Below are 288,358 nucleotides of genomic sequence, written 5' to 3' on the forward strand. Positions count from 1 at the left end.
AGAAAACAGAGGTGCCCCTGAATTTCAGCTATGCTCCAAATGAATCCCATTGGGCTTCCTGTTTTGGAGTCTGAACCTTGCTAAGCAGAGGACCTCCGAGAAGAAAAAAAATTTTAAGTCCCAGGAGTGAGCAGATGTGGTCGGTGGTTGCTGGAAAGAGCAGAAGGAGCAGTGGCAATCCTTGCAGTGAGGTATTTTTCCTGTGCTTCAAAGCCAGCAGGCTGGTGCAGCACAGGGCAGCAGCAGGAGGGCAGGACTGGCTGCACACACATGGATTCTCTCAGGGTGCTGCTTGACAGCTTCCCAATGTGTATTTTGAGCTGCTTGCACTTGGTATCCGTTTAAATTACTTCAGCTGCAGTATCCCTGATTGCTCCAAAGACATTGCAAGTGAGCTGTAACCTAAAGCAGACACGCATCCCACAAGGCCTGTCTTTGCACTGTCCCCATTAGCAAAGGTTTCTCTGTTACTAGGGGAGGTAGGGAGCAGTGAGGATGGTTGGGGTGTGGTTTTCTTTTTTTGGTGAAGGCAAATAAACTTTGACAGGTGTTAAAACAAAAAGGCAAAGGAAAAATACTGAAGAGTCCTTCTGTCAGCTGAAGTGTCCTCAGCACAGCTTTGAAGTGAGAGCTAGTTCTCTATCTCTGTGCCAGCTTTGAAGATGTGTCTCTATTCACATACTCAGTGTGTTAATTAAAACAAGAGCTGAATGAAGGCTTCTCTCTTATTTTGAGGATAGTTGCACCAGAAACTGGAAGGTTGAGTCTAGCCTCAGGCACGCAGGTATTACATGGCTCTCCTAGAGCTCCAGCACTCCCTCTGCTCCTTGTTTTACACTGTTGTACATGGTCCCTTGCCTTCCCTAGGCTCCCTCCCCAGTACTCATTAATTATATTCTAGCTAAATAAACAGACTGGCGGTGCTCAGTGGCTGTGAACTAAAGTCCTTGATGTGTTTCAGAGGCAAGAACACGTATAATTTGATTTTATATAACTTCCCCCTTTTTTTCTTGTCAGGGGCCAACCAGCCTCTGTAGATACAGGACCTGCTGGGCCACCATGTCAAAACTTTGCCAGATATTTAATTTGTAAGTGTGACATCAAAGTGCTGGATAAATCAGAATGTCTGGAGAAGCATTCTTTGCTTCATGTGTCTGCCCTAGAAGGATGTCTCAAATACTGCTCAGTTTTTAGCCACCCCCTTCTCCTTGCCCCTGTTTTGATACATGGTACTTTTGTAGGTCAACCCCTGTAGTCTTGTCTTCTGTATAGGTGGAAATACTGCTTTAATAAGAATGGTTCAGACACATTTGCTATGATTAAAATTCCTAAAAATTATTTTCAACAGACTAGTGTGTGCTTTTTTTTAAATACAAGAAGTAAAATTGGCTGGAACATTCACTCATCGGTTCCACTGAGAGCTTTAATAGCGTTGCGCAGTAATTAAGAAAGACTGAGATCCTCAGCCAAGTTTCAGGTGGGTGGAGGTGACATTCAAGTGGTCCATCAGAAATCCACTATTGCAAGCTAGTGAGGGACAGGGAGAAAAATAGTTTGCACTCCCCTTCTTTCCCTGGCCAGCTCTACCTTTTCAAGTTTGGTACAACTTTGGTCTTGGCTTAGGTGCAAATCTCTGTCCTTTGGGACAGGAGCTGTTGTGATATTTCCCTATGAATACTCTGTGATGCCTGAGTGCACATGTGCTCATGCACACTCATGTCTATGTTCATGTGTGTAGACCTAGAGATGCTCTCTTACCTCCTTAACTTGTATACATCCTTACAAATATGGAATTAATGCACTACTGGTATTAATGAAGGTAAATCTAGTGACTTCAGAGGACCTCTGAGGAATTGCAACACCCAGAGTGAAAACCAATAGAAATAGGTAACTTTTTATGTTCACCGTTGCTGAAGTTTCAAGTCAGTGTATTAATCTGAACAGAAGTGCAGCTTATTTTCCTTGTAAATCTTCTATTTTATAAAGCCTGATTTCCTATGGAAATGAGACATGTTCTCACATACTCTGCATGTGTGTCCCTTTCCACTAACCTCGCAACTCAAATTTAAAGCAGTGATACCTATTGAAATGATAATTAAGTTTCTGTTTTGATGATGTGTATGTAGAAGAGTAGAGGGAAGAGAGAGACAGATCCTCTTAGTCCCAAACATTTGAAAAAGCTTCAGTGTGTACTTGAATCTCATTATGAGGATCATGTGGGGGATGACCCCCAATAAAAGACTCAAGCAGAAGAAAAACTCAAATTGAAACTTGCAGTGAACAGTGAGACAGCACAGGAAATTAGATTTTATATTTTCTTCTTTTAATGCAATTAATTTTCTTTTGAAATGCAGCCTCTTCTAGGATTTTATGAGTGATGAATTTAAGTGGCACTGGTTGCCAATATACAGCCCAAGGCAAGTGGAATTTTGCAGTCACCAGAAGCTGAATCTCTTCATCAGTAGAGTCATAACACAGCTTTCATGACATCACTGTAAACAACTAAGTAATTTCACCAAGATGGGGACAGATACCAATTGGCAGCACTGTGGAGGCACATCATCAAAAGGAAATGCCTACAATGATGTGTCTGACTGGTTTTTAATATCAAAAGCAAGGCAAAACTATATAGTGCTCTTGTGGGAGGATAGAATGTAAGAAAATAAAGATAGTGCAGAAGGTAGTCTCACACCTGAGGAGTTGCAGCTGTACTAATCACCAAAGATTAGGAACAGGCCCGCCCTTAACAGGCCACAGCTGTGTCCAAAAAGAAGAGGAGTGCTACATAAGAGTGGGTTAGCTGGGTGAGGAGGGAGTTGGAGTTTGTTGGCTGTGCTGTGAAGGAGTCAGTGCTGTGAGGAGATGACCACGAGAAATCACCAAGAAAGGTGTAGGACTTTTGCAATAAGATGGCAACATTCTCTGTTGTTTAACATTCTCACTCATAGTAGATATGGCTGGTTTAACTGGGAAGAACTAGGAGTGTAAGTTAGGTTAGGTGAGGTAATGTTCTATTACTTTAAGCAATAAACAGGAAATTAATGAATTATTGTAGCCACAAGCTACCCTTCTTCAAGGCTGTAGCCAACATCAAAACTAGGTACCGGTGACTTAGATATGCCACTTGGAATACTGAGAGAGTAAGAGAGATACAATCTGTGGAGGAGAGGAAATTTTGTTGAAGGCCAGGAGAGCTTTTAGCCAAACAGAACAGGTAGAGAGTGTGAGAGGCAATTTCACTACTGAAAAATTAAAGTGGTTAAGGGAGAAAAGGCCTGAGGGGGACTTATAATTTGGCATGAAATATGGCTATTCAGTAGATAGCAGTCTAACAGATGAAGAAATTTCAGGACCCAGTACAGCTGTTAATTCCAAAGCCAGATGGAAATATTCTCAAATAGCAAAGTATTTTTTCCCCCCTGTGCCATCAACAGGCAGGCATAGTGGACATTTCCAGTGTCTTTAAACCAAATAATACCAAACAGGGCTTCTGAGTAAAACTTGACATAAGGGCATTTGGTATTTTTCACTTGTGTAAGTCTCATATAAGGCAGATTTGCCCAAAGACTTGATACATTGCTTCAGCGAGTAAAACCCTTTTATATGACGCTGAGCTATCTAGAATAGCTTAACGAGTACTCAGCAGTGCAAACATATCTGGGGAGCAAAAATTGTGTGTCAGCAGTTACTGCTTCAGACAGATGGAGTATAAGAAGGGAAGGGGGGAAGGAAGGACCAGCCTTACCTAGGGGTTGAATAACCATTAGGAGATGCAGACTCCCCTGAACCCTGCACTTGTGTCTGTCCCACTCTGCAATGCTGGGATCAAGAGCTGCATCTCCAGTGTGAGAGTTACATATGTCACTTATGTCACTGTGCAAAGCTGTGAGCATCTGGCAGCTGTAACCAGTTCCCTGTTGGTGTAACAGGCAGCTTTGCTCTGCTGAGCTCCTCTTGTGGTGGGATGTGTCTCTATTTCTCTGAGTACAAAAGGGAAGCAAAATAGGCCCAGTTATAGTGATTCTGCTGCTGGGCTTCCTCTCCATTGCCAGTGCAGGAAGGTGGGAGGTGGCTTCCTACAAGAAATGGAGTGAGGCAACAGCTGCACACAAAGGTATGAAAAATGTTGCTTCATCAAAACCACCCCTTTCCTACCAGCTGAAGGCATTATAAAGGATTGCTGGTAGCTGAAGTCTTACACAGAAAGACAGGTTAAATTATCACAGTGTTCTTCATGGCCTCCCAGGCAATGAATCAGTGAAGCAGTGAAGTGGGTTGTTGCTTTCACCATGGAGGAATTCATCACAGTAGCCAAATTAATGACTGCTTTTCAGGAGTTTCTCCTGGTATCTGAAGGACTGATTTGCTGTCTGCTGTTTGTTATCTGTGGCAGTTTTAAGTTTCACTGAAGTGAGTTTATTGCTTTGTGTGTTTAATGCCTGAATACAGCCTTCCTAACCTTGATGATGTCCATTGCTTTGCTTTCTTCCTTCGCTGGGCTTGATGATGATATCACAACAATTTACCTTGCTAGGAGCTGGTTCCTCATTTCGCCTTGTGGCTACATTAGAGTGATTGCCTCTGCCTCTTCAAATGGGCGTGCTTGTAAGTTGACCTTGGAGTGGGAGCAGTAAGGCTGCAGTGTTTTACTGGTGTTTTAGGTGCTGTCTGTGTTTGAATATGTAGCACAGGGCTCTTGGTGGCACTAAGGAGGGGGAACGAAGCAAATAGGTTGGAGGGATGGATGCAAATGAACTTATGAAGCCCTGACTGGAAGGCACAGAGCTGGCTGGCTGATTTTCACACACCCTGAGCTGGGCTTAGATTATTGCCAGCACTATCCTGGCCTGGGGCTCTCGCTTGGGTTTTTTTTCTTTCTGTGCTTCTCTCACCTGCCACAAGCTGAGAGCTGTGGAACTGTAGTTGGAAGGCTGCCAGGACAGGGTCTGCCTGCAAAATGCAGTAGGTCAAATTAATCCTTCAGAAAACCTTACTGAGAAGAAGGGTGTTGGTTGTGTTCCCTGGCATGGCTGAAAAATAAATTAGTAGAATAAATACAGTGGTATGGCTTACAAAGTATATTCAGTGATTTTCACTCTGACACGATCTGTTAGCCAAATATCAAGCCTCCAAACTCATACAAATTAATTTGAATCTTTCATCAGATATATATAACTTCTGCTGCGGAGGCATCTGGATCATGGTCTTATCTCCAAGTCTTTTACATCCAGGACAAACCAGAATCCCTAGACTTCAACAAATGAGGTGTCTCCTTCACTCAGTGACCCCCAGCTCTCCGTCCTACCTGTATTTAAGAGCTACAAAACAAAACCAACTCAAACAACCCAACCAAAAATGTGGAGGCTGTAATTTAGGGGCATACTCAGGGAAATCAAAACACACAACCAAGTAAACAAACCAGTGTTTCCATCTACTTCTGCCCTGGTTAGAAAGCCAGGACAATTGTCTGTGCCAGGCAAGCAGCGCCCAAGCTGCTGTTCAGCTCAACAGCCTAATTAATGTGTCTCCAGCCTAATTAGCTGGTCAGACGTCCAGATGAGCACTTTAATTGCACCAATGTATCACCACATTTGACCAATCCCAGTCATGCCTGCACAAGGAGAGCAATGCAACTTGTGCGGGTTTTTGTGGCGGCTCCACAAGGAAGGTGGATAAATCATGGAGGCCTCATTCTGCCACCCCTGTGCTCACAGAGTGAGAAGCCTTGTCAGGAGAGGGGTTTGAAGCAGCACGGCTAACAGTGAGTGAAATACTCTCAGCATGAGTGAGTGTTCCTGAACAGCAGATTAGCACACTGAGCCAAGCGCTTATCTAAAATTAAGCATTTTCTTCTACTTACACCGTGACATTCTTGTCTCCAGTTGTGTTTACTTTGTTTGCTTTTCCTTTTTTCTGCGTGTATTTAAATGCTGATGAGAGAAATCTACACAGAGACCAAGGAATGGGTAAGGTCTGAGTAGCACACTAAAACAAAAGCTTGGGTGGAGTTCAGTTGTTAAATCTATATACTTTAGCTATTATTGTCTTCGGCTGGGTTTGAAGTACTAATGTACCTAGGCAAGAAAACAAATTTACAATGGCTTAGTTAGAAATTCCTTCTCCAGGAAGAGCTAGAATAAGCAAAACATAATCTGAAACAAGGCCAGATTCCCTTGGAATTTATTGAAAGGGATCTTCTTGAAATCAAAACACTTGTGTTCTATTAAATTAATGCAGGTCTCACTTGGCCACAGGCAGGCACCCAGTCCCAAACCTGCATTGCAGAGGTGCACAGTGGAGAGCTGGCACCCCCTCAGGACCAAACTCACTCTGTGATCTCTGGTTTTATGGAGGTAGCAGCTCTGTATTGGTCTCCTGCCACACCATCCAAGGAGGGCTCTTGTTTATCTTTCTTCCCAGAAATGGGAAATCCTATGTCTGCTGGCAGTGTGCTTGGACAAAAGGAGCTGGGCTGAAGTGCTGGGGTGCTACTGCTGAAGCAAAAGAAGGTGCAGACAACTGCTGGTGCAGTAGCCCCTCTATCAGGGTCCCTCTTCACCCTCTAGCCCCACAGCAGCTGGATTGGTTTGCCAGAGTCCAGCAGAAGCAATGTAGGCTGTAGGTGCTTTCTTGTGGTTGACAATCTATTGCACTAATTTTTTTTCCCCTTTAATCTATGTTGGAAGCCTCAAAAGTTTTGAGGGGAGTGTTAAGATTTCAGCTTCCTCTGCTGGCCTGTTTGGAGGTCACTTTCTTAGTGTGTGTGTGTGCCTGAATGCTGCAGGGGAGCTAAGAGTAGCTCTGCTTCCTGACCTTGCTTTGATAAGCAGGTGGTGTTTTTTGTAGGCATAAAATTGAATGGAGCAGCTCACTGCTGACACTGAGCATTCTCTGAGATGCCTGATGGCCATGATCTGCTCATATGCTTCTGGCAATGGTAATCAACCATGCTAAGGGCAGCAAAACTATTTCCCCCTAAGGTTAGGTGGGTGTTGGTGTTCTGTCTCTTTATGGGCAGAGAGGTTCAGCTGCTGGGGACACCTACACGTGTCTGCCACACGGGATCAGACCCTGGAGGGCTGCCAGGTGAGCATGATCCATACCTCCACCTTGCTTTCCAGGAGTGCCCCATACTTTGACTTTTGCAAGAGTGCGGCATGCCTGTAGCATCCGGACATTTGGATGAAACTGAGAATCAGGCCAGATGGTCTAATGATCCCTCCCACCTTCTAGAGGTTCTATAGTGCTGCATCTTTGAGATGTAGCACAGTCTACTTGTGCAAACCTGAAAAAAAATCCCACCACTACCAACACTCCATATTGCACCTCCTGAAGACCTTGTGCAGCAACCATCTTAAAATATCTTTTTAAAAAGATATGTTCAGGTGCTGTTTTCAAATGAAGTCTCTGACCTTCATCACTTGAGAATACATGGCTGAATTCAAAATGAACTGCGTAAAACTTTTTTAAAATATTACCCTGCATTTCAGAATATGGCTTGTATGAAAACTGCATATACATTCAAAATTGAATTGTATATTAATATATCAACATCAAACCTGTATATTAATGTAATTAAAACCACTCTTTCATGGCTTTGGAAATTATTTAATAGCTGACAAGTTCAAAGGTGAAAGAAAGTGAAATTTCAAACAAACATGGTTTTGTCTTTTACTTGGGTAATGTAGTTATCTGTTCCTCTTGTATGCCTTAATTGTCATAGTCAAACAGGAAGTACGGTGGAGGTATCAGGTCAGAATTGGGTAGATTTGCTAATAACATGTATTCCTTGAAAATTTGTGTAATAATAATATTGCCACAATTAGATGTTCTTTCATGTTTTTACAAAATCTGTGTGTAAATTCAGAAATAGTGAAAGCTAAAGCATATTTTATAAATGTCCATGTGTATAAGTAGATATTAATATATGTGCATGTGCATATATATGTGTGTGTGTTTATCTTTAATGATACATATATTGAAAAACTTCATATGACATTGCTTGAAAAGCCTCAGCAGCACAGAGTAGTTTTTGTGGCCACAAAAGACAGGCCATAGCTGTGTCCAATGAGGATGAATGCCACAAAAGAGAGGGGTAGGTGGGTGAGGAGGGAGTTGGAGTTTGTTGGCTGTGCTGTGAAGACAGAGTCAGTGCTGCAAGGAGGTGCCCATGAGAAATCACCAAGAAAGTACAGGACTTTTGCAATAAGATGACAACAGCCAGGAAGGGGCTATGGTACCTGGAAGTTGTTTTGTACCACCTCAGGTCATTTTCCAGGGATGGGGAAATGGGTCCCTTGTGGGTCGGTGTAGCATGGTGGAGGGAGAGGTTGGATATTGTTAGGGGTGAGAACTCATGTGCAAATCCTTTGTTTCTTGCACAACTTTGTTGTTAATATTATTACTGTTATTGGTAATTTCCATATGTCATTGCTGTTTCCAGTAAATTGTTCTTTTCTCAACCCACAATCTTTACCTTTTGTGGCTCCAATTCTCCTCTCCATCCTGCCACAGGGGAAGAGGGAGGAGGAGCGAGGGAGTGAAGGGCATGTAGTTTGTAGGGTCTCAGTGGGAGCACTAAATTGGGGAGTACCATTTTTAACCATGACACAGAGCAACCAGGGTAGTTTCCACTGCCAACTGAATGCAAGTGAGACTCTTGTGCATTTCTGTTGTTCTGTTGGTTAATGGAACTTTCCTCTTTAGCTACAACACTTGGATTTTTTTTCCTCAAGCTTCTCTAAAGTACAAGTGCTACTAGAGCTTTTCACACTTACAGCCCATAACCCCTCAAGAACTTTGGAAATGCTGCAGAGGAATAATGGATATGCCCAGGATAGTTGTATTACTTGTAGCTGAGACCTGAAAATATGCAAAATGTTCTGTGGGAGACTTTATACTGGGGTCTTAACAGGTAAAAGAAATGAGATTGTAGAGTTTGGAGACAGGGAGGTTGATGGGAAAAAGGCACTGCAGTAAATGCATTGTGATGTACACAAATGCTTGTAACTTAAACTGAATAGCTGGGATTTCTTACACTATAGCAAGTTGTGTATCATATCTTTCTCTATCCTTTCTGTGGGTCGTCAATTTTTTTCCCCTTCATCTGCAGTGTGGCAGTCCATTTTTCTATGCTTATGGTTGCCACCTCATGCAAGAAGAAAATACATAATTTCCAGGGTAATCTTGTGTGGAGAACTGGGCATAAGCAAATAAGCATGTTTTATTCTTGAGTATTCTGATTGTTGCAAGAGGAAAGTTGTTAGTGGAAGAGAGGGTCCTGTGGAGATGGAGCAGCACTGTTCTCAGGCAGCTCCTGTTTCTGCCTTGAGGCTTGTGCTTGTTGTGCCTGCACCGACTCCCCCTCAGCCCCACTCGCTTCCTGGAGGGCTCTGAAGGGCTGTCTGTGCATGCACAAATAATGTAACGTGAATGGTGTGAAAAACCTATTTTACATAAGATATATGCATCAGATAAACCAGAAGAGGAAGTGGATTGGTCCCTTTCTCTCTCTTTTGACCCCAGATTTGGACTATCCGTGGCAGCAGAACCAATGTAGGATCTAAGCACTGGTGATCTTTCTCCTTCTCTTTCTCTCTTTTATGCCTTTATTTCTCTCCTCTTTTACTTTGTCTTGGCAAAGTGCAGCTTTCATATTCTTACCCTGTACTCTGTACTGAAGTTTGCTGTAAGGACTGGGAGCATGTTAAAAGGTGTTGTAAAAGTTGAGAGCTTGCTAGCCAACACTTCTCTCATTATGTAGTGGGCTAGTTTCTGGAATTACTATATAATAAGAGATCCCTGACATGTGGACTGGTGTCTTTGATCAGCCAAATGAACATTTATTATGGACAGCATGCCCCATCCTGAGTGGGCTGTGACATCCTACCCGTGCAGTTTTCACCAGCCTTTAGAACAGTCCACATCCAGACGGAAAACCACCTGTAAATGAAATTATTGACATCCATCCAGTGGCATTCCCACAACAGAGGCTATCAGTTGGAGATGTGCTATGCAATTGTACTTTATCATTGGAAGGGTTTGGGTGGAGTCCTGAGGGCATCCACAGCTCTGGGGTGGAAGTGAATGAATACTGGGCTTCTCCTAAGCGTGGCTGTGCTACAGGGTTGACTTGGGCTGTGTTTGCACCCTGTGTGGTTTCACCCCTGTTTCAGCCATAGGCACCCAAGCTCTGCTCCATCTGTATCCTGCACAGAGAAATCCTGTTTATGGCCCATCCAGAAAGCTCAAGGATCAGATAGCACATCTCTAATTCCTTGCTTGTAAATTCCTTGCTTGTCCAGGAGGAATAGTGTTTACCTCTGTGTTAAAGAACTGATCTTATAATGGTGTCTGTATGTGTATGGGACTGATTGCAAAAGTAAGCTAGATGTATAAAATCAAAGATGCCCCTTTGGCCTTTCAAAGCAACAGAGAAGCTGCCACCTGGAAACCATTAGGGATGTGTACCTTTCTCCCCTGTTCTGAAACAAAGGTATTCTCCTATTGGCTTTTCTGTGAGATGACTTTCTGTGTATTGATTTTATGACCTTTCAACTGCTGTCTCAAGTCTTCTGCATTGACAGCATTATGAGGATCAGCTGTATGGTTGGAGCTTGGAAAATATTTATATTTTTGGTTCTTTTTGAGTCAGATGAGTTCACAAAATCCTTGGGGCTGAATGATGATATCATTTCTCACCTCTGTATTTCACAGGTCAAATTATTGCAGCTGCTCAGAGAATTGGAAGAATTCAGGGCAGAGAATTAGCCTTTAGCATCTGTTTCTGCTCTTAGTGAAGTTAAGGGGAAATTCTTTCAGGATCAGACCTATTTGTGCATATTTGCTCATGCAGAAACTTGTGGCTGTGTGCAGCTATGTTGGATTCTGCACCTAAAAATAAATATCTTTGCAGAAACAAGAGGCTTGCTTTGTTCACATTTATTCCTTTATTCCTGACTGATTGTTTCTGTCTGTCAGCAACAGCAAAGCCTCATTGTTTTGGTGCTCCAATTGTGATGAGTTAAATGGATCCTGTTTCCAGAAACTGCTGAGACTCCAAGCCTCTGAGATATCTGCCCATTAGTGTTTCACCCTGGATTGCCCAAAGTGGTGGCACTTGCACCTTCCCTTAGTAATATCTGCTTTTGATGCAATTTTTTGCAACTTAATGATTTAAAGTCCACCTAGTTTGTGATTGCTGGGGAGAAGGGACAGTAGATTGCTCTTCAGATACTCACCTTGGCATTTTATAGAAAGCGCTGCCACTTTTTAGCCGAGTGATCTCTCACTTTTATTCATTCTCATCCTTCTGACCGACCATTCTCCATTCACCAGGCTCACAAACAACCTCATTTTTCACACCTACTTCTCCATTTGTTGACACTTTGGGCTCCTGCCCATTGCTCTCCCTCAGCAGCAAGCTCATTCACATTCCATATTCAAAACCCACAACATGATTCATTGAACACCAAAGTGCTTTTGCTTTGCACTGTTTGTCTGAGACTGACCTGAAGGATGACATTATAAATGAGCTCTTACATCTGAATTGCTTTGTCCTGATTAGCAAAGTCAGGAGAAAATGGCAAGGAGCTTTTTGGCTTTTTGGGCTTGAGTGGGATCAGCTGCTTCTCCAAAGTTTCTCTACTCGTTGATCTATGTCTTTGCTTTCCTGTGTTGCATGGAATGTGCCAGTTTCAGTTTTTAGGTTCCTGAGGGAGATTTTTGAAAAGGACAGTTTGCTACAGATGACTTTCACAAAAAAAAAAAACCAAAAAAAACAAACCCAAACACGAAAACCTCCCCCCCCCCCCCCCAAAAAAAACCCAAAAAACCCCAAACCTAAAACCAAACCAAGAAACCAAACAAAGCCCCCCAGCCAAAATCCTAAAGCAACTGAATGGAAGTGACATTCATTTTGAAAAGAGGGGGAGGAACTGGACATTTGAAATGTTGTAAACCATGAGAATGCTGCAACTTTAATTTTTCTGATTTGAGGGGTTTCAGACTCAGTGCATTTAGATCATTAAAGTTAATAGGAATATTCACTTCTCAATAGGAGAATTCAACTTAGGAATGTCATAGTATTTCCTAAATACTTTGTTGGTCATTCAGACCAACACTTCAAATCCAGCTATGTGACTAATTCTGATGCATGTCACTAAAATGGAAAAACCAAAGATGGCTCTTATTTTTGTCATCCACAGATTAATGTGAAAATATTGCCTCAGTGAGCTGTTTTGCCATATTTACTCAGCTTCCTCTTAATTTCAGTTGTATTCTGTATCCATGACCAGTGACTACTGCTAATGTCAACATCAAGATTTACAGAGCTGCAAAATACTACTCTGAGGGCTAAGACTTGGAGATATAATGAGTCTCAGTAGACATCCTAATAGAGATTATTAAGTGCTTTATTACACACAGTAATTACTGTTGTCATGCAGAACATCTCAGCTTGTGACATGAAAGAGGTACTTTTTCAGACTAATATTAAGGAAAATGAGTTGAAATTTGAGATCTGGAAGAAAACCATTCTTAAAAACGATCAGAATAGGTTGTGAGCTTTTGTAGCACCTCTTGTTTTTCACTGATATGAATGAAATTCTGGAATAATACAATTGGCTGATGAAGAACAAAGTTTTTTTTCTGTTATAGAAAGAAGTGAAAGATAGAAGTGGAAGTGGCAAATGAACATAAACTTAGGTGAAATAAGTGTCAAACTTGTGTCTTAACACTGTTGAAAGTTGGGACTCTTTTGGTCTTAGTAAGTTATTGTTAAAAGTATAAACAGGCTTTGGTGGAGTGGAGTAATGGTCTCAAGGAACCACTGGAATTCAGAAATTAGAATCTCTCTCAAAGGCGGTGGGAAAGGAGAGAGAGTTGGATAATATATAGGAAACAGGACTCTGTTGAACTTCAGGAAGGGTGAAATATAGGTGAAACACAGGCAATTGTTATGGCTGATTTGCTGATTAGTCACTAGGTTATGATCTATGTGTTAATATTATTAACTCAACTATAAGTAAGCTATCAGTTAATAGTATGTGACCCATGTGTGGCCACAGTGAGATTGTTACAGAGTGTTCCAGTGTCAGCTGTTTCAAAAGGATTTTTTGAAACATAAATGAAGTGAGAGTAAATGTTTTTTGAGGGCTTGGGGATCCGGTGTTGAAACAAGACTTAAGTATCTCAGTTTATTTTATCAGCAATGAGAATCAAGAGGTGACAGGTTTACAGTGGAGAAGTTCTTTCAAGGAGAGAGAGTAATGAGGTCTAGACAAGTGTGTGACATGATCTTATAGCTGGAAGCTAAAATTACACCAGTGGAGACAGCAAATAAAGCACAGATTTTGAACTAGGAGCTCTGGTAGCAACACAACAAAAATCCCACTAATTTTTTCCCCATCCTTCTGACATTCATATCACCTGTTTGGAATGTGTACTTCAAGTACAAGAGACTGGTTCCAGTACAAGACTAGGTAGATGAGCATTAGTCACTTCTAAAATACAGAGAGGCATGGTGGGTGAATTAATTATTGTTTTTTGTGGCCTACAGCTCTGTGGATCAATTATGCTTACTCCTTTCAATCACAAACTATTCAGAGACCAGGATCATTCTGTATTATTTGTTCAGATGTGGTATCTTTTCTCTGTGTCATGAATACAGGATACAAAAGTGATAGATACTCTCCTTGTTCCTTTAGCATTCACATCCATCTCCCATCAGCTCAGAGTTTAGGGCTGAGATTGCAGGTGCTGCTTTGTCATGCAGTCTATGGCTTTCATCACCATCTTATCATTTAAATGTAGGATTTCAGTTTCTGATGTGGATGTTATCACAGGATTTGGACATAATGCCCTCATTGTTACCATGCAGATATAGGCAGCATGTTACATAGTGCTTAACCGAGTGTGGTCTTTCTCATGGCTCATGCAATTGCTGTCACCTAAATTCTAAACTTCCAGACCTTGGGCTCTAACCTTGAGGCACCATTGTCCTGTGGTTAATGAATATAATGTGATGACTTCTGGAATGAAATGACCTGTCACAATCTGTACAATACAGATTCATTTCAATTTTTGTTAGAAGGGGAAAAAAAATATCTCTTTCCAGAACAATATTTCCCCATTTCATTATTCACCTGTTTATGAGGAATGATACAGTAAAGACTGGGAAAAGGTATTTGGAGTTCTAGATATGAGGTGAAAAGATGCAAACAGTGGCTAAAAGTGCAAGGGGAGAAGAAAGTGGGTACTACACTCAGCTGTTCTTTGATTCTGGAAGTTTGAATAGAGTTGTGAAGCTTTCCTCCTATAGGGGTGTAGGATAGAGCTGTTCTTTGCCTGGTGCACAGGAAGATAATTATAGGGACAAAGGTGTCCTGGTCTCAGGCTTGGCCATTTATCAGGTGTTCTACCCCAAAGTGAAATCCATTAACTTAGTCCTTACAGAGGAAGATGTGGAGGAATTAGCATACCAGGGTTTTCTCATCAGGATGCTCTAGGGAAATTGTTGGCCAGAGGGATATAGAGCAAGCAGGTATTTTGTCAGCAGGAGGTTAAGTGGGAAAAGGATACAAGCATAAGATGTGAGCAATGAGGTCAGAACGAAGGACAGCTGATCTGAGGGGGCAGGCCACTCCATATAACTGCTTTTTCATGCCTGCTGGGCTGAACCTGGTGCTGGTCCTGAACCAAAGTGAAGGAGCTGCCAAATCAGTTCAAGTGGAGCCTGTGTAAAGAAGGCAGGTAGCTCTGGCTGTGCAGTGCTGCTCTTGCAGTAATCCTGCACATCAGGAGGTGCAGGCAGGTATCAGCTGCCCAGGGGGAAGCCTGGGGCTGGGAGGAGTGGGCAGAGACCTCTGAGCTGTGTGGGTGACTGCAGAGCAGTCAGCTGATGAAGCGCATTGTGATGATGTGCAAGCACTCCCAGTTCAGTCCTGGGCTATTTTGTCTGCTTGGCTTTGCAGCCTGATAGCAGCTCTTTCAAAACAGTTGGTATTTGTGGGATATATGTGTTTTATCAATTTCTGTGTGCCCTTTTCCCAGAGAGTTGGCATCTGTGAATTTATGGCACTGTACTGCTCGAACTGTGCCACTTCCATCTCCCTCCTTGAAGCTGGGAGGCTACAGCAACTGGTGTAATAGAGCTTATGCATTTAACCTGAGAGATTTCTGAGGTACTGGGGAGGAGAGAATCTCTGTGTGCGTGTGTGTCTTGATATGGAGCCAATTTAAGCCCCAAGGAAAAATTTCCATTGATTATAACACAGTTTAAATCTGGTCTGTAATACTTACTGAACAACAAATTGTGTTGTAATCCTTTTAAGTCATGGCTTTATATAAAATCAGGAGAATTATTCTTATTTATTATCCCTTTCACTTAAACCTTTTGGGGATAGAAACACATTCAGTTTCAGTGATAAAGAAAACACTGCAATCAATGGCTTTGGAAAATCACTAAAAATAAAGGGTTTGTGTATGAGATTGAGTCAGTTTTTATCCTGCTAAGTGCCTATTGTGGAATGGAGTGATTTACTGAAAAGTTGTGGAGCAAACCAGAGCACTGTAGTCTTGACACTTCATAGCTGAGTGATGGAGGAAAATTTTAAAAATAATACAATGATGTCAGAAGCTTTCACAGCTTGGAGGGTTTTCCCTACTAGAACTTAATTTCAATCTGAACACAATTAACTAAGTAGGCCACCCTAGGGAGCAGCTGGGGAAAGTCCTTTAGAGTTTTCAAAATTGGTGATGGAAAGAGAGTAGCTGTATTTTAGCTAAGACTGGAGCTTTTTTTTCTTCATGCCCAGATTTTGCCTTCTCCACTAAGACTGCGACATACTTGAGGCTGGTATTCTGCAGTCTCATTCCTCATTGTCATCTTAACTGTCTAAAACTGCTTCTAACATTTGAATGAAGCAACGCAGGAACAAATCACACAGAGTTTCTCATATTTCTCAATGTATTCTGTTTTCAGTATATGCTATTATCTGAAATACCATTAATCATAAGAATGTTTGTTGTGTTACAGTTATTCCTCAGGTCAATTACAGAAGTAAACTACCCTCTGTATTTCAGATCATCTTACAATAAGAAGGGCTTGGCAGTGCCTCCTCAGCTTTGCAGGACAGTTTGGCAGTAAATGACTGTGCAATTAATTTAGTTCTCAACCAGTGTGGTTTAAAATGCACAGACATCAGAAATACTAATATTACTGCAGATAACCTCCCTGCATGCCACAATACCTAAGAAACTCATATTTATTTTTTCAGTCAAGTGATTTATTTTGTCCTCCAGTGCCAGACTTGGAAGTTCTAAGCTCTTGCTCAGATAGGCTGGGATACTGCATGGAAGTCAGACCAGAAAGTCCTGGGTAATCACACTGCCTTTTACTTCCCTGTTGGATTAATGTGGATTTGTATTTTGATTATTTGCAGCTCAGCTTCCTTCAATGCAGAGTTTAAAGCAAGGTTTGGATACGTATCTATCTCTGGAGGCATCAGAAATTTATTTTTCTATGGAATGATCCCTCTCAGTGAATTGCTTTCTGAATTGAACATGAAGAAGGTACCTCTTAGTTCAGTAGCATCCTGCACTGGCTTTGTACCAGCTCAGTCAGGTGGCTCAGGCAGTGGAGCAAGAAGTATTTTCTGTGATGTGACATCTCTCAGGGTAAGGAAGACCTAGCTTTTTCTAGGAAGATAGAACTTGCGGGTAATATCTTTTAGGTTCCTTAAAGACAGTTTCCCAATTATACACATCCAAACATAGCCTGTAAACTCTTTTTGTGCAAGCTTGTGTGATTGGAGAGGAGTCAGGTAGATCAGTACCTTTGGTTTGCTCTGAGCGACTGCCTCCTAACTTCTCTGTGGATGAAGACAAATGCATTTGTGCTCACATGCTCTGTCTAGATTTGGTAGATATATCCTTTGGCCACTCAGTGGTTTCCCAAGAGGGCACATCAGAGCTGCTTCTGAAGGGATTAAGCTCATGCTGCTTTGGGGTGTTGACAGGTGGCCCTGGTGTGCAAATCATCTCCCCTCAGGCAAAACCATTCTCCTCAGCAGAAGCTGTTTTATAGTTTTGAGTGATTACATTTCAAGGGTCGATGAAAGCAGCAACCCCATGCTGTTAGTGATGTGTGAACACTCCTTATGAATTACCTTTCAAAACAAGGTTTGAAAGGGGTATTTAGGCAAAGCAGGGCCTTGCAGTTAAAGGGAGGGTTTCTTTAAAGTGCACCGTGGCTGCGAAGACTCCCCTTCTCAGACTCCTGTCAGTGTGCAGATGTGTCTCCAAAATGGCTTTGCTTACTCCTTGCTCAGAAATCCTGTCATGTTCATATTTCAGAAGCATACTGGCTCACTGAATACCAGGCTTTTACTGCCTGAATAGAGGGCAATATTTCTCCCTTACAATACAGTCTTGAAGCCTTACGGCAAAGATTTCTTTGACATAGGCAAAATATTTTATTTTACCTGACTAAGGGACCAGGACCTTAATATATGCAGTCTTTTAAACTGGCTCAGTTTTTAATGCTCACAGAACTGAAGTGCCTTATGAATTACAGACTGACATCTCCTTTATCAAATGAAATTACCATGTTGGACTCATTCATGGAATATTTCCAAGCACAAAACTCACTCTGCTTTCTATTTCTGTTAAGAGCCAATCCATGGTATTCTGGTTTATGCTCACTGGTAGCCTTTTAACTCTTTCATGATAAAAACTTTACATGATGCTACGTGTGGTTGAGTAGAAACAATCTCTCCTGTGCTACAGTGACAGCTTTAAGATAAATAATGGTATTTTCAAAATCATTTGAATTTTGTTTATAGCTTCATCTACCACTTTAGTAGTAATGCACAGTGCTTTAAGCTACATGAAATCATCGTTAGGTTCCTGGAGCAGTGAATTTTAGAGAGTACCTTGAACACTCATTTGACAGATTTACTAGTAGCTAGAAAGTAAAGTAGATATAAACTATCATAAGTAAATCTCCCCTTTTATTAAGAAGGCTCATATTTCAAAACCTTCTGAAAAGTTACTCTGAACAGTGTCAGTCTGAAGTTCAGCTGATGTAAATGAACACCCTCCTACTGATGCACAGGAAGATGTGGGGTTTTACACCAAGTCTGTTCACACATATCATCTGCACAGTCTTCCTTCAGAACATGCATGTGTGATTCCATTCATTTTTGATAATTAATGTCTAGTCCTTGCAGACCCACATCAGAAATGACAATGGTTGAAAGTACTGCTCATCAGAAGCTGTTGGACTTCCATATGTGAATCCCATTACAGGTTACTTTGGTCACTGAACCCTGAATCCATTTCCAAGGAGAAAATAAAGATATGAGCTTGCAACACACATAAAATTTTGTTCTTAGATGCATGCAGTTCTCACTTGACGCTGACCTGGCTTAGCACTGCTATGTCCATTAGATTTCACTGCATTTTAATTTCCAGGATTTTATCTGTAGCATAGCTAATCTCAATACCAAATTGAAGACTAAGTTTTGCTGCTTTTTGTGTTTTGGACAGTGATAGAAGTGCAACCATCTGATGGTGAAAATTTGTCATTGTGATTCTTCTTTTAGGTAATTTCCTGTAATTTTTGTGGCTCCCCAGCAAAGGCTCCCAAGGTTTCAAACAGTTGACAGCATAAGAGATTTACTGCACAGGTTCCATTGAGGAAGAGCCCTGCTCAATTTAAGGTGTGTTCCCCACTCATCTCGTGTAATTTTTCCAGGCCTTTACTTCAGGTCTAGTATTTTCCACATTTGGGTTCAGAACATTTACTATTTTGAGAGGAGTTTGGTTTATTTGCATTCCAGGAACTCCAACCTAAACTAGGAAAATAACTTTACTTCAGTATCTTTCCATACCTTCAACTCAGATTTTTGTTGTTGTTGTTGTTGCAGACAGAGATCTAATTCAAGGTTATGAGAGTAATTTTTTTTCTTCATGGTTGAGGTGTTTTATGGCAGTAAGAGCCAGAAACAGAAGAAACTCACAGACGCAGCGCAGTCTCCTGCCATTCCAGTACCTGCAGCCAATAGTTGCAATCAGAAAATTGTCAATTTCCACAGTATTCCATTTGTGAGGTAGGTTCTGAAGTAAATTGGTTCTGCAGGTAGGCATTGAAGATGGAAGATTGTCTTAATCCAGCAGTTCCAGTTCAATTACAGTGTGAATTACTGAGATACTGCCGTATGGTTTTGAAAATTGTTTCAAACAAGAAAACGAAGGATGAGATTATTCACAAAAGCCACATGGCTATATTTTGCCTTATGAATGCTGGACTACACTGTAATGAGAAGTATTTTTAAAGCAAATAAGAATGTTGCTTCTGCAAACATAGGTGCTTAAATATTAATCAGGGCTCTGCCCCAATCCTGCTGAAATACTTAACAATTTTCTGGCTGTCACTCACTGTAATTCTGATGGTGGTAACGAAACACTGGTGTCAGGCCTGCTTGTTGGTGCCCTGTGAGACTGCAGCAGGTGTCATTCCTGTGTTAAAATGTACCAATTTATTCCCATCCATGTGGAGAGTCCTGTGTAAATGTAAGGAGCAAAGTACCAAGAGCCAGTGTGACCCGTCCTTCACAGGCAAAGTGTGTGACCCCCTCTTTCCCTCTGCTCAAGGCATCTTCTAGAAATGGTGATGTGTGGTCTAAAGCTGCCTTCCAAGCCCACTCCAGCCTAAGAACATTTAACAGCTGGGCTCTGAGATTTCCCCTTTAAGGCAAAAAGATGGGATGCAGGCTTTTGTATGGGGTCTAGATAGGAAGGATTTATTTTCTGTAATTAGATGGCGTTTCTATGTAACTACTTCTGCAGCCCATCTAGACTTACTGTAAAGTGTGTGAATTTATTTTAGCTCTGAAACTTTATCTAGAGATTGCTTTATAGACTTGCCAGGGATGAAAAACAAGCATAAAAATGACATTAATCTCCAATTCTATTTGTATTATTAGACCTTGAGCACAGAGAGAGGAAGTAAGAATGCCATTTAGGTGTACCACCCTAGCCAAAGGAATACATGTGTGTATAAACAATAAGAATTCCTCAAGTGACAAGCCTTTAACCTTTCATGGGGTGGGTACTACCTTCCTTCCTGTGTTTTTTTTTCTTTTCCACACTGCAAAAGTCTTCCTTTTACAATGCCATACTCCCTTTAATGTTTCTATTACATTTGAGACTGTTTTAATATTAAAAAAATAAAAGTATGTATAATTCAATTTGGTATGGTTTGAAAATTAAATTAACCCCACATACTAAAGGATAAATGGCTCATTTTTTTCTCCAGGTCTTAATCTCCCAGTTAAATTTTCTGGAAAAAACGCTTCACTTTTTAAACCAAGACTTATAGTATATGAAAGTACAAATGAATTCAAAGATTCTTCTGTACTGCCTGTAGTATTATTTCTGCCTTAGAGGGGCTCAAATACTTGTATGCAGTAATATATGAGCAATTTTTTTCTGCAGCAAATTCTCTTTTGAAAGCCTATTCCATTTATTATGAACTGGAAGGTATATTTTAAAAGCAAGATGAAATATTGACTAGAAAATTGGGTGTGCCAGCCATGGGGGCCTGTTCCTCAGGAGAAGGAGCTAGTTTGTCAGGTGGCTTAAGTGTGGCTGACATGAAACACCTGCATTTGTCAGTGCTGGTGCAGCATGCCGAAAACATAAGTGAAGGGGGATCACCAGCCATGGCAACACTTGTCAGTGGATTTTACTTTCTTGTCTACTGGCCCAGGCTGGAGTTTGAACGTGCACTTTGCAATTCCTCTGGGCTTCCTTCCAGGAGAAATGCAGGCACGGGGAAGTTCCTCTGTGCCCAGTTGTCTCTTGGAGATGAAGGTGAAGTGCTGCTGGAGCAAGGTCATATGCATATATGACCCAGCTGAGATATGGCCTTGATGCAATATCTTTTCAAAATATCTTGGAGATATTTTGAATATTTCCAAGGACTGAGACTCTACAACCTCTCTGGATAACTTGTCACAGTGCTTGGTCACCCTCAGAGTGAAAAAGTGTTTCCTGGTGTTCTGAGAGAACTTCCTGTATTTCAGTTTGTAGCCATTGAGTCTGATCTGTCACATGTCACCATTAAGAGCCTGGCTCCATCCTCTTTGCACCCTCCCCTCAGGTATTTATATGTATCATGAGACTCTTCCTAAGCCTGCTCCAGGCTGAACAGCCCCATTTCTAACTTTCCTTGCAGGGGAGGTACTCCAGTCCAAGACCTCGAAGACCCCTCACTGGACTCTTATCTTGGCCTGGGAAGCCCCAGACTGGTTACAGTCAGTCTTATCTTAGTGCTCTCACTCTTAGAGCACCTGGGCCCAAAACTCAGAGTGATTTAGACAATCAGCCCTTGGGGGCTCCTTAACCCTGGTGCTGGGGAGTTACCAGGGAGGAGTCCTGGGGGCTGAGTCTCTCTTGTAGCTATGGGGAGATGAGGTTAAAGAGCATTTTGTGGTGCTGGTGGCTCTGTAGGGCAGGATGGCCCAGGAAGAATGCTCTGCCTGTCCTATCCCGCTGATGTGAAGGCTCGCTCTTGGGCAATCCATGACTGTCTAGCACTGGGTAGCTCCAAGCAGTGCTGGAATTGCTGCTGCCATCCTTTTTGAGCAAGGGGACATACCATGGTGGTACCATTGGGAAGCAGTTGTGTTTAGTCTTTCCTTTTTCCCTCACTTCTTCCAGCCTCTAAAAGTATCCACAGCAGTATGACCTTCCATGCAGTCCCATTTCTCCATTGTTCCTCCTCATCTGCCCAATCTCCTGGGATGCTTTTGCAACTCCATTTCCCCAGAAAAGCAATTGCCACCACCCTCTCCCTGTCCCTCCTTCCCTTCCCTCTCTCCTGGGAACTCTAGATTTTTTTTTCCAGGATGGGAAAGATGTTATGTATAATTAAGTTAGCACATGGATTCTACATTTTTATGTATTTATTAAATAACAAATAATTTTATTTGGTGCTTCAAATGTTAATGCATACAAGTAAAATTAGTAATTGGGCTGCAGACAAAGTGGAAGGGCACACTAAGAGATGTTTGTCCCTTCTTTTCTCTGTCTTAATATAGCTCTATAAAGATAAAAGAAGTACATGTTTCTAGGGGGAAACACCCTTTCAATAACAAACAAAAAAACCAGCACATTTTGTCTTAATGCACTAACCCAATACTATTATATTGAGGAACAGAAATAACCTTGGATACATGCTCAATTCAACAGCTAGCTTTGGAATTACAATTTGCTGATATTAAAATGTCTTTTACAAAGTTTACTTTAAAACCATATTAGTTACGTATTCCCTTAAAAGTATATAAAAAGATATAGAACTTATTAGTTGTAGAAAATATACCTTCTCCAGTTAAAGACAGAGAGAGTGTTTCAAATAAAACCTTTTTATTTTCAACTGAAACTCAATATTGATTGCTTTTTCCATACTACAGGCTGGAGGACAAAGGAGAGTTTTTCTGGTAACCCGATTCCTCTTAACTCGCCTTGCCCTGCTCTTCAGACCTCCTCCAGGTGAGAGATGCTGCTGCTGAGGTTTCCTCTATGAGTTGCACCAAGCAGCTGATGCTCATGATCAGTAAATGAGGGGCAGAGGAAACGAAGAGAGCCTTAGGAGATGGGGAGCAAAGCATATCTTGATTTCCTGAAGTTGACTGGTAAGGATCATTTTTTTCTTTTGAGATGTTGTGAATATGGATTTCTGTGTGGAAACAATGGGAGTAACAATGGTGTGCTACCTAAATCTGGGAACATGAAAGTCGGAGGCAATGTGTCTGGTTCAACACAGCTTTGTCTGTCGCCGCCGCTAGGGGCGTGGTGTCCCGGGTCGAGGACGGCTCGGTGGCAGCACCCCTGCCACACGGACCAAAGCACACGCAGACTCCAATGTGGTGGACGGTGAAATGGCGTTTATTAACAGCTAGCCAGGGTAATTTATAATGGGGGTAACGGTAAAAGGGGAGTGGTTTCGCGTGAGCGTAACATCGCGGTATGAGCGTGACATCTTGCGATATCTTGAGCCCACGTTTCCCCCTCCTATTACGACCAGCTAAAACATAGTAAATGCTAAGGTTAAAACTGACAAGTGGGAAACGTGTAACTGGTAAAAATGTACTGAAACTGAACAATGCAACATAACCGTAACAAACTCGTCTTAACTGTAAGTATTTAACATGCAAAATGTTAACTATTCTTAACTGGTTTTTAAAGAACAACTTTAAAACATCTTTTTAACACTTGTTTAAACTGTAAGGTCCAAAGTCAATGCCAGGGGCCTAATAAGATGGAATCAAAGGCGACAAATCATGGGGACTGTATGAACTGTGACTGAAAACATTTTTGCAGGACTTCTTCCTCAGCTTTTTGGCACTTTTGTAGAGGCTTCTCCCTGTTGATGCTTGGGAAATCAATCAGGTAACACACACACAAGTGATAAAACAGTTGATCATTCCATTCAATTGGAGTTAGAACTTGGCCAGAGTTCAAACTCCGCTTGATGGACATCATCTTATTCCACTCAAGTACAGTTAGAACTTGGCCAGAGTTCTAACTCTACTTGATGGATATTCCTTAAAACAAGACTTTTCTTTTAAAAACAACAATTATGAACATGCAATCAAACCATTACACAATTGAATTCTTCCAAAACTTTGAACCATGATTGAAAACATTTCTGTTGAGCCTCTCCCTCAGTCTTTCTCTGTGCCAGCATCTCTTCCCGTTCAGCCATGGAATTTCTCACAACCCTAGTACGGTCTGCTGCCGGGTTGCTCAATGACTTCTTGTGGCCTTCATGAAGCGGGGTATATGGGTTGTGGGGGTGTCTAAAGATTCAGTCCTGCAAAATAAACTTGGCAAGTTTTATTAGTTTTGCCCTGAAGGTCCGGTTTGGCCCACTTTACTAGGTAGTAATAGCAGAACAACAATCTCAAAGCTGTGTTGTACAGATGTTACAATGCAGGGTGTTAAAGGGTTTATTTGATATCCTCTGCATTCCTCAAGTGCTAAGACAAAGTCTCAGATGAGACTCAGCCATATTTCTGCTCCTTTTCTATCAAAACAAGGAAAACTATTTGGTAGAAGGTACACCAATCAAGCCAGGTTGGGCACAGAAAATGATGGTTTTCTTCTATACATGCTCTTCTTGCAAACGTCCAAAGCCGTGGATTCTCTCTCTGCAACACTCTTGATATATATGGGCCTATACATTACAAATACATATTATTATAAGGGTATATATAACTCTTTCCAGTAAATCTCTCGTATTCAGACACCTCTAGATATGCCTGGACTGCAAAATTCAAGCCTGGCTCCAAATCTATGTCATTTGGTATATTTCATTCAGATATTTGATATCCTCTGAAGCCCTGGGTGCCAGCAGGGATGGCTGAGAAGCCAAGAGAAAGTCTCTTGGTTCAGGTCCTTGAGATGCACCAGCACAGTGGCACAGTGTCCTTGCCCATGTCAGATGAAGCCCAACGGACTGGTCCCCCATGTCACTTGAAGTCCCTTCTATATGGAAAGGGCATCACCCCACAGCAGGCGTTTGTGGGGCAGTGCCTGCAGTCCTCAGCAGCCGCATAGCGAGAGCAGGGCCCCGACCCACAGGGCCAGGCAACAAGAACCGACAGCACAAGTGGGAAGGAGGGGTGACTGCAGGCTCAGAGCCCTCCTGCAGGGACAGGCCAGCACACAGAGCAGCCCAGAGCTGGATGCTGAGATGAAGAGCTGAAATGAAGCAGCTTCCCTACAGGGCTCTGTGGAGGCCTCCACCCACCAGGGCCCCTCACACAGCACACACATCTCTCCACTAGGGTGCTCCATCCAGCCCCTAAGGCACTAGGGCTGGCTGGGTGACCAGCCAGGCAGATTGCACTTCCCTACCATGCTGGAGAGGGGCAGAGGGAAAGGACGGGCACACAGAGAGATCTGAAATCCAGCCAGACCATTAACAGGGGAAGCTTGGCCACCTGTATTTGTACATGAGGAGGTGGTGGCTGTTAGTCCAGGACAGCCATGAGAAGCAGCAGTTCCCGAAAGACACTACCATGGCTTTGGTTCTTCACAGCTGGGAGAAAGTCAGAGGCCTTCAGGCCAATGGGCTCATTCCTGGCTGCAGGAATCACTGATGGCTCAGTTCTGCTCAAAGAAGTTGAGGAGGCATTCAGTGGCCTCTGGGCTGGATCAGGAAGTTCCTGCTTTGGCAGCGAAGTCTGGACATCCACAGCTTGGCTGGGCTTCACTGCTTCCTTGGCAGTTCCAGGCTCATCCTCAGGAGGGGCAGGAAAGGGCTCATTTCGAGGAGGAGTTCAACAGATTGCATTCTTGGGCTGGAAGATCTCTTTGTAATCCTCCTGGTTCTGGATCTCAGCCTTTGATTCCTTCTCATCCCAATCATCTTCACTGCTAGGACTGTGCCTCTCACTCTCAGAGTTGTGCTTCACTCTGCTCCGTGGCTTGCTGCAGCTCGTTGAGGGCCTGTCATAGATGCGGTGAAGGGAAGACCCTGTGGGGGTAGGTGGCACAAGAGGCTGGTCGTCCCTGATCAACCCTTGAGGAACAGAATGTGACTTTGGGACTCTGCTGAGATCCACAATGAAGGAAGAGACTGTGCTTTGTGCAAAGGAAACTCCTATCAGCTGGTTGTTGCTGATAGACAAGTCAGCTGCTTTTCCCCAGTTCGCCAAGACCACATCAAAGCAGCACTCTGGCTCCCAAGCCATACGCTCACAGAGAGTCCTGGAAGCCGCTGTACAAGTAGCAGCCATCAGGGTTGCAGAGCACACACCTGACAGGAGTGGCCTCCTCTTCAATACAGCTCACAACTTGAAACTTCTCCAAGTCCCAGAACCGAACAGTCCTGTCAGAGCTGCCAGAAGCCTAAAGGTACTCATTGGGATGGAATTCAACAACGTTTACTGGGCCGGTGTGTCCTGTAAACTCAAACATCAACTTCCCAGCAGTCAGATCCCACAGCTTTACAGTGTGATCATCAGCAGCAGAGGCCACCCATTTCCCATCAGAGCTGAAGCAGAGACACTGAACTGCCTCTGTGTGACCCTTGAATGTGAAGATACAGCCTTTTCTTCTTATATCTTGCGGAGAAATAGCTACATGACAAGAACCCAGCTAATCTAAGTCCTGCACCTGCAAGGACACTGTCCTTGAGCGTAGCTGTGTTACCATAACAAAGTGCTGTAGTTGAGAGACTAGAGACATGAAAAAAAGCAGATGTAACTCCTTTAGAATGAAGAAGCTGATATCTAGAATATAACCAATAAATTGCTTAGCTTGCAGAGTATGAATAAGCTTATTATTTGTTGTAGATAAATGTTTAGTGCTCTGATCAATAAACAAAGCTTGCTAATTCTCATATTGAAAGTCCCGAGCCTCCCTGTACTGTGACAAATGGTGCCCGAACAGGGACAATACAGAAGCTTGAATCTGCGAGCCACAGTCCGGTGCAGATCCATGTCAGTCCTGACACAACTCTTTGGTGTCCAAAGAGCCAGATACCACAAAGCTTCCAAAAGGATGGAAATGAAGGCTGCAGATATTTGCTTTGTGACCTGGTAGGGTACGAAGAACTTTGGCAGCTTCCAGGTCCCAAACTTGAATGGACCCTGCCACTATGAGCTTCCCATTTGGGTTCACTTGTAGGCTCTTGATGGGGGTTGTGTGACCTGTCAAGATCATGATGCAGTTGGGCTTGCTAACTAACCATATGTTGACCCGACAGTCGTCTCCTCCAGTGGCCAGCATCTTGCCTGAACCATTTCCCAGGACTACTAAGGACACCTTGCTGCTGTGGGCCATGATCTTTTGCAGCTTCCATGCTGTCTTCGTGGTGACGGCCACGGCCATGGCTCAGCGTGGCGCCTCTGGGGCGGGCAGCGCCTTCCTCCTCCCGGCGGGGCTCCGCTCTGCTAGTGCGTCCTACGGCCAGGCCGTGCACCGGGGCTGCCGCAGCCATCCTGCAGGCACTCAAACACGGTCATGGTGAGACTCTCCTGAGAGGCGGCGTGGCGGGGGACCAGGCCTCACCGCTGACAAACATCATGGGACGGGAGCGCCGGTCGGGGCTCGGGCGATTGCCTGGATGCTGGTGGTGGTGGGGACCCCCCGGCCGCCCCCGCCCTGCAACCGGCCCTTCACCGGGCTGTTATGACCAGCCTGGCCACGCAGCTGTCTACTCATGGACCTGCCGCGTTCGCGGGGCTGCGGACCCACCGTGCTGCCCACGCCTGCAGCAGCTGGGAGGGTCTGACATCGTCACCGCCACTGCTGCCCCTTTTTCTTAGCATTGAGCTGATCCCTCCCTCTAGGCTTGCCCCGCCTCCTACTGGGGGATGCTAGCATCTCGTAAGAATAGGTTTTCCGTGCTTTTCCCCTCTTTCTTGTTCGTGCGTGTCTGCGCTGTTCCGCAGCCCTTCTTCCCCCACCGACCGTGCCCGCATTCCCTCCCCTTCGGGGGCTCACCACCCCATGGCGTAAGGTGGAGGCCCCGCCCCGGCTCCCTCGGAGTCCGAATTAATGGCAGCGTCCCCACCTCCAAGCTAACGGCTGCACTCCGCGCCTCTGAGCTAACGGCGGCACCACGTGCCTCCTCCAGCAGTCCGTTCCAAAATGACCACTTTTTTCCTGTAGCCAGGGCGCCTAGGCTCAGAAGCTGAGAAGAGCATCCCCACGGCTGTAAATCCCCATGATCATCCGCGGTCTGCCTGGCCACCCCTACACCCTGCCGGGACTCTTCCCGCAAGCAGTCCTGGGTGGCCTTCCACTTTCCCTGCTCCTGCTGAACTTGCTGAACTTTTTGCAGAGCCTGCGTGACCCTGCCCCATAATTTTAGATTTCGCCCTGAGCCTGAGGACATAGCCTCCTCTGCTAGGGCCCCGGTGCAAACATCCCACACTTCTGGGTGGAGAACATCTTCCGGCTGCTCAAGTACCCCAATGCGCAGAAGCCTTGACACCGCAAGGATAAACTCTCTCGGCTCACAATTTATGCCCCACTGTCTATGAATTTTAAAAATGACCTTTGAAAGGGATTCAATCCTCTCCTTCGCTGTTTTTTCGGTGCGAGACCTCCTCCTTCACCAGCCGCGGCGTGAACCTTCCTCCTTCACCAGCCTGGCGCGAGCCCTCCTCCTTCGCCAACCATGGCGTGAGCCTTCCTCCTTCACCAATTTTCGGTGTGAGACTTCCTCTTCCGCTGCCCTGGCATGAGACTTCCTCCTTCGTCGGTCCTAGGCGCGAGCCTTCCTCTTTCACCGATTCCCAGTGCTAGATTTTCCCCCTTTGTCAGTTCTTTGGGAGCGTCCTCCCTGCCGGAGACAGTCCCGCTGCTGCGGCTGCCATTTCCTTGCCCAGGCGATTCCCGCTTCCAGGATTGTTCCCGGGTTTTCAGCACCACTCGTTGCCGCCGCTAGGGGCATGGTGTCCTGGGTCGAGGACAGCTTGGTGGCAGCGCCCCTGCCACACGGACCAAAGCACACGCAGACACCAATGTGGTGGACGGTGAAATGGCGTTTATTAATGGCTAGCCAGGGTAATTTATAACAGGGTAACAGTAAAAGGGGAGTGGTTTCACCTGAGCGTGACATCGCGTTATGAGCATGACATCTTGCGATATCTTGAGCCCACATTTGTCTCTGGACCTCCTGGCTTCCTTTGAATTGTATTACCTGGCTTTTTGGAACTGTAGGGGTGTGAAAACTTTCAGCTTTGTCCACCCACCATAGGTGTTCACTGTCCAGCGTGGTCAGTGCTTCCTCTGACCTTGATGAAAAGTGCAGCCCTGACTGCCCAGCCTTGAGCTCAGGGAAAGCAGAGAAACCTTCAGGGCTTTCTGGCTGAGAGCAACATGGAGGCACAGCCTTGGGATGGCATAAGCAGGCCACTGAAATGGGGAAAGAGTCTCAAATCAAGGTTTTCATCCTCACATCTGGAGGCATCCTGGGCACATTATTGGTAGGAAGAGTAAATAAGGATTGGTGTTGTATTACTGCACCTGAGTGGGCGCAGCTGGTGAGAGAGAGACGGTGAATCTTGTATCTTGATCAGAAGGCTGATTTATTAAGATATTATATATAATACATTATGACTATACTAAAAGAATATAGAGAGAGGTTTGCAGAGCAGCTAGGCTAGCTAAGAATAGATAGAAAAGAATCTACAACAAAGTTGTGTTCAAGGACTCAGTCCCCTAGCTTGCACTGGTGATTGGCCCTTAATTATAAACATAGGAAGTGAGCCAATCAAGGTGTCCCTGTTGCATTCCACAGCAGCTGATAACAATTGTTTACCTTCTCTTCGGAGGCCTCTGGCCTCCCGAAGACGCAGAAATCCGAAAGAAAGGATTTCTGTGGAGAAATGTCTGTGACAGTGTTGCATACCTTTCTCCATGCAGAGAGGAGTAACGCAGAAAATCCTGGGACATTTTATAGGAGAATTATAACCTTCTGACAAATTCATGCTGAGGTGGAGACTGGTCAGAAAACTTCTGTGCTGTAGAGCTGATTGTTTTATACAGGAGGAAACTGGAGTCACAGATGAGCAAAGAGAAGAAATGTGAAGAGTCAGAAAACCACCCGACACCCCCCAAAAGATGTCAGGAGAGGTGTTTGCCTGGGATGGAGCAGTTTCTACTCTGCCCCATGTGCTGGGTAATCTCTGCTGCAGAGACTTGCTTAGTCTAGGCCAAGTGTTAGGGCAGCCATGGGGAGGAGAAGGGATTTTCTCTTCTATGTGGGATTAGGGAGAGAAAGCAGTAACAAAATCACTGAAAACTGCAATGAGGGAGAAGGTGGTTTGTGTGCACTGTGTGCTCTGTCCTTCCAGGGGCTGCTCTGCTGCCTTTCAGAAGTGAAGCAGAGCTCAGGTTTTTAAACAGGAGGAACACAAGATTGAGGCTGATAGCTTCACTTCTCAGACACTATCATACCTTTGGATGCTGACAGGTTTTAACATGAATTATTGTCATCCAAGTTCACTGCTTGGCTGAAGTGCTTTGCCTGTCCCAAATGTCCCTCAGATGTACTTGTTCCACAAGGCTTGTCACTTAAGTACCACTGCAATAACAGAAATCTCTTGTCATATCCTCTTTGTTCGTAGTCAAGACTTGGCACTGCTGTTACTCATCAATTTGGTGGCTTCAGAACAGCTGCTAAGTACACTTGGGAAGGACTTTTCTCAAGGTGCACCTGAGCCAAGAAATGTAACAATGAGGAAAGTTGATATATCAGTCTCAGTCACTCTCCTGTAGTGGGGATATGGTTGCAATGTTCTTGCATTACATTAGTCAATATTTATCTACAAAAATAATCAAAACTAAAGAGAAGAGCCTCACTTTTTGGCCCAATTGTGTTTTTGCCTTTGCCTATTTCTATTTATGTGTGGATTGTGTGTTATCATACATCTGTTTAGAATTCTGCTAAGACATCTGTGTTATATTTTATAATAATATAACACTATTTTTTAATATAAAAGTAGTATTCTTTTTAACAAGAGCTACATCCTGTGGTGCTGACAGGCCTGCCCTTCCAAGTCTCAAGTGTCCTCCTTGATGACAGTAGAAGGCAAATAACACCAGATCTTCCCAACTTGCTCTTTTCCTCTGGGTGAACTATTCTTTTTGTGTTTGTTTAGTATGTAATATTAAAGTGGTATTTAGCCTGTAATCTCCTGTTAAATCCAATGAGATAGGACTGCTGATTTTGTTTAAGTCTGGTGGTGAGAGCTGCTTGCATGAAGATATTTCTTTGCAAAAGGGACCTGACTAAATAATTAATTAAACAATGATTAATTTTTTTCAGGCAGCAAGAGAAAGAGCTCAATAGGATAAACACCCAGGGTATTTCTCATTAATTTAGAAGTCACTTTCATGTGAACAATAAAGAAATCACTTGCGGAAAGATAATCCGAAGTTAGCTAAGCCTTGATTCAGTGGTGATGGATTTGCTGTCTCCAGTGGTTCATATTATGCCTTTAGGTCAGCAGCATTGTTCTTTAAAGTTTGGTCTTGGATTCTGGTTGCATGAGAATTTAACTTTCATTTAAAAATAAAAAGAAGGAGCTTTCTGCAGTCTAAAAAAGGAATTTAAAATGCCACCAGAGCCAGCTGTGATTAGAATGACTTTACTTTTTGTGAAGGGGGGTGAAGGGAACTTGGCAGTATTTATGATGTGGATAAGCCATTGGCCACTGCTGTGGGGATCCACACAGGTGCAAAAATGTGCATCAGAACTGGCAGCAGAGCATGTGTTGTTTGTACCCAAAAGCACAACACAAAACCATGAGTGAGCTTGTGTGTGGGCATGGGTCCTACCATATTAAATTAGATCTCTTTTTAACCCGGTGACATTATGACATTTTTTTCAGTGTGATTGACGACAAATTATTGCCTCTGCTCTGTTTGTTACTCTGTTTAGTTTGAGATCACAATGCAAGTAGACTGTCTGGATACCAGGGGTGTAAACTTTTGTATTAGTTTTGTAGCCAAAAAGGTGGGATTTTTCCCAGTGGATTCCCAATACAGGATACCTAAGCTGTAAAACCCTAGTTGAAAGAAGACCTTTGTTACTTTGTGATAGGAAAATGACCTCAGCAGCATTTTGTGCCTTACCTGTGGGGTAAGCTTCTAGAAGTTTGCCTAGAAGTGGAAACTACAGGAGCTTTGTCTTCCCTAGCATTTTATTGAGAATAGCAGACGCCAGCTTTTCATGTCTATCTTTTTTGGTAATGAAGACAAAACCAGCCTTGGCATACCACCTGAATACTCTCAGTATCCTTTTCCACTCTGGTGACCGTATCATTCCCTGAGCAGTTTTGTGGCAACTCTGACTCCTCTATCAATACCACCACTGCTTATCCTGAGATTGTACCACAGCGTGCAAGAGGGAAAAACTCATACCTCTAAGGAAACCAGGATGGTTAATGTCTGTATAGAAATTTTCTGAAGACTTTGTGTCACCGCTAGCATGCGACAGTAGCAAAGGGGAGTATGCAATGGAGGGAGTTTACAGAAAAACTGGTGATTTGAAATATTTCCTTAATGAGAATAAAAAAAAAAAATCATGAGGAAGCATTGCCTGGCAGGGAATATCTTCCCTCCCATGTGAGGAAGCTTTAAAATATAAAAAAAATTAAGGTGTGTCTATGAACTGTCAATTATCATTACTTTAGTAATGATTATGCAGTTCTTGGGAGAAGGAATGGAAGGTCTTTGCAAGCCTCTAGAGTTCTATTTACTCACCAGGGGGTTTCTACTCAAATGCCTGGTTGCTCCCTGTTAATTATATATGCTTGACTTTACATCTTAAAAATATCTTGGCTTCTATGATAAGAAATTTCATACGTGCTTTGTCTTTCCAAGCAGAGCTTATGTTCAAACATGCAAATTAAATCTCACATTCTTTCCCATAACAAGTTAGAATTGTGCTCATCTACTTCTTGTGTTTTTTATCACATGGCTGTAAACAAAATAATGAGCAATGAAAAATATTTAGGCAGAGTTACAAAATTCTAAAAAGATAAGTCAACAGATATTTTGAAAACGAAAAGTTATAGTTAAAATAATCTCTAGTCTATGCAGATTGCATGCCATAGAATTCACTGCAAAGAGCAAAAAGAAAAGAAACAAAAACATTTCTGGTGTGTTTGAATCAAGTTTATTTTGGTGATGACTTCTTGCTCAGCTGTGCACATCAAAACAAAGCGATTGTTATGCTCTCGGTGAGAATTTTATTTATGTGCCATGACACTACCGGTACTGAATCATGATGTTCTTCTAACTGTCCCCAAAACAATGGTCTGCCTAAAAGTATTTAAGAAAATACAGCTATTATTGTTTTCTTACATGGTTTCATACGCTGAATATGGGAAGTCTAAAAACACAGCCAGAGTCTTGCTGACACTGTTGTTTTCATACAAGTGAAATGTGCTGTAATTTGTTTTGAAAGGAGGTTCTCTCTCCCATCAGGGAAATTCAGAGGTGTCTAAGGCACATCATTAAAAAAATAAGATTTCCATTCTTGTGGTCAGTTGGTGTGTTGAGAATGCTTTGGATTTGCTTGGGAGGATATTCAAAGCCATGATTTGCTCTCTGTTCTCACAGTAACACAGTTAGCAACACACTGTGTTTCCTGCAGGGCTTTCACTGAGTTCTGCCTCCACCAGAGCCAGCTCTCCATGCTTTCACTGTGGTTTTTGTGTGACCTTATAGCTTTCCTGACTCATCTGAGTTTGTTTCATGTCAGGGGACCACTTTCATTGGCATCTTGCCTGCAGCCAAATAACTCCTCTCAAGGCTTTGTCAGAGTACTTTAGGGATATGACACTTTTCTTCATGACTCTCTTTCTATATATCTGTGTGTTTAACCTGTTGAAAAGGCTGTTCACACTCTTTAAATCTAGATAAGTGCCTGTTTCTTACCAAGTGGGCCTTGAAGACTCTCTGTTGGGGCAGCTGTTCCTTCCCAACAGCCCCAGCCCCGCAGAGGGAACTACAACTGCAGTGGGGTGTATAATTCTGTAAACAAGCTAAGAAAAGGGAAGAAAAGCATTCATCCCTTCTTGCTGTGTCTATCTAATAGAAAGATACCCAGCAATGACTGAAATGATAGATATTTGCTGAGCAGAAATTGCTTCTGTTTTAAACTGTCTGTTGTAATGTTAAAATAAGAGCAGCTTGACTAAACCTTTTCCCCTGAAGTACATGAAGAGATGGAGAAAGTCTGCCCCAATTACAATCCTTTGTAGGAAGTGCTAACCTACATCCCAGCCTCCTTCAGAAGTAAGAGTGGTGCCTTTGAAGGCCAAGCCCAAAGAACATGTGGCTGGTCGAAAGAGGTAGAGAGTGTCTTCCTTGCTTCTTTCTCAGTTCATATGCTGCAAACCCCTACTTCGAGCTGCAGATGTGCTAAGCATCCTGCCCCAGTGGAGGGTGCTGTTGTCTTCTTATTGTCCTTTCTCCTTCAGACACAAGCCCTTCATCACTGCTTCGCAGCTTTGTGTGGAGGAAGTGTAAGTAGACTTCTGTTTCATTTATTATTCGTTTTCCTGATCCAACAAATACTGATTCCTGAATTTTCTTCAGTTTGACGCCCTCTACAGTTTGTGTCCCTTTGTGTTACCTCAGAAGTGCTGGTGCAACCATCCCCTAGTAAAGTAGTTGAGTCGTAGTTGCCCTCTGCGCTGCTCTGGATCTGGTCTCTCTTGCGGTGGAGCAGATACTGCACTACAGCAAAGAGCCTGATTTTTCTCTTTCACTCTAAAATTTTGTTTCAGCCTCCTGTTTCCCATCAATTTTAATGGCTGAGGGTGCTGACTGGGAGCCTACATCGATGTTCACCCATTCTCAACAGGGCTGCCCACTAACATCTTGGGTAAAATTCCCCATGTGTTTGGAACTGACCATTGCTGCAGAGGGTAGAGCTCTGTAACTGATTAATGGGCTGGAGCAGATTGTTTTGGTGGAAACCTGAGCAGGTGTGCAGTGGTGAATAAGTGTGAAATAACACTACAGGTTGTGATCCAGTGGCTCAGTGTAAAAATCTCTTGTCAGGTGTTGTGAGGCAGGCCTGCTTTGTGAAAGTTACGCATGACATCTCAAGAATTCTGCTCATACAAAGACAAGGGTGCCACAGCAATATCTGACTGGGATACCTGTAGGGACAATATCAGACAGGTAATGAGATGCTAATCTCTGTTGATATGTGATCTACATCCCAAAGAGGTAGAGAAAGTGGCAACAACTTCAATGGAGAATTTTGTGAACTCAGGTATATAGACAGCTGTTGTTCTGGGTTTGGGATGCAACATACAACAGGTATAACGCACAGGTTTCACCTTTGAACAGTAATAGTGATTGGGGAAGTGTAAGAGATCACTCTCTAAGTGTGAAAGGTAGAAGTGACCTTTTGCGTTTGTTCGGTCTTTGTTGATGAGAAGAGATTGGCCTCACCCCAGTAAACTCAGCAGTTTAGTGTTGCTTTGCCCTGGGTAAAACAATCTTGATACATTGAACAGTTATAAATAGAGACACACTTCTCCATCTTTTGTGGAACTTCTTTTTTGGCCCCCAGTTAAACTCTGTGGCAAGCTATTTTAAAAAGCAGCAGCACAAATTTGGTCTTTTATCTTTCTATGAGAAGAGGACAGCGACTTTTCTAAGCATATTGTTCAGAACTGTTTGAGTTGCAGAGAATGGGCCCGTGTTGTTCCAAATTTTTCTTGTAGATGTGGATGTATTGCTGACACTTGTCTACACAGCCCTCTGCTCTCTCTGGTAAGTTTTAATTGAAGAGAGAAACTGCTGACTTTCAGTTTCTGAGAAGTACTCCTGAGGTCCTGAATTCATTCACAATGGCATGAGAAGGAGTGATTTAGCAGAAAACCATAGAGCCTGTCAGCAAGGTGTAGGACAAGAAATAGAAATCACAATAGAAAATCTCTTGGCACAAGGGTCAGCCCAGTACCATAAGCCTCTTCTGGAGCTTGACCTTTCCAGCAGCAGTTTTCTACCTTCTGGCCATCCACTAGCTCTTCTAAACAGGGTCCAAGCAGAAGGGAGAGCAGAGCTGGAGTTAAACCCTTGTTCACAGCCAAGTACCTGCTAGATCACAAGCCTTTGCTCCCATGTCACACATATTTTGGTTGACAGCTCTGTGTGTAACACAGTGCTCAAGTCCCATCCCAGTCCCTGTGGCTTAAACTGTGCAAGAAACTCCCTCCTGTCCCAGATCATTGAGCCCTACTTTTGAGGTGGAAACAGATCATACAGTCTGTTCCATGGATTAATCAATCTCCATTAAAAAGTAGTTAGAACTTCCTGCTCTCTTTCTTCTGTCCCCCATTAGAAGGCTGTTCATGAATAAAATTGCTTTGCCAGGCATAATTTGCAGGCTAAGTGTATTCATTAGTTGTCTTTATCCTCTGGTTCTTTGGCTTGAAGGGTTTTTTTTCCCTATCTCACGCTCACAATGTTTCATGTGTTCATAAAAACCAGCTCTGGCAACCTTTCTGCCCCTTTCTTCTTTCCCAGATGGAACAAGGCAAGCTTGGTGTCCTCTTGTGACATAGTTCTTCCACTTTGAGATTTTTGGTAGATTCCTTCTGGATTCCTCTCTTAGATATCACTGGTTTATTAACTTGTGCTATACTTCCCTTAGAATTGCCCAGCCTCATATCCTGCTTCTGATCACATTAAGTCATTGGCACTCTGCTTAAGTGTCACAGGTTAATCCTTGAAAATTCAGAAAATTAGTCCATCTTTTCATTCTGAAGTCAATGAACATGTCTAGAAAACATAACCCCAGTGTCATTATTTGTACTGGTGGCTAATTATGAAAATAGGTAATACAACAGACCAACATAAATAGCTTAATTTTTTTTCAACAGAAAAAAATTAAACTAAAAGCTATTAAAGATTTTGTAAATTTGTCAAGCACAGAGACACTGTTTATCAAGAACTTCCAATATTTGTGTGTGTTATCAGGTGCAATTTGTTGGCTGATATCTGAAAATGTCCTTGTGGGACTGGTAGTTTGAAAATAGCCCTGCATGATAGTCAGTAAAATAGACCCCTAAAATAACTCTCTACATGCATATACCACCAGTCCGTACACATGATGCTGTTGCCATGTGGCATTGAAACCACTGGTAGTGAATCCTTAAAGTTAGATTAAAAATCTCAAAGACTGGGACTTTTTACTTTTTTTTTTTTTATTATTTGTGTGGAAAGCATCTTTTTGACACTATGTAAATGATAGAACAGGGCTCTGCTCATTTTCTTCCTCATAGATGAGCAATTTCTGTCACAGCCATAGACAAGAATAAACTCAATAATATATCAAGATTAAGGTTAGATATTAGGGTTGACTGATGCAGACCTTTTATTCTGCATAAGCTCTTGCTGAGAATTGCAAGTGAAGCAGCTATTTAGACTCTGAAAATGCTTACCTGTTTACATTTGCTCTTCTCACCCTCTAGAAATCATTTAAAATGAGCTGGGAGACAGAATTAACAAGAAGAATATGACTATGACCATAGAATGAATGCAGTTACTGGAGAAAATACAGATGACTCCTGCTCAGGATGGAGGAAAAGATACTTAATGATAACTGGAATGTTTTCTTTGAAGGTCAGTTGTTTTCACATTGTTGAGCCAGCTGTCCAAGGAGTTTTCTTACAGTTGCCTCTTGGCTGGGGATGTATATCTATCTCTGTAGTTCATACTGTTCTTAGCCTTTTTTCTCATTGACAATAATGGGGTAGTCTACCAACCTATATTGTTTTTGTCAGCCCAGGAATACTGACTGTGGCATTGCAGATATCCTCAAGAAACCCTGTGATGTGTTTTCTGCTCCAGCAGTTTTCACCCTTGGGCAAGCTATGATGTTTGATGCTGATGTATGGAGCATAACTGTTACCTCAGCATGTTGCTAGCAATTCTGTGCAGAATTTAAGATCCTCTCTCATCTTCACTATCACAGCAAGTATTTTCTTCTGACATCTTGACATTTCCTGTTTTTTACCAACAAGCCAGTACTGGAAGAAACTTATTGCAGAGGTATGAGGGTGATTCTCTGCCTGTTTGTTCTGGTGATTCTCAGCTGGTGCTGTGGGGTGAGTTGCTGTACTATTGACTTGTTTATGGAGCATCTGGCTATAAGGGAAAGCTTGACTTTTGACAGGTTTTCTTTTGTGCCACCTACATTGGCTTTTAACTTGTTTTTCTCCTATTGGCATACTGTAGCAGCAGTAAAGCCAGGATGAAAGGAAATGTATTAAAAAGACCCAGTCTGTCAGGCAGGGTATACAATGTTGTCACAGCTCCTGTCTCAGCTTCATGAAGCTTATTTCAGGCTGGGTGAAATGCAAAGTGTCTGTTCTCAGAAGGAGCATGGCTCCTCAGACAGTGCTGCTGAGAGGGCACGGCAGACATCCATTGCTTTGTTGGAATGTCAGGAGGATCTAAAGAAAAGGCCCTGTGGGTCATGGTCCCTAGTTCTGGCAGCAGCCAGTGCCAGACTCCTAGGAAAAGACTGTAAAGTGCAGGGCAAGCTGAGAGAGTTACCTCCTTGGAAAATCTTCCCTGCTGCCAGCTGTAGGAACTTCTTGCTTGTATTAGTAAGTTTTATAAGTCATTGAGAGAGCCCAGTTTTAAATACAGCAAGAGCAGTGACAGATTCCACTACCAAATTATAGAGGAGGCTTAGATCAGAGCCTTCTGTGTTCTCTGTGTCCTGTGTCTTTCTTCTGCTCTGCAGCAGTTACCCTCACTGTCTCTATGGGTCCCCCAGTATAAAGCTCTGATTTCTAGCAGGCAAAAGTGCTGACTATGTTTAACACGCAAGCTATGCTGACACTTTTCAACACTAACCACATGTCAGATGAATTCCTTAAGGGGCTGTGGGAAGTTGAATTCATTGAGGAGAAGGCAAGCCCATAGCAAAGTTTAGTGGACACCTTTTTCTGCAGCTCTGAGGTTTCCTTAGGTGCCTCTTTTCCCTGTGACTTCAGTTGCTATATTCCTTGTCATGTTGGCTGCCGATGGAACTGGTGCAATAAAAGATGAAAGAGGTAACCAGAGATTGCTTGGCCCTCTTTAGTCTTCACTAGTATTAGGATTTCTCACCCTCAGTGAAAGGAGATTCTTTAAAAGGATCATCTGATCAGAGTGCATCCTCTGTGAGCAAAGCATCTCTGGTATTGACCACAGAGCTTCTGCTGCCTGTCCATTCCCTGCAGCTGCTAATTTGTGAACACCATCAGCATTAAGGCATGCTCCACATGATGGATGTAAATCTGAATTGCACCTGCACTGAGGCATTTAATCAGCAGCAGTCATTTAGCACAGCAACTTAATTGTCATTACATAAGTGAGTCATATCATCACAGAGTAACACCTAATAGATGACTGATTGCTACACAAAGCTGTGTGCTCTGACTGGGATTTTTATGTCCAACTGTTGCTAAAATGAAATCAAAGGGAGTGATCCTGGCTAATGATGTGTTGTGTTTCTCTGCTGTATTTGATATACCCTTTCCACACACTGATTTTTCCTGTCAGGGTCTGTCACATGATAAATCTGCTGAAAGTCTTGCACTGATCGTGCCCTTGTGAATTAGCCAGCAATATCATTTTTCTGTCAGTCAACCTCCAGTTTGAAATGACAAAGCCTGCTTGCTTGTTGCCACTGCATTATCACTGGTTCTGTTCTTATGGTGTTAGTAATAGAAGCAGTGGGTTTAGACTGGTTCATTTGTAATTCCATTTATCTGCCTCTCACCAATTCTTGAAAATCAGATGTCTAGATGAAGCATAGGCAATGCTTTTCAAGAACTAATTTAGAAAAGCCTGCTTTTGGCTGTAGCAGTGTCCTGCCCTCAGAATCATACAGGTGAAATTCGCCCTCACAGTATAATACCACTACCATAATATTCTCATTAAAGAATCCCAGATAAGACTTTTTTTTTTAAAAGAAACTGTCCTGAATTGATTGAATTAAGCCAGAGAAATAAGACACCAGCTGTGTTGCATGTGCAGGGATTTCAGTTGTTAGCTCAGTATTTTTCTCTATAAAGAACAATGGGAAATCCTAGCCTTTAAATAGAGAAGAAATATGATAAGGTAAAAAGAAAGAGAAAACTGTGTTGTATATGGATTAAGGAGATAATTTAGGCTCTCAGCCTGATACATGGTGCCAGATTAAAAAAAAAATCACACTTCAGTCTGCATGACTGTGCCTATTAATGTTACTGGTTATCCAAGAGATTGCAATTCTTTTATTACATTCCTTTTTTGTATTTCAAAGCACTTTTACATGGAATAATTTCACTATTCCCCCATGTACTGTCAAATGATTCCTTTGTTGCCTATGTGGATTTTTTCCAGAACAATGGATGAGGAAAAAGATTTTTAAAGGCAAATGTAATTATGAAAAACATTGTTTTTAAAAACAATTATAAAAACGTTGTCAGGGGAATGTGGGATGGGGCAGTGCTATTATGAGCTCATTGATAGACTAAAGATAGTCTTTTTACTCTCTTCCTTTAGTGATCCCTCTTCTTTTCTCTCCCTTTCCTTGAATTTTCCTGTATATGAAACTGAGCCATACTCTGTGGAAATGAAAGTTCCCATTTCCTTCAAGGTAAAATGCAATTTTCTTGCTAGTCACAGGACTTCTTCTTCCACTATTAACTTGAAGGTGGGGGAGGGAATACCTAGAACCTCTTTTGGGGGTTTGTACTGAAATTCTGGACATCATAAAACTTTTTGAAGGCAATGATCTCAGACACACAAATGCTTTTTAGACACCTAGTGGCTTATAAGGAAAAAAACTCAAAACCTCGTAGGAGTCAGCCAGCAGTGCAGCTGTGCATAAAGAAATCCAGGTTTTGTCTGTTGGCTTGGAGCTCAAACATTTAGTGGTAGACTACAAACTGTTAATAAGTTTTGCTTCTGTTTAGATGAGCAGGAGAGGAGTTCTAAGCCAAAGTCGATCTAGGAGCACTGACTTTCAACTTGAAAACATAGAGGTAAGAAAGGAGCAGTGACACTGGATGAGGGCTCCCTTTCTCCTAGTCCTGCTCATTCTCTAAGATGAAAATTTGAAGTGTAATAATACCAACCCATTACTGTTAGTCTCCTGTTACTCAGCAGAGTTTTGTGCAGAGCACTTGTGGGTAGCAGTAGTTTTCCTCTTGTCTATGCCAGACACAGCACTACTTCCACTAGTTTGTTTATGATCTGTTGCAATAATTTCCCTCCCCACCCTGCCTCTGGTCCTTATCTGAGGCTGTGCATTTTGTTTGTTATGCATTTTGTTAGGGTAGAGGCTTCTTCTTGTGTTGTAGGGTTTCTTGTTTTCTTGAATTCTGCATGTTTTTCCTGAGTGTCGGGGTCCTGAGTGGGCTATAAGGTCTTGCTTTTTCTGACCCTTGTTCCCATGACAGGGCCTGATCCTGGTCCCTCACCTGCAGGCATATGTCCCAGCCTCGGCCCCTCTCTGGAAAGGTGTGTGGGGCTGTCCTGGTTTCCTCTCAGCTGCCTTGCTCTGGCTGGGATTGTGGGACAGACCCTGACCCCAGAGAGCCACTGGCCCCCCAAAGTGCCCTGACATTGAGCTTTGTGTGGCCTTTGTTTTCCAGTTTCATTTTGGGTATTATCTTTTTATTTCACAGTGTGAAGCCATTGTTCACATTTCCTGAGGTCAGCTTTACTCTGGTTGGAGTTCTTGTGTTTTCCCAACTACTCCAGAAATTTGTTTCCCTGTGCTCAGATCTAGGCGCATGCCTCAGATGTGCTCCTGTTCTTTGCATTAAAATAAGCACAAAGCTTTTGGTTTTCCTGACTTTTTCTTTAAAGCACCTCTGCCAAGCCTTTATCTGGTGTGCAGGCCTCTTCCAGCTCCTGTAATTGCATTTCATAACCTCCTGTACCTGAAATAACTAAAAGCTCTTTAAAATGTCAAATGAGCAGAGTCAAAGCCTGTCAGGAACGGAGCTTGTCAGAGACAAAGCTATCTTCTGATTGCCCTCCACTTTGCTGGCACCCATTTCTTGCTGATACATAATGAAGCTCTGTTTAAATCCTTGGCAGTGGCCTCCTATTTTTCTTTCCGTTTCCCATGAGTTTTGTCTCTGGCTGGGGCTTGAATAATTCTGTACTCCAAAGGTGTTTTCTGAGCTTGCTTTACCCACAGGATGATATGTAATTTGGGAATCACTCAGAGCCAAGGAGGCCAACAACTGCTTGGACCATCCAAGGTGGGAACCCATCATCTCAGCCTGTAGTCAAACACCTCCTGCCTCTGTCTGCTTCTTCTAAAGCACACACAGCTCCTCACAGCTCCTCACCATCCCTTTGCTTTTTCTTAAGGAGGAGAGGTGGTTATCAGGACAGTCAGAGGATCCTCTAAGAGCAGCATGCTGACTTTGCCTGGTATTGATCCTTGCATGGGGGTTACTTTTGTACAATTCCCACAATGGATTTTTCTTTCTGTTGCTTGAAGGTGAACAATCCTCTATAGTTTTTAGTCCCAGGCCTTCAGTTCTCTAAGTAATGTCAGTTCTATATGTGTAAAATTTCATTCCTGGTTTTATGTGTGAGTTACCCAGGTAAGAGGAGGATTGGAACTTAGACTTCATTCCCACAAGTTTCTCTGTGCCTCTGGGGTAGTAATATTTAGGTCACTCTGAGCATGAAGCCCTTCCTTCTGCCACTGATAAAAAAACCCAGGCAGATTGAGCTCTACAGGATCAAATGCAAAATAAACCCCACCATCAATCACTTTCCTTTTCCTAGAAATAGCAATTCATCTAACCTGTCTAGGGCTTTCTAAAGACAGAAATTTGTGAGAAAGGGACCCAGCTTCTGCCCAAATCACAGTACAAAATATGAATGCTGTTAATAAACGTTTCAAAACTTGGTTTCTCGCTCAGGACTGCTCTACTGGCTGTTTCTCTGTGGTGAGGTGGTTTTTACACATCTTTGCAAGACTCTGACAGGGTTTTTTTGCTTTTTTTGCTTTTGTCCTCTGCAAACCAAGACTTTTAAGAGGGTCTGTGCTCAGCTAGTTTAAGCCAGCACTGCCCTCTTCTGGGGATGACATTAAGCCTTTTTGTAGAAATGATGGTTTTTCTGTGACCTGGCACTGAGTCAGCAACATACTAATTCAACTTGTACATATCATGCAAAGCATGTCTGTAGGTCTGTCTAGGTGCTTAAGGACATCAGCATATCAAAGTGAAACCATTAATAGTCTGACATCACAGCTTCAGTGGAAACACTTGTGTATAAAACCACGATGTGTTTATACCAGACTGAACTGTGTCTCTGAATTTTAAGTTTTGGGATCAGCTCCTTATTTGACCCCTCACTAGACTTTGATAACGTGCCCGCACTGAGCATCTGCTCTGCATCTGCCTTACAACCACACAATCTCTAAACTAGTGTCTGTAAATGTTTCACAACCCCTCCTTCTTTCTGGCAAGGTCATTTTCATAAGAAGGAATAGGCTGTCCTAGTTGCTGAAGAAGGGGCTGTGAATCTCAGCTGCCCTGTCAGGAGGAAGTCGGGGTGGTGACAGTGTCTGTGCCTGTTTCATGTGGGCTGCGTGTGTCCTCTAAGCACCTCTGGTGTCCTGGACTCTGTGCTGTGGCCATGGGGGGCCTGATTTCCCTGGGATGCACACATGGATCTGAGAGCCAGCAGAAATTGCAGTGAGTTGCACCACCAATGCCATAGAAGCTACTGAATCTCCTGCTTTGTGTAGTTGGTTCTTATAAGGCCTTGAATTTTAACTTCCCTGTCAAAGTGCATGTCAATTTTGAGAGAAGTTTGTTTTATGGGTTGTGATGTGCTCAAATTGTTGCAAAGACTGAGATGTAGAGCTGGATTAATGTTATAGCTGTCACCAAGCCCAGATTTCACTTTAAATATTTTATATTGTGCATTTGCAGCCTGAAGAAATTTGTACCTCCCTGTCAGTATTAAGTTTTTTGAAAAATATAATGTGGGATATTAAAAAGGAAACCCCAGACCTCATACAATGTAGGTACAGAGCTATATCACTCTAGTAATTTCAGCCAAGAATTACTGCTTTTCAAGAATCAATGACAAATGATTTACAACATCCTTGTAACACTTAATGTATGTAATGATGAGAGAGCTAAGTTAAGTGACTCATATCAAGTCATTGAGTACCTCATTTACACATGAGGATAACCAGTGTTTAATTGGATTAGACTCCGTGGTTGTTTTGGTGTGGCACTCTACCAGGACTGCAAAACAAATAAGAACTAAACTTTGTTGAGGTTCAATAGAGTTTGAAAAAGACATTTTACATTCTTTCTTTGTGTGAGCTTCCTAAATTTAGATACTCCAAGAAGGGAAACTAAAAGTAAACGAAAACAGAAAAAATGGGCTAACTGATTACTTAAACATTACTATGCCACTGGCACATAGTAATGGAAAACATTCCATACATGTGTGAAACGTGTATGTTTTCTTACAGTGTAAGAAACTTACATTCTTTTTAAGTTTTACTTTCTGATTGGTAATGCTTGGGTATTCTGAGGAAGTATGCAAAAGGTTGAAAGTGGATATTTGTCCAAACCAAGGCTCCAACTTTCCAGTATTTCAGTCACTTTCACAAATTGTCTCTGTCCAGCAAGACCTTGGTATACTCTTATCTTTTCCTTTCAAGCTCTTCACATTTTTAAGAGAGAAGAGTCTTCCACAATATCTTTTGAAAATATTCAGCACAAAGTGATTGCCTTTCTGATTTTCCTACAGACAACAACTGTTTGTAGTTTCATTATTTGTTGTGTGAAAGGACACATACAAGACTTTTCACATTCACTGACAGAAAAGTCTACTGCCAGTGTAAATTAGGAGTAACTCAGTCAGAAGCTATGAAGCTCAACTGGTGTGAAACTGCTCTGAAGAATTGATTCAAGGGCAATTGGAGTTAATGGGAATGTTCCCATTGACTTCCATGTGCTTTGAAGTATGTCATGTGTAATGCAGAATAAGTAATGGAGTCGTGGGCTGATGGTGCTGCGGACAATAAACGTTCAGAGATAAATTTTAGCATGGGAAAGCAGCTATCCTTAGTCTTCCTATGGAGCCAAAAGGGAGAAGGACATTTCTCTTCTGGACTGCTCTTCCTTGTTACAGCTCTTTGAGTCAATAATTAGCATTCACTTCTGCACCAGTTGCACCTGTCTGATGACCTCAAAACTCCACTGAATCAGTAATTCTCCCTCCCCCCCCCCCCCCGATAATTAGTGTTGATTACTTGAATTATGCTTTAATGGTTTTGCTAGCAATACTTTTTAAAACTACTGAAAATCTCATGTAAATAGTAAGTAGGTTTTGCACAGGATTAGTCATACTGGATGACTACCAGGTACCCACTTCTTATATTAGAGTTAACAATATTTCAAATAGAGTTTTTGGTATTTAGGGATTTGTAAAAGCTATGAACATATACAAGGAGTCAAGGACAGCACTCCTGAGTACACAGAATTTTCACATAGTGTTCTGTTGCTGTGGTACCTGCAAGCACAATAGGTTTTGAAAGAAGAGAATGTCTTTCAGGATTGGAAGTATATATATAGATAGTTTTTTTTTTTTTTCTTTTAAAACTTTCCTTAACGGTAGGCAATCTAGGAAATACCTGCCTCAAGTTTCATTACCAAAAGGGTTGTACAACTCTGAGCTAAGGAAGACTTAATGAAAAAAATGAACAAGGCAACACTTCAGAGAGCCTGAGCTCTGTACACTAGCTCTGCTCTGTCTGGCAGATTTTTGTTGTTATTTGTTGTGATATAAAGGTATTTTCCTTTTCATCTGACAAAATACCATTAATTTTTCTTGGAAGAAAATAATTTCATGATGAAAGATGAAAAGTTTTCTGGCTACTCTGTGGTATATTATAATGCAGGAAAATGTGGTGCAGATTTTTAAAATACTGTTTGGCCTTCATTATGTCAAGATTTCATAGTATTTCACAGAGATTTTATAATACTTCTGTGGTTATTACAAGCACTCAATTACTATGGAAATTATAGACTGCTTGAATGTGTGAAGTGAGCCATTTTAGATAATTTCTGATATGTTGGTCCAGTTTCTATGGTAATCTGAATAAGTGTGAATTAATTGCCTGTTGTTGCCATGGCTTTTTATGGTAATTCCAGACTTCCAATGTTTGAAATTTACCAGGTTACACATTATACATGTCTTTAGTCCTTGTTGACATACCTCTTAGGATGTTCCAGAGATTACTGCCATCTCATTTCTCCTGTTTTTTACTATCTGAGGGTGTTAACATGAAGAGCTGGAAGATAATCTTCTTTAAGAAAATCCCTCTAGCCACACTGGCTTTACTTTGCAGTCCAAGAAGAAGTCTATTAAGAAAAATTTCTCATTACTTCTTTAGATTCTGGTTGGGCCCCATGATCTTTCTTGGGCATCCGTGATTGGCAGACCATTATTTTTTACTTACCTTTCTGTCCTGCTATTGTTATCAGATAGAACTTGCTGCCAGTTTCAAAAATATCTTGGGAAATGTAATGACCAAGTCAGCACAACAGCAACACTGAGATCCTTCTAAACAGGGATTTTGGGAGGGGAAAAAAAAAGAAGAAGCAAATAAAAAAGAGAAGAAGGAAGTGCTGAAAAAAAATGAGAACACTGAAAAGTAAGTGTTCACACAAAATTATTTTTCCACTAGTGTTAACAGCATTCTGGCAGATGATGAGGAGGAATCAGGAATCACTGCACCCTGAATGGGGTGGTACAGTAGTGAAAATTTGTAATGGTCTTTCTTAAGGGGCGATTACTGTGTTCAGGATAAGAATTCATGAGCAGTGTAAGGTATCATTTACAGGTGAAGCCTATACTTCTTTTGGTGTTGAGCAATGTGGTGAGGAGGTAACTGCTGTTGTTCACATTACAGGAACATTCAGACTCCTATCCAACATCTCTTTGTCTCCAAGAGCTGTGAGCCTCAAAACAGGCACAAGCTCTTTATTTGTTATTCAGTGGAAACTAGATGAATAACTTGGCTATCTAAGGATCTGTCTTTACCACCATGATAGGTAGATAATTATGGATCTGTCATATTAGTCATCATTAGCTACACACAACTCCTAAATTAATTAATACTATTTAAATTGCGAAGTCAAAGTATTCAGGAAATGCTAGTTGAGTTTTTAAATAACAGAATTAAGGTATTTGCCTGTGTAGGCTTAACTCAATCCCTTTGTGCATGGGCTTTGAGATCCAGCCTTTGATTACATGCTCATGTATTTTTTCCCCATATTTGGTGCCAGGGTGGCAATACTGTCTTTATAAGCCAGCTAGTTGATATTTTGTGGTCATACTTTCTTAGTGGGTAGTGCCAGGATTATTTATGATTCTCCAGTCAGACACTGTGGGTATGTTAAATTCCCTATTGTCTACAAAGGGAGTTGGGACACTGGCCACCCAAGCATTTTCAGAAAAATGACATTTAAGGAAGAAAGGAACTTCATGAAAGTTGACAAATTCCCCGCAGTGTTTCAAAAAATGAAAAACAAGTAGAAATTTAAAAATGTTAAACAAAATAAAAACATTTTAACATTTTGAAAGTACTGAAATGAAGTGGTTCAATATTTCAAAACAAGCCTGTGAATCTCTTTTGTTTGAGAGCAGTGTATCTTTAGACACTGTCTGAAAAACAAACAAGAAACACAGAAAAATACTAAAATGGTTAAATAGCACAAATAATTGCACCAAGAAGTTGTCTTAGATTGAACAAAATATGTGCATGATTGTGATTTTCTGAAAAATATCTGTTTTGACTAGCTCTGGAACAGTTTTTTGTTGCATTCCTTGTTTGAGCTGGTGTGTTAAAACCCAATTATTTTTGCAGTAAAATGTTAGAGCAACTGATAGCAGTAGTAGCTTCTCTATTAATCAAAATGAAATTGTGGAGGGATCTTGTCACTGGGTAAAGGTATTTATTGATGGGAAACAGCTAATCTAAAGGTAGGAGAGCATTACAATTTCACTAATCAAAGTGTAAAAAGATCCAGAGATTAAATTAGGTAAGTTTTATCTTCAAGTAAAAGGCAATTCATTGTCAGTGAACCTTAGAACTGTTAAATCTGTGGGGTTGTGTTTATTTGTTTGTATTGCTCAAGGCAAGACTCGATGAACTTGCTGTTGGATGGAGGCTTGAATGTGTCATTGAACACATTTCATTTGGACTCTTTCTGTCTTGCTCTTTCTCCTCCAATCTTCTTCATAGCTGGACAATGAATACTTGATACAACATGGCAAAGCAAGTAAATCAGTGCTGGGAGTGAGTTGTGCTTTGAAGTTGAGAGACGCTTTCCAGGCATCCTTTGATAAGACTTTGGGGTCTGGAGAAGGGCTTTCTGGATCCTCAGATCTCAGACATGGAGAGCACTGAAGCCTGATTTCTTTCCTTGTGTGAGCAATGTGAAAAGGCCTCTCTTGTCTCACTGTACTTCCTAATCTCTTCCCCATGCTTTGTTCAAAAAGATAACAAGTAATTAAAATTACTGTATTTTGAAATTCTTTAAGCAAAGTAAGTGCAGGAGGGGAGGGTTCCAAAAGACACTCAGAGGAAAAGGCCAGAAGGGGATGGCTCACCCAGTTTCACCTGGTGTTTTCACTCCCAAAGACCAGCTGGTAGAAGATGAACCCAATCAACAGTTTCCAAACCATCACTAAAGATCTTCTATGTGGTGGAAGTCCAATTGCTAACCTGTAAACAGAGAGATTCCTGGGAGGCATCTTTGCTGGGCGAATTCAGAAGGGCTATAAAACTGTTGAGGAAAAATCATGAAAGGGAGGTGTGTGAAAGGCCACAGCTAACCCTGGAATTCCCTCCTGCTGTGTGTTCCTGGCTTTCACATATTCCCTGGGAGTCTCTGTGAGGCCACTAAGTACCAGCCACGCCTGCCAGGTGGTGTGACACTTTGCAGAAAGTCATTATATAGCCACCTCTCCTCTGTGGAAGAATTGTCCTGGCCTCGGCTGCTCCTTTTGGTATTCTTTGAAGAAAGCTATCATGCATTGTTCTAACAGGCATCCAGTCCTAACCTTGCAAGAAAAATAAAATTTGCCATCACTATAAAAAAGAAAACCAACGACAAATCTTATACCTAATCTCTTGTTGAAATTTGCTTTGAACTACTTGTCAGTATTTTACCTTTCTCTTCTCTTTTAATGGATTGCTGATTTTTTCTGCTTAGCATGCCTCTTCCTCACCATTCCAATTACTTCTGTGTTTGTTGTTAAAGGCATTGCACTCATTGCTTTGTCCCTGTGAAGCTCTTACATTTTTAAACAGCTTTTTCACACCTATTTTTCATTATTCTTCAGGAAAAACAGCCAAAAGGACTGCATGATTTGCCTGGGATTAGTATAAAATGCATTAAATACAGAGGCAATGTCACCTCCTTTTTTTCCTAATGACTCTATTCTTTATGGATCAAGGCATCTCATCAATTGCTTTTATTACAGCATGGGAGCCTGAGTGGAATTGTTTGTTCACTGTGGTGGTGAGGTTTTTTCTTTCCCCAGTCCTTCAACTGTGTAAAGCATAGGTTGTTCTGACAGGAGGACATGGCACTGTACTTCATTGTACCACGTATTGGTCCTGAAAAACTAACCATGCCTTAGTGACTATTTAATATTTATTTCTGAATAACTGATAGATGTATTTGTGAGAAGAGATTGTCTGAGGGTACTCAGACCACAAATGCATACATACACTCTAAATTTATATAGCTTGATGATTAATTTTTTACTTCATATCTAGTATTTAAGGGAAACTGAGTCAAATTAATATAGTGTGACTTGAAAGTATTCTTAAGGTGACACAGTGCTAAAGCCATGAGAACTGCAAGCCCTTTGATTCCTAATCTCAGGATCCATTGCCTTATCTCTCTTGTCTCTATTTTCTACTTGAGGCATAATTCAGCTGGAAATGTATGCCTGTCCTTTCATCATCTGCCATCAAAGAGAGGGTTTTCTGTGATCTGCTGCCTGTGAATTTTGTCATGATTTGGCTGAGCCTCCCTAGTGGATGGTGGCCAGATTGTGTTATTTGGACCTAATGTTAAAATTCTGTAGTAGAGCTCTCTTCTTTGAGCTGAATTCACTTCTCTCTTCTTGATATGAAGATGGTCAAATGCCCTTTCAGGGACACATCTTTTCTTCTGGTCCCTTTCCTGCATGTCAAAGGCAGTGTTGGTGCATCCTAAAGCACACACATCCTGGCTTACAATTTAACCCCTTTGGGAGATTCATGGCAGTTGAAATAAAGAACACAGGATTTGCAAAGGAACTTCCCAAGCTCAGATATGTGACTTTAAGCAGTGCAAGCGAACTGCAGCTCCATGGAAATCAATACCTATCTGGATGCAGCGCTCTCTTCATCCTTCTGAAGCAATTTCTTCTGACACTCGATGGATTAAGTCAGTGTCCTTCAGTTCTTTGCTGGGGAGTTTGCTTTCTTTAATGTTTACTTAACAGTTAGTGATACCTTTCCTCTTTCTTAGCATTTTTCTGGACATTTTTATGCCTTGAATCACTGTGGGATTATAATTGCAAAAAGTCACTAAAAATCAATGATTTTGTTAAAACAGCTATCTGTCTGTTAGGATAATACTGTTTCAAGTAGTCAACGCCAAGAGGACCCTATTCAGCTTTTTGGACAGGGTTTATTCTTGTTTTTAAGCTGAGAGTCTCAGTGATACTCAAGAAGTGAAAATGAGAAAATTACACTATTTACTTGAATAAGAATTGAAAAACATCCATACCCATGGACTATTAGCAATTTTTGCACTTAGCCCTTGCTAATATAGCTAATATAATAATTAACATATATAATATATAATATATAATATATAATATATAATATATAATATATAATATATAATATATAATATATAATATATAATATATAATATATAATATATAATATATGTGCCAACTAGCACTTATAAATTGCTAATTTTGGAGCAAGTTCTGAAAGAAAGCATCCTGGTTATTATTTATGTACTGTATTCAATGCATTAAAGTAATAAAAATAATCTGATGTATATTCTGTGATCAGTCACAGGTGTTTTTCCTAGACAGATGCTACTGCTCAATCAGATGTTATGCACTCAACTGAGAAATGTCATCTTCCTCCTTTTCCACAGCTTGATAGTCACAATGGCTTGGTGCTGTCTTCTGACTCTTGTGCTCTTGCAGCATCACTTAGAAAATGTCTCTCTGTAGTGTCTTAGCTCAGACTTGTCAGAGAGTTATGTTTTTGACTGTAAAACCAGACTATGCTTAGTAGAAGACAATTGTGTGAAATAAGCAAGTATTCCCAACAAACTGAACAAAATTGCAGTATTAAACCACCAATGTTGTGTCAAGGTTTGAAGGTGATGGAAAAGAACATCAATGAAATTGTATAGATGTGGGAGATTAGAAACGAGGAAAAAGGTCATGCTGAAGGTAAAAATGAGATAATGTTCTAATAGCTTTTGTTAGGAGAGAAAATAAATGCTCTGTAATATTTGGCTCATCATGTGTATAGCCCTGAAAAATACTGGTGATGTTTTGGAATGAGAAATGAGGATGCCTGTGGGTAAAAACTCCACAATTTTCTTTTGAGAGTAAGCAAAAGCTGAAAGAATTTTTTGGATGGATTGAACAAAATCTTAAAATACCTGGAGGCAGGACCTGACTGAAGACATGAATGACCCTCTGCAGTGCACTGATGGGTGCTTTCACTGCATTGGGACATAGATTTGCATTGCCTAGTCTCAGGATTCCCCCTATAACTCATGAATATTCATGGTGTAGGTTCAGTGCTCCAAAATGGGAAGGGCTGGGAGCATGGGGATGAGTAAGCAAGAAGAGAACCCATGAATGCCCACCATTCATCGAGGGGATCTGCCCAGAAGCTAGCCCACCTAATTCAGGGGTTTTAGAAAGGTAAATATTCTCAGCAAGGCATTGGCATGCTGGGACCTGATAACAAGAGAATGCAGGAGATGGTGTTCCAAGTGCTGGTGTGGAAATACAAGTTTAATAGACCACTGAGGGACAGGGTAGGGGAAGCAGAAAAATATATTTTTCCTGCTGGGAAAATGTGAAGGAAATTATGACCACTTCCATTGTGGCCTGTTTCCATACACTTTATGTGGGAGACGTTGCAGAAAAAAAAAGCGCTAAGTAATTCAGCATTGTTTTATACTATATTCCAATATTCTGTGAGGTATTGTGTACACTGTTCAAAGCACTGTTTGCAGTAAATATTGTTGAATATGACTGTAGGTATTGTGGCATGGCAGATATGAGGAATGTCTTGTTGTGTAAGCACTGATAGAGGGAGAGGTAAAATGGGAGAATTTATTGTAGCAAAGTTAGATATTAGTCCCCAGGAAGGAATGAAAGTGCAATCATCAACTGCCGTTCGTCCCATAAAAATAGATTTTTCTGTCTTTCTATTTGGATGTTCTTATGTGGTATTATACTTTCTAAAATATGATCCAGGAGTAAAAGAAGAATTGGGATGTGAGCATTTAATCTTAAATCCAAATTCTTGGTAGTGATGCAATGTTTCATCTTTGATTTTCTGAGATTTATGCTTTCTTTTGACTGCCATATTTTTCTTGCAAGGACATTACCTCAAAAATATGTATTAGAAGTATGTGGTGTTGAGATAAGGACAGTACAGTGACAGTAGCATGAGGACTAGTGACAAACCTGATTCCTGAAAAACTTGCTGATGCTGAAAAATGCTAAATGAAATACAGGATGGGAAACAATAGATGGACCTATTGTATAATATATTCAGGAAATAATCTTTCTTATAATAATTTTTTGCATTAATCTTTGGAATTGTGGGTCAGAATTGATACTGACTCTCTAGTTGTATGAGAAGATGAATAACAGCTTTCTGGCATTCATGCCTCTGTGGGAGGAAGCTGGCTGAGCTCTAGAGAAATCAGTGGAGCATCACTGGCCCAAATTAATCTTCTAAAGGAAGTTGTACAAGGTGGACCGCTATAAAAAGAGACTGGGTCTGCTGCCACGGCCTGTCCACCCAGTGCCTGTGCTGCTACTAGTGATTTCATTTTCATTTTAATCATTCAGTGATGTCAAGTTATTAGAGCTTTTTCCCTTCCCAATGCTCCTTCAAGGTGATTAATGAAATGAAAATGTTTCTTCTAGGATAATGAGATCCAGCAAAAATGAGCTGGATAAACCAGCAATAGCTTCTTCCATCCTTCTCTGGATGGCATTTGTGGATAGTTAGTAGGGAGCCCTTCCAGATTCTTTCATTTTTTCACAGAGATTTTACCTCCTAGGCAGCTGTGAAGAGGCAGCTTTGTATATTTAGCTACCTATTCCTGGGCTCTCAGAGGTGATTTGCTATGTTCCGTCAAGGGAGGGAGTGGATACATTCAGACCTCAGTTATTTTTTGTAAGAACAAGGCAACTGAATGTACTGTTGCAGAACTGATGAGCAGAGCACAGCACAGCCACCCCAGGAATATAAAACCCCTTTGAAACAGGTGGTAATATTTTTTGTAACTTTCTTCTGACAGACTTTTAAGTACTGCTAAGCCTGTTCAATATTTTGGTTGTTTGGTCCAGTTGTTCTTTAATCTCAAAGAGCCCTGACTGTGGCTTCCTTGAAGTAGGAAAAGAAAAAGAAAACAAATGAATTGTTTCATTGTTACCTATTTTTATTTTGCTAACACTCTATATTCTGCATTGAGGTCACTGGAGACTCATTTTATCAACTCATTTTCTGTGAGCACAAGAACATCTCTGGAACAAAAGCATTCATAATGTCTGACTAATGAGAGGGTAGCTACATGGCATGAAATGATTTTAAAAAGATAGTATTAAAGAGGCAAAGCCAAGTACCCAGAAACAAAGAAATGTTGGAATTCATGCTCATCAGAAGCCTTGATTTGCTTCCTCTCTATGCAATATGCCTTTTGTTTGCTATTTGGTCATGTTTTTTCCACAGCCTTCTGTCTCACCCAGTACACAGGACACTTGGTGCTCATGCACCAAATATCTTTCCAAGTATTTTTCCACTCCTCCATATACTCTCCCATAAACATGGATGACTTCCTTTCACCTTGGACTTTTCTAGGGTGCTTGTGCTGAAATAACCTCCTAGCTTTTAAAGAGTAAAGATTTCAAAAGACCTTTTAAGGAGAGGAGGTGGTAATACCCTCTTTTTACAGAATGCAAGCTGAAACCTGAAGATTAAAGCAAATAAACATTACAAGGAAATCCAGCAGCAGGGATAGAGAATGGATACTATTCTTCAGGTAGGTTTTCAGTTTCTTTACCTATGAATTCTTTCTGCTCCTCCTCCAGTTTCCTGCCTTATTGTTTAATGTTCCTGTGTTAGCAGATGACCTTGAGTCTTACAGATAAATGCTCATTCCACCACCAAATCCCAGAACAGACTAACTCTGTAAAATCAAAAGAAAGAAAAAAGACTGGGGAGGTTACATCCATGAAACTACAGCATGTGGAAACCTTGTGGGATGTGGGAGGCTGCAGACACTTCAGGAACCACAGCAGTTAGCACCTTTGAGAGAAGCGATGTGTACTGCCCTTGCATGAGTTCGTATCACTGGACTGAAGCAACACAATGAAAACAAGACAAAAGCTGCAGAAATTAGAAGATTAAATGGAATAGTGAGAGCTTTGTACCCACAGAAAGTGCAGGAGAAAGACCTGAAAACTAATTGGCTAGTACAAGGCTTCAGAGGAATAATCAAGAAGAACTTCTGAGGGGACTTTGCCGTGTGTCAGGAATGGAAGATGCCTACAGTGTATATTCTCCACAGAGAAGCAGTGGAAAGCAAAGAAAAGCTGAACCATGAATTACTGAAAACTGCTGTGGAAAAGAGAAACTGTGAAATGAATACAGAAAGCAAGCAGATGCTCTGCTTTCTGGAACTAGAACAGAATTAGGCAATTACAGAGGAAGATGAGAAATGCTTCTACAAGACTTCTGTGGCCCCTTTGTGCAGGCCTGCATGTCTCAAGACCTGTGCTGGAATACCTATGAGAGCCTGAGGTAGAACAGCATACTGAAACACAATTTAAGTTCCCTCAACTTTGCAACCTACCTGTGTGACAGGAGAATTACAATAGCCTCAATGAACTTGCAAGTCTCTTCGGTCATTTGAGGGACGCAGACTTCTCTACAAATGTGGTAGGACTAAAGGTGCTGAAGGTGGAAACAAGAGTTTTCCTTAGTAAGGGGTGGAGGATTCTGGTGCACTTTTATAATGATATCTCCATGTTACAGTAATGCTGATACAGGTCAGCAAGGTGGAGCTTTCAGGTTCTCAGGTAATTTGCACCTTTGAAAGAAAATTACAGCACTTTCACAGGCTTATGTGTGATTTTCCCTCCTTGTGTTTGGTTACCCTGCTACAGGATGAGCTCTTACAGCTTTTCTGAAGTCAAATTTAGCTCACCAGTGGTGCTTTTCCAGACCTTGTTGAAGAAAACTTTTAAGAATATAACCTTTATAATGAAACTTATTTTTTACTGACATACACACATATCTATCCTACAAGCACATATTGGATGTGGCTTTGGCTTGCTAATCTTGGAGAATACTCAGAATACAGCAGTAGCTTTTGATGTTGGTTGCTTTGTTTTTGTGCCTTGCCTTGTAATGAAATGGCATAGGACAATTTTGTTTATTTCCCTGCTGTTGGACTGCAGAATCACATTTCAGCTGATTCTTTACCATTATGAGCACAACATGTAAGACTAGCCAAACCACACAGAGATACATGTAATGCTCTAAAACACTGCCATCTTTTGGTGTCTGGGAAATGTATTTTGTAATTTGTTTTGGGTTTCTCATAGGTGTCTTGGAAGAGAGAGATGTATTATGTGCTCCAATGACTTTTTTTTTTCCTATGCAGCAATGCATTGCATGGGGAAGCCTGGAGAACTACATCTCCATAGTCTGGTGTTTACTTCAGTGCTTGGAAAGTGCTGCACTGTTTTCCTCCCTGCATCTGTCCAGGAAAGGCAAATGCAGTTTTCTCCTTAGGCAAGAGGAATAATGATGTACACATAGCAAAATTGTTTGGTGCTCTGCAGAAAAATACTTATACAGCCTTAGAGAAAGCTTTATGAGACCCTGTATGGAGCTGCTGTAGGATATGAAGGGTAGGAGGTAAATAAACCTGATGTGAATATCATATTTTACCTTGTACCATTTTTCAGGAAATGTGCCAAACTTTTTGAAGTTACTCATATACTCCAGTTAATGAGATTTCCATCCTGTTTCTATTTATTGTGCATTTGGGAAGAGTTTTGAGACTTCTCTAGATTTCTGATCCAAATGTTTGTCAATTCTGCTAGGAGCTTTGGCTTTTGTGGTGGACTTGCCCCCAAAGCCCTTCTATCACTCACCTCCTCAGCTGGACAGGGGAGAGAAAATAAAATGGGTTGAGATAAGGGCAGGAAGAGATCATTTACCAATTAATGTCACAGGAAAAACAGACTCGACATGGGGAAAAAAGAAATTTAATTTATTTCCAATCAAATTAGAGTAACATAATGAGAAATAACACAAAATCTTAAAACACCTCCCTGCCACCCCTCACCTCTTCCTAGGATCAATTTCACTCACAGTTTTCTTGCCCCACTGCACCGGGGGACAGGGAATGGGGGCTGCAGTCAGCCCACGACACATTGTCTTCTCTGCTCCTTACTCCTTAGGGGGAGGATCCTCATATTGTCCCCCTGCTCCAGTGAGGGCGGCTCTCTCCACAGGTCCTGCCAGAAGCCTGCTCTGGTGTGGGCTCCCCATGCAGTCACAGCCTCCTTTGCTCCGCTCTGGGGTCATCCAGGGCTGCAGGTGGATCTCTGCTCCATCATGGACATTCATGGGCTGCAGGGGAATCTCTGCTCCATCATGGACTTTCATGGGCTGCAGGGGAATCTCTGCTCCATCATGGACCTTCATGGGCTGCGGGGGAATCTCTGCTCCATCATGGACATTCATGCGCTGCAAGGGAGTCTCTGCTCCGGTGCCTCCTCCCTCTCCTTCCTCGCTGACCTTGGTGTCTGCAGGGCTGTTTCTCTCACATTTTCTCACTCCTCTCTTCTCTAGCTGCAATTGCTTTGGCACAATGCCATTCCTCCCTTCTTAAATGTGTAATCCCAGAGGCCCATCACTGATGGGCTTGGCCTTGGTCACCAGTGGGTGTGTTTTGGAATCAATGGGCATTTGCTCTGTTGGATGTGGGGGAAGCCTCTGGCAGCTTCTCACAGAAGGTGCCTCAGTAGCCCCACGGCTGCCAAAGCCTTGATGTGTAAACAGCTTTAGACTGGGCTGTTTAGGAATGAAGCTTGGACATAGGGAAAATGGAGGAAGGAGCAAGTCGCTGCTGTGCTGAGACCAAACAGAGGAATTACAGGGTTTTCTCTCCATGCTGAACATAATCAGGGAAACTGTGAAAGTGATCTGAATCCCTCTCAAGGGCTCTGTTGTGTCCTTCCCTGATTGCATTCCCTGGTAACTGTAGCATTTTGGTGGATGATTAAGGTGCTTATAAAGTAGGGCTGTAATCAGGAAAAAGAAAAAGGATATAGTATTGTATTTATATTGACTAGAGTCAACTTTCTTTTCCCTGTGCAGATTTTTTTGGGTGTTAACTCTGTTACTGAAGATTTATGTCAATGTGAGAAAAAGCAAAATTAGCCTCTCTGATGCAAATGTCACATGCCATGGTAACACCTCTCTAAGAGCAGACTGAAATATGTAAGAGAAGAATTAGATGCCCAGACTTGCTATACTAATAGATGCTTACTGATATGTGATTGTACAAGAGTGCAAGTTGGTATGATCTTTTCTTGGCAGAGGACCAGAAGAAATTGTCACATTAAATTAGGAGGATCTACTTTAATTTTCTCCTTTTGACATCCTCATATTGATTTGGTCCAAGTGCCTTTGTTCAATAATTCTACTGAATGAATACCAAACAGTCTAGTTGCTTAAATAGCATTTATATATCAACATAATTTTTAATACACAAGATTTCAGTCTGTCAGGACCCAAGATATTTATCAAAGTGCATTAGAAAACCCCAGCAAACAAACAAAACTCCAACAAAACAAACCTAAAAACAAACACCAACAAAAATACATTTTAGCATGTGGAAATTAGCTGTAGCACGGAAATGCTGTTTTCTTAGGAGCATCCAGCTTGCACTTTTCCAGCAATAGTGCTATTATATACACATTGTGTTTCAGAGAGGATCTACCTCCTTGATTATTTTCTGTAATCAAAATAAAGTAAATAGATATTATAAAGCAGGAAGGGACTTTTACCCTATGGCAACCTATTAATATGATGAGATGATCACTTGTCCACAGAAGTAATTGCAAATGAAGAGGTCATTTGTGAAGCTGTTTGGAGGCACTGCATGAAAAAAAAGGAATGATCTGACTATTTTCTGAATGAGATGACATAATACATAAATATTTTCTGATGAAGAAAAGCTTTATGTATTATCTCTTCATGAAATTGATCACAATATTAGCAAAGCTTTAATGTATCTATTTTATTGCTCTATGTACCTTTTGAAAATGTAGTTCATGATTGTAAAATCTTTGGAGGAGAAGTAAAAATGAAGTCTTGGTAATTTGAAAAACATACATACATACCCATGGACTATTAGCAGGGGTCAGTTGCTAAGTTGTTGGGGTAAGTTGGAATGGGAAGTCTGTTCTCCCTCTAACCCACTCAATTTTATTTCATGAAACATTGTTGAGTTTACTCCAACACCTCCAACAGAACCAGTTGTCAATGGCATTTTTGTTTACTTCCTTGTCCTTACAGCTGTGTTCTGATCCTACCATCCCTATTGCAGTGACAGCATTTCAGAGGTTGTTGTTTTTGCATGTGTAGGTGAATGTAATTATTAATAATATTATAGGGGTTGGAAGAATTAATAAGGAATTAATTCAGGAGCTCACTTTTGCTGGCAGAGTTTCTGTACTCCTATAGAGACTAACTGGTGTGAATATGCACAACTCTCATGCTAATGTGTAATGATTATTGTTACACTCTAAATTTGTGAGTTTTCATCCAGTTAATGCATGATTATAATGGTCCAGTATTGATAATTACCAGAAAGCTGGCCATTAAACATTCATTGGTAGGCTGCCTGCCTAGTGTACAGAACTGTGTACAAGGGAGGGAATGTTTGGATGAAGACATGGAACAGTAAAGAGAAACTTAAGCAGAGTTCAAAGAAATGTGGTCTCTCGTGTGTTCCACTCACTTCCTCACATATGGATTATTGTGCCCACTGCACTTCAGAAGGAAACATCCAGCCCAGCCTGCTAGACACCAGAAAACCCTCTATGAAGAACTTAAGTACAAAGTTTAAGCCTAATTAGCTCTCCTGTTACCTTAGTAGTGCTAATTCATTTAAATGGATTTGATGGAGCACAGTTAGATCAAAAAAGGATCAGAGAGAGACGGTCATTGACAGCTGCTGATGGGAGGAACAGACGTCAGGAGATTTATTCCTTTCTTCCCCTGTCCTGTTGGGTCTCTGAGAATTAGTGTTTGTAATGATAGCAGGCTTCAGAAGAGGCTTGCTGCAGTAGCTAACTTATGATCCTGATTAATTTTCTATAACTCTGTAAACTGTAAATAAATGGATTAAAGAGCCATTTGATCTTCAAGAAGAGGTTTATAGTGGCTTTGATGACTATGTACCTAGGGGAATACAATGGATTATCATGGATAATTGATTAAAGAAGAGGGAACATTAAATTGATGGTATATGTGAGCACATATAATGCACAATTTGTGCATGTGAGTTCTGTGAGTGCGTAAATGCAGATGCACATATGAGAGCGCAAAAGTGGGTGTATAAATGTATATATTACTATTTATTTAATTTCTCTCCTTTATAGTCAGGAAATCAGAGATGAGACATTGCTCAGTTAAGCTGTAATTGCATTCGGAGATGGAGCAGCATGCCACTAAAGGTAGCATTCTGGGTGAAGTTCAGGCAACAGATAGATTTCTGTCAGTCAGGCTGTACTCATTAGTAAAACTGCCTGAATGTGAAAGGCAGCACAATAACTGTGATCCCACATGAGCTGAAGAACTTACTGAGGATTCAGAGGGTTGATGGGTGGTGTAATTGCTAACATACGTTGGAAATCACATGCCAGAAATAAGAGCACACGAAAACAAGGTTGTTCTTGCTGTATTCCCCAGTGTGTCTTAACTTGGATACTGACATCTCTATCTGCTATGGGTGTGTGCTCAAAAAGAGGACTCCTGAGAAAAGCTTAAAAACATGTAGGGCAAATAATGAGGGGATAAAAAATGAAGGAGCTGCCCCTTCCAAATTTCTTGATGGAAGAACAAAAAGACTTGCCTCAGCTTTTAAAAGATCAAATTTTTAAGTCTCACGTGACCAGAAATGAAAACAATGTAACATAACCTTGAGGCTAGTTTTGTGACCTCATCACATTAAATAACTGTCTGTCCTGCTTTGTAATCTGGATTTCAGTTTGCAGTGTATTAAGTCAGCAGTGCTGCATAAACCTGCTAAAAATAAGGATTGAAATGGAAACAAGTCAGTGTTGACCTCAGTCCTGTGAAGGCTAGCTTACAGGAATTTAAGTGAACCTATGTATTTTTTGTTCTCAATTTCTTTCTTTCTTCTGGATGAAATATGTTTGATTTTGCAGATTCATTTTTCTTTCCCCTCATTGTGTAAAGACTGTGTGGAATAGAGAAGGTTGAATATAGCTCGGGGAGGGAAAGAGGGAAGTGATGTTTGTGCCTTATGGCAGTTACTTTCTTGGATCTGTGATGGTACTTTTGGTTTTGTCAGTTTTGTAATTTAAATGATAATTTTACAGATAATGTTAAATGATATAAACCAATTCATTCCTTGCTTCTGCTCCTCTCCTGCATATATTCCCCGCCCAGGCATCACTGCTCTTTAAAATTAAGTAGAGGGAGAAGAATTTATTTTGCACCAGGGCTTTGAGAAATCTAGAAAGCAGCTGTTCACTTCCACTAGAGCAACAGAGACAGCACAGAGTGTCCTCTGGGAACTGACATTGAGTATAGCACTGCATTATAAATACCATTTCCTAAATACAGACTTGGCTCCCTGCGGCTGATGAATAGACCCGTGCTGTCTTAGTACAGGGAGTTAAAGAACAACATTTTCCTCACTTTCAGAGCAGGGGAAGGTGTCTTGCAGCATTTCTTTTTCTTTACTGACTGTGTATATGGCTGGATAGATGTTTAACAATCATTTATGGAACTGATCTTGATGCTTGCTGTGGCATCATCATTTCCCACTGAGGTGAGCTGTAATTAAGGGTGCAGATCCCGCATGGTGATTTGAGCAATACCCCACATGTAGGTCAGGGCAATCACCAGCACAAATACAAGCTGGGGGAGAATGGATGAAGAGCAGCCCTGAGGAGAAGAACTTGGGCTGTTGGTTGACAAGGAGCTTGACATGACCTGGCAACATGCACCTGAAGCCCAGAAAGCCAACTGTGTCCTGGCTGCATCAAAAGAGTCTTGGCTGATAGATGCAGGGGGGTCATTCTGCCCTGAAGTACTGTGCTCAGCTGTCGAGCCCCTGGTATAGGAGGTACATGAGCCTGCTGGAGTGAGTCCAGAGGAGGGCTGTGAAGATGGTCAGAGGGTTGGAGCACTTCTATGGAGACAGGCTGAGAGAGTTTGGCTTGTTGAGTCTGGAGAAGTATCTGTGGACATCTTGTAGAACCTTCTAGTACTTAAAGATGACCCCCAAAAAAGCCAGAGTGGGACTTCTTAAGAGGGCATGCAGTGATATGACTTCATATTGAAATAGGGTAGGTTTAGATTAGATACTAAGAAGAAATTCTTTACTGTGACGGTGGTGAGATGCCAGGACAGGCTGCCCAGAGAAATTGTAGATGTCCCATTACTGGAATGGTTCAAGGCTAGGTTTGGTAGGGCTTTGATCAACCTGGTCTAGTGGAAGGTGTCCCTGCTGATGGCAGGAGGGTTGGAACTAGGTTGCTTCCAACTCAAACAATCCTGTGGTTCTCTAATCCTTTCCAGCAGAGTGAGAACATGGATGTGAGTTTGCACCCTTCTGTACTTCTGGGCTTAGGCATTGGTTTTATGCACAGCCCCTGATAAATGGCTTCTCAGCATCTCTGCATCACACTGCTGGTTTGTGAACTGAGCCTAAACATCCTCATAGTACTGTGGGGATATCTCATAGTGATGTGGGGATACAGTAAGCCACATTAAATGTCTGTTGGCTTCACAGAGTGCCTTTCTATTCTTACCTGTCTGAAATAACTTTCCAGTCTCATTGAGAGAGTTAAATGCCTCTTGGATAATAGGAAGGAATTAACTTTGTTCAGCCAATACAAACTAAAATGGGCAGTAAGTAACTGGGTAAGTTCCCACTGACTGCTGAAAATGCTCCTCATTAGAGAAAAGTCATCTCTTTGTGTACTTTTCCCCTTTTGTGTTCCCTTTTCTGCTGTAAGATATAACTCTGTCTGTATTTCATATTCTCGTGCGCCTGTTCACCACCAGATATTGTCTGAGGAGGTAAGGAAGTGAAACAGATGGCACTTTGCAGCTCCCTGTGTCAGCTGTGAAAAGCCTCCTGTGAATCACAGTTGAACAGACATGTCCTCTCTTCTTTAGAGAAAGCGTCCTAAGACAAGACTGTGCTGTTAGGAGACAAGCTGCAGGAGGGAGTGTGATTTTTTTTTTCCTTAATAATTCTTAAGTGAGTCTTTTTTACTCTGAGAGCTTCTTAATTAATCACCAGAGCGCAAGCAATTGTCGGCATTCAAAATGCACAGCTGCACGATTATTCTGTTCCTGAAGATTTGAAATTGCAGCAGCTGGCATTATCTTAGCCCCCATATGAGCTACATTGCAGTTGAAAATTTGGAACCTCCTGTCCCTGTCAAGGTTATGCTGTGATATGAGCCCAAGATCCAGAGTTCAGCACACAGAGCAGTGATACAGGCAGTAATGCAAGAGGCAAGAGAGAATCCTGGTTGTACACTCTGAATGAGGAAAGAAAGAAGTTGCAATAGGCAAATACAAATTTTCACAGGATGGTGGAGTTTAAGTTAGAATTTTGAAGAAGATATAGTTTTGGGAATTGAAGAAGATTTTTATAATCTCTTGATATACCTCCATAAATTCAGCTTTATAAGTGAATTCACGGTTATCAGGAAGACAGCACCTACCAACAGCTATTGGAGTCAATAAAAGCAGCCATAATGTTTGCCTTTGATTAATAACTTCTGTGCAGGGGATTCTCTTGTGTGAATATGTCCCTTGATTTTTATTAGAAAAATGGATATTTAGAGCAGTGTTATTTGCACATACTGTAAGAATCAATCAACCAAAGTAAACTTGTGTTTAAAAACTGATTCCTACCATTGAGGAAACTGTAGTGTAGATGGAACCTTGGGAGGAACCAGCTGGAAACTGGATGGTTTTTCTTATGAAGAATTTAAATAATATTTAATAATTTCTCAAAATGTTCAGCAGAACATCTCAGTTTTTCTCTGAAAAAGTGAATAATTATATTTTTTACCTATCAAGACCGACTATTTCTCAAGAAAAGAATGCACTTTCTGGAATGATAACAATTTAACAATAGTAATAATAACAATGACATAACCTAATGGAAACCTAATGGCTGTTGGAACAAGATGAGTGGGATGGGGGAGTCTAGAACAGGAGACAAAGCAAAACAGATGGGCAGTTCTATACATTGAGGTTCCTAGGACCTGGGTCACCAAATAGCTTTGCAACGGCAATTAAAATTACCACCCCTTCCAAAAAAAAGTCACAGAACCCTTTTCACTCTTCTTTCATTTGCAAGTGTTGCCCCTTTGTGCTGTGCACAACCAGATATCTTCTGATTTTGATTAGTAAAAAAGTTACTTTACTAATTGGTCCCCGCTTTTCCCTTTGGCTGTTCTCTTTCCCATGGCCAGGTGAGCTGATGGGACACAGAATGGAACAGGTCCGTACATGCAATGATGTCACTTCTACTGGAACTAAATGTGGACTTTTCAGGTTACTGTGCTATCCATGCTCCCTGAGTGTGTTATTTAATGCTTCATAGCCATTCCCCTTGGAAATAAAACCAGAAATGATGATCCAAATTATGCTAAAAAGTGCTGATCTTGTGGTTTCAGCTTTGCTATTTCCCTTGAGTGTAGGCAGGACAGAGCTCTTAGTGGGAACTGTGCCTTGCCCCAAGGCAAAATTAGGACAAAGAAACCCATGTGCTGCTTTTCCTTTCCTTCTTTAAATGTGTCCTGTCTCTTTGGAGCAAAAGTATTTCTGGTGTAATGCTGACACTAAATGAAAGTAAACAGGGCTGATGGGCAACCTGCAAAGAGTTTAGCTCAGCTAAGCATTCCAGGATTATTTCTTATTAATTATTAAGAGTATCTGTGTGCTGGAAATGGTGGAATACACAGAGGATAATGTGAACTAGAGAACACACAGTGTAACTGAATCACTGTATTGCTCTTCCACCAAATGCAGTTTAGTGATGAAGGATGAGAGGGGTTTTAGTGTCATCATGCCTGTGAGTCAGGCATGTGCAGACACAGTGACTTCATGCAGCTTCCACAGCACACACTTGGGATGACTTTTTACATGAGAAAGCCTGTGCTTTCTTGGTAAAGTCTGGCTGTCAGGCGGCATGAAAAATCACAGGCTCACACTTTCCTCTTCTATGCCGGGTCCTCCCAGTGTCAGAACTGGTAGTGTCAATTTCCTTAAGGAAAAATTTGTTCTGGATTCTATTTTTTCCAGTCTCTTCTAGCATATAGGACTGTAGGAAATTAATTCAGGACTGAGCCATGCTGTCCTCTCAAACTGAGTGGAATTCAAGCTGATGACTTAAAAGGGAAAAGCATATAGGTTATTGGCAGTGTCATGTGGCATCAAGAGCTTTGAACCTGTGAGAATGAGTCTTCTAAATTATTCTCCCTGGAAAATCAGTGAACGAAATTTTTAATTTTTTCATAGCAGAGTCAAAAGATCTGTTCACAGGACTGTTTCATGTGGAATAGAAATTCCTGTAGGACAAAATCAGGGCAGATATGAATTTTAGAGTGAAAAGGATGCAGTAAGAGAGTTCATAATGTGAGTCACATGTACAAGCATCACGAGAATGTGCTCTGAATAAGCTGGATTTGCAAGGAGGTTTAAAAGAGGAGTAATGAGACCCAGTTTTCAAAATAGAGGTAGGCTAGAGCCCTTTCAGGTGCCCTCCATCTCATGTGCTCTGCTCTTCCAGAAGGTTGTGCCATGTGTGTCGAGCCCATGAGGACGTCTCACGTACTTAAGGGCATCTCAAATGGCACTTCACACTTACGGTGAGGTAGCCAAAGCTCTGTGAATGACAATGCCAGAAAGTGTTTGGGTGGAACTGTGGGGACTGATCCAACTTTTTGTTCTGTATTAGTAATTCCTCCTAGCATTTCTTTGTTCTGCGGCACTGAAGTAAAAGCAGCCTTTACCACAAATTATGACACAGTTATGTCTGTCCCAGTGTGGGCAGAGGTAGAAACAGTAACCTCTAATTGAGGTTTGAAAAGTGAATAAATCTTACTGCCACGTTAGGAGCAGGTGTTTTTAATCTCTGCTTGAACCACACTTTAGAATCTTTGACTGAGTGAGAGGATAACAACATATGTTTTGCTAAATTAGGTTTCAAAAAGATCCTAGAAGTGAGAGTTCCAGATTTCAGTAGTATTTGTCCAGACAGTTAAAAGAAGAATTGCATTAATTGTGTGCTAATCAGTGACTACTTAAGACAGTGTTTAACATTACCATAAATAATTAATACTTCTTGGACTTGAATTTGAATACTGGAACTTAATTGTGTCATATTTATATGGTCTCATTATCTTTTCTTATTTTTCCTTACTTTTTTTTTTTTTTTTTTTTTTTTTTTACAAGATAATAAATTCAGTTCTTCACAACTGTTCTGATTATTTTCTTCTCAGGATACTTAGGTTCCTCTTTGTGAATAACAGTTGCTTTTAGAAGCAGTTGTGTGTGCAGCAAAGGGCAATGCACTGGTGTTTGGAGAATCCAAAGTTTTCAAATAATTAGATTGAGATGGGGGATTTTGTCTTGTTTGTATGTCCGCAAAGTGATTTTTTTCTATTCTGTACAAGACCATACATCATTCTAGCATCTGAGCACCTTTTGGCACTGCAATGAGCAGTGTCCTTAGTACTTTGAGATCCCTGAGTTCCTCTTGATCAAAAGCAGAGTCAGAGATTGCATTTCCTTTGTTTTTCCAGCTACACTAGGGACCAGTGAAGACACTGGATTTGATCCTCCCAGCTGACCCTGAAAACTTTGGAGTTACAAAACCTACTTTACGCTGGCTTTACAATATATTGCTGTTCTTAAAATACTTAAGCTGCTTTTAATTCATCAATGCAGAACAACTAAATGTTCATGGGATTTACCAATACAGAGCAAATGTCTCCTTGGATCATATGCAGTCCTAGGTTTGTAAATGATTTGGAAATCTGCTGAGATTTTAATGCAATTTAGCTTTCCTTATAACAAAACAGTTATATGTTTGGGTATTTTAAGGACTGCTACTTACAGCTAGATGAGTTAATCTGATAATAACTACGTGCCTAGAATTTGTTGATCCAAAATTTGCAGGTTTACAGACAGAATTTTTTTTTGCTGAGGAGGCAATGTGTAATGAGCTCTGAGTGCTGCCAGCAAGTGTCTGCAGCTTTAAATCATGCAGTTAAAGAATGAATTCAGCCCTGTGAATTGTGAGCAGCTCCTTGGGAATCTTTTCAATATGTGTAAAGCAGGATGTGCATAGTAATAGCGAATACACTGATACCACAGAGCAAACATTTTGGAGCAGGAAAGCAATGTTTTCCCACTGTTTTATTTGTCTTAACTAACTCACATGCAGCATCAAAAATGATATCCGAGACCAACTCTGGGTTCTTGAAAAGTCCCTGTACTGTGTTATACTGCAGTGATGGGGTGATAAATCCATGTGAGCCTGAAAGAAATATGGCCCCATGCATTTTACTTCGCTATGCTTAGTGTGAGGTTTGTTGTTGAGGCTCGGCATGGGTTATTGACTGTTTGGGGAGAACAAGGAGCTTCTGCAATGATTGCTCACACCAATAACTCGTAAAACTGATGTCCAGACCAGACACATTGCCAGGGCAGGAAGGCAGTTCAGAGACTGCTGGCTAACCTGTCCCCATGCTTGGGTAGTAAGTGGTCCGGCTTTACTGGGTTATGATGTACCTGCTGGGGGAATGTGGGCTGTCTCAGCTGGATCAGAGCTCGCAGAACACAGCACATCCCAGTGAAAGCTGCCAGCTGGAACTGCTGAGACTGGAACACCATGCTTCCCAAAAATGCTCCTCTGCAAATGTAGATATCAATCACTGAGATACCTCTTGAAATCTTTCTTTTACAATTAAACTTTGGGTAATGGTGACTCTTTAAGGCTTTTAGAAGCTGAGGTTGAACAAAAGCCTGACTTTTCAATGACTCCCATGTTGCCTTTTGGCACTTATAGACTCAATGCCTTCTTTATTTTGTTTACACTATTGCTTCTGCTGTTTTCTCACACAATTTGGTAGACATGCCTCAGACTGGCTGAATAATATTTATATGTGTGATGTATGTTCTGTCATATCCTAGGTCTTCCAAAACATCCTGGCAAACTTCCAGCAGTTTCACTTCAGGTGTTGCAGTGTGAGTAGACTTTGAGGCTTTTCAATATACTTATTTTCTTATTCCACTTACCTGCAGGACATAATTGCCTTCAGCAACACTGATCTATCTACTGATCTCTCTTTTTCTGTGAGAGAAAAAGAGAAGACAGTGTAACATCCAAGCTTTTGATTCTTTTTTTTCTTATTTCATATTCTCTGTTACTAAATGAAGCAGAGCTCTCTTAGTTTGTAGGCATAACATTGCCTCTATACAAAAGCTTTTTTTGTCATCTGGTTGAACTTAATTTATCACCATCCTCTGAACATAAACCATGAAAATTGTCCCTTTTCTTCTAACCTACCTTGTGACTCTCAATTATAAATTATGAGAGGTTCAGAAGCAAAATGTATAGAATATGAGATGCTGCAGTTTAAAGGTTTTATGGACACTCATTTTGAATGACCTGCATAAGCCACTGGTAAATGCTTTAGTAAATTGGAAGTAATTAATTTATAAATTAAATTACTGGGGAAAATTACCATGAATTTTAATAGAAGTATGCTAATCACAGGAATAGAATTTATTAAATTTCAAAATATGAGGCAGTCTTTTCACCCCCTAGACTATGCAGTTATAACAGGTGGAGATTCAGAGGAACTAAATTGGCTGCATGAAGGCTTTCTAACTGGATATGAATAGTGTAAGGGTACAGGAGGGAGATAGTTACAGAGAAAATCATGATTGAGGACACAGAATCTCAAGTTTATACCATGCCTGTTCTCCAGTTCATGGTGAGTTATAATGTTCATCATCTGCACTGCCAGGGGTTTGTTTTCCTCAGTAAGAAATATGGAGGAGTTTATCTTGCCTCTTGTATCCTTACTTGTGTGTGTTCCCCTATTAGAAGTCCTTTTCTCTCTGAGCATGCTTTTCCTGTTTCACAAGGTGCAGCCTCTGTGCAACCTGGTGCTTCTGTCTGACTGCGAAACCTCCACACCACTGGGAGCAGATAGAGAGCAGCAGCTTTTTCAGTATGGCTTGCTGCAAACTGACCTGCAGCTCTGTACTTTGTATGTCTCTCCTGGTTATTTACCTGCCAGGCAATGCTGAGGTGTTGCATGATTACTTGGTTATAATTTTTCAAATATGTTTTCCTAAGGAAAAAGCAGTTGTCTGCAGGCTGATGATACTTGGGATACCCAATGGAAATGTATGAGCATGTGTTGTCTGTCCGCCTGTCTGACACTAACAATCCTCCTGGTATTTGGAAAAGTAAAACTTGCTCATGTTATCCAATTTCTTCAAACTGAAATCTGAAGTTTGGTTCTTTTGTACTCATGCCTTTCTTGTATGAAATTTCCTTTTGGGAAGGGAAAAGAAATAGTGCGATTTCAATGGGGATCAATTTGGGTGAGCTTTGGTGCATGTCCCTGCACTTGGTGGCATGCCATGCCTTTTGATGGCTTTGACTTTGGGGAAGATTTTTTTCTTTTTTTTTTTTAAGTATTTTTGCCATGTCTGTCATATCCTCCCCTCCAAGTTGTGTCTTCCTCTTTGTTTTTTTCCCCTGCTTTTGGAGCATCTCATAGGTTAATTGTGTCCTGTTTTTATCCTTTGCACTGCACTTGATGTAATCCCGGTCGATTTTCTTCTAGTCGCTAAACTTCCCAATTTTTTTTTTCTTCTTTTTTGTTTCAGCCTTCAATGGACATTGCTTTTGGTGAACTTTTGTGCGCGGCATGGCATGCCTTTTGATGGCTTTGACTTTGGCTCAGATTTTTTTTTTCTTTTTTTTTTTCTTTTTTAACATATCCATGCCATGCCCCTCATAACTCCCCCTCGAAGTTGTGTCATCCTCTTTGATTTTTTCCCCCTCCTTTTGCAACATCTGTGAGGTTAGATTTGGCCTCTTTTGTTCCTTTGCGCTGCAGCTCATTTTGTCGCGGACCGTTTTGTGGAAGGCACTGAGTCTCCTGATTTTTTCTTTTTTTTGTGTTTTTTTTTTTTTTTTTTTTTTTTTCAATTGGAGCTTATTTGATCCTGTCTCTCCTTTCCAGAGCGTTTGTAAGCCTTTCTTTTCATTTTCACAAGATTCTGTTTCCTTTCCCGAAAGGAAATGAAATTTCTAGTATGTGGGTGCTTAGTTCTGGTTCGATTTATATGCATTTATATGCCTTGCTCTCAAATTGAACTTTTACCCCTCATGGGCTGAGAGGGAAGTTATATTGTCAGGCCTCAGTTAATTACCAGTGCCATTATTTTTTTGTATTTGTGTTGCCTAAGTAATCAGAAGAACAGAGGGTAAGTCTCATTTGCAGGGAGATCACGACTCAATTAGTGCTTAATGATATAAAACTAAAAAAGGCATAATTAAGGGTATGACAGTAACAATATTAAATGGCTGGTTTAGTGCTAAAGAACATAGAAGCTCACTAAAAGAATGAAGGATTAGAAGGGATGTATACAATGTCTGAAAAAACAACAGGGAATTTATGTGAGAGACTCTTCTCACAGAAAAATTAGAAGAGCTTGTTAGAACAGGGCAGAGCATCTGATTTTGCAAAATCAAATATCTTTGGTTTGGAGGATTTGCTGCATGGCTAGTTTAATTTTGGTTGTGAAAGCAGAATTAAAAAACATCCAACATTCAAGGTTGTCCCTGTCCACTCTAATCAAGAAGGTCCCAAAGTGTCAAAGTTTTACTTATTAGCTCTTCTCTCTTTCACCAGGGAAAACTATTTTAACTTCTAGGTTATGGCATGCTTCTTTCTCTAGCATGTTGTAGTTACATTAATTCCCTTTTTTTTTTAACTACTTGCCCCAAAAGGTACTGAACTGCAAATTCAGTAACTGAATGGATCACTGCATGGGATTGGAAAGGCTGTCTCTAATTTTATTCTACTTACTACCTGGTGGTAGTGACAGCGTGGAGAAGAGGTGCTGCTTTCGTTAAAGTAAAACTGCTAAGCAGTTGGAGCCCGCTTTTTGGGTTATACATCCTTGTATAACTAATTAATTTGAGAGACATTGCACGTGTGCTATTTGTTAGCTGAGTGAAATATTTCTGAATGGGGCAGCAGCTCAGGCATTTTTAAAGGAATTCCATAGAAGGAATTGTTGTGCAAAGGAGCAGAGATGTGCCAAAAACCTGTTCACCTCCTTTTACATTGAAAAGGTGGTTCCAGCTCGTCCTCCACCTTCAGGCTGAGAGGAAACAGCCCCTTGGCTGTGGGTTGCTCCTTCTCACGCTGCAGATTTATCTTCCAAGTTTGTCATCTTGCTCACTCTTCGGGGTAGTCTGTCTCTGAGCAATGTACAACTGCTTGCCTTCTCTATAGGAAGCTGGCTAGGAAAGTAAGACTTTCTTCATGAAGAAAATCCAGCTGCTCTTAATTCTGGGTGCCTTCAGTTCACTTCTTTGTGGCACTGTTTTGCTCTTCCTTAGTTTTTAAAAAACTTGCACACAGCCCCTGAGATGTGAGTCCGAGTAATGGAGCTGGCAGCAATACACAGGAGAATAGGGAAGCTGAATTGCAGAATTAGCACAGTAAAAAAAAACCAAAAAACTGGCACTGCACCAGTTTGCAGCCGTGACTGGGTGTACAGATCATCACAGAAGGTGGATGGGGTGAATGTGCTTTTTTCACTGGGTTACAGATCTGCTTAATGATGAGACCTTGGAGGAATTTGAATCTTCAGTGGAGAGCAGCCACTTTCCTGTTGCCGCTTTGAGTATACAAGCATCAAGATGTTTATATCCCACAGTGCCATGTAGAATACATAGAGTCCATGTCTCCTCCTGAGGAAAGTACAGTTTGGTACTGTGGTGCTTTACTCTAGCACTGTTATGAAGCAGGGGTTAATATTTTGAGAAAAATGAAATTTTTGTGAAGCAAAATTTCAGCTAATTGGTATGTGAACTTTTTCTGTGGGACAGGGGTACTCAGTAACACCATGGAGCCTCTGACAGCTTGAGTAAAGCAAAGATTATAAAATATTTCTTTTTGACTTTACAGGTGTGCATGTGTGTTTAAAATTGCATGTGTTTTTAAATATCTGCAAATATTTTCTGAGTCTGAAAAACTGATCAGGAAGCACATTTCTTCACAGAGCCTGCAATCCTTCATCAGGTGAGCTCAGTGCAACCTTAACCAGCTGAGGTTACACTTAGTGTAGTGTAGTGTCGTCTACACTTTGTGTAGATATTTCATGGGGATTTTAACAGACCTGGGGTTTGATTACATTTTCTTTTCTTGACAGATGCAGTGGATTGACCCTGGCTGGACAGCCGGTGCCCACCAAAGCCTCTCTATCCTTCCCTTCCTCGACTGGACAGGGGAGAGAAAATGTAATGAAAGGCTCCTGGGTCGAGATAAGGACAGAGAGAGATCATTACTAATTTCAGTCAAGTGCAAATAGACTTGACTTAGGAATGCTAGTTTAATTTGTTGCCAGTGAAATCAGAGTAGAATAATGAGAAGTAAACCCAAGTCTTAAAACACCTTCCCCACACTGCTCCCTTCTTCCAGCTCAATTTCACTCCTGATTTTCTCTATCTCCTTTTCCCCCAGCTGTGCAGGGAGACAGGGAATGAGGCTTGCAGTCAATCCTTCACGTATTGTCTCTGTCACTTCTTCCTCCTCAGGGGGAGGACTCCTGCCCCTGCTCCAGCATAGGGACCCTCCCACAGGACACAGTCCTCTGTGGACTTCTCCAACATGAGTCCATCCCATGGGCAGCAATTCTTCACAAACTGCCCCAGCAGCCCAGCAAAGGGGGAGTACTGATGTGCCAAAGTCATAGTACACATGACAGAGAACCCTGTCAGAAACAACTGTTAGCAGAAACCCAGGTAATGAGAAGGGAGATGCTGCATTCTCACTGCTCCAGAAAAATCAGGAGCCTGTTACCTTCCAGGGCAGGCTGCCAAGTTAGTCACTCTCCTTCATCCTTGAGCTGCAGGTTAAGAGCTGGAGATTAATGGCTTCGAGGGACTGGGTAGGTCAGATGGCTTTTGTTTCTTGTACAGGGCATTGTGCTGAGGGTATGTTCATGACCAGAGCATGAGGGGTTAATAGGGCACTAAGGGGTGTTTTAGTATATGGTTAATTAGTTGTCATACATGCTGATTGATTGCCTAGCTAGTAAATCTTCTGTTGGTGGACTTATAAAATGTATTACTCATCTTTAGATGGCTATAGCAGCTACAAATCATTTGAGAAACCTTATAATTCCTTTATGAACCTATTCTTTAGAGTGAGGATCTTCATACCCTGTGTTTTTAAATTACACATATTATGACAGCACCTCATGTGAGCATATCTACCATACTGTACAATTTGATAGAAAGGATCAACTGTGTTTCATAGTGGCTGCTTATTTTCCTCTCCAAGTTCTGATCCTTGCCTTTGTGAAAGTTAACACATTGCCTTTAAAGATGTCCTACAAGGTCTGTGGCACAATCTTGTATAACTGTGGCACAATCCTACAAGTATATGCACAATCCATATACTGTTGGAGCCAAGGAGAGCACAGCCATTTGCTCTGTCAGTGGGAAGTGCTTGTTTTGGGCAGTTGCACCACCATGAGAACCAAAATGTGCTGGCCAAATGGCAGGTGGTCCTTTCCACTGGAACCTGCTGGGGTTCTCAGTGGCTTATGAAGCATAATGTAAGCTCTTGGCCAGCACTGTTTTAATTTGATTAGGTCACGGGTAGCCTGGTGTAACCTGCTGGAACCTGAGGGCATTCTGATTGTGCTTGTTTATGCTTGTTCGTGGCACTGAGGAATGATTCTAGGGACAGTGGAAACCTGGGAGTGAAGCCTGTTTCCAAACCCTCTTACTCCCAGTAAAACCCTCTCTCTCTGAAGAGCAAGGCCTGTACCAGCTCTGTCACAAAACCATCATTTCCCTGCTTTTGGAGACACCCTGTGGAGGACTTGCTGACACTTTTACTTAGCCAGGGAGCTGCATGGATGAGTTTAAGGCGTAATTCTGGATATTTGTAAGGCTACAGTTTTTTTTTTTATTTTGTTCACTTGATTCACCTACAAATGTAGGTAAATTCAGCCCAGTGCTGCGCTGGGAAGAGACTGCCAGGGCATTTTTTAAAATTAAATTTTCAAATGCTTCCTTCCTACTCCTATGCTTTTTATATTAGCTTTTTGGAAATCAGAAATTGAAACCTGTTTTCTCCCTCGGGTTTTCTCTCTCTTTTTTTCCCTCTTTTCTCTTCTCTATGTTGCTTCAGTGTTCGATGACTCGTTTTAGAAGTCAGCCTGTGAGTTCATGAAATGAAACAAGCCAAGAAACAAATGGTACTACATTGAGATGGGGAGGGTGTTAATACATTTTGCAGGAAGGCTTGGCAGACTTCAGACTCAGGCAGGAATGCAGGGACACAGTAGGTAATATTAGAATGGAGTGAATCCCATAAATACCTCTAGCACAGATGTGGGTTGCCAAGAGGCAGCTGGTACCAGACAACGACGTCTGTAGATGCCAAATGAAATGTGTCTCATTATGAGGCATCCTATGTTACACCTCAGGACACGTTGGCATGAAGGCTGGACATGGGAACATTGGTCTGACAAACTGTGCCACTTTGTCTCCATGTCCTCTTAGTGCAGGGGGTGTGATGTCACGCTGCTGTTGGAAGTGATGCTGGCTCAGCCTGGCCTCCCTGGCACCTGTCTCCTCACAGAATGCATCAGCACCCCAAAGCGGGCCATGAGCCTGTGCCCGTCTGATTTCCCTTTCCATGTGCCCTTCCCTCCTGTCAAGGGATTAACTTTAGGTGTGAGACAAGAAGAAAATCAGTCCCTTCTTTCATAATAAAAACCTGACTCCAGGAGTCTTGGTTAGTATTCCTTGCTTTGGGGGTTTCATCACAAAATTCTTGCAATACACGTGTTTTCATTAAAAAAAAACCCACCCACCTAAGAAAGCATTTCAGCTTTTCAATTATTTAGAGAGATTTTATCATGACTGGAAGCTCTGGGACATGACCTCCAAAGTTGCTAGTGTTAGTGCCAGATGCACTAACCAAAATGCAATTACTTCTTAGAAGAAAAAATTACTATGATGGGGTGAATAAAATTTAATAAGTTTGAGATAGCTGCCTTTTGGTTTTTTTTTTTTTTGAATGCTTGTAACTGACTTAACTGTTGCCCCTGCAAAATTGAAAACATGGGGGTACCAGAGGATTGCCTGTCCTTCATGTCTCCTAATTGCAGTGTGATTTATACTTCATCTGTATGCTTGGTATTAATGATGCAAAACATATAATTTAAAAAAATGGTTGTATGAATTTTAGCTTTGTTATTGAAGGTTTACCAGAGAAGGGCTCATAGAAATGTTCAAATTAGCAAGCCCATATATAGGGAGAGGAAATACTTTTTCTCTTAGCCTCTGTCTTTACATGATTGCATAACCTCCTCACCTGTATCAGAAATTCCTGCTGAAGCCTTTGTTTTTTGTTCATCCTCAGATCTTTGCTCAGACAAAGATAATCCTTCACTGTATACCTCTTTTCTTCTTCAGCTAAAAGAATATGAAGTAGGATCAGTATTTCCCCCTTATTGTTGTTCTGTCATTGTGTTCTGAATGTCCTCTTTGCAGGGATATGCTAAATATCCTCACAGCCATGAGCATCCTCCCAACCAAGTGCCTCTGTCTTCTCTCCACTGTCTGATTCCCAGCTCTTTGAAATAGTACTTTTTATCCAGCGTGCCCCAAATCTCATGATGAGACAGCAGCTTCTCTCTGACTTCCCATTCCTTTTGGATGTGCATGCTGCCCAGTGATGGGATGCCACCTCCTCCCTTCTCCCATGAGCTGTGCTGCTCTTAAATGAGTCCACTTGCACCTCTCAGACAGGCTTGGCTGACACATGCTGCAGATCTCACAGGGCTGAGGAAGCACCAGGTAGAGTCAGGTTGCACATGGTGACAGTTTGGTGCAGCCTACGCGGGGTCTTTTCCTGCCATTAGATGCACCTTGACACCCTCTAATGCTGCTGTTTCTGGATGGAACCTATTCACTCCAGAGCAAGTAAAGAAGCCTTTGTTGGAGCTATCTGAACCCAAAGTAGTTATTAGTTACTGTGAACTCTGTCTTGTCCATGCCCTGCACAGCAGATCCCCTTGTCAGTCATCTTAAAAGCATCTCAGGGAAATCCTGAGCACAGTTAAAACAAACAAATGGGTCCTGAAGGCAGGACCTTACAGCCAAAAAAGACTTCAGCTATAAATTCAGCTCATCCAAACACCTTAAAAATGTTGCCAGGCTCCTCAAACACTGCTGCAGTGTGCCAAATCCAATTACCTGTTGCAGGCAAGGCAAAGCTTTTTCTGTTTTCAGAGTGGTGCCATTGGAGCTGTTGCAGGGTTGGACTGGACTTTGTCATCTCCATGGAAAATGAGGGATGTTGGAAGGTCTGAGGGGAAGCAGGAGGCTGGCATGTGCAATGGTGCAGTTGGCTTGCAAGAAGTTGCATTAGAGCCTGACCATAGTGTAGCACCTTATCCCTTGCCACATTTTCAGCAAAGGGAGACGCTGCTGCCTTTATAATGTATTGATTAGAGGGAGAAAATAGCGTGCCTAGAGATGCTGTCTGTAGGCCCTCTCAGTGAAACTTTTCAGCCAAAACTAGGTCAGGTTTGGAAACCTAACGTGTGCACTGAAGCACAAAGGCAGTGATAGAGAGGACTTGTTCCCAGTAATGATATTTTAAACAAAAGGAAAGAGCAGGCATTCTGTTTGTTTAATGGCTGCAAGCCGATTGGATGTTTCACTACAGCTGTGCTTTGCTTTTAGCTGCTATCACAGTATTTACTTGCAGAGACAGGACAATGAGTTGCAGGCAGAGGCTGGCAGGGAGGATGCAACAGCAGAAGTAGCTAAATAGCATAATTTTTCTTCTTGTAATTCTGATACATTGCAGTACCCATTATTCAGACACAAAATGAGAAGTGCTCCCCTGGCCTTACAGGCAGAGTAGCTAAGGTGGAGGAGACCATTATCTCTGTGTTGCGGACAGGGATCTGATGCTAATAGAACAAACAATTTGCTACAGGTTTAAAGAAAATTTTTATCACACTATATATGAAACCAGTGCCACGTTCTTGCATCTGGTCCTCAGTACAAATGTCTTTCAATTAAAAGAGGGGCTGGCCAGGTTGTTTTTGCCACATGTCAGATTGAGCAGTGAGGCAGGGGGGTCGTAGTTGGTGCTGATACCAGGTGTGTCCACCAGCAGTGGATGTGCTTGCTGGGCTGTACATCCTTGTGAAACCTGTGAAGCAGAGTGTGCAGCACTACAGGAACCCAACCCAGTAAAATGGATCCCTCTGAGATGCTACTCTTCATCGAGGTCTCTTGCACTGATGTCTTAATGAGACTTTTTTTCATCCCTTTTGGAGCTGTGCAGGATCATAAATGTCAGGATCATAAAATCATAGAATGGTTGGGTTGGAAGAGACTATTAAGATCACCTAGTTCCAACCCCCTTGGTATGGACAGGGACACCCTCCACTAGATCAGGTTGCTCAAAGCCCTGTCCAGCCTGGCCTGAAACACTTCCAGCAATGGGGTATCCACAGCTTCTCTGGGCAACCTGTTCCTGTGCCTCAGCACCCTCACAGTAAAGAATTTCTTCTGAATATCTAATCCTACTCTTTCTGTTTGAAGCCTCAGCAGTCCCTTGGGCACCTCTGGTCCAAGGGCACACCTCCTGTGTGGCCAGCAGATGATGGCCTGGGATAGAGAAACCCTCCTTTACTGGTGAAATCTTCCTGTCCTCAGAAGAATGTCTAAGGTAACGTGCATGTTTTGCTGAGGATTCATCCCCTCTCTTTATTGTCTACAGAAAGAGTTTAGACATTTAATTAATTTGGCATCTGGTAATTTTTACATCTGGTCTGCATTTTTTTCTGGAAAAATGGGACCTGCTGTACTATTGGTCTTAAATCCTGTTGGGCTGCACCACGACACTCAGCTGATTTTCTTTAGCAGTAATATTACAATAATAGAGTAATACTCTCCCACGGCTACCGATAACAGAGCCACTGTACACATCAAGAATACTGTGCTGCTTTAGTTATTCATATTTATGGTGTTCTTTGATGGTTTTGGAGAGAAGGTCTGACAAACAAAATATTGTGACTATGGCTGATAAAGTGAGACAAAGGGAATGATCTAGGATCTGGCTTGCCACAGCATTTTGTTCACATCTACTCTAGATAGGCTTTAAGGGATCCTGCATCCCTACAGCCTCTGAATGCTTTCCAGTAATGTGTTAAGAGAAGTTATCAACATCTGCTGCATGTGAGTCATCCTTCTTTTCCTCTTTTCCCAGAGCTAGAAGGGTGTGTGCTTTTTGAAAAGAAATATGCAGCTTTTTATCCTATCTAGCATGTGCCTGGGGCTCTAAAATTCTTAGAAGTCTGCTAAGATAAAAAATAAAATTCTTCATGTTGTTATGTGACTTTAGAGTGGGTAGTAGAGACAGTTACCCCTGTGTCAGGCTGGGTGGAAAGCCACAGCACAGAAAGACCATGAAAATTTGCCTGACCTGCATGTAGCATCAACATCAGAGTCAAAGCCACACCTCAGGTCCTGTAGTCCCTCGGTGCTGGTTGTTGGTGATGAGCTGGGAAAGCCCACTGTGCCCTCTGTGGCTTACACAGGGTTATATCTGTTCACCAAAGTGTTGGTGGCAGATGCCTTGCTTTCTGTGAGCCCAGATATGAAAACCTGGTACTGGGGTCATTGGGAAGGTTTTCAGTTTTCCTTTCTCATTCACCAAACATGTTTTTGAGGTGGATGCTGCAGTGGTTTATAGACTCTAATTCCTCCCAGGGGATAGAGCTGTTGTCTTTACACTGGCTTTTGTTGCACCAACCTGCAAATGAAGTGAGGGCTGGCGAGGCACTGAGACTATTCCTTATCAGAAACTGTTGACAGAAAATGCTTGTTTAATTTGGTCTTGTTCTAAGCAAAGCCAGCAGTTTACACCATCTTTGAATGTGCTGTTCATTTATCAAGCAGAACCATGAGGTGGATGAAATTTTTCAGAGAAGATGAAGGAGGCACAGTATCTTATAAATCGGTCAGTTTGGAACTCTTACTGTGAGTGATGTTTCAAAAATGCTAACATCATCTGTAATTACTCAAAATTACACATAATTTATGTTGTGCTTGTTCACTACTCTAACAGTCTAGGAAAACACTTTACAATTAACTCTGGATGATAAGATTTAATTAGAGCTTTCAGACATTTTTTATCCTACTCATCTGTTTTGAGCTGTAAATGCAACATTGACTTTGGATTTCTTTAGTGGTTGGACAGTTGGCTGAATGGTAAATGATAGGTTCAAATATACAGAAATCATAAAGTGAAATTCCCTTGGATTAGTAGCAGAGATAATTTTCTGTTGAGGGACTATATTTATCATTTAACTCACAGATATGTTTATCTTATGGGTAAAAAATAATTTTGCACCTGAGCTATAGCTCAAAATTCTATTGCCCACCTGCCACCAATGCCATAGGCATGATTTATTAAGTTGCAAGAGGAATTCTGTTTAGAATGACTGTTGGGACAGGTTACCATTTCTACAATGATGTCTTTTGAAATCTTCATAATTTTTTAAACTTCCCTGCGTTTCCATTTATTTGTTCATAAAAAACACCAGACTATTCTGTAGCAGAATTTGCAAAACACTTTTCAATCTCAGGACAAGAGCACAGTGTATAGGCATAGTGTATATTTCCCTCCTTCTAGTGTACATCCTAAGTGCAAGATCATGGTCCGTGGGCACAAGACTGAGGCTGTTGAAAGTATGTACCTCAACTAATTAGCTTTCTTTCTGGGAATATGTCTCTAAGCTGAAAGTAAACAAGAATTTTTGTAACCAGAAGGCTGTTCTGAGGTTAGAATAAGTCATATGCAGGCTGGGGCTCTGTTTATGTTTCCATTAAGATGACATTTGATTGCTTGTACCTCATTTTTCTACTTTTACCACCTTGGATACCTATGATCTTACAGATTATTTGGTTGAGCTTCATAAAGAAATGACTTTGTTGGACAGGTTGTCTCCATTTGACAAGCCCCAAGAATATACTAGGCAGAAAATAAAAGAAATAATACCAAATAACCCATCATATGTTAGCACCACTGCTTGAAAGAAAAATTTTCCATTATTTTTATTTTCCTAGATATAGTAGAAAAGACCAAATCTTCAGTTTGGCACTCATCATGGTACTGTGATGCTGAGGAGGATCATGTTGCACTCTGATTTACCCTTGTGTGTTTGGCAGAAAGAATCATAGAATCATCATAGAATCTCAGAACAGTCTGGGCTGGAAGGGAACTTAGAGATCATCTAATTCCAGTACCTCTCCCAAGGGCAGGGACACCTTTGACTGGTTCCTCAGAGCTCCATCCAGCCTGGCTTTTAACGCTTCCTGGAACATCTGGAAGTACTAATCCTTTAACTAGGGATCCGGCTTCCTAAATTCCATTATGAGCCTGCCTTGCCACAAAGCAGAAGCAAATTTTGACCCCCATTACACTAGATGTTGTCATTGTTGTTGTTATTGGTTTTATGTGACATGGCAGGAACTTCTGCCTCTAGTGTTAAGTGCTGTAGCTCATGAACCTTTGGGAAAAAATTATAGGGTTATTCATCATGGAATCAGCCTGTAGATATTAAGAAGTGTGTTTGAAAATTCATATTTCCCAAGAGGCGTATTCCCTAATGGTGAGCTTAATAACAAATGAGGTCTGAAAATGATATTCAGACTGTACTGTCTCCTACATCAGGTCTTAAAAAATCACATGATTTTTTAAAGTCATGGTGAAGTGATTCTCTTCTACCTCCTCTACCATGTTACTCTAATGTCTCTTGGGGAATACAGTATCAACATTTCTCTGCTGCTTCTGCTCAGTCAGCGCTGCAGGTGGCCTGATGTGCCACCTCTGAGGTCAACAGCAAAATACCTGTGTGTCAGTGTGGGCAAGGTCTTCCGAGGGTTGACATAGGAAAGCAAAACAGAAAATCTGTCCTTAAAATCTTGGTTTGACAGTGGGACTCCCCAGCTCCTACTGCTTTCCTAGGATCCCAGCTCTGACTCCACCTCAGTTTCACTGCTGTCTGCTGATTTTCCTGTGTATTTCAACAGGATGCACTGATACAGATTATTACTGCATCACAGTCCAAATGAGAGGCAAATCACTGACCTTTATGCGGGAGAACGAATCCCTTAGGTGATACAGCTGTTTTGCAGCAGTGGCTATCTTGGAGCTCTCTGATGCCAAATGCACTGCTGTGAGAGAGACAGGGGCACAACTGAGCAAAACGCAGCTTCTCCTCCTCTGGATGCTGCACATCTCAGCAGGCACAAATTAGGATGTCTTGGACAGACCCACTGCCTTTTTACACCAGCTTCGTGTGGAGATGATACTTTAAAGGCTATTCCTTGACCTGGATGAAATGGGCTGTCTCACACCCTGACACACAGGACAAGAGAGAGCAACTGTAAAGATTTCCTCAAGAGCCATTGTCACTTGCTCTTGAGCCCACCTTCTCTCCTGTGTTTGATCTACCTGATCGCTAAACTGGCATAAACCAAGGTGATGTTATTAGTAAGACTCTGGCATCACAAACACAAAACCAGCTAAATCTCCTCAACTTTGAACTTGTCCAGGTCAGAGTTTTCTGGAATCTGTAAGGTATCACTTGTGCATCTTTTGTATGTAAAAGCCTCCTTTCTCTTACCTGTAGCCAGGACAAGTAAGATGTGGTGCATAGGCAGAACAGACTTCTGGGACATATCCATCCCTCCAGTTTGATGGTTCCTGGGAGCTGTGCTCAGACAGCAGGTTCTAGCTTGTGCTATGTGAAAGTTGCATCAAGGAAAATACTGGCATGGGATAATAAATGATATTTCAAGGTGACCAAAATATAACTTCTGTGTCCCACAAGGATTTGTGTCACTACTGGCTTTAATGAATGGTCTAGAAGGGAATTTTAGGCAACAAATGTGATAGCATAAAATGATTAAGAGCAATAAAAGCTGGAGGAGAAATGACAATATCAAGTGGGGCCTAATACAGCTGGATAAATGGGCAATGCAGCCACAAATGAAAGGTAATATTGTGGAATCAAGAAAATTTACACTAGAAAAAATGATGTTAACTCTTTTCATGCATTCCTGAGTTCTGTATTTTGCTCTGAAGAGACATGGAATCCTTGACAGATGGTTTAAAGAACACTGCTACTCAGAGCCTTGGTGTGATGACCAGTGCACAATAAGAGAGGCAGGTCATGCAACCTACCTAGACAAGGCAGAGATGGGTGGTAGGAAAAGGAAAGGAAAACATCACAGACTGTAGTGTTTGCTCATGGTCACTGGTAAAACCAAATGTAGGGCAGAGGGCTTGGGAATGTCTTGCCTAGGGCCAGACTGAGCAGCAGGGGTGAATCTCTAGAGGCCCAGCCATTAACTGAGAGGCACACAGCTCCAGGGGGCCGTAGCATCATACAGATGGCCAGGATGGGGGGGAATGAATCACTCTTTGTCTAACTCTGTTTGTTAGAGAGAGAGAGTTGAGATGGATTGCTTAGCCCATATGCTCAATTTTTAAGTGGCTGAAATTAGTAAAATGACTTGCATGCTCTGTTATTCTTTCCTCTGAACCACTGATTTGCAGCCACAGCTGAGACTAGGGGATTGTTGCTGGATGGTAAGTCCATTTTTTTCCCATGAGAACTGGCAGCCGTGGAAAAAATGTCATCAGAGAAACAAGCCAAAATGAATAGTGGAAAAAGCTCTGTACACTCAGACCAGCCTTGGAGCACAAGGGGATTAGGGACACTGGTGAGGGCACATAGGACCTTGTCCTGGCCCTCTGACATTTCTGTCCTTACAGCAGGGCAGTGGATAGAGTGGCTGCCATGCAGAACTGAGGCTGTCCCTTGGAGGTGTCTGGTGGCGTGGCAAAGCCCAGTCCCTCCACCATGGCAGGCTGAGCTCCCTGGCTGTAAACCATGAGCAGGTTTTACATAGTGCTGCAAATGTTCATGCACACAGCCAGGACTGCCCTTGAGCAGGAGGCTGAGGACCTGTGTGACCAGTGTGCTCGTTTCACTGACAGTCTGTGGCACCACACATTTCCTTTGGGCTTGGAGTCTCCTCTTCTACTCTGGGCCTGCTGAGCCCTGATGTGTCTGAAAATGGATCCTTTTCATATCTCATCAGCAAAACCAGAGGGTTCTTCTGTTTTGTTTGTGGCAGTGTGATAGATGCAAGTGTTGTTTGTTGGCATAGAGATTTCACAGACTGCAGAAACACTGTCACCTGTTCCATAAAATGGAAAAAAAGGTGCCAGGCTGCCAAGTGCCTACTAAACACCAGCTGGTAAGTGTCGCAACATCAAGCTGTGCAGCTATTGAGTGTGATCACAAGTGGAGGCAAACCTGAGGACAATCAGAGAGCCTAATGCTGCCATGCAGCTTAGGAAGGTGGGTTATGAATTCCCCTGTGGCATGAGTGCAAGGCCCTGGCAGAAGGGCTGCTTTCCATAATGGGGGATACACACCCTGGGAAGCTGCTCCTGGCTGCTGCACAGCCTGTCTGGCAGAGACCACGTCTGGAGGCTTCTGTGGACTCAAAACAGACCGTCAGGCAGCTCATCCTGGGGTAACTCTCATGCAGGAGGTTGAAGGCAGTGTGATGCTGGACTGTACTTTTACACCCCATCCTCCCACTCTGCCTACTATAGGAGATTTAAACCATCATGGAATCAAGATATGAAGAACAATCTAGAGGCTTTTTTGTTACTGTAGACTGTGACTACTGGGAGAGACAGTAATTGTCTGAAAATACCAAATCATAGCTCTGTGGAGGGACAAGGTCATCTATGTGCATTGCAGGCTTGTATGGGGTACATGCCTTATACTTCCCCTGGAAGGCTTTCAGCAATGAGTCTACTGATGCCTAGAAAAACTGCCTAGAAAGGTAACAGAGCTTTAACAGCTGAGGCTTTAAGAAGAAAGAGGCATCTGCTTAAAATATGTAAAACTATTGTTTAGATCAGACAGGGAAGTGGTGGAATAGATGTCCTCCTGCCTGTGTTCTGTGGTATCTGTCATGGCAGGAGGCAAGGAAGCTCTCAGACTTGCAGCAGCAGCTTTGTGTCCTTTAGACTACTTCGTGTCCTTTAGACTACTTCCTTGATCATGATGGCTGCAGTTCTAATTGAATGTTTTAAAATCAATATGACATGTGAGGGTGAGTGTTACAGTATGAGTAAAAGAATCACTATCAAATAATTATCAGTGCTCTTTCTGCAATGGTATAAAGCATGTTCAGGTGATAAGCAGAACCCTTGGCATACTATTTGTGAAGGCCCAGATTTTCATCACATCAGATTAACAAGAAAGAAGTCACTAAAACCTTTTTTCCTTGGTGGGTGCATAGCTCTCCAGGGATGCGTGGCATTGTGTGGGTCTATGGAAACAAGGCTCCTGCCTTAAATTGGTACAACCTAACATTAGCAAAGGACAGACTGCAATGTTTTGTGCATATCTGCAACAGGAACTGAGCACGGCACGCCCATAGTGGAAGTGTGGTAGCTGGGTGGTTACGTGCACTATGTGTGCACATCTATTTTCTGGGCAACTGGAGGTGTAGAGAGTCCTTAGCTAGAAATAAACCTGCAAATTCCATTGCAGACTGTTCTGCTTTCAGAGGCCTTTTGCCACTTTCCATGAAACTTGTGTTAGTGTAATTTCCCTAGCTCTTCTCATTTACACATGCAAACACCTGGGCACAAAACTGACTGCAGAGTAAGAATAAATAGGTATTTTATCTTAGTCTGTCATGGCTCTGAAGGCATGAGACTTGTCAGGGCTGTGTAACTGGTTTCCAAGCCTATCAATGCCCTGGCCTTACTGTTTCAAAAAAATCAAGCAAGACTTTTTTTTGACTTCATCATGATTTGATTAGAAAAGTAACTAGTCTGGTGGGCTGTACTTGGGCAGATTCACTGCTAAGGGCAATGTCCAAGTGAACAATGATAAAAGAAGCAGACAATCTGCTCACTTCTGCAGACTGAAGCTTTGTCTCCTTGACACGATGCTGATGAACCATTTTTTCTCGATGCTCAAGGCATGTCAAGCTGCAGAGAAGCACTAACTGCTGCGTGCAAAGTAGTCAATAAATTGCCATCAGACTTTCCCTTCTGTTTAACTTTTATTAAAAGAGGTGCTAAGGTACTGTACTGTATGCAGTACATCATATTTATTACCAAAATTAACAAATATACAAAACTTATACATGTAATTTTCTTACATCCATTTATTTGTCTATAATACTGCATTTGTTCAAGTAGGTTATCTACAGTATGTAAACATCCCTTGGATTGACCTCACACAGATTAGGAAAGCCCATCTAACCCATGTAGTTACCAAATATAGCTTTTTCTTATTTTAAAATTTATTTGGCTTTCATTGGTAGAATCTAATCTTCACATTTGGCACATGGAAGAGACATCTACAGTGCAAAAGAGGCAGATTTTCTGGTTTTGTTCTGAGCAGTTTAGCAGAGTCATGGTTTTAAAGAGTCAAGAAATAAATTTACACAAACTTGATAGGAGATGGATTAGTGTTAACGCCAGTGACTCACAGATCAGCCACTAAACTAGAGCAGAAATTCAAAGCCTCTTCCCCAGCCCTCTCAGTCACGTGGGAAAAGAACCTCCAACCTCAGCCTTGTTTCTAAAGGATTAAAAAAGAGCTCTGTTAGCAACAGAGGGAGGAGTTTAGTTTACAAGGAGCCCTCTGAGATTCCAGTTTCAATTTTCTGCTTTGTGGATTTTTTTCTTTTGTTAGCAAGCAATTCTTTTCTGTTTTAATGGGGAAAGAAATGACCAGTGGGAAGCAACTCTTCTGTGGGTTGGAGATTACAGTTGGAGTTTATAGATCTTTGAACCCTGATGTATAGAGCTCAGTAAGCTGCCATGTACAAAGGGGAGAGAAAGGAATAGAGAGAGAGAGAGAGAGAGAGAGAGAGAGCAATGCCGTGGAGCTCCCCAGTTTTGCTGTAAGAACCAGGAAAAAACTTCCTTCCTTCTCTCTCTTATAGTTTCAAAAATGTGACTTAATTTAACTGAGTAAAGCTGATCCAGAGAGACTTTCATTCACACCCTTCTTCCCATTCTCATCCAAGCACTGTATTGCTATTTTTTCATGAGGCCTCACCCATGTCCGTGGAAGCATCTGATGAGAATGGACCAAACTGGACACCGTTTCACATGGAAAGCCCTCTGCCATTCCTCTTCTGTTACCACAGAACACCACTGCTGTCCGTGGCCCCGTACATCTCAGCCAGCTTCTTGAAGCGCGGCCCCCAGTCCGTCAGGTAGTCGTAGCTCTGGTCTGAGTCTGTCGTCACGGACTGTAAGGAGCTGAGCGACTCGGCCACCGAGCCGTTCCCTTCAAACATGTAGGTCTGCAGGGAGTCGAAGGGAGGTGCCCACAGGTCCATGTCAGCTTCGTACAGCTTGGCGAGCACGTAGTTGTGGACGTTGTTGTCCATGATGCACGCCTGAGGCACGTATCGGGAGAGGCTCTCTATCTCAGGGAGCATGTCCTGCCGGTTCTTCACCACCAGCTGGGCCTCCCGTGGGTTCCACATGGCGGCGATGTCGAAGGCCTCTGTGTCCTCCTCCCCACCGCCCTCGTCATCATACCTGACGATGTTCTCGTGGATGTTCTCCTCCTCGTCGATGATGTACGGCTGCTTCCGCTGGCGCCGCATGGAGAGGATGAGGAGCACCAGCACTGCGGGAACCGAGCAAGACACAGGGCTGTCAGCAAGGAAACAGGTCTTGCTGGGGCTTCAGACTTTCCTCGGCCCTACTTTCTCCTGGGTGAGCCCAACTAGCCCCTTGGATTTAAAGAGCTGTGGTGTTTGCAAACTGAGGAGTGTAGAAATCTCTCTCTCTCACACCCCAGTCAAAACTGGTAGCTTGAGGTCCTGCTAATCTGTCCCCTTCCTCACCTGAATTCTTAACTCCTGGTGACACAGGACATGGATATCTAGTGGTGGTTGCCTCTTTTAAGCTAGCCGGCTCAGAGGTCAGTAACAGTTTATCTGCAGCAGCAGTGCCATAGAGATATTTTGCTTTCTGCTCTGTGGGTGGGTTTTGCAGCCTGCTTTGGGGATGCCTCTTGATCTGGCCACTGCATGTGACAGAGATGGATGGTCCTAAGGCACCACCGTGATATGTCTGCCTACACAGCAAACTGCAGAGCTAGCCCTTAGTCTGCTGTAAGGATTTTTTTGTTTATCTGCAAGCCTCCTGCAGTGTTGCAGTGCTGGTGCTCCTCACCCCCGCTGTGCTTATTAGCATGGGGAAAAGTGGTTGTACAGGCACCAGAGCCCTTTTCTTTTGAAAATGTGCTTGGTGACTTGGTGACTATTTCCAGAGTTAGAACTCAGAAAAGATTTTGGATACTGAAATTTGGAGCAAATGTATCTAGGCTCCTTTGAACAGCCAGAACTGAGGCCCTTTAAAACAATTTTTCCTGTATCTTACTACACTGTTCCTCAAACTGGGTCCTTTGAAACTTCAGAGAATGTGTGTTTTGAGCCAGTATATCACAATTTGAGAGAGTGAACAAGGGAACTGAAGTTCTTTTGGTACCAACAGCTAACAGGGGACATGTCTGGGCAAGGAAAGCATGAAATTTAATTGTGGAGACAGAACTCATGCAAGACCCTCAGCCCCTTTACTGCAGCACAGGCACCATTTAAATGTAGAGTCACAAGGAAAAAGGATGGAGGTGGGGATATCTCTCTCCTAGACAAGAAATGGAACTGGGCTTACCACTACTGTTTCCTGTGGATCAGAATGAGAAACTAACCCACCCCAAGCCACAGCTCTCAATACTTCCCATTGCCATACCCTTGCAGGAAAGCATGGCCATATCAGATATCCTAGCACTTTGGGCATCTGGCAGAAATATTTGCAGGCAATACCTTTTCCTCCATTCCTACAGTCCAGATCCTCAAACCATATGCAGCTGACTACACCATGGGGCCCTTGATTTGGCCCTTTAGGCATGCATGCATCTACGTATATCGGTATACACAGATATATGTGTGTGTGTTTGGGTCCTACACCTTTGGTGCATCAGCACCATGGCCAGAACCGAGAAGTCTGTCCCTCCCAGGAAGAAGTGCAGACTTTACCCAGCAGGACGAAGATGCAGGCGAGGATGGCGATGAGGGCCCCTCGGCTGAGGCTGACGGGCAGGACGTAGGCCTCGGCGTTGCAGGACATCACCACGCCCTCCTGGTCGCAGCTGCACACGTGCACGGTCAGCGTGCCCGTGCTGCTCAGCACCGGGCGCCCGTTGTCGCTGATCAGGATGGGCAGGTAGAAGGTGCTCTGCTCGTTTTGTCTGAAGCCAGAGCGTCGTGTCAAAATCCACGCTGTATTGTCTAGGGGCAGGGAGTAAACAGAGAGGATGGCTTATAGGCAGAGCAAATGCATTCAGCAGAGAAATAATGTTTAAAAAAAAACAGCCTTGGAGCCACATCCATTTTTTCTTCTCTCTTCTTTTTTTTTTTTTTTAATTAGTTAATCACTAATAATTTTGCCACTCCTTCCCCTCTTCCAGTATCTTCTCAGGCCATAGCTCCAAACCTGAGAGGCATACACACATTAGGAATTGCCTTTACCCCTTGTGATATAAGATGCCCAGAGCAAACTCACAGTATTCAGATTTCAGAGGCCAAGACAGAAATGAGCAATTGAAGGCAACTTGTTGTTCCTGTTTGCTTATGCTCAGCAGCTTTTCTAGGTCTCAGACACTGCCACCATTTTGGAGATGCTGGCATATAACCTTTGTCGACATGTGATGGTACTCTGTGGTTTTTGATACATGGCATGACCATCTGCTTGAGGCAACAAAGGGACAAAGGAAAAAACCCAGCTTGCTACCCTAAAGCAGCAGCGAGTTGAAAATTCGCAACTAAACATTTTTTTCTGTGAAGTACATGCAATTTCTTTAGTACTTCTGCCATAGAAAAAAGCCAGAATGCTTTGTGTTGTCGTCAGAATTATTCTGCTTTGATTTGACCATTCTGCTTCATTTAGTGTGACTGCCTGTTTTTATAAGAACTTAAATCAAAAGGAATCAAAATGATGCTGCTGACAAAAATAGTAAAAGAGTGACCTAACAGCCAGTTGCTGTTGGCCATTTCAGGGGAAATTCCTACCTTTGGGCCTTTTTCCTTCATATTCAACATGCTTTTTAAAATGTCAACATTTACCAGTGGCATTTGAATTCCTTTCTATCTCCTCCCTCAAATTTCTCAGTATGTGCACCAAGTTTCCTAATCTAAAAAAGTGGAAAAAAAGTGAAAAATGGATTCAGGAGCTTGTTCTCAATTCTCATCTCAGGATGCCAAAGCAGAACTCTTTGGAGATGACTGTTGATTTTTTCAGCGCTTTTGGAAAGTGCAGGACTGAATGTCTCCAGTGTGAACTGAGTCACCAAAGAGACTAAAGAAACTTGCATGAAAATTATCCTTTCTTACAAACATGTCTGCAAGGCTAGGGCCAAGAAAGATTACTGGGGAACAGTACAGGTACTTTTTCTCTTTGGCAGACCTACAAGCTCTGATTCTCTGCACTGATGCTGTGGCAGTTTTTGGGAAATTATCTTCATGCAGTTTCTTTTACTACTTAGTTTTATTTCCTGTTCCCTTGGTTCAAAAGAGGTCACAGTCTGGCCATCTGCATCTCCAGGTTGTTACCAATGTACATTTGCTATGCTTGAAAATGCTGGATGCTGATCAGCTGTCCCAGGTGGATTGGCACAATGGGATTGCTGCCTGGAAAAGGCAACAAACCTTCTGATCACAGGTAGACTCTGAAAAAAACCTAAAATATTAACATAGAAGTGTTCAATTTCCTCATTATTCATCTGTCCGTTCACTGCTAAGATTTAAATCTTGGCTGATTTTTTTTTCAGTGTAGATACTCAGGTTACATGCAGATAAATTCAGCTATATGATCTACTGTAGTCTAGACATCAAAAATGATTTAATGGCTTGTTGAAGGGAAATCAGGAGCTCCAACTCCATGTACAGCCAACTATGGAATACAGGCAAACTCAAGCTAGATTAGCCAGATTTGTCTCCTAGACTAAAACTATGGCCCAAATTACAAACTCTGTGCCTCTAATCTTATGGCATCAGAGAGTACAGGCACACCTAAGTATTGAGATGTCAGGTTCCACAGTTTGTGAGATCAATTTAAATTTGTGACATGTTTTTAAAAAGAATCTCAGGGTCTTTTTTCTTGCACGTCAATGACATTTCAAGCTTTTACTCTAAAACCATAAAATTCTGAAGTGTGCTACGTGTCTGCATACAAATATATAGTGACTTGTAGTGTCTTGTTAAATCATGCGGTCCTAAGAGCTGGAGCTTCGAGGAAAAAGCACCAGGCGCAAGATAAAATCCAAAAGTTGCTTAAAACTGATTATGTGTCAGTGTTTACTGATTTCACCTTTGATATGCAGTGCAGCTCTGAGTGTGTGCAGTGGGTATGGACAGACATAGGTAGGTATCTTCCTCGGAACAAACAATAGGACAAGAGAAAATAGCCTCAAGTTGTGCTAGGGGAGGCTCGGATATTAGGAATAATTTCTTCACTGAATGGATGGTCAGGCTTTGGAGAAGGCTGTCCGGGGAAGTGTTTGAGTCACCGTCTCTGGAGACATTCAAAAGATGTGTAGATGGGGCACTTAGGGCTATGGTTTAGTGGGGGACTCAGAAGCATTAGATTAACAGTTGGACTCAATGATTTTGAAGGCCTTTTCCAACCTAAATGGCTCCACGATTCAGGAATGTGTCCCAAAGCTCATCAGAGAGCAGTACCCCGTGCCTCCCATGGCTTCTGGGCAAAGGGAATGCTGTGGACAGGAGCCCTTGCCTGCTCAAGCCTTTCCCTTCTCTCTACTGGGGCACATACAAGTGCTTTTTCTCCCTTGGGCTGTTTATGTGCCCTCTATATGTGCTCCACAGCTATTAATATCACACCTTTTCATCACTGGGCCAGTTTTGGCATGAGGAAAAGCAGCCCAAAGGCAGAAAGTGGCAAAGTGCTTTTATGCTCTGTCAATGAAAATACTTGAGTCACCCTAACTGGAGTAATTTCGTTGTATTTTTCTTTCCTGGGTGAAAGATTCACTTTCTTTAAACTGACTTACACTAGAAGTCACAGCTTCTATTCAGGTGCAAACCTTCATTTCATGTAAAATTGCTCTTTGTAAGGGAAAAAAAGATTAATTATTCTGAGCTGGTCGTACTTTGCCTGCAAAAGAAGTCACAAGCTGTGGACAGAAGCTGAGCAAAATCAGGTAGTGAAAGATCTCAAGGGTTTTTAACGACTCTTTTCAGGCCAAAACCAAGTTTCTATAATCTAATATTGAAAGATATATATGTATAAATACCTCTGCTGTGATGCCCTGACCATATCATCCAGGTCTTAAATGTTCTTGGTAATTAAATTCTCTTTGTAACTCCCAGGATTACATTCTGGGCCTTTTGCTTCATTTTGCTTTGTACTAGGCAGGCATCCAAATCATCCCTAAAGAATTGTTCTACCTGTTACTCTGCAAGTGAAATGCACTGGTGCCAAAGCTTGTTGTGTGACTCATCAAAAGCCAATGTGATTTGACGTGCTAGTGCAGTGCGAAGGACGAGCTGGAATGTGATGCAGCATGGCAGAAACTGAAATACACAATTTTATTCCAAATTTGATATCTGCTAAGCCCCAGCCATCAAGAGAAGAGGGCTTGTGAGGACATGAAAGCCCTATTATATTAAAAAAGAACAAGCAGGCCTGATAAGAATGCACAATATTTTTCCTCTCAGCATCCAGCCCAGCAACTTTGGCTCGTGGAGGGTGGCTGGCAGCACTTAGCTCCAGCACTGAGCAGAGATGCTGAAGGTTGCAGCATGGCTGGTTCCACATTTGTGTGAAAACTGAACTTCCCACAGGCCTGCAGGCTGGTGTCTTCATGTGGTTGTGAGAACAAGCCAGGGAGCACCATCTTCCTGCAGCTTTCTGCCTCTCTGGAAAAGATGTACCTCTCTGGAGAGGTCAGGGGAGTTAACCACTGTGTAGGTCCCAACCTTGAGATCAGAGCTAACCACTGCTCTTCTCACAAGAAAGGCTTGTTTTCTTTCTGCACAGACCTGTAGAAGAACTGGGGATGATTAGCCTGACAATTCTGTTAGACTTTAAAACCTGATTGTAGTAATTATGAAGAGCTAGGAATAATATAAATAAATATTCCACCAGGAGTGGGAGAAAGAACACAAGGAAGCAGGCAAACTAGACACCACTGAGTTGGGGAAAGAGTCAAACCTTTCCTTGAGGATTTTCAGCTCACTGCTTACATGTGTGAAGTAAACCACAGATTTAGGGAAGGGAGAAATAGCTAAAAAGTTTTCCCAGGAGAAATTTAATTGTGATGCAAAAGACTGCCAGGATACTATGCCTGGGTGGGTATGACAGATCCTGATTGTGCGCCTATTATAAGAGGCTTCTGTCTTCAACAGTTCCTGGCTCCCAAAGATGGAGGGCAGTGATTAAGGCTCAACAGAAGATAAGCTCAGAGCTTAATCTAGAAATGCAGTAAACTTATTTTGTAGCTCGTTCTTACAGCAAACCTCTCTTTCTAACTTATTCCCAGCATAGTCTCACCTGGAAGGACGATGTCTTGCCAATGCCCTACAGCAGACAGCGAAGAGATGGCAGACTCCAGCTCAATTCCCTGCTTCATCACATTTATCCTATAAGGCCTTGAGAAGCCATTTGTGCCCAGATTGTTGCAGCTACTTAACATGTCTATTTCTCATTGATTTTACTGAACTCAAAGAGAATCCAGCATGTAAGTAGCTTAATTTCTCCTTGCCCCAGATCCCCATCTATAAAGGAGAACAATAGGATTTCTCTGTCTGCTGAAGATATGCAAAGGATGAATAGTCTGAAGAAGTTCTCAGAGACCAAAATTACAAGGGCCAAAAAAAAAATGTAAAACAGCTCATCAGAATGCAAACTGTGATCTATCTGTTGCTCAGTATAAATCAAGGTTTTAATTGTTGCCAAGGAGGCTCCATGTCTTGCAGTTTCTCTTACTGCTATATTGGACAACCAAGTAATCGGCACAATTGCTAATCCTAACAGCGCCTTCCCGCAGCCTGGGAAGCATTCCTGTCTCGTGTTTATGGGCACAGGCTGTGACTAGCAAAGCGTGTTCTGCTTTTTGTCTAGCCACCCTGTGACAAACAGTGTAGCTACCCCCTCTGTGCCCAAGTTACATGATTTATATAGCTCTTAGTGGCCCCTAGATGAAAATATAAGCATAAATTACTTTTACTGAAATGACTACTGCTCTCCAAATTGCTGAGGCAGTAAATAAACCCTTAATCATAGAGTCATAGGATATGCTGTGTTATAGGGGACCCTTCAGGATGAGTCCAACTCCTGGCCCTGCACAGGATACACCAAGAGTCACACTGTGTGCCTGAGAATTTTGCCCAAGGGCTTCTTGAACTGAAACAGGTTTGGTGCTGTGACCACTTCCCTGGGGAGCCTTTCCAGTGCTCATACAGCCTCTGGGTGAAAAACCTCTTCCTCATATACTTCCCTGACTTAGTTTCACGCTGTTTTGTCAAGTCCTATTTGGTCACCAGAGAGAAGAGATCAGTACCTGCCCCTCTGCTTCCCCTCACATGGAAATGGTAGAGTGCAATGAGGTCTCCCCTCAGTCTTCTCCAGGATGAAGAGATAAGTGACCCCAGCTGCACCCTATACAGCTTCCCCTAAAATGCTTCACCATCCTCATGGCCCTTCTTTTGGATGCTCTCTAATAGCTTAATATTCTTCTTATGCTATGGTTTACTATGTGGATCATTCAAATAGTCAGTGGTTTGATACTTATAATTTTTATTTCAAATTTGTAACTAATAGTACCTTAAGCTTCTTGTGATATATACATATATATATATATATATATATATATATATACACACATATATATATACATATATATATATATATATATATATATATATATATATATATATATATATATATGGAAAACTGGTATTTTATAGAGAGTGGGAAGCACAGCCATTTAGTCACTGCTGTCACTATAAATTATTGCAAACATGGCCTGAGACAGAAAAAGTGCATCTGATGCTGGGAGTTTTGCGAGTTTCTTTTTTTAGAACAATGCCTTGAGGTTGAAATGAGCTTTCTTTGCCAAATGCTTTAGCAATAGTTGTGTTATATTTGTTCATTTATTTTGGCAATAAATACTCACAGACAAAAAAGACAAGGAGAGAAAGAAGGGGATAAAAATGCAAGAAATTGTGTGGGGAGCCTTCAGGGACACTACAGAGAAAAATACTTTTGGGATGAAAGAGCATGCTGTGGAGGAGTGCTCCAGACACTGCAAGTACCATGTTTTAGGACATGTTTGGTAAGTGAATGCATGGGATTCTTTATAAGCCTTTCTGTTGCTCTTTGATATGCCTGGAGTGGCCCAGATAGCGGCTTATGTTAGTAAGTGTGGCAAGCAGCGTGTGGGAGCAAGGCTGGGCTTGGAGGCTGGCCATAGATGCTGCAGGTGGCCAGTCTTTCTCCCCATTTATCCTGGATTTGCTTGCTGATCCGTGGTACTTTACACACTAAACTCATACAACCCAGCCCCTCAGTAGTGACTTTCCAAGCTCTGCACCAGGTCACTCAAGGTCATCCCTCTTTCCTAATGAAGGCTGGTGTGGGCATGATTTTAGCCATGGAAATCATCTATCAACAGCAGTCATGCAAAGGCCTGCTACGGCAGGACTTTCCTGCAGGCTCCAAAACCACCAAGCTTTCCCAAAAGAATCAAATTCCATTGGTTAAAATGCTCAAATGCCAGGGATTTGCCATGAGTCTTCCCACTGGTGTTTCAGTTTCTACTTAGGTCATCTTACACAGACCTTTAGCTGTACACCAAGTTGCTTCCCCAAGGGTCTGCGAGTCCTCCCTACTTCCCTCTTTCTCTAGGGAAATGAGGATGTGCAAGGAGAAAGAAAAAAGAGCTTGGGGGAAAAGACTGAAACAGTACAAAGACCTTGCTTTTTTCTGTGCCTGGGAGAAAACATGAAGAGTACAAAAAAAAAAAAAAAAAAAAAAGAGCAATGTAATTCCCTTCAGATTTGTCTTCTAGTTCCAGTTACTATCCTACCTTTAAGCATCTCCTTTTGAGCAAATGCAATTTCCACTCCGATAATCCGAGATGCCTGCAGCCTGACCAAAAGACATGAATTTGCACAAAACACTGGCACATTTCCTCGAAAAAGGAAAAGGAGCCTATTGCTAGAGAATATTTATAGAGAAGAAAATATCCTATAACCTTCAAGTGTATTAAGTAATATGTCATTTTATTATTGCCTTTAAGGAGCAGGTGTCACTTGGTATTATTTGAAATGGCAATCTTATCACCCACTGTAAGTCACAGCTTCTCAAGTCCAATTCAGGCATTAGAAATTAGAGTAGCTAACTGTCTGTGTCCACTCTGATTACCTTGATTGTCCCTTAGAGTAAAGTTGGGGTTGTTGGCTGCCTCTGGAGCCAGGCTGTAGTAGAAGTGCTGACCCTCCTGTGGGTCATCCTTGTCGATGGCACTCACTGTCTGGATCAGCTACAAAACACAAGAGAAAAGTAGAAATGGGTGAGAAGCAAAATATTTATAATATAAATAACAATCAAACTGATAACAGGTATTTTATATCTATAAATATAGGCAACTGGAGCGTTTCCATAAAATTGCTTTCCAGAGGTACAATCTTCTGTCAAGAAGAGACTCAAAAGTTTGCAGGGGTCATCTGTTTTTCTGTGGTCATGCACATCACTTTTAAACAATGGAAGAGCTATTTGGTTTACCTTAAATAACACATGCTTTCCTGTCATGCATCTCTATCTTCTGTTGCACATTTCTTTTTGTCTTTTGGAGGCCCAGGTTTTTCAGAAGATTTATTGTGCATTAGAGAGCTTGTAAGAAAGCTCATACTTACTTTCAGCTTCATTATGCAGGTAGAAAAGGACTTCAGGTTGATTATTTTGCCAGTCTTTTAGTTTTAAATCAATAAAATTCTTCCCAAGATGTCAGTGGAAATGAGAGAAAAGCCAACCATGCAGAATGCATATGTAATAAATAACACCAAACTAAAGAAACGAAGACAATGCTAAATCCAGAAAGAGATTTGTTACTTCACTTATAGAGGCTTTGTAAAGTAGGTCTAACAGCTTGAAGCACAATGAGCACTGTCTGAATAAACGTTCTGGCATCTTTTTGGACAAGGAATAAATCTTCACCTGGATTTTTTAACTTGAAAGTTATTTTGGGATTCAAAGGCAAATGTCAGACCCATAAAGGCTCTTTCACCACGTTAAAACTGATTTCAGAACTTTTTAAAATGTGGTAATAGAATTTAGTGTTCCCTGTTGAAGGAAGTAGTCCAGGTTAGCATTCATAATAATATTGAACTTAAACAGCTTATTACCTAGGACACTCACCCTTCAAAACCAGGAAAAACGGTCTAGGCAGTGACTTCTATTGCCTATATTACTAAAAAACTCTGTAAACTGGTGAGATGAAAATTTCCTATACATGATAGTTGTAAGAACAGTTACCCCAGCAGTGAGCAGCTATTTCATTCTGTTTCACACAGCTGGGAGAAGCTTCTGCAAACACACAGTGATACTACTTGTACAATTTTTCCTTCCCAGATCACGAGAGGTGTGTCTGTGTGTTTAAGTGCTATTTAAGCTAGTCAGCTGTGCATGAGGAGGCACCAGTCCCCACCGTGGACGCTGGTGGTGGAGCAAGAAGAGGCTCCCCACAAACAATCAGCAGCAGAGCTTGCAGCAGGTCCAGCCAGGGAGAGCTCACATCTGTCTCTGGCACTGGTGACCTTGTTCAAAGGCTTTGATGGGGTTTTGGAAGGGAGAGGAGAAGAATCTTCACCGCTTGCTTGAAGCTGATCCTTTAGAGTGCGTGCAACGGGAAGTTTGTGTTGCTTTTGACTGTCTGTGGTCTCCCGTTTACAGCAGAACATATTCTGCTTGGCACCCCTTTGAACCTGATGTAGTGAGTTATGTCCAGCTCCCATAAGTCCAGGTGTGCTTAAGGCTCTTTAAACATTTAGTAGTAAGACTTGTCTGTCACACGTGGCCTGAGCTGGTTCTGTGGCACTTCTCATAACACTTCTCCTCTCTTTGATGCTGCTACAGGACACACTGGCTGTTTGCCTGCTGGCACATGCCTAAGGGAAGGCTTTATTTCAGCTATGAAATGTATTGTGCAGTGAGCCTAGAATCTACTTTGGGAGAATAAAAGAAATGTGGGAGAAACAGAAGAGATACTCTATGTGATGCTCCTTCCAGTGGGATATGCTTGCCTTTGGAATGAAGCACAGACAGCTGCTGATAAGAGTTCAGATGAAATGTGTGAGTAGCTGAGCCCTCTTCCCAACACTCACCCTTCCTGGCATGCTGCCTCCATGTAGGACAGCATACCCTTCCCAACCCCTGGGGGTACAAGCATTTCTCACCTGGCCTGCTTTGGCATTTTCACAAACAAAAGCTTCATAAAATCTCGCAAACTCTGGCGCGTTATCGTTCACATCCAGGACTTTCACTGTCACAGAGACGCTGCCCACCTGTGAGGGGTTATCTGGAACAAGAAGGTTTGATGTAAGGAAAGGCAGAATGTGGGAAGGGGAAGAGGCTGCTCCTCACTTGGCTCAAGAGGTAAATCAGGTTTTCCACTACTAGCTTGTGTTAAGCACATTTTCCCATTGGGAACTGTGGTGACTTGGGTATTGTGTGACTCAGAGTGAAGCTGCAAACTTCACTTCGCTGCTCTCTGTCTAGCCTGACTTCCCATTTAATCACATATTTTACAAACAAAGCAATTCTGTAAAAGACTTCAACCTGGTTCAGTCCAATGAATTATTTCTACAGCAAATGTTTTAGACAATGCCCCATTTTTTTTTTATTGTCCTTCAACCGGGCAATACTCTTTGTTGAGCCTCCCTACTGATAGCATGAATTTGGAAGGTACTTTTTTAAGGACAGACTTGTTATTTAGAACTTGTTAAAAATGGCAGTTTCTATCTCCAGTTCAGAGATGGTTTTGCTCAAAATTTATGTTCCTTGAACTCAAAAATAGTGTCAAGTCTTTGATACTTTGTACAGAGAGGTTTAAAATGTAATAACACATGAAATTGAACAGAAAAGCTTTCAGTGAAGCTTAAAATTGCAATGAAAATTTTACATTCTGCATGACATCATTTGTGATGTTTCTGTCCCACTGGTGCATTAACTTTCTTTGTCAGTAAATCTGTACATCTTTTCGCATATCTTCACAAATTCCAAACTAAGTGGCTACAGAATAATTTGTTTTTCTTACTGTTCTTGTCTGCCTCAAATCGTCTTTCCCCCCCTCATTTAATGATAAAACAAAACTGTAATCAGAAAGAAAAAAATGTTAAGGGATCAGAAGAAGTGCAAAAATCAAGAAAAATTTTTAATATTAGTATTTCATCTTCTTTTCAGCTGTAGCATTTTGTATTTTACCTCCTAATATATCTCCCTTTATAGCAAGAAATGATATATTCATATAAACAATAGAGAGTTTGCATAAACTCTGGAATTTTTATTAAATGTTCAGTGTACTGCAGTTCACAACATGTGTTGCATTGTGTCATTCAGATAATCCTCAAACTATGTTGTTTCTCCCTAATTTGTAATGTAATCCTTCAGCTTCCCACATATGCATACATACATCTTGCTAACACACCTGTTGTTGTGGCAGGTGAGTTCACACTCTTAGAAATAATTGATCTAACCTTTAGGGCTATTCAGGAGTGCAGAGCTATGAAATTTTTGAAACTATTCACTAAATTAAAATGCACATGTACAGAGCAAAACTGACAGAGGATTAATGGAAAGGGAACAAAGGAAGACGTGCCTTCCTATTGCTCTCACCCTCAATGCTGCTACAGGGGCAGCTTTTACAGACTCATGGTATTGCAATGGCCATTGGTGGCTGAAAATAAAAGTAGTGTCAAAACAGATGGGGGTGAAATCCCATTGTCTCAACCACTTTCACTACTTAAAAGGGCACAGAAAGGCATCATGAGCTGGAACAGCCTGCAAATATGTGGCAGAGTAACTCCAACTCTTGTGAAATATTTCCCCTGCTTTCAAGCTAGCTGGCTGATTGCAATTTGGGCAAACTTGTTGAAACTTTGTTCCTCTCAAAGTGCTCCATATCTCTGGCACAGGCTAGATGTGCAGGAAGCTTTCTGAGACACAAGGAATGACTCAGCTATTGGCACCAAGCTGCAGAAAAGCTGCTGCCCCTTACAGATGAACTGAGATCTTGAGCAAAAGCTATGTGAACTGAAGGAATTTCCGGTGAAGACTAGGTGAACCTTTTCTTTGCTTATATGTCTGAAGCTCCTTTATGAAGCTCACATCTGTGAGCATTTCAAACTCAGCTAAATTTTTTATACTGACACAATGAAATGAGCATCTCCTTCTTCTCAAAGCCTTGAAAAATACCCGGCACAGATGAATCCTGATCTGAGTTTTAGCTCATTGTAAAACCCAAAAGCATAATGAGTTCAGCATACTCAAAGATACCAAAGCACTCTGGCCCAAATTATTTATGTAGCAAGCAGATGGCGATGTCATTTACTTGCTGCTGAACCAGAGCAGATTTCAACTAGTGACCTAGCAGTGTAGGATCACTGCTGCCTACCCATCCCTGCACCACTCAGTCCTCCCAGGCAGGACTGGGAGCTCTAGCAGCTGTGCAGCCTTTGCAGTATTTTCTTTAGCCTGGCTTTCTGAAGTGAGAGAGCTATGCCAGAAACACATCAGGAGGAGTTTTAAATAAATCCCTGGAATGCTAATGAATTGAAAAAGAAGGACTCTGCATTTAATTGCCATCCTCTATGCCTCCCACCACCCTGTGAAAATGAGCATAAAAAAAATAAATAAAATGCAGTATTTGCTGGTTGATGTCAGAGGAGCAATTCACTTAATGCGCCTTCCCACTCGGTGCATAACAATATGTGAACTTTGAATTCAGGCCCCTCAGCCTGCTTTGTCTGCTGTATCTCTTTAGTCTGTGTCCAGTCTGCATTCTCCTTACTCAGCTCCATGGCCAGCACAGTGATGTTGTGCCAAGAAATGTCCTCCCGGTCAAGAGGTCTTGCGGTCATCAGTGCTCCCGATGTTATGTCGACATAAAAGAACCGTCCCGGATCACTGCTCCTGTCAATCGAGTATCTGCAAGAACACATACGAAAAATATTATGCAACCCTTGTGAAAACTGTGTGTTACAGCCACCAAAGTATCCCAGCAATGGGGACAGTGTCGTACAAAGCAGATCCACATTCTTCCACAACCTAGTTATGTGCTCCTTTGACTTGCATAGGTCCAGAGTGAGATGCTGGAAAAAGTTCATGTGGCTAATGCCATTTAACAGTTGGTACTTGAATGAAGCTGGAAGACAGGAAGATTTAGAGGAAGAAGCCTCAAAGTAAGGCACAGAACAGTGCAGGAACATCTGCTTTACAGAGAAAATCTGCCAGTGAGGAGTATAATTTTTTTTCTGAGAGAACTAATTATGCCCTGTCTCTAGGCAAATTCAGACAGGATGAAAATGGCTTCAGATCAGCTCATTCTCTGAGCCCCTAGGTTGATGAGGAGGAACCATTCCCTTCCTTTTCTTCTGTATTCTCTCCTTCTTGAGGGGAATAAACTCCACCTGCATCCTGAAGCATGTCACTGATGGAGCTGTGTCAGCACAAGGGGGATGTGCGCCTTTCTCACAGCATCCAGTCAGAGAAAACAGCTCCTTCTGTGAGGCTGATTCATTGTAGTTACTGAACCTTCCTGACCAATGTTGTGTCAGTTCAGGGCTGGGAACCAGCTTCCTGCCCCTGTGAGTGGGGGAATGTGGTGATGCCTGCAGGCCAGAAAACCTGGGCAGGGAGGCAGCTGATGGACAGAGGTCACTGCAGTACTCGATCAGAGGGACGATTTCTCAGGGTGGGTAAAATACTCAGTATCCTTCACAGGCATTGCCTTGCTCTTACAGGCACTTTGTGCAAGCTGCCTTCCCAGCTGACTGCTAGCATGGCAAGGGATACTTTGGCCAAAGCCACACACAGGCCTAGGTAAATGTCACAGCCTAGAACAGAGACCAGACTTTCTGTCCTTTTTGTTGGTACTTTCATCAGAGTGGATGGGAATTGAAAGCATTAGTCACAACAGAAACTGAACAGGGCTTATTCTTCTGAATTTTCTCCTTTCAGCATGAATGCATTCACTGGAACAAGCATGTCAGCCTTTTCTTTACATAGGGACTTATTAAACCAGGATACAAAACACTATTGAGATATGTTGTTGGGAAATTCCTTTACACTCTTTTTCAGAACAATCAAAGAGGAAGGGATGGCAGGTTTGTATCCCTTTCCTTCCCAGTCCTTCCTAACTCTTCATCAATAAAAAGATTCCTCAGGCATTTGATTTATTTAGACAATGCGTGTTCCTATATTTTGATATTATAATTATTCTTGTATGAGTGCTATAAAAATAATTTCTCTGACATTTTAAGGCCAATGAGTATCTGAAATTGACTATAGCCTTGTGATTAGTGGTTCAAAAATAAGCACTGGTGTCAAGAGGCACAGGTGGATTTTTTCTAGATTCTCCAGCTAAGTTCTCTTGTTAAGTGTACCTGCTCCTGCACACTTGTTTCCACTGTACTATTTAGATAATCTTCCTGAATCATTTAACAACAATCATGGCATATTTCCAGCCATCGGAATTTCACAGTGTGGGAGCCAGGTACTGGATGCATGGAAAGTGAGGATTTTAGCCAGGTCACAGTGTAAATTTCAGATGGATTTCAGCTTGTGCAACATAGTAAATCTTTGGGATTATTGTCTTTTTTAGCTTGCCTTGCCCTGTGCAAAGTGAATTCAGCTTAAAACGTTGCCAGGCTGATACTGCACGGAGTTGGAATGAATGGAGGAGACCACAAAAAAGGCAAGAACTAATTCTGACTATCTGCATTTTAGACAGCACTACAAATGGTATTTATTATTACTTTTTTAAATCTGTTCCTTTACCTCAACATGGGGGAAAAGGAGGGAAGGAATGAGGGAAGAAAGGGCAGTGGAAAAGGAGGAAGGGGGGGAGAAAAGAGGAAGGAAGTTGTCAAAGAACTGAGTTACAAAAGAGTCTGTGCATATTTACAACTTTTTTTTTTTTTTTAAATGTATCTTTGTTGATGGATTCTGTGGTTTATAGAGTGTTGTTCATCAAGGGCAGAGCTTCAGTCACTGCAAAGCTCTGAAACAACTAAGAAAAAACTCATTAAAAATAACAATGATCAATTCTACCCTCTGATAGTCTTCAGAATTATTCTTATACTATTTTAAGCAGATTAGCAGAGAGCTGTTTGCATTGCAGGGTTTAGATGATGCTAGACAGTATTCAATCAGCAAAATAGGATGCAAATGGAAAAAAGTTTAGAGTAATGAAATTGTGATGCAGACAGTATAATAGTTTTACTGAGGAATTTGAGGCAATGTCATGAGAAGTATGATAACCTTATAATGTAGACAGAAAAGATAGGTATATTAAAGTAGCAGAGATGAAAAAAAATAATTAGACCAGCAACACAGAGTGCTATACCATTAAGAAGAACAGGCTTTGTGTCTGCTCAGATCTTCTAGCTGAAGCCCACAGGATTGCTCATTTAGATTTTACTTTTTTTCAAAAAATCCTAGTACTCAATGTTTCAACTCCCTCCTGTATTTCCCAGGACTGTTCCTGAACACAGGCATGTCAGAAGCTGGGCCAATGCATGGGTAGTCAAACAGCAGCTCAACACCTGAAACTCTCAGATGAGAGGAGCAGCCAACCTCCTGGGATAATCAAAGTGCCTGCACTAGTAGGTAGTGAAAATTTCTGTGTGGGCTGGCCGTGGACAAGAACACTCTCCTCTGATAAATGGAGCTGGCAGTGGCCGGCAGCCACTGTGGAAGAGAGTGCTGTGATCACACAAATCTGCTCCTTTGGCTCCTTGCTGAGTTGCACCTATGAAGCTCCCATGGTGGTAAATGCACCTTTATCTTTCTTATTGCCTTATGGGAATATCTAACTCTGCATCTTTGACCAGACACTAGATAATTTAACAGTTCTTGTATATTTATTAGCATGCATTTACTCTACTCCGAAAGTAGTTGTGTGTTTTAGCTTATTGACAAGTGCAAACTTTGAAAGAGAAGGGGGAAAAAAGAGAAGCAAGTTGATCCCCTTGCCATCAGGATGGCAGTGGGTTTTCAGCAACGCTGTCAGGTTTTGTGCCAGCACAGGGAAGATTCTGAGGTTTGTTTTTAATGTCAGGACATGCCTGACCAGCTCATTGCAAGGCTTGATGCTGATGTCTTCCATACCACAGAACAGGGAGAGCTCCTGCATCGCTTTGACAGAGTCCTCAGTGTGTGAGGTCGGGTTTGTCAAACCCACTGATGACCACTACTGGCTGGAAAGAGAGAATCCCTCTTACTCACCACTGCCCCACCAACCAGATGTGTTAAGGACTGCTCGTGGGGCAGCACACAAAGAGAGGACAGACCTGATGGAGTTGTTGGTCACGTCTGGGTCCTTGGCAGAAATGATCTGTATGGTGGTCCCAATCTCCACATCCTCGGGCACTTCCACAAAGTAGATGCTGGGCTCGAACACAGGAGGCTCATCCACGTCCTCCACACTGATGTGGACAGTGGTGGTGTCACGGAATGGACCCAGGTTCAGGAACCGCATTTCCAGGTGAGGGTTGGCACCCTCTACCTTCAAGGTGTAGCTTTTCTTGCTCTCAAAACTTAAAGGCTGAGGAGAAAAAATTAAATCTACCATCAGGCACACCGAGCCATATCATTATATCATATCAAGCCATATCATCATATCATATCAAGGGCAACAAAGATAAATATTTGCAGATGCAGAAAAAGCTTTGAAAGACAGTAGTATTAGAAATGGCACTGTATGCATTTTCTGTCCTTAATTTGATAGTTGAGCTGAAAAGGCCAGGAGAAATACTTGCAGATCACTTCAAAAGACATACTCTTTCATTCTTCTTGCTAAAATGAAAATATAAACAGCCACCCTGCCGCTGCATCATGATTCACACAACCTGTTTCATGCCACTCTGAGGGAAATACATGAAGAAACAGACAGTAATAGGAGTACCTGAAAATAAGGTAAGGCCGTTGGTTCCTCAAAAATGTGCCCAGTGGCAGGAACAAGGATGCTCACACAGGAGGTAGAGGTCCCAGTTAGCATCCTCTCTTTTCTCCTGAGGACACCAGAGTCTTGTCTCCAAGATCCCTGGTTGCCAAGCTGGTAAGGGGCTCCAGTGGGAGCAGGGAACATGATCAGCCTCTCTTTCAAGTTCTTGTTCCAGTTTTTATCCATAATCCATCCTTCCTAGAAGTGAGGTTTTTTCACCTCCTCCTTTCAGTAAGTATCCTAAACATGGGTTCACCATCCAGGTGTAATGAGTGCTAGGATTTGAATCTGCTCCCTGACTAGAGAATAGATTAATTTCAAAGTGGTTTAATTATAAAATATCCCTGATATCTTCCTCTGGGGACTTTTGCACTTCATATGAAATGTGAAATATTAAAAACTCAAGTATTATTTGAGGCAGGGAGTGAGAATGGTCTCTTTTTCCCTTTTCCCTCTTCCCTTTTCTTTCTGAGACAATGGATAAAGGGGGCCAGCTTACTCTGTTAGTAGTTACCTGAATTTGATTTCCTATCTAGATAAAACTACTTATTTGGTATACATGTATATAGAAGTAACTAATGCTGACACTGAACCTCTCAATAAATAACATTTTCATCTCCCTTCCATCTTCTTTTCACAGATCCCTGAAGAAAATAAGGTATCTCCAAAACCTTAGATCTGAATGAAAATTTCCATATTTAATGTGCTACTTACCAGTCTCGGTAAGAGATACAGTAAGGATTTAACAAACCAGAATAACAGTATGGAAGGGTCAGTCCAAAATATAAAAAAATGCCACCAGATGAAATACAGCTCACAGAGGATACAGTCAGGCTTCTCAAATTGCATTCAGAAGTTGCAAGCAATTGCAGTGTGGTTAAATGGTCACAACCCTTTTTTTGGATAATCTGAGCAGGTCTGATGCTGAAAACCAGCACAGTGAATTCCCTTAGCTTGCACAGATTCTGAGCAAGACAAATCTTGTACCAGGAAAGAAATGGCTAATCTCAGGGTCACCCAGTGGGGCATACCCCTCTTTGCTATATGAGTAGTTTTCAAAAAGAGCAGCTTTATATGGACATAAGGATTTGAGCCTCATGTGTGGAATTGCCACACACAGCAGCAGTTCATTTCGACTGCAGTAAGATATCTGCTGTTCCCATCCAATCCCTTTGCTTCTTCTTTTCAGCTCTTTCTATTTGAAGACCAATCACCAGACTGACACATGGAGATGGGAAGCAAAATAAAAGAGAAGGAGGATGCCAACGCCATTGGAAGTCAGAGGTACAAAGATCATGACTGTGGCAGTAAATTTATCCTTTGCCAGTCATAACCCATTCCTTTTCTGCTCCGCTCAATGGAGCAGCTGGCCCTGTTCTGCGGCCATGAGGTGTGTATTAGTTTAAGCAGCATCAGCAGAAGATTTCCATGCTCAGGCATGGGCCTCAAAACACCTCCTGGATCCAACCAAGCCTTCAGTACTTGTCTGCTGCCCCAACAGCTTCCTCCTTCAGAAGTGGACATGTTACAGTGACATATGAAAGCTCATGCTTTCACTGTAAATTACCAGTACTGATGTCCTGCATAGGAATGCCTGACTAAAGACTGGCATTCTTGAAATTATAAAACTGAAGATCACTCAGCATTTAGTACATGAGAGTGAGGAATGAAGACTGGAATGGGAACAGGTTTCTGTGCTGGGGACGTGATGGTCCAGTATTGCTGGAGATGCTGCTCAGTGAGTGAGGCAGTACAAACTGTGCAGTCTGTGGCAGCAGCTACAAGCAGGTGATCTGAAACCTGCTCTAGCTGCCTTTAGCTCCACCTGGTACATCAGCAACTACTGCAGGCATAGCACTTGTCAGCTAGGGTTTGGTGAGGTCTACAAATGCAATATCCCTGGCTGCAGAGTCATTATTGTCTACCAGTTGCATATTTATGAGCTGTAAAAATAGCAGTAAAGTATTCACAGGACCAAGCTACACTTATTGTCCATCTGGCTGGGAATGTGCAATGCAAAGGTGCCTAAACATATACTAAGAAAGAATTGAATTGTTTCCCATGTGAAGAAAACTGCATGAGAAACACTGCGTGTACACTAAACAGCTAAGATATAAAAAAGCAGTTAAATCACAGACTTAACAGCTGTAAAACCCAATTACATTATTAAAACACATAATCACCTAGATCAAGTTAGAAAAATGAGAAAAATCAGACGAGTGTGCTAGACCACTGCATTTTTGATGTTCCTGTTCGCCTTCATTGTCAAAGATGACTTTACCTCCCATTTCTCTCCTGTGCTAATGCCTCAGCACACTGTCCCTCTCATCAGACTTCTCTCCCATGGGTGCATTCAAACTTCTTCCCAATGCTGGTCCCATGGAGAGGGCAGGCAAGCTACCTTCTCCTGTGAACTTAGCATGCTGCAAAACACAGTCAAGAGGAGAGGCAGCCCATGGAAAGCTCTCCTTGTCCTTGTCCTTGTCCTTCTGGCACTGCTGACACAGGCACTGAGAGGGGGCACCATGCAGGGGGGAATTTGGCAAGACCCACTGTGAGAAAGTGTTGATCAGGCAATGTCAGGGAAGGAAGGCAGGACAGGACAGGGCTCTCCTGTGTGCTGTGCTGGCTGGGTTACCCAGCACCCTGCCTTCCATGGGCAGTGCAGAAGGGAAGGCAGGGAGAAGAGGAAAGTAGAGTGAGCATCAGTATCCCAGGCAGGCAGCCTGGAAGGTACTGTAAATCTTCAGGAGGTGCTCAACATTTTGTGGGATTAGTAGGCTGTGATAAGTAGCCACAACACCACAAGCAGCAGTCTTGCCAGTAACTGTAAGTTCTGGCTTTCTGATGCCTGTGTTAGAAGTGCTAATTATTTTGCTTGGGAAATCTGTCAAGAAAAATTAAAGGGGAAGTTTCGCTTACTTTTAAAAAAGATTTCATTCTTGGTTTAGAAATTCTCTCTTCCCTCTCCTCCCATTTGGATATCTTTTTATATCGACACCAGCTGAATTTTTTTTGGAAGGGATTCAAAGGACAACAATCCCAGTATTGATAATCACAGCATTACATAAAGCTAGAGACATACATAAAATATTACGAATGTTTATGTACCGTAGGTGGATTGAGCAATATGCACCTGATGCCAGTATATATCTGGTATGATTGATACCATATATTTTATAACTCCTCTGGACATACAAGAAAATGTAGCAAAACTGTATTCATAATAATGAAGGTCAAGCTTATTGGCACATTTGCTCAAAAGAAACTATTTTCTTTCATTGATAAATGAGTGGAAAATTACATTGGAGTTTGCATTCAGCATCTATTTCATTCCAGAAGATATGCTTAACTTTAGGGACTAATATGCACAAAAAAAAGCTGGGGAAAGGTGACCATAAATACATGCTTAAATGCTTTGCTGTAGGGCATAGAGGCTTGCAAGGTCAAAGCTCTCCCCTGTATTGTTCCATTTTAGTGCACAATTTAATCCCAGGCCATTTAAATGGAAACTATACTTCCTTATTAGTACACTAGAGATGCTTAGGCAGAAATATGGTTACAATTTCATAACCTAGAAACAGAGTTGAACTTCTAACATTTATGTACGATTGTAGAATAAATATCCCATAGCGGGAAGCCTAAGCAAAATACTCAATGCCTTCCTGCATAGCCTGTGGTACAGAGTACCAGCAGTTTCACAGCTGCCATTTTAGAGACAGCTTCCTCTAGACTAATTAGCATTTATGGATCTTCAAGCAGCAATTAAAAAAAAAATAAACACTGCCTGGGTTTTATTGGTTTATAAATAATTCCAAGGCATGCTTTATTATTGTTTGTGGAACACCACAGTGAAAAATATGTACAGTTCAAATGCAAATATTGATCTAATTTCTTGCATTGTAGGATAATTAAGCTACAGAGAATATTTAAATAGATAAATAAGGAGTCAGAGCATTCCTTTGGTGGGAAAAGACATGTTTATGTTAATGATGTTCCCACTTTATAAAATTTGTTCTTAGGAATGCAGTCTGCTTTCATATTTTAGCAATAAATGTTAAAGAAATTGTGTTTTACAGCCAGAAAGGGGCTACTGTCACATAATGGGAACCAAGTTACTGCAGGCATAGGGAATTTTCCACACATAAAATGTAACCCGGAGAGTTAGCCATATAAATCACTATAAAAAGGAAACTTTTTTACCTTTCTTACAGTGATGATGCCAACTTGGTAATTAGGATCAGTGTTAATATCAAAGACATCCAGTCCATCTCCATCCACAAGGCTGTATTTCATCTCTGCATTAATGCCTTCGTCCAGGTCTTTAGCAACCACGCGGCCCACGGTGGAGCTGATGGGAGCAGACTCCAGCACACTCATCTGATAATGCTCTGGCACAAGCAGCACACAGGGAGAGAGGGGAAAAACAGGCTGTGAGGAGGAACCAAAAAAACTGCAAAACAATGCAGTGGATCAGGGAGGCCACAACACTGCATGGCCTGCAGAGAGTCTTTAGCACCTGTGCCAAAGTTGTGACTGCCACGTGATTTCCTTTAAAAGCCACAGCCCAGCTAAATTTCCTGGGGAAGTTTTATAGCAACAAGTTTGTTGAATGGGTTTTTTTAAAAACAGCAATACATCTGAAGATAGGAACTTCAGCTAGAAAAACAGGGCAATTAGCACCAGTGCTGTTGCAGCCATGATATAAAGCAGGATATGTAACAGATTTAATAGGACAGGTATCCTTTTATTTGAACAGTTTGTACAGCAGGAATAAACAAGTTTTGAGCAACACAAATCCTTTCTCAAGTCCCTTCAAAATTCTTTTCAGCCCTGAGGAAGGAATTTACCAGTTATTCTATTAAAATGTATTGCCTCTCCCTACAAATACTGTCTTGACCACATTTGTTGCATTGCTAATTTGCTTAACAGCAAGAGTGGGGAAAGAACAACTTGCTATTTTAAAAGTGTATTTTGAAAATATAAATGCTGTACCTAAAATACTTCTCTGACATCATGCTTTACTTTCAAACCTTCCTTGCTGCACCCCCTCTGTTGACTGCATCAACTTTAGAAGGCTATTCTAAGCTTTAGAAGGCAGAATAACACCAAGGACGGGGTTTGATGAATTGTAATTTTTCTTAATCAAGAGTTTGATATCAGTTATAATTCATGCCACTTTGAAAACACAGCTGGCAATGGCGTGCTCAAGAAGTTGCTCTAGCAGAAGAAAAGTGGAAGTTGAGAGTTCTTGCTGATCCTAGTGGAATACTTTGATTTACCAGTGCAACATGCAGTAACAGATGGAGAAGAAGAATACCATCAAAAAGAACTGCGGGAGTTTGCATTACTCAGCTAAATGAGAAAAACGTCACAACCAAAATGGCCTGACATTGATTTACACCACTAAAAGAATCCATTTTCTTTAAAAATCCCAAATTACATCCCTTGGAAGATTTAGTCCAATCAAAACTGAAAAGCTTCTTTCAAATTTTTAATGGCAATATAGAATTATGTAAATGAATGTGATAAAAAATCTTATTAACAAAGAGCAAAATATTGCAAATCTTGTTTTGAAGTTCACTTTTGTAAATACAAAGTTGTGTTTCTGGTAAGAGTGGAGCTGCCTATTTTTGCATCCATTAAGTATGGCTGTTACATATCTTAGGGTTTAACTGTATATTGCCAAGGTTTAGATGAACCTTTCCTGGAGAACAGCCTATGTGACAACCCACTCCACACTGGCAGCACAGCTCCCAGATGCTCCCCTGCTGTGGCCTGGCTGGAGTGTTGAATGAATTATCTTTCAACTTCCAGCACCACCACATGTCCCTGATTTGAGAGACATCCTCTGGAGATAAGATGAAAAGGCAATCAGAGTAGCAATTAGTAGCCAAAGGCAATGGCCATGAGCAGTCTAAAAACAAAAGTTCTCCTTCCTGCCTTTTTCTGTAAATTAATTTCCCATCCTTTTTAAAAAAAGTGTTGCTTTTGATAATTTTGGAGGTCAGAAACTTTTTTCTGCAAGGCAAGGTGTTGAATAATTCCTTTAGACATTTTTTTTAAGGAGAGTTCCATATCAAATCTGGAATTCTGCCCATCTCTAGTTGTCACTATCCTGAGTTTGAAAATGGCTGTCATGAGAGCAAACACAAAACTCAGCCACCCCTTTTTGCCTGTCGTGGCCCCAAGGGTACTCACTCTGTGGAAATCTGGGTGGATTGTCATTGACATCAGAGAGAGAGATGTTGACTGTGGTTGTTCCAGCTAATCCTCCCAGCTGTCCACCCATATCCTTGGCCTGGATAATCACTTCGTAATATTCTTTTGCTTCTCGGTCCATGTTCATTAGAGCTGTTCTAATTAAGCCTGAGATTGAGGGTGGAAATGCATTTGGGGAACAAAAGAAAATGGCTGTTAGAGAATACTCAGAGAGGGTAGAGGGCTCTTGCTCCTGCATCCTATTCTCTGTGTCAAGAGTGACTCCAGGCTCTGCACTGAGTCCCACCTTTCCTGGCAGAGTAAAACCCACCCAAGTGGAATCTAGGTTAACAGAAGGTGTGAATTTTAAAGAAGCCAGTTAAAATGCATCAGCTCTGGGACAGGCTGCACGTTCAAAATTAAAATGTTGCCTTCCAAGGAAAAGCTTTTTGGGAAGAGTGTGCTAGGTCGAATTAAAGGCCCTGCTGAGGATGACAAACTCTGCACATCACTGGAAGTGTTGTGCTTTGCTAAAACATCCATCAAGACAAGTTTTCCAGAGCACGCAGTCCCAGAGACCACCTGGCAGGAGCCCGGGGGGCTTTGCTCCGGGACCCAGGCTGGGGCTGTGAGTGCAGAATGCGGGGAGACACCGCTGCCCCCGCTCCGGAGGGGCCACCGTGCTCCCCAGACCGCAGGGCGTCCCTTCCCTTCGGGGTAACACTTCTGCGAGAGGACATCAGGTGGCAGCAGCACTTCTCTTATGGAGGCTGCGAGCGCCGGCCCGGGCAGCGCCGCGGGACTGCCGGGCGCTCCGGGCGTGCCGCTGTGCCCGGGACAGCTCCGTGTCCCCGCTGTCCCCCCGCTGTCCCCCTGCAGCCCTGCCAGCCCCAGCCAGCCCCACAGCACCCCCGGGTGCTCCCTCGAGCAGCCGCCAGTGCAGCCCGGGGATGCGCTGCCATGGGACAATCCCTCGCTAGCGACACGTTTGGGATCTCCTTGGGGCGGGGGCAGGCGTGTCAGCCGCCCCAGGCACCATCCCAGTCGCACGGTTCAACAGGCAGCACTTGCACATCAGGACACTATTAACTTGACTGATCTGCATTTAGCCTTTATTTTTAGCAGAAAGGCAATGTATGGGTTTAATAAAAAAGCAGTAAAAAGATATTGTGTTGGCAATTATCGCTGTGTGTGAAGGGAAGAAATAGTGACCATTAGGAACAGCTCGCAGTGCGCTGCTTTAATCTTCCAGCGTGGAGCCCTTCAGAGTCCCATCCTGCAAAGCTGAATGCCTCCTGTGAAGTGCTGTAGTTCCCCAGCTCCCATGGATATATAAATAAGATATGAAAATACATAGCATTTTGGGAGGTATTTTCTCCATATATGAACACTTTGTAGGGAATTTCCACTCTTGGCTTGACCTAAAAAAAGGCATCAGTGCCTAAACTCCAGGCTCTGCCATGCCTATCTTTGGGGCCTCCGGTCCCTAGAGGACACCAGGACTCAGAACCAGATCAGGTACCCAGAGATGCAGCAGTGCAGAGCAGGGAGCATCTGATGCTGCTGCACACAGTCAGTCAGCAAAGAAATGCTAAGGATGGTGGTGAACATAAAACAAACCCGTCCTTAGGGCTATAGGAAAGGCTATGGGAAAGGCTAAGATCCTCAGGTCTGCCAAAGAAATGTACTGGAACCGTTTCTTTCACTAAAGTGAGTGAGGTTTGTGCTCTTAAGGAAACAGAAAAGAGCAAAGGTCCTTTTTTTCTATAAGAGCCAGATGGTTTCTTAGGAAGTGGGAGAGTTCCTTTATCTTCTAGGGGAATATGATTGTGGTTAGGCTGTAAAAGTGTTCTGGAAAAAGGGAGGAGGAGGCTCTCAACTTTCCTTTGAAGTTGTGCTTTCACATAGACACTTGTTCAGCACCTGTGAGGACAGTGACAGAACAGGAATAGGAGCACACCTCTGGAACCAAGAGTCTGTGTAGGGAGGTAAATGGTAGGGACTCCAAATGCTACTAGAGGAGGACTGTACTGAAATGAGTTGTCCACTACTGGGTGTTTTAATCACTCTCTATGAATGCAAAGGAGCTGTTGGTCACTTATGCTCTAGCTCTATTTTAGAAAAACGTCAGAGCTGCAATTGCATTTTGTGAGCTACCAAATCCCACAGGTGAGTTTGCACAGGAGAAGTTGATTACAGTCCTGTGTTTGTCATAGGGAAATGGTTTATGGCTCACAGCAGTGCTTACCCTAAATGGGAGTCCAGTTGCTGACTGAGGCAGCTAAAGGCTGAGGCATTTCTGAGCCTGTCTAGAGATACAGGTCTAGGTGACTGGGAAGTTAATCAGAGGAGAAAAATACCTTTTCTGGGTTAAACACAGATAAAGTACATGCTTTTGAACTTAAGGGCCCATCTTCTGTATAAGCTGCATTCTAGTGGTTAAATCTGTTCTGGATCTGACCCTAAATATTGATACTTTGTTTTCTTAGAAATAATTTGGTTCTCAACAAATTTATGATTACATCTTTATTTGTTTGTCGTTGACACCTGGTTACAAAGGAGCTTTAGTAACTTTTTAATATTATAAATATAAACAAAACTGAGAAAATAGCATGCCACATACAAGTTTGTCTTTGGCCAGAGCACCTACACCGTAAACTGCTAACTTTGGAAGAAGTTTATTCAGTTTTTTTCCTATGTAGTCCCCTAGGGCTCTGCAGTGACTATCGTCTCATGAGTTTCTGACCTTAGCACTACAGATACCCTTTAGAAACTGTCAAAATCTGTCAGATTCCACTTTTGAATATAAACCTTGGATGTATAGAGAAAAGAGAGAGAGAAAGCAAGCGAAACAGAGAGGATGTCCTATAGATGAATGTAAGGTTATTAACAAGAATACCCTCAGGTAAAACTACTCTAGATAACTGCATCCTTTAGCTTGCACTTTCCAGTCCTGGCTTGTTCATAGATTTTTTTTCCCCCTAAGCCTTGTTATCAACTAGATCTGTTTAAGACATTTTTCAATGATAGAAACCAACAAGAGTATTTACAGCACCAAACCCATCTAGATCCTGAGTTGCAGAATATGGTCATTCAGGGGAATATATCACTGGAAAAAGCACATTCTTCTTCTGAAGCTCACTGCCACTGCATTACTTTACCCCTCACATAGTGCTGCTCTGTCTTGGCTCCAAGCCACAAAGCCACATTTTTCTGACCACAGCTATGATGCACTGCCCTTTTTTTTCTGCTTGCAACCTTTTATTTTGGTTTCCACACTGACTCATTCCCTGATGAAATAACATACCTGTCCGAGAGTCCACAGAGAAATATGGTTGTCCTTGGAGAATACTGTATACGACTCTCGCGCTGTTCCCATAGGTTGGGTCATCAGCATCTGTCGCTGTCACCTGGATAACAGAGGTGCCTGACAAAAAAACCATCAAGGTAAGACTTTGTGGGATAAAGGACTGGCAGGAAAAGTACACAATTCAAAGTAAATTGAAATGCCTAACAAGAGCTTTCCCACACGGAACTTTTTCACTTGATGCTCGTAGTGCTTGTACTTATTGTTCATACTTGTAGCTCATTAGCACTAAAGGAATTAATAGGTATTAATTAATCATGCTTCTATAAGAAGATATAAAAGAGCAAGTACGCTATGGACCACAGTTACAGAATTGCTGAGCTAACAGTACTTTGTTATGGTTGACAGAGAGATGGTAATTATATACTGCTTGCTTCTTTTCCCCTTGTCTTGATTTTGAATATTTTTAGGAGGCAGCTCAAAGAAGTTCCATAGCTCTGCTGACATAAATCATGAACTGTTTTAACCGGCCCATAGATGCTGTAAGTTAACTGAGGGATGGAAATTGTACACAAACAGTGAGCATGAAGGGATGTATCTCTGAGATAATCTCTCTGTGGGACTGCAGTTTACATTGTATGGCCTAAAGATTATACACTGCTGAAGTGCCTTTGCAACCCACACAGAGGCGTATATATTTATTTTTTCAATTGGTTTTCAAGGTCTGCTTCCTCTGAAGCTAGTAATGGCTTGCAGGTGATGTAATTTATCAAGAACAAGGAGAAGGTGAGGCACAACTGAAATATGTGTGGGTTTTGACTCCTTAAAATGTCAGACAATGCCTTTATGAATGTATCTAGCCTTCTACATAATGTTTTGTGTTACAAACAAATCTGATGTTACTAGATAAGTGCTTGAAGATAAATCTGAATTCAAGCTAGCCATTACCATTAAAAATATTATTACTGACTGGAACTTCTGTATTTGATGCCTCTCTCTAGCTTTATGTCAACATAATATTGAAGAATGAGAAGTTGAAGCATATCTGTATCTTCAGGACTTGAAATTTATATGGTATTATTATCTCTGCAGCGATGTCACAGAGCCAAAAAGCAGTAAGCAAACAAAGACAATGCAAAAAGAAAAAAAAAAAAAAGTCCAGAAAAACAATATTTTATGTGATTATTTGAATTCTTATATGGAAATGATTTCTCCTGACTTGTGTCAAGATAGGAAAATAGGAAGGCTGCTCTTTGTCTTCTGCATTGCAATAACAGAAGTGTCTTCAATATGATCCCATTCTGTAAAAGTGGAGGCCAAATAGTAACAGAATCTCAGGAGTCACTGAACTTTTAGTGTAGGCTTACATGAATTAGAAGGAGCCAATAATTGTTTTATGTCTCCCTGTTTTCAAGGGCTCCTGGACAGTAGCTGAGCTCTCAGTATGAAATTGATTAGGTTGCTAGGACTGTGTTATTTTCAGGTTGGTAATGGCTGTCCAATGGATTTTATTATTTCTACCATCTGATGTCAAAGGAGAGGGGGCACTATGTAATACAAATTGTCTTAACATGGCATGTTTGAATCACACCTTTTTCATCTCTCAGGCTTCCCTTGGCACGTTTTCTTTCAGAGGAGCTGATGCTGTTGTAAAGCCTGTTGTCTCTTTTCTACAGCAAGCAGGCACCCCAGGATAAACTCCTCTGTCCTGCAGCTCCTGCACAAGGGGCAGAAGCTGAGATCAAGGAGTCAGGGAATTTGTGTTTTGGTGACCATCTCCAATTTGCTCATAGGGGAAAGAGACTCCACAAAATCTGTCTTACCCACAGGTGACATTTCTGGAACAGAGGCTACATAAGGTCCATCCAGGAACTTGGGTTCATTGTCATTGATGTCTTGAATTTTGATGATAAACTCTGACTCTGGTTCCATGGGCCGGCCCGTTCTCCTGTCCAGAGCCTGTGCTCTGAGGGTGTACTGTGATCTTTCTTCCCGGTCCAGCCGCTGAATGGCATGAATGTCCCCTGTCGTGTCATCTATTGTGAACACAATGCCAGCTCCCTCTCCTGAGAGGATGTACTTGATGGAGCCATCTCCCCTGTCCATGTCAGAGTGGAGCTGTGGAAAGGAACAGGATTCAATTAGACCATGGGCTGGGTAAGCAGCTGCTGAGAAACACTGAGCACGTGATCATCCCCAGCATTCTGGTCTCACTGTTGGGACTCACAAGCTGGTTCTAATGAACTCGCTTTGCTGAAAGAGGCAAATAGTAAAGTTGGTATCGTGTTGCTGCAATTAAAAACCCTCTCCTGTCTTCCTGCTTCTGCACCCACAGCTGTGCCAAAAGAAAAGGCAGAGGCACCCAAACAGGAACAGGCTCTGTGCCTTTTTGGAATTTCACTCAACACAATAATTATCTTTTGCCTTGTTACAATGGCCACTGAGAAGATTTGGGACAAAGTGAGGACAGCAAAGCTGCAGACTGTGATTCCTCACACGGCTTAAGAGGAGTCAAATACTACAGGAGTAGCATAATGTTAGGGCAAATAAGGCAAATCTGTTTGGGGTCAAGGGGAAAGCAGAATGGGAGAGCTGCCCAGTAAGTGTTATGATTCAGAAATATTTTAATCTTTTTCCATTAAATTTTAGTAATAAAATTAGTCTGGATCATTACATCTTCAGGAAGGAATATTGTCAAACAGCGAGCTAAGCAGCAAAAAACAGTTGCTTATGCCCATGGCAGGCTATAGAAATGAGAACCATCCCAGATTATCTAGGAAATCTGCAAACGGATATATTGCATGACTGCTAATTAGTTCTGAGCAGCCACAGATAACTGTGAGTGCAACAGAAAAGAGCAAGAGTAAATGTAGTACTAATTATAATCTAAAACAGGGAAACAAATAATTTTGGGGACTACATTCTGTTAAACACCTGGTTCCCATGAAATACTGGAATGACTGTCAAAATCAATCAAATTGGTTAATTTCACTCACACTATGAAAATCCACAATGGTATGCTCATACTTCCATGCCTTTGAGGAACAGAGCATAAAGATCAATGCCCAGTGGCAGTAATCATTCAGTACCAAAAGACAGGAAGGCAATAGACTTGAGGTACAAAAATCAGAATGGTTCAGATGTGAATACTGTTTTCCAGTGTGATTATCATTGTGGGTGATGAATAAAGGATAAATAATAATTTTAAAAAAGCAGTGAAAGTGGGCTGGATTCAATTAAACACATTTTGAAATGCATATATGGGCAAATTATCTCAGAAATTTGGTCGGAATTAGGTGTGCGTTTAATGCTTTGATGAGCTTAAAGGACAGATGGGAGTAATCTTGGAGGATGGGGCCAAACATAGGTAAATATTTCAACTGGAGAGAAAAATCTTAGAATAATAAACTGAATATATGAACACAGTATTTGAAGAAATAATCCGAACAGAAATGCATAATTTGTGTCAAAAAGCAGAAGTCAAACTTTGTAGAGTTGATTATAGACTATTCTGTCAAGAAAGAAAGAAGAAATCTCATCTCTGAGCTGTTTAAAACATAACTGTCATATACAATAACTTATTACATAGGAGAAAGTTCAATAGGAATGTGGGCAAAATTACTTATCTGACCTAAGCATTTCTAGTGCCACTGAAGCAGGTCCTCAGCTGTTTTAGGGCACATGATGCTGATCCTGTTGGCTGGGAAGTGGAAAGACCTTTTCCCTCAGTAAAGGGTCTGGTCGGGAGACACTCATTCTCCAAAGGGTGCCTCCCCTATTTGCCTCTTAGTTTGGTCAGGTGATCTATGCAAAACTTGGACCCTCTCCTGATTTTAGGGCAAGAGTGCTTTCAGCTGAGGTGGGATCCCATGGTTTTCCATGGCATATCCCAGCCTGCAGAGAGGTCTGTATGGAGGTGGCCCATGGGCTCCAAGCAGCTTCTGGGACAGTGAATGTTAAGGGCAGCAGTGCTGAAATGTGGCTGCAGGAGCTGAAGGTCCAGGTTGAGACAATGGCTGTGTCAGGCCATTGGTATTTCACTTCCTCCTCCTCTGCCTCCATCCCTGCAGTGGCCACTGCATCTGAGAAACATCGGTGTTTTGGAGAAAATCTGGCAGCTTTCAGGCGATGCATTAACTGAATGGTGGAAGAACAAGCCCAGAAAAATTTGGCAGTGGTAAACAGTTAAATTTAGATGGCTGCCATGTGTATTAATTCACATGCAGGCACCAGGACTGCAAACTGGTATATCTTCAGGAAACACCATCTTGTGATTAGTTTAAAAAAAGACAGTGGTTGTCATTATTTACCCTAAACACCCATTACTCAGAGATTATCACTGCAGGAGCTAGTAAACAGGATACTTCCAGAAGGAGGACACTATTACAGCTTTTCAAATTGATTCAGAACCACTAAGCTACATCTTGGGCATTTGTTTTAGTGCATTAGTGCTCCAGTGAAAGAATACAGCTGCTGAGACAGATACAGATGTTAGACCTGATTGGGGAATTAGAGCTGGGCTTGATGGAAGAAAATGTGTTTTGGAACACCAACAAGTCCTCATTAAATAAGGAAAGGAAAAAAAGAAAAGAGAAAGAGGAAGGCAAAGTCAAATGCAAAGTCAAAAGGCAAAAATGAAACAGAAAAGAAAGAGAAAAATGAAAAAAAAAATTAAAAACAAGGAAAAAATAAAACAGGAAAAGAAAAGGGAACGGGAACAGGAAAAGAAAATTAAGAAGGAGAAAAATAAGAAGGAAAAGAGAAAGCAAAAAAAAGCATTTTTTTGAAATAGCAGCAGGTGTTCAGGAATTTTCTGAATACTTAGAAGCAAATAATGAATCAAACTTATGGGTTAAATTACACTTTCTGCCCAAAGCCCTGTTTAGAATAAATGCAGTTTTGAAGGGAGCAAACAAGGAATGAACATGGCATGCTCTTAAGAATTTGGGAGTACAAGAGGATCTCTGTCTAGCTGTGATTTGTTAGAAACATTGGGTCTCAACCAAGGCTAGGCAGTAACAAATGCTAGCAGCACTTTTGCAGCTTCTTGTATAACCCACTCTTTCAAGACAAAGCAAAAAAGAGTGTAAAAGACAAAAAGACATAACACTGCCAGACTGCAATAAATCTGAAAGAATTTGGTGTCTGAAGGGACTGAAGTTCACACCAAACCTAATATCAGAACGCTATAGTTTGGAGTGTAAAAGTCACTGTGTTGGAAAGGTGATCTAGTTTTAAGTTGGCTCTGTTTTATGGGTGGTGCAATAAATTGTGCTGCCATGTGGTTGATACAGAGTAGGAGGAATTAATTTTTACTTTCTCCTTCATATTAAGGAATGGGTTGTTGGAGGAATAAAGCTGATAACTCCTGAGAAGTTTTTAAGTGTGTCAACCCGCGTTGCTCCTTTTGATGAGAACTGTACAAAAAATTAAGGATGTTACATCTGCATTGGAATGACACATTTCCTGGCAAAGGGCATGTGGAAGAGAGTAGCATTGCAGTGAGCAGCTCAGGGGAGAACCCACACAGCTCTGCGAAGCAGTCTGTGAGTCTATGACTCCATCCTTGATGTGCTTCTCCCTTCTCTGCTTCCAGGGAGGTAGCACCTGCAAGGGATTTTTGTAAGGATGCAGGAGTGAGTGTGGTTGATGTACATTGATAGTCTGCAGAGAGGTTGCATTTTATTCATTTATTCAGCTGCTGTGATTCAAGTGCTTCTTTGAAACAGGGTTAGGGAGCCTCCAACGTGGCAAAATGGTGAAGTGTGTTCCCAGTTCAATTACTGACACAGTGTAGGCTGCTCATTGAATGTGGAAAATACCTGCTGTAGCAAATGAAGGGGCTTTGGTTTCCCTGGTTCATCCTATTAGCCAATAATGGCCACCTCTAGGAAAACCGAAGCCTTGTATTTATCTGTGACAGGACCAGGAACCCTCTGAAGCTGAAGTACTTTAAATCACTATCATGAGCACTGGAGAAAAGGAAAATTGTACTGACTCCACATCAGGAAGTTTCTTTCATTTCTCTGTCCAAAACATATTTTGCACCTTGCCTTAACAGTTGTCTCAGGAAGTTCACAGAATCATAGCAGCCTTGAAAATCAAATTAGGCAAGCCTGGACCTGTAGTTCAAGCCAATGTGCTTTTTTGGTTGCTCCAGTCATACAGAACCAGCCAGAACCAGCTGCACAGCTGGCTCTGTGCTGTGCATTCTTTCTCCTTCTGACAGGGGCTTGGAGAGAGCAGATGGATAAAAGCAAGACCTGGCTATGAGGATGTTTCAGGATGCTGTGAGTGATATCAGTTATACCTGGCCTGGTATGGGACCCAGGGCTGTTTTGGAGGGCTGGTTTGAGCAGCCAGCAGCAGACTGAAAGCCCTGTTGCACCTCTACCCCACTCTGTGCAAGCCTTACAGAGCTATTTTTGAGCCAGCCTGAGGTGACTCGGGCTGAAAAATTTCTGGTCTGCCAGAACAATTAATTCACCCCACAGTCCATTCCCTGCTGACTCCTTTCCTAAGGATCCCTGAGACTCGGGCAGCGCAAATGCAGGCGGGCGATGAATTGAGGGAGGCTGCTGCCTCTCCGGAGTGCCTGTGCCCCAGGCTGGGCGAGGCGAGGGGAAGCCTCACAGAGCACCAGAGCTGCCATCCCACTGCTCTGCTGGCTGCTCCCCACCCCACCGGGGGTGGGACACCATGGAATGTGTGAGCCCCAGAGGCCCCTCCTGGCCGGAGAGTTCCCTGGTGCCGGGACGACATGGAGCTCTGCCGAGTTAGGAGACCTTGCGAGGGATCCAGCCGTGTCAGCTCAGCAGTGCAGGGGACTAATTGGCCCCGTTAACTGTGGGTGCTAATTAGCCCTTGTGCACCCCGGTGCGAGCACAGCCAGCGCCCCGGCAGCCTTGGAGAAGCTCCCTGATGGCAGCTTGGGCTTCAGAGCGGAGGGTGCAGGCCATGAGGAGCCGTCTTGGTGTCTTCATGTCCTTCCCTTGGGCAAAGCTGAGCAGCGGCAAGCTCAGGAGTGCTGCTGACTGTGCCAAATGTGTGTGCTCCTAATGACAACAGCAGGTCTAAAAGATGAGCTGGTTTCTCCCCATTCGTATTTTACCTAGGATTCGGCTCACAAGCGGAAGCTTGAAGTCATTTCAGATGTAACTGAGAATGTGGAATAATAAGTCTGGCCCTTGTTCTGAAGCTTGGAATTGCCTGAAAACAAATATTAATTTCTTTATTCAATAGAGATCTCAAGACCTGAAAAGCTAGGTGCACAGATGAATGAAGACTAATGAGGTCTCATCTGGAGGCAATCACTAGTAATGCCATTGCTGTGGGAGGAAGGCAAGCACATCTTGCTGTCAGTCATGCAGGGATAAATCAGGAGGAGGTCTTCTAAAGTCTGCAGATCCATTTTGATTTATATTGGTGTGACTGAGAGCACAGTTTAGCTCTATGGAGCTGTAGAATGATAAATATGAGTCCAAACTGGGCTTCTGGATATGTAATTTTTTTTTTCCGCAGATGGATAGCTTGGAAGGAAAACTGGAGCCTACATCTCATAAAATATAAACAATGAAATGTGAAGGAATTATTTTCTGACATACTTTCTAAGTTATTTTTCATATATACCTATGTGTATTCTCCACTTGTCATAGCTGTATCTGATATTCTAGGCATGTAAATCTTGATTGTGTTGTTCAAATACTTAAGCACATTAACTCTCTCTGCATTATTGTCCAGATTTGTCACCTTGGTGTAGGATAGAAGCAAACTTGATGCTGACCATAATAACACCTTGAATAACAGGGTTAATACAGGTTCAGTGATTCAGGTCTTTAAAAACCAAAAAGGAGGATGGTTATAGTGAGACAGATTGTGACAGCAGACATCACTTGTCTAATTTCCATCATCTTCTTCCTCAGAGAGACACAGAAAAGTAAATGCAAAATATTACCAAGTATATGTACAGGATGGGCTCAGGAATATATTTTACACATATTTGTACTGATGGGTAGGTTCTGGGGGCATAAGGGATCTAAAAATAGGGCCCTTCATAGTTGGATTTAATGAGGTGCCCATCTACCCTTCTAGACGTGGAGAAACTTCTCTGTAGTCCACAAAATTAACCAGCAGTCAAGATGTGGTAAACCAGAATATACTCTGACCCTGAAGATTTACTGAAAACAAAAACTAAAATGTCAGTTTTCAAGGGAAATTGGCTACTTAATTTGATTTTGAATTGCAATTTCTAGCTGACTTGATCATGGACAGAAGCATGATCACAAACTCTTCCTTTCTTTCCTAATCCTTATATGTCAATATAATCTTGCTTTGCCTTGACATTGTAGGAGTCCCTGGAAAAATTCCTGCAGATTTTCTAACACTACCTCAAATTGCAGATGATGATTGATGCAGCAGATCTCTTTGAAATAGGCAATATATTGACAGCCCCTTGAAACAGAAATTCTTCCCAAACAGAGGTGACATGGGGGAAAAGCTCTTGGGAGCAGAAGTGAAATTAATGTGGATGAAAGAAGGCAAAGGCACTTGAGGAAACATCCTGTGTTTCACCACAATCTGCAAATACTCAGATGGATACACTCTTACAGACATCTTCCCACTGTGGATCTTACCTTCCCAACGTAGAGAGGGTCAGTTCCTGTGTATTCCTCCAGAACAAAAAACTGGTTCCACACCCAGCTCCTCTTCATACGCTGGTGCAGCTTGTCTGACAGGTTGTCTTCTTGCCCTTCAGTGAGGGGCCTCGCACTTCCTGACAGCACAGTTGTAGTAAGGTCCATCAGTCCCCAAAAATACAAGGAGACACCAAGTCCAAACAAGTTCTTTGCATTGCTCATTCTACCTGAAGTCCACATCCGTATACTAGGACTGACTTATAAGTCCAAACACAGTAACTTGGGTCCCTTGAGAATAAAGTAGGTCCTCTATGTAGTCCTTTGAAATGTCCAGGAGAGATCCTGGTTCTCAGAAATGCAGTATCCTGTAAAGTAAAAGGAAATTCATAAGAGGATGCCTTTTTCCTCAAGGCAAATGAGTTTTCTCAATAGGCAAATATGCTATAAGGTATTTAATCCTCTGTATAAAAATGTAAGATCCTGATGCACAACTTTTGAAAACAGAAATACTATTATCATATAAGCTGAAGACTTGAAGCCTTAGGTACAAGTCATATCAGGGTTTAGTCAATGAGTTCTTGACTTTGCTAATTTACCTGTAGGGTTGCTTTATGATATTGATTGGCATGAGTTAAGTGCATACTTTTTAGAAATATTTATGACCAGAAGTCCTTAGAGAATATTTAAATACAGTTCACTCTGGAAAATTTTGATAGCTGGAGAACAATATTTGGCAATCATCTGTCTGTTTGGAAACTGTTCCATTGTCATTACACACACGTCCATGCACACATGTCTACATAAATACAGATATTATTGCTATATTGCAAACCTTGAGTATAATTTCTGGAAGCTCCAAGTTATTTCTGGCTTTAATTATTCTCTCAGCCTCTCTGTTGCTTGAATTCAGGTTTCACACTCTGTTGCCTCCTCTCTGAGGAACTGATTGCTGCTACAAATGCAACATTTCTAGAATTTGAATGGTCAGTTAATCATTTTATAACCCACAAAATGTTTCACAGTGCTGATGGCCACATAGTCTATGTCCAAGCAAGTCATGCTAACATGTTTTTTTCTTTCACAGTCCTTAAAGATCTGTTTAGACAAAGGAATAATGACCTCTATCAGAGGACCCTTTCTCATCAGTCTAGGGTCTTTTCTTGTCATAAAGTCCGTTTAGTTGGTGACCTCACTCCAGGCTATGGATTATGGCAAACCTTTAGCAAACTACTTTGCTGAACTTAATGATCTAGTGCTGCACACAAGTTACTCTGTCAAAGCACTCCATACATCCTCTGTTGGTCCAGTATTTTTACTGCTTCTTTAAGGAACATTTATGACTAACAGAATGTTTTGTTTTCATGACAAAAAATAGACATTTTTCATGACAAACAGGCTAATTAGGAAAGGTACGTGGAGCTCTGAGTCTTAAGCCATTAGTTTGCACTTCCTTTTACTGCTGTTCTACACTTAGGTGTTTAGGCTTAGTTAATTGTTTCATCCTGTGGAGATAAATGTACAAGATGTCTGTCAAACATTTCCAACTGAAATCCTTGAAAGATTTCAAAAGAATAAAAAAGCATTTTAGACAGTTGTGTGACATTAAAGACTGAGACAATGCAGTGTTTTTAACAGAGAGGGAGAGTATGGTTGTGAATTCCCCGGCATAAAGGCTGTTACAACTGGAGAACTGGGTACACTTAGAAATCTACTGAAATAGAAATTCAAAAAATAATCCAAAAGTTGGCTGAAATCTGAAAAGGGCAGTATAAGTCTGGAAGTGATGTCCACAGGGGGAGCAGAGATAAAATGACCATCTAAGACTAATTTCTACAGAAAATAATGTTTCCAAGTATAAACAGAAGTATGACCAAACAGTGCTGCTAGCCTATACAGCTGTAAAGTGTAGCAAACTAATGGATACTTTACCTTGAAAAAGTTTACAACCTAAGCCTGAATAGATATGACAAAGAAAGTCAAAACTATAAGCACAGAACATGGTAAAATCCTTCTAAGCAGAGCAATGTCCAGAACTGCTTGTTGTTTAGATACTGGCTACATAATATGCCAGGGTTTGTTGTCTGCAAAGCTAAAGACTGGGGATTTACCCCAAGCAGTACAAGCCCAGAAGGACCACAGTAATCTCTGTGTGTCTGTCACTTCATGAAGAAGTTGTCAGCTCTTTGTGAGAGGCAGGGACGTGGCTCCCAGTCCCTGCTGGATGCCCACAGCCACAGAGCTATGTCCAAGAGCTATGTGTGCAAGGCTTGTCTCTGTCCTGTGATGCCTTTGCTCCAAACCTCCAACACACCGCTGCCCTGGGAGAAAGAAGGCTGAAGCCCTCCACTCATAAGCATGCCCACCATGTTCTTGGTGTGTTTTAAACAAGAAGTTATTCTTAGCAAAGTCAGGGGGACATTATTTACAATCCATGTTTTGCTGGTGAGTAAATGTAGGGAAGAGCTTCCCACCACCTCCCAGTATAGTTTGAGGGAATACACCCTGCGACGGGAAGAGAAACTGTGGTCAGGCTATGATCCAGCAGCTAAGGTCCTACCTGGAGTTTTTGCTTTAAGAAACTCCCCCTACTGCACAGATCAGTTGCATTTTTGTTAATGTGGCAAAAAGGTGGTACAACACTATGGACCAATTCCTGTGGCAATCAGAATTGTTTGCAGGTGAATTCTCAAACTACAAATTCAAAACTAATGGTGTCAGGTGTTTCCTGCAATTAAGTTCAGCCATCAAGGATCAACAGTGCTTAAGCAAAGGTATCAAAACATTGTTAAATGAACTTGCAGAGTTACCAGTATACCTGTAAGGAGGCAATAGCAAAAGAAATCTGATCATCAGGATGCTTTTCATCCACATGTGCATTAAATCAGGAAGAAGCAAGGTAAGTAAAAGCAGTGAAAAAGAGGTCAAGAGGAGTGATATAAATGCTTCAGGCTCTTTGTGAGAACAGCATTTGCCACCAGAATGTGCAGTTCCATGAGGAACCTTTCTTGAAAACAGTGTGCAACTCAGTGGTCCCTGGCAGCAGTAGCCCTAAGAACATTTCTTATTCCCAATGCAATCTCATTCTGCGGTATGGCAACTGTCAGGAAACTTGCCATTAAGTAATGTAAAGTCTTGTAAAAGGATGTTCCTTCCTTGAGTACCAGTAATTTCCCCATTTACTGCTAGCCCATAGTGACATGGTCATATATTTTTGTAGAAACGGAAGAAAGCAGTAGTATTGAAGTGGAACAGAGTTTTTTTTTTTTTTTTCTTTGTTAATAGCAGAGTTTCTGATTTCTCATGCCTTTCCAAAACTGTGAGCAAGCAGGCTCAAACCCATTGCATTTTGCTCCTCGCCTAAGGGCAAATTGATACCATTAATAACAATGTTTAGTCCACTGTGGTTCCTCTCCGAGACTGAAGGAGAATGACATTTTTTTCTGTCTAAGGTCCTCAGCTGATGTTAAAGGGATGAAAAAGGCCTCTGTTAACTCCTGGGCTGAGGTGCTGCTGATCTCTCTGGGTCCTTTTTCCCACAGTGTCACCAACTTTGGGTGTGTGCTTTGGCTTCTGCATCTGCAAGGCCTGCAGGCCAAGGCAGGCAGGCAAGGCATTTCTGAGTGGTGTAAAAAGGCACTCACATAAATTTAGGGTTTGGACTGTTTGGTAGCACAAGTGGTGGCTGAGATAGAGTTAAGGCCATGGGTGACTGAATGTCTCAGAGGACTCATGCAGATGAGTGTAATGGACGAGTACAGGGTCACTTCAGCTGTAGACACAACACTTGGTTAGGATAAGAGCCACGCGCTTGCGGTGGATTACCTTGGTGGGGTCTCTAGACTTAGATAGTCCACAGTGGTTTTTGCCACAGATGGATGGCTCAGGCTTGGAGGCAGATTCTGTTCCTTGCAGGGAATCAGGGGGCCCCATACAGGAAGGGTTGCTTGGCATTACTGAGTGAGGCAGAACTGAACTGTTAATGTTCCCTTAATGCAAATTGTTTCTTGGAGCCCTTCAAAATGCATTCTTAAGGAAATCTGCAAAGATGAAATTGATGAGCCTGTGCTTGCCATATGAAATATATATTACAGAAACATATTTCATGACTCAGCATGGGGATGTGAAAAGAATTTGAAGGCAGTAAAGAGAGGGAAATCTTTGTTTTCCTTGCTCAGACACAAAATTTATTGAGCCTGGGAAAACTACAAGACCAAAATCTGTGAGATTTCTGCAGAGGGTGCTTTGTTTTTCAAGAATAACTTAAATGTTTCATTTTGTTTCTCACAGTTGTCTATTCCATGGTAAAACATGTAGGTGTATCTGTACAGTTTATATCCCTGACCCAAAGTAAATTCTTTCTTGCCCTGGCTTTTGTGATGAATATTTGATTATCAGCTCGGTTTAGGTTACTTTCTCTGTTCTTGCCTTGCAAGCATTGCTGAAAATCCTTTTTTTTTTTTTTTTTTTTGTCAGTCAGCAGTTACAACTTTTGGCTTCATAAAGACCCATGAAGATCTGATTGATCTTTGTGCTACTTGTGGTCCATACATGGTACAAAGGAACTACCTAATTATTCTACAAAAAAAAGAGTTCACCAATGAAAGTATTAATTTCTCTTTTAGCCCGTATTGCAAATTAAAGTAGGCATATTCCAAGTGTGAACTACTCTTCATGCTCCAATTCTACAGACATTCCCCCCACCCCCCCCCCCCCGCCCCAGCACATATTTGTTCTGTAATTAAGTTATTCTTAATTGAATAGCTAATTCTGGACAAAGATGAAAAGGAAAATGAAATAAGTGCCAGAACCAACTTCTGGCATTTCTTGCAAGTGACCCATTTATCTTATTAATTCTGAAGAGAACAACACTTCCAACAAAAGGATAAAACCATTTATAGTTTGGATGACCATATGGGCACCCAGAGAGTTCCACTGGGATTGAAATGTATTGTGCTCAATACATATTTACATAAATGCCAAGGATTTTATAGTCAAAAAGCTCAGACTTGAAAAGCTTCACTGACATGCTTACTGCACTCATCACAATGAGCAAGTGGTCTCCCAGAAAGTCAGTGCACTATTTGCATTCATAAAATTAATTACATGCCTATATCTTTTATGCCTGATCCTTGTAATGGATTTTGCTGTGGAGATTCAGGACTCTTGTAGAATGCTACAGACCTTAGCGGAACCCATGCAGACACATGGCTTGAGGGGGAGCAATTCATTTGTAGCATTACACTGAGAAAGTGGGGAAGAGAAGCAACCAGTATTAAACTCTCCCTTCCATTTTCTCTGTACATGAGTACAGAGAGTACACAAATTCATGTTATCCTTAAGTAAACACTTCAAATATGTCATGCTTAGTAGTATATACACTGCACTAGGAATATGCTAAAGAAAATGATTTCTGTGTTGAATGACACATTTAAAGATTTTCCCCCCACTATTTTGCAAAAAAAACTAAACAGGTTGGTAATGACCACAGTAGGAAGAAATTAAATTTGACTAAAAAGAATTCTCCAAATGAGCTATTTACTTTGTTTCTTGTATTTCTCAATTTTGATATTTTAAACCAAGGTGGAGGTGGGAGTACTGTGCAGGTTTTTACCCACCATGAAACAGATTATTCTTTTATGTTTTCACAGATTAGCTCTTAGGGCTCCTGTACCTTCATTTGCTGTTGCTTTGGCATAAGACACTTTTGCAATAAGCCCACAGGAGCACCAGTCAGTAAGCAGCTGTAGGCTGTATTCTGCACCAGACGCACCACCACAATGGGTGTTAAAATCATCCACCAGGGGCCGAGGCTCTGCTGATCCAGGAACTAAAATTTCTTACAAAATTAATGCCCTGCTTGTCTCCTTTTCAGCCCTAATGAGGTTATGTCTTGGAGTGCTGTTTCCAGTTCTGAGCTTCTGAGTATGAGAGAGACATGGGGCTCCTGGAGCAGGTCCAGCAGAGGGCAATCAAGATTGTCAAGGGACTGGAGCATCTCTCCTACAAGGAGAGGCTGAGGGAGCTGGGCCTGCTCAGTCTCAAGAATGACTGAGAGGGACCTCATCAATGTCTATAAGTATCTGAAGGGAGAGAGTCAAGAGAATGGATCCAGGTTCTGCTCAGCAGTGCCCCGCAAAAGGACAGGAGGCAATGGGCAGAGACTGATGCCCAGGAAGTTCCACCTGAATACAAGGAGGAACTTTACTGTGGAGATGACTGAGCACCGGAACAGATTTCCCAGAGAAGTTGTGGAGTCTCCCTCACAGAAGATATGCAAGAGCTGTCTGGTTGCAATTTTGTGCCATGTACTCTAGGATGACCCTGCTGGAGCAGGGAGATTGGACCAAATTACCTCTGTGGTCCCATCTGGCCTGACCCATCCTGTGATCCTGTAACTCTACAATTTTAGAAGTCCTAATGCTTGCAGTACCTAAGTTAGTTATCTCTAAACAGGCATACTCCTAAATATTTCTGTACTACTTCCAGAACTACCTATGTTTTATCTCTGGCCCAGGACACTCCTACTGTTACTATTACCTGTTGTTGTACTTTCTGGGCAAGTTTAAGTTAAAAGGAAAAATCTAGAGGCACTATTACTTTTCTTGAAAACAGACTGGGCCTAAACATGTATTTTTATTTTTACTTCACTTTATTAAGATCTTCATAAATACAATGAAACTTGACAATGTACCATATGGTGCATAAACATTAACTCCAAATACAATCCATTGTCATAAAATTATATCTACAGACTAGTCAACAACCTCTCCTGGGACACATCAGTGAACTCATTTTGTTCAAGATCTGAAGTCCTTCAAAGCTTTGGAGTGTCTGCAGAGTGAAAAATCCCACAGAATGACAGAGGGAGTCTCATCGTATAAATCCCAGCCCTATGGTTATAGATGCATAAAAAGATCAAAAAGAATCAAAGACACACAGAGTCACAAAGTAAACATTTCCAAATAGAATTATGCTGATAAATTGCATCAGGGGAAGATTTGATGCCTAGCTTTTACTCAGTGTGAGGCACTGTAAATACTACTGTAAAGAGCAGTACAGAAGTACAGGACTGTTTCTAAAGCTCCATACATGTCTAACTAACTCTGCTGAAGTCAACTTCAACAGGAAGTAAGTGTAGCATTGCAAATACACTGCAAAATTCAAATAAATTTCAGATAAAACAACCCCTCTTTCAGCAAGGATGTGCAAAGATACACAAAACCTATGAAAATCATACTAATTATGCTTTCATTATTAAGCAAAAACTCCTTTTAATTCTAACATCCTGACTACTTTTGCCATGCTGTCAAAAAGCCTGTACAAACAACTCTAAATTGTGAATTGATGTTCACATAAAGTAGCACATATGGTGATTAAAAAAAAAAAACAAACAAAAAAGCCAAACTGTAAAGCCCTTCCTCTCCTCAGTGTGACCTTTCTTTGCATCTGTACCAGGAGTCTTTGCTCAGACTTGTCTCAAGGCCCCTGAGCAATTCAGGCATCTGCCATTCCCCTGCTATGGGATAAAATCTGTTCTTGTTGCACACCTGGAATACATTTTGAACCTGAGGTGTCCCTGCCTGTGCTGCATGGTGGCTACGGTAGCAGATCATGTTCTTTAGCTACAAAACATTGCATTTTGTGTCTGCTAGTCCCCACAATATGGCATATTTCCATGTAGCAGTGAAAAATTATCTCTTTCTTATCCCACACCTACTGGACAGTTGATAAGGCTCTCTGATAACCCCAAATGCCAAAGACAGAGAAGGTGTTATCTCCTATCTGGTGATAGATATGAGAAGCAGCTGCCTGCCTGCACTGAGTAGAGGTAATATATCCTCCCATGCATAAAGATCAAAACCAATGACTGACAAGGGCCTATGTGCTGTTGCTGGTGAAGACAACTTCCTACTTTCATTGTGACTACGTTCCTTGTTAATTTGGCATTTCATACAGCATTTTGTCATATTAGAAATGGACTCCAATCCATTTCCAAAAGCAGCTTCAACATTTGTTGAAGACAAAGAAGTGAACAGGTAATTTCTTTTTCTAACCCGAAATTAATATTTTGCCATCTCTCATAATTACTCTATGCGCCCACTAGCATTTAGTGGATAGTGGAATTTTCTGTTGTTTTTGGTTTGTCTGTTTCTGGTTTTTGTTGTTGTTGTTTGTTTTTTTTATTGTGTCTTTTCATAGGAAAGGATATTCTTTAAATTAACTTATAAAATAGCTGTAAGTGCTCTAAAGGTGAAAATCTTTCCTCTAATTCCCATTTCTTGACTATGACATTGCTCAGCAGTACAACACTGGCACCTGTACCTCCCCTGATCTCATTGGTTGCCTAGTCTGAGCATGAGGGCATACACTACTAACCAACAGGACGAACATTTTCAAGTCATCTCCAAGCTACAGTATGTGAAACCAAACCAGCAAAAGAAACAGAAGTCTTACAGCCTCCTTGTCTGTCTGAAATACTAGAATCTACCTTGTTTTTAACACCTAGCTTCAAAGTGTTTCTAGAAATAATAGAATATGAGTGCTTAGCCTTCACAGGACACTTTCAAACTGCAAGAATAAAGTAAGAAGCAATAAATGTGTGCTGACCTCATTTGTCCCAGTTCTAAGACAGCAAGCAAAAGGTTCATAAAGCCTGAAAAACAACCTCCCATGCTTTGCATGCCAGCCTCTAGGTTTTGGTCTTCAAACTCAACTGTTGCAGTTTCCATGAAGAGTGTGTGTAACGCGTTATCTAATTGTCCTCTGTAAATGTGACATGCTCTAACAACACCTACCCCTCACAAAGAAGTATGTGTTATCTATTTTCCATCTTCTTCATAATCCACTGTTGGGACATGTTTCCACCTTTCCCAGTGCCTCCCATTTCAGAGGATGAGTATCCTAGATGAAGCTCTTCCTCTGTCTGGATTGCTTAATGGCTAAGCAGAACAAGCATTTACTAGAATATAAAAGATCTTTTGTCTTGCTGGCAAACTCTTTGCTTGTCATTTTGTTACAGGTGAATCGTTCAGAGAAGAATCCAAAACCCTGTGCTCCATCTGTTTTAGTATTCAATTTGTAATGGTGATGTAATAGCAGCTTTTGTAAGAGCTGAGGTATTCTTGGCCAAAATTCCCATCCTTCCATTATCTGCTGTGAGCCATCTGGTTGCTGTCCTTCAGAGGGGAGAATCTTCTGCAGCTGTTTTGAGTCTGATTTCCCAAAGAAATGAGCTGATACAGTAATATAATTGCACTGATACTCTCTTAGTATTGTGAAAGGAGAGATCCCAAGGATTACTGTATTTCATAAAATTGTAGAATCATTAGTGTTGGAAAAGACCTTTAAGATTGAGTCCAATTGTTTGCCCAGCATTTCTATCTGCTCCCTGGGGATTAGCAGGTTTATTTGAGAAGTGGGAACCAGGTTAATGTCCCCATGAGGAAAGTGCGGGCAGTTATACAATCTCTTTGACTATGGGATCATCTTGCATGCAGCTCTGCCATAGTAACTGAGGTATGCTAGCTGTTACGACAAGGCAGCTGCAAGGAGCTGTAATTATTGTGTATGAAGGAAGAGATATGAGGGAAAGACATTTCCATAATAAACCAGGCTTTGTAGTTCTATTCCTTTTCACTTGTTTGTTATAAGTCTTAGAGAAAAAATTTATTCACATATAAATTCTAGGGGCCTCTCTGCTGCTTTAAAGCATTTTCAGCGATCAGTAGAGCACATCAATGCAACCTTTTGAGTATGGACCTGAAAGTAAGGTATGGCTTTCATTCACTGCTACTGATGGTCACTAAAAGGTCATTTGGTGCCTCTTCAATATTTAGGCACACCTCCTCTTTAGGCAGGGAGACATCGGTGGTGTACAAAGAACTAATGACCCTGAACACAGCACATGGACACAGAGAAACCCTACAAGCAGCAGCTGCAGGGACGTCAAGGCCCATTTCTCCCACTGTTGGTAGCCACTTCGTGTAACCCCTCAAATAATTTGAAGATCCTTTCTTAGATCTGTATGTGTACTTCAGCAACAAGATTCTTCTTACATACCTTCTAGATGTATTCCTTCTTACTTATGGATCTGCCTTTTTATCAGCAAGTTCTGCACTGCAATCTTTTGAGATACCAGGATGGGCTTGTCAAACTAGGTTTCTGCTCTAGTGTTGGGATTTTTGCCTTTGGAAATTGCCAGTAGCTGGTACTTCCAAATAGTTAAACACCCTCTTCACATGCTTTGAAAGAGATAGTTCAGAAATGAAAGAAATTCTGACAAAAGAAACTTGACATCAGAATAGCTGTGACTAATAGCAGCAAAGAGGATTACACCAGGACGCTGGAAAAATGGTACATCCCAAGTGGGAATGGAGTGGTCTTCTAGTCTGACACAAGTGAAATCCTAATGAGAGAACATGTAAAAAAGGAAAAGTGGTATTTTTCTTAGATATTGAACTACAGATTGCTGGGAAAATGTATGAGATGTGAAAGATGTGCATGCATATTTAAATAATTTGTCTGAAAGATGGTTACACATTAAAATTTTGCTTCAAGTTAAAGCTGAAAACTCCAGACTTGATGTAATTTGTTTCTTCCTCCTTGTTGCAGAAGTCTGATTAATTAGCTATTTTGTATTTGAAGTTTCAGAGAGGGGAAGAAGAAGTGGAAAATAAAGAACAATGGGAATAAGCACTAGTGCTCAATGCTGAGGTCAATAATGTGATACTGCTTGATACATAATCTTTAGTTAACCATAAAAAATAAGATTGTAGTGTCGTGAGATGATGGAAATGGTGAGAACAATTCCTTGCTGACCCTTGTAATCAGTTTATGCACTGAAGCGTGAGTTTTGATTTCTTCCTTTTGACTGAAGAATCGTTTTTTCTCTTTAAAAAAATGTAGCCATATAAATACTACCTTCAGTTTCTCCCTTTTTTTCCCCAGCCTTTTTCTGAAGCTTTTCAGCTTCTCTTTTAAATTTGAGGGAAGCATGAAGACATAGATTGATCCATTTTTATTTCATCAACTTCATCATAGCCAAAAGCCAGGTACAGTGCCCAGTGAAAATTGATGGGATATTATATATTATATTCTGTCTTCTCTCAAGTCATATAACCTACATTTTTGAAATCTCTTGCAAAATTAATCATTCCACACTGAATTTTCCCCCAGGTACTTCAGAAACCAGCTAAAGCAATAGACAAAATTAGTGAATACCTTCATGTGATTACAGAAGATAAGTGAGTTCCTAGAGGACTGGCAGGGAAAAACTATTATACTATATTTAAGGAGAAGGGAGCAGTGGGGAAGAGGAACCAGTGAATTAGTGAATTACAGACTCTTCATTATAACTTTAGTATGTGGATAGTTACTGGAACCAACAACCAAATTTTCAGCATCTAGAGGATAATAAGGGCTAGGGATTTGCAAACATGTATTAATGTGTGAAGAACAAGTTGACCACAAAACCAGACTGATTTTCCTCTCTGGTTAAGATAACTGGCCTAGTCTATGTGAAAGGAGAGAAATGCACTACAACTTGACCTTTGTGAAATGTCTCACACAACTCCACAATTCATTGTCAAAGGCAGCGTAGGGCAGTAAGACCCAGGTGAAATGACAGTGACAGACCGGAAAACAACCTGAAGAACCACTGTCAGCAGCTCAGTGTTAAACTGGGAGTCAGCATCGAGTGGTCTTGCAGGGTTTTGCTTCATGACCAGAACACTGGATGGTTATGCTAAAAGTTACAAAGTGTGAGAAGGACATCAGGCTGGGAGATTTTGTAAGCACTCGGGAATATGGGGGTAGAATTCAAAATGATCTTGGCAAACTGGAGAAATGTTTGGAAATCAATACCAGAAAATTCAATAAGGACAAGTGAAAAACACAAGCCTTGGAAGAGCAAAATCAAATGCCCAGGTATAGAGAGAGATGAGTAACAGCCTATGAGTCAGCATTGTAGGAAAGGAGATGACCACAAACTGAATAGGAGCCAACACTAGGGTCATTCCAAAGGAGGAAAATGCCACTCTGTGCTGTCCACAGGATACTGGGCAAGCTTCTTGTGTCGTGTCTGTGGAGCATTTTTACTGGCAACCTCAACATAAAAAAGGCAGCACCTCACAGCTGAAAATGAGACATGGACAGACTCACAAACTGCTGCTGGGAAAACAGCAAAAAACTTTAGCAGAGGTCTGAAAAAAACAGGACTGGTGAAAAGGTTAAAATTTGTATTTTCTGAGTCAGGGAAAACAAGATTTGTGTGAGGGCATAAAACCAGATTAAAAAAAAAGTATAATGCATACTAACAGGTATAACAAGAAGAGTACTGATGTACATCTTAGTTTCCAGGACAGGTGGAGTGAAATAAGCCTATTTTGAAGCAAGAGGAATTTAGGTTACAAGTACACTAAACCTCTAAGAATAAGTCAGGTGGAAATTGGAACAGGTGACTGATAGAAATTGTGTAATCTCATTTTTTTGTTTAGCTTTTAAGAAAAGACTTGAGAATAATCTTGGAAGTTGTTCAGGTGATCTTTGATTTTGCATCAAAAACAAAAGACAGAAGTAATTTAGAAAAGTTTTACATTTCTACAACCCTGAAATGCAAATAAAAATTACATCTTATAATGTAAAATAAAAGGTCTGAAGACTCATTATATCTAGACTAATCTATAATTTCTTTGGATCTTTCCACCTCGTTGTCTCCTCCTCTGTTAGGCTGAATCCACATGTTCCAATTGTGTTTACTGCGTGAGTACTCAAATAAACCAGCTGGTTGTACTGTGTGGTAGAGAGAAACCTTATCAGGAATGGATAGTATTGCTAGGCATATGTGTACATACCAATGAATCCTGGAATGATCAGTGTTTCTCATGATAATTAGGAAAAAAGATGAAGAAAAAAGCCCTCATGCTTTTCTTAATCATCACAAGAAACGTCTCTTTCCAGGGAAGAGATGATCAGAAGGTGTTTGTTCAGGATTGCCATACTGTGAGGCTAATGGGGAATAAAGCATTTACTCCAGCTCTACTTTGTTTGCTCTGGAGGGTCCCCACTTCTGTAACAGCAGTAATATCATGACAGGTAAATCAGATCCAGAGCTTTGTATGCTTAAATGGTGTTTCTTTTAAAAGAGACTATCCTGTCAAGCAGGAGGTTGTACCCTCGATCCCAATATAAGAACTTTTGTGTTGCAAGCTACTCTGTAATCTCCCTAACAACACTGAAGAGCTTCCTTACTTCATAAAATGACCATCAAAAGATGTTCCATTGATTCAGAAGGAGCCTCTGATTCTGCATGTGCTAATTGATACTTTATTAAAGTCTAAGTTAGCATACAAAAGTGCTAACTAGGCCAAACTCCCTGCAGCTTTGTAAAAGACCATTATTCCCCATTGCCTTTTAAATCCCTATAAGAGAAGATAAGGACTATCTACTCATTTTTTCTCATTGATTCCCACCTCTGAGAATAGGTTCACATCCATATATCCAAGCAAAAATAATTAAGTGACCCCTCCTATTAAGTACAAGGTATTTTCAATAAAACAAAGTTTGAATGCCAGTGACTCCATCCTAGCTTGCTGTACAGCATCACGGGGCACAGCAAGAAATGCTTCTTTGCATTAGGCAGTTAACAAGGAAAAGAGACCCTAGGTATCTCTGCCTTTTAAAAATTGATTGACACTTTCTGTAAGAGTAGAAGTGTTCTTTTTCATCTCTTTTAAACTCACTTTTTTGTTTATATAAATCCACCTAAAGCTGGCATTGATTGTCTTACTTTTGGCCTATGTCTAACAGTGATGCTCTTTACATCACTGCATTTGATCTTGGACTTGCCATGCTTCAATGTGAAGGGTTTCAATACGCATAAGAACCAGATTCCCCTCCCCAACTAATTTTTTTTCCCCAAAAAACTTCTGTCCAAGTCTCTAGATTTCTACAGACTTTGCTCAGGGTAAATCTTGCTTGGCTCATTTGCACCTCCCAGGGTACTTCAGTAAGAATATTCAGGTGAGCAGAGCCATGAAGATATGACCTACAGTTCTGCAGATGCATTTAAAAGGCATAAAAGATTTTCAAACCTACCTATATACTTTGTAGGTACACCTGTAGGTTTGGTATTGAAATGGCAGAGTTAAATGCCTATATTGTATCTTTAGCCTATTAATTGTCTCATTATCAACAATTAATAACAGCAGGCACAAAATATGTCTCAAGAAACTAAAATTTTATTCAGATACTATTTATACTACTGTGACATTCCTGGGGATGGATGTGCAATATAAATTCATAGTTTTGCCTGTCAAAAATCTATCACCTCTTCTCCAGTCCCTGGAATATCTTTCCTTCAAGAAATATTTTTCTTGCCAATCACATGATAATAAGCAAAATGTAGCCTAAATGAAATTTCCTACTTTTTAGTGGCAGAATGATCTCCAATTCCATAATATAAGGGGACTGGGTTTCTAAATATTTCACTCAAGTAAAATTAAATAGCATAATATAATGTTATATAATATACTATAAAGGGATATAACATAATTTAATACAATATGATGCATATGGAAAGCATAGTGTCCATTTTACCTAGGAGATGAGGTGTGCTTTTGAAAATGCATCACTTGATAATACCAGGAAGAGCAAACCAGCAAACCAAAGATGCATGCAGCTCACGTCCCAGCTCTAAGGCAGGGGGTTATGAGACACCTTTAAATCCACAGTTTGTGATGCACTGAAGAAATGATCAGATTTGATTAAGTCAGTTGCTGATAATTTCTAGTTAAATATTGAAGGTAGAGTAATAAACCAGTGAATGTGATTGACTTGGGAAGCCTTAGCAAACATCTGCATTTTTAGAGGATTTAAATAGAGAAGTGGTATCTTGCAAAACTGATATAGGGAGGACATTGCAGTCTGCTGGAGTGACACAGACACCTGGAGGACCGAGATTGCCCCGGCTCTGCACACAGGCAGTCTCAAGCACCACCAGCAATTACGTGCTGAGCTGTGGTTTGTCTGCTGCACCCACTCTGCCTGCCTGCACTTCCCACCTGCTCCAGCTGGCAGAGACCATGCCTGGGATGCCAGCTTTGAGAAGCACCTACAAATGGCTCTGGGGCCCTGGTGGGTGCCTGGCTTGCATCCTCACCATTCTGAAATGGAGATGAAAGACCCATAGTGCCTGTCCTGGACGGAAGCTCTGCAGAGTTTGTACAGTAGAAATCAGGCAGAGGAAAGTCTCTGCCCCATGGACTGCAGAATCTCTGCCTGCTCTGCTTTCAGAGACCCCCTGATAGAGAGCCACTCCACTGTGTGAGGAGTAGCTGGCTGGGGAGCTGGAGGGATAGCTCCAGTAGAGCAGCAAGATAATAATTGCCTCTCATGCAGTGTCAGAGGCAGGAGGAGGAAAGTGAGGATTTGCCCATGCATGAGGACCACACTGCTTTGTTTGCAGAGAATTTTCACAGGCAGCCTGTCTTTGCAGCCTTTAAAAAAAAATAAATGCAGGAGTTTATTCTTTAATGATAATCCCCACACAACATCAACTTCAGAGTGAACTCTGTAGCAGTAGTTCCTGGTCATTTTGCTATGAAGAAAAACTGTATAAACTAGTAAAATGTGAACAATGTTACTTGGAAAAAATATGTCAAGGACAATAAAACTTTTGATTTCTGGTTTAATATTCATTTAGTATTTCAAGAAAAAAACATAGTGTCTGTCCAACGTTATTAATTAGCATGAGCTTCATTCACTGTAACTCTTCTTTCTCTTCAAAGAAACACATACATTGTTATATATCCCCTATTTTGTTTTCCCACAGGGCCCATTTCAAAACAGCTTGTGTTGTTTCTGATGCAATACTATATCAATCTGATTATATTGTACATAATAAGATATGCCCTCAGATCCACTGCATGGATTTTTATTTAGAAGGACGCCTTTGATGTTATGTGAACTAGGAAATTTTAAAATTCTGCTGAAATAAAAATGAAATTTTGTGTTACTGTAATCAATCTTAATCCACCACAGAAGTCTGGGCTCTGCATAAGTGCCAGTCTAATCTACTTCCAAATATAAGCTTCCATCTAGACACTCAAGACATGCAGATTAGCTGTTTGAACAGGAATTTTCTGAATGCACAAATAGAAATGTATGTGCCTAATGCCTATTTCACAAAACATCTTTTCAATTAGAAGAGTTTTGTAACCAGTTTAAGAATAATTTGTCCATGTCACTGTCACTTTCCAGTAATGCCTAGGTCTAAACTTCCAGTCTCCTTGAACAGACTACAAGGAGCAAATAATAGAATTATTCTGAGCCTCTTATATGGATACCAGTGAACACAAAAAACAGCTACCAAATAATTCTGAAGCACTGCCTCAGACAGCTTGTCCAGATATTAGAGAACATAGCAGATTAATTGTTTCTTACCGACACAAAAATACAATGCTTTTAAAATCTTTCCTTGGTTTGAGCAACCCACTGCATACAATAGGAAGCAATAGAGAAATTGTACTTTCTGCAACTGAGAAAAATAAATAGTAATATTACAACATACCTTTCACTAGGTTTACATTTCTCTGTTCTTTCATTTGCTGCTGCAGCTCAGTTTACACACTGCATTTCTCTTGTGCTCTTCTGGGCAATGTGTACAACAGGTTGCCTCAGCAGCTCTGCCTTATTTTCAACATAACCCACTCCAAAGAACAAGTCTGGTTTGTACTACAGCATGCAGCAACTTTCAGTAAGAAGAAAAGACATCATCACAAACCAATCAGACACTCTTTGTCTGATGATCTCGCCTCTTTCTCAACTGATGCACCAGTGTGTGAATGGAACCAGTAATCCAGGAGTTGAGGTATACAGACACCATTCACTCGAAAGGATGCTGGGAGAACATAAGCTACATGAGAGAACAGTGGAAACAATAGCAAACTCATGTTGAGGTGTCTGGGAATGAATAATGCATGTGTTGGGGAAACAGTTGCCCCATTCTGGTGTAGAAGGCGTGGAAAGAGTGGGTGTGTGAGGTACTTCCCTGATCATGTTAGCATTTCTAATTAAAATCATAGTCTGCTCGGACCCAGAAGACACCGTATGATGGGAAAACAATTCACAAACTTCCAAGGGGGGACAAATTCTTTTTACATGGACCCACAGAAGAAGTAGCTCAGATGCAAATGCAGTATTTTATGTAGGCAAGCAGGCACTGACAAGTGAAACCAAAGGACCAAGAGAAATCCTAGCAGGTGACGTGTTTTGATCTGGTATTGTTTAGATACACCATATAAATTAATGCTTCGTCTTAGAAGAACTACCCTTTCAAATTGTTGTTAATTAAGTAATAATCCCTGAGAAATGTGTTGTTACCAACATTTAGGAGCAACTTTATTATGCTTTCCCCAGGCTATTAATGCTCAAACACAATGGCCACTAATTGCAGTAAGAACTAATTTCCCAGCAATTACACATGCACTTTCTAAGTATCTGGTGGCACAGTTCTTGCTTTTAAACTTTGTTTTTTCCACTTATCTAACTAGAGCATTGGTCAGTCATAAAAATTCTCTAATCGTCCTGCACAGAAATTACCATTAACAAAAAGAAAGCTGATGTGCGCTACCTTCGTACATTATTAATTTTTTGTCGCAGACAACAACAGCAAAGGTTATAATCCCTGTAAACAATGCATCAGCTCTAAGTTCAGCAAAGCTAGCAAAAGCATTTTCAATCAGTGCAGTGAGCTTTGGATAGGTCTCGACAGTTTCTTTAAAACCAAGCAGGGGGTCTGCTGTTTTCTAAATTTACATTACAGCTTTTCTTCTGCAATATGTTATTAATGCAATAAGAAATCATTTTTGGAATGCCAATGACCAAACTTTGACATTTCGTTCTGTCAGCTGTTTTCAGTGTAGACAAATTAGGTGGCTATTATTATTATTATTATTATTATTATTATTATTATTATTATTATTATTATTAGTATTAGTATTATTATTATTATTATTGTTAAGCATTGTTAAAGGGATAAATTGAGAAAATTAATCCAGAGGCATGGGAAAAAAATATCTACCTGGAATTTAAAGTGATTTTCTCCACAAACACTTTTCCCCTTGGCTCAGGAGCAGAGTATAAGGAAAAAGCCTTAAAGAATAGCTGCCATTGTCATTACATTTTAAAAGCATTCACATGACAATTTAAAAAGAACTGCCATTTCAGCTATTTCTTAAATAACCTCTTTCTTCCTCCATAATCATGGAATATATTTCTTTCACCTTTTGACTAGCACTTTGGTTTTTTTAAATAAACTTACACACTCATTTTGCAAATTATATTTTAAAATGCTTCTCAGAGGTGTTTTATCATAACACATTCATTTGGGTTGAATTAATGTTGAATCCTGATTTTCAGAAATTGAGGGAGAGGAAGAGAAAGAGAAAAGAAAAAAAGCTGAGCTTCCACCCCAGCTCCAAAACACACTTATCTTCAATTCACATTTCTAAATCAATCTCAGCATGACCTTTATCTGTAATAACAGAATTATTCTGATGCTTCTGAAACACAGACAGCAGCAATGTAGTTATCTGCTGGACTAGCCAGTCCAGTTTTTTCCCCCACTCTCTTCACCAGTGCACAGTTTGTTTTCAAGCCTTCAATGCCACAGTGTCAGTCCTTGCTTCACAGTTTTTATTCCTTTTTCTTTTTTTTAGGTCCTTGTCTCTCTCTTTTCTCCATTAAGATGCGGATGGGCTGGTACCTCAGCCAATATGTCTATACATGCCTGAATAGACTTGCAGAAAAGCAGGGTGTCCTTTTGTCTGGGCCCGTGAGGCTATATGTCATTCCGCACCGACAGGCAAGGGCTCCTCTCTCTGTGGGAGATTTCCAATAATTGCCAGAACAAATTAAACTGGGGCTTATCTGCTCCTCTCCCTTTTCAGCTTGAAAATGGAGGAACAAGACCAATTTTAGCTGGTGACAGTGTGGCATAGAAATAGATTGGATACAGCTTATGTGAAGTCATGCTGTAGATAGCAGGGGCAGGACACAGCTTGGAGGAGTGAGGTGATGTTGTGCTACATGGACTCAGTGGATGCTTCTGATCTGACAAACAGAAAATGAGTTGGGAGGTCAAGAGTAGACTATCTAGTTACCATTGTCACAAGTGAAGGACTATTTCTGATAATAAATTTAGATGTGGCACTCAGGGACGTGGTTTGGCAGTGGACTTGGCCTGTAGGTTAATGGTTGGACTTGATGATCTTAGAGGTCTTTTCCAACATAACCATTCTATGTTTCTATACTGGGAGTGGACTGGGCAGCCCAGAAACACAGTACAGGCTGAAGATATGTAGGTATGTTTTGAAAAATAAAAATGAAATAAATTCAATAAATTCTGGATATTTCCCCACACAAACACAGCTCCTTCCCTGCCTTTGTCCCCCACAACTTACATCTTGTGCCTTAATCTACATAAAAGCATCACAAAGAACAGACTTAACCTGTGACTGATCAATGGGGAGAGTTCTGCCTTGTCTCTGCAGTGGGTATTTGGAAGTCTTGGGCTGAAAAGACTGTATTAAGAGATAGTATAATTATCAGACACAAATTTTCTATAGAAAAAAGCTGTCATCTTCCTTTGCAGATGAAATAAAATGAGCTCAAAATGCTTTCTCCAGGCAAAGCCAGACTGGAAACCACACAAAAGAATGAATTCTTTGACACTGCCTGACAGATAGAAATCTGAACTATCAGATTTGAAAGGGACCCTTAATTCTTGGGGCTGCTGAATGCCAATGAGAAGTATTTGGATCTTCTCTTTACCAACATGATCACTGCTATCAAATGAGAATATGTCAAACACCTTTCAACACACTGTTGTCAGTCAAGCTCTAAAAAGCCATCATTCACTGTAAACTATCTTCTCAACTAGCACTTTGTCTTGGTCAGACTCCTCCAGCCACAAAGTCAGTGAGAAATTAATAGAGAAAAAACTCCAGCAGTTCTTAGTACTGGCAGCTCTTCAGCTCTTTTTTCTCCAGCTCTCATGTCCCTGACCCACGTCAGAAAATCAAGCACGAAGTGTGACAGAGTAATTAACGAAGACCAGAGGAGGTAACTTCAGATTGCTAGAACTGGATGGAACATCTCTTAGTAAGGTCACCCCTGTGTCCTATCACAGGACACCAGAAAGAAGAGATCACCACCTCCCTCTCCACTTCCCTGTCAGGAGGAAGGTGTAGACAGCAATGAGGTCACACCCCTGCTGTCTCCCATTCCCATTCCCTAAGCTGAACAAACCCATTATCCTCAGCCACTCCTCCTAAGTCAGGCCCTTTACTCCTTTCACCATCTTAGTTGCCCTCCTTTGAACATTTGCTAATACTTTAATATTCTTATATTGTGGAGTCCAAAACTGCACATTGTACCAGAGGTGAAGTCCTGCCTACGTTGAGTTGTAGAATATTTTCTAAGGACTTGGGACAAATGTTTGCCTAACATAATAAAGTACTAGGGTCTTGCTTTTGTCTTTTATTTAGAAGAGTTCATTTTAGCATGACACACAAAAAGTAAAAATCTAGTAAAAGAAGTGAAAACACTGGGGAAAAACCAGACAGATTGAAAAAAAGTAAAATGCAAAGTCATATTTTCAATTTATAATGTCAATCCCAAAAGTGCCCCTTTGACCTTGATAACTTCAGAAAATTGTGAAACTTAAATAAGCAGTTTTGTTTCTTAAACAGCTCCTAACTAAAATAATTAGCTAAAGACATGGCATAATTTCATATAATTTTTAAGTGTCTCTAGAGGAAGTTGTGCAAAATTCAAAATAGGTTCATTCTCTATTAGATATGCAAGAAAAAAAATAGCAAAATGTAAGTTTTACAGTGTGATCTTTAGTTCTAAAATCTGTGAACAGTCAGCAAAACTGGAACAGCAAGTCCATCCTGAATTGACTTTTTATGATCATAAACCCAAGAATTCAACTTTTTCAGAAGAATGGACTTCAGAGAGTCTTCGGTATTTTATGCCTCATGCATTCTTGTTACCAGTTATCCTTTTTGGTCAGGTCATATATGGGCGAGTCACCATCCAATGGACAAATGCTCACATTCAAAAAGGGTATTTTACAGGGAAGACAGAACTCAGGTTTTCTGTTTTGGACTTGAAACCGCAGCTAAGTCAATAAAACTTTTACCGCTGCCAAGAAAATATGATCAATTTCAATCATTATTTATTGTCTTGGAACATTTATTACTTAGGAGGAGTCATTAAAGTGTATTCCATGCCTATAATGTGGGGTAGATTGTCATCAGCCTTAATTAGAGCCATGCTGGAGAAAACTGAATATAGAATAAAACTGTCCTTTCTTTTTATAAACAGACAGAAGAAAAAATGAAAATAAACTTTTGAAGACAAACATAGAAGACTAATTGCATGTCAGGATGAAGTTATGGATGACCTCTAAAGTGGTTGCCAGTGCAAAGTCAAGAAGAGACAGCATTCATGGGAGGAATTAGTACCCACCTGCCTGCCCACTGGTGACCCCTCTTTGGAGCCTTGGGAATGAGAGCTGACTTTGCTGGTTGTGGCACTGAATCTGCCTGGTCTGATACTTTAAACAGGAACAAAATCAACCACTTCAAAAGGTGCCCTGCCAATCAGCCATGAGACTGGGCAGGGAACAAAACTTTCCCAAACCAATCACAGCAGGATTGGTATCTGTTGGACCTTTTTTGGCTCATTTTAGCTGTTGCTAAAGTCTTAAAAGCCTTGCTGCAGCCACAGTGAGTGAAAAGCAGCCACAAGCAGTTTTGTGTGGGTGGGCACATGGCTGCCTTGCTGCCCCTATCCTTGGAGGTGGGCAGTCCTACCTAAGGGGTCCCTGGCTGGAGGGTTTTCTCCATTCTAGCAGTCCTGGGACAAGAGGCAAAGTGCCCCTGCAACAAGGCAGCACTTCCAACCATGCCAGAGGAGACAAGTGGGAGAGGAACCTGTGCCTGACTCACTCCTTTTCCACTTCCCCTTGTTACTGATGGCTCAGATATTTTCTTGTAGTCTTTCCCTCCAAAAATTGGAGACAATGGCTCAAGTAAAGGAGCTTCCATTTGGATTAAAGCAGGGGATCCTGACTGTACAGCAAGCAGCAGCCTTTAGTGCAATAGTGGGTGGTCCTGAAGGGTCGGAGCTCTCCTACTCTCGTGACTGAGCAGCATGTCAGCAGCTCCATGCAACAACTCAGTTTATCAGCAGTTTGAGCTGGTAATTACTGTTGAATATCAGGCCAAAGAGGCTTGGCCTTCCCTTGATAGGACAAGCTAATCCCCTGTCCTGTCTATTGAGGACTGCCTGTTCTGCTGTTTGATGTACTGGGGCAGAAATGACACCAGGCTGATCTCCACAGCCTTTGTGCTGCTGGCCTCATGCTCAGAGCTGGAGCACTCTGAGGGCCATTGCAGCTGCTCAAGTTTTTTCTTCATACACAATTTTTTTCCTGGTTCAGCAAACCTCCAGTGCCCAAACAGAAACAGGCCCCTTTCTTGTTTCAACCTGCAGTAGCTTTTGAGCACTCATGTCACTTTGCATTATGATTCCCCATGTTTTTAAAAGCTATGGAAGGGCTGGAAAAAGTAGTGAATGGGACATTCCTCAGGAACATACACTTGCCACAGATACCTCTTGCTAATTCTGCAGATGGTGTTCTTTCTTCTGAACAGGACATTAAAATGAGTTCTTGTTTATGTGAGGCTATTAAAAGATGCACTAGTCCATTCAACAAGGGCAGTAATGAAGTCTTCTGTCTCCTTTCCAAATTCCAAATCAGTTTAATGACATGTGCAAGGCACTGTGCAAAGCCCCATCAATGGATGCTGGATTTCTGCTAATACCTTCGGTCTAAGTAAATTCCCTTTGTTCTTTCATCTGTGTGTGGCAGTCATCTTCAGTGCCTACCCTGGCTATTTGAGGGTGTACATCCCCTGGCTCTTTGAGGGTGTACATCCCCTTTCACTGCTGTTCTGCCTTATTTCAAATGTGGTCTGGGGAAAAATGAAATTATTCTTGCCCACTTAAAATTGTGATGAAAGATTTTATAATTGTGCATTAATTATTCATCACTGGTAGTATTACACATACTGATGTTTTCCTCAAATTATAGTGTACCCCCCTGAGCCATAAACATGTTAAAGAGCTGTAGCTCCTTAAACAAATTTGGCACAGAACTCAAATGATTTCACCAAAGAGGTAGGATCAAAATCAGGTTTTGTGAATAGAGAATCACTTCATCACCTAGGGAAAAGTTTAGAGAAGGAAACAACAAAGAGCTCAGAAATGTGCGTTGTTGATAGCTTACAGTGCCATGTGCCATGAAGCCTTTGCATCAGACAGAACACAGTTCAGAGCCACTAAAGCTCATCACCATATGCACAGCAAAGACATTGAGATCTCTGCTGAGCACAGGGCTGCCTAACACCCGCCTCACAATTACCCTATAGGCTGTCCAGCCTGATTAACTACGGACATCAACAAAAATGATGGCTGGAAATTCCTGCAGCTAAATATATCTTTGCTCTGTAAAGCTGGTTTGGGTCTAAATACAAAGTTGTCTGCACAACTGTGCGTAACAATCAACTACCAGCAGCAACCCTTAATGGCTCTGTTAAATGTAAACTGTGCACTTAGGAGTGATTGTGGTGTAATTATAGAAAAATACATTAACAAGTAAAGCTTTAAAGCAAAAAAAGCACCCAAAATCAAATAGTAAGTTGGAAATGATGTTATGAATTTCAGGTAAAGTCAATACAAACTGCAGTCATTTTACATAGGGACAGCAATAAAAAAGGACTGGTAGTAGGTTGTTATGAATGTGTTGGTGAATGTTCTGCTGTTTTGTTGCTTTTTCTAAGTCCTACCAACAGATGCAATTAAAAGAAAACAGGACTAAGTTCTAAAAAGGAATCTTCTGCAGTGGTAATCACAATAGGCTTAATGGCTGCCAGTTCTCTACTTCCAATAGGAGGCAGCTAGGAACTTTCCACTCAATACAGTGGTATTAATGCTGGAATTTTCCTTTCCTCTCAAGCCTTATAGAGTCCAGGGTCTCAGCGAAACAATGGACTACAGGCGGTGAGCAGTGAGGTGAGAAAGGATGTTGGATGTTGTCCTGTTCCTAGATGGAAATGTCAGTATTAGTGAAAGCAAGTGTAGCTACATATATGTGGATATACTTTTTAGTTAGCCTACTATCTTCCTATCCAAGAGGATTCAGCAACTTCCCAAATCTGTGGCAGAAAAGGCAGAGCAGGAAGCTGCTGCTGGTCAGTGGGGAAGTCTTTCCTATGGTGCCTTGCATGAACCCAGGACTTTGCTGGCCTTTCCACTAATGGTGATTGGAAAGCACAATGATTGCTGCAAGCAGGAGGAGAGTGAAAGCAGTTCAAAACCATTCTATGCTTTTTGGCTGTGGCACTGCACTGACATGAGGAAAGTCTGAGGAGCCCATACTCAATTATTTAGATTTGTCTCATCTGTCCAGACTGAAGAATTATGCAGGGTCACAGAACTGTTATCTCGTGTCTCTTATGTCAAGAGATGACAGGATTTTTGTTACACAGGAAAATTGTGGATACGTACATCTGACATGATCTGATACTACACAGCCTGCCTGCACTCTCCAGCAGTACATGAAATATGCAGCCCATGTCAGGCTGCTCAAAAGGCACGTCCCTGGCACTTCTTGTGAGCTGCAGTCTCATCAGGAAATAAGATGCTATAAATCATTAAATCAGCACCAATCAGCCACCTATTGCTGTGCAGAAGAAAGGCTCACTCAACAAACATTCCTAGTAAGAAATAACCACTAACAATGAGCACTGCACCAATTTCTACATTATCTAACACTGGCTACGGTACCAAAAAACTCTTATGTCCACTGGAACTGAAATATTAGAATAATGAACAAGCATTAGAATAACATTCAAAAAGCTGTTTGTAATTCTATGTTTGTATCAATAATTGTGCACCCATTTAAGGACTCTCAGAACTGGCAGCTCCCAGTGACATGAAGCATCCAGAGAGGCATTCACTGACCATGTTTCATGTGAAATGCTACAGTGGCAGACAACTTTGTTGTGAAAAACCTAGCACCTTATAGCACTTTACTTTCAAGTTTATCTGATTGGAAAATACAATTTCCCCATAATATAACATGTATTTGCAGGAGTAATTTTCAGCTGAAACAAGCACCTTCCTCCGGGTTTCTCATAATAAGTGAAGTCTGTAAATTTTTTTCTTTTCTTTACTCTTGGCTTTTGGAGAGGTCAAGGACAAGCAAAGGTAAAAGAATTTCAGATTTCTCAGGCTGTCTTGCAAACACCAGACACAACCTACTCTGGTCTGTGCAAGCACAAAGTTGTGGCTCTGAAAAGATAGCCATATGGAAAATTTCTCTTTGGCCAAAGAAAGAAGGAAGCTCTGCTCATCTTTCACTTCTAGATCCTCTTCTGCTCCCTCTACCATCTCATTAAGGCAGACTCTTTCATCTCCCTTGAATTCTCAGTCTGAGCAAGATGAGGGGTTTATGCAGCTTTTTTGCATCTTTCTTTGAACACCCAAAACTTTTTCACCTCTTCAGTGCAGACACAAATGTTCCTGTCCTTTGCCTTTGTTGAGTCTCAGAGTTCACTTGACTTGCAAGGCAATGGGGGCAGTGACCTATTTCTATAAGGCTGGCATGAAAAGTTTGCTAGCACTCATTTTGCTCAAAAGCAACCCCCCTAGGCTCTGCAGATGTTTAAACGGCTCAGGGATGCCCAGGACTCACTCAGGCAGCAGAAGAGCTGCCTCTGATACAGAGCATCTGTATAGCCTGCCATGATTTGAAGCCTCAAAATTCAGCTGCATATCACATTGCTGGGAGTAATACCACTTGTATTGTCTACCTAGAGAATAAAGGATTTTTAGCTGGATTTCCCAAAGAAATGGCTGTATAGTAGTTTCTTTCTGCCTGTCAGTCCTCATCTAATGAAACTGGAATCCATTTAGCCAATTTCAACCCTATTTGACAGAAAAGATGTTATAGTGTATAGGGAAGAGGATTATCTGCGATATACCCAAAGGACTTATTTTTTCACAGAAAATTTTGTATATGCATGCATTTAGGTTGAGAGCAAGCTCTTCAAGTATATCTGCTTCTTTAATATGCCACATATACACTGCTTGCATGGTTGTCTAATGGATGTCATCTTTTTAATGTGTATTTACAGACAGTTTAAAATATGCACTGGGATCTTAATTTGGAATGAGAATGATAGTATGCAATTAAAATCTGAAATGAAATACAGCAAGAACATTGTAGGTTATAATTGCAATTATTACCAGTAAAAAGATGACATGCCTGAGATATGGTCTGTCTATCATTTTGTGAGTGAAAGTTCCTCAAGGAAAGAGCTGCTATTTGTTATAGGGTTGTACACTGTCAGTAAGAGCGGTCACCTTGATCCTCTCTACTAACATAATAAAGCTGAGTTGAATTGAGTTGAGTCAAGGGAAGATAAAACCAGGCAGTATCACAGATGACCATGAGTGACACTAGAGTACTTTCCCAAGTTTTAGAAGATGATGCCAGCACTGCATCTTTAGCAATCTCTGTGTGGTAAAAGTTAGTGACCTTTTAATGGTGACAGTTATATGAAGTAGTTTGAATAATTACCCCTGAAAAGATCCTTTTATATATCTTTACAGACATCCTGCAATGAGATGCTCTTTTGTGGCATTTTCATTTCCATTCTAAACCATATTAACGATTCACAGAGTTGGAGAATCAGATGGGGAGAAAAAAACCCCAAAACAATTTCCTGCTTTCAGTGCTATTACTTAGAGGCTCTGCCTCAGAAGCAGCCAAGCACTCTCTGCAGCCATGATGGCTCAGAGCTCCTCACCAAGCAGGAAATTTGGGGCACTCTTCCCTCACAGTGCTTTCTCCATTATAACTGCTACCAGGCAGATAATGGGGAAAGAGCATTGCTAACAGCTGCAAAGAGCAGTAAACAAAGCTACAAACAAAACTGCTTAGGGAAATTATCATTTGGTGTTGCTGGCTTTAAAACCTGCATCTGTAAGTTTGCAAATAATTGCTTGTACTTAATTCAGTATAGAGCATACTGCAACAGAAAAAATGCAGGAGGAAGGAGGTGATGAAAATTGGAGAGAAGGAGACTGTGTAACAAGCAAGAGAAGAGACCTTAAAGTTATAAAGGCGTTTAAAACATCAGAGGGTATTTTTTGTTGTTGTTTTTGCTGTTACAATTGTTTTCTTTTTCCTAACAGATGTTCAAGGAATTATATACAGACTAAGAAATATCCTGGCCATATAGGAGAGGAATAGAAGTTAAATTTTTTCTCTGCTCTTTTGCAAGAAATCACTGAGGTGATGGACTCAGTTGTATTAATTTCATCAAAACCTTCTGCATTATTAGTAGCCTGCAGGAAAGTTAAGCCTACATAGATCTGAACCTCCTTCACTCAAAAGACAGATCCCAAATCACTGCTCCTTTTCTGTTTTGCATTTTCCGCAAGGTAGACAGAATAAAAAAAATGTTTAGCAAGGGGAAACAGGCTCCACAATACCCACACAGACCTGTACAGGATATGAAATGGACTTTAGAAGCACTTTGTGCCATGTTCTTTTAGCTTGTTGGTGTAGTTTAAAACAAAGGTGATGACAACTGATAACAAATATTCATCTTCTCAGGGAAAAGTACCCTCACATCATTATGAAGCTGATGCTGAAACTTATTTTTGTGAGATTCAGAGGTAGCATCCTCGGAAGACTTAGTGAGTCTCAATCAACTTTATTTTTCCCTGAGGTTTGTTCATGGTTGCAAACCATCAGTCAGTTCTCTAAGATCTGTTGCAGGTGGAGGCAGTTCCACTGTTTTGAGAATCCTGACATAAAGGGGTGTAGGGCATAAAAATTACAAACCTAAGGAGCATTCAGGCAATCAGTGTTTTCCCAAGGGTTTAAATATTCTGTTAAAAAACACCCTGAGTGACAACAGTACTTCAACTTTCCTTATATTTAAATGGGCTAATTCTTGTGAGAAACAAAGAAGTGGGGTAGAAGGAGGGAAGGCAGAATTTTATTCCAAGGTCTAAGCAGCTGTTGTAGAGAACGTGAAAAACACAGAGCCTGAGACCTCATAAGAAAACAAGCATCCTTAGGTCCTTTTTTGACATTTTTTTTCCCCTCAGTGAATATTTTCACAAATTCGCTTGATCTACTACCTTCTGTCTTTAATTAAGATGCTGGCAGGTATGTTTTGCTTGAATTCATTCCAGAGGATTTATTCCAATCTCCTCCTTTTATGATATGTTCATCTGGAGGAGCAGAAAAAAAATTATTCACCAGTTCCTGTGAAGGGTACATACATACTCCTTTAATTGTGTTGGAAATCCCTGTGGACCTTGGCAGAAGAGAAACATTTAGAAGATATGACACCTCTAAAATAATCAGTTTTTGCTGTCTGCTGTGGGCTCTGACTTCCTGACTTGCAGTGAGCAGGAGTGAAGTCACTGAGTGGTCCCATGGAAGTTTGTGTTGCTGCAATAGCTGGAGCTGAGGGAGATCCCTTTGGAAGGTCTGAGGCAAGAGAGAAGAACCTGTCTCTAAGTCATATATTCATATGTCCAAATTCATCAGAAAGTCAGAAGTGGAAAAAAACCATCAGTCTAGACTGTTTCCAACACAGTTACTCAACCAGGGCCAAATTTGCCATTGATGCATATTAAGAAGGTATTTACGAATAGCTCACAGAATAAGGAATCAGCTTGAATACATGTATTGCAAACTGGCCACAAGCAGGGAAAAAAAATGCTGCTTGAACAATATCCAGCAAATATGCTATTCAGCTGATCTGTATGGTTTTTGTTTAAAAAAAAATCAACAAAACCTCCCCCTCTCTTCCCACTATTCAGATTGCTCTCCAGAAATGGTACAATATGTTCCTGCCATTGTAAGCATCCAGCAGCCCAACCCACGCTGACAGTACAGCTCTGGCACAGCACATCCTACAATGAAGGGCTCCCAGTGTCCATGAACTTGCTTTCAATGCTCTCTGTACCTGCTATTGACAGAAAGGACTCAGAGGAGATGCCCCCTCCCTCTCCCTCACCCACCTTTTTTCCCTCATACCCTGCTCCACAGTGGCCCTTTGATGAGATCACATAGTAGTACTGATTTTTATTTTCACATTTTGACTGCTGCAACATTTTTCTGTCCCACTCTCCTTGGCTCCAGCTCTGTGGGGCATTTGTTAGCAGCCTGGTTTACCTTTACTAGCTAAATGCAAGGCAATGACGGTGCACCCAGCTGGCAATGGGCAGAATGAGCCAGGCACAGCCCAGCAACACCAACATTGTGCTTGAAGCCCCCAGCCTGTCTCAGGACTGAAATTCCTGCCTTTATCAGAAGCTGTGAAAGTTTATCTTTAATTAAAGTCCAACAAAGATACACTGGGGCTCAGTAGGCTTGTGCTTTTGCTGCTAAGGTAAGAAGATAGGGCGTCACTCCATTCTGTTCTGCTAAAATGAGGAATCAGCATGAACTGTGTAATTAAGGGCTGAAAGGAGAAAAAAATGAAATTGAATTAAAGCTGACAGCATAATGCAAAGAATCAATAGCTTTATTTGCTGCTTAATGATGATGATACTGTTCTCATTTCATTATGTGCGAGTCACAACCAGCTTTTTGTTGGCTTAATTACGTTCTTTAGCAAGTAAACTGAGGCATAAAATTTACAGCAGCAACACCTGTTAAAAAAAGCTTAAGAATGTCATCAACTGGTCTGGAACAGTAAAATGAATTTGCTTACCAGCACACTCGATTATTAAGATATGACATTATCTTTTTCCCCTTTTTCTCTTTTTTTTTTTTTTTTTTCTTTTTTTTTTCTTTTTCTTTCCTTTTTTAGCAATAAAGGCTTCTTTTGTCTGACAGGACAGAAAACCCAAACATCCTCTGGCAGTGCATCCTGTAATCTGAGCCCTACAATGACCTGTTTCAGTTTTCACATGTTTGGGATTACAGAGTAAATCCTAGATCACTCTGTCTCTGCGAAGTGACTCCAGCTTTTGGCAATGGTTGAACAACATTGTATTTTTTGCCTTTCCTTTTCATGGCCTCTCTACCAAAAATATCATGTAAAGAAGCAGAAAGAGGAACAGAAGTGGGTGAGAAAAGAACTCAAAGGAGACAGCTGAGGAAGGAATGACTGTCACAAGACTGAAGGCATTGTAGGTGTTTTTTTAAGCAAAATGGCAATGGGAAACACTCATTCATTTTATTTTGAGGTCTTACAGAGTGCTTCAGCCTCAGAGAGGTTTAGTTATGGTGAATCTGGGAAGGGACATAGCTGTAAATGAGTTCCAGTAGACTGCAGATGCAAGGAGGCACTGGCAAAATGAGAAACAGATATAGGGTAGGCAGTGACCAGTTTCTTTGTCTTTATTTCTCCTCTTCCCATCTGTTTTGCTCATGGTTCCTCTTTCTCCTTTGTCTGTGTCTCTGTAGGTCTGGGTCTTGTTAGCAGCCTCCCTTTTTCCCCAGCACCGTGGTGAGGTCCCTAGGGGCTATTTCTCTTACAACAACAACAGCAATGGGGTGCAAATTCAGGGCTGCAGAGGCCTCTGGGTACTTGGGCTGCCCTGTGGCTCCTCCGGGACCCAGCTGCATGCCCAGAGGAGGCTGAAGGTGCCGGCCCAGCCACATCCATCCTGGACTGAGCTGCTACAATGGGCAGGTGCCAGGGGCCATTCTGGCACACATCCCACAGCAAGGATGGGGTGCCAAGCGCAACTGCTGCTCCTCAGATTTGGCTGGAAGTGGCAGGTCTTTCTGATTGAAATACATTAGTTTACTTTCGCCAGAAAAGCTCTCTTTTCCCTCCCTCTTGTGCATTCTGCAGTGCCTGTGCCACCACTGGACATTCCTGTTCCAGGGCAGCAGCGGGACTCATAATGACTGCTGCCATTTTCCAGTTGCTTTACAGGTCTGCCCTTAACTCTGGTCTCAATTAACAGGGATTGCGTATTTTAATATTACTCTGAACTGCAGAAATGAGGAGCTTTAAACAGCTCAAAAGTCACATCACAGCCTATTATTGTTTTCCTCTAATCACAAGATCTTTGCTGTGAAGAGGTCGAGAGGTAGCCCTGACAATGGGGTGTCTGCACAGAGCAGACAGATTTTCATAGCTCTTGTGGAACCTGCAGATTTCCTTGGGGATCTAATGAATTAAACATTAAACCAATGTATGTTGCAGTAGATACAATCCCATGATTAAATTCAGAAAAAAAATTATAAAGACATCTACACATGAAGACCTGCAAGACCTCTATGTCCCACAGCATAACTGGGAGTATTGAAATGCAGCGTTCTCCTAGGAAGTTCTGCTACAGCAAAAATCACATTGTGCATGTCTGTGATGATTATTTTATGTGTGATTTTCTGCATAATATACATTCAGCTTGAGACTAAAGGGGATGATTTTTCCTGACTGCAGGCTTTGCAAACCATATGTACACCTGGACTGGTGAAATCTTTTACACAGCTACCAAGCATGAATGGCTAATTGGCAAAACTGCACTGCTGCTGCTGGACCTCGTACAGTTCTGTTGGCCTCACTGCTATTAGTCAGGCTGCGACTAATTAGCTCTCTGTAAACACTTCTGAGGATCATGCTTATGATAGAATAGAAACCTCAGCTCCTACTGTCTGCCTATCTGTATTGAGTCTGCAGGACAAAATAAAGGGAAAAGCAACTGGAGAAACTCAGAGTTTTGTTAGACCCCCTGAGCAAGAAGATGCTCTTTTTATGTGGTAATTTTTCACAGTAAAGTTACATACAAATGGATCGAAATCCCCCTCCTCCCCTGTCTTTAGGCTGTCGAATGCTTTATTAGATGCTTTTCTCCTAGAGACAAGGAATCCCTGACAGAGGACTGTCAGCCTATTGGAATGATAATTCAGGATCTTCCCTCCAAGTTCATGAGCCCTTTTCTTATACACAAGGCCAGGAAGGATTTTAAGGGAGCTGCAAACTAAAATATGCTGCCCAGTTCTTTCCATGATAGCTTTTGGGAATAAAAAAAGGAAAGTTCTCTGTGAGCAGTTGGTGCCCACTCCCTTCCATTGCCATGCATACATTGTCTTCACATTGCTCATGGCTTGTATTTACTACTTTCCTTCTATGAAAGCAGAAAATGAGAGTAAGGGCATCATCCATTTCTAAGGAGGCTGTGACAGCTAAAGCTTGTCAACAGCTTGGGTAACTGGGGACCAGAGAGCTGGAGATCTCTGTGCTGTGTACCAGGAGCTGATATTTCAGTGCTGGCACATGCCAATCTTTTTCCACCTAGAGGGGAATCTGACTCTTAAACAGCCAGGAGACTGAAGGTCTCTGACTTCTGAAGGTCTCTCTAGCCCTTCAAATGAAGATATTTTAAATGGAGGCCATTGTCTGATTAAATTATATACCAGGACTGGTTTTGCAGGGATTTCTGTTTTGTGAACTGTTTAAATTGCTTTAAATACAATGGAACTTAGAGGTTACTTTTGTTTTGTGTTTTTTTTTTTTTTTCTCTGAAACCTTAAATAAATGAAGAAAGAATTGCAGAATTAGAAAGAGCCCTTACATTCAAAACAAGAGGCCTGACTAATTTTGAATAAATAATAACATTTTCCTTAGCTTAAAGATCCATTAAGTAAAATCAAATTGCAAGGTCCTGATTGTGATGAGATAGCTGTGGTATGTTAACAGCTTTGTCTGTACGTGAGTGGGAGTATGGAGAGGGAAAATGCTTTCATAGAAAATAAAGCAAACAGCGCTGTTGTGTTTGCAAGGATGTTAGGAGTCTGCAGATGAGGGAGGTAAACAATTGCTTTTATTAATAGCAACAGATCAATGCCACTAGATTAGCAGAAACTAGGAATAAAGCAAAAAACAAAATATTTTTTTCTAGTTGCACCCCTTCACCTCCATTGCTGAGCACAGTCCTTAGCTATGAACTGGAAGCAGTAACATACCCTACCAAGTATGGGCTCAAATTTTGAGACCCAATAAAAATTTTCCCAAGATTTATAAACTAAACAGAAAGTATCATTGTGCATACACTGAGGATGCTACATGTAAGGATGGAAGAGCAGATGAATGAGTCAGTGGCTCAGAAAGTGCTCCTCTTTGTCTCTCCAGTTTTCCTCTGGGAAGAATAAACTAATCCAAACCAAGAGAGGTTTGCTTACTGCCTTGGCAAGGAATAATATAATAAAATAGCTCCAGCTCCAGATGTTTCACCTGTACCCATGGTGGGAGGCAGGAGGTAGGAAGTAGGAGCTCCTGAAATTTCTTTCAGGCTGGAGCCAGAAAATGATCAGATTTCATGAAAAAGCAAAGGTGTGGAGGCAAAGATGTGCATCTGGGACTTTTAAAGGGGTTTTGGGAGCTAATTACCAGGCTAGCTAGGCTAATTAGTACTGAGTGTCATTGCACGTGTAGCTTATCTTCAGGCTTGTCTCTTCAACTTGTCAATAGCTGCCTGAACGTGAGCCAGCACGTGCCCAGGTGGCCAAGAAGGCCAGTGGCTTCCTGGCTTTTATCAAAAGCAGTGGGGCCAACAGGAGCAGGGCAGTGATTGTACCCCCTGTATGCTGGGGTTCTATGAGGAGCAGCTGAGGGAGCTGGGGGTGTTCAGCCTGGAGAAAATGAGGCTCAGGGGTGACCTTATCACTCTCTACAACTGCCTGAAAGGAGGATGTAGCCAGGTAGAGGTCAGCCTCTTGGAGGTTAAAAGTGATGGGACAAGATAAATGTGGCCTCAAGCTGCACCAGGGGAGATTTGGATTGGATATTAGGAAAAATATCTTCATGGAAAGTGTTGTCAAACATTGGAGCAGGCTGCCCAGGAATGTGGTAGAGTAACAATCTCTGGAGGTATTTAAAAAATGTACAGATTTTTAAAATGTGGTACTTGGTTTAGACATGGTTTAGTGGTGGATTTGGCAGTGCTGGGTTAATATTCAGACTTGAAGATCTCACAGGTCCTATCCAACTGAATTGTTTCTGTGATTCATTGGTGTTGGAGAGCTGTAACCCTCACAGGCTACAAAAGGCTGTACAAACCCCTGTCCTGCCAGCATGTCAATACAAAAACTTTCAGATAAAAAGGAAAACCAGAGTTATTTACATAGGCAGTTTAATGGGAAGATACCCATGGCTATACCAGAAATTTTCCCCATGTATTAACTGGAGAAAGTCTCATAGTTCTCAAGGATTAGACAATTCTGTGACTTGGGAAGCAAAAGTGCAATTTAGCATATTTTCTTTACAAATACTCAAAAAATTCTCTCTATAAAATTAGCAATTAGAATCAAATTCAGAATTTATAAAAAAAATAAATGAATGGTCTAACTTCTGAAAATTCAACTTCAAGATATCAAACTAATAATTACAAAATTATTCTCTCAAGAGTTCCTTCATTATGTTTTGAATATTTATTTTTTTTAATGTCAGCCTCTAAATGACATTAACATATCTGAGAATTTCCATTTGCCATTGTATATATATCACAGCAGTATCAGGGACAAAACCTTAGCTCCCATCTGGGTCAAAATACTCACTTAATGATTTGATACATTTCTGTATTTTATCTTTCCTAGAAGATCAACCGCCATGAGCTCCTGAGGAAAGTTATCTAGTCAGATCACACATTTTCACAAGACTATAGCCAAAATCTGTGAAAACTGCAAAAGGTTTCTGTTTTGCAAATCCACACACAACCAAATTTTTCGACACTGCTAAATGTTGTCATGCAGTTCTCAGTCATAGAGAATTCAGACTTTAGCACAGGATGTTACGACTAGATGATTTGCTATTGTAAGAAATAATGAAAGCTAAATTACACTTAACAAATGAATAACAAGAGCTCCTTCCCATTATCCTCTTTATATTATCCTGATCATGTGGTATATTACAAAATTCAGTCATTCAAAATGGGTATCCCATTTCTTATTTTACACTGAATGTAATTTGAGAGAGGAAAAGTAAGGTACACACTTTATTTGGGTTAATCAGCTGTGCATGTCTTGGGGGAAATAATTTGCAACTTGCAGTTCTAGGGGAAAAAACCTCACAGGTTGTAATGGATCATACACACCAAACAAAATTCAAAGATGTCCTGCACATCCAAGAAAAGGAAACACCATAGTGGAATGTATGGAGAGGAAAAAAGCAAGACATGTGAAACAGCCCTTCTCATTGCATTGGCACTGAAGAGGCTTCCTGGGGGGCTGCACTCAGATTTGGGCACTGTGCCGCAGCCAGTGTGTGGCTCAGTGGAGGGAGGGCAGAGGCAAGCACCGAGTGAGATCAGGGGTCTGGAAAACGTGGCTTCAGAGGAAATTAGCGGTTAATTAGCCTGAAGAAGAAAGTACTAAGGAGGCAACATCACAACAGTCAGCAAAGACACAGAAGTATGGTGTGAGGCAGAGAGGCAAAGCTCACTGTGCGTGCCCACAGCGGATGCCCGAGCTGGGGGCCCTCCCTGCCTGCAAGGGACGATTGGGCCACATGTGACCTTGCAAGGACAAGGCTTATCAGGCACTGCAGAAGGTTGCATGTGGAGCCACTTGCACCTCCATTCCCAACAATGTTTAAACCCAGGCCAGGATAATTGATTCTTTGCTCAGGCAGGAGTGGCCTCTTGACCCTGCAGCCCTGCTTTATTTCCATTTTAGAGCTGTACAAATGCTGCTAGGCCAGAGCAGGGCACTGACACCTGTCCCAGGCTCTCACCTGTGCCAATGGTTGGTAATGAATGTTTCAAAGGATGTGCAAAAACTACATAACGCAACAGTGGAACAAAGTCGATGTCAAAAATGTGTTAGTACTTAGCTTCCTTTTGGAAGATTATGGCTTTATGACACATTGTCTTTTTAAGCTGACCCAGGGTAACAATAGACATTCTCAATGTACATATACTTTTCTACCCTTCTATCATTTTTTACTAGATGATTTGCTTCAGTGGTAGCTAGTGTCATTGAATTCCATATTTAACTGTGCTTTTGGGTAAAAATATGTCCCATCTTAGTTATGAGTTATAAAGAAAAGGTAATTAGGAGTTCCCAAGTTGCCTCATCTACATTATTCATTACTCGGTGTACTTCTATCATGCTCCATGTTATTTATTTAATCTCCAGGCTAAGGAGGTTCAAGATTTTCACTGTCTTTTCATATGGAAGTCTTTTTGTGTCTGTAGTAATTTTCATCACTGGTCCCTGAATCATCTCTGCTGAGCAGCATATGCAAATTTTTTTTTTTCTAACTGAAGCAAGGGAAGAAAATGCATGGGTATTTTTGGGTTTTTGGGGGCAGGGAGGGAAGATTTTATGTTCATATTTGTTTTCAGATCATTCTTTGCATGGCTGATTTTCCACAGATTTCAAAATATATGGCTACAGTGCAGGAATTGCAGACAGTTCTGCAAGTTTGTTCTGAACTTGGGAAACAGTGCGTGCAAAACATATTGATTTCTTTGTCTGTATCGATCCTTCTTCATTACTTAAGTCTCAAGCCATAAAATCTGATAGTTAGAAAAAATTCTGATAACCTATACTTAGCCTATTAGAATTTCTGTTACAGGTGGCATGTATTGTTCCATTTTAAAAGCATAGCAAAAAACTGAATTCAATTCAATAATCAACTGATTATTATTTTCTCCAGTAAAATTTAATCTAATTAAATATAAGGAAATACAGAACAACATGCAAATTACTATATGCTCTGTTCTGCTTGTCTACGATGTATGAATGGGACCCTTGTATTTCTTGTCCTTGTCCTCTATTTTTTAAGAACTGTGTGGATTTTTCAACCACTATGCGGTGCATGACGATAATCTGCACTTTTGTTTCAATGCTGCACTTCTGCTCCAAAGCAAATTGCTAGCACGAGCACAGTCTTGACTCCTAATAGGCAGACAGAGGCTGAGAAGACACGACTGCACCCTAAACTCAATGTCAGCCCCACACCCTTGCTAGAGGAGCTGACTGGCAATGTAAGAAGTACAAAACTGACCCCATCAGAAGAAGTGATAGTGACAGAAGGGTTTGATAACATCAAGGAGGTGAGGGAGGTTCCCCCAGGCAGAATGTCGTTAGGGCATCTTGAGGAAGAAAGGGAATCTCAAGCTTCCTCAGAGCAGAGCTATGTCTCTGTGGGGTATTGAACCCTGCCTTATCAGGTAGCAAATCAGAGCGTTTAAAAAATGACAACGTTACCGTTGTGAAAAGTGATCAGCTGGGCATACTCATTTTATCTGCCTTCAGGTCTTCCTGTCACAGAATTATAGCATAAAAGATGACATTTTGTTCGAGCTTTTTACTGATTTGCATTGCAGTTAGAGGTAGGCAAAGAATTCTAATATCATCTATGGGTTGCCTGGCATTTGAGGGCTTATGTCAGATCTTTTGGGTTATATGAATATTTTCTTTCATGTAATGATATTTTCTATTCTTACAAGATCTATTTAAAAGACAAAGAAAAATCTCTCTTCAAAATGTGTAGTTAATGAAATAGCTGTCCGTGTCATCTAATGCATTGTGCATTTCATAAATATATATTACAAGTTAGGACAGCCAGCTTTCCCATGCTCATCTCAATCTAATTCTTTGAGATCTTCTGGGTCACAGTAGTTTTATTGGAGAAATACAGACATAGTGTTGCAGCTGATCAGCCTTTTGGATATTACATTAATGCAGATAGCTCATAAAGAGAGCAGATGGACTGAGAGCTCCCAGCCTGTGAGTACTAGAAGTATATAAGTATTAATTTTATTTATTTGATCATTCATGCATCAAACTACAGTTTAGAACAGATTCTGCTATCGCTGGCTGCTACTTCTAAGCCTCTATAGACCTATTCTGACTGTATGCATGTTGGACTGCAATTTCCGAATATTCAGATCTGGCAAGGCTGTTTTTCTTTACTTTATGGTGTTTTACACAGTCATAGAGCAAGAAACAACCTTTTTCCCCCTTCCCTAAGGTAACATGATTCCAGTTCAGTCTGTTTCACAAAATTTGTTATAAGAGTCAGCAAAAGTCATGGAGAACACAAGGTGTCTGACTGGTAAGCCCAGCAAGTGTGCTGAAGTTTGAGCAGCAGGCACAAAAACCTAAGACCTGGAGAAATCAAGAGTATAGAACCAATATGCTGAGAAATAAGCTAAAAAATAAAGTGGACATGCTATTCCACCTTCCATTTCCTTTGGGAGAGCTCTATTTGGAAAGTTGATTGGAAGAAATTGTAGTGAGTACTGCGCTCACTACAACACTACTGCACTCACATAACAATACAGGTATGCAGATAATAGTGTGTTGGGGACACCTCCTCTGATCACACATTGCACCCTAACACTGTGGGACTTTACTTTCCCTGTTCCTGGAAAATTATAAGATTGAACCAAGCAAGCATTGGGGGTCCTTGAGGACATGAGCAATTTTGCCACAGAACTACTTGTGGCCAGGATCTATCTTGTGCAATGAATGAATTCCTAGTTCTCTCCTTTCTTTCTATGCTTTCTATCTCTTTATTGTCCATATCTATCCCTATTTGTTCCTTTTCTATGCTATTTGTTCTTTTTCCATAATATTTTTTTCTTTGTGTGTGATTTGGATGTTCTTATATACATTTGTGTGCTTTTTGATGTGTCTGTGTCTTTTTTGTGTGAATCTGATCTGCTTAACTAAGGTGGCAGCTTTTGTTGCTACATTAAGCATATCATCAAAAGGGAGCTACCACCAAGTCAGCCCAACACCAGTAAAAAGACTGAATGAGCTAAGAAGACTAGATGTGGTGCCTGCTATTCTCTAGGAGCACTGATGCAATAACCAGTCTCAGAGTCCAAAGCCAAATTTTTCTGTCCTTGATGCTCTTTGCTCCTTACTTAGTGCACATTTTGTCCTTCGGGGAACCAAGATGTGACAAAACAGCTGCAACCCAGCCCAGATGACATTTTATCTTTTCTTTAACAAGAGCAATAACTATAATTTCTAATATCAGTCAAATGGTTGCCAAATGGTCTCTCTACAGCTAAAGTCTAAGGAAATATGGCATATTGCTAAAAAGAAGTAACTACCCTGTTTATATGTCAGAGGCATTAATCTTCTTCTTTTCTTATTCTGAATCTTTTATAAAGGATGATAGATTTTTAGGCTAGTTGTTTACCATGGTATTAAATGGATTGAGATTTCTCTGTCAAAACCATAAATGTATTTAACTGTACAATGTTCTGAAGTGACAAGGTTGTGCTAACACCCCTAAGCCCATTGAAACCAACACAGAATTCAGCTGTTCTTCCCTTCATGCCTCTCTGTGTCCCAGGAAGCACAGAAGCTATTTCCAAGCCAAATTTCTCCTTGTGCTCACACCCAGGTAATTTTCCCCATCTCCCCTCAGACTGCACTCAAGTTATGTTTTCTGAGTATCACTATCCTTCCTTTGGACATGGCACCAAGGCTACTCCTCCTCACAGGTCCCAGGCAGAGCTTCCAGTGGCTGCCTGTTCTTCCAGAGGGATGGAGGGCCTGTCTTTAGAAATCCAGCCTATTGACTCATTTCTGGACCACATTCTTCTTGCTTTTCTGGCTTCTCATGGGAAACCTACCTTTGAAGCTGTAAAGCTGACTCCCCATCAGCCCCCAGCACTGAAACTCAAAAGTAAGGCCATGCCTGCACCCTGGGTGATCTGTGCTGCTCCTGTGTGATGATGCACCAAGCTGGGTGCATGAAGGTGCGCTGCAGGAGCTCTGGGCACAGCACAGATACATACAGGGGCTGCACTGCTGCATCCACTGAAGGGAAGGGAGCTGCATGGGAACAGCAGCTACTAATCCAAGAGCCTCTGTATTGATTCTGAAAACATGCAGCCTCTGCTACCATTGGAGTTTTGAGTATGCCCTGAGAATGTCAGCTCTGGAATTGAACAGTTAGGCTATCTTAACCTTTAGTAAATTAAATAATGGTTCCTGGGTAGTGGATGGTGGCAATCTGTCTTTCAAGACTGTCAGAATAGTCCCCAGACTCATGGAATGTTTCATGCTTACTGGTCTCAGTGCCAGACAGAAGTCCTGGGCATGTTTAATTAACTAGGATAGATGCAACCTCAGGCTGCTTTTATCATCTGCGGACTGGCTGCATTTCTCACTCTCAGACCTGATTCGGCTACTGCTGAGCATCCGAGTATTTTCATTGGCATACAACTGCTGTCTCTCATAGGACAAAAACCAGTCAGCAGTACCTAAACTGACCATAATTTGTGACCTGATAGAAATAAATATGCAAATGTGACAGTAACTTCTGTATTCTGTATTCTCCAACATTCTGTAGGAGTGTGTGGGTCTGTCTGTGTGTCTGTGCACAGTGTCTTCTGAAGCTCCCTAAACTCTCAAGAAGCCCAAGCAATCATCTTTTGTTACCTATGCTTTTGTTAAAGTACAACTTCAAATAAAATGTGCCAGATATTGTAAACCTGAGCTTATGCAGGTGTTAAACCCACTTGTTTTTTATAGATAATGTTGGCAGATACATATAGCCTATCAGTTTTTAATGTGAAGTGATAATACTTCTGAGCGCATTTAATGAAATTAAAGCTGAAAGGAAAGCAGCTATATGTGTGCTCTTGCCAACACTCAGACGTCTCCAATTAAAAAATTATAATTTGAAGAGAATAAAAAAAAGAGCTCATCTGCATCATTAACTACTGTTATGCAACATTTCGTTCTGAAGAACAAAAGAATTTTTAAATTATGGGAATCTTGAAAATAGCCCAAATTAACTAATTCCTATTTTCACACACTATAAGCAACCTGAGAAGAAATTTACCTGAGGTTTTCTTTTTTCTTCTTTGGATTATGATGTACTAACAACATTAGCAGTGCAAAATTAGGTCTCTGAAGGACAGGAAGTAACTGCTGCAAGGAGAGGTTCTACTACAAAGCATCAACAACATTGCAAGCTGTTGTCTGACAATAACTTAACATTTCTTCTTTTAATACTCATTAAAAATATAAGATCAATAATAACAGAAGCAGAGCACTTCTGGCTCTATCCAGACAGCAAAACCAAAGGCTTTTGTCACCTACCATAAAAACACACTACCTGTGCATCCAATTGCAAAGGTGTTTGCAACCACTCAGTAGTTTTTCTCTAAGATTACAAAGAAGGTCATGCCAGCTGGAAAACTGGAGTTTTTGTTCTACTATGGTATAAAAAAGCTGCTATAAAACATTAAGTCTTCCTGAGAGGAAGACAGCCAAACAGCCAAAACCAAACAAAAGAGAAGTACTTCAAGCCACATTTGGTTTTTGGCTCCTCACCACTGAAATGGATAAAAATTAATCAAAACATCCCCATTTCATTCTTCCTCCTCCCACTCTTTTCACTTTCACTGAAAAGAGATTTCAGTGCTTTGTGAAGTTTTTGGAAGAAAAAAAAAAGCAATCAATAAAAATTAAAGCTTTAAAAGTAAACTTAGGAGCATTCTACATGTATTTGAAGAAGCAGGAAAACAGGCTTCAAATCTCTGCTTTGAAATAGGGAAAGAAGAGGCGTCTCAGATTGGACTTCCAAAGCTAGAGGGTCATAAGAAATTTGGTTATGCATTGCTTTTAATCTCTCATGCTTATTTTATGCCACTTTGCATAAATAATTAAGTGTCCAGGAGAAGAAAAGGGAAAGGAGAAGGACTTTATAGCTCTGCAGTAAGGATACTCACCTGAGAATATGGGAAGCTGCTTTCAATTTCCCCTCAAAATAGTATTTGTCTGTTTCACACTGTGGAGCAAGAGTGCTAGGATGCAGAGCAGAAATGCTGTTGCCTGAAATATCCAGTATCCTTTCTAAGGGTCCAGAGAAGCCAGGCTTTCAGGGGGAGGAGATAATTGACTGAGATTGCTGGGATCCTTTTAGTGGGCATCAGTTGCAGACCTCTTTCCCTTTTAGCTAACACGCTGCACTGTCCAGCCAAGCAGTTCTACAGACACAGCCTAGCTTCACAGCTATGTCTGGAAATAGCATATTTTCAAAAAGCATTATTTTATATATTTAAATATACTGACAGGCAGATAGCTTTTCACCCTAATTTTCACCAATCATTTTTGAAGGCAGAAAAAAATATCTTTCTGAGGTTGGCTGGTTCCACATACTATATTCAGAGCAGGCTAATCATTTGCCATTTTCTAAGTCATGCAGTAGACTTGGTTAAACTTTAGGGAGCAGTTGTATGTGCAGAGACTTACTTTTAAACTGCTGACACACTGCAAACTGTGAAAGCACCATTAAAAAAAATTAGCATTTCTCAATATAGGTCTCTAAAACACACACATAGTTTAAAATAAATTGACTGAACATTTAAACCTGCTTAATTTTGGAATCAATTCCACGTTTGAAATAATCTACAAGTTGAAACAGCTGAAGCATAAAATGTATTTGAAACCGAACAAGTTTAAATATTGAATCAATTTTGACATAAATGTGTTTGCATATTAACACATTAAAAATGAATCCAGTTTAAATACTAAGCTGATGAGAGAAAGAGCTGTGCTAGGGAAAAAAGATTAAAGATGACCACTAAAATTACAACACGCTCAAATATTAGAAAATCCTGCAGTTTGTTATTTAATCTTAGTGAAACAGCTACGGTTAAAGGAAAAAGAAAAATCCACTAAGCATTGGTGTGTAAAAGAATGAGTAAGGCATTTGAGAGTACTGAGTGGTGATGGGTGAGGATTTTCTTACTCAGATTTTACTCAGTATTTACCTGATTTCAAGGGCCACCCTACAAAATCATCTTCCATTTGCAGCTCTACTTTGTTTTAACTTTTAGCTTCCCAAAGGAGTGAAGGAAGGGCTCACAGACCTCGCCCTTCTAGTCAGTAAGAGTACTCACAAGCCACAATCCCTTGTACTCACAAGCCATAACCTTTTGATGCGTTAACTATAATTGATGGGGACTCAAAATGTTGGCTTTCTCCATGTAATCAAACATACCACATCAACCTCTCCACTGCAGACTGAGGGGAAATGGCCTCTGCCTTGCACCCTGCTTTCCAAGTAAAGAATAAACTAAATGGCATGGTTTTGGTCCTCCTTTGGCTACACCTGTGTGTGCAGGATGCACTCTGGGGCATATGGGGAGGAGGTGAAGAGGGAAGCAACATCAGGGAAGAAAGTTCCGCAGATAAAAACTGGGGCAAATGTGCTCAGGCAAAAAAAACCCCCAAAAAACAAAACAAAAAAAACCCCCAAAAACCCCCCAAAAATCCCAAACAACAAAAAAACCCCCAAAAACTTACATGCTATTATAAACAATTTCCTTAGTTAAGAAGTCAGGCTAAATTAGGGCCCCCTGTGCTGGCCCCATCCAGCTGCAGGAGACTGGTAAGACTGACAGGAGGGAACCTGTCTTATGGCTTGCCAGCTTAGTGCTGCTGCTAGAAGCAGCAGGAGGTTCAGTAGCTCAGCCCACATTTTTCACCTGAATTCAGATGACTGAATATTGCCAGATTTCATGCTATTTAGTCAATTATTCACTTGGGCTGCTCATCCTCCCTTTGGGAAGCTGCACCCACCTTGCTCTGCTTGCTGCTCTTTACATTCTGCCTCCAATGTTAATTCCACAGACAGAGGGAGATGATTATTGCTTAACCATTTCACCTCTGAAACTGCCCCTTTGTCCACATCATTGCCCAGTGCTGTTCCTGCTGCAGAGAAGAGCAGAGCTTAAATAGGTGTTCTGAGTAAGGAATATGCTCAACAGGCAGCAACAGAGTCTCTGGAAAACACCCCGTAACCATGAACTTGCACGTAATATCCATGTGGCAAGTTTTGGTGCTCACCTGGTCTCTTGAGACCTGCTTGTCATTTCTGTGAGACTTCACAGTGCTGTCTTCTACTAACCTCAGAGGCAAAGCCCATACACCACCACAACATCTCTCCTTGCCCTAGGCACAAGAAGGCAGCATTTTGGTAAGGAGAAGTGAACTGAGGGTCTGAAGACTTGCTTATCTGCAATTCTCAGGGCCATATTCACCAAAATAATTATTACTACAAACACTAAAAGTCTATAGGTTAAATCATTCCTTGAGGAGAAGACCTCTGTAATGGAGTATGCTTGCTATTGAAGTTTCAAACAGGATAGCAGTTTTAGTTCTTTGCACTCTCTCCGTGGAAACCTTAAAGAAGTTATTTTTTACTAGAATTTTATTTTAATAATAGAAAAGTTTATGCATGACAAGAACTATTGTCTGACAATGTGAATTTGAAGACCATTAAGCTGTGATTATCAAAAGATAATGCTAAAGCAGTGCTCCCTGTATTTGTGCAATGCACAGCAAAAAATGTAGTCTTCAGAGAAAAGAAAACAATGATGCTTGACAGTAGGAGGTATAGAATCAGCCTCCTACCCCACAGCTGTGGAACTCCCCACTGTAAGAGCAGGGCACACCCATGTAATCAGTCCTATCTGTATTTTAAGTATTTGTCTGAATATTTTAAATAACAAATATTAAAACCTGAATATAAAGTATTTTTCACTTGTCTTCATCTTCACTTCTATAGATTCTCCTTTTGGTCATAAGAATGGCACAGTTTTACTCTGTGACATGTTACAGGTCCCTTGAATAGGCTGACTGGAGTTTACTCATTTTTGTTTGTTTTAGGGTCACAGAGAGATTTACTAATATTAAAGAGTGGGAGCAGCATTCCAATCATTTTATCAACTACTTAACAGTCTTCTTTTGTTTAAATGACCTGTGATCCATGAAAATTGATGATCCATGAAGTTGCTCCCCAAAGTCTTATGAATGCATTTGCAACACTTGACACAAGAGCAGCTCACGGAAGGGCTGCACGGCTCTGGGAGCCCAGGAGCACAGGGAGTCTGGAGGGCAGCAAGACAACTACAACTGTTTTGCACCACAGAGAGCAAATGCAGATGCTTTGCACACACCAAAGAAAACTCCTCTAGAGCACACACTGGTGAGCTGTATCTCTCCATATGCTTTTCTGGGAGAAGTCCCAAGCACAGCTCATCTTGGTGATGTAAAGCAATATCCTTTATTCTTTCAAGTGTGGGGATTGTCATTAACTTTATTGGGGGTAAAATCTAATGCAGCATTTCTGTCAGCCCTAGCTGTGAGGACTGGCTCTGTTGGATAACTCCTCAGCAGCTCTGGAGCACAAGAACTCTTCCTTCTGCATGAATTTTCTTTAATTTCCTTCATTCATTCTCTGACAACCTTTCCTTCATCCTTTATCGCATGTGAAGCATTTTCTGCATAAAAGGAGTGAAGGAACTTGATCCTGCTCCTTCCTATCTCAGACTGAATAGGTTCAATTGCCATGGTTACCTCTCCTGTGCTGCTAGGCCTTGAAATACATCTCTATTTCACTTTAGCTTTCCAAGCTCAAAGCTGAGCTCTAGACAAATTTAGGAAGACTTTTCATCAGGATATTAGATCCCCTCCCAGAAGTCCCCTTTTGGGTTTTGTTCATGCCTCCAGCTTCCTTCTGTGCCTGTTTAAACCAACAGTTGCAGCAAACCTCCAAATCAACAGCCTTGTCAGGATGAATAATCTAAAATTAATGTGCACTTGTCGACATGCATTACTGTTCCTGACAGAGACGCGTTGCCTGCGCTGGCTACAAACCGACAATCCTTCAGAAGAAGTTTGCTCACCGCAGACCGAGGGCTGATGGAGAGCCAGGATAGGGCTGGGAGTTGGATTTCAGATGATAAGTACAATGGTTCCTGACATATAAGACTCTGAGTGAATTCACCAAAGACCAGGCTGCTTACTTTTTTTCCTGCTGTTTGCTTTATTCTCACTGGTGATGGTTATCACATTTATACAGCACCCCTTGAGAAATCATCTAGATGGGTTTTGAACATCTTGTTTTTACCACCCTCAATTTCAAGTCGTGGAGCAGAAGCGTGAATAATCCAGCACACCACCACTGTTACATTACAAACGCATTCTTTAACTTTGTGCTTGGTGTTCCCACTCCACCTCTTTTTTTTTTCCCTATCCTTAGCTCTTGCAAGCCTTTCTTGACAGCCAAGTGTGCTCTTTTGCAGTGCTGTGGGCAAGCTGCAGTGAGAGATGGGGGTTTTGGACCTAGAGAAATGCCATTTGTGAGACCAGTTTAGGGTCACAGTGGTTAGCACTGCATCTGCTGAAGTAATACAATCAACATGAAATGAATAAAATACTGCTCTGGTGTTTTTTTTTTTTGATTTTGCCCTTTTTTACATGGCTCAGTAATCAGCATTCAGCATATTGCTGCATTTTTAAAGTTAACTGTTATGGAATTAATGAATTCTTCTTCATGAATACCAAAGGACTTGGTCTTTTGCAATTTAATAGGTAACAGAGTCGCTTTAAATAAACTGTCGCTTAGCTTTCATATGTCAACACAGTTGTGTGAAAATTGAGAAGGGCTTTTATTTTTGGCTTCGCTTAAACTTACTCACTCGCCCTCTCTGCTAAGCCACAGCTTTGACTGGACTCCTTTGTCTTCCAAATCTTTTCATTCCATGATGATCTGGCAATAGTGGTGGTAGTTCACATGAGGGTGACCTTGTGGGGGACCCAGAGCACTTTTGAAAGCCCAGAGGCAAACGATGTGCCTCGTTGGTGGGATGTATTTGGGAAAGAAAAGGTGCACTGCCCATGCTGAAGGCAGCTGCATCCTGGCTGCTTTGCTCCCTTTGACCAAAGAGAGCCTTGGGTGCCCAGGCTCACCCCACCAGCACCCTGCTCCTCCCAAATTTGGGCTAAGCCAATTTGAGACAGAGGTGACTTGCAAAGGCCTGAGCACTGCAGCCGTTGTTTCTGTGCTTTTTCCCATCTTCCACCTGGTTCTCATCCCCTGGCAAGGACACCATGAGGAGGAAAAGGGCCTTTCTGTCCTCCATGCACCAGGGAGGAGGCAGAGATGCTGACATTTTAGTGTCTGACTTCCTGGCTGCACAAGGCACTGCAGCTTTCACCTTGGGAAATGCTGGCCAGCTGCCTTGATCTGGCTGGATGAATCCTCAGTGGGAAAAACCTGCCCCCAGGAAAGGCTGCTCCTTCCTGATGCTCCCCTGAGATGATCTGGCACTATGCCTGCCCACTCCTGTGCCCATCCAGGCACTAGCAGGCTGGATCTAGCCAGACCATCTCTGGCTGGCTGCTTTGGGGTGGCAGCAGGGGCAAGATGTTAGAGAGGCAGCTCCTGGCAGTCAGAGAGGAGCAGCCTGTGCCTTGGAAAGTGCAGCCTGCCTGCAGGGAGAGACGTGACTGAGGGACAAAGGGAAAGAGTGAGCAGAGAGAGAGGCTGCAGAGGTTGGGGCAAAAGGTGGAAACATTGTAGGGAAGTGATGGTATGTGAGCAGCTTTGCAGGCAGGAGGAGCATCCCCTGATACCTCCACTGATGCTCTTCCTAAGGGATGATTCTAGGTAATTTCTGGGGAATTGTAAATTATTTTTCGTTATTGTTTTCCCCTACTCTCTTTCCACTTTTCTAAGAAGAAAATTTCCTAGCACTTACTAAGCTGCACAAATAGCTAGTTGGCAGCTTTCAGCATATTTGGGAAAACATTTACTTGGCAGAATAGCATACAGGTTTGTAACTCTGAGATGACATCACAATAATTCGCGAAGGGGCTCAGACTAGCATCCCAGCAGATTAAACATAAAAGAGTTACCAGCAGTGTCTTCTCAAAGGGGACTTACTGCCTTAGAAATACATGTTCCTGGCAGCTACTGAAGGACAAACATCTCAGCAGCCTTTGGCTAATGATGTGTGGCCCATCTATTCATCCTTTGCTGACTGCAAACAAAACTGAGGTTTGGATGTGACGCAAGCTGAGCTCTGGACGTGCAGCATGCTAGTCCTTGCTCTTGCTTTGGGATTCCAGTCTACCCAGGGAGAAGCATGCTGAAGGAGATCTAAATTTGAGCTAGGAGAGTTTTAGGGACTGGAGTTTAAGAGATCATGTGTGGGGGAACCAAGAACAAGCAGTTGAACTGCAGGAATTAGCTCCCATTATATAGTGAAGTTTAATGGCTAGGCACACTCATTTCTATTGTGAATGTTCCTACAAAAGGCCTGGAAAATTGAAAGCTATCAACATTTTAATAGTAAAAAAAATCCAACTTGTACACTCAGATGAACTTTTGCCTTTAAGGTTTCAGTGGAGGGGTGACACACAGGCAACAAGGTTCAGGCAGCCGTGTTTGTGTGAAAAGGGAAAAGGGTCAGTTTAAATCCAGGTGGAGTCTGAGTGCAGACTTGATGGGCACTCTGAGCCTCCAAATCATTGTCTCCAACATCCCATTGAGACTGGGCTGGAAACAGGCTCTGGGCTGCTGTAGGCTCAGAAGTTGCTCTGCACTCCCTGTGTTCACTGCCCTGCAGGTCCTGGGTACATGCAGAAGTGGGGAACAAAATAAAAGTAGTCCCTGATAATTATTTTCCACAGAGAGTAAAGGGCTCTTAATGGGCCCTATCTCTCCATATAGTGTTGTTTTTGTGTACCACTCCATAGGAGTTAGTTGAGACAACTTGTCTTTTTTTCCTTTTTAATTTCCCTTTTACAAAGCTCTCTTAAGACTGGCTGCTGGGAGGCATCGTCAGTGCACTGACTACTTGCTGCCTGTTAGAGTACAGGTTACATCTCATCAGGCTATGCCATGGCATGTGCCTGCGAAGACAACATGAGGCGAGATCATGTCACAGAAATTAACAATGCAGAAAGACATTTTCTTGATTCACAGCAAGGCATTAACTTATACATCTGAGTAGTGGATTAAAGGCTTCCAGCAGTTAGGTGGGGAGGAAGTAAGAGAACAAGCTGCCAACTGGTAAAAATCCACACTAATTTTGCAAATGCAGGTACTTCATGTCTTTCCTAATCTAATCGTGAATGCAAACTGGATTACTGCATCCGACATGACAAGAATAAAACAGCACCAACAGACTCCTGAAATTAGCAGAGTGAGTTTGCTGGAGGAATTACATTGCTGATACAAGTCACTCTCATAATAAAGGGCACTCCTAAAAAGGGAAAAAAAGAAAGCTGGAGACAAAAATAAGGCCAGAGCAGGCAGCCTTTCCCCCTAAATGAGAAAGACAATTAAGAGGTTGATTCTTTTTGCAAAAAGAACAGGCAATTTTCCCTTCAGATGGTCAGTGCATCATAGAACTTAGAGAAACATCTATGATCGCTTGACAGGAGAATATAGAGGAGGATGTTGAAAATACATCCCTATAAGTATGCCCTACTTATAGGGCAGTGGAAGCACATTCACAGGGATTGGAAAAGATGGGCCCAGCAGAGATTCCTGGAGGTTCAAGGAGGCAATCTGTGAAAGTGCAGAGGTTAAGAAGAAGAATAGCTGTAAGTAGGTACACCTCCTCCTCAGAGTGATGCTAAAAGTGATGCCTGACTTTCCAATGCCCTCAGCTTTGGGCAGCCATATAAATTACTACATATTTACTGCAAAGAGAAAGCACTCAAAACTGGTTGTATTTCTGATATCATGTGCTATGCAGAAGTGCAGAGAAGTAGAGAGTCTTGCTCTGAAATCGACCTTTTATTTCTGTGTCATTTTCAGGTTATTAATGGAACTTTTACTGTCAGCAAAACTGCTCTGTTTCTCTAAGCTCCAATCTTCTGTATGTAGCATGGCTGAGGTGGTCCTCAAACTAAATAAAACACATGCCTGGAAAGAGAGGACCTGCATCTCAATCTAACCTCCAGGCTGTTTTCTGCCTGCTACAACAATAAAAGATAACCAAACAGTGAAAACTTGTTAAGAGAGTGGTTGCATAAAGAAAAGTTCTAAATCAGAGCAGGAACTGAGGAAAACACTAAACAAGCAGGTTAAAGAAAGTCAAAATAATTAAAAAAAATCTTTTACAGGTGCCTTTTGTGGAGAAACTGGGCTGAAAGCCAAAATGAAAAAGCTGTGACAGCAAGGAGGAACAGATCCCACAGAGACAAAATAGGAGAGAGGATTTTCTCTGCAGGAGTGGTGCAAAAAAACACAAACCATTGACATTGTTATGGAAAAAAACAATTCAAACTGAAAAACTAAAGGAGCAGAAGTTATTTCTTCATAGGCACTGGGGTTAATGGGTCCCGTCATCCTTTTCCCTCTTCCCTGCCCCAAACATGGATGTGCCTTTGATAACAAATGAGCAAGGCTGGGGTCGAGAGGCTGCCTTCAGGGAGCTTTGTGCAGTACCAAGCCTTCCTAGAGGAAAGGCAACCTCCTCCAGTGTGGCAGGGGGCAGGAGGGATTCTTATGAGCCCTTCCACTGGGGAAGCTGGGACCAACAGCCAGAGGATGGCAGAAAAAAACATAGCAGGACACTGAGCACAGCCTGCAGGCCTGCAGAACGGGGAGCAGCAGTGATTGAGGACTTGGGGATAGGAGGCAGGTAATGGACAACTCTGTGAAATAATCATCCCCAACCTACATGGAAAACCTGCCTTCAGGAGGGAAGTGTTAAAGAATATGTTAAACAATCAAACTATTCAGGTCTGAAGCAAAGAGAAGCAAAAGAAAAAGCAAGAACCAAAGAGAAGATGGAAAAGATCAAGCCTTGAGCTAGAAATGAATAAGCTTAAAGCTACTGAAGACAAAAATTAAGGCAGGAAAAAGTAAAGCACTGGATATAATTAAAGAGAGCCAAGTGACCGTAGTAGCAGGCTGATCTTTGTTTAGCTTAGCTGGTCTTCAAAAAAATTTACCATAAGGCACAGCAGACTACTTTGGTGTTAAGAACTCTTTCTGGAGTTAAAAACCAGAGGTGGTTTGAAAGGAAAGCCAAAGCAGTATGAGAGAAAAGCCTAAGCAATAATACTGGTTGTTTCATCCACACCCAGATGTTTTGGTCATCTCTCATATCATCCATAATCAAGGATTTTCCTCTATTGCATCTGTTTTTGCCCCAGACCACAACAGCACTGAGGCAGAGCAGGTATTCTCATGTTGAGGAACCATGAGGGCTAATTTGCCTTGGATGAAAATGTTGCTGCTTAATTCCAGTTTTGTCTCCGCTGGCAATTTCTTAAGTTAACTACATTTTTAGCTTGGCTGCATCATGCCTCCAGTCATAAATTTCTCATCCTAATATGTCATTGTCATTAAAAATGTCCTGTCTACCACTGTAATGGAAAAAGATTACACTTGTGGACTTTTTTTTTCAGAAGTGAAGGCTGAACTCATTTCATTTTAGCCACACAATTGGTTCTTACATCCCCCTCCTTGAAAGCCTTCTATCAAGCAGCTATGTTGTTTTGGGGACACATTTGGGAAGCCATGGCTGACTTTTTAGCCCCACATTTTCCTAGCAAGAGATGTCTCTCTTAAATAACAAGAGGGTGAAGGAACGAAAGTATAAGGAAATAAACCAATAATAACATAAATGTGAAGCAGGCTTGCTTTAGCTCAGCTTTCTGAGAAAAAACTTGTCCCTAAGCTTTCAGGGCATAGATTCAAACCACAGCCCTTCCATAGTTTTTTTCCAGATATTTACTAGGATTGTCCCCTACTTAGAAATTTTAGAGGTAAGACACAGGAGGCTGCTTGAGGAGACCCTGCCTGAGGAGGGAGGTTGGGCTAGATGACCTCAGGCATTTGCTTCCAATGTTACCCATTTTGTGCTGCTGCAATTCTGTAACAGAGCTTCAGTTCCTGGAAATAATGCTGGGTTTGTTGGTATTCAAATAATAACCAATTTTAAAACCTAGGAGCCTAGAAAAGCAGCGATAAAATGACTTTGCCTACATATGAAGACAATACTTCCTACTCTGTGCCTGCCACCCTAGAATTAGTCTGAAAATTACTGAATGCTCTCCAGAGCAAATCTTCCCACATGGTGGCATGACATGGCATCCAATAAATCTCATTCCTGCACATCACACTCCCAAGTCATAGGAAATGAGTCATGCCTTTCCTTTAGACCTTTTTCTTTTGGACTGATGAGAAGCCAGACTTGGCCAGGATCACTGAGAAGATGGCAAGTGGATTTTGTCCCAGAGACTGAAGTTTTCCATGACTCTGCAGAAGATGATTGTGCTGATCTAAGTGGTCCTGCCAGCACCCTTCATCCTCACAGTGACTGAGAAGCTAATTTTTCCCAATAGATTTCACCAGTTAAATGTTCACAAATGAAAAAACTAATGGCAAAATATAACACACAAAGGCCATGGCAATTTTCCGACTTCTGTGTAGTCTGCACTTGAGCCCATGGCCATTAAGTAAAAGGCTCTGTTTTCTCTCAGTGTCTAATAATTTAGTTACCCATGGAGACGTAATGAACACCTGGCTTGACTTAAAGGGGAATAAAAAGAAAATAAAAAGAGAAAGGGAGAAGAGGGATGGGGAAAGGGAAAATGCAAAAGCAGAAGGGGAGAGAGAAGGAAAGCAATTAAATCAAAACTGACCAAGTTAAAGTTACCTGGAGCCTGCACTCGGCAAATAGATGCTGCAATACAATGATTTCATACTACCATCTTAATCTGAATTTACAATGCTGTTCTAGAAAAGCCCTATCGGGGCTCTGTGCCCAACGCAGTAACAGAACCGCCCCCACCTCCATTGAAATTCATCTCTGTGACCTGGCAGCCCATACATAAGGAAGGTGAAGAAGAGGGACAAGCCTTTGTCTTTCCAACTGGCTGCTCCTGCCCATCATGCGCCGGGTTTGTAATGCCATGGCATTTTGCAAAGCGGCATTGCTGGATGGTGCCAGATGGAAGCATTACAAGGGGAGGATGTAGCTCAGTTTGGGGCTGTCTAATAGTGTTGGCTGCAATCCAGGAGCAAGCACTGTCCAGCTCACTCACTCATCCCAATTAAGGGTCAAGGCCTTACATGGCACTGCCCCCACGGACGCCGGCGCCGCGCAGTCCCAGGGGAGGACAGTCAGCTCACATCACAGTCCCTGAGCAGGCACCGGTGCAGGAGCAGCTCCACTGATAAAACTTAAAGGAGACCGAGGTGCACGCAACTGATTAGACAAAGCAAGTTAATGGAACTGATTTGAAACAGTCTTAATTGTATTATTCCTGTCTAATTATTTTTCCTAGTGGGAAAGAGAAAAACCGAAAAGTCAATCAGTCAGAACTAACGAAGAAATATTATGATCATTAATAATAACATGAAATGTTATGATGAATCAGAATGGTACAAACACAGTGAGTTAATTGCAGGTTGCTCATTACAGATTCTGAGAGTAGGACTAATGCACTGAGTGGACACGGAGTCAATTTTAAATATGAAGCAGCATCACAGATTACCCTGAAGTTTTCAGCAGCATAACACAAATCCAGATCTGACCCATGGTCTTTATTTTCTACTTGGTCTGTCCTATTTGGAGAGGTAATTAGGTCAGCTGAACACCCTCTTCTTTGACTTCAGCACATAAATGGAAAAGCTTTGTTCATCAGCTCATTGTGAGCCTCACCCCACTGAAGCAAGGGCCCATTCAGTCACTGACTCCAGAAGTTAATGACTTTGCCCTATATTTTATGGGAGAGGGAATTTGGCTGTTCATTTGAAGGGCAAGGCATGTTCTGATAAAGAAAGAAAGCAACAGTCACTAAAAGGGACAGGCTAAGGTGAGAAGTCTGAAAAAATATTCTGTTGGTTTGGGATGATGGGCATTATGTGGGTTGCACAGTTCCTAGGACATAAAAGCAATTACTATTTAAATAAGCATTAAATCCAAGTCAGGGACTTGGGGTTTCATCTTGAGGCAAAATAACTACAAGGGTTAGAAAGAATTTCCTTCTCTTTTCCTCCTGCACCTCCTCCACAATATTTCATAACTGAATAAGCCCATTGGAGGGGTTCTGCTTTGTTTTTCTGGTTTTTGGAAGAGGGATAACAGACTACAGGATTGTTCAAGTTTTTGCAATGCACATATTTCATTACAGAAGTTTCTCCAGCAGCACCTAATCAACACAGATTTTAGTTGCAGGTAAGCACTATTTATATTGTTGTTCAATAGCTATTCATAAATTTTTAAATAATAGTGTATTAGCCTATTAACTACATAAGAATTCTATCCCCTCAATACTTGTAATAAATTGAACAGTTCAAGGCATGTTCATTTCTAGGGAGATATCTTGGTACTCGAGATGATTATCTGCTTCAGAAGTGGATCACAGCTGGTACATAGGGACTTTCTGAAAGTTAAGCAGGTACTTAACTGCTGTCCTGCAGTGGGATGGACTTCAGCACCATTAAATTCACCAAGGCAGAAACGTGCATCTTTTCTTAAGCATGTCCTTAACTGAATAGAGGCAGTGCCAGAGGACAGGGTGCTACTGAAAAACAGGGTCAGGCTTATGACACAGTTTTAACTGCATGTGGAAGAGTGAGTTGCATCACATTCATTTTTAAATTGGCTGGTTCCAAATTCACTCAATTTCACAATAAAAAAGGGAAATATTCATTTGCAGTTTACGCTGGGTTTTTCCTGCTTTGCTGACATCTCTCTGCTCCCTCTTTCATCTGAGAATATGATCCTTCCCAGTGACTGCGCCATTTAAAGCACAGGCTCATAAAGAAATGACATTTTGCCATCCCTCTGTCTGTGGCAGAGCCACCACATGAATGTTGAAGGACAATGACGACTGAGGGCCATAGAGATCCTGGATAAATACCTACTACAGAAGGGAATGACTCTCCCTGGCCTGTGAAGCAGGGCACGCTGCCCATGGGAGGCACAACCTCCCTGCAGATGCAGTCCAGTAGATCAGATTTACAGACCACAGCCAACTTATCTGCAGGCAAACAGCAGTTGGTTTCTGGGCATGCAGCGGCCTGGGGTGCTGGGGATGTTGTTGCCACAAAAATACAGAAAATATCCTTTCCCTCAAAAGGTTTCCCCATCTGAGATCTGGGATTGGACTGTCTATACAGGACTGCATAATACAGGATTATCTCTATTATCAAGCACAATCCTAGCACAGACTGATGGGTCTCCCGAGTCATTCAAGGCTGGGGCCCTGAGTGCTCACACAACTGCAGCCCACTCCTTAAGACAGGGTTCTTTCTGCCTGTCTGTCCCGGCTAGTCGTAATTAGTTTCAAATCTGTTGGCCTATTCCAATTTCAGTTCTTTCAGCCAGTTTCAGCTGGCCTAATTCAGAGCTGACAGCAAGAGAAATCATCAGGGCCCTACACATATTATACAAAACTGCAACAAAGAGAAGAAAGAGCCAAATTAATATCCCATGGAGAGAAAATCTGCAGCAAGTTCTTCTCTCTTAATTGTGGTTCTGGCCTTGGCCTCTGCTGGGCAGCCTGGGGATTTGGCTGGCCAGCTATCACATGGGTGGCTTGGACCTTGTCATTGAACCCATCCCCATGGCCTTGAAAGAATCTTTAGTTTTGTGTGGAAACTGACGGGGCATGGGGGCAGAAAACTGAGATGGGGTGTCTGAGATAATGGGAGCCACAACAGAAGCCAATAAGGCTACTCCAGCGGAGGCATGGGCATCTATGGGTACAGGAAACAAATCTATATGACCCTAGGCTTTCTAAATTGTGCTGCTCCTGGAACAACTTGTTAAATTTTATGATACTGGCTGTATCTCTTCTGACTCCTCATTTGGAGGTTATAGGAAACAAATCCCCAGTGAGCTTTCACATCTCACTAGGGGATAGAACTCAGTATTTAAGAGTCAGGAAATTTATTTTACCTTTGTGGTCCCTAGTGATTTCAATTCTTTTAAGCCTGATTTCTGCTGCCTAAAATATTCCATAGTCATTTGTCACCATTATCTACTGCTTTACTAATGTTACTTGGGAAAATTATTATAATCTCAGCAGAAAATATTTTAGTTATTTCCTTTACAACTTTGTTTAAAGTAGACTTAGCAGAATTAGACTAATAAAACTTGTGCCTTTCAATATACTTCAAAGTAACTTTAGCAAGATATGTGCATGCCCATTAATTCTGCAGTAATAAGCAGATTGGATAAAGGCTGATTTTAACCAAGTAACCACAGCTTCTATTTCTCTTGAAAATCTCTCTGTAATGTAAGAGGTTCGGTTCACCCTCAAAATCAAGCATTTTGGTCACTCCTAACAGCATACTTCATTAGGCAAAAGCACCTATATGAGACATGTTGGGTTCAAGGGTCATCGTTTTCTCTAAATATCCGGATATGTTCTGCTTCCTTATATAACTTCCTTTTTCTGCATCAGCACTGCTCCTATTTATCTACTGGCCCAGGCCTACACATCCTTTGGTTGCCCAAAAGCTGTTTTCACTGCCTTTACAAGAAATGTCTCTCTAAGATATGCTCTAGTTCACAGTCAGAAAACTCCTGAAGGCTCACTTCCAGTTGCTCTTTGGCATTTAATAAGGCTGAATTAATGTACAAATAACTGTAATCTGTTTATTCTCAGGTAACTACCTTTAAGAGCGAAGCCATTATGTTATCAAGACCTACATTACCGATATTACAGTGCCATTACCATGACCTATTGCTGCCTTAACTCTTCTCTTTCCAGTAGACTTTGTCTGAACACAGCTTCTACACAGGCTCTCAAGCGGCAGGAAAGTCAACCTTGCATTTTTTGTTTGTTCCTCCAGCGCACACACACTGAATGCTATCTGAATTTAGTAACAACGGTCATATAGCAATGGAATGGAAATCTAAATGAAAATACAAAACTAAGATTGTGTCTTGGGGAGCAATTCTAAAGCGGTGCTATTTTAAATTGATCCATAGTACTTATTAAGCACAGTTCTGATGTCTTTATTAAAAGCAAAATAACATCATGCACAATACTTGAATGGCATTTAAAAAAATTTACTAAACTGTGGAAAAAAAAGCGAAGAAAAAAATTAATACATTTTATCTACTCTCTGTGTGGGATATGGGGCTTTTGGGGTAAAGAATGCACCACATCATTCTTGTGACTTACAGAACCTGACAAGAAGATCTGTGACTATTTTTTGACAGTGTCAAATATAAGGGGTAAAAAAAAAAACTTATAATTTTTGAAAAAGCTTTCCACAGAGACCAAGACCTGGTGCTTTAGAGTTTGAAGCTGCCTGCTGCATGGGTTGAGTTTTTCTACACATTTCTGTACCCTAGTACCCAGCACTCTTTTAGAAATGCCTTTTAATAATAAATAATAGCAGTGTAAGATGTAGCTTAGCTCCTTATTTCTCCAAGGTCTACTGATATTGTCTATCCTTAGCTATGTGCATTGGTGAGCCTAATATTTCAAGGGAATTCAGTGCCAAATCTCACATTAATCTCAGTGAAGCTGGATTCAGTCCTGATGCTTAAGATACATTTGATTATTTTCAATTGTACCTTTATAAGCAAATATTTCATGCTTGAACCTGGCATTATAATGACTGAGGTCTGCTGTCAGGACATTTCTGCACTTCCACAATCACAGCCTTTTCCCATACCCTTTCTAAGACATGGCCATTTCCCCTAGAGCAGGGGAAAGGTGAAGAAAGAAGGAACACATTGCTACAGGCTTTCACTGACGCCCCTCTGCAGCAAACACTGCCCACTGGTCTGAACTGGGCAAGTCAGGGAATGAAACTATTTCATTTCGGCAGATGGGAAAGGGCTCTCTTTTCATTGCAGTCTACCAGTCACTTTCATGAAATAACTGATTTTACTAGCATCTACTGCAGTGCACTCCATAAACTGCGAAGAAATACTCCTGAAGGCTTGAGGCAAGACTGAACACAATTTCAGAGGCCTTTTTCATAAGTGAAATCAACAATCCATGCTAAGCTATTATTAGAAGTTCAAGGTGGAATTTCTATCCTGGATAAAAAAAAAAAAAAAGATTTGAACACCCTTGGTTCAAAGTCTGCAGTGGCTGTTGAAAGGGAATAAGGACCCTATCACTTTAAAAAGTCTTATCTCTTTATAGTTTTTCTGTTCTGCCTTCCTCACCATGACATATGTGAACAAGCTCCCCAGAGAGGGATTTCAGTGTTATTGCAGGAACTCGTCAGAAGAGTGCAGTGCATGGTAACAGAGAGCAGGGCTGATGTCACACAACAAGTCCTGTGATCAGACTCAATACCCTTCATTGGACAGGCTGACCTGTCTGAAGCAAAGCTATGGGTCCAAAATCTTGCCCATCTTCACCACCTGGACCAACAAGGGTTCCTACCTCTTCTCACTCAGCTCCTTTTGCTGGCTGGAGGTGCAGTGAGCACCTCCCTGGGCAAGGCTGGACTGGGCCTCCTCTGAGACGTGTGGGGTGCAGGCTGCACACCCTGCCTGGTGAGGTACAACACATAAAGCCACCTCCATCTCTGGAACTCTGTGGAATTTTTACAGCAGAGTACATCTAATGGATGCTAGTAAAAACAAACTCCGCTTGTTTTGTCACAAGAAGTAAACAGGGTGAACACATCAACTGTATTTAGGTACTTACGTTCGGCTTTAATTTTAAAGTAATGTACTTAGTATAAAATTTTGTAGCCAAGAAGTGTAGTAGAATGTAGTCTACTAATGCATAACACTTTTCATCCTGTATACTGTAGCCAGACAGCTTTTTACAATTAGTAAGTAATGCACATACATTCATTAAGAACTGCAGTGTAATGCACAGGGCGCCCACAGTTCTCCTCCTCTATATTCTGCATGAAGAAAAAGAAAAGAAAAAAGGGTCACCTAATGTGACTAGAAGATGCATGCATAGCTAAGAATGAATACTAACTGTGTGCTCAAAGAAACCTATTAAAGCATTAGGGGGAGGCATTAGTAATCCAACACTACGTGCTTTAGAACAACTCACTGCCAGAAAGAAAGATAGTGAGAACAAAACTAGAATAAAATAAACAAGGAAGCAAAAAAAAAATAAAAATTATGATTTCTTCATACAAGCTAACTGAAATATTTGTAGCAACAATATGGGACTGTTTCAGTCACAAAACAGCCTGATTGAATGATAATCAAATTAATTATCTACATTAACTGAACAGTTGAGAGCCCAGGTTGAAATTTAATAAAACACACTGCATGAGGATGCTTAAAGATAAATCACAGCATGTGACTCTGTGAGCATAATTTATTTTAAAACACTGCACTGTTTCTGCAAATTGCATTTATTAAAGCTATGCAAAGGCTTCAAATCCTTTCAAAGGTGAGGACTTTTTGACTGTGCTGGTTCTTGTTATTTAAGATGTACTTCACAGAATTACAGAATTACAGAATGGGTCAGGCTGGAAGGGATGCACAATGGGTCATCTGGTCCAACCTCCCTGCTTAAGTAAGGTCATCCCAGAGCATGTGGCACAGGATTGCATCCAAGTGACTCTGGAAAATCTCCAGTGAGAGAGACTCCACAACCTCCCTGGGCAATCTGTTCAGTGTGCAGTCACCTGCACAGTAAAGAAGCTTTTCCCCTTATTCAGGTGGAACTTCTGTGCTCCAGTTTCTGCCCATTTACTCTTGTCCTATTGCTTGGAAAAACCAAGAGCCTGTCTCCATCCTCTTGACACCCTCCCTTTAGATACTTATAGACACTGAAGAGGTCCCTTTTCAGTCCTCTCTTCTCAAGACTGGAGAAGCACAATTTCCTCAGCCTTTCCTCATGAGAGAGATGCTCCCATCTCTCAATCATCTTTGTCACCCTCCACTGGACCTGCTCCAGGAGCTCCCTGTCTCTCATATACTGAGGAGTCCAGAATTGGACACAGCACTCCAGATGTGCCTCATCAGGGCTGAGCAGAGGGGTCAGATTGGATCACCTCCTTCAACATACTGGCAACAATGCTCTCTCTTCCTAATGTACCACAGGATACCTTTGGCCTTCCTGGCCACAAGGACACACTGCTGTCTCATGGACAGCTCGTTGTCCACCAGGAAACCCAAGTTCTTCTCTGCTTTCCAACAGCTCAGATCCCAGCTTGTGCTGGTCCATGGGGTTATTCCTCTCCAGGTGCAGGATGCTGCATTTGCCCTTGCTGCATTTCAGAGAGTTGCACTCTGCCCATTTACATTTCTCCAACTTGTCGAGGTCCCTCTGAGGGGCTGCACAGCCCTCTGGGGTATCGGCCACTCCTCCCAGCTTTGTGCCATCAGTGAACTTGCTGCCCCTTCATCCAAGGCATTGATGAATATGTTTAACAATACTGGGCCCAGCATTGAACCTTGGTGGGAAAACTACCAGTGACAGGCCTCTAACTGGATCCTGTGACAGTGATTACAGCCCTCTGGGATCTGCTGTTCAGACAGTTCTCAATCCACTTCAATTTGCGTCCTCTCCAGCAATTCTTGATGAAATTTATTTGGCAGTCATGCTGGGAGGAAAAACATGGATCCAACCCTTTGCCCAAGCTTGATCCCATCCCACCTTTTCCTATTTTCTCTCTTGAGCTCACACTTCCAAACACATTTGCTCCCCCCATTCCCCTAAGATACAGGCCAGTGTCCCAGGCACATGACCTGCTGTGTACACGGCTATTCCTCATTTTTATTTGTTGTCCCGATGCTAAGATGCCCAGGGCACAGTCAGCCTGGTCTCAGCTGCTGACAGGGCTGGAGGAGACATGGCCACAAGCTTGTGTCTTATGCAGAGACACACCCAGCTCTGCCCAAAATATGGGAAGGAGCCTGCCAAATGTCTACTATGTCACATCCTACCAGCCCTTTGGTAATAACCAGGACAACTAAGAGAAGCAAGGCCAACCAGACTGTCACACAGCTTCCCTCTCCTTTCCCAGCTGGCAAGACCCCAGGCACCAGGATTGTGCCAGGATGGGGGATGTGGGAAATCACAGGTGGAGAGAAAGCAGCCTCCCAACCACTGCTTCCACAGGGACTGTGGGAGAGCACAGCGCTACCCATCAGCATGGCCCCAGCTCTGAGGGGACACGCTCCCCCTTGGCCACTGGGTGCCTGTGGGATGTGGGGCAGCAGGGCTGTCAGCACACCCATGGTGGGGAAGGGTGGCCTGAGGGCCAGGTGGCTCCTGGTGGTGCTGGCATGGGAAATGTGCTCCTGTCCCATGCAGGGACATGGCACCTGTGCGCACTCGAGTGACGTGTGTAGTCTGGACCCACAAGGTTAATTACAATGCCACCTGTAGGAGGTACTTTCCCACAAATACGAACCTTCTGTTTTTTCCATATGCTCCCATATGGTCCAATTTTTCTTCATAAGTGGAGTTGTACCAGAGCTAAGAAATGACAGGAAAGCTTTACTTGTGTACCTGTAATGTCAAAACCAGAAGTCACCTGACTTTGATAAATCCAGAGTTTGAAAAAAAAATTAAATAAATTCCATCTTTTCCTTCAACAGTCTAGCTTAGGAATAATTTACGTGCACAAGATACATAAAATTTGATAAATTTGGTCGTGAAACATTTTCATATGTGCCTGGCAAGAGGTCAGTGAGAAGACTCAGATTTTCTTATCTTGGTGTCTTCTCTGCAGCCTTCTTACTTTGCACCCGTGCTGCAGTCCAAATATGCCCTGCTCTACACATGTAGAAAACATTACAGAAATCAGATACCATCTGTGTTAATTGTGGGAGGAGCAGAAGAAACAGTTTGGTTGTAATGCACTACAAAATACAGTATTAATGTGTGATGTACTACAAAACATAGTATTAATTCCTCAAATGATAGCAGAATTAGCACAAATGTTTTTAATCAATTTCTTCTAATTTTTTTCAACAATAAGGAAAAAAACAGATGATAAAAATGCTTGAAGCATTTCAGGTGTCTCCACATGGCGTCTGAAAACAGACTTTGTTAGCAGATTGACTGAAATCTTTCTGGTTTTAGAGATGTGCGAATGGTTGTGAGAGGAATGCCTGAAACAAGTCACTTCTAGAGAAGCTTTGAACAATAAAGAACCTCTGTTTTCCAGTGAATTGCGCATATGCACACAAACGCTCATCCATAATGTGAATTTAAAATAATCCTGATGAGAGCGAGAGGGGGAAGGGACACATGGAAATAACTAGGCAGACTTTGACCCTTTGTGTCAGAAAACAAAGCCTTGTAGTTCAAATCTGAGATAGCAGCTCCCATTTGACATGGTTTCAACAGACGTACACGCCTTCTGGCTTAAGCCTGTCCCTAAAGGATACTAAGAGCAAGCAAAGCTTGCTTACAAGCCACCCAACCACAACACGATGGTTTTAAGTGGAAACAAATGAATGGAATAGATGTAATTAAAAGTCCAAACTGAATTAGTTAAAACCGCTACAGCTTCACTTTACTAAGTCAGTGAAGGGCAGGAATGGAGCATCTGGAATAGCTGTTTGGCATAGGGTCACTATGAAGATGAATTAGGGTTAATTTTCTACTGGAGTGTAGGTCAGGCTCTGTGCTGTGGCAGAGCACTCAATTTACTGGGTATGTTTTGGCCTACTTAGAACTTTAGAAAATAAATATTACAATGTTAAATTAAATATGCTCTGTGACAAGGACTTGCAACATTGGGAGAATGTGATTTATATGCAATTGGCTCATATATACCATCTAATATGATATGCACAGTGTAATGAAAGCTCAAGGGTCTGATCTGCAGTGCAGAGATGCTTTACAATCCTCTTTCAGGTTGCACATTGTTTTTTCTTTCTCCTTTTTTTCCTTTTTTTTTTTTTTAATGACTACATGAGTTAATTAGTGGTTATGTACTCTGTCTCTTTGCCTGGCCTAGCTTATCCCTACTGCAATAAATCTCTTTTCTTTCACTCTCCCAAGGATCATTACAACTTTAGCCAGCATTGAACAAAACTAATTGAAAGCCACCTGCTTTTAGGATCACCTTAATGAAAAATGAAGAAGTTAAGAAACAAAATTCAATCAACTTTCTAACAGTCTTTAATTTCCTATTAATTCACACAAGTGCAGAGACAGAAAACCCCTCACATTATCCCTTTTGTTTTCACTGCTGGTCTTATCATCCAATTCTCCTTACATCTGTAGAATAAGAAATTATTATTTTTGTAACCTAAATCCCCCGTCATTCTTTAATGTGGAACTAATAGTTTTGCATTTCATCTTTTTAACTGCTGCTACAAAAAAGGAAATGTACTTGCAATAGCCTTCCTATTCTTTTTGCTAAATGTTTGGGTTCTTTTAATCAGGCAGGTCCAGATTCAGCAGAACTTTTATAGATGTCAAAGTCCACTTAAGCACCTACACAAATGATCTAAATCTTACTGCCTTTGATGATGTTCAGGCACCTGCAGAAATCTGGGAAAAAGACTGACCTTGCAAAACTGAATAGTTACGGATTTTGTGAGGTAAGGCCTTGGTACCCAGACATGCAAAACCTCTGAGCACATACTGAACCTCAGGCAGGTGACCAAGTACTATTGAAGCTGATAGGAAATAAGCACACGTGTCAAGATATGCACTTTGCTACCACTGCACAAGAGCTCACAATTTAGTGGAGTGAGCAGGAGTAAAGGAAACATTCTTGAGATAGCTTGATGGCTACACTGTTTCTCCTAACTAGTTTCACAGCTCATCTATAATTGTGAAGAAATGAGACTGGAAATGGTTAAGAGTGGCTGATTTATTTCCTGCAGGTCAGCTGGAGCAAAAGACTGAGAAAAGAAAAAAAAGAAAAAAACAACAAAAGGGGAACAGGAGACAGATGGGACTAACGACTATTTGTGTCGCAGCAGGGCTTAGATGTCCCAGTAAAGCCTGGGATCCCACAGCGAGACGCCATGCAAACATGTCAGGGAGGGTGTTCAGTGAAGGGGAGCTGCCTCTAAACACTGCAAGGGAAGTCCCTTTGAAGTCAGCAGAGCCCAAGCATGCAAGAAGTTTGTACTGCTGGGCCATGCATTTCAAGCTGTATGATTAATTGCGGTGGAGTGTGCCAAAGAAGGAGACAGGCTCTCTCATAGGATGGCCACCAAAGATATATTGAGCTGAGGAAGAAAAAAAAATAGGGTCACAGATAACATATTGGTTTTATTTAATAGTCCACTGTTTACTTCCTGTGAGTGGAAACATATCATTATTTCTCTTGCTTCAAAAGAATAATAATTCTATTTTGATGAAATAAGTTTAAAACAGTGCAGGTGACACGCAGTATGGAATAAATGTTACCTGCATGTAAATGTACGCTTCTCTCATTGATTATAGTAATAAAATATGCAAAGAAAGATCAGAGGAATATAATTTGATCCTTTTTTGGAAGCTGCTCTGAAATCCATGCTGTATGTAGCATGTGTGCATGCACAGAAGAGAAAGAAGAGTGAGGAGTCACAGCACTGCAGAACCTTCCCAGAGATGGCAAATTCCTGCTGCTGTAGAAGTGAACTGATGGCTACAGAAGGTCAATGGACCTAGAAACAAGGTGAGTTGCCCAGTTTGTGAACCTGCAGTTTCAGTGATGCAATCATTGCTACAACACACAGTAAAGACTTAAAAACAAAGGCATACAGAAGAACGAAAGGAAGGAAAAAGTACCAGTCAGGAATAATTATCACAGTGTATAAAACTTTCCACTCCTTTATTATCATAAATTGCAAAGTTTTATTGATGCATATTTTATCACAGCACTCTTGCCATATGTGATCTGAAGATTCAGAGCCTGTCCCTGGGGACAACGGTACTGATATAGATAATCAAGAATTCCTTTTATGCTCCTCTCAACACAGCCACAGCTCAGATTGAAATTAACATCTTTTACAATGAAACACCAGTTTTCTGCCACAACTAGACATGACAGCTGGAGAGAGAGACCTGCTTATCTAGTTATTCCTTCAAGTCTCGGTTTCATTACAGCCATGAAGATGTAAACTAAGTACAAAGCAATGCGGACGGTCACTGAATACCAGAAAAACGAATCTGCATGCAACCTGCCACATGGAGAAATGGGAAGAGAAATGCTTCCAAATAAATCTGGGGATGAAAAGCAAAGATCAGACGCAGTCCCTTAAAAAAAACGATGAAGAGGAATCCAAAAGCTTTGAACTTTTGCTGTGTTCACTTCCTGGACTAGACTGGGTGTTGCTTGCACACACGCATGTGCACACAGGAGTGGAACCCATGGCCAGAAAGAAACCCAGCAAGGGGCTCTGTCCTACTTAAATCCTCCAAAGCAAGGATTTGACCTAGTGGAAGCACTAAGGCTGCTTAGTGCTGGTACTCATTCCGGTCATTTTTTTAGCTTGACTGCTTCCACCTGCACATTGTCCCTGTTTCTCACGCTACGGAGGAGGGGGGCATGAAAGTTGTTTTACCCTGCTCCCCGTGGCGTCAAACATCACTGTGGCATCTGACTGTCTTTCTGTAGAGCATTAAACAACCAACATCTGCCATGAAAGCTTCTCCCTCTCATCCTGCTCCCAAGGGAGAACTGGGTATGCATTGCAGTGTTTTGTTTTGTTTGATTTTTTTGTTTTGGCATGACTTTGTTTTTGTTGTTTTAAATCTACATGCTGGGTATGTTGGGAAGGAAAACAAGGGCAACACCTTGCTTGTGAAGGAGAAGGTGGTGGATTTTTGGTGGGGTTTTAAAAGTTCATCAGTTTCTGAGGAAGTTAGTGCCAAAGTCTCAGCCTGGTTTCCCAGAAGACACAGCTTCCTGCTGGCTGCTAGAGCTGATAGAAAGGTGCAAACTTCACAGACTGTCACAGGGAGCTGGAAATAATAATGCACTGGAAAATTGCATCTGTTCCATGTGTAAAAGCTGTTCAAGTCCAGCTTTGAGCACTTGCCTACCTATCACAACATTTCAAAGGAGCCTGTTGCTTTGTTATATTACATGCTGGGACAATACAGAGCAAAACCTACTCCATTGATTATTGTTTTGTTTCTTTTTTTCCCCTTTTCTTTTCTGATTAACATCCTACAGCCTAAGGGTTGTATCCAAACAGGGAAGCACAGAAGAGAGGTTATCAATGTGTTTTGAAAAATGCAAGTGGGCAAATGTGCCGTTAGAGATGCAAGGATCCTCGGGAAACATTGAAAGGCTATTGCACATCTTCAGGTTAGATCAGGAAGGAAGTACCAAAAGGCACATGTCACTTTTCTAGCCTCATGTCTTTGTCTTTCTACAGGCTGCAGAAAACAGTACTTCCACATTTCAATTCTGTGGATGAGCTCAGGCTAAAAGCACATGTAAATGCAAGCCCACTTTAGGGCCATTATCAAGTAAGACAGGGAAAAAGAAGGCTATGAAAGAAGACAGATATGTGGCAGAGCTGCAGTGTAAGGATCTAATTGAAATCATCAGCAAAAATAAAATAGCACTAACACATTAGTTGGATGAGTCTTCAGAGGATAAAAATGAGAGGGCAGGACCTCTCGCCCTGCATTAGGACACTGTCATTTTCACTTTCCTTAACCAAGGAATGTTTGGAATTTCCTGCTCCTCATCCTACTGGAAGGGCTCATCTCACTGGGAAAGCTGATTCCCAAATACTCAAAGCCTTTTGCATTCATGAAGGAGATTCTTTTTTGGGTTACTCATTCTGCCTTTCATCATGTTTTTAATTGACACATTTCCTAGAGTTCGGTATTATAGAATGCATTGGAAGGATTTAATAATAAAGATATTCTTCTGCACGAAGGACACTTTGGAACTCAAGTTAGATGACTGGGATTTCTCCAGTCTTGCGCGCACACACACACACACACACACACACACACAGAGTGATAACTGCAACCCACTGCAACTACGAAGTCTAGATTAGCTAAGACTGTTTGAAAGAAATGTAACAGTACCTATTATTTTTCCTTTCACAAGAGATTTAAGATAGAATATTTACTATGATCCTACAATTTTTATATCAGATTGAAAAACAGCATTTCCATCTTGCAAGAAGTTATAGCACTTGGCATTTCTTCCACGTCAGGCTAAAAAGCCCAAATAATGCAATTTATCTTTCCAAGGAGTTCTTAAAAATCAGTTTTAAAAGGCAAAACTTTAACATCTATGGTATGATATGGGTCATCTCGAAGTATTAAAAATAAAATGTTTAGTGTTAAGGAGCAAGAAGGGTGTTGCTCCTTCACTCCAACTTCAGATGGCCACAGCTGAGAGCTGATATTCTTGATCCACTCATCTCTATCTGACTATGGACCCCTCTCCCCAGACAGAATTAGAACCCCACCAGACATGAGAATCTCATGGTGTGGTGGTTCCCAAGAGACTTCACACCAATGCAACGTCTCATCCCAATTACAAAATGTAAATGTCAGACAGATTTTCCTGTGGAGCATTTTACTAAAGGGTCTATTTTCACTATGAACATTTTTAAATTTAATGAACAACAGATAACCCAGAACAATAGATACAATACTTAATTGGATGCTTCAGTGATCAATCCTAGTTGTTATTTTACAACTTGCTTTTTTGAATCCTTTGGATGTGGCTATCAAGGCAGAATATCAGGTAAGAAGACTAGTATTCAACTTAGAATCTCAGTGTAATTTGTAAATAAGAAAAGACTTTGAAAAGATTTGAGATGAATCTTTCTTTGCAGCCTCAAGTTTTAAAAATATATAAAAGTTTTATAAGCAACTCTTTTTATAATTCTTTTCATGGCAATACTGATTTAAAAAATTATTTTACAACTAGAAATCAAGAAGCACACTGGAATACTTTTCTATAAAACTCTCATTAAGGTAGAGACCTCATTGGGAATCTGTGCAAGGTCTATCATGATGTATAGAATTAACAAGCCAGAGGCTGATTGGGTCATTTTTGTAACAGAACAGTAACAATAAATTCATTAAAAAAATAATCAGAGACAATCAAATAATCTAAAATCAGTTGCTTGCTACAAGAGAACTCAGACCCTGTTTGAGTGAAATGTATTCTCATTGCACCACCATAACCCCACTGAAACCAGTCAGCTTGCATTATGGTATTAAAGAGCGGAGTAACAGAGACATGCCATGCTGTAAAAGTTCTTTACATCTTTCTTTGAAATAATGACATGGGTCATTGTTCCAGACACCAGTCTGTCCTTACACAGTAAATCCCGAGTCTTTAAGATAGATGGGTTGTAATTAGAACTAAAACATAGCCTATGGGGAAAGATCTTTCCCCACTTAAATCACATTGTTTTCATTGCTGTACTGGTGTAAATGGTATTTTTATGTATGTGTCCAGAAGAGAACTCAACTGCAATATTTCTTCTCTGCTGCTGACATATTAACATTAAAAAAGCAGTATTTTACAAAAGTCATATAAACACAGTGCTTCCAACACAATCAATTTTGTTGAAATTATTTTACACCATCCTTCATCCTTGAAATTATATCCCTTCCTTTGTGGACTGTTTGAAAACTTAAAAAATTCTGAACTTACTTGAAGTAAGACTCAGCAGTACACTAACTGGTAAAAATCAAAGTACTTCTTTTTCTCCCCAAGCCCAGAAGAATTAATTTTGTTGCCACTAAAGAAGAACGGGCACCCAACTTTTGAACAGAAACTGACCTAATATTTTTGAAAACCCTGCATGCAATTAGCTTCTTGTAAGAGCCATCTTTCAAGCAGTCTTTTTCTGCCTCTGAACTCCAAAAGCTGCTCATGAGATCCAGCAAAATTAGGATATTAATAGAGAACCATTTATCAAGCTTGATGGGTTTGTTAGAGGCACACTTGTCTAGTTAACCAACACCGTCAGGGTATCTTTTAAAGCAGACAATACTGTTAAGGGCCTACTTATTATTTCTACTCCCCGTTTCTCACAACAGTGTCTGTCCAGCATTGGAAGCAAGGCTGCCCCTCAGACAGCAGAGGGTCCCCCCAGAAAGGGACCCTCCTTGGCTATGGGGTGGTCTGGCGGCCTCGTCCCAAGATGTGATGATGTCCAAAGGGACTCTGGTACAGTGGGGGGGAACACCTGCACCTCTCAGTGCTGTGGGCATGTGGGACATGGTGAGTGTCCAAAGCAAAGGGGGCTGCTGCCCTCCTGATCCCAGGGACTGCAGCCCATTTCCCAGAAACTTTGGCCTAGGCTGAAAAGAGGATAATGGCTGGCGAAATGGGATGGCAAATTCATGGTACTGGATTGGGAACCAGGGGCTGACTCCAATGTTTGGTTTTTCTCTTGTATTTTCCCTTGATGGCCCACACTGTTCTCCGGGCTTGTTTTACATTCACTCTGCCTTGTGTTCAACAGCATTTTGGTTTTAAGATATATTCTCTTCAAGCAAAAAAAGCATTTTTTTTCCCCCCACCAGAAACATATGAACTTCAACCTTTTCCAGAAAAAGATTTCTCAGATCAGGGCTCCTTCTTGGCACTTTGGGACACAAATCACAATTTTGACCTGTTCATTACTTAGTGTGATTGCTCTGACAGGTCATTTGTCTGAGCTTTTCCTAAAGGCTTTGGTTTCTCTCTAAAACATGATGATTTTGAAATCTAAGCTTTGACAAAACAGAACTGTGATCTCCCAGCTCTGGTATTTGGACTGCAAGCACTATGTCCTATGTGTTTGTACTGTAGGGAATCTGCATATTACCTAACACCTGCAGGCACCTCTAAACCACAAATTATAACTAATAATACAAGTTTTACCTTTGTCTGGTGATTCAGTCTCAGAAACCTAAATCTGATGTATTTCTTCAAGCACTCAGATCACTCTGTGGGCAAAAGCTAAAAAAATGCTGTTGTATCAGCAGATACAAAGCTAAACTCAAATATTGCTCTTATCTAGGCAAATAATCCCATCAGATTATTAACCATTGGCCTTGGCAGTAGAGCATCCAATGGTGGCAGAAGTTGTGCTAAGGCTGGACACTTACCCTACCCCTCCTTTTTCACCCAGACTCACTTGGCTGTGCTGGCAGCACTCATTTACCGGCACCAGTACTGCACAAGTTTCAGATAAAGGAGCACCATTTTATGCAGTCCTAATCCTTAAACATTTATTGTCACATCTGTGACTTTTTCTGGTTCCAGGGTTTTATATAAGACAGGAACATTGAGGTTATCTGATCAACTTATGTTGACAATACCCCACACATGGCAGAGGACAAGAGGATAAAACACTGTAAACATTGTGAATGGTGTGCCTTCCCCCTTTCCCTTTTTATTTCCTCTTAACATTACTGGAGAAGAATGTACTGCAAAGTCATAAATAAAGTATACTTGTCAGAAGCTATGATCTTAAAATATTCTAAGGGTTTGTTTGTGTTCTCTCCATAAATTGTTTATTGGTCAATATGGACAGAATTTGCAAATGCATCCTCCTTTGCAGTTCACTGATATTGTCTCCATTCTAAATACTTTCATCTAGTATTAAGCTTCCAAAAAACTCCCACTTTCTACTCTTTTTTCATTGGTGAGAAATTTTCTAATGCTGAACATTCAATTATGCAGCGTTACATTACCCTGTGTTTCTTATCCTTAAGGACATGGTGAGCATTAAAGGACTGTATGATTTTTAAAGTTACTATCAGAGGTAGGGTTATGTAGTTGGCTTGATGCTTTTTGAGTCATCTCAATCTACACAGTAAAGCAAATAAAAAGAAAAATCTCTGTAGAAAATAAGTTTCTAATTTATATTTTTATTTCCCTGTGTCATGTTAATGACACAGTAACAGGTCAACACTGTGAAATGTGACCCTGGTGAGCAAATTATTATGAAAAGAAGTTTATCAAGGCAGTGATTTCAGTGTCTGAATAGCCCATGAGGATACAGAACAGGAAAGATCTCTTTAGTCAAAGACACAAACCTTTAATACAGAAACCAGACATTCTTCTAACTCTTCTGGAGCCCTGCAAAGCAAAGTGGTCTTCCAATAAAATAATCATCCTGCATAGGGTGATATTGTAAATCAGGAGTTAAGTGGTTCAGTCCCCTCTAGATAGTTTCTAAAGAGGCAAAAAACCCTGACCAGTTGACTTAAAAATGCTTTTAAATGCATGTAGTTGTTGATAGATTGGCTATTTACAGCTAGTAAGTCAAATCTGTTATGACATTTGGTAATTACCTCTTCAATAAATAACTTGATAAGTTCCCAGAGAAAAGAAGGCGATTTATCTCAGAATAAAAACAGTTTTGGTCCACCAACTCTATGAGGACATTTTGATAGGTAACTGTAACTACCTGGGGAATTTGGATGCTCAGTGATCATTAAAAATAATGGGAACTTAAGTGTCCAGATCCTACAGCAGTTTCAAAACTCTTAGCCATGCTCTCCTGGGACAAATACTTTTTGCCCACTGCTAAGGTATTAACACTTAAACACTCAGGAAAGAAAAAGAACAAACTGCATAAAACCCCAGTGTCAAATGGCTTTCTATGAGCATTTTACTGATCTTTTACTAAATTGGCACAATGAAGAGGAAACCGGAACACCTTATAATTTATTTTTGATATGGTAACTCTTGATGTTTCAACAAAACAAGGACTTCACAGCCAAGGGGTACATTGGCAACAGGATTAAAGTGGCAACAGATTTTAATGGGAATGGATTTTTTGAGGCTAGGAACTTGTAGTAAAAAATTAACACCTACCTGCCACACAACCATATATGTTTGTTCTGCATAAACACCTGTACAGCCCAGTAGGGGATTACAGAGGTAATGCAGTGGAGCTCTTTCTCCCAAGGGTGAGAAACAAATGAGGTGGAGATAGCAAACAGTAGTAGGGAAAAGTTATTAGCTATACTTGGTATCACTGTTGTTAGCCATGGCTGATTCATTGCCTCACTAACAGTCGCCTATTTAGCAGGCTGTAATACAAATGAGTCTTTAATGGGAGCCCCTTCTCTTGCACAGAGCAGCAGGACAGCAAATGAGGGCACTTGAGGAGCTACACAGGCCAAGCAGGCAAGGCAGAGTGAAGGAAAACAGACAGGCAGAGACTGACAGCTCAGTGTAGAGCTGCTCTCTTTTCTTTCTCTCCTTTGCTTCCATTATTGCTTCTACACATTTGAACCCAGCAGCCAGCTCCTTTGTCCTCCACTTCATGCTGAGATGTACCCTGGGCAGGAGACAGCAGGAGCCCACCTGGAAGACAGCATCCTCAACCACAGTTTATTTAACACAGTGCCTTTAGTGGCACCACTGAGCTCACCCTCACGAGGATTTGTCTTTCCCAAGTCTACGCTACACGAAAAAAAAAGGTTTAGCCATGGTTCAGACCAACGTTTTTATACAATGGTTGCATTTTGTATATAGCCCTAATATCTACAACACATTGCTGACTGATGCCTTTCTCTTGGTGTATTGGTGAGCTGCAATCTGAAACTACATGCAAATCTAGGAATATGATTTTTTTAACAACTCCCTCAATATTCTTTACTCACCCTGGAGACTTATTGTGGGATCCAGATGCTGTCATTCCAATCTTTATCTGTTACCACAAACTCTTCTGCTTTCTGCCATGCTCATTTACAACCCTGTGGAATAGTTATTTGTCTTCTTTTTGTATTAGTCTCTTTCCAAGCCAGAGCCAAATTCTATACTTGCAACTGATCAGATCTGTCCTTTTTTGTCTCTGTTATTCTATGAAGACATTTGTCATTTCTTTCTGTCTGCCTCACTATACAAATCCTGTTTTCTTGCCCTCCTGCAGCTTCTTTCTCTGTTCAGTCTCCTCAAGGTTTTGTTGCTATTATCATCATTTTGTCTCAGCATGCTCTCTGTCCTCTTGAAGGCTGGTTTGACAGATCCTCTCCTGTCATCTGCTTGAAGGCTGACTTCAGCTCTTCCTTGCAGCACTGTGCCTATGCGCCTCCTCTGCTACAAGTGTTTAATGTGGAGCTTCTTCTACCAGAACTGCTCCTCGTGTCCCTTCCTCCTCAGTAGCGTCTCCTAGACAGAAACTGAGCAGGGCTGTGGGCCACAGAGCTGGTCTGATAATGTCAATAGCTGACTGCTGCCTTTCCAACAGGCCTGGCAGCCCTTCCCCTTGTCATTGTCAAGGATGTGCACTAGTCATTTGACAGGATCTCCTCTGGCTGTTCATGGGCGCCTAGAAAAGATGGCGTTTAACCTTGCCATTAGAATAAATTCACCAACTTGTGTTCACTCCTCATGCATTCTTTGCATTGAGACTGTCCATTTCCATACCCCTTCCTGATGGAGACAGAGCAGCAGCTCCTCTCAGGAGGTATGGTAGCTGTTTGCTGCATGCAGCCCTCCTTTGACATTGAAAGAAACTGAGTGTCCAATTAAAACACACAGGAATCACTGATACACAGTGTTCCCATACTTCCCTTTCTGGGAAAGCATTTTTCTGTCCTTCATAGGTCCTTCACAAGGCCTGCAGATTTCCTTTATATTTCTCCACTCTCTTCCTTAAAAACACATTTTTGCTCTGAAGCCTTAATATATTACACCTGCAGGTCAAGCAATACATAATATTTACTTTAATGGTTAATGTCCTCCAGATTATGCATGGATTGGAGAATGCTTGGGGCAAAACTTCAAATTTTATTTCAAGGGAAATGCTTCTTTTCATTAAGGAAGCTCCCCTTTCCAGAAGTCAGTCTTCTAGATCAGACAGAGAGCCACCATAACTTCACCTCTTAAAACCTGTCTCTCCTCTTCAAAAGTATTTCAAAATTAAAAGAATGGACTAATTTCAGCAATGGGCTAAGCACACAGAAGGTACTCCATAATCTAGTGAAGTACCTACATTATTCTTAAGAGATTTGCCAGCTAGTGATCTACTACTGCTATTTTAATTTATGTTACATCGTGATTGCAATTCTAAATTAAACTCATACGGGCAAGAAAATTTATAGTTAAGCCTTTCCGTCAATCCTTAACTTTCTTCACAGTAACAAAGTGACATATTGCAGGGCTCTCGACTGTGTCTCACAATACCTAGGCATGTGCAAAGGTTAATTACTGTATTGGATTTGAGTGACAAGGCTTTGCTAGTGGGGGGGCCTACAGGGGTGTTTATGTGAGAGCTGCCAGAAGCTTCCCCCATGTCCATTACAGCCAATGTCCACTGGCTCCAGGATGGACCCACTGCTGGCCGAGGCTGAGCCCATCAGCAATGGTGGCACCACCCATGGGATAACTTACTTAAGAAGGGGAGAAAAATCCCTTGTGCAAGAGCAGCCAGAGAGGAGAGTGAGAACATGTGAGAGAAATAGCTCTGCAGACACCAAGGTCTGTGAAGAAGGAAGAGAAGGAGATGCTCCAGGCACTGGAACAGAGATTCCTCTGCAGCCCCTGGTGAAGACCACGGTGAGGCAGCTGTGACCCTGCAGCCCCTGGAGGACCCGAAATCAAGGCAAGTGGATGCCCAAATGTGGCTGTGACCCCCATGGGAAGCCCTTGCTGTAGCAGGCTCCTGGCAGGACCCATGAATGTGTGTGGAGAGTCCATGGTGAAGGTAGCCTACGCTGCTGGGACTTGTGATCGATCCTGCAGGGCACCCATGCTGGAGCACTTCATGAAGAACTGCAGCCCATGGGAAGGCCCCACATTGGAGGAGTTTGTGGAGAACTGAGTCCTGTGGGAGGGACTCCATTCTGGAGCAGGGGAAAAGTGCTAGGAGTCCTTCCCATGAGGGAGGAGAAGCAATGACAATGAATGATAAACTGACTGCAGCCCCAATTCCCTGTCCCCCTGTTCCACAGGGAGGCAGAGAAATTTGGAATGAAGTAGAGTCTGGGAAGAAGAGCTGAGTAATAAATTAAATTGGTTTCCCCAAGTTGAGTCAGTTTTGCTGGTAACAGTAGTTGTTGAGGGATATCCCCTGTCCTCAACCTGATTGTATTCTCTTTGTATTTTGTCTCACCCTGTTCAGCTGGGGGAAGGGAAAGAGTGGCTTTGGTGGGCACTGGGGTCAACACACTCCAATTACACAGACTCATTTTTTACCTTTGATTTGCTGAAAGGAATCATGTAGAAGAACTCAGCCCTGGTGTGCTCTCTTTCTGAAAACTCTTAGCACCTCTTGGGCTATGCTGTTGGTTGCTGCAAAGCTCAACAGGGCAAGTCCTACCCCTTTCAGTGAGTACTTGTTCCATTGGGTATCTGCACAGAAGCAGGAAGGGCATCAAATCTTCTGAAAAAAGTAAAATAATTTACAAAAAGGCCTTACTGAGAAACAAATCCATGTGTTTTCCCCAGGGGCTCCGTGGCAGCCCTAGCCAGCACTATTTCTTCCCTCTTTGGTGAGGACATGAATTAATGGCATGGGCGCAAAAAAACATCCCAATGCTCTCACTGTCAGAAAAAGCAGAAGATGTTGAAAAGAAGAAAACCAAGAGGGAAATTCAGAAGGTAGCCCTATTACCCAATTACCTCTGTGTTTCACTGGTTCCAGCTTAAGCTTGGACTGGTTGTGGTTTGGGGTATCAACCCCTGAATGCTCAGGGGTTGTTGAAGTGCCATTACAAAAATTGTCACAGACAAACATATTTAACATACAGAATGTATTTAGTAGTGTACCTTGAATTTATTTCTTAGCATATGAATTATACTTGTGTTTTTCAAAACAAAACAAGTAGTTTAAAAATTGGAACTGAATGTGGCTGCATGAAATGCTCCTTTCATCCATTCATTCTGTAAACGAGGACCCGAGTCAACTCCTTCACAACAGTTACAGTTTCTCAAGTCTGCAAACACTTTTCAAATGTGGGCTCTATCTTTTGGAATGCCATCAAGACATGCTTGCTAGTGTTGTAGCTGGTGAATTTTAAGTGTTTAGCTTTCAGATGAAATGTATATAACTATGTTAAAAATTCCTCTGAAAAAAGTAGGTCTTATACATGCGTTGCTGTCAGCTTTCACAGTTCTATCCTTTTTTTAATTACCCAAGGCATTCTGATTACAGAGCTACAAAGTAATCTATTTAAAGCTGGGTTTTACAGTGATCTAATGGGCACAAAAACCATACGGAATTAGAAAACATTTACTTCTCTTCCCCTTCCTCTTATATTGCCAAATATGTTTAAATCAAACTTGTTTTAAAAACAAATATTCCCAGGATAAGGACTTCCATATCAACTTCTGGTTGTTTCTGTTGAATTAGAAACCTCTGGCAATTTTTTCCTACTGAAATGTAAATGATGACATATCGTTAACTAGCAGCATTATACCACTAAAATACTAGGATGTGTCTTGCTTGCCTCAAACTTCCCTCTCCTTAAGTGCAATGCCTTAGAGGCAGCAGTGTTTAAATGGTACAAAGTACTCTACTAGCACCAGCCTGAATCTTTATTTAGGAGAACAAGCTTCACATTCTTCCCTGCTAACACAGTATATGGAAATGTTCGGCTCCTCCATAAAGCACACTCATACACGATTACTGTCTAGCCCAAGGTACAGCACTGACATGACAGATTCATGTTCCCAGCTGTGACATAAGGGCTCTTTGACAATGCCACAGTGAAAGCCCTATTAAGAAAACATGTGCCGGACCGTGCATCTGATGCAGTTAAACGCTATAAAAGATTTTCCAGGTGTTAATGAGTTGCACGAGCAGAATGAAAATGAGGGGGATCCATGTGCTTGGAAATTCTCAAGGAGCAGGACTCAGGCTCTCAGAGAGACGGACAAACAGCGCTTTATAAGCACCACTGGCCACGCTCTGCACCTGACCATACGAGGTGATGAGCGACCCCGACTATTCACTGGGGGAACTGTTCATTGACGATCCCTTGCATGGGAAAAGACAGAATTTCATGTCTTCCTGCAGTTTACTACATCCTTTTTACTTTGCTCTATTTGGGAAAAAGCACTAGCTATTTTCCCCCTTTTAAGCTTTTTTTTTCCCTAAAAAGAAGGAAAACATTATGCCTGTTGCTTCTTGTTTTTAGTTTTATGAGGAATTCAACTTGACCCAGTATAGATAAGAAATTGTCATTTAGTTCATGTCAAAATATCACTGCTTAGAGTTTATGTTTTAAAGGACAGACAGACAGTTCTGTTGAACACTTTGAAAAAGCAGTGGTTGAAATTTTTCAAGGCAATGATGAGGGCTAATATTGATTCCATTAAGATATGTATAAAATCCTATGTATGGGTTGCCCTGACAATTTCAATCACTGATACTTCAGAGTATGTGCATATGTTATTTTGTACAACAGTTACCTACAGGAGAAATGCTTATTCATATAATCTGTTGACTTGATAAAATATTATTTAATTTCTTTAGCATGTGTGAATTTTCTGGTTAATCTACTTGAGGAGGTAAGTTTTGTTTTATCTATATATGACAGGTACAGTGAGGGAAGGCTGCAATGCAGACTGTTTCATGCTGTTGTGACCACAATCACAGCCTTAAGCCTGGCATACAACTGTAGCTAAGGAAAAAAAAAAAAGATAATTTTGTCGCCATGCTAATTTCAGCCTGATTTTCTGAAAAGGGGAAGCTCCCAGTAATATCACAACCAATGGAATGTCTCTTCTCAGAAGTTAATTTAGAACCACCCATTTTATTTCCCACAGAAAAGTCAGTACTATTTTATCTCTCATTTCCAATCTAATATCCCAAGTTGTCTACCCACTCTTCCTCCGCCCCAACAGAGTTACTTAAATTAACTTGGAGCACTAAATTTTCTTAAAGGCATAAGAAGACTAGGTGGAGAGAATAAGCAAACCATTGTTATAACATATTGACACAGATTCTTGAAATTGATGTCTTAAGGGTTAAATTCCTCTGGCTTGCCAGGTGTTCTGTGCAAATGTTGCATTCATACAATGTAGTATCTGACCATTTAACCATATGTCAAACATTCTTTGCTATGACAACCAGATGTAGACATTGCCATGGAATGAAATTATCATTTTATTAATTACCCTTTAATTAGTTGATACAGGAGAGAACACGCAGTAATTTAGTCATAATTGGCCTGACTGAGACTCAATACTTAAAGGGATGGAATCTGTTTGTGAGACTACTTGTTATGAATAACAATTATGTCTGTGACAATGCAATTTTATTATGAAGACGTAATATCGATTTCAAACAGTACAAATTGGTATTAAGGATAGGTATAAGATAGTATCCAGGATTCTAGCTACAATTTGATGGAAAATATTTTCCTTGAATAAAAGTGTGTAATCCTCTGTGTATTTTGCTACACATTGTAACAATGCAAGAAAGACCCCTTACCAAACTCCCTGTGATGACCTAAGTGTGTTTTCAATGCATTTTATTATAGAAATGAGGAGCCACTTGCACTTGCAATCTTCAAATTATTCTAGACTTTAATATGATATTTGTGCAAGGGGTGCACCATGCAAATTTTTTGAAACACTCTTTGACAAAACATTGTAATCAGAAACTTGAGCAGTCTCTTATGTGACCACATGTCACCATACCTTTTGGATTTTTGTAAGAAAGTGGAACATCCCTAGATTTCTCAGACTACATAGGTCCAAAAATTTGGCAGCGCCCCTCTCTACACTGTAGCAATAGGTAAATGTCTTGAAGACATTCTTTCAACACAGTTAAATCAGGAATACTCTTCACAGACTGAGTATTGAGCATCACTGTAGTAGGACAGAGCACATTCAACAGCTTAATAAAAATGCTTGTGAAGAGGATCTTAACATTGGCCTTTACATACCCAGTTGTTAAGAGATGTTTTTGCCATTCTGGAGCCATCATTCTGTCCTTGCTCTTCTAAACTCTATGACCTGAGAGAAGACTGCAGTGTTTTATATTAGTTTCGTACTTTCAGATGGACAACATGCCTCATGTTTTTGCCTCTTTTCTTTCCACAAAAATCTCAGAAAGTGCAGGTCAAAACCTTCAGCAAACGCAGCTCCAACAAAATATAACCAACTGCTTTACTTTTCAGAGCTGAAAGAAAGCTCTCTCCTTCTGTTTTTTCTCATTGTGGGTAGCTCTTAATTTTTTTGCATGTGCAGTGACAGAAATGAGACTTAACTGAATTACTTTTAAAACCTTGCCCAATTACAGCATGGTTATTTATTTATTTATGATGGATGTGCAGGCTATATAGATGTCTCCAAGCCAAATAAGTCTTTCATGTAAATGTTGTAAGGTCAAGGAAATTATACGAATGATAAGTCTGTTTCCTTTTAGAAATCCTTCTACCTTGCTTAAATGACTATGGGCTGCTTTCAAAACTGGTTTTTCCTTTCCTTTATAAACACAACATCCTTCCATCCTTTCTGATGGTTAATTCACTATTATGCTTCTTTAGCACAAATGTGTATATATATATATATGGAAAAACATGCTAGATAGGAAAGCAAAACACCTTTTTGCCTAGGGTGCCACCTTCCAGTTAATATCAGTAAGTCATATTCTGTTGCTTATAAGTGAATCTTGCTCAACAACTTATCACCACCTCCAGTACAAACACTCACAGGTTGTATCTTCCTGCTGTGTCACAGGGAATAGCTAACACAGTGTAACAAGAGATCATTTCATTAGATTACCATGAAAGAATCACTGCTGCAAGGAACTTGAGCTGAACAGGGACACAATCACAGCGTTAAAACCTCGAAACAGTTTACCATTAAAGCCTTGTGTGACTGCTTGAGAAATGTCTTAGAGCAGCAGAAAAGCTGGCACCATTAGCTTTCATCCCTGCTGAGTTGGCAATAAAGTGCACACATAAGTAAAATGCATTAATTGGTATTAGTCAATCTAGTTAAAATGTTCATTCTCCAGGCATCTTCAGATTTCATTTCCATAAAATAGGATTTCTTTAAGTCTCATAATTTGATTTTGTCCAGCCCAAAATGATACTGACACAGTGGCAGCAAAAGCACAATTACACCCCAGCTTTATAAAGGTGCTCTCTATCTAAATAGACTGGGACCCACGTGCTCCCAGTCTCTCTCTCTCTCTCTCACACACACACACACACACACACACACACACACACACAGAAAAAAAGCATCCCACAGGAAAAAAAAAAAAAAAACAACTGTGGAAGAGGAAAAAGTGATGCATTTTCCTATCATTTCCCTAATGCTATTTTTCCTCCCTTTCCCCAGTATTTTTCCTACTGTGCACTACTGATTACTGCACTTTTAAGATCAGAATGAACAATTAACTGCCTAATTATTCCAGTCACACCAAGCCACAATGAAATCTTTATTCAGTGTTTACAGCAATCTTTGGCAGAGACTGTCTTGCTGTTTTTAAACCAAGAAGAACTGCTCCCTTTGGCTCCCTTCAGCATCAGCTGCCTGGGTTTCAGAGCTGGATGCCAATAATCAGCCTCCTTTTTCTCTTCCAAAGTGGCTATTTTTTTTTTAAGGGTGAAAAGACCTATTCTCATCAACTCCCCATATATTCTGCCTGATTTATGTCCCAGCCACTGGGTCTCTTCCTTCCGTATCTTTTGCCATTTGTGTCCCCCCGCAGTCCCTCCGGCGGCGCCCGCCGAGCCCCGGAGCCCCCGGAGCCCCCGGACACCCCCGGAGCCGCCGGGCACCCCGAACAGGGGGGCGCCTCTTCCTCGGGAGCCCCGAAGAGGGGGCGGGAGGCGGGATGGGGGGGGATAATTCCCATCTCCGGCTGCACAGCATCCACACGCATCCACACACGCACACTTTCTCCCACAGTCTTTTCTCGCTCTGCCGAAATCTCCGGAGCGGCTCCCCGCCCCGGGAAAGTTGGAGGGAGCCGCTCCACGCCCCGGGCGGCTCTTTCTGCCCGCTGTCCGTCTCTCTGAGCTGCTCCCCGCTCCCGATGCTCCGAGCCCCGCTCCGCCCTGCGCTGCCCGGCTCTGCCCGCTCCCGCCGCCGCGCCAGGGCACCTGCGGAGCGGGGCAAGCTTGTCCCAGCCAAACTCCAGAGCGACCCGGGCTGGGCTCGCTCCGTTCCCCACCGCCGCCTCCTCGCCCTCTGGCTGCGGCTGGACAGCCAGGAGGTCGGGGAAAGAAGAAAAAAAAAACAAACAAAAAAAACCCCAACAAAACAGGAGGAACAACTAAGATGAAAAGAATACTAAAATCCTAAGGAGAAAAGAAAGAAAAAGTAAAGGAGAAGGGAGAAAGGGAAAAAAAAATAAAAAGAAAAAAGGAAAGGGGAAAAATAAGAAAGAAATAAAGGGAACAAAAATAAAGAAAATGAGAAAAGGAAAAGGAGAGGGAGAAAGAGGGGGAAAAGGAAAAAAGCAGAAGAAAAGTCCGCGAAGGAGAGGTCGGGTTACCTTGCAGCGTGGAGGAGCTCCCGACTCCCTTCCCGGCGACCGGACTTCCCTGCTGGGCCGGGCGCGCCCCTCACATCCCGCGCCCCCGCTCCCGCCGCGGAGGGAGCAGCCGCTCGCTGCTGTCCCCGGTGCCGAGAGCCGCTCGGGCTGGGGGGGCTGCGCGGCCGCGGGCGGAGGAGGAGGAGGAGGAGAACGAGGAGGAGGAGGAAGGAGCCCCGCGGCCGCCCCGCTCCGCAGAGCTGCCCGCGGGCAGTGGCCGCCGCTGGCCCCGGCTCGGCTGCCCGTGGGTGTCGCGGCGGGTCCGACGCTGCCGCGGGGACCTGCGGGAGGCGAATGGTGCCGGAGCTGCGCCCTCCTGCGCCGCCCCCCGCCCTCCTTCCCGGGAAACCCCCGCCCCAGCTGCGGCCCCCGGGCTCCGCGCAGCCCCCGGCTATGGGAGAGAACGCCGGGTGTCCCCTCCGCAGCGCTGGCTACATCTCGGGAGGATGCCAAAAACGCACCACACTGGCTGCTGAGGTAGACCAAAAGTCACACCCGAGAGGGGAAGCGGTCCTTTATTTAACTAAAAGGGTACGGAGATGAAAGCTGAATTTCTTTGGAAGGCTCGATTTTAGTTAATAAACTAAACGCTGAGACTAATGTCAGAGTTACTTTTATGAGGGCAAACAGTAGAGTTTTCTGGAGGGTTTGTGTAAGACTTTGGAAAAACAACCAAATAATAAAGGGGTTTTAAGTCCACCTTTAAAGATCATTTTAGTGTTCATAAAAGCTGCCAGGCTTGCTGAAATACTCCCCATCCACAGAACAACCACTGCAAAGGCAGGGGCAGGACAAGGCATCCTTTCTGCCAACTAGTTCGTCTCGATCTTGACCTGAAGCAGCCAGGAGGGCAGGTATTCCTTATCCACCATTCCTGTGCTAGCCTTCATCTTTCTGCACAGAATGGGAAGGCAGCAAACTTGCACCAACTTTGATGATGTGTATGTATGAAAAAGAGAGGGAAACTTGTCCACTTGGGTATGAGGAGGTTATTACCTCTCTAATAGCTCCCTGTAGCAATAACTCCTTGTTGCTGCCAGCACACAGCCCATTCCCTGTCTCAGTTAAATTGGTAAATCTCAAGCAACTCCACTAAGGAGAGCTGTGCCCCATCAGTCTGTGGCCAAGCCGGTGAGTGGCAGTAGGAGACTCTAAATCTCATTATCGATTACCTGGGACGCTGCCAGTCCCTCAACAATTAGATCTTGAGATGAGGATTCAGATTATACAGTCAAGATTTGTTTTGGGTGGGTTTTTTTTGTTTTCTTTTTTTCTCTCCAGATTTGCAGTAATGATTATTTGCAGAACTAAGGTCTCACTGGCTAGTTTTCTGGCCCTGCATTTTTCATATTGATCGTAACATAGTCATTTCAGCATTACAGAAGAAAAAATGGCAGTCAGATCTCTGGAGAGAAGTTGCTGGAAGTTTGAATGCTGGCAAAGTGCCCAAAACAAATGATGAATTACAGCTATGATAAATGAATACTTGGGTGTGTTGGGAAGCCATACAATGTTCTCCCAGTTTCCTTTATTTAATGTTCATCTTTGAGCTCATCCTCAGGCTGAGGGAACATTTTTAATGCAGCAGTTGGAGGAGGCAGGAATGGCCTTTGTCAGCATTACTGGTCAGCCACAGAGTCTCGACACACTTCTGACAAAAATAAGGCAAAAAAGACCACTTTTCCCTAGTACTAGCACAGAATACTTGTAATAACATCTGGAAAAGTATCAGAACCCTATTACTACTTTGAGTATAATTGCAAGAGCAATGACCTCTTGCTAGAACTGACCTGGTTACTGAATCAATGCACTTACTTCTTGTATTTGCACACATCCCCATTCCTCTGCTTCAACATACTTGGAATAAGTCTGACTGCAATCTTAAAGGCTAATAGATGCCACTTGAAAAGTTTGCATTTCAGTCTGTTTGCATTCATAGTCTTTGAGTTTTTCTTCCCTGAGTTGGACTGCAGTAAGGGGAAAAAGTCAGAATAAAATACATGTGACAGCTTTAACAGAATGGCGACTCTAATGGATGTCCTTAGATTATTGCATGTACTGCAGTTCCATGAAAATAAAATGCAGTACTGTCTATTGTTTAAGTTTATAATTTAGGGTTAATATATAGTACATAAGGCAGCACTCCTATGTGACATAGAAAACACAGGAGAATTCTATGATACACAGGGTAAGCACTAGAACAAATCCATGCATTTAATAAATTAACTTCTCAGTTTCACATACACAGCCCAATGGGTTATCCAAACATTGTGTTTACTAAAGCTGCACACTTTAAATTCTGTCTCATGTGTTGACTTCTTTCACAGGGGCATGATTCAGTAACGTGCCTTTGACTTATCTTTTCTGAGACCTGTGCTACACAGTAAAATAGGAGGAACTTACATTTTCACTGTCTCATGCTCCCCTCCCAGTACACAGCTGAATCACGCAATCTGAAGAGTGCTTTCCTATGCCTCTGAAACTGGAGTTGAGAGATTGTGGCAAAGAATATGTTCATCAACTCACCGTTCGCAGCATCTCATGTTTTCAACCACCAGGCTTTTTCAGGGAAAATGAGAGAAGGTTTCAAATATTCACATGCGAAATGCACGTGCAGAACAGGTGGATGAAGAAGTGTCTCACCTCCTTCCCCAAAAACATGAAATAAAATTACAATTTTAAATGAAAAAAAAAGGAATTGAACTATTAAACCTTACATGAACAATAAAAATCAATTGTTGAATCTAGACCATTTATTAAGCACAGTTGTGATTAAGTGTCCTTACATGAAAGAAGTGAATCTTTCATCTCCAATACTCCCTGCCACCATACTATACATAATTCTAAAGCCGTACAGAATAAAAAAAATACTAGAAAATGCAGCATGCTGAGTTGTTTTAAAATTTAGAGGCTTTCTGAGAGATGAAAGAGGCATTTTGCTATCACTGTTTGAACAAGAAAATTTTGTATGCTGCAAGGTATTTACACTGTTCTCCTACAAGGAAGACTTTGAAGATGAAGCATTATATATGGATATTGCTTATGTGTTCATATAGCTTTCTGTCAAGCAGGACTGAAACAAGACATGAGTTGCAACTTAGCTAAATGACAGAGGTGAAGGAGCAAGAGAGGAGAAAGCAGGAAAACAACTATTTTCCACTTTTATGTCATTGCATGTCATACAACAGCTTTTATGTTTCTCTCTTATACCCCTGCCTCACTTTATCCAGCTTGGTTCATTATTCTTCTGACAAGAAAAGAGAGTTTGGATTTTGCAGGTGTGGACTGTGTGTTGTGCCACTTTAGAGGTGGCTAACAAGAAACACTCTTTACAAATACTAGAACGGTATATTTGCACCAAGAGATGTCAGAGAAACTGATATGATGGAATTTTTGTAGCACTTCTGTGACTTTTTAGAATAGTGGGTGTTTATTTCACCATTGACTTGCTTTTGTAGCTGATAACGACCTAAACTGTAATGGTTTGTATTGTGCAATAAATCACAGCTTTTTGAAATACAACAATTGTTAAGGACACTATAGAATCTATTTGAGAAGGCAAAAAGAGTTAATATTAACTAAAAAAAATTCCATATGCCAAACAATAAAATGAATCCACGACCCAAAAGCAGTAAGTTTCCAAAGCAATAAAACAATATTGCACATTGCTGAAGAAGTGACATAGCAAGACAATGCATCTATAACAAGAATGGTGAAAGGAATATGTGCGGTCATAAAGTCACATCCATCTCTGTAAAATGTTACTAAACCAGTAATAGGAATAGCTTTCAAGTTGTCATGTCCACAGGGAAGAATATCAGCTGTACTTGCAGCCAAGAAAGGCCAAGCTGTTACGTGCTACAATGGTGAAACTCCTGACTGCTGTACAGTCTGTTCAAAAAGCATGTATGCACACAAAATCCAGTGGAGAAATTAATAAGACTGCAGTACAGGACACAAAGACAGTATATGGCTGAATCTGTTGTGCCACATGTGTACAGATGTACCCCAGAACCTCTCATCCAGCAGGCTCCAAGACATGACTTTCCCCATTACAGGCTTTTCTTTTGGCCTTCACTCTCCTTTTCTTCCAAGGAATCAGTGATGTGTCTCTCAGGCCTCACCTCCCCTTGGGAGTAAGGCCTGATTTTAATTCTTCTCAAGGGGTTATCTGAGCTTACCACTGTCAAAAAATCTTTGTAATGTTTTCCTCCCTCAGAAAAGAGGGATCTCCTCCCTCTTTGCTCTGCCTTTTTTTTTTTTTTTGTTTCGCCTTACTCAGTCACTTAATATAGTGGTTTATCTCCTCTGTTGCTTATGTAGGGTGGGGAAGACAAATATGACACAGCTTTCTTCTTAGTCACCTTTTCTTCTATATCAATTAAAGAAAACCTTATTTAAATCTGGTGGCCATCTGGAAATACAGCCTTGTTTTGGGCTATCTCCTGCTCTTTAAACTAAAGTCTTTGTCTCTGCCACCTCTCCTTAAACTTAATTATCAGTTTATCATATTAGTCTTGTTTTAGTCTGTTGTTTATTGGAAGGTCTGTAGGATTCAGCTTCTCCTTTCTCAATGGCTGTTCATAAGTAAGAGATTAAATTAGAATATGGATGTCTATTTCTGCTAAAAAGACCATGAGCATGGTTTGCTCCATCAGTGTCTTCAGCAAAGTAATTTGTGGTCTGGAGTCACTGAGGAAAATACTCGCTTTTTCTCCTGCTGAGAGAGGCATTAGCTTTTCCTTCACACAAGTCTTTAAAACTCCACAGCAGTGGCAGGGAATCCCAAGAGTAGGAGTCAGCTTTACAGCTCTGGGCTTTATTAATATAGTTTGAAACCTGATTTGTTTCAAGACAGCAGCAAGAAAGTTTACTGAGTCCTATTCACATCTCAAAATGTCACCTCAGATGGAGGGCACCAGGGGACTCGCATGGCTGAAAGCCTCAGAGGGAGCTGCCAAGGAACTGCCATGTCATCTTGGCCTCAGCCTGGCCTCTCCCTGACTGTACCCATTTCATTTTGATTATTTTTATCAGGGCATGTGGAATTTCCAAGTGAAAACAAAGGAAAAATACACACAACTGTATTATTACAACTCTACCTACTCTTAACAATTTTTCTCCCACAATGTTTCTAATGGAGTGCTGATGAGCAGATTTTCTGCTCTTCCAGGCATTTACTAAACCAATTCTGAATATCTCTAACTGCACCACTTAGGTAAAAGAAGTGAATTATTTGTTGTGGTCCCTGTACCACAGGATATGAAGTGTGTACTATGGACAAATCACAGGTAGGATGCTGGTTGGTAAACAAGCAATTGTCAAATTGCCTTTGTCTGCAGACAACTACAGACAACTGTAGGTAATCAAGGATTGTCTTCTTGCCATGCATGATGACAGGGGCTAATAGAAAAGAAATAAAGTGAAGAAGGAAAAACACTTCAGATGTCTCTATATGAATAGAAAAAGGAACAGGCTTCTATTGTCAGAACTTAAGTCAGTGACGTCTGTGCTTGGGCTGCTTTTCCTGCTTGCACTGAATGTGACAATACAAAATGCAGCATAACTCTGATTGCCCAGCACTGTTCATGTTCTCTCTATGGGAACTGAGCAGGGATTTTTCTTTGAATATATCATTTACAGCTTGCTACAGCAATTCTGCAAAGTCAATACATATCCTTAGCACAAAGCAGAGAATGAAGGGCATTATGGAGAAGGAGAGAAAGATACTACATTGACAGAGAAAGATGAATTCCACTGCACAAGCACATTACAGGTTCCATTCAGAGGAATAAAATTACTCTTTTTTTCAAACAGAAAGTATTTTTCAAAATACATTTAATATGGTTATATTTAAAAAGATCTTGTGTGCAGCTTATATGTCACTACTGACAAACTCTCTGGCACTGAATTATCATATGATTATCTATTGTGCAAAGAAGATCTATTTATTGATTCAAGTCAGATGTATTTGTGAGGCAAGGTTTGTAGACACAAGTAATATTTTTTATTAGACCAACTGATTAGAATGAAAAGATGTATCAGAAACACAAGAGTAAAAGCAGAGTAAAAAAGAATCTGTTTTTTTTTCCCTAGGTGCTCAAACTGGCTACATAAAAGATGTTATTTCTCTGGGCAAACTTAGCTGCTGTTACAATCTTAGATCACCATGACTGTTACAATGCTGTTGCTTATGTAATTATAAAATACCTGTCCGAGAACCTGGTTCCTCCTCTGCATAATTAATAGCATCTGACTTGTTTTCACTACTGTATTGGGAATACATTTAAACAAAATCTTCTCCTCAACACCTGAAACAATAAAATTGGAGCCCACAAGTGTTGAGGAAGGGTACGGAAAGCAATTTTCAGCCACAGGGTGGCTGTGCTAGAAGTCTGCCAGAAAGCAGACGACCCTTGGGCCTGCAGAAGGTGCTGCATTGAGCTTCAGAAATGCACCACAGCTAATCAGTTTTCTCTGGAAAGGGAACAGAGCATGGGAGATTGCTGGGGGACAAAAATGGGTGTGCTGGACGTCTTTGCAGAAATGCCTCTGGGTGTTTTGAAGAACAGTCCCTGACCTCCTGCAAGCAGTGTGGTGGGAAAAATGCCGAGCTGTCAACTATGTCAATTAAGAGAAGTTTTAGTCTCATCTCACCCCTTCACAATGCCCACTGACAGGTGAAAATTGAACACATCCCTAACTCTAGAGGAGAGGAATCTATTTCAGAGTGTGCTGCAGGCATGATCTAGACAAATTGCACCTATATTTTATTAAAACCCATCACAATACAACATAACAAGGCTTTTCAATTACCTCAACAAGCTCCCAATACAACTTTATCATTTCAATTTTTCATCAGTTTTCTCCAGCTCGGCATTTCTTCTATATATCACTGTAAATCTCATCAGTTCCAGCCCAGTTTAGGCTAATAAATTTCAGTTACCAGCTCAAGCCTAATGAAAAGGGGAAGTTTCCAGTGAAGAAAGACGAAGGCAGGGGTGGCTGCCTCGCGGTTTGAGCTCACCCCTCTGGGCAGGGCAGTGGATGGTTCATCCATCCCCATCACCCCAGGGATGGTCAGGGCACAGGGAGAGGCAGAATGTTGCAGTCAGCAGAGCTTCAGGGTTGGGCTATCCCCAGGAACAGACCAGTTTGTCCCCCTAAAACCAAATTTAGGCAATGGTTTGAAACACACCGTGCCAGAGCACAGTCTTAGCTGGCACATGTAGAGCCCAAACACAGACCAGAGCTGTGATTCAGGACTGGGGCAACACATCTCACCACAGTAACTTGTATGTTCTTGTGGCATGCTATTCCTGTCTTCAAGGAGGAGGACAAGTTAAGCAGGAAAATACTAATTTGTGTATTATTTGGAAATGCACTGGGATTACAACAGACAGAGCGGGGAAAAACAAATTTTGTACCATAATTATGTTTTCTTCTAAAAGACACTGGTAAAGCTTAAAGTTTTCAAAGATTTTATGCACACACAGAAAAGGCAAACAAGCTAAAATAAGACTGCAAACCAGCAGACCTATATGTTTATTAATTCAGACTAAAATTTGCCATCTGCAACTGAACATTTTACTAAATAAATCTCACAAACTAAAAATTATTTTAGCTAAGAATCTTCACGGCACTGCTTTTTATGTTCTGATACTGAAATAGCTCCACTGTAAATTAATATTTACAATAAAAGTATGCTCATAAAAGTTCCAAAGCATTTTCTAGTGACAGTCTGTTCAACTATTTAGTGATTCAAAAGCAAACTTGCCAAGAAAAGGTCCGTATCAGTGCAGTACATAAAATATAGAAATATATGAAAAATGACAAAGGCAATATGTTACTTTTGAGGTGACTCTAACTTGATTGTTAAGCTGGTTGGAATAGCTTTTCATAAATGAAATATGTTCTCAGTTTTCCTAGAATAGATAGAATAAGAGCAAAGTCAACAAAATGCCTCATCTTTATTTTCCTTTGAAGACATTATTTTCTCTGGAATATGGTAAAAATCTGCTCTCAGTGCACGTTAGCTAATTCTGAGGCACATGTTAACAAGCAGACACACAAGGGGCTAATTTACATGCTTAAAGGCAACTGAAACTTTGTTTTGCATATGTAAATACATCTGCCCAGGGTAAGAAGTGGGCTTGCCAGTGTACCTGTGTGCGAGCTGGATTTACAGCATTGAAAAAGCAAAGTCTGGTCTGCTACTACTGTCACTGTAGCTGTCATCACAGCACAATTCAGGCAGAAAACCTCAAGACACCTATCGGACCAAATCCTGAGGACCTTACTCAAGCAAAAAATCTTGTTGATGTCAACAAACATTTTCCCCAAAGAACCTGTGCACAATTGAGCCTTTTTTTGTACATGCATATTTTAGTATCATTGAATATCTGCACGGAAAACAAAATAGGCTTGTTCTTTAAGTCAGAGATCAAGACATCAGGGAAGGAAAACTAAAAACCACCCTCCTTTAAATCCAGAAAGGATTAAAACTAGTCAGTTTTATAATTTTAGAATATGTTAGAAGGCTCTGAGTTTTCCAGATGAGAAAAGAGGACTGTTTGAAGAGTGAGTGTCTTTAAAGGCAAGTCACAATGGTCAGACAAAGGAGTATTGACCACTCAGAATTTTCTTTCCTCTGAAGTAATATTTTTCATATGAGAAGCATGCATTTTATATCCAAAGGGCTCAAAATAGTAACTGTTGGTCAATAAATCTGCACCTTGAGTGCATTTTTAGGACTCTGCCAAGACCAGGGGATGTTCTGTCAAAGACATTATGCCCTTAGGCCATAATTCTAGCTCTGGTCTATTTGCTGGGGACAACAGCTTCACTTTACATATCTGGCTACCTCACTATCAGTGACCCCAAATTTAGGGTTTTAAGGTAAGCAAACCACAATAAAATGACAATGGCACAGAGGGTTTCACCCTTGATAGCCTCTTTGGGTCCAAGAGCTGAAGAGAAGATCCCAGTCACCTTCTGCAGAGGAAAGGTACCTGCTAGAGAAAAATCTAAGAGAAGCAAAGAGAACATTTTCAGGAAGCACCTAACTGGTTGTCATAGTCAGAGGCCAGCTGAAAAATCATAAAAATGAAAGAGTTTCTAGAGAGCTCAACCTGCTTTCAAATTCAGCAGACATTTTTAGCAACACTATAGAGAAGTCGGGTCTGGACATTTTCAAATGGTTTCAGAAATGCAGAAACAGTCCCCAGTCCAAAACAGCAAGGCACATTTGAAGGTAGGATTTGTGCTTGCTGGAAAATTAAAGACCTTCAGGAAAGAAAATTAAAAGAAAAAAACGTAAAAAATTCCCAATGACTTTTAAATGAAATAAGGCATTTATTTTTAACGTATCTGTAGAAGAGATATCACTCCAATAAACTCTATCAGCTATTAATTTATCATAATGTAAATGGTTTAATTAATGTTTAATGATAGAGCACTTTCCACAGGAACTCATCTCCAAGTACACTTCTTTAGAAGAGGGATATGATACTCTGATAAATACATTTATGGGAGATGGGGCAAATGCGTGGTTCATGTAAACCCTTTTAGCTCCAACAAAATCAAGAAAGTGATGTTGATTTCCTCAGGTTTACTATCTGCAAATGATATTACAAATAACATATTACCTTAGTGGTTATCTCATACATCTGTGCATATATATATTGGTAGCTAGTTTTGTTTTTCGACAGTATAAACTAAGTTTGCAGAATCACTGAACTACATTTCTTGAGATATGTACTTTTAAACTACACTTTTTTGCAGTCCTACCACAAATGCTTTTTACACTGAAGGCAAACCTCAGTAGTCTACTTCCTCAGTTAGATAGCACCAACCACAACAGATAAAATGGAAATACAGTAAGTAAATGCAGAGTACTCAATAATGTTACTTAATAAGATAACTTTGTAAAGTAATCCCAAAACTCCAGCTGCTAAACTGCCTGTTGACATGGTAAAAACAAATTCAAAATTATTCAAAATGTTCCGACCAATATATATCTCCTCCAGTTGTACAGCATTGTAATCACTATGTGTATCACAGAAAGTAAATTAAGGATCTGAGTAGCATTTACAGCTTTTCTTGCTTGATTTAGTATTTTTCCTTCTTTCAGATGATCTTCCAAGCGTCTTTCTTCCACACAATAAGGAAACAGAGCAAAAGACATTTCATTTCCAAAGCTCTCCAAATTGTGGAGTTTCAGATACAATTTTCCAAGTGTTCTGGAGGCTGTGTCAGTCACAGGGCTATTCTTGGCATAGCCACTGGCAATCCAAGAGCAAAGCAGAATGAATTCTGGAGCAAGAAGACGACCCAGTCAAATTCTAACTAGGTGGAATAGTCTGTAGGAAAGAATTAATAAATCAAACTATCAGAGTGCTTGGCCCAGAAGTGTCTGGCAAGTGGAGAGATACAACTTAATGTAGGTGATAAAATTTTATTTTCTTGATCTACACCTTTAAATATCAGGAGTTTCTGATTTTTCGTGTTGCTTTCTTTCACATGTTAGCTTTTGAAAATGGAAGGATATTGTTTTCAGCTATAGCAAATTTGCTGCTCCTACAGCTTTAGCTGAAACCCTACCTATATTGCTTTATTGAAATTAAACAAAACACTGAGGTTCAACTTCAACATAACTGTTTTCTGAATCAGTTACCTACATGCAAATTTATAATTTGCTTTCAATTTCTTCACTGGTTCCATCACATGGTACATGTACTCCAGGCAATTTAAGCTAACTCAGCAGCTTTGTCTCCTGCAATGCAGGCCCCATTTCCTTCAGTGACAATTTATGTTAATGATAATCAGATCCTTTTTTAATTAACAATGACCTACAAACATCCTAATATATTTCTCTCTCTCCCTGATGGTATTTTTTTTACAGGACTGTGTCACTCTGTTTCATTTGGAACTTGGGGGCTCCTATATCTGTTCAGACAGCTCAGGTCCCACAGCTCCTTAATTTTTGCTTTCACAGCATTTATGTTCATATGTCCCTGTCAATGTGTGCAGCTCTAAAACCAGTAGCATGGTGGGAGCAGTGTTGTTCCAGCAGGGCAGAACTGATCTTCACATGGACAACAGCTCTGCAATTGCCCAGGCTGCCTAGACTTCCTACACATACCTGAAGTGGCTGCATATTACACATATGGAAGTAGGGTGGCCTTGGATGCACTACAAAATGGCAAGGTTTTATGCTATCAGGAATAGTCATGGTGTGCAAGACAACCAGCAAAACCAGGCTGCAGAGACATTAGACATATATGTATGTACACAAAAGACTGCAGCATGAGATGTAATTCCTTTTATTCCATGTCATGTGTATTTCTAAGAAAAAGTACTAATTATAAATTCTTTCCATGCAATAGGATACAGATAAGGATCCTGGTCCTGTCTCCTTCACAAGAAAACAGAAACAAAAATCCCCAAACCAACAACCAGTTTTATAGTTCTGAATTGTTCATAATTGCTACAGTTTCTTTTCCAGACCCTTTTTCCCTGCACTTCTTGTCAAGGCTGTTGGTACCTAAGAGATAGTGCAGGCAACTGTCTAAGACAGAAGATGTCAGAGGGCAGCAAAAAATGTGCCCATATCTCAGTTGTCCCATATCACTCTGGCATGTTAGTACAAATCTGCTTTCCCCTTTGACTTTTGCTAACAATGCAGAGCTGTGAGCAGTGCTGGCCGAGGCACTGTGCATGTTGGGGTCCCTGCCTTCCCTGTCACAAACACGTCAGCCTGCCACAGAGAGCAGGGCACACATCTGGCGCTTGCAGCTGGGCCTTGGACATCTGCTGCAGGTCAGAACTATCTAGTGAGCTGTTGGCATCCTTTTGTGCAGTCTGGTCATAACCTGCTCATAACCTGGTCACATGGCTAGGAGTGTTGTTCTGGAGTCTCTTGAAAGCAATTTTCCCAGTCAATGCTCTTTCCAAGACATGGCTACGTGGATGCAACAGTTTTCCTTCAGTAGGACTGGATAGGATGTGAGATCTCTCATGTCCTAAGACACATTTTAACAGGAGAAAGGGAGGCAGAATAGGATGCTATAAAATACTGATAACTTCAAATGCGGGAGAGGTAATTTTATTCTCATATCCAGGTATCCATTCTCTAGCCTGTAGGTCATCACTATTTGGCTTTGGGTTTTGGACTGCTGTTTTGATAACTGGAGCTGTCTCAATACAGCTCCTGCAAATTAACCTATAATAATGAAGGCTGCAGTTGATGTCAGACAATCCTAACCACACCACTATAACAGAAAGATTCACCTTAGCAAAGAGCATTTGGACTATTTCTAGACAGCAATCAGGCTCTGGAGGCAGCAGAAAGTTGACTTTTATGGCTGCAGCTGATGCATCGTTTTAGGTACAGGGAATTTTGTTAACCCAGCTGGGAGCTGTTAAGTGCCTAATCTGGATCACAGGAAACAAAGACACACTAGGGATAAAGGATCAGCATTTCCCTGGAATCTGAAGCTGATACACAGTGTGTGTGGGGAGAGTGTGTCTGTTGTGGGTGGTGTTTTGTAATCACTGGCACTAGCTGATCATCCAGGCTTAGTTGATGATTCAGATAGCACCCCAAGGTTTTATCCCTCTTTGACAAATTCAGCAGTATCCTTCACAGACTAGTGGCGTACATTATTCTGTTTTTTTCTTTTAATTTGCCGTGGTGATCAGGAAAGAACTTACATAATTTGTGAATTTGCAAATAAAAGTCGTCTGGTTTTTTTCCTAAAGGAAAGGTACGCAAACACAGACTTAATGTACCAGCTTGACAATAATTTTATATGAAGCATATCAGAAATTCAGATTATCATCAATTGGCCGTAATTGAAATAGAATTACTGCAGCTAATTCCTGACACTAGGACTCAGGAGGAGGTATTAACAGCCAGAGAAGGGGCAATCAGAGAACCATAATGACTGCAGATTAAAGACTTCATACTGTCAAAAGGCTGCACTAGCTGATTTGTTATCATTTATTCAGAGTGTTTGGACTGTTATGTGATGAGTAGACCACAGATTTTAATTTTATCTTAAATTTTTCCAAGAAATACTTTGCATTTTGTCAAATCAGAATAAATTACACAGTTTAATTTGTTTTTTGGCAGATCAGTTATCAAAAATATACATAAAATAAAGTGATTCCTGAAGAAAGAGCTGAGCTCTAGACACCTGCTGGGAACTTTAGTATTTGTTTCCTGACACCATGTTTGCTTGCCACCCTGCAAGATTGGTGCTGCTGATGGGAAGGGAGAGGAAGGAGACTGTGGACAGGCAGTCCTTGGAAGTGAAAAAGGAAATTCAGCAAACTGTACTCCAACTGAGACATGACAGCACATTGGCTAGTAATAGATGTGCCTATTTTCTGTAACATATTGGCCTTCCCTGTTTGCCTGCACTTAGCCCTACTGGAGGGAAACAGAGAGGAAGGCATGGGGATGGAGGCTGCCAGAAGCTTGTTTTTGCCTCTATTTTTTCTTGAATCAGGCAACAGTGAGAGGCCTGGAATATTTACACACTGAAATGTATTCTCTAGACATTCCTCAAGCTCATCTTTCATCCTACACAATGTTCAAACTTTTGCTTCAGCTCCATTAACAGCCAAACACCTGTTTTGGCTGACACAAATGTTTTGAGTTCTGTTTTGACAAAAGGTGCCAGACTAAATGTACTAGATAAAAATGTCCTTCATGCACTTACACTCCTGCAGTTGCAAACAGATCTGGTACAGACATCAAAACCACGTTTCAGTTCACAAGAACCACTCAGGAAGAATAGGGGTGTTTATTCACTCCTCATGTTCTTTCATACCTCAGATAACCCAGGAGTTAAAGGAACTAGGGGTTTAGATTGCTTTCCTTAACACCAGCATTTCCTTGAGGTGAGATACCAATTCATGGCCATCAGGGGTCCAGGACATTGGCAGCTGGGGTTTTTTGTTGCAATTATAAAGATTATTAAGGATACTAAAAGCGTCAGATGAAACCCATCTGGGCACATAAATATTATACATTAATGTGAAGACATATGAATGTGAAGGAAATTTATACAATTCACTTCATACAGCAAAGTGAAAGTAAGATTTTTATTCCCTTCCTTCCTTCCTTCCTTCCTTCCTTCCTTCCTTCCTTCCTTCCTTCCTTCCTTCCTTCCTTCCTTCCTTCCTTCCTTCCTTCCTTCCTTCCTTCCTTCCTTCCTTCCTTCCTTCCTTCCTTCCTTCCTTCCTTCCTTCCTTCCTTCCTTCCTTCCTTCCTTCCTTCCTTCCTTCCTTCCTTCCTTCCTTCCTTCCTTCCTTCCTTCCTTCCTTCCTTCCTTCCTTCCTTCCTTCCTTCCTTCCTTCCTTCCTTCCTTCCCACAGACCATTTCAGCTGGAAGGGACCTACAATGGTAATTTAGTCCAAAGTGCCTCTTCAACACTTGTCTTGGGGCATCTACCACCTGTCCATGAAGCTCGTTCCAGTGTTTGACAACCCTCTTGATAAAGAAATGCTTCCTAAGGCCCAGTTTGACTCTCCCTTGGCACAGCTTTGAACCATTACCATGTGTCCCACCACTGGTTACTAGGGAGGAAGGGATCAGCACCTCCTTCCTGCCTTGCCAAGTAGCCAGCTAGGCAAAGGGGCTTGTACCGTTTATGATCTTGCCTTCCACAAAAAATCTGAAACTTCCAAATTTTTTCATACCTGCAACACAAAATTTCTTCTTCACCTGATCTGTTACACACAGGCTCTACTGAGAAGCTGTTTTGCCTTTGGAACTGGAATACTTTCTTCCCTTTCCACATGACAAACAAAAGTAAATCACACCACTATGTATGTCAGCCTTTTTCCGCCTGCACTTGCAAAAATTTTTGCAAATTAGAGCTTCTAGGAAATGCTACTGTCCCTTTCATTTAAAAGAATAGGCATTCTGTTGCATTCTTTTGTAGAGATCAATTTGCAGGTAGGTGCCAATTTGTAGGATTTGATCCTCAACAGGCATTCCAAAATATCCATTTCCCTTTTGCATGGCTAAAATGTAGTTTTGAACAGTTTATCAAAATAATTTGATTTGTTATTTGGGTTGTTTTATTGTCTTTTGTTTTTTGTTTTTTCTCTTTTTAAATCATACAAGCACTATTCAATGCTTCCTTCCCAAGAACTCCTATGAGGGTATATTTGCCTGTTTACAAATGGCACATAGGCTTATAAGACTGAGGAAACTGTAAAGAGAAAGCAACATGCAAAAGGCAGAAAAAATGAGTAATATTATACCTTTCTTAAAGATCAGTGGATCTTACTCCTAGAGTAATTTTCTTTGTAATCCACTGCCTGCATGTTCTGGTGAGAACATACAAAAGACAAGGATAATTTGTTGTATACCAATTCCCATGCAGTAAATATTATTCATGGTTTGGTGGCAAGCTCCTCCCTTGGGAAATATTATCTAGTTTTGCTTTGAGACTCCTGCAGTTAACACATCTCTGATGATTTCTGGAGTTTTTTTGCATGAATAGGCAGGAGTAGCATCATAAGGATTCACTGCGATCTGCTCTCATCCTCTGCAGTTTGCAGTGGGTCTCACTAGGAGGACAAATTGTCATCCTTGACTGAGGAGTTGTCCTTGGTCATTGCACACTGAACACTGCTCCCAGCTGTTCAATCTTTCCATGGGAAACAGCCACCCTGCCATGGATATTTGAAAATAAAAGTCTTTCTCTTGCTCTCAGTTCAGCTTGGCTCCCCATCCAGTTTTGCTTTTATTTTGTAGTTATGGTGGCTGCTACAATATCATCAGGGGGACTTGATACAGAGAAGGCACATTCTTCACTGACTTCTCCAATCCCTGCATAGTAATAAGAAAAAAAATTCTCAATTCCTAAAGTTTCTGCTCATTTTAAGCTCTGGGTAAATACACTGAGAAACTGTCTCTCTACATGTTCTTTTATCCACCCACCAAACACAGCATCAGAAAGATTGCTGGCCACCACATCACATTTATATCTGGCAACCTGAAGATCACAGGGCTAGGAGCAAGTAAGACACCTGTAAATGGAGCTTCAAATTTTGAAGGTCCTGTGGGTCAACGAGTTTTCTCTAGATGAACATGTGTGACTTAAAAAGCAGTACCCATCTCCATCCACTGTGATTTTCTGAGGAGTGAAGCCCCTGGCTGCTCCTGCAAGTGAGTACCTCTGTCCTCAAGGTGATCATGGGCTCACACAGGATGTAACAGAGATATCTTGTTGCACATTTCTGAGGGCATGACAGTGCTCTCTGGAAAGTTAATATTCATGTTAATTTTTTGCGGGGCAACTCCTTTAAAGATTATAGAAAAGTAGGAAAGTGGAGAATCTAAATCAGAATGTTTACTATGCTTCAAGAGGCCAGGTTTTCATATTATAATCATTAGTATTCACAAACATCACTACAATTATGTTGATACTGTCCACATCCAGATTGTTTTGAAATAAAGTACCAGAAAATTAAATGCCAGAATTTACATCACTCCAGACCATTTTTTGTGATACACGATTATTGCACCCTTCAAGTGCCAAATGCATGCCACTTGTCTGAGACAGCTTAACGTCATCTGGAATAACTTTGCTTTTCTAGCCTGGGTCTACGTTAGCAAATAGTGCTGTACAATAGGAAGGGATGTGTACAGTACAGCAGGTGATACAGAGGATGTGACATGTACACATTTTGGAATGGGTTTGCTTTGGACTGGGTCAAATCTAATCTTGTAAGCTTGGTAGTGTTTGGAGCACCCAGAGTGTATATTTTGGTTTATTTTCATCCAGAAATTAGCATGTTTTCACCAGAAATATGAAACATAGCAGAGTAAGAGTGACAACTGAGAAATTTGCTTGAAAAACTCATTCCTCGCCTGAACTGAAACTCTTATGTGGAGGTACCTTAGAGACAAATTGGTTTTCAATGTAAGGAATCAAAAGAAAACTGAAAGTCAGAGAATCCATACTACAGGACTGTAGCTGATTAAAATGAATGCTGAAAACAAGTGACAGGGTCCCATGGGAATTTTCCAGCCTAGGTTTCAGGCTGCTGTGCCCACACTTGGCTCTGGCATCCAGATGTGGTCAGACAGTGTGGATGGCAGGGAGATGGGGCCCATGCAGAACACGACAGAGCACATGTGAACCTCATCTTATTTCAGAGAGGGCAGATCTGGTCAAGGCCAAGGTGTTTCATGAGGAAGACAGAAACTGGGACTTAACACCGAGCATGTCAGCTTTGTAGGCTGCAATTAAGGACAGGCTGTGACTCTCTGTCTAAATGCGGTAAACTAATGTGGACTTCTGAAGAGGTGAGAGCTGCCTGAAATATTCCAGCCTGTGAAACATTTGGATTTAGCTGACAGACTGCAGGGGGAAATAGGACTTAAAAATATGTGGTACAGAAAGAGGAGGAAATAAAAATGCTCTTAGTCATTCCCTGGAGCACAAACAGACATTCAAACAATATTCTTAGTAAAGATGAGATTTAGAGCTCAGTGCATGGGACAGACATTGTAAAAATCAGGGAGAAATTTACATTTACATCTATTTCTAATGTTAGAGCTTTGCTGACTGGCATAAAACCTCATCAGCAGAAGATAACCAAAGCTCCTGAAGTGTCTGATAGGTGAGATTATAAATTCAATAGGTGTAATAAAACATGCCACTATTATAGTAACATTGGAACTGACCTACTTGGTCAGATCATTTCTGAGGTGAAGACCACCAGAACCAGAGATGATACTGAAAGGATGACAAGCTACCAATATCTACAACATCAGTAAAGTATTGTCAGGTTTATCCTCCTGACATTTCTTTCTGCAGTCAGTTTTGGTTTACACTTCAATATTTTTTTTGTCTCATGTGCTTACCCTTTCAGTGGGCATTTTCACCCAGCAGGATGAGCTGTGCACTGTGGCCCATAGGCTTTCTAGGATTCATCAATCCAGAGTCCAGCAGAGGATTTTCCACCTGTTTTTATCAGACAACGTCTTGTTATCCAAATGTTTACCTCTGGCTTGGATTTGTTTATTCAAATTTTTATTGAGATCTATACAAAGAAACTTCTCTCATGTATTCTCACATCCAGTTATCCTAAGGGACTCTGTTGTTGCACGAGTGTGAAGGGCAACATAAAGTCTTGATTAAGAGACAGTGTGTCTCTCAATATTGATTTCAACAACCTTTGGATCATAAACCAAGCAATAAATTCCTGCAGCATCTAAACTGTGTCAAGCACATCATGGTAGGCTTGATGGAACCTCACCAAACTGCACCCCAGTCCTTTCTGGGGAGGCAGCTTTATTTAGTCCAAGCAATACAAAAATTTACCCACACTCCCCTCCAGGAGTGCTAATGACATCAGCACCTTATTCATCTATCTGAAGTCACTGCTAAGCAGAAGGCAAACTAGAGCTGGTTGTCTTGACCTCTACATAACATGCCCATTGCAGATGCTCCTGCCACTCCCACCAACAGGTGAAAACACACCCTAGTGCAACACACTGCTCTCAGCTGGGCTGGAGATAACCCCAGATCAGGCCTTGCCTGTGATTATAGCTGCTTCAGGGGTATGTCAGCTAAGCTGAGAACAGCATCTGACTGATAATATATGTAAATAAGAATGATGTTCCAGTTACCTGCACATACTGAAGAGATTTCTAACAAACCATCATTCTGCCAATGTTGCTGGTGGCTCAAACACTTCTTTTAAATGGCAAAACTTACAATTATTTCCTCCCTGTCTGAATCTGACAATGTTATGCTGTTGTTGTACTCAATGAAAATGTAATATTCTCTCTGCTTCACTCAGTTTGCACCTTTGTTACAGCTCTTCTGCATTATTAATTCACAAACATGGCAGTCTTCATCTTTTCATCACTGAACTTCAGAGTTGCTACCTTATTTGTAAAAATCATCCAGTAAGATGTCAAACAAAAAGCCAGAAACAAACAGGCAAAACTGCTCATCATTACATTTGAGAACCCACAACAGCTTTCTCATCTTTTTTTGCAGCAGACAGTGACTTAAGGGAAAGTTTGATGAAAAGAGGTGAGAGACAGTGTCTAAAACCATATGACTTGTTATGTAGCACCTGCTTTACTGAAGTTCTGCTCCTTGGCCTTTGCCATTTGCAAATGCCTTTATATCTTCTCAGTGGAGGTAACTTGTCTCCCTTTGGCTCCTGAGTCATGTTCTCTCTAAAATCTGATCTGCAACTTTCTTTCCATTTCAGCCCCAAAGAAGCAGCCTAGAATTTCCTTATGAGTGTGTTTATAAGAAGCTTTTTGCTTCTCCATTCCTGCACTCATCAGAGGCCCCAGCATTTGAGTGCTGCTTGGAGTCCTTTCTCTGTGCTTTAGAACACCTAGAACCTACATCCCTGCAGAGGTGAAGTGTATGGATTCTTACAGTGAAGGGGGGCACTTTGGCCCACCACCTGCTAGCAGGGTGAGATGTTCGTTAGATATTCAGGGCTTAAGACTTCTGAGAGAGCTGACTCCTGGCTCTATGGCCAGAGCCAGACAGCTCTGCATAGCTTCATGAGTTTCTCAGTACTTTGCAGAAGCTGTGTTTTGGGAGCTGAGCACACTGCCCAGCTTTTTTTCCCTTACAACACAAATGCTTACCCTTAAAAAGCTTGACTGCAAAGTTTTTAGGACCTTTCTCTACACACTTGCAGCAAAGACTAACACCAACACCAGGGGCTCAGAGAGAGTATGCAGCACTGTTGCTCAAGCTCACAGACCTCCCTTCCAACCTCAATGTCACTTGTCCAGGGAGGCAGTAAACCTTATGATGCAGCTCTGACATGTGTGTCCTGGAAGTCCTGCCTGTCTCAGCCTGTCGCGTTCCCTGCCTGGTGGAGGACCCCTCAAGAGGGAGCTGGCTGACCCGAGGCAGCCCCAGCCTCTCTCCTCTCCCAACCTCTGAGAAGGTGACTCCACTGTCTGGGCTGACAATTCCAGGCAGCTGCAGATAACCACTACCTCTGGTGATACCACGGCAATTCACAGCCAGTATTTACTGACGTGGGTAGGTGCAGTCCCTTCCCGTGAAGTAGCAGTGGCCCTGGGGCCCCCGACTCTCATCACTGAGGGGGTTGTTTTGCCTTTACTGTCACTCTGCATATATGTAATTTCCCAGAGTCTCTGGCATCTGTTCCTAATATCTCTGGCATTCTTTGTTTTAGCAGAACAAAATGTTATGCCTACGGACTAGCCACTGTCAGAACCAGTTACCTTCTGATTGTCTCTCCTTCTTAATGCACCTGTGGGTGTTCTTTGCAGACAGTCAAAATCACTTTCTCCTTGTTTTCCACAGTTCCAGGCAACCTTGGGACTTCCATATTTTGCTTATTCCTCTCAGCATAACAATCAAATATATTTTGATTGCCTTTTACTTCTGGAACCATGGGACTGTCAGAGCTCACTTAGTGCTCCAACTGCTTCAGGGTAATTGGGTCCAGCCTTTGTTGTTTAGGAAGGGTTTAAGCATTCCTGACTCATACTTACTGGATTCAGCCTGCTTAGGTGAAACTCCTTCAGGAAGAACTTAGCAATAACAAGAAGTGTGAAGGAGGAAATGGTGAAAGAAAGAGGAAGATGGAAGCAGTTCTCAGTAGTTGCCTCTCACTCATTCTCCTCTCTTCATTAGCATCAGGGAGAGATAAGGAATGTAATGAGATAGAGTTCCTCCTAGAGGTTCTTGGAGGAGGAAATGGAGCTGGGCCTCCATTCTGAGCTGTGAGTAATACAGGTTTAGAAGATTTTCTGTGCTTTTTGGTAGAACTTCTCTTCAGTTGAACAACTGTAACAGGAAACTGACTTACACAGTTAAACACGTTGCTTAATCAACACTTCATAAAAAAAGCAAACCTCCCTGAGCAATAGAATTACTCAGGGATTGGGGGTGATTAGGGGTGCATTTTCGTTTCCCACCAGCAGTCTGATCTTTCCCAATGAAAACCTTTTAAATCACAGTGAGCACAAGGTGCACAAGGGCTATTATATTAGCAAGCATATTAAAATCTTTAGTTAGACTATGCAACATATCAGCATTTTTTAAAAAATGAAATGTTTTCCTTGGGTAGAGATAAATTCAAAGAGCTATGCACTCCCTATAGCAGAGAGGTCTAAAACTCAATTACAATGAAATTCTGCTTTTGTCCCTGATGTCTCAAGAGGGCAGGGAACTGGCATAGGGAACCTCCTCATGCCTTCACAATACAGAAAAGCAATTGAAGATGAGAGACGTGCCTCTCACTAGCTGTGTGCACATGAGGACATTACAACACCAGAACTGTAAATGTTGGTAAATTGTTCTATTTTCTAAAAATATAAAGTAAGAAACATTACACATTTTTCATGGTATAGTTCCACCTTGTCAAAGAAGCATTCTCCTGTCCCAGTGGATGTGGCACAGGACTCTACAGCCTGTTGGGCTAAAGGAGAAGCTTTTTTTGTAGCTGCTTCTTGGGGACACTTGCACAGGGACAAGACCAAATCTTCACTTTGTACCTCTCACTCTGGGATGAAGGAACTGCCTCCTCAGAGCAGTGTCTCTGTGACAGGGTCTGGCAAGAGCCTTCCTGCCTGATCCCACGTTATTTGGCACGTTTCAGAAGAGCTCTCTTTTCAGGGTTGATATTCTGCAGCTGATGCCTCTCTGGCTCATAAATGCTGAATGTCATACCATAATCAAATTCTCATAGGTAATTTGAGACAATAAGCAGCTTTCTCTTCTGTGGTTAAATACCACAGTCAACAAGGTACACATTGGAGCTCTGGCAATTCATTTGTTGCTGTGAGATTGTGGTTAACCTTGGCCAGCTGCCAGATGCCCACCCAGCTGCTCACTCACTCCCTTCTCCAACAGAGAAAATGGGATGGAAAAACTCATGGGTCACAGAGTTCTCTTGCCAATTACTGTCATGGGCAAAACAGACTCCACCTTGGAAAATTTAATTTGTTGCCAATTAAAATAAAGTTGGGTTGATAGACAAAACCAAAAAGCACCAAAGCACCCTCTCATTTTTCCAGGCTGAACTTTACCCTTCACTCCTGACTTCTCTACCACCTGCCCTAAGCTGTGCAATGGAATGGGAGCCTGCAGTCACTCCAGAACAGCTCCTCTCTGCCACTCCCTCCTCACATTGTTTCCCTGCTCCAGCCTGGGGCATTCCCACTAGCTGCGGTCCTTCAGGAAAAACCTGCCCCACTGTGGGCTCCCCATGGGCTACCGCTTCCCACAAGGCATGTCCACCTGTCCCACTGGTTTATGTCCTGGGGCTGCAGGTGTGTCTCTGCCAGCACCAATGCACCTGCACCCAGAACAGAGGGTTACAAATATTTCCCCCTCAGATACAAAACATATGTGTACATTGTGCCTGTATATCATATATAAGGCTTAACAAAGTGACCCCAAAAGTGCAGTTTAGCCTCTGTAAACTCTGTGTTTGCTTAGGGAGCAAAGAGCCATTGTTGAGCAAAAAGCTCACTCATTGTTCAGTGACTCTTGGCCAGACCCTGGCTCTCACCAACTGGGCACTAGAGCAACCATGTCCCTTTCACTGTGCAATCACTGTGGAGCAGCCTCTTGAAGCAGCACTTGAGCTAGGAGCTAAATCAGGATGAAGTACTCTCCTTCTTTTTACTGACTACTTAGGTAGCTCATCTAGGGATTATTTGATCTACTAGAGACACTAGTGTAAATCAGATTTTGGGCTATGAGTTGTTATTTAAGACTGTATGATCTCTGCAAACTGTGAGTGGAATATTGGTATTTCTGCACTAACACTCCTATCAACACGCCGTGCTCCCAGATTGTTATTTTTATCTGCAGTTTAGCTCCATGTTATTTAGAGATAGAAAAAAAAATATATTAGCTTATCTAGCATATTTCCCATAAAAGTGCCATGGCTCCCTGAAGTATCTTGTGTAGGATTTTTGTCTCTTTAAACATACACAGAACAGAACCATTTATGATTAAGGAACTTGAAGCGTGTTTAATGTTTTTGGTGAGAAGTGCTTTTTCCTGGGTCACATGGCTTAAAACTGTTTTGTGCACAATGTCCATTCACTTTTGGCAAACTTAAATGTCTGATGAGATGCTGTCCACATCAAGCTCTGTGTTTCTTCATTCCTAGTTGCTTATGCTGGGATCAATGTAGAGAAGACAGCAGCTCTCTGCATACTGGGTTTCAGCCCGGTTCACATCTGGACTCATTCTTCTGACATCAAGGCAGAGAGCAAAGGGCCACAGCAGATGAGAGGCATCACAAGGTCCAGAGCTTAAAGTAGCCTAAAGTGGATTTCAGATCCAGCCCTTTATATGCCACTTAAAAGCATTTATCTGATAAGATTTTTGAGGACAATATCTATCCCTTTTCAGGCTCATGATGTCTTGAAAGATGAATGTTGAAAAAAACTGTGTTTTTCTAATGCACAAATGAGATGATAATTTTTTTCTTAAAATCATCCATTTTCTTTCTTTTTTTCAGTTGAGAAATGCAAACAAGAATTAAGGTTAACATTATATTCTTGAGAACTGAGAGTGCTGATGTGCAGCCTGCTCTTATTTTTCATGCTTAAACTGCTGTAATTCTCTTTTAACTGGTCTTCCCACCAGGCAAATTTAACGCCTTCAAGCTGCACAAAACTATGCAGCTCATCTTCCCATTGGGAGTAAGCCAAATCTACATATTTTTTCTTCATGGCAGTAAAGTTCTGCAGCTATTTCAAAACGTTATCACTCACATATTTTAAAGTTCTCTGTGATCTGTCTTCAGGACCTGCTGATAACATATTCCCAACAGTTCAAGCAAAAAGAACCATTCAAGTATCCTGAGACTTAATCAGAAAGACTTGTCAAAGCTTTCTCATTTGATGCACAGACACAAGAATATTTTTTAGGCCATATAATATTTGACATTTGATTTCCTCTTTGCATTCCACACTTAGATGAAAGGACTTTTTCTATTATTGTTATTTAGCCTTGAGTGTTTTAGCTTATAAGTGGCCTAACATGGCCTAACACATATTTGTTAATGGGGTTTAAAACATACTTGAGGGCTGAGAACGGTTCTGCCAGCTTTTAGCCCAGATTAAATTCTTATGGCTTGGTGGGGTTTTTAACAGAGACGCTGACACAGTCTTAACTTGGTAGCACAAATAAGCCTCTTATATCTTTTCCCCTGCAAAAGTCAATTTGGTGCTTGTGAAAAGATGCTGGATAAAAACCATGAAAATTCTGCCCTCTTTTTATTCACAGGGAGGAGCCAACTACAAGAACTTACATTTCAGTACTCCTCAAACTGCCTCCATAATCTGTTTTATTTCTGTTTTGGAAGGACCAACTAGAGGCCTTTCACAAGAGATTAATTCCACCTCTGTGCCCAGTCTGTCTTTGGCTTCTGTGTTGAGGCTTGTGTGAAGAATGCCAAATGCAATGATGGGATTTTTTTGATGGCACAGACATCTGTCAACTAGAAATTAGGCTAGAACCACCATTCATTTTGCATAGGCCACCCAAAGGTAATAACTCTCAGTTAGTATTGATTTTGAATACATTGAACCCTTGACCTCTGTAAAGAGTCCTCATAACAAATCCCAACCTGCTTAGGTGTCTATTCAGTCATCTGTAAGAAGACACAAAGTGCCTATTTTTAACCATGATACCGATGTCATGTGTAGTGTAGGGGTATATTTTATGTGTAAACAGTGTATACAGCTGTCTTGGAAGTACTGGAAGCTTAGACTACAGGCAGGAGCCTTCAGAGTTTAAGCAACTTCACTGTTACACCTCGTGCAGATGAAATGACCCCACTGCTGCCCATGTGTACTTAATGAGATTAATTTGTTTAAACAAGCTGGTCAAAAAGTCACTCCATGGCTCTTCCTCATCCTTGTGGATGGATCTGAGCTTTTGCAGAACTCCACAACGTTTGCTCTAGTACTGAGGCTGGCAGAAGGGTTGTCTGGTTGCTTTCTCCTTCCTCACTCCTTTTGCTTCTGGCCTCTGCGTCTTTTGCAGGGACTTCTGACACCTCTCTTATGGTTGCATTATAAGTATAATTATCAAAATTATCTGCATTGAATCCCAGTACTTTGTGAAATAGACTTTAAAAACACTCCAACACCCCTACCCATTTTTATTGTGTTCTGGTTAAACCACCAAATTATTTTTTTGCTGTGGTTTACGTTACAAGGGGGAGATGGGGTGAGAATGAAGCAGGAATGGGGTATCAGTGAAAAAAGAAAGGGAGGAAATATCTTAAATGAAGACGTTTTTCAACAAAAATAATACACAACATCTCTGATTTCCTTTATGTCGTCTCCTGAGACAAGTGTGAAGCCACCTAAAATAAATAATGAGGCAAAAGATATGAACAGTTATTAAGTAAAGCCCTGTGAATTTTGAAAGTTCCCTTTTTAAGAATTATGACCTGAGACATTTTTGTCCTAAATTATGATATAATTTTCCAAAATGTAATTTTGAATGTGAAGAATGTGAAATAAAATACAATCTTTAAAGGTACTTTTAGAAAGTCTGGAAAGACCTGTTTTATAATACTTGAATGTTTTATTCCAATCTTCACTTTTAAACCAGACTAACAAATTATTATAATTAAAAGAAGCAACATGCTGAAAATGCTCAAAACCACTTCAAAATAAAATATTTTGGTACCACTAAATGAGTCATTCACTGGCCCTCCCCCCTAGTTTGTCATAATTGACATATTCCCACAGAGATTGCTTTGTTCTGATGAAATAACATTTTCTGACAGGAAATGTTGTAGAAAAAAGTTTATGACCAGCTGAGAAAAAACTCCATTAATATTAATATTTAAGTTTCACTTTAATTTTCAGTACATCTGATCTATCCTTTTTTGTCCATTTATTGTCCATAGTTATTTTTAATAACTCATTTAATATTAAACAAGTACTTTGAGAAAAAAAAAATAAACCTCCTGCAATTTAATTTAATTCGCTTTGCCCTTTTTTTTCCAAGCCCATTACTGACTTTCATAATGTTACATTTAAAAATGATTTTCAAAAGCAACTGAATGTGAATGCCCAACTTTTTTTTCTTTTTTTCAGTTGAGAAATACCACAGCACCAGTTCCAGTATCACGTGCAGCACTCACTGGGATGACTTTCCCTTATGCAAATGAGATAAGTTTTGGCTTGAGCTCCTGTGGGAAAGCCACTGACTAGACAGGAGGTAAAACCTTGTGTCACATAATGGTGTAATAGATCGGATATTGCCCACAGGTTTCCTCCCTACGTGTAAGACACATCAGCAAACGATGTTAATGGCCCCTGGGGCCCATTGTGGAGCACTGTGCAGACCTGAATTAGCAGGGGTGAGCAAAGCTTGCAATGCATTTGCTGCATACACACAAACATTTATTTGCCCGTGCCTGCCATTTCTTAGCTCTCATGGAGTTTTGCATGGTCATGGGCACCCTCCTTCCATCCTTTTTGAACACCTGACCCATCCTACCAGGAGTCTGCTCATTCCTGGAAAGGCCTATGCAGCCATCAACAAAACCTGAGCTTTGGCTGTAAGAATCTCACTTGAGCTGAGGACAACTTCCACTGACTGTGTATCTGACTAGAGCAGCTTAATTAGGGTCGTGTGTGTCACTCTCCAGAAAAAAGGATGTCATTTTACAGCCAGGTTAAACAAGCAGAGTTCTAAACCGTGTGTGGCTCTATGTTAATGAACTCTGCTTTAAAAGAAGAAATCAGATTAGACTGTTTGCCCAAACTGTATTTTGAAAGGAGAGCAAGGCACACCTAGATGTGGGATGTAAATTGTTCACCCGGTTACTGTCAGAAGCCCTGAGAAAGCTCTGAGTGCTCTTCCCTAGCTAGTCTTCCATGTAACTAAGTGAACAGGCTGGCTATGGCCAGAACTGACAGGATATTTCTAGTGCTACATGCTCCCAGTGTTGGACAGAAATCCCAGACTAGATGGAGGAAGATCATAAAGGACTGTCACATTCTGATCACAGAATCTGCTAATACTATTTGCAGTTATGGGGGAAAGGAAGGAGAATGATGCTGATGGTGCTGTTTCTTTGGAATTATAGCACAAAGCAAATTGTGTACTACTTGATCACGCAGAGTTACTGTTCTGTTGTGGGAGTGAAGTAAAAAACCTTCAGCTATTATTTCAATATCATGGGGCTTATTTTCTAGAATAAAAAGTCAAGTTGTTTTATACAGATATTACAATGGAGTGTTTCATCTTTGCCCTGGGAAAAAGCAGTCTTTGATTTGCCCCAAAAAAATGTCCAGCATCCAGTGGTTTTTCTGTGGCATCTGAAGGTATCAGAGGTAACTCTTCACTACCCAGGCTTACATGGGAGGGAGAATGGGAGTGTGTTAGCTTGGATAAACCCCAGGCAGTTTAGTCTAAGTAAGGTTTCAGAGGCATACAATGACACAACAGGAGAAACAATAGAAGAGAGTGATGTTGTTGCCATGGAGGATAGAGACCTTTACACTAGCAATGATGTAAGCAGGTTAGTCCACTTGGTCTGCCTAATTAATATTGCTTCCAGACCAAACATGCTGGGTGGAAACAACTAGAGCTTGGAGCATACACTATCTGCAGTGAAATAACACCTCTGTAGACAAGTCATAGAGAATAGACATAACAAATTACTCTTTTTAAAATTTCTTTATTTTTTTCTTTTGTTGTGAATAACACCTCTGTAGACAAGTCATAGAGAATAGACATAACAAATTACTCTTTTTAAAATTTCTTTATTTTTTTCTTTTGTTGTTGTTGTCAAAAAGAATCCTTAGACAACACTCTCAAACACACCTCTCTGGAAGCTTTTGAAAGATCTGTGGTACATTTTGTGCTGCCAGTCAGCATGGGCCAATATAAAAATAATCTCTTCCTTTCCTCTTGCTTTTTGAGGCTAATTCGGTACTGTTCAAGGCCAGGCTGGATGGAGCTCTGAGCAAACCAGTCTAGTGAAAACTGTCCCTGCCCCCAGCAAGGGCATTGGGACTAGATGATCTTTAAGGTCCCTTCCAACACAAATCAGTCTGTGATTCTATGGTTTTATCATAGATCATAAGATTTTATCTCCATGAACTGCCTCCATATCTAGGGAAATATATAAGAAAGACTATGAGGCATGTAAATGTACTGAAAAATGGCAAACAGACCTTGTTTTCTGAAGTACCCTTAAATGGCAGGCACAAATAGCGTTAACAGATACCTATACGATTTGTAGAAGAACTATGCAAACAAGAACTGTATTGACAAATCAGACATTTAAATCAGACATTTGCTCTCACATCTTATTGGGCCAGCATAATAGAAGACCATTTAAAAATCTGCTTCAAGTGACACAGTGAAAAAGAAGGTACATTGGAAATGTAATATGTTTTCACTCATTTAAAATATTTTTCAATAGATCTATCTTTAAATGGGTCATATGAAATGCAGTTTTTTGGTCTGTTTAGCTCTAGAAAGGCCATTGATCATCAAAATTCTCTCTTACAGCTCATATCCCAGGCACCGGTATTGGTAAGGACTTGTGTATTCTTCCTTTTATAAAATGCCAGATATATCTGGGGGAAAAACAATCTATGGCTTTAATAGTTTTTTTGACTGGAGGTAGGCAATACACAGACTGCAGGGCTCATGCTGGAAATGCTCCCAATGGACTGAATCAAGAATACCTATAATCAACAAGATTTGGTTCAATGAGAGTAGGAATCTTCAGCAACTGTGCTTGTTTAAGTATTTCTGTTAACTGCAATTAATGATGATGTTTGCATTATAATATCTACATGTAGGTTTCACATAGGAGGTACTCCTCAAACTTTGCTTAAATTCTTGTAACTCGGTTGTACTTGAACTTATGTTTTCTTTTTTGATGGGCCCAAATATGATTTTCCATCTAGCCACAGAAATCACTTGAGCTCTTCTGCCTTACATATGGAATGACACTGATCTTTAATACAAAATCCTGAATGAATCCAAAAGTAAAGGAACAAATACTTTTCTGTCTGCCTTTACAAACCTTACAAAAATTTTTGAGGACTACTCAGCTGATCTTGGAAAAGCTCAAGCCCTCTTACAACCTTCTGTTTTAATCAATTGCCTTGACACTAAAGGTATTGTCTGCAGACAGCTTGCTTTTAAAATTATGCTATTAAGCAACAAGCATAATATCGATAGCTGACTGATTTATGCAGTGCCATTTCCCCACTTCCTAGTGCATCATTGATTTCAAATTACAACACACACTACATCCTTTACCAAAATGCAGCCCTTCCTGAAGAGAAGACTGGTCCCTCCTTAGCTGGCGGTAGTATGTCAGAAAAAAATGTTAGGGCAGGAAACTGGAGGGGAATATGGTAGGGGAGAGTTATTTGTCTGCTGAGAGCTCAGATGTGACTGTCACCAGCCCTGTGCAGAACAGAAACAAACTGGAGAAAACTTGAGTCACAGAGGGACAGGGACAGCATTCACAGTTCCTGATTCCCACCTGTTGTATTTCAGCATTGATGCCTGCCGCTCGCTCATCTCCCAGTGCCATCCATCTCCTTCCTGGGGAGCTGGTGGGAGAGGCCAAGACTCCTCAATTCCCAAAACTCTCTTGCCCCTTCACTTTTAGCCCAGGCATATCAGGTTCATCACTGTTCGGCCTGCAGCCATGACAGGTTCATGCAGCATCCTGTCCTGTCTGTGCTTTGCTGCCGAGAGCCCCAAGGATACCTCACCTATGTTCATTTACACAGGAACTCGTCCCATTTTAGCCATCCCTGGTGTTGCAATCTATCCAGACCCTGTCTGGTCACCAGGAATGCAATCCTCTGGCTTTGTTAGAGCTCTTCCTAATCTGGAATCCTTGGCACAAAGCAGTAAATGAACTCTGGTGTGCTAGACCTCAGCTTGTGACCCTGTAGTTACAAATATTTTTGCAGTCTTTGTCCTGTAGTCATCTCGTTTCCAAAAAATAATATATAGAGAGATGAATAAATAACATTAGTTTTATACTGTTAGCAGTTTATTTAACAAATGATTGGCCTTGAAGACAGATTAGGAAAACAGGCTCCTGTTCAATATTACCTGCCACTCTGAAATTCACAATTATAACCAGAAAGGCAGAGCTTTCAGACTGAAAACACACTGATAATTCTCTAATTTAATGTAGAAGACTAATGGACATAAAATCACAACACAAGCAATAAATATAGAAAACACAGGCAGTTTGATTGCAAATACTCCTAAAAAGGGGAGTGAGTTGGAAGAAGAAAGCTCAGAAAAGAAAATCTCAGACAATGTTCCCTTTCAACTTCCTCTCCCATAGTCTCCAGATTTTCTCAAATTTGTCACAAACAGGAAAGCACTGATATTCTAAGATGTAATCTTGATAACTTCAACAAATGGTCCCTTTAAGGCTGAAGGTACAAGTGGTATGTTCCTTATAGAGCAAATAGTAGTTTTAGATGTAGACCGTGTGTTGACTGTGACTGCGAACATCAAGCCATCTACCTGCTGCTGCTGTGCCTAGTTAGCTTGAATCAGATAATCAGAAAGTTATTAATAAAATCTAATGAGCAGTCTTCAGTTAATTTTTGTCACAAATCCCTTTGTTAAAAAGGGAAAATGATCAGAAGAAATTTATAATGTATGTATTTATAAGAAACATGCTATTTGTGTGTGTGTGTATGTGTGCACACATGTGTGCACACATCTCTGACACAATTATGCATTTTGACATACGTGTACCCAGGAAAATAAAAAAGATAACATTTACTTTTGGTTATGGCAGTATTTATTCAGTTATTGGATGACTCATGGGGATAATTAAATAAGCATGGTAAAAAAAAAAAACTCAATTCCTGCATTTTGTCCCTGAATAAGGAGAAGTCAGTGAAGAATAACTACACACTGATTTGCAGGAACAGCCAGATACTAGAGCATACCAGACCAAGTTGGAATGATGTGGATCACTGTTTTCCCTTAAAATGAACAACAGAGTTTTGACATCGAGCATTATGCTCTGCTATAATTAATATGAGAACTAAGTAAAACCAATAATACACTTTTTTTAGTACTGGATTGCTTTTTATGGAGCACGGCAAAAATGTTCCTTCTAATGCACAGCACTCTTCAGTCCCAGTAATTGTCTAAGATTGCTAAAACGATCTCCACCAATGTTAGCATCACTTTTTTCCTGCTTTGAGCATATCTGGCAAATGAAATTTTATTTGCAACACCCGTAGTACAGTGAGAGAAACAAGAGGTAGTAGAAAGCTGCTAATTCCACCCCATTTCAGTTCCTGTGGGTGTAAATTGTATGGCAAATGAATCAAATATGGCTGTGACTTGGCAAAGGCAGCATCTTTCAGACTGCAGAAGCAAGCATGGCAGTTACTGTGTTTTTTTCTTTGTCTGTAGATAATGTTCACAAAAGAACATCCTAATTTACCTCACTAGAAGGTGTAACCACTGTGCATTACTTTAACGCAGATACACAGACACAGAGACACAGATACATTTATGGCTGTGAGTATCTGCAAAAGGCCAGAACTCCTGTAAACCATTATTAGCTGGGATCAGAGCAACCTAAATTGCAAAACTACCTAGATGATGAGAAAAGTCTTTGTACAAAGATTCTGCTAGGCAGAATGACAGTTTTTACTGTGTTACTGTGGCACTTGTTTAGGTGTCCATCCTCATCAGTCTGACCACTGATGTATGTAAGCTATTGCACATGCTTTATTCTATTCAGGCTCAAAGAAACTTTATTAGAGGGAAAGATTTGGTCTATAGAAGAGCTTGGGACTGAAAATTCCAGATCCTATTCTGCAGCCCACTTGGGCTGAAATAACAAGAAGGCAGATTCAGGTTAGATTTGATGAAAGTATGTCTAGCAACAAAGATTTGAACTGGTTTTCCTGGGGAAGGAATTGTCAGCACTGGAGGTTTTCAAGAAGCAGTAAGAGAGACTTCTGTCAGGGATGGAACAGACAGATTTATGAGAGAACTTCCAGAGGTTTCTTTCAGGCCAATTTTCTCCAGTTCTGTTACATTAAAGCAGCATCATGTCAACAGAAAAAAAACAGGCAGAAAACTGATAGACATTAAAGGAAAGCATCTCACAGGAGTTCATTATGCACATCACTAACCACTTTAATTATGCATTAATTTATTATTGATGAAAAAATCGGTATTATATCTCAGTATCTTTTCTGACAGAGGGCTATATAAAATGCCTCCAAGACTAAAATAAATGGTATAACTAGAGCTCTTTTTTTTTTCTCCCCACAGATAAAGCATCTCATCATTATCAATTAAAGAACTAGGGAAGTCTTTGGAAAGATGACTTGTTTGCTTAAAGTACGTGAAGGTCATATTCACCCTGTAATAGTTGATGAAGAGTAGTCATTTGTTATTTTTAAGCAGGCTGTCATTTAGCCATTATGAAGATGAATAACATTTGTTATTACCTAATAATCCTCGTGTTGATTACAGAGGAAAGACACTTGCAGACACCTTATGTGCCTTGCTTAGATATGGTAGATTATTAATGTATTTTGATTAAACCTTGTAAACAAAAAATTACGATCCCTGTTCTCTGGATGTAGTGGCTGGTGTGTAATGCAGGATACAACACCATGTCCAATCCCTAACATTTTGCTCTGCATATGTTATTGGCCTAATACTGATGTAACATAGTAAAACCAAAGTTCATATTTTAATATCAAACAGATTGTCAATGGATCATATGCTGCTCTATTAAGGTTAGTTCTTGGATGTCTGCCTTCCTGAGGAGAGTTAATGAAGCTGTAAGTTACCTGTGTGGCTTCATTTGGAGTTAAGCCTAATTATCTGGATCACAGCCATGTTTTGGAAAGTCCGAGCCTCATTTCCAAAGCAGATGGAGTCGCTCAGCAATGACTTCATTTGTATTAATTTGTTACACTGTCTTTTGTTATTCATCTCAGGCAGTGTTGCTGCCTTTGCAGTCCAGCAGCAATGGAATATAAAAGTTTCAATTTGGGAATTCTTACTTTATTTTTTAAAATAAGTCCATTATATTCCTCCACAATGACCAGTGGTGAAGAGCAGTAGCAATTACATGAGGTTCAACCTGTGGCCATCACATGCTGCAAGATGGTGATCGTGCCAACAGAGATTTATGAGGCTTTTGCTTTTTGGAACAAGTGAAATTACCAAGACAGTGACCCAGAAGCTTTATCAAGATAACCTATAGAGCACTTCACATTGGGGTTCATAAGTGGAAGGTTTTGGATGTCAACCATACCACAGCAAGATAATCAAAAGAGGTAAAAAAAGGAGATGGTTAAGGGCATGGGAATGAGGGTAGTTTTACTGATGTTTTGAAATATTTGTCTAAGAGAAAGGTTAAATTACTCCATTAGGGCAGCTATATCAGGGTTTCTGATTTGATATGGTTGTTTATGTTATGTATATTGAGCAGTGAAATTATATGAAGTAGAGATTGGAGTAGATGACTCCAGTATTGCACTACATTTCTGAGGTTAGGAGCAACATGCAGACTAAAGCCAGGAGAGTTTAAAGGTGTCTGTGGCACAATTACAGTGCTGTATCATAGCTGACATATACTGGCCTGCCCACTTATTAAATGAGGGCAATACTCAGCACCATTAATCCTTGGAATATGTTACCAATGAGCATTACTATTACCATTTTGAGCAATGTGTGAAGAGCAAAAGGAGGAAGGATAAATGAAAACAGTGCCAAAGAAAATAAAGACTGATTTCATGTTCTACTACAGCACCTAACAAAATTAGTCTAACAAAATTTAGTCTAACAAAATTATTACTTGTCAAGTGCTAGTTTACTTTCCTGGCACTCAGAAAGCATACAGGTATATCTGTAGGTGGTAAATTGCAGCCAAATAATTCCTTTTGTGTTTTTCTCCCTCTGGCCTTCTGGTGGCAACTTCTGGTGATTTTTTGTGATTGAAGTGGTATCTGGGATGCTCCCAGGCTATAACAGGCTGCTGCTACCAGCTCAGGAGCCCTCTGAATGATTCACACCCTGTGCTCTGCCTTATGCCATCAGGGCTACTTTGTTGGCTGTGCTGGGGAGTGAAGGGAAAACTTACTCAAGGAAAATGCAGCTATCCAGTTTGTCTTTTCCAGGCTATTTTGAAGTTCATGAACACTCTGGGAGCAGAGAGAGGGAGGGCATAGCACTCTGATATCTGAGGGAAAGGAAAGGCAGGAATAGAAGAACATCTTTTTTATCAGAAAGATTGTTGGTAGAAAGAAAAGGTTAGGTTTTTCTTGGCAGGCTAAAAATTTTGGACTTTGGTACATTAATAAGAAACAAAGCATCCAAAAGTACAGAATTGTGAGGTGGGAAGACAAAAGAGGCGGTTGCAGGGAAATTGAGCCCCAAAGTTGTTGCAGTGTCATTTTTGACAAGAAAGGTCACTTTTCATTTCTACTCCCTTTTGTCAGAAACACCCTCTGCCCACTGCCACCAAGAATCTCCTGCAGGTCTTTAATCAAACAGAAACAGAGTTATAAGCCTCCAGTCTTTTGTGTTTGTGCATCAATAATGCTATTCATGTCTCCTGACTATCAAGGTAACAAGCAGAGGGCATTCCTTTGGTCTGGAATCTTCTTTCAGAAATGAAAGCTTTCATTTCTATAGGAAGAAAAAATCAACCATATGCCTTTCCCTGTTTTTGACACTATTAATTACAAACTTACACTTCAAATTTTTAACTACTGGAAGTACAAGGCATGGCATCTTTCAAAGTATTCAGAAATGCCCTAGTATGCTGAAGAGCAAAAATATCCTTTTCTGTTCTGAACAGCTACCAGATCCAGCTGTACAAAATGATAATGCATGAAATGAATTATTTTCCATATTTATGGCAATAAAGGCCAGATTCCTCAGCTGAAATCAACAGGTTAAATATAAATAAAGTATAAGTTACCAAAAGGCTTTTTGTGAGCCAGACCCTTAAAATGTGGAGGGAATAAAAGAAACAAAAGAAATGTTGGGTGGTTAAATGGGAAAAGGATTACTGCAAGAATAAGACCATACATCCTGAAGACTGCTACAAGTGTCATAGAAATGAACACTGTTCTCAAATATTACTATATTTTCAATCAAAAGAAGTATGGACTTTGATAGAAACACACCCAGGATGAAATTAGGTAAACTCCATTTTGAATATTTTAATGAGACTCACATGGTTAGCTTCAACACAGAAATGAATTCTGATTTTATAAAGTACTAGAATTTTCCCAGTGCTCTTTGAGATTACTTTCATAGTGTTCTTTGTATTTTATGAATTGATATGTTGAAGTCTTAGCTTCTCAAAGACAACAAATTCATTTTGCTGAATACTGTGCAACCTAGTACACTGCTTACAATACATAGCCACTACTTATTTATAGGCTGAGACTTTGGTTTTTCAAAGGATGTATAAAGTATTTCTAAAGCATATCTGCCATATGAATAGAGTCACTGGCCAAGGGACTGATGTCTAAATAAGCACAAGATAATATTTGAAGAGAGTTTAGGGTTTACTTGATTATGGGCAAAAAAGATGAAGATGACAGCAACAGTAATGTAAAGTCATAAATTTTAACAAGTTTTAATAAAGTGAATAAAGTAAATGCCTATAATTTTGTAACATTTTTGTTAATTAGATCACAATGACAGATTCACAGTGAGAGACATAAGGCAGAGGAGTTAGAAAACATCTATGTACTGTGGGTTTTTTTTCAATATGGCGTGATCTCCTTGGTTAGGATTTTCATTCAGCCAGGTACATGAAGCTTAAATTTTGCATTTCACAGTTCCTTAACAACTATGGACAGGTCAATCAGTATCTGAATTGGAGCATCAAATTAATTTATATACCAGTTATCTTATCTAGAGTCTTTAAATTCAGGACCTTTTCAATGAAAAAGTTTGTTGACTCACTTTCAGTTGTTCACAGCAAAAGCAAGTAAGTGAATGAATGAGCAAATGGGCCTTTTAATGTTATATCTGTTTCAATATTGTCGTAATGATGCATACTACTATTTTGTTCAAAATGTCCTTGATTTGAAGATAATTTATGTTAAAGGGCAATCTAACATAGAAACCACTTCAAAAAGGTCCAAACCAACCTAAAGATTTCACAAAATTCAAAATTAAGTAGTTTAATTTACAAATTTTATTGGACTTTCTAGTTATGGATTTTGTCACTTTTTGACATTTTGTAGTAATGCACCAGAGGAAACATTTCCTCAACTCAGAAAAACTGCTTCACTGAGTTCAATGGGCAGGAGACAGCCATTCTGCCACTGGCCAAAGCAGGCTCCTATTTCACGAGGACATGAAGTCATTCACTATCTTCTCTTTTCCAAATGAATAATGGAAGGCACTTCTTAAGGGATGTGTGAACAGATTTTATCAGCTAACACTTTTTATTTGGAGACAAAAATCATCTAATCTTCACCCAAATATTAGGCATTCCTTGTGACACATTTTCTCCAAGTCTCACAAAACAGAATTGAGAAATGTGGATCAGGTGAAGGAGAGGATGAGTAAAATCTTTCATAAACATGACCTTTGGTATCAGGGAAGCCTGCAGATGATAGTATTTCAGTATATTATACTGTAATACTGAACTCGCATAGCTACATTGGTTCAGTATTAAATTCAAAGGAGGACTGCTTAATAAAGTTTGAAGTTCAGCAAAAATTTGGCATAGTGCCTTTCAGACAAACTTGTTTCCCCTTATATGGGAAAAAAAAAGAATCAGGAGTACTTCTTGTAGACTTGCCTTTTTTTTCTACAGTAGTGGAAATCTCCACCTCCTTATGTGGCAAAGGCCAGATAGGATTTTGGTGCGTGGGTGCTCCAAGTGAGTAATTTCCTGTAGGGGCTGCTTGGGAATTGTAACATAACTTTATTAAGTAATTAGTCAATTAATTAATTTCTGAATCAGTGAGTTGCTGTACTTGCAAGGCAAAATTAACATTGGTACTCCTACCATTGCAAGTAATCTTAGAGCATTAAATTCATCAATGTTCAGACAGAGAGTAAATTTAGAGAGGTGCAGACCAACAGCCTGTTTGCTATTTCTATATGGAAGTCACAGATCCATATGTTGATCAAATTTAGGTCTAGTGTCTTGTTAACATAGTTGAGTCTTAAACCAACTAACAGTAAAGCTGTGCATTTATTCCAGCTCTTAGGTGTCTGTGAAAATATGGTGTCAAATTTTAAATGTCTTTTGAAGAAATCTATTTCTGCAGTAAATAGATAATGTCACAGTTTTTGGACACTTGCTCAGGTAACTAGTTACTTTACTGTCATGTTTGTAGAAAATCAGTATAGCCCAAATGCATTTTCAGTTTTATCTGTTCACCTCAATAGCTGAACAGAAAGAAGTACTGGGGAGAAAAACTCGTGAAAAACTCCTATAATTATAGAAGATACTCCAGGGAAAAGTAAATTGATTCTCTTAATTTTGCCAGAAATGAGTGTAACATAGAAATGAAGAGAGGTAATATGTGCTAAATAGCCTTTTAGCTGTTTCTGAATTGTGGAGCTTTCATATGTGTTGTATCACCAAGAGGCATAACCCACATTAGATTGAAGGAATATTGCCTCTATGATATACATATGTAGATGTGCACAGCTCATGGGTATGATTACAGCAGGAACCGCAGAAGAAATGCAGTGCTGTACTATATGGCAAGGCATTTCCCACTAACTAGGAAACTGGACATAAAAAGATCCTCATTCATACTTATTTGGAAGTCCTTTGCTCATCTTTCTTTACACTACTTTCACACACAAAGCTATTTTGGCATTTGTGTTGAATGAAGATAAAAATGATTTTGTGCAGTACCTTTTGGGGCATATTCTAGTTACCTGGGGGCACAGATTAGCACTGAAATATCTCTAAGTGCCAAATATTATATTTGCTGTGGGAATACTCAGATACACAGTAGATTGCCAGCACAACACTACTGGGCTCTTTCTTGAAAATGGTTGCTTGATTATTTCTTATTTTGCATTTTTATCAGAGCATAGTGCTATTGTTTACATAATTCTATATAACCTATAAGAAGCCAAGAGACCGCAAAAATATCTAGTCTAACATCATAAGTCTGGTGTATAAACAATGAGAAAAGTAGCCCTCAGACCAGAATTAATTTCTCTCATCCAGCCTCCTGTCTCAAGACAACACTCAGTACCAGGTGTTTTAGGACAAGGCTTGCAATACTTATGGCTTAAAATGCTCACAGCACAGCTTCCTTCCTCCCTACCTGTTCTGGCTTTCAATTGGCACACACCCTGAAGCATGAGATTGTATTTCCCTAATCTAATGCTATCCTATCTAATGCTAGATTTTCAGTTTTTAAAACCTTAGGGGAAATTGTGGCTCCCAGAACTCAACTGCAAATAGAGGACTTGGTTCAGCAAATATCAGGCACTACCAGAAAGCAAATGGTGTTTGGGATTCTGACGTATGAACTTTTGCAAACTGAGCTGGAGAGCTGTGTAGGGTTATCTCCCAGACTCTTTTTACTCGAGGCTCCTGTCCCCCTACTGCATCAGATGTGTACTGGTGTGCCAGCTGCACCCTTTCACTCACTGCTTTCTCAGCCCAAAACTCAGCAAAAGCTTGGTCCTCTGAGCTGTTATGCTAGACTGTGATGTGAAGCCTTCTATTTACTCCTCTTCCAGGCTCCCATGTCATGGGAGGCAGCACTTCATCCCTATAGAAGTTGTCTGTAGGAACTCTTCAGCTTCTGTAGCTCAGCACGCTGAACAGAGGAGGTCCCAACCCCAACCCCTAATTTGAGAAAATTGCTAGAGTTTGTAAGTCATGCCTGAGCAAGAGATTGGTGAATGGTGGTTGCTGTACTGCCTGTATGGCACAGATGTGCAGGGAGTGACTGTGCTTATGGATGTATTATGTCACAGACATAGCAAGGCTGCAGCAGGAGCAGCAGGGAAATGTCATCCACAGGTCACCCAACAGCCAGTGCTCTCTCTACCTGTTCTTTGACAGCCCGGTTCTTGGGCACATTTGTGTGTCCCACACATGAGAGCTGCTGCCTCTGTGAGTTGTTGCTCTGAGATTACTCAGTGCTCTGCTGGGGAGGGTCTCAGGGGCAGCACCAGCTCACAGCCTTGCTCCAGCACTGCAAGTCAGAACAGCAGCATGGTGCTGACAGTGTTGCCTGCCTATGCAAGACAAGTTCTGAGATATTTGCAGAAAAAGCTCTATAAGAGTGTTCCTAATTTGTAATGATTTTAATTTTTCTTTCCTGTCCAGAAAATCTAGGGCTTACACAGGTCACTAAATGTAACTGTGCCTTGTTAATTAGCTGCTCCCTTCCTTCTCTGTTTTACACATCTTTAAGCCTCTATTGATGGCATATGAGTGCTGGTAATGCCATCAATAGACATCTGCTTGCAGTGTTTTGGGTGTTTTCTGTCAGAGGTCTAGGCTAGAGTTTTCTCCAGCTGGCTATTGCACATGGTCTGTCTGCCAAGTAGGCTTGGATCATTTCAAAGCCATATTGACTTTAATATAGACAAAACCTGTTGATGATCATGTTTTTTGTCAAGTAAAGACAGCCACCTTCTGAATTTGTCTCCTAGAGAGGAAAGTGAGTTCTAAGGCCCTGACGTATTGAAGCTACAGTCAACAATCTGCCAAAACACCCCTTAGCACAACTGCGATGGTTATGCTGCCTGTGTTTACTTCTTCTGACACATACTCCTTTTCCTGTTGGTTTTCTTGGCTCAAAATTAGGGAATTCTGCAGTATGGGAAGTAAACTAGGTGGCCCTGGAGAATTCAATATCTTTATTACTCTGTTTTATTGCTCAAAAGTATTAGTATGTGTATTAGTCATGATGGTGGAAGCACACAGAAGATACACCCTTCCTTGGGGAGCCTACAACTTAACTGAAGAGCAGAACAAATAAATATAGGCAAAGGAAGAAGTGGAATACAGGAGGAAGGATACAGCTTAGGTAGACATTTTGATAAATATTTCATAAGCATAGGCTTGAATTTTTCCTGTATGGGTTGGTGAAGATTTATAGATAAGATTACAAAAACATAAGGAATATCTGACTGGGTCAGATCAATGGTCCGTCTAGCCCCGGAATCTGTTTCAGCGGTGGGAATAAATGATGCTACTTAAAAAAAGGAGATGAGCTTGGCCACTCTCTGCAGTCTATATATAAAACCACAGGGTAGCACAGCGCTCATCCTGTCTGACCTACATGACATAAAACTACAGAGCCTCAGTGAATTAATTTCTCTTTGAACTAGAAGAAGACGTTGTGCACCTCAGTGACACTCTGCTGCTTAACACCAGCTGTGGATTTACCCAGAGGTCTTTGTGACTTTGTTTTCTTTTCATTTAACATGTTTGAAATGTTAATAAGCTTCTTTTTTTTTTTAATAAGTTTTTATCATCAACATCAGCAATTTTTTTTCCTTGCTAGCTTTCACAACTTTGCAATAGAAATAAAGAAAAAAAGCTACCCTAAAACTCCATATATAAAATGACAGAAGTTAGCTCCCTGATAGCAGAAGTTGGGAGAGGGAAGGACACAAATTCCTTACGCATGGAACATTTTCTGTTTACATCCCAATGTCCATCATACTTCTAGCATTATAGAATAAAGTCATTCTTCTCTGTCAGTTTGGAAGATGGATGTTTCGCCCATGTTTCTGTGTGCCCACTTTGATATATTTTATATTTAATTTCTTTGAATCTGCTATTTGTCTGTTCACATATATATCTTGGCTTGTGGCATTCTTTTTTTGGGATGTGTGTTTATGTCTGTTCTGTTTGTTTTTGTTTGTTTGCATTTGTTTTGGTTTGGTTTTGTTTGTTTTTTGTTTTTCTTTCTTTAATTTTTTTTCTTTTATTTAGTGTTTTATGACACCAGTTACTTAAATACTTATCTGATGGTTTGCCCACAGATGTACATGATATTCTCTCCTCAGGGAAGTTGTCTGCATCTACTGACCTCCCAGAAAAAGGCGATGCATGTCTCAAGCAACTCTGAGAACCACGTGCCAGATGCTCATGTGATGTAAACTGGCTTAGCTCCACTGAGGTAAATGAAGCCTGCCAAATAATGGCAGCAGAGGCACTTAAGACATATCAAATGAAGTGCTACACAGAAATGCACTGAGGCTCACAGTCGTTGTTCGAAAGCCTAATAAACCTCTGAAAGGGTTTTCTGCAGATATCTGTGGTTGTCTCAGGGAAACGCTTTACTGTGCAGTTTGCAGAACTTCTCTAAAGTTTTCCTTCTTTCTTTTTTGTTCTTATAGTCTAATTCTGAATATAGACAGATTAGACTAAGGGGACAATATTTGGAATAAATTCCTCCTAAAACAGCAGAGCAAATGAAAGGTAACATAACCTTTGCTTTCTTAGTGACTTTCTGAAACAGCTGCCTAGCATAAACAAATTGCCAAGTACTAGTTTCTCCCCGACAAAGTAAATCATGCATTGTGAGAAACTGTTGTAGTATTTCAGCTCTGTCATGATTTATTAGATGCAAATCCAAAATATTTATGATTTTCTTGGAGGGTTTACATTTCTTTTTTTGATGCTAGGGGAAACACATCTTGTAAATAATATAATTTAAATTGCTGTTCAGCTATATCTGAACATTGTTGCTCAGAATTTCCAATAATCTTTGCACTTTGCATAAATGCTTTTATTTATACTTTGATATGAAGGGGCATATTTCCAAATTTATGTAGTACATTAAGCTCACTGTGATTTTATTTTTATTTTGCAGATTTTCAACATTTACAGTAAATATATCTACTGATTTATTTTAATTATAGAAGTGATGAGAAGCCATGCAAAGCATAAAGCTACTGTGTAATTACTTGTACACAAAACTATCAGCTTCCAGTTTATATAGAAACTACTTGAAAGCTTAACTTTGAGCAGATACTTAGGAACATGGCAGAGGCAGGCAGAGGGGTTTCTGCATGGACCACTTGACAGGAGAGTTGGAGAAGGGGGACCCAGTGGGGACACACACACCTCCGGCACTGAGGCCATCTGCCTTATTCCCTCCACCAAGGAGAGCATCTCAAAGCCTCGAACAGCTGCCCAGCTGGAATGAGAAGGTTTGAGTGCCAAAATGTCTTTCAGTGGCTGAGACAATCCAGAGTGCCTTTCTTCTTTCTATTCTAGGCAGTTTAATTAGGAATGCGTGTGCATATATGAGGAGCTTTTTCTGTTGTTCTTGTTATTTTACAGGGGAGGAGCACTCTAATGAGATCCTGCTATTAATTTTACTGTTCATGCCATCCCTGTATTTATGGTTGCTGAATCTGGAACATTTCACCATTTGTGTTTCAGCCTTCTGTTCAAAATGAAATAGATGTTGGGGGCTTTGGATCGGGGTTTACATAATCTCTGCTAACTGTGGGAAAGCTGCTATGACTTCAAGGTGTGGATCTTTGCAGCTGTCTTGCTCACAGGGAGGGTGCACCCAATTACTGCCTCCTGCCTGGTGCAAAACTGCAATGTATTATCCAGGTCGCAGTGCCATGGTCCCCTGGAGCTGAGTGTGACATGCTGAGGCCTGGTGGAAACCCATTAATAAGCAGTAGGGCTCTCTGCTCAGCTACGAGCCAGGCTGGCACTGAGCTTCAGCTCACTGTTTTTTCTCACACAGTAGCTGTGGAGACATTCCAGTCACACAATTTATCCACAAAGAGAAAGGCTGGGGAAAGCAGCTGGGATGCAGGCTCCAAATGAGAGCACTGCAATATGTTGCTCACTGGTGCACCTGCACATGGGTGGCATCCTAAGGCAAGACTCCACTGGTCATGGTGTGACATGAAGATGAGAGGAAAGCCAAGAAAGAGTTCTTCTGTCTTCCCTCTGCCCAGGAATGGGTTCAGGGCAAGCTCCAGATGGGTCTGGTGAAGGCCACAACAACCAGCTAGGGAACTACTGGTCACATCCCCAACACCAGTGGGTGGGACATGGCAGCTCACATGCTGCCTCTTGGCTCCAGTGGTTCACCTAGGATTGGCAGGTTTATCAGCAGAAACTTCTGGCAGTGCAGTAGGGAACAGCAATCTTGGCTTCTGGAACTGGTCCTGCCTTTGAACCGAGTGTTATCTATGAAAAAATGTCTTCTTTGTGGACTGGAGCAGAAAAAAAATTCTCTAATGAGAATATATTAAGGTTAGCACATTCCCATCTAGTCAGCTGTGCTCAGAAATTGGCTATTAGATTTTTATTTAGATTTCTTTTTTTAAAAAAATGAAAATGCAATACCCCTGTCTAAACCGTGGGGCATGAACAAACAAGACATTTTAATAAGAGTGCTAATGTTCTTATTACAAGCCTCTTGGTGCACCCAAACGAAAGCCTTTCCTCACAACTCAATTATTTCCATTTACTCTATCTGCACAAAAAGCATAGAAAAATAAGAGCTTAGAGGTGCATTTGGAAAATAGCAATTTTGAGTACTGTCAGATAAAGGTTGGGGGAGTGAGTCTCCAAAGACATTTCATAGATTGTTCCCTCCACAGTCTGTCCCAGCTTGGTTACTAGACCCCATGCTGTTAGTGAAAGCAGCAGTGCCTATTTTATTTCTAATAAGACAAGAAGAGAGAGGGAAGATCTCTGTGACACCCAGGACTGAGAGGAGCCATGACTGTACGTGCAGGTATTTGCTGTGCAGACTGCTCGCTTCAGCCCAGAAACAAAATGGAAGGCAAAGCAAGATCCGCGTCTCATGACAGCTTTATTGCTCTTCTCCCCTGGAGGCATTACGACACTTATTGTAGCGTTTTTGGGAGACTTTGAAGTTCCTTTACTTCTAATTGCAGAACTCATGTCATTTGGGGAATTTGAAAATAGCCTCTTTTCATCTTTTTCAACAGTGAAATGTTACATGCTAACGTTTTGTTCTGCGCATTACGAATTCAGAGATACAGAAATGACTGGCGTTTTGTTCCACATCTTGCTGTGATTTTCTCAGCTGAAAAATGCCTACCCAAACGCAGCCACTGCCACACTGCCTGAGATGCCTTTTAGAGAAGAGTCCTCGGGAGCCAAGCTCCTGCCCCACCAGGGGCAGCCTCACTGCCTCCAGGTGCAGCACAGCATTTGTACCTGCTCCTCCAGACTTCTGCCCCTGTGTGTGTTCCTTGTGTCATGTGCTTGCAGGATCAAGCTGGGGGAAGATGGCTGGAGCTGCCATCCCTGTGCAGGATTTACCACTGAACAAAGCATGGACTGGGTCATGACAGCTGGTGTGGGATCCCTGGGGCAGGGATGTGCATCTTCTGCCTATTTGGGCCATAACAGAGCAAAGCGTGGGCACCAGTAGAATGTAAATAATAAAAGGAATAATAAATTGCAAAATCAAGCCCCGTAATGAAAAAATAAATAATCTAGATAGACTGTCTCAGAGTGCCTAAGCCTGATTTATTAGCAATTCTGGCTGACCGTTATTATTATTAGGTAAGCGACTTGCAGTGATTTTTCACCTGATGCTCTGCAAATTAACTATGCTGCAGGATGAATGCAGGAGATTTGTGTTTATTGTTTTATGAAATTATACAGTAGGTAAAAATTCACTTGGAACATCACCACCATCACTTTGCAATTTTATGACCTATGGTGCATCTGACACGCAGTGGTACTGCTGCTCAACACAGATGAACAGCAACATCAGTATCACTGGTCATCTGGAGCAGTGAATAACAGCAACAGGAGCAGAGCCAATGCTTGTTTCAGGTTGGCACAGAAAGCCACTCACCTGCAGGTTATTCTCATGTTTATTCCATGTGAAAGAGCAGAGGGAGGCTTTAGTTTTCTGACACGTTTCGGAATGTTTCCTAGGCCAAAATTCTCAGCCAGGTATCCTAATTATGTACAAATTCCCTCCCACCCTCCCCCACTGCAGTGACAGATGAATCAGTGGCTGTGTTTATTTACTCTCCTCAAAGAGGATGCAATTATGACCCTGAGGAAAAAAAGATTCATTTGCATATGCAGAAGAAGCTGGTGGCAATTCACATTCTAGTTGAGCTCCTACTGTAGTAAGTGGTATTACTGCAGAGCCCAAATATTTCTTTTATGTCAGACTCTACTTACTGGTTTCCATTTCCTAGAGTCAATACAGAAATCAATCATATCAAAAGGAAAATTCAATAAGAAAGTCCTTTATGGTATAAGCTTAATTATAGATATGTTTTCCTTTGTAAAAGTAGAAGAAATCTCAGGACCAGAGCCCTTTACACATCTTTCTACACAATATGAATTAGCTGTATTTATATGTAAAATATTATGAGTGAACTTTCATTATTCCTTACATTAAAAGACTTATGGGAAAAGGCCTGAAAAAATTTTGTTCATGACTAAATAACTGCAAAATGTCATCTTAACTGTGCTGACAGGAAAGGAAAAGCATTGCAAAAGAAGTCTGATACAGCAATATTTTAACATCTTGATGCCTATCCTGTAACACATTGATTCAGTCATTAAAGCCCACATATTGAAACTTGTTGAGAAAAATATTGGGAACTGAGCTGTCCCTGGTGTTCTCAGATCCATAGAAACTCTGTTTTCAGTCTCTTAATTATCCAGCCAATGAACTGGACTTGAGAATTAGGCTTCAAATGAGCTGGGACATACTGCAAGTGTTGGTGGCTTTTTTGTGAGGAAGGATGAAGGAAGCTTGAGATTCATATTTTATATGATGCTAAGATAATTTCCTTGGGAGAATTTCAATGTCAAAAAAAAAAAAAAAAAGAAAAATTAAGCAACTTGTTATGCTGCATAAGAGTGGAATGACAGATTTTGAGGGTGGAAACAAAATCTCCACAACAGATCTTGAGTCAAATTTCATTCATCCATGTTTTTAGAAAGATAGAGTCAACTCTGCTTTTGAAAATAGTAGAAATTTCACAATTAATTTAATCTCTGAAGCAACGTATTATATGAATTAGTCTACACCTTTTCCCTCCGTTTTTAAACCAGGGATATAAGCAGTAACCCAGCATTAAATAGTTTTCTCCCTACAATGGATAACAGCACTGTATAAGAGTGATGTGGATAACAGAGATGCAATATGAACTTAAATCTCCACTCTTTTCCATTGCCCATTGTGAGATTTTATGTGGAATTTATAGTTCAGTGAAAAAGCATGCTTTCCCTATTCACTGCAGGCACAGCGCAAGATTTTAATATCCTAATTTCAAAACTACACATCCATCCTAGGAAAAACACAGAATGCATGTTGTGCCTGCTGTGTACAGATCTCTGCTAGAGGCAGCAAGTTAGACTCAGTAGAACAGGCTCTTTAAATTATAGCTGGTTCCCAGACCAGTGCTTAATTTTCCCTTCCAGCAAGCTCTGTCACTGATGCTCAGCTGCTCGGCAACATCTGCCTCTTCCCTTCTTTACTTGCCCAGTCACAGGGCGTGAGGTTCCCACTCCACCTCACCCCAAGGTGTTCAATCAACAAAGCCTTGGCAACACCTACGTAAGCAAATATATCCCAGATTTATTTGGCTAAACCCACTTTTGAGAGCAGGAGTAGAAGGGTAGCAAGTGCAGTAGCCCTTTGTTATCTTCTCTATAAAGTTACTCTCAGTAAGAAACAGAGCAAAAATCAATGGTTTTTCTTAACAGAAATTGGAAGAACTCAATACCTAATTAATTCCTGCCTTTTGCTTCCTTGTACTGCTAACCATGCTGGACACAACATTGTTAAATGTTGAATGTTAAAGAAAGCATTTCTTACTGTACTTTTTTTTCTATCTTGTGTCCTACACAGCACCACTTACACTGTATTTTTGTTATTTCTTTTATATACTTAAGGCTTTTCCACTAGTACCTTTCTCAGGAACCTCCAAAACTAATTTTTAGAGGATAAAAATCTTTATGTCAGCTAATCATCACCATGACTTCAACCAGCTGTGACACTATCAGCCTCATCTATGGCCAGATACAAACTAGGCACTACAGTCAGAGAGAATCTCCATAAATAAAGACATCGTGGCATTCTCAGAAAAACTAAAGTTGGTGTTGGCCAGATCAGAATATAAAAGTGCATCCTATGGGGTATTATCACTAGTGTTTTTTATCCTGTTTCCTTTTTGGTACTGTATTGATAAATAATGCACTATTTAAACCTATTACGCTTTGTCTAAATAAATGTCCTTTTCATCACAAAAATTTCATGCAATTTTAGTAATTCATCTAGTGAACTCCAGAGAGTAATGTCTGAGGGTCTGTTGAAAACCCATTAACCTCAACAATGTTTTGGATCCTGTAGTGTGGGCTGATGACTTAGAAAAATGTTTTTGTTTTGGTTCTACTGAAAAAAACAAACAAACAAGCAAAAAAAAATCACTTCTATGTGCTTGAAACACAATAGAAAACATTTTCTTTCTTTACTTGAATGGGATTGGTTTACTTTGGACTAAAATGAAGCAACTTCCTCTAAGAATCTTTGATTGATTGCTACTTAGCTTTTAATAATTGAAGTATACTAGAGAGCCTACTTAATCAGTTTTTCAGATAAGCAATGCTGACTGGTGTGTCTAGATTATGGGAGAGATGCTTGAAAAATATAATATTTTACATGCACACACAATCACGCTGAGAACAAAACTGAATTTCTGCATTTGCATGTTACTGAATAAGATACTACCTTGACAACCAATTTAAGAGCTCTGGAGAAAGTTTGATCTCATCAAATTCCAGTAAGAAGCTCTCTGAAACTAAGAAAAAAGAAAATAAAGAGGAACTTTGTATGATGCAAGAGCAAATACTGATCTTTCAAAAATGATAAACCAGAAATAAGAATAAAAACCTGAAGTTTTAGAAGTAAATTCTTGACTCAATGAGCTGTCTACTAACATTTGCACAGCTGTGACAGCACTTGCTGAAGCAGGTTAGAATGTGACAACAGTCCTGAATGGTGCTAACACATGCCTCATGTCACATGCCTTCATTGCAGAACTCACTATTAATCTTGTCTTAAAGCCTTGAGAGCAAATATAAAGTAAGAGAAAGTTTTTAACTGGAACCACTGAATTACCACTTTTAGGGAATCACTTAAGTGATTTGGTTACTAGGACTTGGGGTTACTCATTGCCCAGGCAGCAGGGATGTATCCATGTAGGATAACCCCCAGCAGTAGGGATGCTCATATATGAGGCCTTCCTGCAGGTCATTCCAATGCAGGTCATTTCCATCCTGAATTGCAATGAAAATCCAAAGCAGGCTTTGGCTTTTCAAAAAAAAAAAAAGCCAAAAGCAAATGTGAGGAGTTCTGCAAGTTTTCATCCACTTAAATATGTCATGGAGTAAGGCTTTTGCATGGAGTGACAACTTAACGATGCTCCTTTGAGTTGTGACAGGTTAGTGCACATTGTAATTCTAAATCACACTCTCTCAAATGTGTTGGTCTTTGCCTTGACTACATCTCCTGCACTACATTTTAGTCAGGGGTTACACTCACTCATTACAGCAGGAAAATGGAATAGAGCAGAGGGAATTGTAGCTTTCAGTGCAGAGATTAACTGAATTTCCATGGAATGTATTAATTTGGCTTAAGCATATGGTAGAATCGGGTAACTGCCTTTCAATTTCCTTGATTTTCAAAAACTGTTCAGAGGTCTTTTCACCAGTAAGGTGATGAGGAAATCACTCTGCAGAAGAAAGTTCTGAACTCCTCTCAGGCCACACCACAGACAGAATAAATTCCATAGATTTTTTTTTTTTCTTGGACTGCTATGACTGAACTGTGTTAAAGGTGGTGTTTTCCTCCATCTATGCACCTGCCTCTGTGATTCCTTCTTGGTTGCTAACACCACCATGCCTCTTCACCTTTCAGGAACTGAGCTTCTTGTTACAACTATGTCAAGACAAAAAGCAGTAATTGCAGAAGTTTTGTCTGACTCATAAACATTTAGAAAATGTCAATATGTCACCCACATTATTCTGTATTTTTGTAAAAATGCTTTGAAAGAACGAAAGTGTGAAAAAAGAACAGAAGAAAAGATAGATGAAAATTCAGCGAGGAGGAATAGTTTGGGAGCTGTCTGCATATGCTCACAGAAATCCATGATGGAACCTAAAAAGCTCATTGCTGTCACTGCAGCAGCAGGAGGCTGAGTTGTGCAACTCCAGCATAGTTGCAGTAACACTTGGTGCACAATTGGTCCCTTTCCAATTTCAATTATCAGAGTTCAGGGAGGATGGAGCAACCCCCTTCACAGCCTTTCAAAATATGCCATTGTGGAAACAGTGAGGGAGCCATGGCTGGCACAGAGAAGGAAACAGAAGTGAGAGTTCAGAGGCTATCTGCCCTTGGCAGCAGAGCTATGGACAAGGTGTGGTGAAGGGGGAAGCAGGATGGAGTGAACGGAAAGAATATGATGGAGAGAGGTCCAGAGCTCAAAGACCATAAATAGCTCAAAATTTTCCAAACAAGTCAAACAAGTTCTTTTTTTTTTTTTTTTTTTTTTTTTTTTCCAAAAGGGCTGATGAAAGAGATGAGCTGACATAAAAACACATTCTGCAAAGAGCAGCACATTTGCCTATTTCTAAATCACAGGAGTCCTTTTTTACTATTATGCCGATAGGAGTAAAGACTGTTATGGAAAGTGGTAAGATTTCTGCTGCATCTTAACTGGGTTTTATTTTCTTGGCATAACTTTATTGATCAGTGCTTAATTCCAAGTAACATGGGCCTTATTTTTTTCCAGTCATAAAAGAAAAATTATTTATTTCTCAATTACTTTGGTTGTATGAACCCAGTACTTGAGTATGGGACAGGCATGTATGGCTGTACTAGTAATTTAAACACCCAGGATTGTGCCTAGGCTCTGAATGTGCTTGGGCTACTTGATGTCACAGATTTATGCTACAAAATTTTCTCCACCTCTAGGGTGCAGTGACCACTAGGAATATCTTCTGGTAAATTCCAATTCCCAAACCTTGGCTGGGAATTGTTTGAGGGGACTGGAAATGGGGCAAAAGCACACGAGGTGAAATCCTAATGTTCAAGAGTACAGATCATTCCTGTTCAGTGCTCAGAAACAAACCTGGGCAGTACTTTACAGACTGTGGTTAGTTGTCTCCCAGGTCAGTGAAGCAGACTCCACCAGTACTGAATGCTTGGACATTTGCACATATTTAAGTCTATTTGAAATGGGTCAAGAATCTGTTATATTCCTCATGTTCTTACCACTCTTTTCCTTCACAGTATGATTCTCATTGGTGACATGAATTACAATTTGTTTAACGTGAATATGAAGTAACAATAGAAGGTAAAACCTTTCCAGTTTATATGTATAAATATGAGAAAGTAAAGTGGGACCCCACTGTACTGAGTGTGGTGCCAGCATACAGGGGAGAAACTGGAGATGGCCTGGCAGAGAGCTGCCTTGGTGAGTACAAGCCATGGACACATGCACTGCAAGGAGAGGTGGAATGAACTGGTGCAAAGTCTGGTGAAGAAGATGGTAGGGAGCAATATGATGGGACCCTCCACGTATTTGAAGAGAAGGTGCCAAGATGCCTGACCCAAACTTCTTTCAGTCAGTAGATGGTATAATAAGAGGTGGTAGTAACAGATTGTGGATGGGAGGATTGAATTAGGATGATATAAGAAGAAGGTCTTCACTAGTAAATTAGAGGAGAAGAACAGGATAGCAGTAAAGGTTGTTGAATCTCTGCCAGTGAAGTTTTGCAAGACTTAGCTAAACAGTGGCAGTGGCTGACCCAACCTAGTGCTGTTGTCATTTGTCTTTGAGTGAAATGAGCTGGATGGGATTGCTGATTTACAGCCAGAACTGCTCCTTCTCTGAGGGAGAACCCATGTTTACCAATGCTGGGCATGTCCAGAAAAAACTAATGCTGACCACAAATTGTGCAGGAACTTCTACTGTGTTCTAGCTCAGTGTATGACATTTTTTATAAAAAAAGGAAACTATTCAACTGTATGTGGCACTTAGTGCTGGGGTTAATTGACTTGGTGATGTTCAGGCAAAGGTTTTTGCAGTCTTACTGAACCTTTGACTCTATTCATATAATTACTTTCTCTGTCTTGTTTTATGCTATGCCCCTGCAGACCAGCAGTGGAGTTTACATTTTGAAGAAGTGCACTCTTCTTATTAGTAGAGATGATTTCATTCATATGCTGGGAAATTTACTTAATCTGCAGTTTAAATACTGAAGATCATAATATATTTCAGCTATTTTTTCTTTCTTATAGGAGGAATTCAATTGCAGTTTTCGTCTGTAGAGGTGTTTTTTACATTCGTATTGTGAAACGTGAATATGACCTCAAGGAGATCCAAATTTTGCCTATATGCACAGAAAATACTCAATTCTGCTGACAAATAGACGTCAGTAGTTTATAAGAACTTGGTATGCACTGGTATTAGGATATATTTGACAAGATTAATGAGAGACCAGCTCATGGAGCTATTGGCCGAACTGCGCAAGTATGAGTGAAAGTCACTCACAGCCAAATTAACTTAATAGGAACGCTGTTGCTAGCACGGCACCATGCACTAAAGATAAAATACAGTATCTGGTCAAAGAGGAGAGCACAGCTAAGCATTTAATCCATTAACTGCGCAGCTTCCAGCCCAATCACAGAGTCAGCAGTGATCTGTATGATTGAAGCAATCGGCAACAGCATGGCCCACTACCAAACCTGCAGCCCTGTTGAGCTGGAGCCTTGTGCACCCAGTGCTGAGAACACTACAAGAAATGTAAAAGCTGCTTGGTGTTTTCAAATTGGAAAGGCACACCATGAAACTCAGCCTTGGCCTCTTGCATGACACCCACTCAGGATGTCCCACATTACAGTCTTGCAAACTCCCTGTCTCTGAACAGCACCTTACTGCACTCTGCATAACAGCTTGGCTGACATATTCCAAAAAATCCTACATTGCATTTGAGGCCATTTTAAAACCTGCCCAGGTTTAGCCTCCGCACTCCTTCAAATCAATATTGAAGTCAGAATTGAGAGGGAGCTATTTTATATATTTGTGAAAGTGGTCTCATTTTCTTCCAAATATTTTGCTTTATAATAAAAAGAATATTAATTTTTAAAATTCTTCCAATGGAAAAATTACCACCCCCCCTTCAGCTTTTGGCTGCTGAAAAGATCCTTGGTGTTTAAGGAGTTTCAAACCCTAGTTTTAACTGGTAAACATGTTGTTAACACAATCTTCACTTTCTCCTTAAAAAAACATGAGGATGAAAGTTGGAAAAGGAATGAAAACATGCCAATTAAAATTATTTCATGAGCCCTAAAATTTTCCCTGGATTAAAAACATACAGTGCCAATTCAGAGCAGTTCTGTAAGAAGAGGAGAAAGGTTTTTTTGGTGTTGCATGGTGCTCTGCATGTTTGTTCCATTCTGCTTTATATGAGCTTTCATACTTTTGTTCTGGTGAACTGTAATGTTGTTACTGTAAGAGCACAACTTTGCCTGGTTCCCTGTGCAGCAGAGATTATGCACTCCCCTAAATGTGTGCTCTGTATCCCCCTCCACCATACCTTCTGAAACCACTGGGCTGTCAAATCGAGTTGAAACTGCTGTCAAAGATATTAAGCTCCCACAAGTTCCATGAAAACAGGTGGCTGGGAGAAGAACAATCCTATTAGCATCCCCACAGAGGGGAAAGTTGCAAGACAACTTCACCTTTTGTTCGTCACAAAAATTCAACAAGGCAGAAACACTTGATAGGAAAAAAAGACTCCTTACACTGAAGAGACTTCTTCAAGTGGCACCTTATCAGATGCTGAGGAACTTGACCATGAGATCTGACACCACGGGGAAATAGGCTCCACTTTGTTACTGGGTTTCTTATTAAGGGATGCATTTCTTCCATGGGGTTGCTCATAGTGTGACCTCTCCCTACATGTTTGGAAAGTCTGACACATGGAGAAGTGTAACTGCAGCTGTGCATCAAAGAGCTTCTGGAAAAGATATGACAATCAAATCCCCAAAGCTTTAAATACATTACATTATGGGAAGGAAAGCAGTCTTGACAGAATCCAGGCAGATACAGAGTCAGCTTTGCTCTGGGCAGAGCAGGCAATTGCCCAGAACAACGAAATAGCCTTGCTGAGAGTGGTCATTTCTGCATTAGAAAATAGGCTTGCCCTGCTGAGACTGCCAAGACTCTTGGTGGGTATGGGGTAGCTCCTCACAGAAACCCATTCTCCCCACATCCAGCATGGGAGCAACACCAGGTCACTCCTGGTCCAGTCCTCCAAGCCATTGCCATTGTCCCATCCTCACTTCTCATGAAGCAGCAGCCTAATCACAATTTCCTCCCCAGTTTTCCTACACATCATAACACCAAAACTCATCTTCCCCACACCTCTGAAAAACCTTGAGCTGGCTTAAGTTGTACAGGAGTACAGCACACTGGAAATGCCACAGGCTCTCTTATTTTGGCAAGCTACACTACAGCTTCTACATACCATTTTAAACAATCCCAAAGGAATGCTAGGTGCTGCACCTGTATTAAAACACAGACCCTGATCCTATACCACTGACATCAGAGACATCAGAGAAAGTTTTGCTATTGGGTTGAATGGGGACAGCTTAAAAGCAGTTCCCCCTGGCCATTTAAGACAGGTTATGTTTTGTAGCTTTAGACTATAAATATGCAAACTCTGCGGACATTTAAGTTTATTTATTACACCTGTTTTAATACTAATGCTTAAGCAGCTAAAACTCCTATTACTAGTCTTTGTTACTACACTGTTTCAAGGTTCCTGGACTGATACTTGTGAAAAGTTGAGTAGAGGTATTGCAGGAAGTTGTCTGCTAAGCGAAAGAATCATTCTGATTACACTTTTAAAGTCCATTCTCATCCTAGAGATGTTACTGGTCCTCCTGGCACTCCAATTTTATGCACCAGTACCTTCAGCAGAATCAGTCATCTCTCTGAAAGTGGAACAAGCTGCACAACTAAACCCTGTGGGAGAACTGTGCAGTAACGTGGCCTTGGGGAAAAAATGCAGAGATGAACCATCTAGGCTTCATCCAGTATAAATAGTTTGTAAAATGGCACCTCCTCCTCAAAAAGGCATCAACGGAATAAAAATAAAATAAAATAAAATAAAATAAAATAAAATAAAATAAAATAAAATAAAATAAAATAAAATAAAATAAAATAAAATAAAATAAAATAAAATAAAATAATAAAACAAGATCCCTCAAAAAGAGCATCCTCTTTGCCTTCGCTTTCCCAGGTGTGCTCAGTATACTGTGTTTTTGGGGTGGTTTATTTTCTCTACAGTGCTTGATATAGGACTATATTTTGGATTTTTGCTGAACACAGTATTGACAACACAGGGATGGTTAAGTTACTGCTCAGCAGGGCTTACAGGGTCAAGGCCTTTCCTGTGTCTCACCCCAGCAAGGAGACTGGAGGTGCACAAGAAGTTGGAGAGCAATGCAGCCAGAAAAGGTGACGCCAACTGATTAAAGGGATATTGGATATCTTATCATGTCAAGCTTAGCTATAAAACCAGGGGGAAAGCTGGCCAGGGGGGACTGCTTCTCAGGGACTCACTGAACATTAATTGGTCAGTTGTGAGCAATAGTTCTCATTTTCATCACTTGTCCTTCTGGGGTTTTATTGTATCTCTTTGTTGTTTTCCATTATTACTACTATTATTACTGAAATTCTTAAACTTTTCATTTCTCAATGGGTTTTCTCATTTTTACCCTTCCAATTATCTCCCCTCCATTCTGCTGGGGCTTTGTGAGCTAGGGGCCTTGTGATGCTTAGGTATTGGCTGGGGTTAAACCATGATAGCTCAGAAAACTCCTCCCTCATGGCAAGAGGGGCTTTTTCCTGCCCTGCAGAGGTGGCTGGGGGGATGAAGCTGAGGAGAGGAGCTGGTTGGGCTCCAGCTGTAAGGAGCAGTTACAAAAATTACCTGAGCTCCCCGAGATGCTCCCACAGCCTCAGCCAGCCTCTCACTACCCCAAGGTCTCCGTTGCCAGCCTCCCTTGCCCTCCCCACAAAGAGGTGCTTATTGTGTTACCTCATTTTGACTCTTTGACTGAGGGGTAGACTTGCAGCTGAATTAATTTCTATTCAAGAAGAACATGCCTGATAAAGAAAAGTGTTTGAGAGGACAGACCTTTTGGCTAAAACCCAAACCACTTCATTTTAACTTCTTTAGTGAAGTATTTTGGGGTGAAGGTAAGACTGGAAATGTGCTGGTGTGGGGAAAAGGACTACTTCACCAGCCATGTATTTGTAATATAATCCCTCATTTCAACTCTAGGAACAGATATTTGTTTTATATATAGAAAGACTGATCGTCTTTGCTAATTACAGTATGCATCAGAATTATTACAGCAGCGAAATTCAATCTGTGAAGTGCGAAAAATGGATAGAATTTGGTGATCTGTTTTCCACTCAGTCTTGCCTTTATGCTTAGCTGCATATGAGATACACAGAAGGTATATATTATCAAATAGTGCAGAAAAGAGTGGTTGTTAGCAACACCTAATAACACAGTTATTTAATGATCCTAAGCAAACTCTGAATGTGCTAATGTGCAAATGTTACACATCAAATCAATCATTAAATGGTATCATGATCACTTTTGTGGAGTTTACTGGTACAGTAGTAAAAATGCTTTTTATGGTTTAACCATTTAATTTTTTTTACAGGAAAAACTTCTGCTGCCTATTTGCTGTGGAAGAACAATAGGGATTTAGTTTGCTTTCCTGTAAGAAATACAGGCTTTTACTTTTCTCAAAAAAAAAAAAAGTTATAGTCTAAAATATACAGTTTCCTATCAGCTCATTTGCATCAGCATACAGAGAGGATGTGAGCAGGCACTTAGTGGCTTGTGATTAACATTCATGTGGCTACAAATTCTCATTTACTAATAAAGAGAGAAAAAAAAAACCTACATCCCCTGCTGTAACTTAAGCGAAGCCAAATTTTGTTATTAATTTAATAGCATAGCTTATTTGTTCACACACAGAGAATTGCAGAATGCACAATGGCTAAGAGCTGTGGAGATGTTTGAATTTATCTTTGCGAGCGAAAGAAGCGATAACTCATAACTGCTACAGTCCAGAGTGAGTTATTAGATCACTCCTCAGAGATAAAATGTTAGACCAGATTGCAGCCATCAGATCTTTTAATGTCTGTCTGCACATTCAACAGTGAACATGAAAAGATAGACCATTTTTTTGCTTCATGCTCTAGCAAACCACTCCACCACTTCTCCACAATTGCCCTTGGTTCTCCCTATATTTTCCACCCAACTTGTGCTGACTTTGCCGCTCAGAGTTTTGTCTTTCACATCTCAACATCTGTATGAACTAGTTATTCAACTGAGTAGAAGATCAACAGCTGTTTTTTTCAGAGACAGATTAATAGCTTGATTTTCAGTGGCACCAGAAGTACACACATCTAGGAAACTTCTTATTGGTTTAAGCCTGTTCTTCCGGGAAAGGGTAATTTACAGTTACATTTAGCCCGACCCTTTCACTTTAGTGTGACCTTTTTATTCCAACTGCATGGTGGCTCTGGAAAAAAGGCAGCAAGCAAAGCTCATCTTGTCACATAACATGGTGTTTATGAGCAGTCACTAAACTCGCTCAGGCAGGACCAAATGGCCTGGCAGGGTGCAGATTTGCAGCATGTATATTAAACTGATAAACTCATTTGATATTCAATCTAAAATTATGGGTCTGATTATAGATGTCCAAAAGTAGCACCAATGCTGCACACATTTGCAGTAGTTGTTACTTTAGCTGGCTTGTCACAGGCTGACCAAGGGGTAAAATAAAATCTGCTGCAGCTGTAGATGAGGAAAAAAACCTTTTCTATATAGGCACCACAATCAATTCCACTGAGCTGTCCTGGAGCTCAAGCACTCACAATGACCTGACACATTCATAAATGCATTACACAATCAAGAAATCATCTTCATTGATTTTACTACTTTGTGTTAAATCAGTTTACATGTATTTCTCTGTAATATTTTTGATTTACAGAATCTATTACTGCAGCATGCTCATTGCTGCCTGTAAGTGCAGTCCTGTTATCTACAAGTGTTGTATTTATGGCATTTATTGATATAATCCAGCTGAAGCTGATCTCAACTAAATTATGTATACACACATATTACTTTCTTATATCATTAACTTGATTAATATAAGGAAGATTTCCCAGGTTTAAAGAAGGAGATTGAGAATATGGATACGTGGTGTACATCTAATGATAAGTAACATCATTGGATTTATTGCAGCTATATTGATTTCTGCTATTGGACTTTCTAAAACACAGGATACAGTCCTACAGCTTGTCAGGACTCATAGTGGCTTCATCCTTAGATTCAGCAGTTAGACAAAGTTGGGAGCATCTGTTCTTTATTAGAAGAAAGAATATGCTTTTGAAAACATTTGTGTATCCATAACAAATAAGCTTTGGTTTCCATTTATGTAGACAGGGTAATGTTTTACAGTAAAGCTTTTCAAGCAAAAAAAAAAAAAAAAAGGAATATGTACTGTGAACCAAAAAAATAGTGGCAGAAACACATTTCACTTTTCTGCAAGTGATGCATGGATATGTATTTCCCATTGAGGGCTTTCAGTCATAAAGCTAAAATACAGCCAGAGAGAGACAGAGAGAGAGGAGAGAATTGTTGAGATTAAAAACGAAACCAAAACACACTGTAAAAGTGATTAGAAGAATGAGGCAGAGTTGGCAAGGTTTATTAACTATCAGCCTTCCTGAAACAATACTCCAACCCCAGTGGCTTTTGTCAAAATTTCTTATAAAAAGGTGGGGGAGGGGCTCTCATTTTCAGAAATTGCCAACATGCATGACTTCAACAGGAGCTGTAGGTCCTCAGAAGATGAAGTTCATGGTCTAATAGGTTCCAGTTGCCTCTGTTCCTCTCTGCAGGTCATGCTGTAAAATTACAGCATTCATGCATAGCAGCTATAGCGCTCAGAGGAATTGACAGTGGAGCACAAAAGCTGCCCAAGGTTAGGGACCCAGACAGGTTTCTGTAAAGCATCAGATTATCAGCTATTCACAGTGAAAAATGAAAGGTAAGAGGAAATCTTATCTCCAGGATTTGGAATCAGTCAATGAGAACCTTTAAATTGGAATACAAAGACCTAACGATGGCTAAATTGTCAGCAGCCTTATTACACATATACATTCTGGGTAGGTGTTTCCACACAGGACCAAAGGAACCCATTTTTCTCCTGTGCGTCTGTAGTGCACTATACTGGACTTGAGTCCTGTGAGAATACTAAGGGGCTTTCAAATAAATTTTTTTCAAATTCTCTGGGAGAATTTATTGTATCCATTTTTCCACCGAGATATTCTGCACAGTGACCAGACTGTTATAGGCCTATCCACTCAAGGTGTTTAGTATAAAAACTTATCCCATAGCCAAAAGAATTCTAAAATCTTTTGCCACATAAGAAAATAAAAGAGAGCCTGAGAAAGATATAAAAAAAAGCGCTGGTCTTTTTCTTTTTAAAATTTAAAAAAATATAAATTTTAAAGAAAAAATTCTAAAAAAAATATTGATTTTTTAAAGTGTTGAGAGGATTGAATTTTGAGACTGAATGTAGAACTTCCTGTCAATGATGGATATAATTTTTTATTTTACCGAAAATCAGCCAGTAGCTTGTTGGCTAATGAATACACTTAGGAGCCATTGTTCTTTCTGGTTCTGGCTGCAGGTTGAATCTGGCCTCCAAGATGAATGCCTGAGTCACTGAGTTCTGGTGCTCTAGTTCTCTGCTCCAGGAGCTGAATCTGAAAGCTCACGTGAGAGCCACCCCACTTTCTACTGCCAGAAGCCAAACACCTGGGCTTTCCACACCCCACGTGCCCAGAGCCAGCACTGGGCTGAGGAGCCAGCCTCTGCTTCACCAAGCATTTCACTAGCATGAAACAAAGGAGCCTTGACAGTGCCAAGCAAGAGCTCTTCACTGCTCAGCAGTCAATGGACTGATTGCAGGCAGCAGCAGCTGAGTGATGGATCAGCGGAGAAAGAGGATATTTTTCTTCTCCCTCCTGAGAAACAGAAACAATAGAGGTTCTTTCATGGTGTTCAGTGCATTAGGATAGATACAGTGAAGTTGGGAAGATGTTTAGGAAGGTGGCTGGCCACATTTGCAATTAAAATGGCTTTTGCAGCTTCAGAGTCACCAAGATGCATTTATAAAGCAGGACGCTGGCCAAGACCATGCCAGAAACCTGTGGTAGCTGTTGCATTATGTGTAAACAAGAACTTGCTGATAAATTAGCAGAGAATCAAGAAAAAATTACTGTAATCAGACTCCAAGGTCACCAAACATGTAATCTAATCTCTACATTATTCTTTTTCAAAGACCATATTTAGCAATATTTCTAAATTATAGAAGCAATACCTCACAGACATTCAGCCAGGAGTCTAAAGGGAGAGCAGAGACCCAGTTTCTCCATAACAATTTTCTGCCAACTTAAAACTAAAGACTCCAATATTATTATTCTTGATTTACTCTGGTGCTAAGATGATCAGAGTTCTAAAAGAAGAAATTTCCATATTATCATAATTGTCAAGAAGAAACTAGGAAAGCAATTGGAAATTTTCCAATGAAACATGCTTGCACCAGAAGATGTCAATTCTTTGAAACAGAAATATCTCTCAGAAATGCCATGTAATGAGCTACCAATGAGGCAGGAAAAGGATTTCTGACAGAATCCAGACGGAAAGGTGTCTGAATTTTTCTTCAACTTATATGAACACTCACTTGGGCAGCCCTGGTTTCTTGGGTTTGCAAATGAAGGATGGCCCTTCTGTGGAGAAAGCATCATAAATGTATGGTTGTTCTGCTTTCTGCACAGGGCTTGAAAGTTCTGAGAAGACCATGTCTGGGGTTTCTTGAGGCTCACAGCTTCTGTAGAAGGTGTGTTATTTTTGCTGGAAACAATGTGAAACTTGAACCTTAGAATGTCTTGTTACTGCAACAAAAAACCCCATCCCATTATAGTCTGATTTCCAGATTCTTAAATTTTGATATTTTCTGAAGAGTACTTTCTGCTCCTAATGACATTTTAAAGTTTAAAACCAGTAAGATTTTGCATCTTGCTCCATAAACAAAATTATTTGCCACCTCCTTGCCACATTTTCTCTTGATATCAGGCAACCTCAAGAAATCTCATTAATAATGCCAAATTCAAACACTTGAGTACTTCAGTCAGTGTACAGCACATAAATATACTTCCCTTGTGGAGCAAATATATACCAAATAATTTATATATAGATATATATATATGTACATACATATGTATGTTTATAGTATATATATCAGAATGTGTATGTGCATAAGCCTCCATACACAATATACATATACCTCCCTGTATTAAGTGTGTACCTCTATTTTTTTGGTTGAAATTTATCTTACTGCTGGAAGCAATCAAAGCAGGAACAATGCTGTCTAAGGCAGCAAAATTTTTTCCATAGCGGCAGTCTTAATATTGACAGACAATGCAATCTTCATAAAGGAGACTTTAGGTAACCAATTGATGGGTAGATTTGGGATCTAGTCATCCACCAGAGATAAGACAGGCAGAGATAAGGCTATTTCTCACATGTATTTCACAATTCTATTTAGTGGGGTTTTTTCTCACCCAAGAGAATTCACTTTCAAAAACTCCTGGCTGAGTCCGTTGCTAAATGAACCAGACAGTGCTGCAGTGCAGGACTTAATTTCCTCATTTGTGGCTGCAGTCCATCATTCAGGGATTTAAATGCGCATTGTTGAATAGCTGTGATGTGCCATTTAATTTCTGAAGTAGGTGCATATCAGTGTTAGGTAAATTGATCCCTTTATCACCTAATTTGCAGTACCTCAATGAGATATTTTGAGGCTTAATTGATAAATGCTTGAAAATGCATTCACGTCCTTGGAAGGATAGAGTGGGTGATAATATATGATCACAATGAGTGTTTACAGGGACTCGGAACGGCAATCTGTCTTTTGTTGATGCTCAGCTGTAACTCGTGTCTGACCTCTGCAAGGTCTCTCTCCGCTGCGAGAGATCCCAGGCCACACTCTGTCACTGAGGTTGCAGTGTCGGTATGAGGCAGAATAACTGAGCTGCAGCTACAGAGAACTGACATGAGAAAGTGCAGCAATTGAAAACAACGCCCCAAAAGCTGCATATTTCAAGCTATTAAACAGCATGGGGCTGAAGAATAGATGTTTAAATAACTCCAGGGACTATACTCCCAAACATACAAACCCTTATGCAAAAACAGGACTGAGAAGGCTGATAATCAAAACCCTTCAGGAGCAGCAGCAGAACTGCATAAGTGACCAAGGGATCAGAACAAAATTCCCTGTCCCCTGTGAAGAGCAGTGGAGGAGTCCAAGGGACCATGAGACAGGTGAGAGATGGTCGTGGACTTCCAGGAGGGAGTAAACAGCTGCCAAAGCAGTTTTGGGCCTGGGGAAGGTTTCCAAAGCCCTCTATGAAGTGGATTGAAACTGGCATTCCCACTGAGGTGTGACTGCGGCTGAAGTGCAATTTTCCAGGACCTTGGACAGAAACAGTAAATTAAACTTTAGGTTACATTTTAAAGACCTTTCAGGTGGTGGGGGCCTTGGTGTTCCTCAAACCTGGAGTGACAATGCTATGAAAGAAGAGGTGGGGAGTCTCCCTAATGTGTGAGAGAAGTACATTAACATAATGGGAAGTAGGAAAGTGAAATACCGAAGCATTGAAACAGATTTAATATGCCAGAAATAAGTTGAACTAAGGGGGATTTTCCTTGTCTGATTTGTATGAGCAGGGTTATACAGGGAAAACAGCAGGTGATCCTGCAGTGAAAGACCTTCTCAAAGTCCTCGCTCATAGCTATCATATAAGGGAGAACAACCAAAATTTCTTCATTGTGGAGCTTTTTGATTTGAGTGTATGGCCAAGCGATCTCAATTTGCTTGGTGGTCAGGGCCTTTATAATACATTGCTTTTCTTCTCCTGTATTTCATTTTGTGGAAAGGCTTTGAAACCTGAAAATCTGTCTAAGCATACCAGTTGGGATAATAGGAAGGTGTCTTTTCTTTCCACAGCCTTACTAACGAATGCCCCAGGATGCAGACTAGAAAGATGCAGCATAGCTATTAATACTCTAATATTCACAGCATAAGTTGCTGTTATCCTTCAGCCGTTCATAAGTCTGCTCTTTTCTTTGTCATAAATAAATACCAGAGACTGTATCAGCTGCTCTGATCATGTGCAGAGCTTCCTTTGTCCAAAGCCCAAGGACTTCGCACCACGTATACCAGGCAAGTTCCAGCTGTGGCTCAGTGCTTTGACAAAAGCTCAGGCTGGTCTTGGCAAAGGCAAGAAATCCCTTATTGTTGGCTAACAACTGAGGAACTCCAGGGGAGGTATCTTTTATTTCTCTGGGGACAAAAGGGATAACTTAAATTAAAAATAATGTTCTGTAGTAAATTACTGATGGAGAACTACCAATTGTGATTTGAACCAACACCACTTGATTGATAGCAGCAGATGATCACAGTGGGATACTGATAGCAGGTTCTTTCTTTGATGTTAATGGGGAAGTCTATTTTGTAGTTCAGCCCTGAGACAGTAGCACCTTGTAGGCTCCAGTCTGGAGATAATTAACTTCAGACCTTTAAAGTTCTTCATACTCTGCCTGTGAGACTGTACTGTGTGCCTGGGACATGCCTGGTGAGTCCAGTTACCTGGCAAGACAGCAGCTGCAGCTGGAGACTGACTTCAGTGGGGAATTCTTTGGGCACAGGGCACCCTCAATGGCATCCTTCCTTAGGTGAGATCTCCCTCCTGCAGTGTGGCCACACAAGCTGGGATCACCTGTGGGATGGTTGGATGACCTGTTACAATGGACACACTGGGGTGTGTAGCCTGGCCCAGCCTCTGATGCTGCACTGCAGTGTGTGAGGTACCTATCAAACCAGAGAATTAAGCATGAGGTCACAGAGACCTGCATGGGCTTCAGGCAAGTGTGTGACATTTACAGGCTTTTTCCTTGGAACAGTAGGATAACAGTAGGAGTAGGATAAACTCGAATTTCAAGCAATAGATATCTTAAAAAAATATTCTAATTTTCATGTGCTTAGAAACAGTAATTGAAAAATTAGTAGGCCTATTTGCACAGGAGGGAAGATGAATCTTTTTCCCAAGAATGAAATTCTTTTGGCAAAGGTTCTCATTTCTACATATGTCTGCGGTATGTCTCCTATACAAGACATGACTGAAAGTAAAAATAACTCACGAATACCTCCTGCAAATGTCTCAGTTCCCACACAGTCTGTCCCTTAGCTGGGTAGGAAAAGCAAAAGGAAGAAGGAAAGACTTTAATGCACTTGCAAACTTCTAGATCTGGTTGGACAGAAGAGAGTAAACAAAGCCTGAGTCACAGCTTATAATCTGTTTTCTTTCTGTCCATAACACCTGAAAGGTAAGGACAGAAAAGGGCATGTAATAATGGCCTCACTTGTTAAGTCCCATCAGTCACTTGTGCCAGGTGAAATACAGAACCAGGAAAAAAGGCTGCTGCTGACAGTCCAGCCAGGAGCATTTTCTGCCCATTACATATGTTGTTATGCCTTTTTGTTATGATGACCCCACAGTGCTTTGATAGCAGCTGCTTGTGCCCACCTGCAGCCCAGCATCATCTTGTCATTATGGTATCAGGCACCAGAAAGTACAGGTGAGCCTGGTGAGATGGTTCCAGAACTGCGTCTGTTTTCAGGTACAGGTCCGCTGAGAGACGTGAACTACTCAATGGAGGAGGGAAATACGAGGAGCAGCAGGCATAGTGGAGACTCTGACGGTCAGTGATGAGGAAGACAGGAGGAAGGACAACTCCTAAAGACAGGCACAACAAAGACAACAGTGAAGACTGACAAAAAGCACGGGCGAAGGGGATTGTGAGCCTGAGGAGTGGATAGCAGCTGTGACAAAATTCTGCTCAAGTGAAGACATGAAGGGAAGACAGTAATGAAAGCACAGATGCTTGGAACAATTCTAAGGGAGCAAAGAGAAGAAGAAGGCTGTTATGGTGGACACCAACAATGGAAGTTAACTTGAAGGGCTGTTTCAAGGGCAGGTTTTCATTTGGAAGATAAATTAAGAAAGAATGTAAGGTCAGAAGAAAGAAGATACAACAGGATGAGAATGACTTATCCCTCATTAAGGGATGAGAATAATTGAGCACACAGAAGTGGTGAAGATAAGGTATGATTTCCAAGAAAGTGTCTTACAGTTACTGAACAGACCTTCTAAAGAAGCACATGTGGGTTTCTCCTCATTGTCAGATGAATTCATAGACTCATGGATTCATTTGGGTTGGAAAAGATCCTTAAGGAAGTCCTTTGCTAAGATGAAGGAAGATGTAAGCTTTGTGTTCCATGTCATGGATGTCAGAATTGGTGAGAGTAATGAGCATTTCTTTGTGTGGGAGCCAGGAACTCTGCCTGTGTTCTTCCCTTGCTACCCTGGGACATTACTTTTTACCAGTAGGTAAGCGTCTTTGCTGTTTTGCTCTGAAGAGAAATGATACTGAAAACCTCCCATTTCAACTGCGGTTTAAGCATCTTGCTACATTTTCTCAACCCAGCATTTTCCTCATTGGATAAAATTTATTTTACTTTCGTTCATCCAAGGGTTTCATGTAGAAGAACATTTCCATGGCCTTGAAAATCACTGGTTTTATTATGTGTAGGCAGGTAGTTGCACACACCTTACTTACTCTGAGGCAAATGTTTACCTCAAAATTGTACAATGAAATAAAAGTGGGTTGGAAAGTCTTTATGGAGTCCAAATCCCACTGGAGACGGGCGTGACCTGTTTATACAAATTGGTTTTGCCTCCCTTTTTTCCCCCCATGAAAAAATTACCTATAATAAAAGAGATTACCCTGCAGTAATTTCCTGTGTCATGAGAGTTAGATTAATGTTCCACGCCCCCTGCAAAAGAGGTATTTTCCATGGTATACTCCATATATCTGTATTCCATTTGATCTCATAAAGCAACAGTGGGCTTATGTAGGAGGCAGAATGAACAATGTGTTTGGACAGATAAACTGGCCTGGGACCCTGGTTCTCATGGTCCTGCTTATACTTCTAAGTAACTGGGCCAAGGTCACTGTCTATTGGTGAGACCGACAGACATGCATGGCAGTGGCATCCAAGCAAGCTGTAAAAGTCTTCTACCTTTTAAAACAGCATGCACACACACTCTCTGTCTACTAGGAATGCTCCCTGGCCCATGCAACAGTTTGGGAAAAGCGCTAATTAGCTGAGCTCAAAGTCACGCCAAGAAATATTTTTACAATTTTATGACACAGACAATAACATTTTAGTGTCGGGGAACATTCCTGGCAGCTGCCTAATTTATTAGCATAGGACCATATGCAGCCCCAAATTACAATTCCTTTAAGACAGTATTTCACATTATCTGGTTTAAAGCTGAAGGGATATATTGTTTAGATTTTCCCTGAGAAACAATTGAAAAATGTTGAAGTAATGGATATTTGCTCATTGAGAACACTGATTCTGCAGATGCTGGCACTTCTGCTTTAAAAATCATGAATGAGCAACTTGTACTTAACAAGACCCAAATTTTAATTGAACAATGAATTCTTTAGGACTTTTTCGATGTCAGCTCTGATGCATTATTATTTTTTTAAGTATTTCAGCAACAATAATTCTCAACACTTTTGTGAGCTCTGTTTAGTATTTCATAAGTGGGAGAATGACTTTCAGTGAGACCAAAGAAAGAAACTTGCAGTGCTATGCACACTCCTCCTTAGTCAAAGAGCAGCTCTTCTACTTATAAGATTCCAGGACCAAAATGTAAAACAATACTATTAAAAAAAAAAAAAAAAGAGTTATAACAATACAGACAAATGTTTCTGGTCAAAATATCATGTTGGAACTGTAGATATAAGTGAGATTATGTTAGATTTTCTAGGTGCCCTTTAACTCCTCAACCACAAGATTATCGTGTCTTTCTTTGCCCCCTGTTTCATTCTTCTGGTATCTCTGATTTCCCCCAACAAAGAAGCAAGGATGCTGCAATTTTGCTATGGATTTTCAACTCGTTTCTGGGGCGCAACAAAGCCTGTGTGGAAGTGGAGCAGGAATTCTATGAAAACTTGGTCATGGTAATGATGTTAAAGGATGTCACTACACATAGCACTTAATTCACAAAATGAAATAAAATTGTGGATAACATCATTGATTTCACTGCCTCAGTTCTGAGCGGGTAACTTTGAAACACTAATATTCCTTTAGCATTATTTTATGCTTGTGCAATGCTTTGCATTGAGGTGCAACTGTGTAAGAAGCACTTGGCATACCAGTTCAGATTTCTTCTGTTGCGATGTGATTACTTATGAATAAACTATGTGGCCAAAGGTTCTAAACAAAGTATATAAAATATAGATATACGAGTTATAGTTAAAAAATACTTCTAAATAACACTAGAGGAAAGGGAAGCAAACCATGTTATCACGTTGGGATGTTGTCTGAACACACAATGCAGCAGGCAGCTAATGATGCAAAGGTTACTGGAGCAGGGATATCCCAACTGGATTTCTGATGTAATGATAGTGTGCATTTCATGTTTGAACTCTGAAAAGCAGAGTTGGTCACATAGCCCAAAATATTGTCTTCTATGAATATTCTATGTACCAAGACATAACTGTTGTTTATTTTCTTTTGCAAATTGGTTGTAGCCCTCAGAAACATCCATTTATTGCTTAGAAAAACATTTTCAGATTTGAGAGGCATATGGAGGTTGCTGAAATATTGCTAAAATATTGCTGGCGATTTTTTCAGGCTTTTTAAAGCTTTATTTCTATTTATGTGGCTTTTACATTATATTGTCCAAAGGGGAGAAGAGGAGTGAAAGATCTGATATGAATGAACTTTGCCTGCTGCTAGTGCATGGGAGAGGTCTGAATGCTCCATCTATTTTCAGGAGCCAATAAATACAGATTGAGCAAACCAGGATTGGTTTTGTCAGTACAATTTTCTTGTCTGTTTGGTTTTTTTCTTGGTAGAACCAAAATGAGAGGTGACCTGAATTTTGAATTTTCTTTTACTCCAAACTCCCTGTGTTCTGCAAAAGAGGGTATAGTTCAAAGCAGATTGTCAACAAGTAATCTATTTCAATTTCACATCATCTGTGGACATCTAGCAGGGATCTAATTTACATACTGAGGATATGGAGAGAGAAGAAGCCCTACCTGGAGCCTGTCAGAACCAGTTATCCCTACGTAGCACAGAGCGATTTGCACAGGCACGCCTGAAAAATCCAGAATCTCAAATGATTGTGCAATTCTGCCAAAACTATCATCCAAAATGTTGGATAATAGGGAGAGATAAAGGCATGGAATCAGCACAAAGTGTCTGTTTCATATGGTTTTCCTTGTCACATTCTATAGCCTTAAAAGGGAGACCCCAACCATGAAGGAAATATTTCAGAGATAGGGAATGCTTTATTTTATTTAGCATACATGCATGCATATGCACACATATATAAGCAAAATGATTTATACTTGCTGTTAAGCTGTATCAGAAATAACTGTAATCATCTTGTTTTCCTCATTTTTCTCCTTTTAATTTCTTACATGCTCTCTCTGACATGCATCAGTGAGAGCTTTTCAATCTCATTTCCTCTTTTCAGTTTCCATTCTACTCCTTGCTGTCTTGAATAGGTTTAACTACCTTCTTGCTTCCCAATTTCTCATTATCTTTCCATCTCTCTCCTTTCCACTACAATTCCTCTTCCTTATTTCACTGCTTCTGTCAGGGCTCCCAAAACCTCTCTCCCCACTCAGTACGCCTGGCTTTCTTCCTGTATCACCTTCCCCAGCCCATCACCCTTTATGGTCTCTTGTCTATTACCAGTTACTACTACACACAGCTGCACATTTATTTCACATTGTAAATAGCTCTATCCCTTGCTGTTCCCAGTGCCTTAGAAAGAAGGAAAATAAAAACCATCCACAAACCCTTATTCCCTTCCCCCTGTCCCTGCTCCTTCCTAATCCTAGGGAGGAAATAACTAGCATAGTGTTTGTTTTGCTTGTTGGGGTGTGTGTGTGTTTTTGCTTTTGCTTGTTTTAAAGCTTGAGCAGTTAGCATGTAAGAGTCTCAGTATGTTTCTCCAGGGAAAGTCAAAATATGTTTTGTAGAAACGTGGTGTGCTCACTGTGACAGGAGCCAGCCCCACCCAGCGTGCTCCCTCCAGGGAGCAGGAGTGAATGCATTTGCCGTGGTGTAAAGTCATGCCACCACACAAGTCTCTTCTTATCTGCTTCATGATTTAGCATGGGAAATGAGAGATCTCTGCGACCACCAGGGCAGCCTGGTGGGTTTCTTGGCAGCTGGCAGGGGGGAGTGAGGCAGAGCAGTGGGCTGGTGTGACCAGCACAGACAGGGGCTACTGACTTCACATGGGGGGGACTGGCCAGGCTGAGGGCTTCTCTGTTCTGCAGACCCCAATCTTTGCTCAGCCTGGCACTCTGGGTTATTGTCCGTACCACTTCTGCTGCCACTGGCATAAATATTTACTGTAAATTCATGAAGTTGCTCCATTAAAACTCTTCCCCTTTGTGACAAGCTTTCCTGATCATGATGTTTGGTGACTGACGTATGCAGCTAAATGCTCTTCAGTTCTGTTTGGCCCCCTGTGTTTTCGGTACTGCAGTTTAGTAAAATGTACTTTATTCCTCATGTTAGGGGACAGGATGAAGAGGCAGGACTGATTAATTTTTACAGGGACCTGATTAATCTTCAATACTCCAGCCAAGCCTTCTATCCCTTTTTCCTTCTCTGGCAGGATAATCTGAGGCTATTTTTCATCACATGCAAATCCCACCAACTCTCTGGAGACAACTCATGGAAAACACAGCAGCATCACTTTTGTGCTAAGCCAAACCTTTTCCCAGAAGGGCTGAACATATTTTTTGGCAGATCAGCAGTAGCTATTGTGCATTTTTACAGTCTGTTGTCCTGTCCCTCTTCCTTGCCTTTTGGCAGGTTGTCAAACATCATTAAGTTGATCTTAGTGATCTAGCATTGTACATTTAGTTTTGTTTATTCCTTGCTTAGGAATAAAGTTGCATCAGGACATTAAGCTGTGCATGGAAGGGACTGAAGACCATTAGGTTTTTTTTCTTCTTTATTCAATTAAATGATACTTTTTATGTGTGTACCTGTGGTATACAAATATTCATGAACAGATGAGGCAGCACCAAGGTGAAAAGATCAGAGAATACACAGAGTACCTCCTGAATCTTCAGCTGTTTGTGCTAGGAAAGTTGTAAGAAATCTGCTAACACAGTTTCGAGTAAACTAATCAATATTCTGTGGTCCTGGTGTTACAGAAAAGCAACTTCTGCAGGGCCTACCTTCTTCAGAAACAGAAATTTGGTGGAGCTTCCTGTAGCATTAAACATGTGCTCTGACACATTAGTCAACATGGCCAGAAGTACTTTCAGTGAGAGCCGTAGCTACTGTCTACTGTAATTAATTGTGGTAAATACAATTTTGTTTTATTGAAATAGTGTTTCTTTCATTTAAATAATTTGCTTAAGCATGTGAGTGGGAATCTTACAATTCAAATTCATTTTTAAGCAAACAGAAAAGTTCAACAGTAATGAGATGAAATTAAAGTTTTCATTTTGAGAAAATACATGCAATCTTGTATGTATGTTAATCCGTTTAAAACACACTTGGAAGTTTTCTAATGGAAATGTAGGAGAATATGAAAAACAGCTTTATAAATACTATACTGTTTGTTCAGAATATGTCAGAACAAAATGTTCCTTCCTTTTCTGCCATGCTTAAAAAGTATTTTTCACCCTATTGAACAATTAAGCTATACCCAACTGGTATAGCTTCATGAAAGGTTTTAACATCACAAAATCTGTAATTTTTTCCCCTCAAACTCTGTAGAATGAACATGACTGCACAGGTCTGCCTTCTACTTGATAGAAGACTTTAGTTCTCTCCTGACTGTCTATTCCACATACATTTCCACAGCAGAGAAACTCAGACTGCGCATAATTTTTTTTCCTTTTATGACTTCTAGTTAACGAGATGTAAATTTACAAACTTTATGGTTGTCCCTCACATTAGACTACAAGTCCTTTATAATAGGTCCAGTATAAGGAACTGTACTCTTTGTCACCCCATATGCAGCACAAAATTACTGGGTCCCAATTGGCCTTCAAATTTTTTGGCGACCAAAGTGACCCTTGCAATTAGACCATGGCATTACAAAACAGAATGGCAAAGGCTATCTGTGCTCCCATGAAGGTCAGGCTCTGTTCCATGGGCAGCTTCAAAGACGACCTGAATGCAGTCAAAGGACAATCATTTCTACTGTGTCAAAAGCCTCAATCATATTCCCAAACCATGTTATAACCTTGAATAAAGAGGCTTTAGCATGGCTGAAGAGAGAATTTCTCTTCACAGAAATTTCTCCACACCACAGAAATGGAGACATGCTTTAATTGTATTGCAGGGATAAAGATAGTGTAATTGGGTCCCCTGGAATAATTTTTTTTTCTTTAGATATAGCTAAATGCAAGGCCTTAAATCTCTCAAGGACACGAGATGTCATTTTATCTTTTTTAGTACTGGTATGAGACTAAAGAATTTTGAAAAATGAAGGAGGAAGGCAAAAGAATTACTTTCATTTCATAGAAGAACATTGATTTATACAAATTGAAAAATTGACCCCAGCCTAGATGGGAAAGTCATTTTATCCAACTAAACAAAAGAAAATGCTTTTTGCTAAAATAATTTTTCTTCAGCGCTGAGATTTATGTTTGTTCCTTGTCTTCAGACAACTACAGGAACAATTATTTTTATATAAATATGTGTGTGCGTATAGATATACACGCACACACACACACGAACATGAAAGATTTAACATAGGCTATATTCTGGCTCTGTTAGTTCCTGGTAGAGAGGATTTCTTCTTTTTGGAGTCTCAGAAATTTGTTTTAATAAGTGTCCTCTCAGATTCCCACAGTGTCAGCAGCTGGCCTCTCCACCTCAGACTTTTGTTCCTTAGCACAGTGAGACCTGACAGTTCTTCCTGGTGCCTCTCAACATGAACACCACCCAAGACTTCTTCATGGTGTACACCACCTTATCATCTGACCTAGCTGAGAAATAGAGTCAAAAAGCTTTATTTTTGTCTTGTACAAAAGATACTGAAACAAAAATGATAGGACTGTCTATTTCAGATGTATTTACTCTTTTGTAAGAACCTTTTTCCCTGCTGTCTGCACAACAGAAAAAAAATCCAGGAAGTTGCAAATCGAATTGTGCTGTATGCTTCTGGCTAATGATGGGATTCGTCTCACCTATCTGTAGCCATCCAGTGACTACACATTTGGTTTAATCCAGTTGTCAGGCCTCTGGTTTTTGCCAGAGGACAGATATAGGCATTTAATGGAAATTAGTCATCTTGCTAACTGAGACAGTTATCTTAGGTAGGAAGTAATGCCTTTTGGAGAATCATTTCTCTCTAAAGCAACCACAGAGGGAGCTTGGATAACCAGCTTATACTTGACACTTTTTTCAAGGTACTTCAGCTAAGCAAGAGGAATCCTGTCCATAAGACTGTCATTAGGCCTTTACTTTGAAATAAACTTTTCTCAGCCCTATCTCCATTAAAAACTGAGCCCTAGTCAAGAACAAGAACCTTCTGATAGAAGTCAGAGCTTTTTGTTTTGCATTAGGAATGCAGAGCTTAAAATAGGAATGAACTTCCCAATTCTTTCCCTCCATCAGTGCAGCTATTAAGGGTGGTAAAAAAAAAACAAAACAACAACAGCTAGAGCTTCAAAGAAGAAGATACAGGATCCTCAGGAAATCATATTTTCAAAGATTCACTTTTCTACTCATAGATGTATAGATGCATACAATCCTTCATTTTTCAAATATATTTTTTAACCTGATTCTTTGCATTGCTTCCCTGCCTTCTGCAATTGTAATGAACTATCCTTCCTTTATGCGTCCTTCCTTCCTCTGTAATTTTCCTTCCTTTATGTTTCACTTCTGATTTTTATTTTGTTGTTGTAGACAAATCACAGCTATGTGATTCAATGGGATAATGAGGTGGCCTTTTACTTCTCCCTTCAGGCAGCCAAATTTCTGGTCATTATTTGTGCTCAACCCCAGACTCTGAGAGATGCATGGTTTCCGGTTTGCCTGGAGTACAAACACAAAATCAACCATACTGGAGCCAATGATGTGAAATAAAATCAGTTGGGTCATAACCAGCTTTGTGCTGCATTTCCACACTAGGACCATGGAAAGACTTGAAATGAGAAAAGCATGACGGGGACAAATTATTGCCGGCAGTTACGTATGTGCTACAGTCTGCAGGTGCATTAAAAGAAATATGCTACTGTGTGATATTTCTCCCCCCTCCTCCAACTCAAACTAGTTAAGCTCTGAGGTGGCAGGCAGGGGTTTGTATATACTTCTCTGACTACAAAGGTGTCAGGTAAGTTTCCTGAGAATATTATAGGAAAATTTCTGGCAAGCAATCCAAAGATTCCTGCACAGGCCAGCAGCCGATACCAGCAACATGACACCTCAAGTGCAAAGAGAGAACCCATGCATCCAGCAGCAACTGTATCTGTTTGCAAATTAATTTCCTTGAATGTATTCCCATAACTCAAAGAAAACAAATTCACTGAGAAATGTGCACCCTGTAGATAATCCAAACAGAGCATGTTTTACAGATTGGAGATTAGCTCACAAAATCAGAGATAATGCTGTCTCAGCCTGGTTGTAGATTACTTATTACAAATTAACATAGAAAACAATTACAATTTAGAATGATGCCTTTTTACCACAGTGTCCTTGACAGATTTTGTAAACCAGTTTTTTGGTTGGTATAAATCTCTGCATCTGCACTGAGAATTCTATGCTTCCTTGCACTCTCTGAAAAGCTAAGTATATGCTTTTTAGTAAAGGGTTTATTGTAGAGCTTCTTACAGACCCATAAAGCCCTTCACAAGAGGATACCTAATCTAGACAAAGCACTAAGTTATTGTCAGGAAGGTAGAGTCTGTCCCAAAACAAACTTGCCTTCATCACTTGATCTTCTTGTGCCTCTATTGCCTTTATGAGAACTGAAACTAATTTTGCCTCTTAGTAGTGGTTTCATTGATTTTTAAAGCCAAAAATGATCTGATATTATGCTGATACACACAAGGGAGCCTGCATTAAAAAACCCTACATCAAAAATTTAACTTCTAGTTGAGTAGCACTGCAATTTTTCAAAAATTACCCAGCCCTTTTTAAAAAATTACTTAATAGAGGATTCCCTATGTTAAAAAAATTAGTAATGTCATAGTTTAGTTACATCCACAAAAAAAATTCCATAGCTCTTTTATGATGTGAATTTCACTTATATCAACTTCCTATCATCAGATCTTATCAAGTCCTTGCAAGTATGTTTCTGTTGTTTACTACATAATAGACACCTATATAAAGGATAAATAAAGACTTTTTTTTAAGTAAGTAACTAGGTTAAATATCTTAGAGTAGGACTGGAGAGCAAAAAACAATTGTCTGTTTGCTCACATGCCACCTACTATGCCTGATAAGAAAAAGGGTATGATAGCTCCAATTCTGTGTCTTCATAACGTAACTTCTGTAACACATCCATTAGACTGGTAGTAAATATACATCCCTGACAAGAATATACACACAGGCATAGATTAGAACAATCACTTACCCAACCACAGTGTATTTGCCACTGTAGTCCAAAGAAAGTCCTGAGAGTACAAAAATAATGAAATTACATGTTACTTTCTTAAATACTCTTTCAGCCTTCAACAACTGAAAATATGTATAGCTTTTTACTTATGTAAAATTTTCCCTTCTGTAAACTTTTTCTGGTTTTGAACCCAGGCCAACATTTAGCTACCACAACTGCTGTAGCAAAGTATTGCCCAGCTAACCTGACATGCTGAGAACCACCTTCTTCTGTTTGTTTTGAACTTGGTGTTTTTATTTGATCCCCTTAGGTCATGTGTTGAAAGATATTGAGCAATCAACCATACATATCCAGTCTGCAATTTTATAGATGTTTACTCTCACATTAATCAGCTGTCTCGGCCTGAACCAGCTGTCCTATTTTCCAGACTGAAGAATTCTAAGCTATTAAATAGTTCCTTGTATGGAAACCACTCCATGATTTTCACAGAATCATTCAGATCATCAAGTCCAACCACTAACCCAGCACTGCCAAGTCCATCACTAAACCATGTCCCTAAATGCTACATGTATATGTCTTTTAGTTATCTCCAAGCACAGTGGCTCCACTACTTCCCTGAGTAGCCCATTCCAATGTTTGATAACACTTCTCATGAAGAAATTTTTCTTATACTTAATCTAGACCTCTCCTGCTGCAGTATGAGACTATTTCCTTTCCTCCAATTGCTTGTTACCTGAGAGGAGAGCCTGACTCCCACCTTGCTACAACCTCCTTTTCAGGTAGTGTGTAGAAAGTGATAAGTTCTCCATTTCTCCAGGCTAAACAACCCCAGCTCCCTCAGCTGCTCCTCGTAAAATCTGTGCTCTGGACCCTTCACCACCTTGTTGCCCTTCTCTGGACCTGCTCCAGCACCTCAATGTCCTCCTTGTAGTGAGGTGCCCAGAACTGGACACAGGATCCAAAGCATGGCCTCACCAGTGCTGGGTATAGAGGGATGGTCATTGCCCTGGTCCTGCTGGCTGTACTATTGCTGATGCAACTGAGAGCTCATGTACATCCAGCTGTCAACCAACACTCCCAGGTCCTTTTCCATTCAGAAGATTTCCAGTGAGTCTTCCCCAGGCTTGTAGTGTTGCTGACTGGGCCTGATCCTCAGGTGATCCTGAACATGCTATATGATGGCACTCAGGATGATCTTCTCCACAATCTTCCTGGCACAGAGACTGACAAGACCCAGAACCTTCTTCTGGCCCTTCTTGTAGATGAGGATCATGTTTGCTAACTTCCAGTCAGCTGGGACCTCCTTGACTGATAAAGACTGATCGTAAATTATTTTGAATGGCTTGACAAGCTCATCCATCAGCTCCTTCAGAACCCTTGAGTAGATCCCCTTGGGGCCCTTAGACTTGCCTGTGTGGCTTAGCAGGTCACTGACCATTTAGCTTTGGATTATGGTGACTTTATTCTGCTCCCTATCCATGTTTTCCACCTCAGAGGGCTAGGTACCCTGAGAATAATTTGTCTTGTAAGATTGAGTCAAAAAAGGCATTTAGTACCTCAGTCTTTTCCTCATCCTTTGTCAGTAAGTTTCCCCCAATACCAATGAAGGACGTAGATTTTCCTTAGCCTTTCTTTGGTTGATAACGTACAGAAAAACTTTTATTGTCTTTTATAACCGTAGCCAGATTAAGTTCTATCTGGGCTTTGGCCCTTATAATTTTCTCCCTGCATAACATCATAGCACCCTTGTAGTTCTCCTGAACTGACTGGACATTCTTCTAAAGGTCATAAACTCTCCTCTTTTTTTTTTTTTTTTTTTTTTTTTTCCCTCCTTTTCTGCTTCTGTGCTAATTTGTCTTTGGGTACATGGGGATGGCTTGCTCCTGTGCCTTTAAGATTTACTTCTTGAAGAATGTCCAGTCTTCCTGAATTCCTCTGCCCCTCAGGACTGCCTCCCAAGGGACTCCATCAACCATGCTCCTAAATAAGCCGGTCTGCCTTCTGACTCCCCTTCTGATTTCCCTGAGAACTGAAAACTCTATTATTTCATGATCTCTGTGTCCAAGATGGCTCCTGGTCATTGCATCACCAATGCACCTTCTCTGTTCACAAACTACAGGTCCTGTGGGTTGCCTTCCTAACTTGGTGCACTCACCTGCTGTGTAAGGAAGTTGTCTTCCACACATTTCAGGAAAATCCTAGACTCTCCACTATATTGTATTTTCAGCAGACATCTGGTAAGTTGAAATCCCTGTTGAGAAAAAGGGCTAATGACTGTGAAACTTTTCCCAGTTGCATATAGGAAATTTCATTGCCTCTTCATCATGGTTGGATGGTACATAACAAACTCCCACCTGGCTATCTGCCTTGCAGGCTTTCCCCCTGATTCTCACCCATAAACTCATCCCTATCTCCACCATTATTTAGGTCTAGACAACCAAAACTCTCCATACTCTCCTTCCTTGCTGATTCCTTTTAAAGAGTTTATAGATATCCATTGCAACACTCCAGTTGTGTGATTTGTCCCATCATGTCTCTGTCATGGCAGCGATGCCATAATTTTCCTACTGCACCATGACTACCAGTTCTTCCTGTTTGTTGTTTATGCTGTGTGTATTGGTGTATATGCTCTTCAGCTGGAATCTTGTTGATCCCACCACCTATTAAGCACGAGAGGCCCTAATTGCCATGTAATGATTCTAAGACATTTCTGTGATTTCCAGCACACTTTTGTCTTTTCTGCTCCATTCCATACCTCCATATGATGGACTTGGATCATCTCCCTGCAGCCCATCCCTCACACATTGATGTGCCACCCCAGGCTTATCTTTAGCAGGCCTAGTTGTATCTCTTTGCCTCTTTCAATCTAGTTTGTAGCTCTTCATCACAAAGAAAGTCTCAATGATTTGCTTTCTATTAGACTGTAAAAAAGTTAGGAGAGTTGAATATTACCTTTCCTGTTCAGAATTTCCAGCCCAGGTGAGTGTCTCATTGAATTGCAGAGAGAGAGTTCCTAAAGACAGCTGAGAAAGTTTTAAGTACACAATGGCAAGAGCTTCATGGACAGAACTGATTCCCTTCTTACTCATGCCAATGCGCATCTGTTTTTTTTCCTCAAATTGTTAGCAGTGGTGCAGTACCATAAATGACACCAGGATCAAGCTTACAAACTTTGTATTTTATAACCTTGCTATAATAATTTCCAGAAAGCATGCTGCCAAAGGTGTTCATCTCTTTAACTCCATCCCTCCAGAAGATTGCACGGCATGATGCAGATCTAAAAAGTCCCATCGGTCAAGCCATTCCTTCTCTGGTAAAAGTTTAACCATCAGTGGCCAAACAAGGATCCAGAAGCTGTTTTCTTTAAACACAAATAGCAGGTCACAGACAGAAAGAAGAAAACAACTATCTTTTTTTTTTTTTTTTCCTTTTTAATGATTTTCTTATATAGTGAAAGGAAAAGTATGAAAGATAATTAGTCAGAATGCTTTGCTATAGTAAGTGACACATAAACAATATCAGGGAAAAGGCATAGGAAATGATGAAATGACTGCACTGTGGCAAAGCCAGACGCTGTTAGAATATACAGTGACTGTATATTTAAAGATGTTGAACACTGGTCAATGTTCCAAGTGATTTAAACTCTTTCTCTAGCTTCCAGCCAGTTTTGGCTTAACTAGACATGACTAAAGGAAAGAAGTAGAAGCAGACAAAGACAAAGAGGTAGACATTTTGGAATATCACTGTGGCAAATTAAATGCCCACAGAAACGGTGAAACACACAGCTATATCAAATCCACTGCTCTGAGTCAGCTAGGTCCTGAAAAAGGCAGGTCTGATCAGTCCTGCAGTAACTACACATTTCAGATGTAAACCAGCATGTATACTCAGTATTCTTCTCTTTGTGAAATCCTCACTCACTGCATCTGTGGCAAACACCCCCTGCCCCCTCCAAAGCTGTTAGCTGGGTTCAGAATTTCTTTCTTCTACTTACTTTCCCCTCTATTTTCCTCCACATTAATCAAACTTAGAGCTGACAGGATGACAACTGGTATAAAGGATGACAAGGTCTTTTAGAAGGGAAATATATGGTTCACAATCCCCTACACAAGCGTTTTTTGGTAGACAAACTTGGGGTTTTTTTTTCTTGAAAAAAGGACATACATGCTATTTGATTGCTGTAATCTAGTAAATGTATGTCTTGGCCATGGTAAGAGATACAATTAATGTCTCTCTTTTCTTTGCTGTTCAGTGGCCTAAAACATGCAGCTGCAGCAATATTTAATGAAGCTCAGAGGATAAATCACAGTGAAATTTTACCCAAGTGAATTCTGTTGTCAGATGCTATAGGTAAATAAACATTTTATTTCAATAAATTGCCGTACTAGTGCTTTATTAAATGGCATAAGATTTGTATTCATAACAGAGTTTTCAGATAGCATGTGATTGAAAAATTATTTTTAAAAATGTTTCAAAATTATTTTGCTGAAAGACTATAAATGCCAGAAAACTTTTTGTGATTTTTTTTCAGTAAGAAAGCATTAAAATCTTTAATTTTCCAAAATGGATTTGAAATAACTTACTGACCATTTCTTCTCTGTCCCTCCTCTCAAATTCAAATGAATTGTAGGTTCCTTCAAATGAAAAGAGACACTGTAATTTTTTAAATTGCTTAAAATTGCTTATTTTATTTTTTTTTAACAGACCATTGATAGTCTGTGCACTTTCCATGCTGATATAGTGAGCAAGCCTCAATTCACCAGATATTTATGGTACTGGAAATCACACATGAAAAAATACATTGTTTTGGATGGAAGCCTTGGAATTTTCCAGGGACAAAATACTGCTGTTTTATTTTCATGCCAAGTGCATGTTCTCCTAATATAATCCTCTGATTAGGCCACATAAAATGGCCTTTATTTTCAATTGCTGGTCACTTTCTCCTTGGCCTGCTAAGAGCATTAGTAATTTCAGTTCAAGCTATTGTCCCTTAACTCCCACACTGGGCATCCACAACTGGGGCAACTCAGAGGTCTGGTTAATTGCTGTGAGAAATTGCAAGTTCAAGGGCAGGCCTGGAGAACACAGGAGGAAGTGGAGGAGGTGGAAAATCTGTAGCTAACAGGCAAGACCCTTTTTTTTACGAATGCTTGACTACCCAAGGCTGGCATTGATCTTATGATCTCCAGTTTAGTGCTGCTGGTGCAACACCACTGCTGTTAGTGAGTGATTAAATCCTAACATCACCCAGGGATCTTATCCCAGACCTATGCTTGTTATTCTCTGTGTGTCCAGGAAAGGCAGACTTAAAAATGCTGAAAGCTTGCTAAAACATTGGGCAATCAAAAAATAAAAGAAAAATTGAGGTTGGAAGGGACACTTGGAAATATCTAGTTCAGCCCTGTGCCCAAAGTAGGGCTAATTTCAAAACTGGATCAAGTTTCCCACGGCCTTTGAGAGCTGAGTTATGAAGATCTCCCAAGATGGAGATCCCACTGATCTAATGCTTGACTGGCTTTAACAGGATGTCCCTCTCCCCCTTCCCTGTTTCATCCAGTTAGATCTTCAAATACTGTACCTTTTAAGTACTGCTTCTTGCCCTTTTGCTGTATTCCTCTGAGGGAAGTATGGCTTGGTATTCTCAGTGATCTCCCTTCTGGCAGCAGAAGATTAGAAATAAATTCTCCATTGTTTTTCACTCTAAAGGTAAAAAAGTCTATCTAGGTGCCCCAAACTGGGCACAGTGCTTTGTAGAGGAGGAAGAGCCCTTTGCTGGAGCTGCAGGCTGGGTGCTGGCTGGGGCTGCCAGGGCACTCTGCAGGAGTGGACTCTCCATGTACAAAGCAGCTCCATAACCCGCCTGTATTGTCAGGGATCCCTCTGCCCTAAGTGTGGCATTTGGTTTTTAATGCTTTTGAATAACTTGAGGTACTAAAACTGCGATATGAAGCTTCTCATGACTCTTTTAACAAGTGTCAGAAATCTACTGCCAAAACTTGAAACAAGGCCTTCTTTTCAGGCCTTGTTTCAAAATCCAATTTCAACAGTCAAATTCAATCAAAATATACAGAGATTGATGCTGTTAATACTCATTAAAAGCACATAATCCACACAGAGGCAAACTTTATACATATAAACATATATACATATATGCAGTGACTTGAAGTTCAAATAAACAAATCAAAAGCTCAGCCCGTTCTGTACCCATGAAAAAAAAGTGTTAACTAAAGCTTTAATATTTTTCTTGTCATCACCAACAAACGGCATAAATTCAGTTAATAAATTCACCAGGTTTATGCCTGACATTAATAGGAAGTGAAAATTGCCTCTAGAGCTATCAACACTTACAATAGAGTGCTATGAATCTTAAGTATTGTTAATGATAATTTCTTTAAAGAGAAGAACAGTGTAAGCATCAGCTTTATATCTGGAACCATGAAACAACCGAGTCTCCCAGACAAGAATCAGAGAGTCAGCATCCACAAGCAAGCATCACTCCAGAAAGCAGAGGTGAGCACCTCTCTGTGCTGCCTGAGACCAAGCCAGCATCTCCATTAATATTAAAAGTCATATTGCAATGCCCATTGGCTCACTCAGGGCTCAGGAAAGATTCCCAGGATCAACGGAGCATTGCCATGTTGCTAGTCTATATATATAGAATATATATATATGTATATATGTGTATTTATACATATATATGGAATATAGTAGTAATTGCAAATATAGAGCAGGGTGGAAATGTGCAGTACTGCAAAAGCTGTCGTAGTGGAGCACTCAGATTGTAAAATTCTTTGGAAAACTAACTATTTCAAGGTGAGAAAAGAGCAGCATCAAGTCCCTTTTGGCCAATCCCATTTCTGTTTCTTGTATAATGTATAATACAAAGCAAAGGAACATCATGTTCATTGACACATTTAAGACAGATCACTGATGCATCCTGGCACTAGTAATTTGTTCTCTAACCACACAGAGACAACAGTTGTGGCTGTACTCTGCAGAAATAACTTTTTTCTCCCTTAAGGAGCAGGTGATAACTAATGTGCAGAGCCTTTGTGAATAAAAACCATGCTTTTGGACATATATCTTTTTTTTTTTACAACATGTAAGAATAATTTGGAAGTAAGAAAGAATTGCATCTCTTCTCGTTTTAGTCATAGCCATGGTCTCCTTTGGCAGAGAGCAGGTGGGGTCAGCTCCTCAATGAATGGGACTCAAGTAAACTTCAAGCTGGAATTAAATCAGCTGGCACCAACTGCAAGTGAAGGCCTGCTTTAAGGAATCTAAGGGGGCTGCAGAGCAATGGCATCCAGTAATGATTCATACATGCAAATCAGAGTTCTCGGGTCTGTTACTGAGGAAATAAAGGTTAAATGCTCCCAGCTATCAGAGCACATTTGCATCAGGAAACAGTCTTCAGGAGAAAGAAAAGGAGAGAGACTCAATCACACTGCAGTACAGGACATGGAGCTTATATTTTAAGCTCAGTGTTGGAAAGCTCACATGGCTGAACTCCATGCTGAGCAGCAAGCCCTCAGGCCTTATTAGCTCTTTCTATTTAGTACATCTAATTTATGCAGACTGTGAGCTTTTTTTCATGAGCTTTAAGATTATGGCAAGTAAGCAAGATATCTTAGCTCTCGTGAGCTCACAGAGGGGGTAATCAAGAAAATGGATTTCAATCTTCATTCATTTGCATGACCATAAAAATTTCAGTACAATTGTGGGTATTTAAATAGCAAATATAAACCTGCCAGCAGCCTCTTTACAAGAGCAGCACAAATAGGAAACTGGTGAGGGAGGTCAAATGTCTCCTAAGTTGCTGGATACACTTTGCTTTCTGAAACATTTCCAAGGCAAGATGAAATCTTAAAGCTGTGGCAGGTTATACTACCCCAAGTAAATTTGCAATACTCAAGTTAGCTGGTCATTACAAAAAAGAATGGGTGCACGGGGCAGCACAGGAAGACAGTGGCACCCATTTCAGAGGTCTCCAAGCACCAGTTCCAGCAGCAGCAGCCCTGGCAGCAGGCTGTTCACACAGTGCTGTTCAGCAGCTTGCCTACAGTGTTTATATTTGAAATTTCCTGGTTGCAAGCAGCGGGCTTCATTTGTTAGAGACAAGGTAAGCATTAGCAAGAGTGGCATCTTGCATCCTAGATATGTGTATGCTTCCAAGAAAGGAGATTTTCAATTAAAAAAAGTAATTTCTCTTCTAAATCTTCTTCTCCTTCCCTCCAGCCTCATTCTTACCCTCATAGGATTCCCAAAAAATTCATCCCAACAGGCCTCAGGGAGGGTTGTTTTGATACTTGTTGGATATTTTTTTACTTTCTGGCATGGTGGGAACACTTTCCTCTCCCTGTGGATAATCTCCTGAGAAGACCTCGTGTGAAGAACACTTCTCGTAGCAGCAGGAGCATGGCAAATTGTCCCAATCTGAGAGATAAATGACTCTTTTGTTTTTCTTTCCCAAAACTCTTGTTTATCTCAGAACCCTCTCTTCCTCTGTAGTCAAGGCACAGCTTTGACATCTTAAACACAAGCATTTGTAGGGGGAGCAATGTAACAAAACGAGATATTCAGATGCTTAATGTAGTTCCAATGTGGTTAAAGTGATCGGTTGCTTGAGCTTTCTCACAAGACTCTTGTTCAGCTGGAATTCTCCCAGGGGAACAGAAAGCACAATTAAAAGACATTTGCAACCTTAAACATTTTTTTTTTCAGTTCTTCAGAGACATTAAATTAGAATTATGGTGCTCTCTGTGAGAGATTGGGAAGATGGAGTTTTATTTCAGGTCTTGTTAATACTATTTTTCAACTCATACACTTGAGACCAAATTTCTCAGTCAAAAAGGGCAATAGCTATAGATCAGGGCTGCCTATAAATCAGGTCTGTATCTCGACTGGGATCAGCAGACTTTATGACAGCTTTCTCTATTGCAGAATCCAGCCCAAAGTCATAAACTTGAGAAATGCTCATCATCTTCCAAAGGAGAACAATGGCTCTGGGAAAATCAAACAAGAACATGAATGTAGTAAGAGTAGTAAGTCTTCCTCTTGTCTGCAGGGTAAGTGTGCTCTGGTTATATTTATATAATCCACTGACAGCAGGACAAGGCTTAATGGGTTAATTAAGGACAAAATTGGCACACACTCGCATAATAGCATTTTGAATTGAAAGTCTTTGTAGAAATCACCCAAGATAATACAGAGGATTTTAATATATAGTTCTCAACATTAATAAACTATGCTTAGAGTAGTTCTGACCCAAATTTGCTAATGTGGGTTTGGATTTAGGACACTTCACTGAAGCGTACAGCATAACTTTATCAAAGGTTTTAGACTTCCTAGACCTAGCTCATCCTGTGCCAGTTTCTCCAAAAAATCAGAGCTTCTGTTTCTAAAGCCATCCACTGGTATTTAGAAGATAAGGTTTGAAATTTGTGCCCAATTCAAATTAGTTGAGATGGTGCATTGAGCTCAGAACTTCTTAACCTCTGTATTTTAGGGATTGCAATAATATGTAACAAATGGAAATGCTTAAGATGGGAAGTGACCATCAATTAATAGTATTGAGATGCAGTAAAAAAAAGGCTACATGTAAGTAGGAAAAGGAGCAGGATCCATTAAGATGGAGGTTATTTCCCAGAGGAAATGGGATAAATTCCATGGCTTGAGAAAGTAAAAACTGAATAGGTGAAGTTTAAGAAAAAGTCCTACAGACACCATCCTTCATTGTACTGAGGATGGCTGAATTGTACATATACAATTTTATAGACATTTCTGTCTATGGCTGTGGTATTTGTACATGAATATTATATTTGCTGTACCAATACACTAGGCAACAGTTCATCCCACACAATTTTCCCCTAAAAGAAGACATCCACTTTTTGCTGGACAGGTCACTGTTCACAGATGCTTTGGAGGGAGGAGAGGACTGAAAAGTTGGCCAGCAAGAAATGTTTCATTACACATTAAGTTGAAAGAAATTCAGGAAGGTTTTGCTATGAGCTAGGTAGGTGAAATAGTAGAGAGAAGAACAGAAGGGAGCATAGTAAGGCAGGTTGATAAAGGTGCCTGCTTAATTGATCTTATTATTACACCAGTAACCCAAAAAGAGATATGGCACTTTTTTCCAGGGGTAATGAAACTGTATTCTTCCTTCAACAGGACTAAAACCCAACAAAAATCCCATGGGTTTTTTTCTTCTCAACAATACATGCTGTTGGTGTATATAAGCTACATATAGCAGTTAAAGTCCCAGACAAACAAATATAATGGCAATTTTTTTTCTTGTGTTGTAATCTAAGCAAGATGAACCTGTCAGGATAGGATGTATAATTTTGCTTTGAAATTGTGGAAGAAACTATGAAAATCTTGTTTGCATAAGATTTTATGTCCTGGTAGCTTACACAAAGTTGTTATCTTGGGAAAAGCACTCTCTATTTCTTCCTCTCCTTCTTCTGTCACTGAAGACAAAACTTGAGCCTGACTTCACCATTAACTCTAACAGTTCTTGTAGATGCAAGTCCTTGTTTTTACTGCACTTTGCTACCTTGCAGGTCTTCCTCAAACTCCTTGCTCAATCCTCTTCCTGCAACTCCATGTGCTGGACTGGAAATAGGGGCACAGCAGCCTCACAAGGTCCTGTCCCTTACGTGCATGCCTAAACTGCCTCAAAGCCATTTCCCACACAGCCTTTTGCTGTGCACCATGTCCAGGGAGAAACATGGCTAATATCATACTTATGGGGCCAGCAGGAAGATTCCCACTGGTGGAAAATTCTGGTTGTTGCTGTGGCTCTCTATTTTTAAGCAACCACACCAAGGAGGTTAGAGAGAAGGTTTGGGTTCGGTGTGTGAGATTCTGTGCAGAGAAAGAAGGGAAAAAGTGTGTAAAGCAAGAACTTATTCTTACACCAAACCTTATTTCTAGATCTCAAAGCCTAACTCATTAATTTTATAACAAGAAATATGTTACAATTCCTTTTCATTGAGCTAAACCCTCTACATGGGCATAGTCTCATTCTGCTTTAAAGGTGAAAAGCTTATGCATATAAAAAGAACATAATCTAACTCCAGACTGTTATGAAGAACTACTTTATGATTCTCTGCTTTGGAGGGAGAAATGAGGCCTTCAAAAGAAATATGTACATTTCATAAGCTAATGCAAAAGTATTATATTTAAAAAGCACATCTAACAAGATTGCATTGTTGTGATCATATTTGTGGACCTAACATTTAGTCA

The 288,358-nt window shown here is 41.1% G+C and overlaps 1 protein-coding gene and 1 pseudogene across 1 annotated transcript; both read right to left on the reverse strand.

Moving 5' to 3' along the window:
• Window positions 1–25,043: 25,043 nt before the first annotated feature.
• LOC134414115 (katanin p80 WD40 repeat-containing subunit B1-like) lies at window positions 25,044–26,907 on the reverse strand (annotated as a pseudogene).
• Window positions 26,908–84,637: 57,730 nt separating this feature from the next.
• Window positions 84,638–203,292, reverse strand: CDH20 (cadherin 20). Its single transcript, XM_063162268.1, has 12 exons — window positions 203,180–203,292; window positions 122,006–122,373; window positions 115,196–115,490; window positions 113,373–113,492; window positions 110,066–110,233; window positions 108,068–108,255; window positions 103,212–103,465; window positions 99,710–99,846; window positions 97,098–97,219; window positions 95,068–95,185; window positions 87,660–87,911; window positions 84,638–86,245 (listed from the first exon to the last, which is right to left on the reverse strand). The coding sequence occupies exons 2-12, from the start codon at window positions 122,246–122,248 to the stop codon at window positions 85,746–85,748; spliced, it is 2,397 nt and encodes a 798-aa protein (XP_063018338.1). The 5' UTR covers window positions 122,249–122,373; window positions 203,180–203,292; the 3' UTR covers window positions 84,638–85,745.
• Between the last annotated feature and the right edge of the window lie 85,066 nt (window positions 203,293–288,358).

This window comes from Melospiza melodia, chromosome 1, assembly GCF_035770615.1.
Source record: "Melospiza melodia melodia isolate bMelMel2 chromosome 1, bMelMel2.pri, whole genome shotgun sequence".
In the NCBI taxonomy this organism is placed as follows: Eukaryota; Metazoa; Chordata; class Aves; order Passeriformes; family Passerellidae; genus Melospiza; species Melospiza melodia.

Excerpts from the sequence above, each read along its gene's own strand:
- CDH20 (XM_063162268.1), bottom strand. The coding sequence starts at position 122,248 with ATGTGGACTTCAGGTAGAATGAGCAATGCAAAGAACTTGTTTGGACTT. Across the intron at positions 115,491-122,005 it reads ACCCTCTCTACGTTGGGAAG|CTCCACTCTGACATGGACAG; the intron begins GTAAGATCCACA and ends TCCTTTCCACAG. Across the intron at positions 110,234-113,372 it reads CTCTGTGGACTCTCGGACAG|GCTTAATTAGAACAGCTCTA; the intron begins GTATGTTATTTC and ends CCTCAATCTCAG.